Here is a 286,746-nt window from a genome sequence, read left to right as displayed (position 1 = left end):
TATCACAGAACCAAGGATGTGATTAAACCTAATGAAACAAAATCCAAAAACAGACAAGCATGACTGCCTTCATCCTTGGCATAGCAGAGGGAAGCAGAAGAGGCGGCCACAGAGGGATTTTAGAAAAGCATGGAACTTGGGACACCTGGGTGGCTCAGTTGTTAAGTGTCTGCCTTTGGCTCAGGTCATGATCCCAGTGTCCTGGGATCGAGCTCCCTGTCCGGCTCCAGCTCCCTGTCAGGCTCCCTGCTTCTGAGGCCTGCTTCAAGGAGCCTGCTTCTCTCTCTTCCATTCCCTATGCTTGTGCTCCCTCTTTCTCTGTCAAATAAATAAATAATATCTTTAAAAAAGAGAGACGGAAAAGGAAAAGCATGGAACTTTCAATGAATTTCTAAAGAGGAAACAAAGGTTAGTATGATAGGTGAGAACCCCTAACGGTGCCGGTACACAGAATCTATACCCATGACCAACTCTATTCCATAGACCTTTATGAAATAGGCGTGAGAAAAGTTGGACACAGGACGGGAACACCACCAGACACTTATTCTGAAGCAAATATGTGGGGCCTTGGGGCTTGTGAAACAATTACAGTACCAGAGGCAAGGAAAGAGAAAAAGCCAAAATAAATCTTTGAAGAAATAATGGCTGGAACTTTCCCAAATTTGGTTTAAAAAAAAAAAAAAAGATAAATTCACCTATTCAAGAAGTTCTGCAAAACACTAGTAGAGTAAGGACAAAAATCAAAACAAACAAAAACCCCTGCACATATCATAGTCAAACTGGTTAAACCAATACTAGAAGGAAAAATCTTGAAAGCAGCTGGAGAAAACATAGATCAATATTTTGAATTACTCCTCCTTTCTCATCAGAAACTATAGAGTCAAAAGACAGGAAGACAACCTCTTTAAAGGGCTAAAAGAAGAAAAAAGGCTGCTACCCCAGAATTCAATATCCAGAAAGAATGTCCCAACAGAATGAAGTTCAAATAAAGACATTTTCAGATAAAATAGGCTGATTAGAGAACAAAATGAAAAAGTTCTAACCATAAAGCTTGGAGGAGCAGTAGGAGACTATCCTGGCTAATTTGGGGTACGCAAAGATGTCTTAAAAGGACACTGAAGACACTACACATAAAATAAAATTCTTGAGAAACTAGATATCATCAAAAGGAATAACTTCTGCTCTCTAAAAGTTTCATTAAAAGAAAGAAAAAGCAAGCCACAGACTAGAAGAAAAATTCTTAACACACGTAGCTGACAAAGGACTTGTATCCAGAAGATACATGAATGAACTCCAACATATTGATAATAAAAAGACAACCCAAGGGAAAAAAATAAATAGTGTTGCAGGGGCGTGGGTGGCTTGATCAGTTAAGCGCCTGCCTGTCTCAGGTCATGATCAGGTCATGATCCCCAGTCCTGGGATGGAGCCCTGCCCCTGGCTCCCTGCTCAGTGGGAAGTCGGCTTCTCCCTCTCCCCCTGCCCCTCCTTTCCCTTCCCCTCCACTCGTTCTCTGCTCCTGCGCTCCTTCTCTCTGTCGAATAAATAAAATCTTTTGAAAAATAAATAAATAAATAGCATTCGTTTGCAAACTAGACTCCATACACGGAGGGCAGGGAGAGACGGAGAGATGGAAGGGAAAGGAAGCCTCCCAGATGGGGAGGGTGGCGGGTTTAATAAGTGAGGGGATTCACTTACAAGGTTTGTGTTGAGCAGCTGCCAGATGAATAGATCCCACCCCGGCAGAATCTTAAAGGCTTCAGAAACAAACTGCCCAGCTGATCTCAACACTGTATCCTCTCAAGGTCACGCTCTTGAAAAGGCTTTGGCTGTGGAACAGTGGGCAGTGGATGTTGCAGGGACAGAGGAGGGGCTAAGGTGCCGAGGGGTCGACTGGAGGTCATGTCCCCTCCATAACCAACTCCAAAACAGAGACATTTTATATAAGAAGATACACAAAGAGCAGGTGAGCCGGTGAGAAGGTCTTACCGGTATTACCATGCAATGCCATTCAAAACCACCGTGAGATCCCACCCCTCTTCCACTAGGATGGATTTTAAAAAAAAATTTTTTTAAGATTTTATTTATTCATTTGACAGACAGAGATCACAAGCAGGCAGAGAAGCAGGCAGAGAGAGAGGAGGAAGCAGGTTCCCAGCCAAGCAGAGAGCCGGATATGGGGCTTGATCCCAGGACCCTGAGATCATGACCTGAGCTGAAGGCAGAGGCTTTAACCCACTGAGCCACCCAGGTGCCCTGGGAATGGATAAAATTTTTAAAAATCAGAGAGGATAATGGACAACCAGAACTCTGATAGATTTCTAAAAAGAGTATAAAATGCAAACATCACTTTGGAAAACCGTTTAGCGGTCTCTTAGAAAGTTTAACATGCACTACTCAATTGACCCAATAATTCTCCTCCCAGGTGTTTACCCAAGAGTAATGAGAAATAGAACCATGTCCGTGTGAAAACTAACATGAGACTGTTAATAACAGCGCGTTCATAATGGCCAAAACGTGGAAACAACCCAAGCAATCCTCAATAGAAGAATGATTGAATAAATTGTAATTTATTCATCCAAAGGAATACTATTATCAAATAGAAAGGAGTGAACTACTGATACACATAATGTGGATGAATTTCAAAAGTCTTATGCTGAATGAGAAGAAGCCAGAGATAAGAGGACAGGCTCTGAGGAACTTCAAAAGCAGGTAGAAGTTACCGATGGTGACAAAATCCAGGAGAGTGGCTGGTTCTGGGGAGGGAGGCTTGACCAAGAAGAAACATGAAATAACTTTCTGGGTTGATTGAAACTTGATAAGTGTGCAGGTTACAAGAATATATGAATTTATTAGAACTGACCAAACTGTACATTTGGGATCTGTGCATTTCATTGGTAAAAGATACCTTGCTTTAAAAACTTGCAAGATGCAGATAACTTATATATAAAGAAAACATGTCACCTTAAAACCTTGAAGTAGGAAAGGGAAAAAAAAAGTAAAAATTCATAAACTAAGTTTCTCACTTAAATTAGAAAAAGAATATCAGACTACATTTATAAAGGAAGAAATAAATGTGGTATATTTTAATTTTTTATTATGGAAATTTTCAAACACACAGGAAAATAGAACTGTATTGTGAGTTTTTATTATCTGACACTCAGGTTCAGTAATAATCAACAAATGGCCAATCTTGCTTCATCTAAATCCTCCTAGCCTAAAGCAATTCCATAATTTCTATCTTTTCATTCAAAAACACTCTCTGTGGAATCTTTTTAAAATATAAAACTTTAATGCCATTACCACACCTAAAAATGACAACAGTATAATAATACAATAGAAAAAACTACAATAAAGATAAACAAAACCGAAAGCTGATATAATGGATAAAACTCTGAAAACCAACCCAAAAAGCAAATAGACACAAATAATATCAGGAAAAAAGTAGAGATTCAAAAAAGTTGAAGAGGGTACTATCTACAATTTAACGCAATATAGCCAGGCATTACATGAAATAGATAATTTCACAAGGAAATATAACTTATCCAGAAAGAAAAGGAAAACTTATATAATCCTAAAACTATATAGGAAATATAATCCGTCATTAAAACTAAACCCACAAAGGAAAAAGAAAAAAAAATGTCAAAACCAATTTCAAAGGTAAATTCATCCAATCAAGTAATTGATTATTCTAACTTCATAAACCATGTTTTTCATTAAAAATTAAAAGAATTAAAAAACAGGGGCTCATGAGTGTGGCTGAGTTGATTAAGCATCTGTCTTTGGCTCAGGTCCTGCTCCTGGGAACTTGGGAATGAGTCCTGCCTTGGGCTCCCTGCTCAGTGGGGAGCTTGCTTCTCCCTCTCCCTCTGCCTGCTGCTCCCCATCCTTGTGTGCTCTCTGTCAAATAAATAAATCTTTTTTTAAAATAAAAATAAGAAAAACAAACAACAACAAAAAGAATAAGAATGCCACTTAGCCCATTTTATGAAACTAACATAAATTTGACACCAACCCATGAGAAAGCAATAACAAAAACTATGGGCCAAATTCAAAAAATACTAGCAAACCACATCTAGGAATATATATTTTTTAAAATAAAAACTAGGGGCGCCTGGGAAGCGCAGTCATTTATGCCTCCAAACCCTGGTGTTGGCTAGGGTCATGATCTCAGGGTTGTGGGATCCAGGCCCACCTCCTATTCTGAACTCAAACTGGAGTCTTCCTGAGTTTCTCTTTCCCTCTCTCTCTACCCATCCCGTGCCCCGCACCGTCACTCTCTTCCTGTCTCTCTCAAATAAATAAATACATACATACATACATCTTTTAAAAAAAAAACAAATAAGGGACGCCTGGGTGCCTCAGTGGGTTAAGGCCTCTGCCTTCGGTTCAGGTCATGATCTCAGGATCCTGGGATCGAGTCCCGCATCAGGCTCTCTACTCAGCAGGGAGCCTGCTTCCTCCTCTCTCTCTGCCTGCTTCTCTGCCTACTTGTGATCTCCGTCTGTCAAATAAATAAATAAAATTTTTTAAAAATAATAAAATTAAATTTAATTTAAAAACCAAATAAATAGGGGCGCCTGGGTGGCTCAGTGGGTTAAGCCGCTGCCTTCGGCTCGGGTCATGATCTCAGCGTCCTGGAATCGAGCCCCGCATCGGGCTCTCTGCTCCACAGGGAGCCTGCTTCCCTTTCTCTCTCTCTCTGCCTGCCTCTCTGCCTACTTGTGATCTCTGTCTGTCGAATAAATAAATAAAAATCTTTAAAAAAAAAAAAACCAAATAAATAAAATAAAAGCTAACCAGAGTCATGTAATTCACCACATAACAAGCTGAAGGATAAAAAACACAATTTTTTGAAAGATTCTGCAGGTACATGCAGGCATATACACACATACACAAGCATTTGGTAAAATTCAAGATCCTTTTACAACAAAAACTTTTTTTTTTAAGATTTTATTTTAATGGAGACACAGAGAAAGAGAGAGAGAGAGAGAGCACAAGCAAGGAGGAGGGGCAGAGGGAGAGGGAGAAGCAAACTCCCTGCTGAGCAGGGAGTCCAACGTGGGACTCGGTCCCAGGACCCCAGGATTATGACCTCAGCCGAAGGCAGACGCTTAATTGACTGAGCCACCCAGGAGACCCTACAACAAAAAACTCTTCAGCAAGCTGGGAATAGAAAATAAATACCAAAATCCTACTGCAAAAGTAATATTAGAATTGAGACAGAATATCCCTTAATCATCAGCAACAAAGATAAATGCATCTTTATTTCTGTTCAATGATGTACTAGAGATATTAGCAGAGTAAAACATGTAAGATAAATAAGAGGACTAAAGGATGAAAGAGAAGGATCAAATTATTATTAATCATGTGATAAAATTATGTAGATAGAAAACCCAAAATATTATATTAAGAATTCAGCAAAGCTGTGCTTTATATAAATACACAAAAAGCAATTTCATCCCTATATGCCTATGACAGACATTTTCTCTGAAAAATATCACTTTATAATAACTGTAAAAACATAAATAAATGCATCTAACAAAATACATGCCAGGGTTCCACAGAGAAAAGTATAAAATGTCGCTGAGAGACATTAAAGAAAACTGGAAAATGTATGCCACATTCATGAAAGGGAATACCTAATACCATAACCAAAATCAGGCTAATTCTCCAATCTAATATATAAATGCAATGCAACTGTAAATCAAAATCCCAAAAGGGATTTTCATGGAACTTGATAAGATGATCTTAAAATTTATACAGAACAACAAAGGCTAGGAATAGCCAAGAAATTATTGAAGAACAAAAACATCCTAGATATCAAAGACATATAGTCAAACTATAATAATGAAGACATTGTTATTGAAGCAGTAGACCAATGGAATACACAAAAAAGAATATACATAAAGGCATAAAAAGAACACAAGACTTAGGAGCACCTGGTGGCTCTATTGTTTAAGCCTCTGCCTTTGTCCCGGGTCCTGATCTCAGGTTCCTGGGATCCAGTCCAGCCATCAGCCTCCCTGCTCAGTGGGGAGTCTGCTTCTCCCTCTCCCTCCGTACCTCCCCCAATTGTGCGCTCTCTCACTCACTCTCTCGCTCTCAAATAAATATTTTTTTTTTTTAAAGAACACAAGGAGCGCCTGGGTGGCTCAGTGGGTTAAGCCTCTGCCTTCAGCTCGGGTCATGGTCTCCGGTCCTGGGATCGAGCCCCGCATCCCGCTCTCTGTTCCACAGGGAGCCAGCTTCACCCCTCCTCTATCTGCCTGCCTCTCTGCCTACTTGTGATCTGTCAAATAAATAAATAAAATCTTTAAAAAAAATTAAAAAGAACACAAGACTTAAACATATGTGTGAATTTGACAAATGATAGGAAGGACACTAAAAATACCAGTGAAGAACAGAAGCTTTTTTTTTTCTAAACTTCAAATCACATTTCATTATTAGAAAAGTCATTTGCATTTTTTGGATTGCTGTCAGATAATTTATTTTTTCTTAAATCTCCAAATATATTCTAGTATTAGTAGCAAAGATCTATCAGGGTTACACACATTAAGAAAATCATCAGTCATTATCAGGGAAATGCAAACCAAAACCATGATGAGCTTCCACTTCACACCTGTCAGAATGGCTAAAATTAACAACACGGGAAACAACAGATGTTGGCAAGGATGCTGAGAAAGGGGAACCGGCTTATACTGCCATTGCGAATGCAAACTGGTACAGCCACTCTGGAAAACAGTATGAAGATTCTTCAAAAAGTTAAAAAGGATACAAAAACACTGATTTGAAAGTGCACATGCTCCTCAATGCTTATAGCTACATTATCAACAATAGGCAAATTATGGAAAGAGATCAAATGTCCATCAGTTAATGAATGGATAAAGAAGACATGGTGTGTATATATACACACAATGGAATATTACACGGCCATCAAAAAGAACATCCTGCCATTTGCAACAATGTGGATGGAGCCAGAGAGTATAATGTTAAGCAAAATAAAGTCAGCCAAAAACAAATACCATATGATTCTACTTGTGTGTGGAATTTAAGAAGTAAAACAGACGATCATAGGGGAAGGCAGACAAAAAAAGAGAGAGGGACTCAAACCATAAAAGACTCCCAACTATAGACAACAAACAAGGTTTCTGGAGGGAACATGGGTAGAGGGTGGACTAGATGGGTATTAAGAAGGACACTAGTGATGAGCACTGGGTTAAATGTAAGTTAGGAATTACTAAATTCTACACTTGAAACCAACATTACACTGTATGTTAGCTAACTAGAATTTAAATAAAAATTTGAGGGGCACCTGGGTGGCTCAGGCATTAAGCACCTGCCTTCAGCTCAGGTCGTGATCCCAGAATCCTGAGATCAAGCCCCGGATCAAGCTCCCTGCTCGGCGGGAAGCCTGCATCTCCCTCTCCCACCCCCCTATTTGCATTCCCTCTCTCCCGTATGGTCTCTTTCTCTGTCAAATAAATAAAATATTTAAATATATATATAGGGGTGTGTGTGTGTGTGTATTTGAAACAACAACAACAAAAAACCTACATTATGTTTCCAACTGGACTGATTAAAATTTACATGCCTATGAAGCAGGGTTGCACTTAATGGGGCTCTTATGAATCAAGTACAAAGTCATGTATAAAAAAGGAGTTTGAAAACTTCAAAGACTTTTAAGACAGAATTAATTTTTCACAAGTTTCCCAAAGCCATTCATGTTGTTTATTTAGCTTATGGTCTTCAGGATGCACCTGTTTCCACTCACTAATGCAAAAAAACTCAGTAAGAGTCATTGCCATAGTTGCCAGTCCCAGGAGGCTCAATCGGATACCTCCACTGCTTGGTCAGATGTTCAGCTGAGAACTTGACAGTGCTCAAAGATCAAAGAGCAGGGCACCTGGGTGGCTCAGTCGTTAAGCGTCTGCCTTCGGCCCAGGTCATAATCCCAGGGTCCTGGGATCAAGCCCCGCATCTGGCTTCCTGCTCAGTGGGAAGCCTGCTTCTTCCCCTCCCACTCCCCCTGCTTGTTCCCTCTCTCGCTGTGTCTCTGTCAAATAAATAAATACAATCTTAAAAAAAAGAAGAAGAAGAAGAAGATCATAGAGACCAAGAGGTTTAAGAGGTTCTGACCCATCTCTCTAATCTGGGGCTCCAGCTACCTCAGCCAAAGGACACTTCTCCAGAAACTCTCAAAACAAAGACATTGTCCTTTTGCCTGACTGAGAATTACAGTAGCAATGAAGAACTTCCATGGCTCATGGAAAAGCGTCTCTTGGACAAAATTAAAAGGTGACCCAGGGGGTGTCCACTTCTTAAAGGCTTTGCATTGTGGTGGGTGGGGAGGGGCGGGGAATGGCTGAAGAGCTTTTCTGTTCTATTCGCTGGGAAAACATAGGCTTGTTTTCCTTTTATCTATTTGTGTCTGTGGAACGGTATCTTCTTGACATATTTTCAGAGAAATAGTCTTTCTCAGTTTATGAGTTGTCCATTTCAGAACCACATTTTCAACTGTCAGGATGCAAATGTTCCTTCCTTCCCCCGGTTTCTACTTTTGTTTATAGTTCCCCTGCTTCCGAAAAGGTTTCCTCACACTTTTCCTTGTGCTTCTTCGCTTGAACAGAATTTGTTTACGCTGCCAGAAGTTATTTGTTCAAAACAAAAATTTGATCCTGAACTCAATGAGTTTTTTGGGGCTTTTTGATTTTCTTGGGGGTTTTTTGCTTTTTTTTTTTTTAACAGTCACTTTTCTCCATTGGTTACTCCAGGGGCTTGTTGTTTGCTCCAGCGTCAGAAGTGGAGCTAAAACTTTTTTTTTTAATCAAGCTAACTTTCTGTACAAGGTTCACTTTCAGCATCTGCCTTATTAAACTCAGATTCTCTTTTCCTATTGCTTTGAGCAGAATCTGGGAGACCCTTCCAGCAGGCTGTTTTTTAGTTTTCTACCTTTGAATTCCTTTCAGAATGTCTCCCCTTTCCTTTGGACTTTCCAACCTTTCCTGAGTCAACATCATTAACACCCCTCATCTTCTTTAAAGTTAGCTAATCCCCTGCCAATTTGCCATTCCAAACTACCACTTTCAAGGGGAGAGGCATCTTTTTTCCACCAGCTTCGTGCCCCAAGGTTCCAGTCTGAATTGTTACTTTAATTTCGCATTTGGGATGTCAGAGGTGCCCCACTGAAGTCTTTGTATCTGAACCTGACGCCCCTTTTAGAAGGGACAGTAAAATCAAATCTTCCAGCGTAAAACAAGTCTCTCCATTTTTGTGGGGATAATTAGCAAGGGCATTTTGAGATCTGAACTTCAGTCCTTGTGGGCTGATCAAATACTCATCCTATCTTCTCGCTGTCTTCCCCAATCACCTTTGCTTCACAACGCATGGGACAAACTCGTGGCTTTTTGTCATGGTACCACCACCAACCAGAGCAGAAGCAATGGATTCTTGCCGCCCGGGATTCCAATCACTGCTGCTTTTTGTCCCCATTTGTTTCTTGTCTCCTCCCACTCTTTCCAATCCCAGAGCAACACCTTCTTCACAGAGGTCACAGGGCTGGTCTGGGGCAAAGCACCCACTGGAGGTGACCAAGGGGGCAGCTCCACCATCCCCCGGGCTCAGACACGCCATCCAACCATGCCCTTCAAATGGACCCCGGGGGGCAGCAATGGGGCCAAGAGGTGCAATGCCTTAGGAGCAGAGCAGAACAAGATGCAAAAATCTCAAGTTTTCAACTTGCAAGTCTGTTGGACTCCACAGCTGCTTTCTGGCCACCCTCTTGGCCACAGCTGCCATCAGCATGACCCAGTCAATCAGATCCCACAGTAGCTTTTCAATAAATGGCGTTGGGATCGCTAATAACCTACATGGAAAATCATGTAAAGTTTATCCCTACCTCAGATCATACAGAAAAATTTATTTTGCAGGTACATTGAAGTTCTGAATGTGAAAAGCAAGATTTTACATTTTTAGAAGGAAATACAGGAAAACAGTTTCATGACCTCTCGGTAATTTCCTTTAACAAGAGGGGGAAAACCACAAACCATCAAGAAAAGACTGCTATGTGTGATTACATTAGGATTTAAAGTTCTGTATAACAATAGCACTATAAAGTTCTATATAAAGAAGTGAAAAGACAGACTCAGAATGAGGACTTTTTGCAACACATACAACTAACAGAGGAATAATAGCCTAGCTATATAAAGAACTCCTACAAATCAGTAAGAAAAGGGGGAGGAGCACCTGGCTGGCTCAGTCAGGAGTCCTGCAACTCCTGGTCTCAGGGTTGTGAGTTCAAACACCACAGTGGGTGTAGAGATGAGTTAAGAATAACATCTTTTAAAAAAAGAGAAAAGAAAAGAAAAATAATTGCAACAGGCAGAGAATAATAGTGTTCCCACGCAGTAACTACCTAATAACATCAGAAGCATGGAGGGATGACAACAGAGCAGGCTTATGGCAGCACAGAGAGGAAGGAGGGATAAATTCTCACTTACCAATGAAAAGGATGGGGCCTGAAACTGAAAAGTCAAGAGGTAGCAATGCAAGCATGGTATTTAGAAATATCAGCAAAAAGAACAGAGAGTGTTTGACTGGGGGAAGGGAAGTAGCAAAATGAGATAAAGGAATAGGGGCAGATAATGCTGTTTTCTACAATGAACCTTGCAGAATTACTAGCTTTGAATAAAAATTGTAAAAACATGAAACCCTGGAAAGAAAGGAACCTGGGGTGTGGGGGAGGGGGGAATACCTCATGGGGCAGGAAAAAAAAAAAACTTTTATATTATAACTAATGTTTTCAGAGAGAAAAAAATATTTCATCCATGAAACAAGAGTAGGAATTCTAGAAAAAGGACACTCAAAAAATATATTAGAGGGGCACCTGGGTAGTGCAGTCAGTTAAGCATCTGACTCTTCGTTTCAGCTCAGGTCATGCTCTCAGGGTCATGAGGTAGAGCACCATAGGGAGCCCCGCACTCAGCAGCAAGTTTGCTAGAGATTTTCTCTCTCTCTCTTTACCTCCCTCCTTCTCTCCCTCCCCCCACACACTTGCATGCTCGCTCTCTCTAATAAATAAATTTTTTAAAAATGGGAAAATCTCCTGGCAATCAACAATTTAAAGACTTCATAAAATAGACTTTAAAAAGGTAAGTCAAGAAAACTTTCCAGAAGGGAAGAGAATGAGAGAGAAATAACATCTCTCAAACCAATCTCTTGATCTTAGTCTCAGAAATGCTTATCCCATCATCTTCCCCATATCTGTACATGGCGGGTTCATTCTTCCAGTGGCTCAGGTCAGACTTCTTGTAGTCAGACTTTTTTATTTCTCCAACACCCTCCCTCTGATCCATCAGGAAAAAAATCTGTTGGTGTCACCCCAAAATGTACCAAGATTCTGTCTCCACTGTCCATCCTGGTTATAAAGATTCATCATCCTCTTGGTTTAGTACAACTGTGTCCAGACCAACCTCTTTGCTTTAGCCTGTGCACTCCCACTACCTGTTTTCAATAAAGCATTCAGAATTTTAAAACAGAAGTCAGGGCACCTGGCCGGCTCAGTCAGTTATGGATCTGACTCTTGATCTCAGCTCAGGTCTCAGTCTCAAGGTGGTAAGTTCAAGCCCTACCTTGGGCTCCACACTGGGCATGGAACCTACTTTTTTTAAAAATGGTTTTAAATTAAAAAATAAAATAAAATAAAGCCAAATCAGGATACTCCTGTGTTCAAAACCTACTGGTGATTTCCTATCTTAGAGTCAAAGTCTTTATAGTGGTCTACAAGACCCTACAGAATCTGGCTCCCTCCTATCTTTCTGACTTATCTGTTATCCTTTTCTTACTTCAGAACGGAGTCTGGGCTTAACAAATAAAAGAGGTTGTACTGTGTACCGCCAAATCAGCTAAAAGATCACTAACCAAGTTGCTAAAGAGCTTCCTTCATCCCTATGAGCACTGGCATTGCATGGTATGCAGAGTTTAAAAAAAAAAAAAAAAACACAATGATTTTTTTTCTGCCTCGAGCATAATTTCTAGGCAATATCTTTTTGGCAGTCGAGGGTCCCACAAACCCTCAGTCAAGAAACTGGATTTAGTCTTCCTGTTTAGCCTTCTTTGGATTCATCAATGTCTTAACTATTTTTCTCCTATATTATCTTTAAAAACATTCTTAGAGTAATCTTTCCATTAGTAATCTTTTCATGGACATTAGTATACGCATGCTTACTTAAAAACAGTTGCTGCAGGAACGCCTGGGTGGCTCAGTGGGTTAAGCTTCTGCCTTCACCTCACGTTATGATCCCGGGGTCCTGTGATCAAGCCCTGCATCCGGCTCGCTGCTCAGCAGGGAGCCTGCTTCTGCCTCTCTGCCTACTTGAGATCTCTCCATCTTTCAAATAAATTTTAAAAATGTTTAAAAAAATGTTTTTAATTGTTGCTGCAGATTCTTTAAATTAGTGCTTTTACTACTTTCTAAACAATACAGGAAACTTATCTCCATTTTTAATACCCTCTTGCTTCTTCTTTCCATTTTTAAAAAAATTTTTTATTTATTGTTTGGGAGAGAAAGCACAAGCAGGGGGGAGGGGCAGAGGGAAAAGCAGACTCCCCGCTGAGCAGGGAGCCCCATGGAGGACTGGATCCCAGGACCCTGGGATCGTGACCTGAGTGGAAGGCAGAAGCTTAACCATCTGAGGCACCCAGTTGCCCACACTCTTGCCTTTTTTTTCCCTATACATTGTCATATTTCTCCTTCTGCATATATTACGAATTGTATAAAACACTATCATTATTTGGTTTCTAAGTAAGGAACGTTCCTTTATATTTCTCGCATATTCTTTCTTTCTGACACTCTTCATTCCTTCCTACAGTGTGTGTTTCTATCTGAGGCTGTTTTCCTTTAGCCTGAGGAAATCCCCTTTATTTCAATTCTTTGAAGGATATTTTTACTGGATACATAATTATAGGTTGGTTTTTTCCAGCACTTTAAAGATGTTATCCATTCTGTTGGTCTTCCTTAGTTTTTGTTGAAAACCCTGCAATCTTTCCAGGGATGTCTGACTAATGGCTCACTGGCCTGACCCATGTGAAATGGTCACCCCTGGCTTCAAGGCTGAGATTTCGAGCATTTCCATATTTCCAGCCTCTACTGTAGAGCAAAGTCAGGGGGGAAGGGAGCTGGACTTGTGTTGAATGAAGTAAATGAAAATATATGGGTGTTGTATTGGTGCTATCAGAGGGGACATCCTCAAAAGACATCGTGTGGGATTGATCTGTAATATAAGGTTGCTGTTTGAATGCGGAGGAAAAATTAAAGGATAACCCTAAGGTGTGTAGACCGAGTAACTGAAAGTGTAATGATAAAATTCACAGAAATGTGAATATCCAAAATACCCTGTTGTGGGGAAAAAAGGAGTTTGGTTAAAACCTGAGGAGTTTGAGAGACTGATAGGCATAGAACTGCTACTGATTTTTCATGTATTATATCCAGCCATCTTACTAGTTCTGATGGTTGGATTTTTCAGTTAACTGTCATGGATTTTTTAGGTCAAACAATCATAGGATCTGCAAATGATGACAGTTTTTTATAATGTAAATATTTTTATACTAAAAAAATTTTTCAGGCATGGCCTCTTCAGAGAATTGTGGTAAGAAGCCATTCTGTTGCTTAATCTTTTTGAATGTTATTTTTTTCCTCTCTATAACCTGTTAACAATTTTCTCTTTATCCCTGGAAGTCTAAAATTTCGTGATTTCATATCTTTTTTTTTCTTTTTTTAATTATCCATTGAGAGGAGTACTGAGATGGGTCATTTTAACTTAGAAATTTTGGTGCCCTGAATTAGCCAATTATATCCTTCCTCAGCTTTTTCTGATTTCACTTTCTGGAACTCTCTTATTTGAGTGTTAAGCCTCAGGAACTGATTTTCACACTGATTCTCTGTGTTCCCTTCTCTCTCTCCCTATCACCCCTCCCCTCACCCTTAGGGCTGCCTTGTTAATGGCAATGTAGGAAGACCTTAAACTCAACCTCCTCCATGGATGCACGAAATCTATACCTATTTCTAGAGTAATTCCTCCTGAAAAAGAACCAAGGTCTGGCTGAAAGTGACATCCAAATGGAGACTTCCAGGAGGCAGGATACATTTAGGGGAAGGATCTGGGCTAAAGATACATATTTAGAGATCAAAGTGCAGATGCTATTGAAAGTCTGGAACAGAGAACAGATCATCTAGTAAAGATTTGTAGCTGGCATTTCTCGGCCATAAAAGCATTACGGGGAGTATCTAGGTGGCTCAGTTGGTTAAGTTCCTGACTCCTGATTTCAGCTCAAGCCATGATCTCAGGGTCATGGGATGGAGCCCCGTATCGGGCACCATGTTCAGCATGGAGTCCGCTTGACAGTCTCTCTCTCTCCGTCTCCCTCTGCCCCTCCCCCTGCTCACATGCTCTAAATAAATAAAATAAATAAATAAAATCTTAAAGAAAAAAAGGTTACAGTGAGCCAAGATGTGGCAGCCCAGGGCAACCTTGATGATCCCAGGGTGACAAAACAAGGCGTTTTGTCCCGTGTAGGCCCTGCTGTGAGAAAGTTTCAGAAGTGGAAATATAAGGAATGGGAATACAGAGAAGAGACCCAAAGACTGAGTCCCGGCGTACCCAAAATTTAAAGGTGGGGGCAATAAGGAAAAGCCAGCAAAGGAAAATGCAGAAGAGTGAACAGTGATGAAGGCAGTGAGCCAAGACAGTGAGTTCTCTGAAGCCAAGGGTTTATAAAGAGTTGGAGAAAGAAGGAGCATCAGATGCTGTGGGCAGGCTGGTCAAGCAAGATGAGGTCTGAGAAACGACCACCGGAGTTAAAGACACAGGGTCATTGGTGACCTTGGCAAGAGCCCCTTCAGCAAAGGGGAGTGAGGGGCTGAAAGCCTGTGCGCATTCAAGAAAGAATATAACATCTCCTTCAAGGAGATTTGCTCTAAATGGAGGAGAGAAGTAAGTCATCACTAGGAAGGATACAGGGTAAAGAAGGTTGGTTTGTTTGTTTCATCTTACAATGGGTGATACTATAGCAAATGCATATGCTGCTGGGAATGATCCAGTGGAGAGGGAAAACTGGAAGATGCAGAACAGGGAAAAACTGCTGGAGCCAGATGCTTGAGAAGGCAAAGGAAGGTGGCAGCCCAAGTCACAGGAGGGAAGGCAAAGTACACAGAGAGGGATGCAGTCCCTGTGTAGACGAGGTAATGGGAAGTCTGCCAGTTCTCTTCCACTGTTGGAGGTGGAATGAGAGAGAAGGGGTGTGAGGTTTCAGGAAGAGAAGTTGTTAGATCATCATGGAGGTAAAATCCACTGCCTTCTTCCCTCCGTTTTGAATCTAGAGAAACTGAGCTATTTTAAGGACCTGCGGCTCTCAGTAAACTGTCTGATGAAAAGCGTTCTTATGTGTTTATATTTCATACCTGATCTTTACCATGAGATAACAGAAGTGATGAACATTCCCTATGTCTCTGTTCTCAACTGCAGAGTTGAGAGCTACTTAGTTTAAGTATAGTTTAAGAGCTACTTACACTGAAATAAATCCTATACACATCAATCCCATTACTTCAAGAAGCTAGACTCTTCTAAGGAGATGAGCCTAATAATCTGTATGAGTGAAACCACACCCTACTTTCTCTATAAAGTATGTAAAGAGCAGAACTATGATTTAATGCCAAGTCTGTTTTCAATACCATATCTTAAAATGCCTCGTGTTTGCATAAACGACTAGATAGCATCCTAGAAATTCAGGGGCAGATGATATGGCGTTCAGCACCAATGGTAAATGTTCATTTCCTCCATGCCAGCCCTGTTTCTACAGCCCATTCATATAGGATGTATGAACAGCTTCCATAAATATGCTGCCTCTGAGTGCATTTTCTCCACCCTGGTTGGTGTTTGGGTTAGGGGACCGAGACAGTCTAAGAGCCAAGGAAAGGTAGGTGACTTGCTCCCCCTCCCCCACCATGGACACCACTAACATTGTAAGTAAATATACTGCAGACAGAAACAGCTCTAGACCAAGAAGCAAGATCCCAGAACTTGGATCCCATCCCTCACTACACACACACACCGGAGAACAAGGGCTTGATCAGCTCCAGTGAAGATCTGATCTGGACCAGACTGTGATGTGACCTTCAGACCTTCAGTTCTGTCTCTAAACAGCTCACATGGGTCAGTCTGATGACCACTTTGGGCCTAACAATATTAATCTCTACTCCTCAGGGGTGCTGAGACACAACAGACTCGATGAATAATAATAATAATAATTATTATTATTATTATATATATTATATATATTTTTATATATATAATATATATTATAATATATATATTTATATATATAATATATATATATTTATATATATATATATATATTTATATTATATATAATATATATATATATTTATATATATATTATAATAATATATAATATAATATATTATATTTTAAATATATATATATAATTATATATTATTATATATATATATATATATTATATATAATATATATATTATATATAATATATATATATATATATATATATATATATATATATATATATATATATATATTATATATATTATATATATAATAATAATATATATATATTATTATTATTATTATTATTTAACTTCTCTAAGCCTGTTTCTTAATCTTTACAAATGCAATAGCTCCTAACACCAGCATGCCTTTCCCTGAAGGGCTGCAGTAAGGATCCTGTGACGTCACATACACGGAGTCTAGGCAAATTACAAGATGTTCATCAGAGCAAAATAGGCTGCAGGAGACATGAAAGGATGGGAGTGATAGAGTCACTTATTGAGGGCACCTGGGTGGCTCAGTCGGTTAAGCGTCTACCTTCAGCTCAGATCATGATCTCAGGGTCCCAGGATCAAGTCCCACATCAGGCCCCCTGCTCCGCAGGGAGTTTGTTTCTCCCTCTGCACCTCCTCCCATTCATTCTCTCAATCTCTCTCTCTTTCATAAATAAATTAGATCTTTAAAAAAAAAAAACAATCATTTATTGGGGCACCTGGGTGGCTCAGGCATTAAGCATCTGCCTTGGGTTCAGGTCATGATCCCAGGGTCCTGGGATCTAGTCCCATAGCAGGCTTTCTGCTCAGCGGGAAGCCTGATTTCTCCCTCTCCTGCTTCCCCTGCTTATGTTCCCTCTCTCACTGTGTGTCTCTCTGTCAAATAAATAAACAAAAATCTTTTAAAAAAAATCATGCATTGATACAAAGAAGATGTTTCTAATTTGGAAAAGTATGCTTTCTCCAAAAAAGAGCGGGGGGCACTAAAAAGTAAAAAACTGAGAGAAGAAAGTTGGAGAAACCCCACCTTTGCACTTGGTGACAAGGCATAAATACCCCTGTCCAGTTTATTTCTCATATTTTATTCCAAAGAATAATCTCTTAAAATGGCTCAAAACCAAAACTTTGCTCAAAGTATAGACCCAAGAACCACCTCCTTTTCGTACCCTTGACGAGATTGTTTAAAATACAAATGCCTGGGACAGTCCACCAAGGATTCTGATGTTTAGATCTGGATCTGAATCCAGAAATTTACATTTTAATACACTTCCCAGGTGATTCTGATACCACCAAGTACTAAGGACCACCACAGAAGCCTGTTCCATGGGGCAGCCCACTGATAGAGCCCACTGGTAGAGCTCATGCCTACCTACAGAGAAGACTCCTAGTACCAGCTTCATGCTGAGCTGGGCCTCCCGCTGGCCCCCAGCACGCCATAGGCTGGTATCTGCAGTGGTCTGTCTCTCCCCTCGTAGCCATTGGTTGTAAAAACAGAAAGCTGACTTTGCAAGAATATAATTCTTACTAAATGATTATACCACGAGCAAGAATGCTGAAAATCCTGATATAAAACGCTATTAGGCATAAGACGAATGAGGTTACTAAGGCCTTTGTTAAGTCCAAACAGCCAGTAAAATAGAAAAATCTAAGATGTGGAAGGGACAGGTTACTAAGGCCTTTGTTAAGTCCAAACAGCCAGTAAAATAGAAAAATCTAAGATGTGGAAGGGACAGGTTACTAAGGCCTTTGTTAAGTCCAGGCATAAGACGAACGGGAGAATCTGCCACGCATTTGCATTTTTGGTCAGAGAGAGGGAAGTTTACAAGGTGTATCAAATGTTTTAAAATTGCTTCTGAGCCAGCAATTCAACTTCCAAGAAAACCATGCTTAGGAAATACAGAGATGTGTGCAAAGCTATATGTAAAAAGATATTCACTGTGCCCTATACATAATAAAAAATCATTTCAACAACTCATCTGAAAATTGTAAACTGGCTAGAAAAACAGAGTGCCTGGGTGGCTCAGTTGGTTAAGCAACTGCCTTCAGCTCAGGTCATGATCCTGGAGTCCCGGGATCGAGTTCCCATCGGGCCCCAGCTCCACGGGAAGTCTGCTTCTCCCTCTGGCCTTATCCCCTCTCCTCATGCTTGCTCTCACTGTCTCCCTCTCAAATAAATAAATACAATCTTTTAAAAAAAATATGGAACAATAACATAAAATGCTCTCTAACTATCCTTATAACCCATGTCCTAAAAAATTTTTATTGACAAGGAAAAATGTTCACGATACATTGTTAAGTAGATACCTGGTTACAAAATAACATTAGTATTATATGTAACAAATATACCCTATTTGCTTTAGGTATTCACATATTTTTATATTTATTACACACTTATTTACCATATACAGGAGGGAGTTGGAAGGATATTGGTTAAACTACTAAGAGTCCTTCGACCCACCCCAGGTTATAGATGACCAAATCTACTAATGGATGCTAAAACTAGTGGACAAAGGTTTAAAGACAAATAAGATTGGCATAGTCTTAGAGATATTGATTAATACAAAGGGAAGATATAGCTTTATGGCAGAGAAACCCAGCAGACACCACGATAACGAGAGTTCACGGTTAACAAAGCCAGTAGAAAGCTATCTCAAGATCACAAACCCTTGGCTGTGACATGCTAAGAAAAGCACATTTCTCTGGTATTCTTGCCAACAGTACATAATATGATTGCAATCATGTAGGAATACCTAACAAACTCAAATCAAGTTATATTCCACAAAATACCTAGACAGTACTCTTCAAAAGCATCCGAGGTCAAGAAAGACTAGGGAAACGTCATCACAGACTGAATGAGATTAAGGAGACACCATGATTAAAATAAGTCAATCAGAGAAAGGCAATTATCATATGATCTTTCTGATATGAGGAATTTGAAAGGCAGAGTGGGGGGATTAATGGGGGGGAAGGGAGGGGAAAAAAATGAAATAAGATGGGGCCAGGGAGGGAGACAAACCATAAGAGACTCTTAATCTCAGGAAACAAACTGAGGGTTGCTGCAGGGGAGGGGGAGAGGAGGGATAGAGTGGCTGGGTGATGGACATTGGGGAGGGTATGTGCTATGGTGAGTGCTGTGAATTGTGTAAGCCTGATGATCCACAGACCTATACCCCTGGGGCAAATAATACATTATACGTTAATAAATTTTTTTTTTAAAAAGCACTATTTCATTCTAAATGGGATCCTGGAACAGAAAAAGGACATTAGTGGAAACATGGGTGAAATTCAGGTAAAGTCTGTAGTTCAGCTAGTAGTGCTGTGTCAGTTTCAATGCCCTGGTTTTACTCATTATCCTAAAGTATGTAAAATGTTAATATTAAGGGAAACTGGTGAAGGATAGAGGGGGAAATCTTTGTACTCTTGAATTCGTTTTCTATTGCTGCATAACAAATTGCCACAAAATTAGCAGCTTAAAACACCACCCATCTGTTATCTCACGGTTCCGCAGGTCAGAAGTCTGGAGTGGCACGGCTCGATTCTCTGCTCAGGGTCTTACCAAGCTAAAGTTCAGGTGTCCATGAAGGTCATGTTTCTCACCTGGGTCTCTGGGTCCACTCCCAAGCTCACTCAGGCTGTTGGCAGGATTCAATTCCTTGCAGTTACAGAAGGATGTTTCATTTCCTTGCTGCCTGTCTGCCAGGGGCCCCCCTTGTCTCCCAGAGGCCTCCCTCTGGTCCTTGCAGGAGCCCCCCCACCCCCCCTCCAGCCTCCATCTCACAGCTAGCCAAAGTGAGTTGAGTCCCCCTGCTTTGAGTCTGACTTCCGCCCGAGAAAGTTCTCTGCTTTTAAAGGCTCTGATTACATTGGACCCACCTGGATAAACACGGCTAATCTCTGCTTACCTCCATCTGCAAAGCTTCCAGGGCCAACACCGTAACTCCTTTAGAGGATTCCCAGAGTAGGGCATGGATATTTTGGGAGGGACCGTCCTCCTACAACTATATTTGCAACTTATCTCCAAGGCGAAAAGTAGCTCAAAATTAAAAATTAAAAAGAATGATAATCTTTTGATGCTGATACTTGGGAAAATTTGTTTTTCCCTTTTTCTAAGTCTTCTGTGTGGAGTTTATATTTCTGTAGTCATAAAGGGGGATTTCTCTGTTGTCTTGAGAATATGTATCTCTATATGCTTCAAAAATGCTGTGACAAGTGAGATTGCATAAGAAGATACTGCAACTTGTTGGGACTTCTGGGTGGCTCAGTTGGTGAAGTCTCTGTCTTCAGCTCAGGTCGTGACCCCAGGGTACTAGGATCGAATCCTACATCTGGTTCCCTGCTTGGTGGGAAGCCTGCTTCTCTCTCCCCCTTTCTCCCTGCTTGTGCTCCCTCTCTTGCTGTCTCTCTCTCTCTCTCTCTCTCTGTTAAATAAATTTTTAAAAGGGGGGGGCACCTGGGTGGTTCTGTGGGTTAAGCCTCTGCCTTCAGCTCAGGTCATGATCTCAGGGTACTAGGATCGAACCCCACATCGGACTCTCTGCTCAGCAGGGAGCCTGCTTCCTCCTCTCTCTGTGCCTGTCTCTCTGCCTACTTGTGATCTCTGCCTGTCAAATAAATAAACAAAAAATCTAAAAAAAAAAAAAAAAAAGAAGAAGAAGAAGGAGAAAATCTTGTGGACTTCACAACCGGACTGGCCCAAGAACAGCAAACAAGTATGCCACCTGCCAACAACCTCCCTCCCTCTCAGGCAAACACTGCTTGGAATTCAAAGAGAATTCTCAAACTAGCTTTTCCTGTCAAGTCAGTCACTTCGTGACAACATCTTACCTCTCACAGAGATTCACCTCCGTATATTTTCTCAAGATACCTTGTCACTGGAGAAGTCGAAGGCGCTTGAATTGTGTTCATAATAAGTCAAAATGTTTGAATAGCTTGTTATAAGGAAGCCTAGAAATGTCATCTGCGGGGAGCTTCGTATCAGTCTGGATGTAGTTATTCATTGAATAATGACAGCATCGTGCTGTCTTCCTAAAATTCCAACACAGAGCAATGAGACCAATTACTAGGTAAACTCAGCCATGAGGAGGCCAAGAGGGTGTTGGGTAAGGACTGCTGATGACGCCGGGCTCAGTCAGGAGCCTTGAAGGGGGGGGGTGTCCTTAGAAAATGACAGGTGTTCATTCCCCCCCCCCAAAAAGTGGGGGGAGGTGTGCATTTAAAGTATTTTCCAGGGACACCTGGGTGGCTCAGTGGGTTGAGCCTCTGCCTTCGGCTCAGGTCATGATCTCAGCGTCCTGGGATCAAGCCCCGCATCAGGCTCTCTGCTCAGCAGGGGAGCCTACCTCCCCCTCTCTCTCTGCCTGCCTCTCTGCCTGCTTGTGATCTCTGTCATTCAAATAAATAAATAAAATCTTTAAAAAAATAAAATAGAGTATTTTCCAGGGATGCCTGACTGGCTCAGGTGGTAGGGCATGCAATTCTCAATCTCAGGGTCACAGGTTCGAGCCCATTAGGTACAGAGATCGCCTAAAGAAAAAGAATAAAATAGAAAGTATTCTCCAAATACAAGGCAATGGCCAACACTTTGATAATTCGGCAAGGCATTAATTAGGATTCATTTAATAAATATTTATTGGTCATTGTTTCAGCATTGGAGTTACAGGGGGCATAGAGCTTACAGCCTAGTGGGAAAGAAAGACATTAAACTAATAACCACTCAAATAATTACAAAACCCTGACAAATGCTCCAAAGGAGAAGTTCAGGGTTCAACAAGAATGTTAGTCTGAAGAATCAGAAAAAGAGGATGCTCTGAAGATGTGAAGTTTGTTTTGTTTTGTTTCTTTTTTAAAGATTTTTATTTACTTATTTGACAGAGAAAGATCACAAGTAGGCAGAGAGGCAGGCAGAGAGAGAGGAAGGAAGCAGGCTCCCTGCTGAGCAGAGAGTCGTCTGTTGCGGGACTCCATCCCAGGCACCCCAATTTTTTTGTAATCAAGCTTATTATGTTAAGGGAATTATAGATTTACCTGCAGTTGTAAGAAATAATAGAGATTTTTTAAAACAGTTATAAGTATTATTTATATATTATAAATACCGGTGCTATATTAGATGTGTGGGTTGCAGAGATTTTCTTCCCCCCAGTCTGTAGCTTGTCTTGTCATCCTCTTCACATGGGCTTTAGCAGAGCAAATGTTTTTAACTTTGTGAAGTCCAATTTAGCAATTTTTCCTTCTATGGATCGTGCTTATGGTATCAAGTCAAGAACTTTCTGCCTAGCTCTAGACACTGAAGATTGTCTCCCATGGCTTTTTCCTGAAAGCCATATAATTTTGCATTTCCCATTTTGGGTTTATGGGTCAAGATTCATTTTTTGACAATGGGTGTCCAATTGCTCCAGCACTCTTTCTCGAAAAGCTCTGTTTCCTCTATTGAATTGCCTTTGTGCTTTTGTCAAAAATAAGTTGAGTATATTTGTTTGGATCTGCTTCTCAGTTGTCCATTCTGACCCATTGTCAGGAAGGAGAGATGGAAGGAAGGAAAGGAGGGAGGAAGGGAGGGAGGAAGAGAAAAAGAAAGAGGGTTAAAACATTACAGAAGAGGGGCGCCTGGGTGGCTCAGTGGGTTAAAGCCTCTGCCTTCGGCTCAGGTCATGATCTCAGAGTCCTGGGATCGAGCCCCGCGTCGGGCTCTCTGCTCAGCAGGGAGCCTGCTTCCTCCTCTCTCTCTGCCTGCCACTCTGCCTCCTTGTGATTTCTGTCTGTCAAATAAATAAATAAATCTTTAAAAAAAAAAATTACAGAAGAGTTGATACAATAGAAATGGCAACAAACCAGACCACAGCCAATGATCAAATTTATGACAGACAGGGGGAAAAAAGTTTACAGGAAAGGCAGTGAACAAAGACTCAACAGTAAAAGAAATTAAAGCAATTAGAGTGAAATTTATGGCTATGGAGGTCAGGGGATAGGATGTTTGGTGTCCCCGCTGTGAGAACCCAGCAAATGGAAAAGCAGTTTTCAAGGAAAACACACAAGACAATTTCCCTGAATTTGGGAAGAAATGTCTGCATATTGAAAGGGCTTACCACATAACAAGAAATTCGACACAAGAAGCTTAATATCCAAAAAAATAAAATAAAATAATAAGAAGAAGAAGCTTAATATCCTACTACAGCCATTGAACTTTAATCCTAAAGACTTCTTTGGGTACCAGGAAGAAGATTCAGGATGGTTTCAGCCTTTCCCACAACAGCACACAAAGCCAGAAGACAATACAGAAATGCCCTCCAAGCGCTGAAGGAAAGAGTGTGTGCACATACATGTATGTCTGATCTGATGTTTCTGTAACATTAACGGTGGTTATTTCTGGACAACAGGATTTGGAAAGAGTTGTGTGTTTTAAAATTTTATCATTGCAGTTCTCTGCACTATTCGAACTCTCTAGAATGAAAAAATATTGTTATCAAACTAAAAAGATTCTAGGGCACCTGGGTGGCTCAGTCAGTTAAGAAACTAACTCTTGGTTTCCACTCAGGTCATGATCTCAGCCCCCTCGTCGGACTCCATGCTATGCATGGAACCTGCTTAAGATCCTCTCTCTCTCCTTCTCCCCCTCCCCCCACCACACACCTGCATATATGCTCAAGGGCTCTCTCTTCCTCCCTCTCTAAAAAAAAAAAAAAAAAAAAAAAAAAAAAAAAAAAAGAAACATGGGCTCCCTGCTGAGTGGAGAGCCTGTTTCTCCCTCTCCCTCTGCTGCTCTCCCGACTTGCGCTCACTTGCTCTCTCCCTCTCTCTGTCAAATAAATAAATAAAAATCTTAAAAACAATAACAAAAACAACATCAAAAACCCACCACCCTCCCCCACTAAAAAGGGTCTGGGGCCCAATTTCCGTGTAGTGGGAATGGGGTTCCTTCACAGCACCAATTTTCAGAACATGAGCAGGGTGTCCCATGGTTCAACTCAATTCTGACACTCTACCTGGAGTTGACACCATATTCCATAGCCTAAGGGCTCAGTCCTACAAGACTGCCCCATGTACCCCACCCCCAATTTCAGACACCAGGTGTAAGCCCAGTTTATCTCCTGGGCTTCTGACCAAAAGGCTATAATTTAGAGGCTCCAGTGACCCCTGTCTTGGGTGGATTAGTATGTTAGGGCAGCTCAACCAACTGAGCCACCCAGGCATACTTGCTGTGCATTTTCAGTTTTCAAAAATTCACAAGTAAATACATAAGAGAAGAGGAAAGAATGTTCTTAGCCAAGGAAATGGCAGGAACGCAGAACCTAGGAGCAGAAGGACAGGCATCCCTCCGGAACTACAAGTGGACCATGTGGAAAAGGAAGTCTGACATGAGGCACAGGGGTAGAGAAGGACAATCAGAGCTTGCTGGCCACTCTGGAAGCCTGCAATGTCATATATGAGCTTCCCCCGGATCAAAATTTAATCCACTCCAACCACTTCACTTTCCATCCCCAGCCACATCTAAAAACATTTTTTCGAATACCTAAATATGGACAGTGTTCAGAGTCGTCAGCAGGCCAGCATGACCAAAGCCGTGCACCTTGCAGACAGCTCTACACTCAGTCAGTCCCCTACAGGACCTTCTGTCCTAAAAGAAACTTGCCCGTGTTTTAGGATAGTTGAGTGAAAGGGTTAAAACCAAAGATATTAAATATGTCACATAGTTAAAATAATGATCTGTCAACTCCAACAAGCTACAGATGAAAACTTAGCCGTGCCCTGGATGTTAACCCCTGTTGCGCGTTTCAGAAAGTTTCTCCAGAAACGTCATTCCCAATGCCAGCAAAGGCAGGAGTCAAACATATAAAACCAGGGGGCAGCACTTAGCTGCAGCAAGGGGAAGTCATGCTGCTGTCATCTTTCAATCATCGAACCTAATCAGGTCTCAAAAGTGAAAATTCTATGAGTTCATACAATTCTGCTTATAAATCTCAGCATTCATATTAGTTCATCCTTTCATTTTTACTATTCAGGGTGCATAAACTAAGTGCAAGTTCGTGAGCTTTCCATAGTAACACTTGTTTAGGGACGCCTGGGTGGTTCAGTCTGTTAAGCGCCTGCCTTCGGCTCAGCTCATAATCCCAGGGTACTGGGTCCATAATCCCTGGTCCTGGAACATAATCCCACATCGGGCTCCCAGCTCAGTGGGGAGCCTCCTTCTCCCTCTCCTTCTACTCTTCTCCCAGCTGTGCTCTCTCACTCTTTCTGTCAAATAAATAAAATCTTCAAAAAAAAAAAAAATTGGAAGAGATCACAGATAACCAGGTAGCAGGCCGACCTATTCAAGCTCTGCGTCTCAATGATCTTAAAGAAGACAAATCTTTACTCAGCCCACAGCCCCTGCGAAAGCTCCCCCACTCTGGTCACTCCTCCCTTACCTCCAGACAAAACAGCCGCATCACCAGCTCACCTCATTTTGTTCCCGTCAAGTCCATTTATTAATATTCTTATGGGATCTGTGAGTACAATGCAAAGATTTGAAGCTGTTCCTTACCCTCTCTAGTACCTGACATCAGTGTGCATGCTGTTAGGTCCTAAGAATTTGAGGCTCCAGATCTTTTTGTTTTGTCTTTCTTTGGCTGTGATGGCGATGGTCACACCTTTACCACTGAGACAAAGACCAATTTTTTGCATCTCGGGTCTCTACTTTTTCCTGTAGAGGGCTTTGTCCTCTGTGACAGATGCTGTTGTCATGGGAGGGCAGGGGGTTGTCTCTACTCTTCAAAGAACTGCAAATATAGGGGAAAGTCTGTGTGTTCTGCAAAATGGCGTCTTAAGGAAGAGCCCTAAAATGTATACGCTCCCTTTCTGGCTCGGCATAAAACATACCCACCAATGTAAAACTAGGAGATTGAGTCTCTAATGGTTCCATCTCAGTCTTACCTTTATTTTATTAAACACTTTAAAGGATATATAGTTAATTATATAGGTTCCCACTCAAATAATATCCATCTACTAATACCTCCAAATAAAATCCTTTGAAAGGAGGGGCGCCTGGGTGGCTCAGTGGGTTAAGCCTCTGCCTTTGGCTCAGGTCATGATCTTAGGGTCCTGGGATCAAGCCCCGCATCGGGTTCTCTGCTTGGCGGGGAGCCTGCTTCCCCTCTCTGTCTCAGCCTGACTCTCTGCCTACTTGTGATCTCTGTCTGTCAAATAAATAAATAAAATTTTTTAAAAATCCTTTGAAAGGAAAGAAATGAGTATTTTGGGGGTGATTTGGGTACCAGGCCCTCCTCTAATGAGTTTCCCTAATGACTCATTTCATCTTCAAAATGACTCTTTTAGGTAAGTACTACCCCCATTTTACAGATGAAGAAACTAAAGTTGAAGAAGGTTCAGTCACTTGGCCAAGGTAACAGAGAATGTAAGCAGTGGACCCAGGATTCAACCTTGTCCATCTTCATTGTACTAGCCGGCCCACCTTCCCTTCTCATGCCTTTCAGGCTCCGAACACAGCCCCTATAGCCCCAAGAAGCTAGCATGTGCCAGCAAAAGCCAGAAAAGCACTGGTGGGACTGGGTTCTAGAGTGTTTGATCAAGAGGACTGGAATGTAAATTGAAGGAGGGAGAGTTTAATCCACTTTAATCCACGGCCCCACATGGCCTCCCGAGCCTAGGACACATTTTCACAGCTCTAATTTTGTTACATAAACATCAAAGTTGTTTCTCTGGTCTAATTTAGTTATTTCAAAAAAATAACATCCTAGAAAACCAACAGGCAATAGTTGTTAAAGTTGAATAGACACATTTTTTACAACCTAGCCATGCTACTCCTGGGTGAATACTAACAGAAACATGCAGGTATCTTTAAATTTTTTTATTTGAGTATAGTTAACACCTGATGCTGCATTTAGTTTCAGGGGTACAACGGAGTTAGTCACCTTCTCTACACATGACAGTTGTACTCCCCACAAATGTAACTACCATCTGTCACAGAAGCAACAAATATTTACACAAGGAATATTTCTTATAAATAGCAATAAGAACGGGCGAGTTGCAATAACACACTCATAGGAATCTCACCAACATAACGCTGAGTGGGGGAAGCCAGGCCCAAAAAAGCACATACTCTGTGGTTTCGTTTCTATGAAGTTCAAAAGCAGCAAAACTTTATCTAGCCTAGGAGGAGTCAGGAGAGCAGTTATCTGTTCCCTAGGTGCAGGGGAACAGATGCAACAGAGGGGAGCCAATGCTTTAGCACAAATCAAGGCCCTGGCCCCAAACTGTCCGAGTCACTGTGTTCTTCAGAGCCTCGCCATGGAGGGTGGGGAAAGACAGTTTAACTCTTCAAGAATGTTCTCGATGGGAAAAAAAAAAAAAAAAAAAAAAGATAAAGAAAAAAATAATGTTGTTTGGTTTTTTTGTTTTTTGTTTTTTGTTTTTTTTCGAGAGAGAAAGAGAACAAGTAGGGGGAAGGGTAGACAGAGAGGGGAAAGCAGACTCCCCGTTGAGCAGGGACCAGGCCTAAGACTGAATGGTCACAACAGCCAAATTCCTCATTCCCAATGAGAGCAGGCCTGCTGCAGCAAGGTCAGGGCCCAGTGAGAAAAAAATGAAATGAGTTATCTGGATTGATACCCCTGAAAATCTTGAATATCCAGATTCCCCTGTGCCCTCTGAGCCTATGGAAGTAGCCCACTCCTTCCCATTAAGAGCTAACGTCTCATACCCCCTTGCTTGGAGATGATGCAGAGGCTGCCCCCTGATAAGACGGTGTTCACCCACCCTCCCCCCATCTCTGTAGTGGGGAGGGGTTGTGCCTTCTCAGGACCTGCCCTTCCCGGCCACCAGGATTTTAATCTCCAAATGGTGATTTAATCTTAAAATTGGGATTGAGTCACAAGATAACCCATTGGGCCTGATAAGGAAGGAAGGGGACTACAGCCCCAAGAAGCTAGCATGTGCCAGCAAAAGCCAGGAAAGCACTGGTGGGACTGGGTTCTAGAGTGTTTGATCAAGAGGACTGGAACGTAAGTTGAAGGAGGGAGAGTTTAATCCACTTGCCAGCACCTTCACAAGATACAGGATTTAATACTCCATTAAGAATATTAATTGGTGGGGCGCCTGGATGGCTCAGTCGGTTAAGCATCTGACCCTTGATTTCGGTTCAGGTCATGATCTCAGGGTCATGAGCTAGAGCTCAGCAGGGAATTTGCTTGAGATTCTCTTTCCCTCTCTCCCTGCCCCTTTCCCACCCATGCTCTGTCTAAAAAAGTTAGTAAAATCTTTTAAAAAAAGAGGTGAGGGAAGGGATAATTGGATGATGCGCCTTAAGAAGGACACTTGTTGTAATGAGCCCTGGGTGTTACAAGCAACTGATGAATGACTAAATTCTATCTCTGAGACTAATAAAAAAAAGAAAAATAGTCATCCTTAAAAAAAGAATATTAATGGGCAAACTATAGCTTGGGGTTAATATTCTCAGTACATACATGATCCGACAGAGTTATATCTCGAATACATAAATAGAGCTTCTACAACTTAATAATAAGCACTACAACCTATTTTTTTTAAAGGGCTTGAGTAGACAATCAACAAAAGACATCCGAATGGCCAGTGAGCACCTGAAATGGTCTCAGCATCACAAATCATCAGCAGAATGCAAATTAACCACCAGGAGATACTCCTACGCACCCATTAGGATAGTTCATATGAAAAAGACTGACATGCTCCCTTCAGCAGTGCATATACTAAAACTGGAACAATACAGAGATTAGCCTGGCCTTGTGCGAGGATGACACACAAAACGACTGACATTACCAAGTGTTGGTGAAGATGAGAAGCAACTGGAACTCTGATATTTTGCTGGTAGAGAGTACAAAGGCACAAACACTTGGAAGAACTCTTCTCAGCAATCCTACTCCTAGTTATTTATCCAAGGGAAATAAAAATGTACATCCCCAAAAAGTCTTGTACAAGAATGTTCATAGAAGGGATGCCCAGGTGGCTCCGTTGTTGGGCATCTGCACTGGGCTTGGGTCATGATCCCGGGGTCCTGGGATCAAGTCCTGTGTGGGGCTCCTTGCTCAGTGGGGAGCCTGCTTCTCCTTCTCCCACCCCCCCTGCTTATGTTCCCTCTCTCGCTGTGTCTCCTCTCTCTGTCAAATAAATTAATTAAATTAAATAATTTTCATTGGAGTTTTATTTATATTAGTGGCAACACTGAAAACAGCCCAGGTGTCCAAAATAGCTGTTGCAGAATCCGATAAAAGAAATGTACACTTGAGATCTATGCATTTCACTGTATATAAAGTATACCCTCATTAGCATAATCAAACCCCATTCTTCTTTGAAAACCTTTTCCTACTTTTTTTTTTAAAGATTTTATTTATTTATTTGACAGAGAGAAATTACAAGTACACTGAGAGGCAGGCAGAGAGAGAGAGAAGGAAGCAGGCTCCCTGCTGAGCAGAGAGCCCGATGCGGGACTCGATCCCAGGACCCTGAGATCATGACCTGAGCCGAAGGCAGCGGCTTAACCCACTGAGCCACCCAGGCACCCCCTTTTTCCTACTTTTTATTTTAGTTAGCACATCACCATTTATTTCATAGTCTTCAAGCTCAACTCATTCATTCCAGACTCCTCTATTCCTCTTCCTGCTACCTTCATCTAGTCTATTATCAAACCCTTTAGAGTTTAACTCCAACTCTCAGATCTGTCTCATTTCATTACTAATTACCCAGGCTTAGTTTATGCCCCTATTGATGAAACAGACTAATAACTGGACTTAGCCTTACCTAATTAATTCTCTACAATGCAAGGGTACCCAGGTGGCTCAGTCGGTTAAGCAGCTGCCTTCAGCTCAGGCCATAATCCCAGGGTCCTAGAATCAAGTCCCGCGTCAGGCTCCCTGCTCAGCCAGGACTCTGCTTCTCCCTCTCCCTCTGACCCTCCCACCACTCATGCTCTCTCTCTCAAATAAATAAATAAAATCTTTAAAAACTTTTTCCCTACGATGCCAACAGAATGATCTTTCTAAAATTCAGAATTTATCATGTCACTCCCTCCTTAAACACTCTTCTGTAGACTTAATGCTACCTATAAAAGGCTATCCAAACTCCTAGCAGAGTAACAAACCAAGTGCTACCTGGTGTCTAGTCTATGAACACATCCAAAGAACGTAGTGTCCCGATTCAGCTCGCTCCCAAGTAGAGGTCTGACAATTCTCGGTTTTTATCTGGTGAACAATGCATTCATGTTTCCAGTCCAGGTGGGATATCTTGGATTTCATAATCATCTCCAACCCATAGCAAAAGCTCATCCTCCCTGCTCCGTGCCTCAGGGAGAGGAGTCTCCATCTCCAACCACCAAGACTCAAAGTGTGGAGGGACCAGCTGGTCCCTTCCCTACTTTTCCACACACAAAAGTCCTGCTGGCTCAGCCTCAACAGCACCCATTGCTGATAGCGAGCTGCTGGGTTTTGTTTGTTTGTTTGTTTTTGTGCTTTTTTTCTTTTTTCTTTTCTAGTTTTGTTGTTGTTGTTGTTTTGTTTGTGTTGTTTTGTTTTGTTTCTGTTTTGTTTGCGAAAGAGAGAGAGAGAGAATGAGAGCATGGAAAGGAGGGAACAGACCAAATCAAGAGTCAGATGCTCATTCGACTGAGCCATCCAGGTACCCTATAGCTGTCTTCTTTTTATCTATCTATCTATCTGACAGAGAGAGAGAGAGAAGAGCATAAGCAGTGGGAGCAGCAGAAGGAAAGGAAGAAGCAGGCTCCCCACCAAGCAGGAATCCCAACATGGGGCTCAATCCCTGGACCCTGGGATCACGACCTGAGCTGAAGGCAGTCACTTAACCAATTGAGCCACCCAGGCACCCCTACCTGCCTTTTTCTAATGTCAGGGCCATCTCTCCTCTCCTCTCCTTAAGATCACAGCTGTTCTCTCTCTCTCTCTCTCTCTCTCTCTCTCTCTCTCTCTCCAGCTGTTGTCTCTTACTTAATCAGTTTACTCTACTTCAAATGCAACTTGGAGGATTTATATCCAATGCATTGACATCACGCATGGCTCAGATTTTCAATATCCCAGAACTTTCCACTTTCCCTGGGGAATCACTATAACTATGGCTCTAACTGGAGTTTTGTATCATAAACTTCAAAAAGATCAGCTATAAAATGAGGACTCTTACTAATCCAATCAACCTTCCATTTTTATGATTCACTTGATCTCAAAGTTAAGATTAGAGGCCAGCCTAACATCAAAACAAAGGCTTTCTTTCACCTCATTGAGTATGTATGAGCAAAAATGGAACTGCTTTTGTTGGGGATGCTATCTTAAAAGAAATGTCTGGAGTGGGGCAGGTTATGAGATGCCTTATAACAAAGAGATTTTTCTAATAGCCAATGTGCTGGATTAAAGGTGGACATAAATTAACACTGCTCCCATTAGCGGTTTCACTGCCTCTCAAATTGGGCATGTTCTACAACTGTGTTCACCAGCAGAATACTGCAAGAGTGACGCCATCCCAGGGTCAGGCCCAGATCCTAAGAAACAAGGGCCTTCCACTTCTTGTGCCTTGAAAGAGGCTGTCTCGAAGCCCTCAGCCACCATGTGGGAATTCCAACTACCCTAAGGCCACCATATTAAAGATACATGTAGGGACATCCAGAGGCTGCATGAATAGACATGTCCAGCCAGGCCCCAGCTGAGGTCCCAGGCATCGTGGAGCATAAGCGATTCCTCTTCATTGTGTTCTGTCGGAACTCCTATCCCACAAAACTACGAGGAGATAACATAAGGACTGTTGTTTTAACTCACTTCGTTGTGGGGTATTGTTACCCAGAAATCGATAACTAGTGCGATACAAACCTGATAAAACAAGAAGCTTTAAACAGAATTCTCCATTCTACAGAAATAGATTGCTAACGAAAATGATCTGATTATTCTTTTCAGATAGCTTCATGAAATTATAAAGCAAATCTATTAGATATGAAACAAAGATAAGAGTGGAAAGTTTGTATGTGGTCTTAAAAAAAGAGACAATTAGGGGCACCTGGGTGGCTCAGTGGATTAAAGCCTCTGCCTTCAGCTCAGGTCATGATCTCGTGGTCTTGGGATCAAGCCCCGAGTCGGGCTCTCTGCTCAGCAGGGAACCTGCTTCCCCCTCTGTCTCTGCCTGCCTCTCTGCCTACTTGTGATCTCTGTCCGTCAAATAAATAAATAAAATCTTTTTTAAAATAAAGATAATTAGAGGTGAATATTGGAATACTGATTTATTTCGCTCTTCAGAATCCATATCCAGAAGAACACGTCAAATTCCACTCCTAGATGATTCCAAAGTTCACACTTGGACAGACTCTTTTCAAAACAAAGCATTCTGTTCATCTATTTATCCAATGAATATTTATTGGATACTTACCATGTGTCAGTTTCCACTCTGAATGCTAAAGATAGTGATGCACAAAACTGACAGTTTCTGTCTTCTGAGAGCTTACATCGAGTGGTAAAATATAAAACGAGAAAACCAGTAAGCCACAGTTAGGCTCAAGAGTAGGAAAATCATCTCTGAACAAGGTACAGAGATAAACACAGTGGTGGCAAGAGGGCAGGCTCAGGCTTACTGGGGCCTAGTGTCAGACCCCAGACCTGGCAACCAGGAATTCAATTCCTTATGGGATAAAGGACTCTTGCTTTCTGCAAGACTAATGTCTCAAGCCAAATTCAAGCTGGAAAACCCCTAAAACTAGATAGATAGATAGATAGATAGATAATACACTGCATGTTAACTGACTTGAATTTAAATATAATTAATTAATTAGTTAATTAAAATAAAAGAAGCTGAAAAAGATAGCAGCCAAGTGAGACTAGGTGCCCTGACTTCACAGAAGGCTATGGGTCTGGAGAGGTAAAGAACAGAGGATGTGAGCCAAGTTGGATCCAAGACTCCCAAAGGTGATCACAGAACAAGGGCAGCCAAGTATCACAAGAAGATCTTGTTCTGAGCTGGGGGCAGACGGAGAACATGTGATGGCAACTATTAAAACCATAAAATGGGGTGCCTGGGTGGCTCAGTGGGTTAAGCCGCTGCCTTTGGCTCAGGTCATGATCTCAGGGTCCTGGGATCGAGTCCCGCATCGGGCTCTCTGTTCAGCAGGGAGCCTGCTTCCCTCTCTCTCTCTCTGCCTGCCTCTCCGACTACTTGTGATTTCTCTCTGTCAAATAAATAAATAAAATCTTTAAAAAATAAAAAAAATAAAAAAAAAAAAAAAGAACAGAGGATGTGAGCCAAGTTGGATCCAAGATTCCCAAAGGTGATCACAGAACAAGGGCAGCCAAGTATCACAAGAAGATCTTGTTCTGAGCTGGGGGCAGACGGAGAACATGTGATGGCAACTATTAAAACCATAAAATGGGGTGCCTGGGTGGCTCAGTGGGTTAAAGCCTCTGCCTTCAGCTCACGTCATGATCCTGGGGTCCTGGGATCGAGCCCCGCAATGAGCCCTGCATCGGGCTCTCTGCTCAGCAGGGAGCCTGCTTCCTCCTTTCTCTCTCTGCCTGCCTCTCTGCCTACTTGTGATCTCTGTCTGTCAAATAAATAAATAAAATCTAAAAAAAAAAAAAGTTTTAAAACCATAAAATGGGGGCGCCTGGGTGGCTCAGTGGATTAAAGCCCCTGTCTTTGGCTGGGGTATGATCTCAGGGTCCTGGGATTGAGCCCCGCATCAGGCTCTCTGCTCAGCAGGGAGCCTGCCTCCCCCTCTCTCTCTGCCTGCCTCTCTGCCTACCTGTGATCTCTGTCTGTCAAATAAATACATAAAATCTTTAAAAATAAAAAATAAATAAAATGACCAGACAGGAAGGAAAGAGTAAATTCATCCACAAAACTGTATGTCTATTTATGAGAAACAGATACACTGAAATTAAACATAACTAAAACCTCTAAAATCTATTTAACATATTTTGTCTACATGGAAGAAAGCTGTACTAGTATTCCGTAAGGGAAATCTGTGCTCTTGCTTGTCATCTATTGAGAGTTTTTATTATTGTTCCTAAGTGTTTAACAATTGCTATAGTGGGAAAACAAAAATTAGCAGCCTGCCAAGCTCTTATGAGTCATGGCTGCTTATGAGTCCATTCTGCTAACTAGCAGCTGCTGTGCAGCCCAGGAAAGGACTGTGGGGCCGGCCCCAAGCAAGGATGGCTCTCTTCTCTAAGGGGAGCCCCTGTAACTCTCAAGAATGGACCAAAATTACCATAAAACAGCAGTTATTCTCAAACATAGATTCAACTACTTTAAGACAAAAATGAAACGAGTGTTTCTCATGAGTCATAAATAAGTTTTTATAACTTGATTGTGAGTAAATTAACAATTTCCTAACTGATGTCTTTTAAGTCAGGTATGAAAGGAACACATCAGATTACCCTTCTGCCTCAGGTAACTTCTGCCAGGGTAACTTCTGCCTCATTTATTAGTAAGGCAGATTAGTATCCAGAATCCAACCATTTTACTTGTTTAAAGGGAAAAAGAAAAGCAAATGAAATAAATATCTACCCACAATTTGACAAGAAAGTGACAGGGAGGCAACATCAAACAGTCAAGAAGAGCCCAGTGAGATTCCCATCTTCTTGACTCTCCCAGGTAATAGGTGTGAAATTTTGGGGAGGCAGCTTTGCTTCTCTGTGTCTCGCTTTCTTCAAGCACTCACATACTGTATTGGCACGCACATCGTACATTTTAAGAGGGTCTTCCCAAATGAAACTGAGTAGCAGAATAATATTTTGATAAGAATATACTGTATTTTGTTTTGCATCACAAAAAACTACGAACACGTACGTTTCTGGTGGCTTCTAGTGGAGCTGCCCCTAAGAACCCTTTCGTTTCTAGATGGGGCTGGGGACTTTGTTTTTATTTTTTTTAATAGGTTATCTTTCATACACTCGGGAAGGAAGAACTGTATTTAAACCGAGAACTCTCCCCACCCAGGAAGAAGCAAACCACTCAGGTGCAGCATCTGTTTTGCAGCATTGCCCCCTGAAGACCACGCGAGGATGCAAGGAGCGTCTCCTGGGTAGTTGTCCCACTCCCAAGAGGACTCGGGGACTCCGTTCTAAGTGAGCAGAAGAAACGGGGGTAGATCATCCCACTGGGAACCCGCAACTTCCCGCCTTCCCTTCCGGCGGACCAGCGGGCGCACAACGGTAGCACCTCACTCACCTGCCGGCGGGAACCAGCTCGGAGATGGGCAGCAGCACTACCCCAAGGTGTCTTGAGCCAGAAGGCGGGGCGAGGGGTGTGGCCGCGGCCGGGGCGGGGCTGGGGGGCCGAGTCACACCCACCGAACCTGGGGGCCGGGCCCCCTCCCCCGCCCACCTCACTGCGCCTGCGCCCGAGAACGCGGGGCAGCCTGGGAGGTAGTGGTGGCCTGAGGGTTGGTGCACTGGCGAGCCACCTGTTGCAATGCTGCAGCGTGAGCCCCGCCTCCGCTCCTGCGCCCGCGTTCTGAGCCTCCTGGCCTTCCCAGTGCCCAACCCCCAATCGAGAGAGTGAACATAACCCTAACCCCCAAAAGTTTCCTTCTGCCCATTTTAAGCCCTCCTCCCAGGCTCAGTCCACCATAACCACTCCTTACATAACCATAAATCTGCTTTCAGTCACCATAAATTAGTTTGCATTTTATGGAATTGTATATAAGTGGAGTCATAGACTATGGGCTTTGGAGGGGCTTAGAAGTCAGGCTTCATTATATAGAGATTCACCCATGTTGCTAAGTGTTATCTCTAGTCCATTCCTTTATATGGAGATAGCGCCATTTGTTTATCTAGTCACAAGTTGTTGGACTTTTGGGTTGTTTCCAGTTTCTGGCTATCACAAACAAAACTATCAACAGTGATGTGCACATCTTTGTATGGACCTAAACTTTTATTTGGATTAATACCTACTAGTGAAATTGCTGTCATTATGACGGGTATATGTTTAACTTTTTAAGAAACTGCCAAATTGTTTTTCAAAGTGGTGCTTCCATTTTACATTCCCACCAACAGTAAATGAGAGTTCCAGATTCTCCATATTCTGACCAAAACTGTTAGACATTCTAAAAGATGTGTATGTAGGTTTAATTCGCATTTATCTAAGAGACTAATGAAATTGAACGTTCTTTCATAAGCTTGCTTTCCATCCAAGTGGCAATTCAAATCTTTTGCCCATTTTTAAAAATTGGATTCTTCATTCTCTTACTAATCAGGGTTGCAAGTTCTTTACATAATTTGGGTACGCGTTTTCAGATATAGGATTGTGAATATTTTCTTCCAGTTATTGGTTGGTATTTTCATTCTTCTGGAAACATGTATCAAAGCAGACATTCTTAATTTTGATAAAGTTTAACACATTTTTAAAGTATTTTATTTATTTATTACAGACAGAGATCACAAGTAGACAGAGCAGCAGCCAGGGGCTGTGGGGGTGGGGTGGGAAGCAGGCTCCCCACTGAGCAGAGAGGATCTGGGGCTCCATCCCAGGACTCTGAGATCGTGACTTGATTGGAAGGCAGAGGCTTAACCCTCTGAGCCGCCTAAGCACCCCAGTTTAACACATTTTTACTTGTGTTTTGGTGTCATATCTAAAAAATCTTTGCCAGCCCAAGGTCCCAAAGATTTTGTCTATTTTTTCTCTACAAGTTTCATAGTTTTAATTTTAAACTTATGATCATGATCTGTGCTACATTAATTTTTACATATAGGGCAAGAGATGGGTTGAAGTTAATTTTTTGTCTATAGATTATCCAATTTTTTCAACCACTTGTTGAAAATTATCCTTTCTACACAGAATTGCCTTTGCTACTTAGTTAAAAATCAATTGCTCATATAAACGTGGTTTTATTTATGGAATCTAGTCTGTTTATTGATTTATCTATCATGACATTGATACCACATGGTCTTAATTACCATAACTCTATAATAAGTCTTGAGATCAGATCATTTAAATCTTCCCACTTTGTTCTTTTTTTCTCAAATTGGTCTTGGCTATATCCTTTGCATTTCTTTTATTTTATTTATTTATTTATTTATTTTTATCCTTTGCATTTCTAAATTAATATTAGAATCAGTTTGTAAATTTCAACAACAACAACAACAAAAAGCCTGCTGGGATTTTGGTTGGAATTGCAAAGTATCTATAGATCAATCTATACGAGACCTTAAAAATAGTGAGTCTTCCAATCTATGAATATGGTATCTCCATTTACACAAGTATTCTGTAACTTCTCTCAGAAATGTTTGTAGTTTTCAGTGTACAGGTCTTGCACATCTTTTGTCAGATTTATCTCTAAGTTTTCATACTTCTAAAGGAACTATAAATGTTATTATTTTTATATTTTAATAATTTACTGGTAATATGTAGAAATATAAATGATTTTTGTATGCTAATCTTGTATCCTGAAAACTTATGAAAACACACTTGCTTATTAGTTTGAGTAGCTTTTTATAAATGCCAGAAAATTTTCTATACAATCATACCATCAATGAGTAAAGACAATTTTCTTTTCCTTTCTAATCAAGATGACTTTTACTTCTTTTTCTTACCTTACTACACTAGCTAGAACCTTCAGTACCATGTAATGGGAGAATGGATTGTCTTTTCAATAAATATGGCTGGGTCAGTTGAATATTTATGTAAGAAAGCATGAACCTTGGGGTGCCCGGGTGGCTCAGTGGATTAAAGCTTCTGTCTTCGACTCAGGTCATGATCCCGGGGTTCTGGGATCGAACCCCATATTGGGCTCTCTGCTCAGCAGAGAGCCTGCTTCCCCCTCTTTCTCTCTGATCTGTGATATCTGTCTGTCAAATAAATAAATAAACTCTTTTAAAAAAGAAAAGAAAAGAAAGCATGAACCTTGACCCCTACCTCACACCATACACAAAATTTAATTTGAGAAGCATGTGAAAGGTAAGACAAAAATAGTATTAAAGAAAACATAAGATACCATGCTGATGAGTAAGGGACAGGCAAAGATTTCCTTAATGGGACACAAATAGCAGTAACTATAGAAGATTAATACATTAATTTTAACTTATACATTAATTAAGTTAATGAAACTTCTACTCATCAAAAACAACTTTAAGAAAGTGAAAAGGGGGTACCTGGGTTAAACATCTGACTCTTGGTTTCAGCTCAGGTCATCATTTCGTAGTCATGGGATCGAGCCCGGCCTCAGGTTCTGGACTCAGCAAGGAGTCTGCTTCAAGATTCTCTCTCCCTCACTCTCTAATAAATAAATAAGTAAACAGATTCTTTAAAAAAAAGAAAGAAAGAAAGTAAAAAAGTAAGTGACAGACCAGCAGGAGATGTTGACAGAACATATATCTGACAAGGACTCCTATAAATTAGTAAGAAAATATCTGGATCAATTTTAGGAAAGGGGAGGTACAGAAGACTTGCACTAACCTTCACAAAAGAGAATGTCCCGATGGCCAATAAGCAGATGAAAAGGCATTCAACGCCTTTAGTCATCAAGGAAATGCAAATTAAAACCACAATTGATTTACTGCTATAAACCGACACTCTCAACCCCCACCATGGTGCAACCAGTTTGAAAAATTGGCAGCATTTACTAAAGATAAACATATATGGGGTGCCCCAGGCGGCTCAGTGGGTTAAGTGTCTGACTCTTGATCTCAGCTCACATCTCAGGGTCGTGAATTCAAGCCCTGCATTGGCATCCCCCCTGGTCATGGAGCCTACTTAAAAGAAAAAAAAAAAAAGTAAACATACATATTTATCCTATGACCTAGCAATTCCATTTCTGGGAATATGTCTGATATAAATGAGTGCTTATGTCCAGTGAAAGACATGCAGAAGTATGTTCATAGAAGCTTTATTTGTAATGACCAAAAACTAGAAGCAAAACCAATTCCATCAACATTAGATTGGGTGAGCATATTTTGTTATATGAATATATAACATGTATGGAATGGGATACTGCAATAATGAAAAAGAAAAAAACATATCTGCACCCATGTGCTTACGTGAATGAATATCACAAATGTAATGTTGACCAAAACTAGCTGGCCACAAAAGGTTACATCTGTATGATTCTAGTCACATAAAATTCATAAAGAGGAAAAACTGACCCATGGCTATTTTTGATGGGGGGATTGATAACAACTGGGACAGAGGACAAGCAAACATCTTGGGGTACCAGAAATCATCTATATCTTTTATTTTTTATTTTTTATAAACATATAATATAATTTTATTCCCAGGGGTACAGGTCTGTGAATCGCCAGGTTTACACACTTCACAGCACTCACCATAGCACATACCCTCCCCAATGTCCACAACCCCACCCCCCCCTCCCAAACCCCCTCCCCCCCAGCAACCCTCAGTTTGTTTTGTGAGATTAAGAGTCACTTATGGTTTGTCTCCCTCCCAATCCCATCTTGTTTCACTTATTCTTCTCCTACCCCTTTTACCCCCCATGTTGCATCTCTACTTCCTCATATCAGGGAGATCATATGATAGTTGTCTTTCTCCGATTGCCATCAAAAGAAATGAAATCTTGCCATTTGCGACAACGTGGATGGAAATAGAGGGTATCCTGCTTAGCAAAATAAATCTATATCTTTTTTTGAAGATTTTATTTATTTGATAGAGAGAGAGATCACAAGTAGGCAGAGAGGTAGGCAGAGAGAGAGAGGAAGCAGGCTCCCTGCTGAGCAGAGAGCCTGATGTGGGGCTCGATCCCAGGACCCTGAGATCATGACCTGAACTGAAGGCAGAGGCTTAACCCACTGAGCCACCCAGGTGCCCCTCATCTGTATCTTTATCTGTATGGTGGCAAAGCAGAAATATACACGTGTAAAACTATACTGTGCTCTACACATAAGATTTATGTGTTTAACATAAGTTCTATCAACATAAAAGAAAACTAAAGTATCTGTTTCTGAATGCAATTACTCAGTTCTGATATGGATGCCTATTTCTGGGTCAAAGTTGTACTCTTGATCCCTGTTAACTTTCTAGTAGGTTTGATGTCTATAAAATAAGTCCAACTCTTTTTCTTTAAACAAATTCTTCCAGGTGAATTTTAGATCAATTTTTCAAATTCCTTAGAAAAATTCTATTGGAATTTGGATTTTTATTGGAATTATGTCACATTCATATGGTTTATTTGGAGACCATTTATATCTCTACAATATTGAATCTTTTCATCCAATTAACATGGTTCCTTTATTCAGGAATTTCTGTCAATTTTTTAAAGTATTCTTCATGTAGGGCTTGATTATTTTTGATATATTATTATGTATATTATGTCTATTAAGTAAATATGGCTTCTGTTGCTATGATGGAAGAAATATGTGCCCTATTACATTATGTAATCATTGACTCATTGCTGGTATGTTAAAAGACTTTTTAAAAGATAATCTGGCTGCTTTGCTGAACTTCATTCATTTTCACTGAACAAAGGGCTATAGTTTTTCATTTCACTCTTTTAACTTCTAGGTGTAGGTAAAGTATTAAACCTTTTCTCTATCATATGAGAGGCTGACTTTTTTTTTTAAGATTTATTTATTTATTTGACAGACAGAGATCACAAGTAGGCAGAGAGGCAGACAGAGAGAGAGGAGGAAGCAGGCTCCCTGCTGAGCAGAGAGCCCGATGCGGGGCTCGATCCCAGGACCCTGGGATCATGACCTGAGCCGAAAGCAGAGGCTTTAACCCACTGAGCCACCCAGGCGCCCCGAGAGGCTGACTTTTGGTTAATTTTCTATGTTTTCCTGGAAACAGATAAAGATGGTATGTGTCAACTATGCTACTAGGCAACATTGTTTATGATAAAAATGACCCCTGGTTTGTAAATTTTATCTGGACTGGGAGTCACCACTGCCTTGGGTTCCTTCTCTAACCTGTAAGTTCCTTGCGAGGACCCCGGAAGCCATGCCTTTGCATGAGAGATCTTGTTTGCCAGGGGGCATGAAATTCGGGCAACTTGTGCATCTGCCCTGAGTAGATCTTGTCTTCTTGTGCCTGGGCTATGTGCTGGATAAACTGCTCCAAAGATTCCCACTGTTGGAATCAGCTGACACTGCCTTGCTGCATGTGTGGCTCCTGTCCTACGCCTTCTGAATAGGCCGTGTCGTGTGTGGCCTCCAGTAGCCTTACGAGTCTGCATATTAGTCTGAATCAAAGAAGACCTTCCCATGGCATCAAAGAGTGAGGTTAGTAGGGTAGACCTTCAAACCCTCCATTTAGTCCAACCAATGGAATATATGGGCAGAGGAAATGCTAACAAGGTTCTGTATGTCTGGGTGGAAGAGTTCTTTTACTCATTTTCTGCTGTAGAAAATTTGGAGGCACGGGGCAGATGCAGGTTGGAGTAAAACTAAATTCATCCTGAAACTGCTCACATCCATGAAAGAGACGTGGCCGAAATTCCAGCTGGGTGGCATGGATGTCTAACTGAGTGGGTATTGGAGGGGGGGAGGTGCGCAGGCAAGAGAATGAACTCGAAGACCCCATACTTGTAGTGGGACTGCCACCTGATAAATGAGTTGGAACAGCCATCTCCATTCAAACTTTAATCTACGTGGAAGAATGTTCGAGAGCACCCAAGCGAGCCAAGGGCAAAGACAGACACATGGCCATGTGGTGGACAGCAGGTGCAAGCAGGGCTACAATGACAAGAGGGCTTGGAGCCATCAGGAAAAAGTTAAAGAAAGTTTTCTATGTGTGGAAATGGGAAATCCCAGGCCAAACCCAGAGTCTGACAAAAGCGGTGTGCCTCAGTGGATTTAGTCCAGCACTGGAGCCTGACATGTGTCCTCTGCTGCCATCTAGTGAAAGTTAATGGGAATGCAAACAATTTCTAAGCCCCAGACGCGAGATTTTTAAAGCAGTAATTTAAAGGCCAAAGGTGTACTTTAAGCATGGTTAAAACCCTTTGATTTACACAGCATGTGGCGGTTGGGGGAGGAGGGCAAGATTTCTTTTCTAAAAAGTTTAAAGTTCAGTGTACTATGTTATTTTTGTTTAAAATGACCATGAAATATTACTTGATGTAAAATTCCTTTCAGAATTCCCTGAGCAAAAAGGGTATTATAGGCACTATAAAGAAAGATGGCCAAAGACCATTCCAGTTGCATAGGGTATGAAGTGGACATCCTTACCCCACTGGGTAAAATAAATTCTGGTGTTTGAAAGACGTGCTAACTTGTCCTTTTTTTTTTTTTTTAAGATTTTATTTATTTATTTAACAGAGAGAGATCACAAGTAGGCAGAGAGGCAGGCAGAGAAGCAGGCTCCCTTCTAAGCAAAGAGTCTGATGGCGGGCTTGATCCTAGGACCTTGGGATCATGACCTGAGCCAAAGGCAGAGGCTTTAACCCCTGAACCATCCAGCCCCTGTCATTTTTTTAATTAAAAGTTTTCAACGGGCGCGCCTGAATGGCTCAGTGGGTTGAGCCTCTGACTTGTTCTCAGCTCAGGTCTTGCTCTCAGGGTTGTGAGTTTCAAGCCCCATGTTGGGCTCCATGCTGGGCATGAAGCCACTTTAAAAAAAAAAAAAAAAAAAAAAAACTGGGGCGCCTGTGTGGCACAGTTGGTTAAGCAACTGTCTTCAGCTCCGGTCATGATTCTGGAATCCTGGGATCAAGTCCCGGGATCCAGTCCCGCATCAGGCTCCCTGCTTGGCAGGAAGTCTACTTCTCCCCCTTCTCATGCTCTCTCTCTCACGCTCGCTCTCACTCGCTCTCATTCTCTCTCTCTCTCTCAAAGAAATTAATAAAAGCTTTTAAATAAATAAATAAAAATTTAAAGTGTTCAACAAGTCATGGGGGCAGACACTGGCAAAGGTTTAACAGAACGTTTCTGCATGAGAATTTAATCCTAGGTTTATTTCCCTGATGTGTTTGTCAACTACGTTGCTAGGCAACATTGCTTACAGTAAAAAGATCACTGGTAAATGATCTGGGCTGAAAGATAATGTCCTGATGGGAAAACCACTGTTTGGGGTTTCCCGAGTGTGAAACTCTTGTAACTGGGCAGGTCTCTTGCAGAGACCCTCGAAGCTATGCCTCTGGAATTGTGAGATTACCTCCCAGGAGGCATGGGCATTTAAATCAGAGCAGCTCTCACAAAGGCCAGATGTGGATCTGGCCTCCTTGCACGCACTGATCAACTGTGGCAAGCACATTCGCTGCGGAGAGCCCCCAGAGCCATCCTCCTGACTGCTATGGTTCTCGCCCTGTGTCACCCTGTGAGCCCGAACAAGCCTAAGAACACCCCTGATGGGCCTTCCACGGGTCATCACATCATCCACCACAATGACGTTTTTCTTTTCCTTTCCATAACTATACTCATTTCCTTTTCGTTTGTAACTTGTTATACTGAATTATGCTGAATTATAATGAATATAATGGTGGGGGGAAGGGGTTCCACAAGTGAGGATGACAGATGGATTGCTTTTCTCTTCATTTTGCTTCACTTTTTATTATGAAATAATTTTGAACTTAGAGGAAAGCTGCCAAAAGAATATAAAGAACCCCCAGAGAGGTGCCTGACCGTCTCAGGCAGAAAAGCATGCAACTTTTAATCTCTAGGTCATGAGTTCGAGCCCCACATTGGGCATAGAGATTACTTAAATAAATAAGACTTTAATGGGGGCGCCTAGGTGGCTCAGTAAGTCAAACATCTGTTCTTCAGGTCCAGGCGTGATCCCAGGGTCCTGGTTTGGAGTCCCACGTCAGGCTCCCTGCCCAGCGGGGAGCCTGCTTCTCCCTCTGCCTGCTGCTTTCTCTGCTTGTCCCCTCTCTCTGACAGGTAAATAAATCAAACCTTTTTTTAAAAAAGTACATGCTTTTAAAAACAAAAGATTAACATGGAGCCATCGTATCCTTTCACCCTTAAATATTTTATTATGAATTTGCTAAAAACAAGACACTTGTTTTTATGCATTATACTTGCACAATCACAGTATAGTTCTCAAAGTGGGAATTAACATCAACATAAAGCTATTACCTAATTGACAGACTTATGAAAATTTCACCAATTATCCCAATATTGTGCTTTATAGCAGATTTTTTTTTCCTGGTCCCAAATCCAATCTTTTAGTAGTCACGTTGCTTTTGGTTGTCTTGTCTCTTTATTCCTCTTTAATTGGGAATAGCTTCTTAGCCCTTTTTTGTGTACCATGGCATGGGAAGTTTGAAGAGTACAGGGTTTCCTTTGGCAGAATGTCCATTTGGGTTTGTCTGGTGTTCCCTTATAGTCAGATTCAGGTTTGGGGCCCCGCACTTTGGGGAACTCCACTCTGGCCCTCCCTGAGCTGTATCTCCCAAGTCTAGAGCCAAGAAGTCAAGCGCATGAAAGCCTGCCCACTCCCTCTTCTCGATCCAATGTCAGCAAACCTTTTCTTTAAAAGAACAGAGAATAAATACTTTAAGCTTTGCAGGCCCTAAGATCTCTATTGTAACTACGCAATTGTGCCATTGTAGCAAAAAATCAGCCATAGATAATATGCAAATGAATGGGACTCAAGTAACATTTTATTTACAAAAACAAGCTCAGTTGTTTAAGTGTCCAACTCTTGGTTTTGGTTCAGGTCATGATCTCAGGGTCGTGAGATTGAGCCCCACCAAGGGCTATGTGCTTAGTCGAGTCCAGTTTAGATTCTTTCACTCTCCCTCTGTCCTGCCCCCTGCATTCATGTGCTCCTTTGCTCGCTCTCTCCCCCTCTCCTCTCTGTCTGAAATAAATAAATGAATCTTAAAAAAAAAAGCAGAGCGGGTGCTTGGATGGCTCAGGTGGTTAAACAACAAACTGTTTATCTCAGCTCAGGTCTTGAGCTCAGGGTTGTGAGTTCAAGTCCCATATAGGGCTTCATGCCCATGGCTATGTACCACCACTGCCACCACCATGACCACTACCATGACACCACCACCACCACCATAACCACCACTGCCACCACCATGACTACCACTGCCACCATGACGACCATGATTCCACCACTGCCACCACCATGATGACCACGACCACCACCACCACCTTGACTACCACCACCTCTGCCATCACCACACCACCAGCACTGCCTCTGCTCAACACAGAGCCTTTAAAGCTCATTTCCCTCTCCCAGAACACTCCAAAGCCAGAAGATACTGTAGGGGCTTGCTGACACTAGTGCATACTCATGTCCAAGATACTTTGGGATTCCAACTAACTATGTAAATAAACAATAATATGGTGCCCAGATCTTGTAAGTGGTGAAGTGTATCTGGAAAGATGAACAATTCTTTAAAACATTACCCCATGAAATACGTCTAACTTTTAATATTTTTTAGAGGTAATTGATGAGCATTGGTCTAAATAACATCATTTTCAACAAAGTAATATTTTCAGCAAGGCATCCAATAACATCTAAATTTAAGAATTACTGCTATGTAATTTACATAATGAATGGAATATAGTAACATATAATCCGTGTTATATAATTTACTGTTCTTTTCATTATTTTCTTAATTTTTTTTACTCTTGTTTTAAAATTGTTTTATAAACTCTGAAAGTTGTTCTATTGTAATTTGTTTCTTTTTATGATGCTTTGAATCTTTAGGAGAAGGCCATTTCTATGAAAGTGTTTTGCAATACTATATTGATGAGTTACTCTATCATTTTTATTTGCCAATAGTTACACCTATACTTTTCATAATTTACTTATTTATATCTTCAATAACTCAGGTCACTGTCAGAACACATAATTAGTCAAGATAGGAGGAAGAGCAAAACAAATTTTGCACATAAAGATATAGAACTGAATCAGTTACCAAGCGGATGACTTTCTCTTCTAGCCGCAGTGGACAGACCTGAGGTTTGGACTGAAAAGCTATGAGTGCTGGTCTTGGTTCAGCCATTAACCTCTGGAGGTCAAAGCCACAACCTTTCCTGGCCCTTGGTTTTCTTCCCACAGTAGCATATCACACGGGTTCCCTGCTCTGCGATGCAGGTCATAGGAAGATCAAATGATTAAATGCTTTATTACCAGTACATTCATGGGCTGGTTGTTACCATTTCATGGCAGGCAAAAGGCTGTTCATGGGACTGTGGTCCTTCACGTTGTAGTGGTATTGCTTTTCTTTGACAGATGTTCTTGGAAATGACGGCAGGGTGCTGGAGCCATCCTCTCTCTCTTTACTAGAATCCTACCTTGGGAATGAGCGCCTTCTTAAATTTTGTGTGTTAGGTGCCTGCCTTGCTTCACCCCAGCTGTGGCCCTGGTGCCCTGGGGGAGATGCTTGCAAAGCTTCCAGATACAGAATAAGCCCTTGGAATTGTTTCCTGGTCTATTGTACTCTGGTTACTGACCCTCTATCACAGAGGGGTTGATCTTCTGCATTTCTCCATCTGCATTCCTCTGTATTGAGCTAAACATGGGCCTGGAAGTCATTAGATTTTAACCTGTGGCTGTCCATGGACTAAATCTCCCTTCTCTGCAAACTTTACATCAATACATACACTTCAGAAAAAACCACAAGTACAGCTATGAAGCTGTATTGTAGATTCTCTTTTGTTGGTGGCTGCTTTTTTACTTTTGGGGTTTGTTTGTTTTTTTTTTGTTGTTGTTGTTGGTTTTTTGTTATTTGTTTTTTTAGAGAGGGAGAGCACCTGCGAGCAAGCAGGGGTGGGAAGAAGGGGCAGAAGAGAAGGAACTCTTCTTTGCCCAGAGCGAAACCCATCAGGGGCTCAATCTCACAACCCTGAGATCATGGCCTGAGCCAAAATCCAGAGTCAGAGCCCTAACTGACTGAGCCACTCAGGAGCCCCCACTGATTCTCTTTTGAATCTTAGCCCTGGGATTGATGTATCTCACCAATTGCGGGGAATTGTGATCGCTGGTATTTGGAATAGATTTTCTACCCTCATTCTTTTTTTTTTTTTTGTCTCCTTTTAGGACTCCAAAGGCACATATAATAGACCATTTGATATTGTCTCAAAGGTCACTGAGACTCTATTCATCAATCATTTTCTTGCTATATTTCATTTGAATAATTTCTACTGACATGTCTTCAAGTTGACTTTCTGGTGTTCAGTTCCCATCTGCTATTAAGCCTTCCTAGGGATGTTTTTGATTTCTGATGACTCTCAACTCTGGGCTTACTTGTAAGTCATGATCCTTTTGGTTTTCAGTAGAAAGATGGTAGGACTTCACTGAGCCCCTCCTATCTGTCAGGACTTGAACTTCAAACTAGCATAGACATTTCTCCCTAAAATTCTAGCTAAACCTTTCAGCTGGATCCCCCGAGGTCTTCCCATGTGCGTGTTCACTTTAGGGGTCAGCCAGAGATGAGAGGGAATTTATATGCCCATTTTGTAGTTTCTCCCCATGACTCTCTCTTTCTGGGAAGTCCCCCTCAACTCCCAGCCCCAAAATCTAAACTCCATCTCTTCAGCTAATAAGACCACCCCCTGATATTTTAAGTCTACGGGTTCCTGAGAAATGGAAGAGTCCTCCAAGGAAAAGCCTAATAAATTGGAACGAACCCTGTTTCCCTCCCTTCTTGCAAGACTCATGTTCCCTTCCATTCCTGCCCACTTTAGGTTGTGTCAAAAAAAAAAAAAAAAAAAAGGCTGTTTAATCCCACATTTTTATCTCCATGCCCTCCCAATACCCTACTAAAATAATAGTGAAGGAGGTAAAATGTACAAATCCACAACAAGAGATGGGAATTTCAATAGAGATCAAGAAATAAAACATTTCAGCAGACTTTTTTTTTTAAGAATTTATCTATCTGTTTGTCAGAGAGAGAGAAAGAGAATGCTTAAGCAGGGGGAGCAGCAGGCAGAGGGAGAAGCAGTCTCCCCACTGAGCAGGGTCCCCGATGCGGGGTTGGATCCCAGGACCCTGGGATCACACCCTGAGCTGAAGGCAGACGCTTAACCGACTGAGCCACCCAGGCATCCCTCAGCAGACTTACTGAAAATGTAAAATAGAGGATGGACACAAAGAACAAAAATTGTATGCTTTCCCTTATACTAAGGTACCTGGAGTGGTCAAGTCATAGACACAGAAGACAGAATGGTGGTTGCCAGGGGCTGTAGGGAGGGGAGAACAGGGAAGCATTGTTTAATAGGTACAGAGTTTCAGTCTGAGTAGATGGAAAAGTTCGAGGCAGATGGTGGCGAGGGTTGCACAACACTGAATGCAGTTAATGCCACTGAACCTTCTACTTAAAAATGGTGGAAACAGTGAATTTTATTTATGTTTATTTTACCCTACATACACACAAAAATAGAGAATGGAGATAACTGGTAAAGCCAAGTACAGGAGGCCAATGACCAAATGCACATGGTGGGGGAGAGAAACAGTAGCCAAGAGGGGAAGCAAATCATCCTGGGACCCCCGACTGGCTTGTGTCACATAAACTCCCAGTACAACAAAAGGTAGGACTAAGACAAGGGCTGAACCTTGCCCCCTCGCCACCACTCTGAACAAAGAGCCATGTGATGGTTTGACATGGCACCCCACATCCAGAAAAATGGTGGACATCCTTCTCTAGAAAAGAACTTCTCTAGAAAAGAACATCTTTTAGTCTTGCTTTTAGAGGTCTGCCAGTTAAAAATCTAAGAGAGTGGCCTCCCACCTGATCACCCTAAGTGAAGTCCTTCAGTCTGAGTCCACTACAAACACAGAGGCCCCATCACAGACAGGAAATCTATCAGGATCTATGATCTGGTTCTCCTATGTGCTCCAGTGGACACCAGAGCTCTACGAAAGCCTCTAAAAAACACACCAAAGCTTATGTGCCATTAGACTCACTCTAAGACTGGCAAACAAAACATATAACCAAGAGGCAACATCCTCATACAATAGAACTGTCAGGAAAGCAAAGGCTGTACATAGAACAAGGCATCACACGGGCAGAAGGGACCCACCTAACAACCCATGCAGCCTGGACCTCAGTCCCGCATGAGGGAAATAAAGGCAACTTAGGAATGGAAGAGAAGTTTAAAATATCTCTAAGTACAACCCCCATAAGAGAAACCTTCATTTAACATAGCTAGAAATTAAGATAATGTCTAAAACGAGTGAATTGAGACCTGGTGATGTAAGCATATTATTTAGGGAAACCACCAAGAGAAACAGCCGAAGGAGTTAAAAGTGGTTGTCTCCATAGGACCATGGTGGGGGAGAAGTAGTCTGGGAATAATTGCTATGCAATAGAAGTTATACCACATGATTTGATGGTTTAACCTTATGCATGTATTAGCAGCACTTTGATTTTTTTTTTTTTTTTAAGAAAATGACTGGAATGTTGTGTTTTTTTTTCCCCCCTCATGTAGCATTGTTTCATTCTGGAATTTTCCAATTAAGCTTTTGGCTAAACACATACATATGATAATGATAATTATTCAGGAATCGGGAGGTTTGTAAAAACATTGTGTGCCATTAGAGTAATCAAGCTCAGCTCTAACACATCTTGGCTTTTCAGGATAATTAGACCACACTGGAGGCCCAGATGGGGTGAATGAGAAAGCCATGGGTGTCTGCCTTATAGTAACAGGAAAACATCACCCAGAACTACTCAACTGGCAATTGAAATTTGCATGTTAACTTAGTACACAACAAGAAATGAATAAAAATGCCTGGATTGGAGGCAAAACATTTCACTTTAAAATCCAAACATAGAACATAGGTGCAATAATGAAACTCGTACACAACCCATTTTAAGCCCTCACGTATTAAAATTGAATCCTGTAAAGCCAGAAGTGGTTCCCACCATATCTCCTGGTTTTTTTTTTTTTTTTTTAAAAAAAGGTCACCTTCTACTGTGAGCATCTTTCTCGAAATTTCACAAAACACTGGAAGATCATTTGTCTCTTAAATCACCCACAGAGATGTTTTGCGTGTCTGCTCAGGGTCCTGAGTTGGTACCAAGAATACAGAGGTGACAAGGTACCTACCGTTTCCGCTCTCGGCACAATATAACGACTCGGGTAGAAAATGGATACAGAACTAGGCAATTCACCGCAACGTGATTCACTCAACGGCAAAAGTTAGCACAGGTTGGATAGGAAGGCTGGATGGGCTTATGAGGACAAGGACTGAGAGTTATCTCAGACAGCCACTCTAGGGACAGCAGTGAGAAGGCCCTGGGACTGGATAGCTAGGCGAGGAGCTGCAGGGAGAAGGCTCCAGAGGGAGAAGAATCCCAGAGAAATCTAACGTGGCTTCCAGAACAGAGGACGAAGGCTGGAGAGTAGAGACGATGAAAGAGGACTTATTGCCTCCAACTGTGACCTTAAACTTTCTAGTTGGGTTCTTCTTTCCAGCCTGACTCTTAGCTCAGGTGGGAGACCCTGTGGGTTAAGCATCCAGTGCTGGGAACCAAAGCTACCCCCTCAAGCAGTAAGGACTGCCCTGCCCGTGACTGTCTTTAAGATAGTGACCCAACAGACCTTCACTGTCTACCTGCTCACACCCACCCACCTTTGTCCCGCATTTTTCTTACACACTGCAAGTATTTTCTGCACTTTGGAGATAATCTTTGAAACCCTAGACCGCTGTCTTCCCTGGGATTGGCCTCACCAAAGTAAATTCCTTTCTCATTTCCGCACCCTACCCCCACCATCTCGTGCCTTTCAATTCCATCAGCGGTGAGTGGCTGAACCTGGTCTGTTTGGGACACCACCGCCCCTCACCCTCCTGCCAGGGACTGTGGACCACCCCAACAGACTAAAAGAAGGGGGGAGAGAAGAGGGATTAGATGTAAGACAGGAAAATCAACCAGGAGTCAGCTCACACAGGGTTTTGTAAACAACAGACCCCAGGTTATTCTAAGGTCATAGAGACGGAAGGTTTTTTGGGATAGGGCTTTGAGGGCCAGGTCTGGCACCATAAAATTTGCATTTTAGAAAGATTTTCTTTGGATAAATTTATTATGGACTAGTTTCTATTATTTTGCTTACTTTCTAGTCACACACACACACATACACACACACACACACACACACACACTTCTTACCCATTTCTGTTGTTTGTTGTTGAGATCATTGGACAGATATTTGAGCAATGATTAGGTTAATGGTGCAACTAGGGGCATCCAGGTGGCTCAGTCAGTTAAGAGTCCAACTGTTATCCTGGGTTCAGTTCATGATCTCAGGGTTGTGAGATGGAACCCCTGCCTCAGGCTCTTTGCTGGGCATGGCGTCTGCTTGAGATTGAGGATTATTAAATAAATAAAATACTCGGGCGCCTGGGTGGCTCAGTGGGTTAAGCCGCTGCCTTTGGCTAAGGTCATGATCTCAGGGTCCTGGGATCGAGTCTTGCATCAGGCTCTCTGCTCAGCAGGGAGCCTGCTTCCTCCTCTCTCTCTCTCTGCCTGCCTCTCTGCCTACTTGTGATCTCTCTCTGTCAAATAAATAAATACAATCTTTTAAATAAATAAATAAATAAAATACTCTTTAAAAGATTAATATAACTATAGAGCGCTATTAAGTTTACAAAACACTTTGCCACATGTACTTTCATAGCAGATACTAGGAGGTAAATGATATAGACAGAGATTTCCTAGCGTCAACACTCTTCCACCCTGTGTCCATGGAACATACTGATAACCAGTCATGGCACAAAGTCCTAATGATTTCAGAGACACCCTCAGAACTGTCAACACAATTCTCCTGGCCAGCAATGCCAGCTACTCGATTTGCCATCCTAGAATGTTGTAAAATACATCCATTATGGAATCATACAGATGAGGTTGAAATTCATGATTTCCTACCTTAGTATTGGATCTAGGTTACTTGACATCTCTGAGCCTCAGTTTTCTCATTTAAAAATTAGAAGGGCACCTGGGTGGCTCAGTCAGTTAAGCATCTGACTTCAGCTCAGATCATGATCTCAGGGTCTTGAGATCAATCCCCATGTTGGGCTCCATGCTCAGCAAGGAGTCCGCTTGTCCCTCCGCCTTTCCCCCTGCTCATGCTCTCTTGTGCTCTTTCTCTCTCAAACGAATAAATAAAATCTTTTTAAAAAGATAAAAGTCAGCAAACAATGAAATTGTATCATCTGTGCATTTACCTATAGAAATTCAATGATCATGCTCTAAAAAGGGAAAGAGAGAGAGAGACAGAAATCAGTCACAATGACACACAATGTGCATGCACCGCCAAACAAACATAGGATGGGAGACATCCCCCATAGCACCAATTAAATCTCAGTTTGGGTATGTATCTCAAAATGAGCAGAGTGGTTCTTCAAAGGGACATATTTCCCAAAAACACAGGCCTTAAATGCAAGTCAACAATGTCATGTTACTTAACTGAAAGGCTAGCAGTCTATCCCAACTCTAGAGGAAAAACTGACCAGGAGGGCCTCCCTAAGGATAAAATGGACATATCCCTAATGGATATATATGAACAACAACAACAAAAAAAACTTCCAAATTCCACTTCCAGTTAGATTGAAAAGGTCACAGCAGACGATCACTTCTCCTGTAGTAAGAGAGGGGGGAAATGGGTAGAGTAAAATATATTTATTTTTACAGATATCACAAAGTGCTTTAAAGGAACTATTCTGGAAAAGGGGGATAAGACTTCATAAATGAGATTAGCGGCTACAGGGGGCATTTACCACTTCTGGGCCTGGGCAGGCGAGTGATGCGGCCTGCCACAGTCAGAGGACTCTGCTTGGCTAAGAAGAAACGACTAATACTATAAACATCTCTCTGGAGTAAAGCAACAGATTTGAAAAGATGAAAATTCAAAACACAGAGCTAGTCTTCCTCTTTGGTTAAATGGGTGGCAATGCAGAAGGCTGGGGACTAAACTGAAAGACCTCATCATCTCCTGATACTTGGGTCCAGGTCCCACCAGAAGGGGACGTCTGTGAGACACGTAGATCATATCTTGCCCTCAAGGCATTGGAAGCCCAGAGGAACTTGTTATACTGTGAATTATAGTAAGAAAAATTCATATTTGGTCTTCATCCTGTTTCTGGAACAGAGCTCCTAAAACACTTGGAATTTCATAACTACTGATGGTGATGAAGGTGTCTTCTTGTACATTAATGAGGTTACTTGTAGAAAGCACCTAAGAATGGAGGCTGGTTGCCAGTGCAGCGGACCTGCTAATTACAGAGTTAGACCTCTCAGTCCCACTCCAACCCTCTGCCCCCCACTGCCAACCTCCAGGGAGGCAAGAGAGGCCGGAGATAGAATCAATGGCAAATGGCCAATGAGTTAACCAATCATGTCTGTGTAATGAAGCTTCCATTATAACTCCAAAGGATAGGGTTTTGAGAATTTCCAGCTTGGTGGAGACATAGAGATGCAGGGAGGGCAGCATGCCTAGGGAGGGCATGGAAGCTCCATGCCCCTTTCTACATACCTTGTCCCATGCATCTCTTCTGTCTGGCTTTTCCTGGGTTATATCCTTTTATGATAAACCAGTGATCTAGAAAGTAAAATGTTTCTCTAGTTCCGTGAGTCACTATAGCAAATGAAGTTAACTCAAGGAAGAGGGTTGTGGGAACTTCTGATTAACAGCCAGTTGGTCAGAAGTATGGTAAAAACCTGAATTTGTGACCAAGTCTGAAGTCCAAAGGGGTTGGGGGGGTTGTTGGAGCCCCCAGTCTTTAGCTGGTTCGTTGGTTGGTTGGTTGGTTGGAAGCACATTTGATAACCTAGGCTTATGATTGGCATCTGAAGGGGGAGTAGTCTTATAGGACTAAGACCTCAAACTGTGGGATCTGATGTTATCTCCAGGTAGATAGTGTCAGAATTGAGTTGAATTGTAGGACACCCCAGCTGGTGTCCAAGAATCACTTGTTGGTATGGAAATCCTTATGCATACATTGGAATTGGGATCTTGGGGCTCTTAAGCAGGGGAGCAACATGGGATCTGGGTTTTCAGAAGCCATGGTAATAAAACATGTCACAGTTTTCAACTGTTTTCTAGCTCACAAGGTGGAGATTCATATATATAATATGCTATGGGGTATCACACTGATCAGCAGCAATTATGCATGGTTCCTGGCACCACAGGGGGCGGGAAACCATGAGTTACAAGACATTAACAGAAGCAACAAGATTGGTGATCCAGAGTGTAGCTAGAGGAGTACTCTTGGTTTCAGTATTGAATATCTGATTGAGTCCTGGGGCCAGTGATGGCAATGAGGAGCAGGGATAAAGGGCAGGTTTATTTGGGTGAAGGAAGGTTACAGATGCAGATAATTTTGAACATGTTGAGTTGGAAGCTTCACAGGAAGCACCTGTGAGACACACCCCAAAAACGGCATCTAGAAAGTACATAGTTTGTGTGACTGAGAGTCAGGATATCTGAAAGATGTAAATTTGGGAACCATCAGCTTTGCAATGGAAAAAGATGAGCTTGGGAAGGATGAGAAGCTAAGCTAGGTTGTAGGCCTGGAAGGGAAAGGAATGAACACGAGTAAGAGCTCAATTTCCCAGCAGGAAGCTGGTACTGAGGCAGATGATTTCATAGCCTTCCTTTGAAGCCATTGTGCACCAGGCTCAACACAACCTCCAGTCTTCTTTCTTGCCTCCCCCTCTCCACATTGCCACACTTCTCATCATTCCTTCACTCAGCTAACCAGACATCCTGTCTGTGCCCTGCCCTCATCCATACAGCAATTTACTGAGAAGCTGCCCTGTGCCAGGAGCTGTACTGGGTCCTGACCATACAGCAGTGACTAAAGCATCCTTGTCTCAAAATGTTTACATTCTAGCAAAGGAGACAGATACACACAAATAATTAAAAAGACATCTTGGGGAGAGATAAAGGCTGTGAAGAAAAAGCAAGCAAGTTAAGGGAATATAGTGATGCAGGTGTCCTATTTTAATAAAGACAATAGGGAAAGTCATCTCTGGAAATCACATCTGAGATCTGAATAAAGTGCTAAAGTTCTTGGTAAAGAAAGGGCGGCTAATGAGGCAACAAGGGGCTCAATCATATATATATTTTTATAAGCTTAAATAAGGGGTCTAGTTTCACTCTGGGTGACAAAGGATCACCGGGGAGAGGAGTATTGAGTAGAGAGGAAGGACGTGATCTGACTTAGATTTTGGCAAGATCCCGAGGGCTGTTGTGTGGAGAATTACCACTTGGGGCAAGAACAGAGGTAGAGGGTCCTTTTAGGAGGGAATTGTAGTAACCCCGGGCAGGGTAAGTAGGGTTTGTTGTACAGGGGTAGGAATAGAGATGGTGAGAAGTGATCAGATTCAGGTTATAGTTTATGGATGGAAAGGACAGGATTTGCAATCAGAACAGATTTCCGGGTGAGAGGTAAGTCAAGGATGACTCAAAAGATGAACAGTTGAATAAATGGTAGCAGTTACCCCAGTGGTGAATAGTGGGCAAAGGTTAATTTTAGAGGGAAAATCGCGAACATTGTTTTGGAGACACAAAGTTAATTACATGCTGATTAGACATCCAACCAGAGAGGTTGAGTAGACTATGGCTTATACAAATCCAGAGTTCACAGAATTGATCAAAGCAGCAGACAAATGCTTGGGATTGGTCTGTGTGGTGGCATTGAAAGCCACGAGCCTAGATGAGACCATCTGAAAGTGTTGGACAGAGTCCCAGCTCCAGCAGCTGCGAAGGGGAGTTGGGGGGGGCGGTGTTGGTTGGGTAATGGGAGGCTGTCATGGTCCTTGAGAGCTTCAAGAGGGCACAGTAGCTTCAAAAGGGGAAAGGACGACGTCTTAAAGGGGATTGCCACGAGTCTGGAGGCGGATGGGCCATTTTGCAGGCTGCGAGACCCACATTAGCGGACACAGGACGACGGACAAGATACGACGGGTCTGGAAATGGAGGCGGCCGCAGGGGTGGTCAAGAGGGCCGCGCGCGCCTCCACTCCAGCCCACCGTGTCCTGGCGCCACGAGGTACTTCGCCTCTCCCTGAATCGTCTCTCAAGCCGCGCGAGCACCGCTGCCCCGGAGTAGGCCAAGCAGCGCCGCCGGGACTACCGAGACCGCGGGAGAAGGCTGAGCCGCCCGCACCCGGCAGAGTCTCGCGAGAGCGCGGCCTCACCGGCCCAGCATGCCTCGCGCCGCCGCCGCTGCCGCCGCCGCCGCCGCCGCGCCGCGGCTTGAGGGCGGGAGGCTGGGGGAGGGTAGCGGAGCCGGCGCCGCCGCCATGTTGGGTCTGAGGCGGCTGCTGTAGGCGCCGACGGAGCGAGCGCGCTTGTGGAGCGGCGACAGCGGCGTGGGATCTGCCTCTCTGCGAGCGGCCCGGAGCGGCGGCGGCGGCGGCGCCATGAGCGGGGGCACCCCTTACATCGGCAGCAAGATCAGCCTTATCTCCAAGGCGGAGATCCGCTACGAGGGCATCCTCTACACCATCGACACCGAGAACTCCACCGTAGCCCTCGCCAAAGGTACGCCGGGGCGGGCCTCGGGGTGGGGTGCTGCGCCCGGCTCTCGGCCCGCGGCCTCCTCGCTCCCTCTTTGCCTCCTCCGTGGTCCTCCCGGAGGCCGCTCCCTTCCCTCCCTCCGGGCCCGGGCGTCGCGGGCCGGGCCGCGGCCTCCCCGGGGCTTCCTGGCTTCCTCCCCGAAGGTCCGCGCCTTCAATCCGGGAACTACAGGACCGAGAGCGGGGCGGGCGGGGCGGCCCTGAAGTCCGAGAACGGGCCGGAGAACACGGAGAGACGTGTCTTCCAACTCCGAAATTCGGGGGTTCTGTCGTCTTGCCACAAAACAGATTCTGAGTATTCAAAGAATTTCTCCGCCTCGCTTGAGTTTCGTGCGATTTGTTGATTCGAAGGGACCTATTTTCTCACGTTCTTAATTTCGGTTCGTCCCGGTATTCATCAGGTGAACTGTAAGTAGTGTGCCGAAACTTTGGGTTTGCTCGGCGACGCAGACCGTCTCCAGCTGCCACCGGTACCGTCGAGCAGATCGCGTCCCACTTGTCTCCTACGCGGTCTTGTTTACCTGTTAAACCGGAATCCTTCTTCTCGGGGGCTGTTGTGCAACCATCTCTTTACAAATGCTGGCGCTTCTCGCCTCGACCCTTGTTTCTGGAAAGCCGGTGGGGAGGAGGGTTGAAGCTTGACCCAGGACCCTTGTTCCGAAGGCGGATCTGAGTGGTCCGTGGGCTCTGACCGGTCCCTGTGAAGGCTCCCTGGGATGGCGAGGCCGGGGCACTGAGGAGGAAAGTGTCGTACCCGTAGTATTTCGGTTAAGCGTCGCCCAGTCTTGAGTGGGTTTTGTTTCCGTTCACACGTGCTGGGCCTTCGCTCCGCCAGAAAACCAGGAAGAAAATAAACTTGAGCTCCTGCTCTTAAAGCAAATCTCACAAGTTTGGAATCCTTAGAAGAGGGTAGCGAGATAATTAAGGTAGCTTTCCAGGACATCTCGTGGCGTTATGGGATGCACTCCGTGGGCGAGACAGAGGTCCAGGGCTAGGAAGAAATTTTCTAAATGTGTAAAAAGAAGAAAAACTTAATCTGTAACTAGTAGGAGAGTCATTTCACAGTATGTCACACTAAAATGTCACACTAGTGACACTTTTGGTGTCCTTTTTAATAACACTTGTGTTGGGACAAATTTTATACCTGAGGTAAGGAGTCTTAAGTCTTTTTTTTTTTTTTTTAATCTTCACTTCTTTTCCACTCCCAACCCATGGGTCTTTAGCTGTGTAGTGTCTTAGTTTTTAATGGCTTTATGAAATTATCAAAAAGGCTTTCTAAAGCTCTTGGTGAGAACCACATACAGTATTTTTCATTAAAGTTGTTTAATAACTTTTTAAAAAGCATTGTTTTCCGTAATCTGAATTTTTAGGTGTCTTGCCAGTTTAGAGTTTGAGTTGATTGTGCTTTTACTTCTCACAATGAAAAAAAACTACATACATTCTTAAGATTTCTGATGTTTTAACTTCAGTTTTTTTAAAGCCTTTGGATATATTCTTTTATTCAAGAAAACAAAAAGTCTATATTGTTACTGACCCACATTTTTAAAAAATCCATTTCGGCTTCTAGAGTTAATATTAACTACAATTTTATTAGTCTGTAATAGTTCAGTTCATATGCCAATTTGTTCCTTGTATCCTGACTTGATAAATACGGGAACAGCAATGAAAAGATGTTTTTAAATCACTGAATTGTCTGTACTTACGGCTTTGATAATTAATCCCCCATATATAATACATGCTTTTTGTTAAGCAGGAGGAGTTATTTAATATGTAACAGAGATTTGGGAATTCAATTGTATTTGCAAAAACTGAAGTTACCAAATTTTGGTAGCTTACTCTACATAGAAGTATCTAATCTAAATCTCCAATAAAGCTATCCTGTCAACACTGGGCACTTCAAATTCCAGAATTAGAAGTGGGGTGTTTGGTCTTAAAAGTTTAGAATTTATGACTTGTGAAGTAATGTGATATCTGATATTCCACCTTTTTTAAAATTTGGATGATGAAGCAGTTGAACTGATTCAAGCCAAAAAGTTTGTTTGTGCGGTTTAGAACACAGTATGTATTTATATTTAGAGATCCCTGTTATCTTTGTGAACTATCAGTTGAGTTAATCTCTTCAAATGACATTCTTAGAATTCTCTTTTGGATGTTAATTTTTTTCCCCTCTCTGGGAAGAGGGTTTTTTTCACCCCCTTTTATTGTGAAATTACCTCACACGTTGAAAAGATACATAGATAAAAATGGAATATTTTTAAACAAAGATCCTTGTAAGGACCACAGAGGGCAAGGCAGACTGTTGCCAGCATCCCAGAATCCTCCCCCTGCATCTTCCCATCATCACAACTACCCACTTAAGCTGGATATGAACATTATTCTAACATTTATAGTCTTATCACTGAAGTTTACATCCCTGAATAATAGAGTTTATGTTTGTCCTTTTTGAACTTTATATAAATGGAATCATCTTGTATATATATTTGATTTTGTTTTGTTGTGGCGTGGGATTTCATCAGGAATATAACAAGCTTATTCTGCATTCATTTTTTATGTTCTACAGTTAATGTTTAAATTGTTTACAATTTTTGCTATTATGAACAATGCCTTTGTGAACATTTGTTTTTAAGTGCGCTGATGCCTGTTTGTGTACTTTTCTTAAGGGTGTGTACTTGAATTGCAGGGTCATGGGGAATGTGTGTCTTTATTAGGTAATGCTAAGCAGTTTTGTTGTTGTTTACTAGTTTTTATTTCAGTTATTAATATATGAGAATTCTAGTTCCACATCCCTTACCAACAATAATATTTAGTACCAGATATTTAAATTCTGTCGAGTCTGGTGAGTATGAGTGTACCTGGCTTTAATCTTCCTGATTACTAATGAGCTGAACACTTTTTCATATCCTAGTCATTTGGATTTCATCTCATGAAATGCCTTTGAAATCTTTTGCTCATTTTACTACTGAAATGCAGGTCTTTTTCTAGAGTTCAGTATTCTGAGTACAAATCCTTTGCTGGGTATATCTGTTGCAAATACCTTTTCCCATTTAATGGTTTTTTTGTTTGTTTTTTGTTTTTGTGTTTGTTGTTGTTGTTTTTAAGATTATTTATTTATTTATTTATTTAACAGACAGAGATCACAAGTAAGCAGAGAGGCAGGCAGAGAGAGAGGAGGAGGCAGGTTCCCTCACCAGGCAGAGAGCCTGATGTGGGGCTGGATCCCAGGACCCTGGGATCATGACCTGAGCCAAAGGCAGAAGCTTTAATCCACTGAGCCACCCAGGGGCCCCCATTTAATGGTTTCTTTTGGTGAACATAAATTCGTTTTAAAGAAGACATGTTTATTACTTTTTTATTTATGGCTAGTGTTTCTTTCTTCTTTCTTTCTTCCTTCCTTCCTTCTTTTTTTTTTAAAGATTTTTATTTATTTGACAGATCACAAGTGGGCAGAGAGGCAGGCAGAGAGAGAGGAGGAGGAAGCAAGCTCCCCACTGAGAAGAGAGCTCCATCCCAGGACTCTGGGATCATGGCCTGAGCTGAAGGCAGAGGCCTTAACCACTGAGCCACCCAGGCGCCCCCCTTTCTTCCTTTTTAAGGAATTTTTCCCTACCCCGAGGTCATAAAGATACTTAGATTACTTTTTCAGAACTTTCTGTTTTGCCCTTTCACTTAAATTTAGTAAGGGATTCACTTGGTTTACATGATCCAGGTTAAAACAGGTCCTTTACTTGGATATTACTTATAATTTAAATTCATGTAGAACTATACAATGCTCTTAAAATTTTGGATTAGTTCTATTAGATGTGTTCTGTAGTTAAGGTGACCAAATGGCCTGGTTTGCCCTGGTGGAAGGTCCTTGTTTGTGCCTGTTGTTCTGGCATAATTATTAAAACACTCCTTTTCAGGCGCCTGGGTGGCTCAGTTGGTTAAGCACTTGCCTTTGACGCAGGTCAGGGGATCAAGTCCCATATGGGCTCTCTGCTCTGCAGGGAGCCTGCTCTCCCTCTTCTCTGTGCTTGTGCTCTCATACATGATCTCTCACTCTCTCTGTCTCACACATAAATAAATAAAATCTTTTAAAATAAATAAATAAAACCTTAAAAAAATAAAACTAAAACATCCCTTCTCACTCTTGAAAGTGTTCCAGTTCGGGTAATAAAATGTATGATCACACTAAATATAATCAAAAGCCCAGGGGTAGTAACTAACTGGGTAATGTCCTTTATTTTCTGCTAGAGATTTCACAGACTATTTCACAGACTAGCTCTAGCTCTGTAAAGGTAATATTGAAGTTAAGTTTGATGAGCTTTGATACACAGAATCTTCTTATGAATGTTAAGGAGTCTTAAAGGCAACTTAGAAAGACTGATGTCAGTCTGTTAAGTATGTTAATAGATCATTTGGTCTGTAGTTTGTCTCTTGGAGTCTTTGTCACAGCTCTGAGTTTATTTTCTTCCTGATTGTGACCTGCACATCATCTTCTTTGCTTATTTGCATAAGTTTGTCACCTTCCTTCCCTCCATAAAGTCTCAGTTCCTGGGAGAATGAATGTTTATTTAGTGAATAAATGGAAATTATTTAGCATTTTAGGTTATTAATCTTGTAGAAATCTCTTGGGAGAATCTCCAAATAGTACTTTCCATGTTCACAATTATATACCTCTTTAAAATTGAAATGCCTAAGGTATTGCCCCTCACCTTGTCCCCACAGTGAGAGCTTTTGGAGACTAGAAATACAGGAGGATAAAATCTTATGACAAAATTGACATTGTTAGGGAGAAGGAGTTTTTACCTTGTGACTCAAGCTCGGTTATAATTTTCATTTAAAATTGAAGGGAAGAATTAGTTCCAGATGTTCGAGTGAATTGAAAAGTGGTGACACGCATGAATAGTTTGTAGAATATTTCCAATTACTGTATATTCAAACCTGTGTCTGTGAATATGATGCCCAAGCACATACTAGAGACTGGATATGAAGAGATTGCGAAGAATGGAAGTTTAACAAATGCGGAGTTTTGTCTCGTTCATTGCTCTACCCTTGGTGCCTAGAACAATGCAAGCCCCCGGTAAATATTTGAATAAATGAAAGGATAGTTGTAGTTATTGAAGATTTCTTATTATGGGAATTTCAAAGTTGGAGAAAGTACATATTTCCCATAAGTGTTATGTTTGTAGATTTTTATAATACTTAAATAAAATGGGCTAAAATGAATGAAATTCTTATTTCATCTACATTATGTTAGCTATATCTGGGTAATACACCACTCAAATGAAAACCAGGTTGCCACTGCATTAGGAAAGTATTTGTAAAGAAGAATGTTTAATAAGTCAGGTGCTTTTAAAATGATTTGTCCTTAAAATCAAGGCATTGGTAGGAGAATATCAAAGCTGGTAATAGATTAGTTACTTAAATTACATAAAGTAACTTAGTACTAAATTACTTATTACTTAGATCATCTGCTAAGTCCTGCCCATTTTTATACCTTAGCCACTTCTTGATTGTTAATTAGCCACATACTCATAAACTCCATTGAGTGAATAGGAGAGCTCTGTAGGATGGATGAAATGCCTGGAAAGTGCTGTATTGATTTCTTGCATTCTCACATGAGTTGGGGACCTAATCCAGCAGTTCACAAAATCACTACCTAGAATGTCCAAAGATCTAGTAACTTTTCAGGCTGCAGTTTCTTTTGGTTTAGTGAGGTTGCCAGAACTTGAGCCTTGGAAACAGTTTATTGTTGCTATGCAGTCCACAGAAATACTTAGTAATTTGGGAGTCTGAAGTCAATGTCAGAAACTAACTGCATCTTTGCGAGGAGTAAGATAAACTGTGGCTTTCTGAGTAAGAAGTAGAGAAAGCAGGGGCGCCTGGGTGGCTCAGTGGTTTAAAGCCTCTGCCTTCGGCTCAAGTCCTGTCCCAGGATCCTGGGATCGAGCCCACATCGGGCTCTCTGCTCAGCAGGGAGCTTGCTTCTCCCCACCCTTCTCTGCCTGCCTCTTTGCCTACTTGTGATCTCTCTCTGTCAAATAAATAAATAAAAATCTTAATTAAAAAAAAAAGTAGAGAAAACAGTAAAAAGCCTGAAGAAAATAATAATAGAAGGAAAGAAATAGAAGAGTAAAGAAATCTTACCTGTGCTTGACACATAGCAAGGGTTTCGTAGTGTTTAACTCAGTGCCACAGTAATACTACTAGTAACTGCAGATGACTTAACCTGAGTTTACTGCTCCATGGTAGAAGATGCCCTCTACAGAAACAGTTTTCCTTCTTATTTCTCTGTGATGCTTTACATTAATACAGTTTATTTTTTTAGACACACATATGTGCGTGCATGCGCACTTGGGGGGATGGGCAGAGGGCGAGGGAAAGAGAATCTTAAGCTGGTTCTACGCTCCTGGAGCCCAACCACAGGGCTTCCTCTCACAGTCCTGCGATAATGAGCAGAAATCGAGTCCAACAATTAACTGACTGAACCACCCAGGCACCCCTGAAGTAATATTTAAATTAGCTGTATTAAAATCTAGATATCGTTGAAGTAAGTTTTTTTTTTTTTTAATTTTTTATTTTTTATAAACATATATTTTTATCCCCAGGGGTACAGGTCTGTGAATCACCAGGTTTACACACTTCACAGCACTCACCAAAGCACATACCCTCCCCAATGTCCATAATCCCACCCCCTTCTCCCAAACCCCCTCCCCCCCAACCCTCAGTTTGTTTTGTGAGATTAAGAGTCACTTATGGTTTGTCTCTCTCCCAATCCCATCTTGTTTCATTTATTCTTCTCCTACCCACTTAAGCCCCCATGTTGCATCACCACTTCCTCATATCAGGGAGATCAAAAAATATGGAACGCTTCACGAATTTGCGTGTCATCCTTGCACAGGGGCCATGCTAATCTTCTCTGTATCGTTCCAATTTTAGTATATGTGCTGCCGAAGCGAGCACCGTTGAAGTAAGTTTTAAGATTAATTTTAATTTAATTTTAATCTTAATTTTTAATGGATGATGTGTAAGTTAGTTTGCAAAATATTTTATTCACAGGGATCTTATTCTAGTTTTGGTTTTTTGGATTTTTTTTTTTTTAAGATTTATTTATTTATTTGGGGGGGCAGAGGGAGAGGGAGGATGAGAGAGAGTGGAATCTCAAGCAGACTCCTTGTGGGGCTCAATTTCACAACCTGAGATCGTGACCTGAGCTGAAATCAAGAGTCCCAACACTTAACCAACTGAGCCACCTAGACACCCCTCTTATTCTAGTTTTGTGGGGTATTTATTTCTCAAAGAAAATGTGACCAAAAAGCCCAGTTGGAATGCTTAGTAGCTCTTTGGCCTTGGACAATTTATTTAATCCTAGCTTTAACTTGTTCTTTTAAATATACATAATAGTACCCATCATTTATTCTGAGAGTAAATGAGGTAGTATCAAAAGTGCCTGGTTTATTGGGGCGCCTGGGTGGCTCCACCCAGGGGTTAAGCCACCCTGGGTTAAGCCTCTGCCTTCAGCGTGGGTCATGATCTCAGGGTCCTGGGATCGAGCCCCGCATCAGGCTTTCTACTCCCCAGGGAGCCTGCTTTTCCCTCTCTCTGCCTGCCTCTCTGCCTACTTGTGATTTCTGTCTGTCAAATAAATAAAATCTTTAAAAAAAAAAAAGTTGGGACTCCTGGGTCAGTGGATTAAGCCACTGCTTTCAGCTCAGGTTGTTATCCCGGGGTCCTAGGATCGAGTCCCGCATCAGGCTCCTTGCTTGGCAGGGAGCCTGCTTCTCTCTCTGCCTCTGCCTGCCACCTTGCCTGCTTGTGCACTTGCTCGCTCTCTCTCTGTCTCTGATAAATAAACAAATTTTTAAAATCTCTTTTTTTTTTAAGTGACTCAAAATTTAAAAAAAAAAAAAAAAAGTGCCTGGTTTATTGTAGGTGCTTAAGAGAGTATAACTATCTCATTTTATTTCCAGCCACCATCTCCATCTCTGTCTTCTCTAGCACCTGAACTCCGTAAGTCATTCAGACCTACTGTAAGTACAGTATGTCTGTTGAACTTACTACCCTTCACTGTCCCACATGCCCCTCAGGGCTTTACTTCCCTCTTTATCCTGTTTAAAATCCAAGAGCAGTTACCATCAATATTTAGCATAAACTCAGCCTCCTGCCTCCTCCCGCTTTCTTGTACAAGCTTAGAGAAACCACAGTCCTGATTATATCAACACAGACATGCTGACCAGTTTCACTCTAAATTCACATTCACTAACCTCATCACTCATGGTTACTTCCCTACAGTCATACTGTATTTCCATAGTCTCCTTGTTCCATTTTTTTGCATGACTCTTTCATTCCTTCTGTTTTCCTCAGACCTCCAATACCTCCTACCCATCTTCACTTTCAGTCTGTGAACCTTGCTTCCTATTTGAGGAAAGAACAGCAAGCAGAAGAGAATTTTGATGAACTCATCCTCCAATCCCACATATATCCAGTTACTCACATCTGTGCTCTACACTTTCACTTTTCCAGTGGTCAATGTAGAGAAAGTGTTCTTCTCTGCCAGACCACCCTTCCCCTTATGTAAATTCCATCCCCTCTTGATTTGAGGTCATTGCTTTAGCAATTCTCTACTCTCTTCCTGTAAATTCAGTTTTCCTTCTCTCCTAGATCTTTCCTGTCTGCGAGGAGATCTGATGCTAACTCACCCATCTTAAAAAACAGCAACAAGAAAACACTATGACTCTTAACTGTTTCCTCTATTACCCCATTTCTTAAAGATATTGATTGATTGATTGATTGATTGATTGATTTGACAGAGATCACAAGCAGGCAGAGAGAGAGAAAGGGAAGCAGGCTCCCCACTGAGCAGAGAACCCGGTGCAGGGCTCTATTCCAGGACCCTGAGATCATGACCTGAGCCGAAGGCAGAGGCTTTAACCCACTGAGCCACCCAGGCACCCCACTATCACCCCATTTCTGTCCTTCCCTTTACACCAAAATTCCTTGAAGGAATTATCCACACCACTTAACTTATATTATTTTTTGAACCTAGTTTATTTAGGTTTTTATTTGCACAGGTGACAGACTTCTTGATATACTTTATTTTACCATTGCACTTTTCTCTTGATAATCTCTTACAGTTCCTGACTTTGAATACTCTCTGTACATTAGTGACTCCTGTCTCCAGCCTGGACCTCCTCACTTGTATGCCCAGTTGCCTCCTTAACACACCTGGAGAAATGTCCACATACCTATTTCTCACATACTGTTTCTCCATCTGATTGAATTGACAGTTCATCCTTTTAGTTGGTAAGACCAGAAACCTTTGAGTCATCTTTAATTCTTCTGTTCTTCTCACACTTCATATGCGTTTCTGATCCTATTACCTTCATTTTCAAAATATATCCAAAATCTGACCTCTTACTGCCTCTACTGCTCTACTTTGATTTATTATCTCTCACCAGACTTTTCAGAGACACTCAGGGCCTCGTATTTCAATGTTGACCTCTTATTTAATTCTCTTTTTACCCCCAGTTGTGTTTGAGGGCATCTTTAGCATTTAAAAACAAACAAACAAAAAACTACATGGAATGTGTGGGTGGCAAATTATTTTTAGTGAGCCTGTGTTTTTCTTAATTACTTGACTCTATCATCCTAAATTCAGATTTATTTTTATTTTTATTTTATTTATCTTTTTGCAAGGGTGGTGGGGAGGGCCGAGAGGTAAATTATCCTCAAGCAGACTGCTGAGGCAGGAGCCTGGCGCAGGGCTCAATCCCATAACCCATGAGATTGTGACCTGAGCTGAAACCAAGATTTGGATGTTTAATTAACTGAGGCACCCCAAGAGTCTTTTTCTATAAAACTTTGAAGGTATTGATTTGTTGTATTCTGACATTCTAGCGTTGCTGATGCCAATCTGGTTCTTAGTTCTCTTTCCAGAAGCTTTGTTCTTGGAGTTCAGAAATGTTACCACACTGATTCCTGAGTGGTTCTCTGTGAATCTTGTAAATCCAAAGACTCCCAAGTCTCTTCAACCTAATAAATTCTGTCTTAGATTAGTTTCTGTCTTGTTTCTCTTCCTCCATTCCTCACCCATGTTTTGAATTCCTATTGAATGCAATATTGTGTGTGTGTATGTATGTATTTTTTTTCTGTTATTTTCATCTCTGTATCTTGGTTTTATAGTTTGGGAGATTAAAATATAAAACCAACTACAAGAAAGAAAGCACAACTGAAAGCAGCTTAAAGAATAAAGATTAAATTTATACTGCATTGGACAAGGTTTTACTTTTATTTACTGTTGATAAATCCTACTAAAACTATATGCAAGGACTTTTTTGTTGTTTTAGGCATAAAACTATAAAGGACAAGGTAGATTTGGAAAGGAGACAAGAGCAACAAAATTTTGGAGTTTGAAAAGCAAGTGGGTGAATTTAAATGACTTAGAAGAGCTGAGAAAGCTACAACCTAAGTAGACAGTGGGTTACACCAAGAACTAACCTGATTCACACCCAGACTTCTGAAAGGCTCAGCAATTGGCATTACCAGTTGCAGTGGAAACTAGAATGAAGTATGAAGTAATGAGTTGATGAGAAGAATGAAGGAATGAGAACTGAAGATGGAGTTAAAAACTGGAAGATTAACTCAAAAATTGTTTTAATGGTGGTCAGATTTCCAAATCCCTTTTTGCATTTCACACAGCTGGATAGCTGCTCTTCTCCAACACTGGTACTCTCTGGAGAGGGTGGGATAGAGTGTCTGGAAAAACGTGGACACCATTAAGAACAGAGGTACCTCTACACTAAAAACAGCTTGGAGCAAATGGGGCATTTAAGAAACTTACATCTGCCTGGTACTTATTATTTAGTAAGCTATTCATTCAGGAAAATTGCTAAGCACCTTCTATGACTACATGCTAGAGAGTATGCTAGGTGCTAGGAAACAAAAGAGCAGTCGAGACAAGATTTTTAAGAACACAGCATTTAGGAGTGCCTGGGTGGCTCAGTGGGTTAAGCCTCTGCCTTTGGCTCAGGTCATGATCTCAAGGTCCTGGGATCCAGCCCCACATCAGGCTCTCTACTCAGCTGGGAGCCTGCTTCCCCCTCTGTCTCTCTGCCTTCCTCTCTGGCTACTTGTGATTTCTGTCAAATAAATAAATAAAATCTTTAAAAAAATAGAAAAGAACACAGCATTTAAGATGCAGCCTGACGGATAATTACAGTTAGCCACAGGAAGAGGATATCTAGTAGGAAGTATCTGGTCCCAGGTCACAGGGAGTTTGCAGTCTTATCAGGGAATAACTAGAGCCCCAAACTTTTATCCTGACCCAAAATACCTAGTGCTCACTTAAGGTGGGATCACAGTTGCTCTCATTCAGGTCCTTAGATCATCCAAGTTCCTTCAGATTTGAGGCCTTTTCATAAAATGCCTTTGGGGTTCTCTTCCCCTACTCCTTATATGGATGTGGTTGAAGAATGAGCAGTGCAACAGATTTAAGAAGTCACAGTGGAAAGAAAAAATTTAAGAACTCTGGAAGGCATAAGTGACAGTGAAAATGTGTCATATAGCGTGCTCAGGCACTCTCCCCTCCCCTTTTATTTTACTTCCACTGCTAAATTTATCTTAATATATTCAGTTTGTCACTTGAATGACAGGCTAAGAAGTCTGAATTTTCTTGGTAGATTTTGAGAGCCATTGGAAGTTTTTTTAGCCGATAAGGTAACATGTCAGAGTCAATCTTTAGGAAGTTTATGCTACAGCATTGTGCAAAAAACATTGGAGGTGAGAGGAGAGGTTGACAATAGTGACGTCAGTTGAAGTATTTTAAGAGTTTGGGAAAGAGGAAATATAGGCCTAAACTTGTTAAAATAGAGAGGGAAGAACAGATACATGAGAAATCAGGAGAGTGGGTTAGCCTTTAAAAAGTTGATTGGGAACAGGGAAGAATTGAGTGATGGTACAACAGCGATTCCTATTAACTAAAATTGGGAATGGATCAGAAGGGACATTAGATTTATTTTTCCTGGTTCTGCTTGAGCATCATCACCCCCACAAAGCCTTCCCTGATACCCCACAATTCAGGAAATGCTAAGTTGTACCTTCTGTGTTGTCTTTTTGTTTTCTGTTTTCTTCTTGTGCTTACCGTGCCTTACTACTATGTTTCACAACTAGACATCAGCATCTTTTCCCCCTTATGTCCCTTTTACATAGCAGAGTAACTATTTGTTGGTCTCATAAAGCGTTATTTTTTCTGAAAATTTACCTGGGTCGGAAAATGTGGTACTTGTACAACTTAATATTTAATAGAAAAATTGTGATAATTGAAGACGGTATTAAAGATATTTTACTCTCTCAAATTAATAATGATGAGTATAGTTCAGTTTTCTTTTGCAGTCCTGTGATTTACAGAAATGTTTCAGGATCTTATCTACAGTTTCAGAAGGGTCCTGGTAAATATGTTTAGCATTATTACTGTTGTTTACTGCCTCAGTACTGCAGTTACTGCCTCACTGTCTAAAATTTTGAATCGCTTTTTGGTTATACAATTTCTCCTCATGCCACTCTCCCTAAATTCTTACTCTCACAAGTCATTACTCCCTTATGCTTAGTCTGACATTCTCATGCTTTAGGAAAAATATGTCAGAGTAAATCTGCAAATGTTAGTAATTCAAGGGGAAGAATCTTGCATGGGGAAAGCAAGTGAAGTTGCAAATGGGAGAAGCTAACTAACTGAGCAAGGTCTCAAATCTGTAATTGTGGGAGATGACTTTAGATTAAAAGAAATATAAGGTCTCTACCCCCCTGAGTGCAAGCAAGAGGGAAAAAAATGAGTGAAGATGATGAAATGTACTAACGAAAAGGACAAGATGGTTTTGGATCTTTTTAGGCAAACCAGAGGTTACTTCAACGTTTAGAGTCAAAGTAATGAGTTGGTTTTAAGAATATTTGAAAGGTGAGGGGCACCTGGGTGTCTCAGTCAGTTAAGTGTCTGTCTGCGGCTCAGGTCATGATCCCAGAGTCCCAAGATCAAGTCCCACATCGGACTTCCTGCTCAGCAAAGAGCCTGCTTCTTCTCCCTCTGTCCCTTACCCCCACTCATCCTCTCTCTAGCTCTCTCTCAAACAAATAATTAAAATCTTTAGAAAAAAAGAAAATGCCTGAATGATGAGAGGAAAGTTACCTTCATTGGGAACTCTGGAGTGAGGGTGGTTTTTGTCTTTGGATTGCCAGTGGTTGGTGTGTGATCAGTGCTGAGGTGGTTGAGAATATTGCAGAGAGAAGGTTGGTAGAGATGTCTGCTGGGGTGACAGATACATAATTGGGTACAGGAAAAGATGATAGTGGCCAGAGACAGATGTTTTCACTCAGTGCAGTAATACTCCCTAACAGAAAGTAGTGTGAGTGAGGGGGAAGAAGGGACCAAAGAGGAGAATGCAGGTGTGTGGAGAAATAAAGCTTTGTGGAGGCAGTTTTTTTTTTTTTTTTTTTTTTTTTTTAAAGATTTTATTTATTTATTTGACAGAGAGAAATCACATGTAGATGGAGAGGCAGGCAGAGAGAGAGAGAGGGAAGCAGGCTCTCCGCTGAGCAGAGAGCCCGATGCGGGACTCGATCCCAGGACCCTGAGATCATGACCTGAGCCGAAGGCAGCGGCTTAACCCACTGAGCCACCCAGGCGCCCCATGGAGGCAGTTTTGATGTAATTCACAAGCAGTCCTGTTTCCCCCCCAGGGGTAGGGACTTACTACTGTCCTTCCATCAGGGTCTGTGCATGGGTCCTACGTCGTAGAAGAGATAGTTTTATAAAGCTAGTCTTAATATTTAAATGATTAAGCCATATATAACAGTTCATTCCAAATATGTAGTATCTCAGATGCTTTCAGCAGTAATTAGTGTAGGATACTAGTTGTGCAAAAGAACTGTACTTACGGATAAATATCAGAAAGAGAAGAAAAATGCCAAGTGCAACTTCTCACTTTTTTTTTCTGGTTCAGTGCTTTTGCATTTATTGTTTTTTAAGTAATGCTTTTTTTCTGTTTTCCCATCCTGTTGATATCCAAATCTGTCTTTCTTTTTGATGCAGTCATTCTCCCATTTTATTCTAGGTAGAAGTATTGTATGATTTAATTCAATTCCGTTGATATTGAACAGTATTCAGTAATTTTGGACGTTGCTTACTTAATAGCTTTTTCCGCTGTGGAATTTATTCAACAAATATGCACATGTGAGCAATATGTAGGATACAGTGTTAGGTACTGAGGGAGTTGCAAAATTATTTAGATACAGATTTTTCTCCTGAAGACTTTTTTTTTTTTTTTTTAAGATTTATTCATTGGAGAGAAAGCAGGTGGCTGGAGGGGCAGAGGGAAAGGGAGAGAATCCTCAAGTAGGCTCCCAGCTGAGCAGGGAGACTGATGTGGGGCTCAGTCCCACAACCCATGAAATCATGACCTGAACTGAAACCAGAGATCAGATGCTCAAGCGGCAGAGCCACCCAGGCACCCCTCTCCTGAAGATTTTTTAGTTCTAGGAAGGGGAGGGTATAGACAGTGTGACAGAATGCTGTGTCATTTTTAGAGGAATAATGTGTTACTTCCACCTGAAAGTATTACTAATAGAGATGTGTGATGGTTAATTTTATGTCTCCATGGCTGGGCCAATTGCCCAGATATTTGGTCAGATATTCTGGATGTTTCTGTGAAGGTGGTTTTTGAATGAGATTACTCTTTAAATCAGTAGACTTGAGATTATTCTCCATGATATAAGTGGGTCTTAGCCAATCAGGTGAAGGCCTTAATTGAGCAAAGAATGACTTCCTCTGAGCAAGAAGAAATGTTGCCAGCAGACCACCTGTGGACTCCAGCTTCAGCTTTTCCCTCAGTCTCTAGCCTGTCAGCCTACTCTGCCAATTGTGGATTTTCACATGAGCCAGTTCCTTAAAGTAAATCCCTGTGTGTGTGTGTGTGTGTGTGTGTGTGTGTGGTGTCTGTTGTTGGTTGTTTCTCTGGAGAAAGCTGATGAATACAAGTAGCATATAAGCTGAAACATAGCATGTGTTGAGTGTGGGGAGAGGCTATGGTAGAGGACAGAAACCCTGCTTTGGTTATTGAGAATAATGAGCTTTGTTGGAAGTTTGTATAAGTGGGTTGGGCCTAGATCTTACAAGTAATACTTGACAGAAGTTTTAACTTAAAGGGTACATCAAGAATCTTATTCTAGGCATTCCTGAGTGGCGTTGTCACTTAAGCGTCCAACTCTTGGGTTTCAGCCTCAAGTTGTGGTCTCGGAGTCATGAAATTGAGCCACCATTGGGCTCTGTGTTTGGCACAAAGTGAGCTTGGGTTTCTCTGCCCCTCCCACATGTGCTCACTCACCGTCTCCCTCTCTCACTCTCGCTCTTGCTCTCGCTCTCTTTCAAGTAAATCTTTTTTAAAAAATTTTATTCTAGATTTACATTTGAGCTTATGCTTAGATTTCTAACTTACTTTGGGCATTTCTTGAGTAATTCAGCCTTTTTCATTTATTGCTCTCACATTTTGGTATTCAACAGACTTTTTTTTCTTATCCATCAGTATTAGATTTACAATTTTTAGTTTGCGTCCAAAAGTGAAATCTTTTGGAAAATACTAATGATGTCACTTTGTGCATACTGTTTGTACTTAACTATGTATATGTTTGTCATATTTAAACTTACAAAGGTTTGGTATTTTGTAATGGAGATACTGTGTTGGGTAATTGGTCTTTACAGCTCTTCCCTCTATCCATGTAGTATGACTGTATATTTAGGTATTAATATACTGGTAAATAAGTTTGACATTAGTTGATATTTGAACTTGATCTATTAGAAATAGGTTTTTTTAGATAAATGATTTTTCCAGAACTTTTACCCTTTTTACGTATTTTTTAAAAAGACAACCATGGGGTTGCCTGGGTAGCTCAGTTGTTAAGCATCTGCCTTCGGCTGATGTCACGATGCCAGAGTTCTGGGATTGAACCCTGTATCAGGCTTCCTGCTATGCAAGGAGTCTGCTTCTCCCTCTCCCACTCCCCCTGCTTGTGTTCCCTCTCTCACTGTATTTCTCTGTGTCAAATAAATAAATAATAACCTTTAAAAATTATTTTAAAAAAGATAATCATGGGTTGCATATCTCAATAAATCATTTGTAGTCAGAAATAGGGAATTGATTATGTTCTTTCAGACTAACAGAGAAAATTTTTTCCCTATTTCCCATGCCCTTTTATTAAACATTGGCCCACAACTTGGGCTTTTCGGGTTGGGGGTTAAAAAAACTAGGAGGGCACCTGGGTGGCTCAGTGGTTAAGCGTCTGCCTTCAGCTCAGGTCATGATCCCAGGGTCCTGGGATCGAGCCCCACTTCAGGCTCCCTGCTTGGCAGGAAGCCTGCTTCTCCCTCTCCCACTCCGCCTACCTGTGTTCCCTCTCTCACTGTGTCTCTGTCCAAACAAACAAATAAATAAATAAATAAAAATCTTTTTAAAAAATAAATAAATAAATAAACTAGGATACCTACCTGAAACAGCATAGCACCATGATGAAATTTCGAGAGGACAGCCACTCCTAGTTCCAACATCTAACCCAGCTATTATTATTGTTTTGTGTCTTCTCTTTGAGGCTGTATTTGTGTGTGGGAAGGGGAGGATTATTGAGGTGAAATTCGTATAACACAGTTAACCATTATAAAGTAATATGATTCAGTGGCTTTTAGTTTAGTCACAGTGTTGTGCAACAACTACCTTGCTTCGGTTTCAGAATTTTTTCATCACCTTAGAAGAATATCCCTACCCATTAAGTAATCCTTCCCCATTTCCCTTTTCTTCCAGGAACCATTTATCTGCTTTCTGTCTCTGTGGCTTTTCCCTTTCTGGATATATGTAAAAGAGATCATGCAGTATGTGACCTGGCTTTCACTTAGCATAATGCTTTGGAGTTTCTAGTTGTAACATGTCTCAGCATTTCATTCCTTTTTATGGCTGGTTAATATTCTGTGTGTGCATGTGTATCTATATAAAAAGCACTATCTGTTTATCTGTCCATCTGTTGATGGGCATTGGGTTATTTCCCAACCTTTTGGCTCTTATGAATAAATACTGCTTTAAACACTCATGGACAAGTATAGGTTCTTATACATGTGAGTGAAATTACTGAGTAATATATATGGTAATTCTGTGTTCAAGTTTTTGAGGAACCACCAAGCTGCTGTTCACAGCAGCCATACCATTTTATATTTCTACTTGCAATATCAGAGATTTCTATTTCTGTATATCCTTGCCAATGTAGTTATTTTGTTTTATTTTTATACATTTTTAATTAAAATTTAATTAGCATTAATATATTACTGATTTCAGAGGTAGAAGTCTATTTTGTTTTATTATTAAAGCCCTTCTTATAGTTTTGATTTGTATTAACATAATGACCAAAGATATTAAGCCTCTTTTCACAAGCTTTTGGACTACTTGTCTATCTTTTTGTGAAAAGTGTCTCTTCAAGTTTTTTGCCCTTTTTTAATTGGGTGCTTTGTCTTTTTGTTGTTCAATTGTTGGGGGGCTTTTATTTATTTAGGGGCGCCTGGGTGGCTCAGTGGGTTAAGCCTCTGCCTTCAGCTTCAGGTCATGATCTCCAGGTCCTGGGAACAAGCCCTGCATCAGGCTCTCTCTGCTCAGCAGGGAGCCTACTTCCCCCTCTCTCTCTGCCTGCTGTTCTGCCTACGTGTGATCTCTCTCTCAGTGTCAAATAAGTAAACAAAATCTTTTTAGAAAAAAGATTTTTTTTTTTTTTTAGAAAAAAAGTCTTTTTTCTAAAAAGATTTTATTTAATTATTTGTCAGAGAGAGAGAGCACAAGCCAGGGAGTGGCAGGCAGAGGGAGAAGCAGGCTCCCTGCTGAGGAAGGAGCTTGATGGAACCCTGGGATCATGACCTGAGCCAAAGCCAGATGCTTAATCAACTGAGCCATCCTGGTATCCCTGTCGTTGAGTTGTTAAGAGTTCTTTATATATTCTAGATATAAAGCCCTTGTATGTGACTTGCAAATATTTCTCACATACCATAGCTTGTGTTTTACCATTCTCAGTATTGTTCTTTGATGCACAGAATGTTTTTATTTTTATGAAGTCCAGTTTATGTTTTTGTTGTTGTTCCTCATGTTTTCAGTGTTAAACCTAAGAATCCATTGTCAAATCGAGGTCATAAAGATTTACTTCTGTGTTCTATTAATAGTTACACAGTTTTGGCTTATATTTAGATTATTGTCCTGCTAAAAGAAAAATTGTGTGAGATGCCTGATGGCTTAGTCGGTTGAGTGTCAGACGTTTGTTTTCTGCTTGGACCGTGATCTCAGGATCGCAGAATCAAGCCCATATTGGGCTCTGCGCTTAAAGCACGGAGTCAGCTTGGGATTCTTTCCCTCTTCCTCTCCCTCCCCCTGGTGTACATGTGCATGCACTGTCTGTCTCTCTGTCTCTGTCTCTCTCTCAAACAAATAGATAAATAAATCTTTTTTGAAAGAGTGCTTTTTCCTCTACTCACCAGTTTACTCAGTAGTTCTGGCCCCCACATGTTCAGTCAATCATATCAACCAGTTCTCCCAGCTCCCTAGATACCACCTGGGTATCCTTCAATTTAATTCAGTTCTGACACTATCTACCTGAGTTTAGTGTCAGATCTCAGAGGTTAAAGGCTCAGTCCCAAGAGACAACCCACCCTAGCCTACTTCACACACCAGTCTCAAGTTGCAAGTTATCAACTGTACTTCTCACCAACTGGCTATAAATTGAGGCTTCCCAGAACCACCTCCTGGGTTTGATCATTTGCCAGAATGGCTCACAGAACTTGGGAAAACAGCTTATCTATTAGATAGATTACCAGTGTATTATAAGAGGATACAACTGAGAAACAATCCAGGTAGATGAGATACATAGGGCAAGATATGTGGGAAGGAGTGCAGTGATCCTGTCTTCTCCAGCCAAGTCATCCTCCCAGTACCTCTACCTGTTCACCAACCCAGCAGCTCTCTAAATCCCATAGTATAGGGATTTTTACAGAGGCTTCATCACATGAGTGGCACAATCAATTATCAGTTCCATCTCCAACCCCTCTGAGCGAAGAGACTGATGTGGGGCTCAATCCTATCCTCCGAGATGATGATCTAAATTGAAATCAAGAGTCAGATGCTCAGGGCGCCTGGGTGGTTCAGTGGGTTAAGCCTCTGCCTTGGGCTCAGGTCATGATCTCAGGGTCCTGGGATTGAGCCCCACATTGGGCTCTCTGCACAGCGGGGAGCCTGCTTCCCTCTCTCTCTCTGCCTGCCTGCCTGCCTACTTGTGACCTCTGTGTCAAATAAATAAATAAAATCTTTAAAAAAAAAAAAAAAGATGCTCAGCCAACTGAGCCATCCAGCTCCCTGAGTTTTTGTTTGTTTGTTTGTTTGTTTGTTTTTAATGTGATTACAGCTATAAATTTCTCTCAAGTATGGCATTCTTTACATCTCATAATTTTGGCACATTATGTGTGGGGTGTTGTTTGTTTGTTTGTTTGTTTGTTTTTTGGTCTCAATTTTTCTTAATTTCCCTAGTGATTTCTTCTTGGACTCACCGGTTGCTTAAGAGTATGGTATTTAATTTCCAGGTCGAGTTTCCTTTTATTATTCATTTCTGGCTTTACTCCATTGTGGTCAAAGAAGATACTTCGTAAAATTTCTATTTTTTTCAATTTATTGAGAGTTGAGTTCGGCCTAACATGTGGTCTACCCTGATGAATGTTCCATGTGCAATTGAGAATAATGTATATTTTGCTGTTGTTGAGCAGGGAAAGGATAATCAGTTGCTTTTAAAAACTTTCAGGACACTACTGAGGAAATTCTTTGGCTCTTGAGCATTGAAACAGTGGTCCCTCTGTGAATTGCCAGATAGTTCAGATCACACAATTGTGATTTTTCTGAGATATGCTGCTTGTTGTCCACCTAGCACTAGCAAAGCTGCACCAGGATCATGAGCCACCATCCCTATGGCCGCCTTTTGTGGAGATGGGAGTTAATGAATGGTAACAGCTACCAGTATGCAAAATGCCAAAATTAACCACAAGTTAACAGCCTTACTTCATCAACTACTCCCATGGATGCTACAAGAGTGTCATTAGACTCCATAGTTCTAAAATGGTTTATTCAGACTTCATGTGCCAAGTCAGTAATGTTTCGGTATTGGGACTGATTCCTGGATTTTCTTACTTTGCCATCTTTCATGTCAGCCACCTTTGTGTTTTTATTTCAGGTAGTTGTAATCTTTTGAAAATTACAATTTTGTAATCTGCCTCATATAACATGTTTAGTGTTACTGTGTATATTCACCTAATGTTTTTTTAAAGATTTTAATGATTTATTTGAGAGAGCAAGCAAGCATGAGAAGAGCAGAGGGAAAAGCAGGCTCCCGGCTGAACAGGGAGCCTGGTGTGGGCTCAGTCAAGCCCTGAGATCATGACCTGAGCCAAAGGCAGATGCTTAACTGACTGAGCTACCCAGGCGCCCCTTAAATTTCTTTCTTTTTTTTTTTTTTTTTTTTTTTTATCAGAGAGAGAGAGGGGGAGAGAGAGCGAACACAGGCAGACAGAATGGCAGGCAGAGGCAGAGGGAGAAGCAGGTTCCCTGCCGAGCAAGGAGCCCGATATGGGACTCGATCCTAGGACGCTGGGATCATGACCCGAGCCGAAGGCAGCCGCTTAACCAACTGAGCCACCCAGGCGTCCCTAAATTTCTTTTTTTTAAGTGGGGCTTAAACTCACAACTGTGACCCGGAGTTACATGCTCTACCAACTGAGCCAGCCAGGCACCCCTATATTTACTCAACTCTTTTTTTTTTTTTTAAGATTTTATTTATTTATTTGACAGAGAGAGATCACAAGCAGGCAGAGAGGCAGGCAGAAGAGGGCGGGGAAGCGGGCTCCCCGCTGAGCAGAGAGCCCGATGTGGGGCTCAATCCCAGGACCCTGAGATCATGATCTGAGCTGAAGGCAGAGGCCCAACCCACTGAGCCACCCAGGCGCCCCTTTACTTAACTTTTTGATATGACAAATAATACATCTATTTTGAAGGAAGAAAAAAGACCAGAGTTGTAGAATTCTAAATTTTTTTTTTTTAATTGCATCCAATAAATCATATTCTTTTGGTGAATTTGAGTCTTTTTAAGACTGACCCCTTTCTTTAAGTTCCTCTACGCCGTTACTTGCCTGGTAACTTCCAAACTTCTGGTAACTTCCAGAAGGACAAATAATATAGAATGGTGGTTTCCAGAGCCTAGGGGTAGGGAAAATGAACAGTCATAGTTCTGCGCGTTTAAAGTCTCAGTTAAGCAAGATGATAAAGTTCTAGATTTCTACACATTTTGCTATACAAATACTGTACTATACTGCTTAAAAGAAATTCAGGAGGGTTAATCTTACATGTTCTTACCACAATATATTTTTTTAAAGATTTTATTTATTTATTTGACAGAGAGAGAACACAAGTAGGCAAAGAGGCAGGCAGAGAGAGAGAGAGAGGAGGAAGCAGGCTCCCTGCTGAGCAGAGAGCCTGATGCGGGACTCGATCCCAGGACCCTGAGATCATGACCCGCGCCAAAGGAAGCGGCCTAACCCACTGAGCCACCCAGGCACCCTCTTACCACAATTTTTAATTAAAATGATAGCATTAACAAAAATCCTGGTAGTGAGTTATGCCTAATAAAGTCAGCTTCAAAGAAAAATTGAAGAAGATATAAGACTTGAGGCTTTTTGCTGGAAACAAGGAAAGAGTGCATCAAGATCAGGGAGAACCATGCAACAAGTACTTTTAAGACTAATTATGTAGCCAGTCGAGCCAAGGGAAAACTTGGTGTGAGTGGGAATCATATACTAGTTTTCCGTGGTTTGCTGTGTTTAGCTTCTGTTACCTCCAAGTGCAAAAATTAAATAACAAAAGAAATTGGGGATGAACCAGTGTGATTTCTCACTATATTGATAATTCCTTCACTTAACATTTGCATATAAACTAATTCATGTGTTGAAATGTGTTGTAGCTGAACAATAGTAGTGATTTTCTACCTTTTCTGTGCTTATCATGCCTTTCTTTGCACTCTCAAGCCCAGGTCATTTGTATTATCTTCAGCCATGTGTGCCTTTCTGATCTCTGTTAATTTTTTCTTTATAATGGTATAAGACTTATCTATTGGAAATATTAAATGTGATCAAACTAGTATTATTTTTAGAGTATGGTTCTCCTACTCTTGGTGTGTATAGTTCATTCTCCATGGTCTCTGTTTTCATACTTTTTCATTATCCTTTTATTGTATGATACAAGTTTTCTTCACACCACATTTTGGAAAATATGTCCTTAATTTTGTTTTGTTTTAAGATTTTATTTATTTATTTGACAGACAGAGATCACAAGTAGCAGAGAGGCAGGCAGAGAGCGGGGAAGCAGGCTCCCTGCTGAGCAGAGAGCCTGATGTGGGACTCGATCCCAGGACCCTGGAATCATGACCTGAGCTGAAGGCAAAGGCTTAACCCACTGAGCCACCCGGAGGCCTCTATGTCCTTAGTTTTAAACTCTAATGTTGGTTACCTTTAGGTCCTCAAATAACCAAATTTAAAGCCTATACATACTAATTTACCAACTTCCCAAAAAATTTTATCAAGTGATTCTCTGCTATAACAGATGAGATTTTCAATTTATGTATTTCCCTTAGTGTTTTCCTCTATTTCCACTCATCTTCATCTTCCAGTATTTGTTAGAATACTATGTGGTGGGGCACCTGGGTGGCTCAGTGGGTTAAAGCGTCTCCCGGGGTCCTGGGATCAAGCCCCACATCAGGCTCTGTTCTCAGTGGGGAGCCTGCTTCCCTTCCTTTCTCTCTGCCTGCTTCTCTGCCTAGTTGTGATCTCTGTCAAATAAATAAATAAAATCTTAAAAAATAATAATAAAATACTATGTGGTAAACCATCCTGACTTTTGTCAGTATGTAATTTAGTAGCTTTTTTCAGAACTATTAAGCTTACATTCTGTTCTAAGACCATAGTAAATTGTCATACATATTTGTGTGTTTAAATGAATTCTTTATCTCTTATTTATTTAAATTCAGCTAATTAACATATAGTTTATTATTAGTTTCATAGACAGAGTTTAGTGATTCATCAGTGCATATAACGCCAGTGTTCATTATGTTAAGTGCCCTTCTTAAATGCCCATCACCCAGTTACGCCATCCCTCCAGCCACCTCCCCTCCAGCAGCCCTGTTTGTTCCCTAGAGTTAAGAAGAGTCTTTTATGGTAAGAGTCTCTCTTATGGTTTGTCTCCCTTTCTGATGTCATCTTACTTTATTTTTCCCTCCCTTCCCCTATGTTTTTCTGTTTTGTTTCTTAAATTCCACATGAGTAAAATCATATAATTTTCTTTCTCTGATTGACTCACTTCACTTAGCATAATACCCTCTAGTTCCATCCACATTGTTGCGGATGTATTCATCTTTCTTTTTTTTGAATGAGTTAAAAGTTTAATTCTGAACCATTTTTATAACTGCATTTTCTCTTGAAGTGTTGTATCACAGCAGGTTATAACAACTTTGGGATAAAAGGCAAATGGTAAACTGTCCAAAACAGGTTCCAAATAACACCACTTACTGATTTACCCTACCCACATCATCTTTTATCTTTTATTTGATACCACGTCTAAGTCCTTGCTGTACAAAAACCACCGACAAGCTCCATTAGGTTTTCCAAGGCCTAAAAAAACCATTCAGGGGCGCCTGGGTGGCTTAGTGGGTTAAGCCGCTGCCTTCGGCTCAGGTCATGATCTCGGGGTCCTGGGATCGAGTCCCACGTCGGGCTCTCTGCTCAGTGGGGAGCCTGCTTCCCCCTCTCTCTCTCTGCCTGCCTCTCCATCTACTTGTGATTTCTCTCTGTCAAATAAATAAATAAAATCTTTAAAAAAAATTTTTTTTAAACCATTCAAACTATACCCATGTATTCACTATACAGACGAAAAAACCATTCAAGATTAATATTTATCACAGGAAATGGAAGAAAATTTCAAAAAGAACTCTCTACCTTCTTGAGAAAAATAAAAATCTTATGATCAAAATGACATTGAAAAGAAAAGGTAGCATACAGAACTAAGGAAAGAGAACAGACAAGACAAATATAACAACAGAGTAACTATATCAGTACAACAGTTAAAGCAGAAAAACCAAGTCATTATAGGGAACAATTTTGAGGAAAAGCAAGTAAAATGTAAAGAAAAAGTACAGCAATAAAATGGCTGAAGACAATGTTATGCAGATTTAGACAAGAGAATAAGAGAAAATATATTAAAGATACAACAGAAATTTCCTGACATGAGGACCTAAATTTGATCAAAAGGTTTCACTGTATTTCCAGAAAAAAGATTTAGTGCACTATAAGCTATAGAGACTTACCCTTTGCTTTATCAGATTAAAGAACTCCCAGAACAGTGGCATCAAGCAAAAGATAAAGTATCATAAGTAATGGACTTTGTAGCATAAAGGAGGGAGGCATTATTTAAAATGAAATGATAACATATATTTAATCTAACCCCAAATCAAGTGTGGGAAAAAACGTACATTCAAAACATTACACATTCTTAAGGGGTTTACTCCCTCTGGGACACTCTTAAATGGATAATACATGATCTTTCAAACTTTCTTATTTGAAACTTCTGTATGGATGCAGACATTTTCAGAAATCTAAGACAGTGAGCCTGAAACTTTAATGTTCATAAGAAACTTGTGAAGAATTGGTTTAAAATCCAGGTATCTGGACCCTCTTCTCAGAAAGTCTGATTCAGTGGATTTGAATAGGATCCCAGAAACCTTTTTAGCCAGCTTATCCTGGTGTAGGTGGTCTGCGGTTTAACTTTGAGTAATGCTATCTTAAGTGTTGAAATAATCAGATTTAATTATGAGATAGATATTTTAGGTAACTAGGGCATTTCAAGCTGTCCCCTGGGTTGAATACCTGACAGCTGCATGGCTCAGCTTCTAGAGGACCTACTACTCACTGAGATAGATGTTCCCTTCATTGTCTTCTCTTAACCCAAAAGCTTAGTTTCCCAAACTTTGGTATTTTGTGGATGGGGAAATATTCATTTGGCCATTCCACCCCCCAACAAGAAATTTCACATAGGTTTGCCAATTTTTTATTTTGCTGAATTATACTAAAAATAAGGCACAATGAAAGAGGACATTTATAACACCTCCTCTCACCACAACCACCAAAGATATAAATAAATTAAAATATAGGAAGAACATGACCTCATAATACAGATTGTCTTTTAAATTGAGTGTATTTAGCTCTAGGCAGAAACCCTCTATTTTCCTCTTTTTTTTAAAAAAATTTCTTTAGCTACAGATTAATGAATATATGAATATTTTCTTACAGATGACATTTAAGAACTGCTGTTTATTGGTATTTGGAAGAGTGCATTTCTAAGAATCACCACCTGAATATGATGAGTAAACATACATCTCTAATCCTCTGTTTTCTCAACAGTTCGGTCCTTTGGTACAGAAGACAGACCAACAGATCGTCCCATACCACCTCGAGATGAAGTCTTTGAATACATCATATTCCGTGGGAGTGATATTAAAGACCTCACTGTTTGTGAGCCACCAAAACCACAGTGTTCTTTGCCTCAGGACCCAGCTATCGTTCAGGTAACTGATAGTAAATTTGTTGTGGAGTGCAAGAAAACTTGAAGTATGTAGCTAGTCTTGGATTTTGGGTTTGGGGTAGGGTGTTTTTTTTTCTTTCTTTCTCTCCCTCAGTTGAATGTTCGTTTGCTTATCATTTCCTGGTTACCTAGATACCTGAAATACCCGGATAATGTCTTCCATCTAGGTTTTTTTCTTTAGATCATAAGTTGGGACTCAGTAAAGTAAGAAATAGCAGAGGTTTGTTGTTTTATTTTACCATAAAATATTTTCTAATTTTAGCAAATTAAAATAGCTTACATTTATTGAGGTCTAACTGAATGACCAGCACTATTCTAACTACTGCAGATAGAATAAGTTGATCCTTACAATACTCTCTGAGCTTGATACTATAATTATAATATAGCTATATAATTCTCATTTTTACAAGCGAGTAAATTAAGGTAGAGCCATAATTTGGACACAGCCAGAAAGTCTGGCTATGGAATATAGGATCCATGTCACTTACACTATTATCCATATTTGGTTCATACTACAAACCAGGGTGGTAATGGCCATTGTTAGGTAAGATTATTAGGTTCAGTGAAAAAAAGGAATAAATCATATTGGTATCATATTCATACACACACAACATATAATATGCATGCAACGTTGTATAATAAGATAACACAAACATAAAAGGATTTTAACATACACAGGTATGTTGCTCTGTTCTCTAAATAAGGTATAAAAAGGGAACCCCTGGGTGGCTCAGTCTGTTAAGCATCTGCCTTTGGCTTAGGTCATGATCCCAGCGTCCTGGGATCCAGTCCCACTTCGGGCTCCTTGCTCAGCAGGAAGCCTGCTTCTCTCTCTGCCTGTTCTGCCTGCTGATCCCTTCCTGTGCTCTCTCTCTGACAAATAAATAAAATCTTTAAAAAATATATTTATAATAAGGTATGAAAAAAGAAGACCCAGGGGTGCCTGGGTAACTCCGTGGGTTAAAGCCTCTGCCTTCGGCTCAGGTCATGATCCCAGCGTCCTGGGATCGAGCCCTACATCGAGCTCTCTGCTAAGCAGGGAGCCTGCTTCCCCCTCTCTCTCTGCCTGCCTCTCTGCCTAATTGTATTCTCTATCAAATAAATAAAATCTTTAAAAAGAAATTAAAAAAAGAAAAAAGACCCTAAGTATTCTTAGTAAAAGAAATTAAAAATTTATATTTTATTAAAAACAAATACATGATTCCTAAAAGATTATAAATTATGAATCAAGGAGGGTATTCATTACAGTGCTTGTTTACATGATAATTGGAAATATATAGAAACTGCCTGAATTTTAGTTACAACAACACAGGAAGCAGATTGACATAGGAGTGTATGCATTTTAGGGCATGGCTGATTAAAAACATATGGCCCCCATGATTTTCTTCTAGGATCTGTTTTCTTCTCAACCCATTTTCTTGTCAGTCTTTGGTTATTTGCACCAAAATACGCTTACTGAGTTTTCCACAAAACAGATTCTTAGAGTATATATTATCTTGCATAAGATTTGTCTTCCAGGGCGCCTGGGTGGCTCAGTGGGTTAAGCCGCTGCCTTCGGCTCAGGTCATGATCTCAGGGTCCTGGGATCGAGTCCCGCATTGGGCTCTCTGCTCAGTGGGGAGCCTGCTTCCTCCTCTCTCTCTCTGCCTGCCTCTCTGCCTACTTGTGATCTCTCTCTGTCAAATAAATAAATAAAATCTTTTTTTTTTTAATCATTTAAAAAAAAAAAAAGATTTGTCTTCCAATGTTAAAATACCTAATGAACTTAAAAAAAAAATTAAATACCTAATGAACTCTTCTAAAGAAATAAATAGGGGTATATAAAATTAAAATGGAAAAAAAAAGAGGGGTGCCTGACTGGCTCAATTAGTGGGGTGTGCAACTATTGATCTCAGAGTTACAGGTTTGAGCCCATGTTGGGTATAGAAATTACTTTAAAATAATTTTTTTTTTTAAGATTTTATTTATTTAAGAAAACATGAGCACAAGTGGGGAGTAGAGGCAGTGGGAGAGGGAGAAGCAGACTCCCTCCTGAGCAGGGAGCCCTCTACGGGACTCGATCGTAGGACTCTAGGATCATGACCTGAGCTGAAGACCAACGCTTAACCAGCTGAGCCACCCAAATGCCCTAAAAATAAAATCTTTTTTAAAAATGGGGAAAAAAGGAAAGTGCCTTTTAACATTTATTTAATAACTTTCTTGAATATAAGGTTTTTAGTAAGAAATAATTAAATTTATTCTTAGAACATAAACTGGAGAAATTCTCTCCTCTTCTTTCCCCTCATTCCATGTTAAGACTTAACTTTTAAGGAAGTAAGTCTGAAGAGTCCTGAGAAAATGTGAATTTTCTTAAAGGGAGGGAGAAGAAACACATTTTAATAGAGATAGCCAATACCAAGGAGTAGTGTTAGCTGAATGTCTTATATAAATCTTCTGATAATTCTCCTGGGAAATTGTTATTTAAGTTATCAGCTTTATGGAATCAGAAGAACCAAGAAAACATAAGTCAGACTGGTGTTGAATAACTTCTAGTCACCATAAATTTTGACTTTCGGCCTTTTGATTCATACAACCAGTAGTATTTATTGAACACCTGCCATGTACACAGAGGGTCCTACCATCAGTGAGCTTATATCCTTGGTCAGTAGTGCACTTCATATTTGTATTATGAGATATTTTATATTAAGATAAATGAATATATAGTATGCATATTTATGTTCTATAATTTTAGGTTTAGTAAGTTAAAATTTTTGTAAAATGTTCTTTTTTTATTTTTTTAAAGATTTTTTATTTATTTGACAGACAGAGATCACAAGTAGGCAGAGAGGCAGGCAGAGAGACAGTGGGGTAAGCAGGCTCCCTGCTGAGCAGAGAGCCTGATGCAGGGTTCCATCCCAGGACCCTGAGATCATGACCTGAGCTGAAGGCAGAGGCTTAACCACTGAGCCACCCAGGTGCCCCTAAAGTGTTCTTTTTTTGAAGACTTCTTAAATTTTATTTATTTGACAGAGAGAGACACAGCAAGAGAGGGAACACAAGCAGAGGGAGTGGGAGAGGGAGAAGCAGGCTTCCCGCTGAGCAGGGAGCCTGATGCAAAGCTCAGTCCCAGGACCCTAGGATCAGGGCCTGAGCCAAAGGCAGACGCTTTACCACTGAGCCACCCAGGTGCCCCTATAAAATGTTCTTTAATTTAATGATACATATATTTAAAGATGTAAATGTCTTGGGGCTCAGTTGGTTTAGCATCTGACTCTTGATCTCGGCTCAGGCCTTGATTTCAGGTTATGAGTTCATGCTGAACATGGAGCCTAGTTAAAAAAATAAATAGATGAAAAATAAAAATGTAAATGGTCTTATGTGGGGTAGTTTGTTTTTGCATCTCTTTCCTGTAAATTTAATAGCACACCTCAGATGATTGAAATCACAAGTGAGATACCTTGTTTTTGTCAGCACCAGACCTAAAACTCAGCATAACCAAATGTAATTTTTCCCCATATTTTTTCTTCAAACAAAGTTACTTTATTTATTCAAGTAACTTTTCTTTGTAAGTAATCTTTGCAAGTAATCTTTCCTAAGCCTGCTGTAAAGGTCTTCACTCTACTTAACTGTAGAAAAATGCATTTATAAGTCACATCAAGTATAATTGGCATGTATATACAAATATTGAAATCAGGAGGTTGTTAAACTGTTTTGATAGTAAATGTATGTTGTAGGTTATTATAATTGCTTTTGTATCTAGTAGTTATAATTTAAGGTTTTCTTTAAAAATGCAAATATTCTAATTTTTTCATTATATAAATGTTGTGTAGAGCCTGGAAAAATAACCCATGATCTTTCTTCAGTCTTCACTAGGCTCATCTACTTCTTCATTCCAGTCAGTGGGTTCCTATGGACCTTTTGGCAGGATGTCAACATACAGTCAGTTCAGTCCAAGTTCATTAGTCGGGCAGCAGTTTGGTGCTGTCGGTGTTGGTATGTTATGCTTTTTTCTTTTTCTTTTCTCTTCCTTTTTTAAAATTTACCTTCTTTACCATAAATTTACAGACATGTTTGGTGTTCCTTTTGTGTAACATTAATTTAAAGGCTTTATTCAATGTCTTCAGTAAAGGGTAGTTCTACAAAATCTTCTCTCAGAATAGTCACATTTTTCTTTAGTCACATTTTTTTAAAAATCTAGATCTCTTCAGTTGCCAAATATCATTGAGTTTTATTTTAAATTTACATAAGATTTATCCATTTAAAATAAGCATTTATTTTCTGGGGTACATGGCTGACTCAGTTGGGAGAGCATATAACTCTTAATCTCTGGGTCATGAGTTCAAACCCCACATTGGGTGTAGAGATTACTTAAAAAAATAAAATAATCTAAAAAAAATCCTAAAATAAGCGTTTTTCCCCAATAGGATGGGTTTTCAAAAAGAGCATTGGAGATAATGCTAATATTAAAGAATAATAATGCCATTAAGGGATATTTATATTAGGTAGAATGTGAAAAGATAATCACATATAACATGTTTGGGGGCATGATGCTTCATTTAACAGTGTTTTAGAAACATTAACACTATAAGGAGAAAGCTAGATATAATCAGATCAGCTCGGTGTTGTGTTGTTTTCATAGCTATGCATTTTAACTCTGCAGTATACCTTTACTGAAATTTTCACACTGAAGAGTACGTTTTAAAATCTCAAATTCTAGCCCTTTATCTTTTTTAATTCAATTGAAATAACAATTTATCAGTTTACATTGTTTCTCTGCATCACAAATCCGGTTTCAACAAATTTTGTTAAAATTAATTCTTTTTTTTTTTTTTTAAAGATTTTATTTATTTATTTGAGAAAGAGAGAGAGTATGAGAGGGGAGAGGGTTAGAGGGAGAAGCAGACTCCCCACTGAGCCTGGAGCCCAGTGCAAGACTCGATCCTGGGACTCCAGGATCATGACCTGAGCTGAAGGCAGTTGTTTAACCAACTGAGCCACCCAGGCACCCCAAATTAATTCCTTTTATAAATATACTTATTTTTATGTGGTTGTGACTTTTCAAGTATCTAAATGTTTTCCTTACTCATAAAATCAAAAAGGATGGGAAAAAAATAAATCCTAAAATTGAATGGATACAAACAGAAATAACTGGTGCTAAGTTTATATCAAATTGATAGTATAACCACACAGAAAAAAAGAGGAATTAAAATAACTTTTACACTCTTTTTTTTTTTTTTTTTTTTTAAGATTTTGTTTATTTATTTGACAGACAGATTACATGTAGGCAGAGAGGCAGGCAGAGAGAGAGGAGGAAGCAGGCTCCCTGCTGAGCAGAGAGCCCGATGCGGGGCTTGATCCCAGGACCCTGAGATCATGACCTGAGCCGAAGGCAGAGGCTTAACCCACTGAGCCACCCAGGCGCCCCAACTTTTACACTCTTAATAGGGGTATAAGAACAAATAGAACTGTAAAAAACCCTTGACTTAGGGCTTATAATTAGTAGTGGTATTGGTGTTAATTTTGAAACTGTTTTGTATGTATATAGAATAGGGCAAATAATATAGTGATGTTGCTGGGAAATGCTGTTTTTTCCATGGAGAAGAGAGAAAGAAACACAGGGGTAAGGAACAACCCTGTGATGTTGAATGTAAATTGGAAGCATGAATGTGAACTTGTTTTTTAAAAACTAGTTATTTCCTGACTCTGTTCATAGAAAGGACCTAGAAGCAATGATACCCTGTAGCAAAGAATATGTGTAGACCCAGTTCTTTGGTTTCTAAATACCATTCCCCACTAGAAGGAACATGGGCCCCTTGAAAAAAGAAGGGGAAACAGTGCTCTTTTTCTTTTTTTATATGTTTATTTATCTAAGTAATCTCTGCATCCACCGTGAGACTCAAACTCAGGACCCCAGTATCAAGAGCACATGTTTTTCTGACAGGTGCCCAAACAATGCTCTTTTTTAACAGAAAAATCCCAGCTAATAAAGAGAAGGAATGGTAGATATAGAAAATCACCATTTTTGTAACATCCAGAGTATTAATTAGTAAGGATTATCAGTGGTTGCTAAAATCATTGGGTGAACAGTGTTGGACAGAATATTAAAATGGCCTTAAAGTATCATCCCACAGTTAATTAATTACAGAGGGGACAACATTGTGCCTTTATAATGGAGACCTCTCATGGTCACCATTTTAATCATCAAGTCATAAAGTTTGGAATTGCCACAATTACCTAATTAAGTGTCTCCTAATGTGATGATATATGAAGGAGGTAAATCCAGATTTATCCTGCTAGCTATAACTGTTAGAATCCTATTCTGAGGATTCAAATAAGGGGCAGTTTTAAATTATCCTTTTGAGATTCCTTTCAGTAAATTGAGTAGTTGGCTAACATTGAGATTATTCCTGCACCTACCTCGTACATTACTGTGAAGTTTGCATGACTTAATATGTGTAAAGCATTTGAATAGGGTCTAGCACATAGTGTTACATAGTAAATAATGTTTCTACCATTCCTCAGAGCCTGCTTTTCTAATCAATATCTATTTCTTATAAATGCTTTATCTAATTTTAATATTATTGCGAGTTGCTAGTTTACTCTTCTTTGGGTATCACAAAGGTAGAGGGTTTTATTTGTATTTTCTATATCAGTTGAGTAATTTTTGCAGTAGATGATTATTTTTTGTTGATTTCCATATTGGTAGGATAATTTGTGGAATGACTGAAGAGCTATATATAATATTTAGAAGTTGCTAAAATGAGGAGAAGGAGGAAAATTCTTGCATTGATTAGGGTGGTAGGTGATTTTTAGAAAAGGAGTTAACTCAGATATGGTTTGCGTTAGCACAGATTAAGCCAGATTTTAGTCTAAGCCTCTTGTTTTCGATCGCTAGTGCAGTTGACCCTTGAACAAAAATGTATCCGAACTGCACAGGTCAACCTTCACATGGGTTTTTTCCAATAAATACATTAATAAATGTCTTTTTCTACCATGTGATTTTTTTTTTTTTTTAAGATATTTGAGAGAGAGAGAGAGCATGTGTGAGCAGGGGAAGGGAAAGGGTGGAAGAATCTTGAGCAGACACTGGCCTCAATCTCATGGCCCTGAGGTCATGACCTGAGCCAAAACCAAGACTTAGACGATTAACTCAGCCACACACCTCCAAATGATTTCCTTAATAACATTTCCTTTTCTCTAGCTTACTTTATTGTAAGAATACAGTACATCATTCTGACTTAAAAAGGAAGTTTAAGTCAGGGAAACACTTGCTATTTGGGAAAATTTTTTTCCACTTTAATTTTTATATGTTACAGTCTTTTTTATAAGTTTTTTGCAATTTATATAATGAAGGATTAATATCGTAACATCTGTAGGGACCTACAGCCCAACAGAAAAAGAGGCAGTTATTAGGAACTAACTAACTTTGCCTTTTTCAGAAATAAAGGAATACAGATGGTTCCCAAATGTGGAAAAATGCTTAAGTTTTGCTTATAAGAGATATACAAAGTAAATCTGTACTGAGGCACCATTTCTGAGGAATTGTCAGTTTGGCAAAAGCCCAAAAGTCTGAGTGTGTGTGTGTATGTATGTATATATATATATTATTTTTGCAAGATAGTGAAGAAATAGATACTCTCATACATTGAAAAGAATGATACACCAGACAGGATTAAAACATTATTTTTTTAAAGCTGATGCTAAAATAATTCTTAAGTGCAAAGATTAGGTCTTTATTGACTTTGATTTATGGAACCTTAGGAAAAACTAGTGACCTCACAATAAAGGAAACAGTAAAACAGCCATGGCATGCTACGTCTCATAATACCCTGTGGACAAGACAGAGTACTATTGGCTAAATAGACAGGCAAATGGGTACATTTCATCGGGCTCCCTGGATGAAATGTACCCATTTTTCTGTCTATTCAGGCCTCCCTAGTCAGCAGGAAGCCTCCTTCTCCCTCTCCCACTCCTGCTTGTGTTCCCTCTCCTGCTATATCTCTCTCTGTCAAAAATCAGTCTGGGGGCACCTGGGTGGATCAGTGGGTTAGGCCTCTGCCTTCGGCTAAGGTCATGATCCCAGGGTCCTGGGATCAAGCCCTGCATTGGGCTCTCTGCTAAGTGGGGAGCCTGCTTCCTCCTCTCTCTGCCTGCCTCTCCCTATTTGTGAACTTTCTCTCTGTCAAATAAATAAATAAAATCTTTTTTTAAAAAAATCTTTTTAAATAAAAATAAAAAAATAAAAATCTTTTTAAATAAAAATTAAAGATAGGGACGCCTGGGTGACTCAGTTCATTAAGCGACTGCCTTCAGCTCAGGTCATGATCCCAGCGTCCTGGAATCGAGTCCCACATCGGGCTCCTTGTTCTGTAGGGAGCCTGCTTCTCCCTCTGCCACTCTGTCTGCCTGTGCTCGCTCTCTGTCTCTCTCTCTCTCTCTGACAAATAAAATCTTAAAAATATTAAAGATAAAAATTTAAAAAAATATAAACTGTATCCCAGCAGCTAACTAAGATACCAAAATCTTAATGAGATCATTAGGAGAAAAGAAAATTACAGCCCATACTGTGGACATGTATTTAAAAACCCTTAACACAGTATTAGCAGTGAAAGCCAGCCAGCAATTCATAAAAAGAATAGTACATAATGACAAAGTTATCTCAGAAATGGAACAACGTTTTAACATTTGAAAATCATTAGTAATTGACCATATGAACAGAGTAAAGGAGAAAAACTATAATCCCAAGAGATAAAGAATAGGCATTTGATAAAATTCAGCACCTAATTTATCAACAACTGAGGAATGGGAGGGAATTTCCTAAATTTGGTCAATGAAATGAAAAGTTTACATACATACAGACAAGGTAAAAAGATACAGAGATTGAAAAGCAAGAACTAAAAATGTCTCTCTTTGAAGGTGACATGATTGTGTATGTAGAAAATGCAAAAGAATATTCAGACCATTAGAATGAATAAGTGAATTTAGCATGGTAAGAGAATACAAAATGAACTATATTTTTTATTCTAGAACAGATGGGTTGCCAAACTGGTCTGTATCCAGTCAGCCTCCTGTTTTTATAAAGTTTTATTGGACTACAGGCACACCCATTTATTATATGTTGTTTATGGCTGCTTTTATACTACACAGGCGGAGTATAAGTAGTTATAACGGAGGCCATATGGCCTGAAGACCCTAAATATTTATCGTCTGGTCACTTGTAGTTGAAGTTTATTGACATGTGATCTAGAACAGATTATTGAGAAATGAAATGCAAAATGCATCACAGCTTGCAGTTAGCACAGTAAAATCAAATACCCAGGAAATAATACAACGGAAGATATTTGAAAACATCTACAACAGTGGTTCTTAGTGGAGGAGGGTTAATTTTACCTTCTTGCTGCAGGGGACATTTGGTAACATATGAAGACATTTTTGGTTGTCACCACTGGGGGAATACTACTAGTATGTAGAGGGTAGAGGCCAGGGATGCTTCCTAACATCTTACAATGCATAGGACAACTCCTCACAAAATGTGAGTAGTACTGAAGTTGAGAAAACTGCTCTGTAATGAAAACCACAGAATATTGATGAGAGAAATTAAAGTTCTAAGTAAATGGAGACTTAATCCACGCTCATGAGTTGGAAAATTCAGTATTATTTTTAAGGTAATATTTTTCCCAAAATTGATTTATAGAGCGAACACAATCCAAGTAGACTTTCTAAAATAGAAATTGATAGGGGTGCCTGGGTGGCTCAGTCGGTTGGGCATCTGACTCCACAGATTTTCGGCTCGGGACATGATCTCAGGGTCATGAGATCGAGCCCCATGTTGGGCTCTGCACTAGACATGGAGCCTGCTTGGGATTCTCTCTCCCTCTGCAGCCCCCCCACTCGTGCTCTCTCTCAGAAAGAAAGAGAAAAAAGAAAGAAAATTGACATACTGATTCTAATATTTATATGGAAATACAAAACCTAAAATAGCCAAAACAGTCTTGAAGAAAGGGGGCATCAGGATGGCTCAGAGAGTTAATGGTCCACTATTTGATCTTAGCTTAGGTCTTACTTTCAGGGTCATGAGTTCAAGCCCTGTGCTGGGCTCCATGCAGGGTGTGGAACCTACTTTTAAAATAAAGTTTGAAGTTTGTATGTGGTTTCAAGGTTTACTGTAAAGTTAAGAGGAATCAGAACAGTGACTTAATGATACAAGGATAGACAGATACACCAGGAATAAAGAATAGAGAGTACAAAAATAGACCTACTTAAATAGTAATTTAAAATAGAGATGTTAGTGCAGTTCAATGGAGAGGGGAAAATCTCCTTAACCAGTATGTATTTGGAAAAAAAATAACCTTGGCCCAAGCCTTACACCATATATAAAAAACAACTTGAGGGGTGCCTGAGTGACCCAGTCAGTTAATTGTCTGACTTTCTGGTTTTGGCTCAGGTCGTGATCTCAGGTTCATGAGATCAAGCCCAACCACGCTTAGCATGGAGTCTGCTTAAGATTCTCTTTCCCACTTCCTCTCCGTCTCCCCTCTCTGCTCATTCTCTGTCTCAAATAAATAATCTTTAAAAAACAAAACAAAAAAACAATGTGAGATAAACCAGGAGGCAAATTAGAGTAAGGAACATGGATATGATAACAACCAGGAACTCAGAGAAGAGATGGAGGAAATAAAGATACATAAAGATACATAGAAGAGTTTGTTAACCAGAGGGCAAGCAGTGGGAGGTTGGAGGAGGTGAGGAAACAAAGCAGCATGCAGATAAGACTACACATCTTCAGAGTGGCTTATGTCTTAATCATTGCCCAGAAATACTAGGGATAATGGGATGGATTTAACTTCCCACAATCATTTTAAGCATTAGTCCCCACATTCCTGGCGAGGTGGGAAGTTACATTAGGCCACTCCTGAGCTGGCCAGGGCTGTATCCTGACTGGATTCCACCTTCAGGGGAGTCCTAGTGATTCTCATTATCTGAAATTCTATGCTAGGTTCTGATGCCCTGTTTTAGAAGGGTATGAACAACTAGGATTTATAAATCGGAGGGGGCAGTGTTAAAGACAGTAGGAAGGTAAGTCGTGGTTTGAAGGAACTGGAGTTGCTTAACTGGGAAATCAGAAGATTGCTAGAATCTGATCATGATCTTCAAATGTTTAAGAGCAGATGGGTCGGGGCGCCTGGGTGGCTCAGTGGGTTGAGCCGCTGCCTTCGGCTCGGGACATGATCTCGGGGTCCTGGGATCGAGTCCCGCATCGGGCTCTCTGCTCAGCGGGGAGCCTGCTTCCCTCTCTCTCTGCCTGCCTCTCCATCTGCTTGTGATTTCTCTCTATCAAATAAATAAAATCTTTAAAAAAAAAAAAAAAGAGCAGATGGGTCAACTGCTGTGGAGTAGACTGATGAAAATAAGGAAAGTGGTGAGAAAAGAGGTAGACAGATAAGGGGAGGGTCTGATAAACTGAGGTAAGTAATCCAAACTTACATCTTAAGGGCAGTGGAAAGCCATCCCAGGGTCCTAAACACAGTGGTAATGTGGTTATATCTGTATTTCACAAGAGATCTTCTATCATTTTTAGATTGGAGTTAGAGATGGGAGAGGAAGGGCTACTGAAATAGTTCCTACTACAGAAAACCTACATAGATTAAATATTAAGTCAGAAGAGAACACAGCGTAAGAAAAGTGAATAATCTGTAAGGACTGCAGAAATTTAGAGAAGATTGACATAACCTCATATAGCAAAGAATTTGGGCCCTTTCTAGGGATTTGTTACTCATACTACCAGAACTTTTTGTGGTTGCTTTAGCAGAATGCAGCCCCACAGTACCATCCTGGAGGGAAGCATTAAAATGAACTAGAGTCCATTGGCTAGTGCCTTGGAAATGCTGGATAAGCTCTTCATAGACCTGTTGGCTAATTTGGCTGTTTGTGCAGATACTCATTATTAAAATAATTACACCTTAATACTGGTGTAGAACATACCGTTTATGCTACTTCAGTGTCTAACGTCGGTCCTTGCTGTCCTTCTAACTGCTTAGGACAGTATTGCTCTTAGAAAAATTGTTTGCATCCAGAGATGCTGGTGTATATATTGGTTTGCTTTTTTCATATAGTGTAAAAGATTTCTCATACTATTTTTGATACACTTTAGTTAATTTCCAGGGTTATTAATATGCATGTGTGTTGCAGGGGGTAGGAGTGGCAACAGTTATCATCATTAAAATGGTATATTACTTTATATAATTGAAAGTTTTAAATTAAAATTTTTTTTTCTCATTAAAAAAAAATCTCTTAAAGCTGGAAGTTCATTGACATCCTTTGGAACAGAAACATCAAACAGTGGTACCCTATCCCAAAGTAGTGCAGTTGGTTCTGCCTTTACACAGGATACAAGATCACTAAAAACACAGTTATCTCAAGGTAAGCTGTTTTTTCTTTTATATAAACCATTCCTAACATCTCTAGTGGTTTTTGTCTTTCACTTTGAATGTAAGAGCTTTTGCAGCCTGCAGATCACATGTATCCTTCTGTTTGGTCCTTTTAAGATTTTTCTCCTGGTTGCTATTGTAATAAGTATATTATTGAAAGACATCCACTGTTTAGACTCTTTACAATTCTGAAATCATAAAACTGGGAACCAGTGAACTTTCTCTAAGTTTGACACTTTTTGCAAGGCAGTTATATAACTTGTATGTAATACTTAAATGTATCAAATTAGTCCCAGACTCACCACTGAAAATGAACTATTCTTGATTTACTTGAAGTAGTAGCTTAAAAAAACAAGCTATTCTTTGTACTGTTGAGTCTTTCCTAGCATCTGCATAGGATCTAGAGCAGCGGTTCTTAGTGTGGGCCACCCACAACCAAATCATCTGGAGTGCTGCTTAAAAATACAGGGCCTGGGTGTCTCCATTGGTTAAGCCACTGCCTTTGGCTCAGGCCATGATCTTGGAGCCCCATGATCGAGTCCCACATCGGGCTCCCAGCTCCAAAGGGAGTCTGCTTCTCCCTTTGACCTTCTCCCCTTTCATGCTCTCTCTCTCTCTCAAATAAATAAAATCTATTAAAAAAAAAAGTAGGTGCTAATGATTGCTATATCAGAATCCTTGGAATGTGGCAGTGTGCATCGTAATTAGCTTCTTACAGGATCCTGTTTAATATTTTAAAATCTATTTTTTCTACCAGCCAGTTTTATAATCTTTGGTGGTCCCAAGATTCTCTATCTTTTTATCTGTATCTGAAGCATTTGTTACTGACACATTGCTTTATATGGATGGTCACTTTTAAATAAAACAATGTAAAGTCTTTTCAGAAGGATGCTATCTGTAGTCACAGGATGATATTGTTTAAAGCTGTTGAGGGTAAACTCAAGCTAATACTAAACATGATCCTATGTATCTCACTTTAGATATTTTGAAATAGTTACTGTCCTTATTACTGATTTAAATTGATTTTTAATTTTTTCAACAGTCCAAAGATTTGTTATAGATGAGTTAGAAATACAGTAGGTGTAAGAAAGAAAATAAAACACCCATAGTCCCACTGTCCAGAAATAACAAGTAATTACTTTTTGTTGTACACACTTCAGGCTTCTTTGTAGGTTAATAGAGGTATATATTTCTCCATAGCTCTTTTGGGGTTTTTTTTCTTTTAAGAATGCTTTCTTACCCTACAGGGAGCCTGCTTCTCCCTCTGCCTGCCACTCTCCCTGCTTGTACTCTCTCTGTCTCTCCCTGTTAAATAAGTAAATAAAATCTTTTTTTTTTTTTTAATTCTTTCTTAAATAAAATTCTTCATCTTTTTAAGCATTAGCTTTCTAAAATATAAAATGGGACTTGAGGGGCACCTGGCTGGCTCAGTGGGTGGAACACATGACTCTTGATTTTGGGGTTGTGGATTTGAGCCCCACGTTAGCTCAAACCACATTGTGTTGCAGAGATTACTTAAAAAATCTTTAGGGGCACCTGGGTGGCTCAGAGGGGAGCCTGCTTCCTCCTCTCTGCCTGCATCTCTGCCTACTTATGATCGCTGTCTGTCAAATAGGTAAAATCTTTAAAAATAATAATAATAAATAATAAAATCTTTATAAAAAATAAAGGGTCAGTTGAGTGGCCAACTCTCGGTTTTGGCTCAGGTCCTGATCTCATGGTCATGGGATCCAGCCCTACAATGGACTCCGTTCTGAGGGTGAAATCTGCTTTAGAATCTCTCACCCTCCCCCCCCACCCTACTCACGTTCATACTCTCTCTTAAGTAAATAAATAAAACCTTGAAAAAATAAATAAGAATAAAATAAAATGGGGCTTTATTGGTAAGTAACTTACTGTGAGAATTACATGTTAAAAAATGTATGCAGTGCTCCTGCTTAGTAGATGTTAACTATTTTAATCAGTGGTGAGCATTAACCTTAATATTGAAGCACTTATTAAAATCATAAGTCAGGATGCCTGTTATCATTACTACTCAGCATCATTCTGAAACTTTTAGTTTAATCACATGAAAACAAAACAGGCATAAATATTGGAATTAGTATTATTTGGCAGTGCTATGACTTTCTACTTGGAGTTGAGAATTAACTAAAACTGAAATTAGAGGTAGACTATAAAGTTACACACATAAAAAGCAATAGTCGTTCTAAAACCTAACCCACTGATTATGTAATGGAAATAAAAATACATAACAGATACGGCAAACCTCTGTAGAAAATACAAAATGTAGTAGAGGGACATAAAAGAAGTCACAGGTAATCATAGAAACAGATCTTATTCCTAGATACAAAGATTTAGTATTAGGAAGACCTTGTGTCTCTTCATTAAATTTACTATACTTTTAATAAATCCAAATAGAATAGAAGGAGAACTTAATAAAAGAGATACACAGTCCTAAAAATGAACATGGACATATAGTTAGACATTTTTCAAATAAAAGTAATGACATAGGGCTTACCTACTTGATAATAAAGTACACATAAAGCAGGGCAGGAATAAAAGTCAGAAATAGTTCCAAATAGGGACGCCTGGGTGGCTCAGTTGGTTAAGCAGCTGCCTTCGGCTCAGGTCATGATCCCAGCGTCCTGGGATCCTGGGATCGAGTCCCATATCAGGCTCCTTGCTCAGCAGGGAGCCTGCTTCTCCCTCTGCCTCTGCCTCCCGTTCTGTCTGCCTGTGCTCGCTCTCTCCCTCTCTCTCTCTGATAAATAAATAAAATCTTAAAAAAAAAAAAAAAAGAAATAGTTCCAAATATAAATAAGTGATTGATACATGATAAAGCTATTCTTAAATTAGTAGAGGAAAGCTGGCTATCCAGTAAGTAATGTTGGGATAGACAATTGTCTGATAATGTGGGAAAAATATTCGATCTAGATTTCTTCCCTCACATTTAGGACTAAAATAAAATAGATTCAAGTATTTAAAAATTTTTGAAGTACATATTATAAAAAAGAAGTATATTTATATAAACCTGTGACAGAGAAAGCCTGGAACTCTGCATTTAAGTTTCATCAATGAAAACTTACCAACTTTACAAAATTAAAATACATAGAGTTTTCTTTGAACTGGTAAGAATGTGCAGATGAGTGGGCTGTTTTTATTGTACTGAAACCAGCTTCTGGGTTTATTCCCAAATGGTATGTCTAGCATTATCTGTATTTCCCTGTGGATAACACAGCTGACAGTATGACTAGAAGACTTCAGTCACAAAGGTTTTGAAAGTACACAGCAGGCAACACCTGGGTGACTCAGTGGGCCTTGGGCTCAGGTCATGATCCCAAGAGTCCCACATTGGGCTCCTTGCTCAGTGGAGATCTGTTTCTCCTGCTGCCTGCCACTACCCCTGCTTGTATGCACACATGCTTTCTCTCTCTCCTCTAATAAATCAAATCTTTAAAAAAAAAAAAAAAGTACAGAGCAGACCTTGCTTGCTGTGAACACCCCTTCACTTGTGGTTCTGCAACACTTGTGGGTCACAGGATTCTTTTCTCAAAAGCCTCAGTGAGACAAGTTTTAGAGTATAAGATAGGGATGCCTGGGTGGCTCATTCAGTTAAGTGTCTGTCTTTGGCTCAGGTCATGACCCCACGGTCCTGGGATCAAGCCCCACTTTGGGCTCTCTGCTAAGCAAGGGAGTCTGCTTATCTCTCTCCCTCTGCCCCTCCCTGCTGCTCATGCTCTCACTCTGATAAGTCTTTTTTTTTTTTTTTTTTTTTTAAGAAAGAAAAATGTATAAAATCATTTAATGTAATATTGTAAAATTGAACAGTAGGCTTTCCAAAAAACTTATCAGTTGTTTTATAAGTAAATTCCTGTATAAGGTGATAAATGATCACAAAATGTTTTCTCATAGGCCAGAACTTCTACAAACCACCATGATTCCTGTTGTAATCAATGGGAACATTGCACTGTTTGTCTTCGTGGTAGAGTCAGCTTTGGAATTAATGGCTGGAAATGGTGATACACATTTGTAATTCCATACTTTAGATAACCATAAACTTGGGGAAATTACTAATAAATGGTCCCTGAAGCATTTGGTGCACAATAACCAGTGTGTTATAAGCACTCACCAGTTCACCAGTGTTTGGAGCCTGTGAGATGCACTGGTGGGTAGTAACATTTGCCACATACTTGGAATTTTTTTTCCATGAAATGAACATAATCTTCTTAAGCAAAACATCCCATACAGTATCATGGGACAAGAGAGCACCTTGAGCAGAGATTTACAGCAAACAGACAAAAGGTGATGGGAGCCTCTGATACTACATTCTTCTGTCCATGCTGTGACCAGGCTCTGACCTCAAAAAAAGGGAAAATGGAATTTGGGAGTGCACAACTCAAATAACCAGAAGCTTCCAAAAGATCTTTCAAATGACCAGAAATGAATATGGTGACTTTGTTACTATCTGAAGGGTGTATTTGTTGCTGGCCTTTGAATACTGATGCATGATTTTCCCAAGCCCCCTAGGGTATTGAAGGACTTCACCTGTCTAACTTTCTGGTTCTTTACTTCCTTCATAATGGAAATGCAATGGAGATAGTATTTATAAAAGTACCACTTCAGACATCTCTTCAGAAAGTACTAAAAATTGTAGGTTACAGCCTCTGGAAATAATGGCTTAAGTGTCAGTATAATCTTGGGGTTGTCATTATTGCGAAAAACCTGCATCCTACCTGCATACAACATGATCTTTGATAATATTCCTGGGACATCTTGCCCAGGCAACAGTTTTTGGAAAATTTACTTAAATCTTACTGCACCAGGTAGAAATACAGATAAAGTTCCATTGGTTGGTTGGTTGGTTGGTTGGTGGGGGTTTTAGGGTTGTTTTTTTTTTGTTTTTTGGTTATTTTCCCAGTGTTTCTCTACTAGCCTAGTGACCCAGCCCACTTAAAATAACCAGTTTTAAACTCTGGTCTAATAAACAGATGAATTCAGATTTGTGCTAAGGATTTAAATTGATAGAAATAAAACTGGAGAATTTTTTTTTCTTTTTGTTTTTTTTGAGGGTCTAGATTATTTTGAAATCCCCAGAGGATAGGGTAGTTTCTTATCTTTTGGTTACGTTTTAGGTCGTTCAAGCCCTCAGTTAGACCCTTTGAGAAAAAGCCCAACCATGGAACAAGCAGTACAGACCGCCTCGGCCCACTTACCTGCTCCAGCACCTGTTGGGAGAAGGAGCCCTGTATCAACCAGGCCTTTACCATCTACCAGCCAAAAAGCAATAGAGAATCAAGAGCACAGGCGAGGTAGAACTTTAGCTATTTACTATTCATTGATTGACTGATCAACATTTTCCATTCACCTTATTTTTCATTAAAAAGATTTACTGTATGTGAATGATCCTAGAAGGTTTAAACTGAACTTGATAGAATGTTCAGTCTTTCCAACTTGACTCAAAGTAGTGATGGTGGTGGGGGTATAGATTTTTTGCTTTTATTTTGGGTTCCTTTGTTTTTCCCATTTTGAACTTAAAGTTTCTAATTTTGTGTCCTGAGCTCATTCCTGACTTTGTATGTCTTTTATAGCTGAAGTACACAAAGTTTCAAGACCAGAAAATGAGCAACTCAGAAATGATAGCAAGAGACAAATAGGTAAGTTACTTGAATCTGAAAGCCATATTCTGTGCTTCTCAATTAAAAAGAACATTTGATGCATAATTACTATTAGAAAATGAAAGCCTGGGGCACCTGGGTGCCTCAGTGGTTTTAGGCCTCTCTGCCTTCAGTTCATGTCGTGATCTCAGGGTCCTGGAATTGCAGCCCGCATCAAGCTCTCTGCTCAGCAGGAAGCCTATTTCCCCCTCTCTCTGCCTGCTGCTCTGCCTCCTTGTGATCTCTCTCTCTCTCTGTGTGTGTGTCAGATAAATAAACAAAATTTAAACAAAAAAGAAAGAAAGCCTTCGGGGTTATCTGGGTGACTCAGTGGGTTGAGCGTTCAGCTCTTGATTTCAGCTTAGCTCATGATCTTAGGGATTGTGGAGTCAAGCCCCATATCAGGCTCTGTGCTCAGCAGGGAGTCTACCTAAGATTTTTGCTCTCCCTCTCTCTCAAATAAATAAATTTTTAAAAAACAAAATGGGGACACTGGCTGGCTCAGTGGGTTAAGCCTCTGCCTTTGACTTGGGTCATGATCTCAGGGTTCTGGGATCGAGTCCCGCATCGGGCTCTCTGCTCAGCAGGGAGTCTGCTTCCCCTCTCTCTCTGCCTGTCTCTCTGTCTACTTGTGAGCTAGCTCGCTCTCTGTCAAATAAATAAATAAAATCTTTAAAAAAAAAAAAAAAAAGGCAAAATGAAAGCTTGGAGTTTCACTGGGGAATTAGCACTGGGGAGTCATCCTGGGAGTAGCGCTGGGGAGTTTCATTGTTGTAGCAGAGCATTTCTTTATCTTAATTATGGTAGTAGTGGTACAGATGTATACATGTAGCAAAATGTTATAGAACTATATATAAAGATATACTAGAAAATTAATATCTCCCAAACTGTTGAAATCTGGGGCACCTGGGTGACTAGTGGGTTAAAGCCTCTGCCTTTGGCTCCGGTCATGATCCTGGGGTCCTGAGATCAAGCCCTGCATTGGGCTCTCTGCAGAGCAGGAAGCGTGCTTCCTCCTCTCTCTCTGCCTGCCCCTCTGTTTACTTGTGATCGCTGTCAAATAAATAAATAAAATCTTTAAAAAACAAACAAACAAACAAACCTGAAATCTGAGTGAGGTTTATAGTATAGTTATATTGTGCTGGTGTCAGCTTCCTGATTTTAGTAATGTACAGTAATTAAAATATTATTGTTAGAGGGGAAGCTAGATAATGGGCATATAGGACCACTCTGTACTATTTTTTCAATTTTTTTATCTAACTGTTTTAAAATAAAAGTTTTTTAAAATCACCATTACATTTCTGGAATGAACTCTACTTGATGGGACACAGTTGTCTTTCAGTATATTGAATTTACCTGCCACCAAGATTTATACACTTACATTTGCAGTGTTGAGTGATTTCCTCTTTAGTACTGTCTTTTGTGTTGTTTTATGTTTGTCAGTTTCAGGTTAACATTATAAAATTGTTTTCATTGTTTTCTGTGCTTTTAGGAGTGGATTTATCTGTACCTTGAAGGTTTGAGGTGTTCTCATTATAATTATTTAAGCCCTGAGCTTTTTGTCCTTTAAGTAATTGTTCAAGAACTTTTATTTTCTTTCATGATTATTGACTTAATAAAACTGTACACTTTGTGTTTTGTAATCTATAACATTTATCCCCAGATGCATTTATCAAAACATCTTACAAAGATAAACTTATGATTTAAAATGTCCAAATTAAAAAATAAAGGCAAGGTGTAATTACCTTGTTTAGGTAATTAGAAAGAGATCTTTCACTTAATTTCAGAAAATGAATACTGAATTTCTCCTGTACATTGCTGTGTATGTTTTTATAGGTGCTACGTGCCATGGAATTTGGGGGTTTTGGTTTGATTTCCTATATTTCACTTTTTGTATTATGGAGAAGAGAAAACTTCTCTCTTAAAATAAGATAATTTGTCAAAAAATAATAATAATAATAAGATAATTGTCATACTACCATCATTTAACGTATAAAGTAATAAGTAAAGTACCTTTCAGTGCACTTCAAAATTCATCCCCCAGAGGTTCATTAACAGAACAGTGACTATTCTTTCAGACTTTTTTTTCCTGAACGATTTTACAAACATAATATACACTTAAACTTTTTTTTTTTTTTTTTTTAAAGACGGAAAGATTGTGCTATATTTACTTCCTGGCTTGTGGCTAGGGTGTTTTTAATAGTGAAGTTGAATGTTTAAAACATCCTGCTTACCTAGTTTTAAGTGTCTGGATATGCTGCTATGGGTTTTTCAAACGTGGGCAGTTTGCAAAACTTCAGCAAACACTGAACATAACCTGTTACCGTGTAGTCACTTTCTGATCTTTGTCACTGTGTATTAAACATTTCACTTAAGTATAATCACTGAATTTATATTCCTTTGTGCTCTGTTTCTGTTAACAGAACATGTACCACTCTTCCATATTCCTCTTTTTTTTTCTTAACACTTCCTCTTGTGTTGGATAATTGGGTTCTCAAGTTTTTATTGTAATTTATGCTATTTTGGTATTGCTTTATCATATTTCATAAATCTTGTTAGCACATTTGACAAGGAATAGATACAGGCAGACTTGAATAGTATGAAGTCATTTAGAGGGAGACAAGAAAGATGAAAGAGGAAGTGGTTGAGACCTAGTGATGCTTTTGTGTGTATATCTGTGATACTTGTGCTTATTAGTATTCATTTATTTTTTTATTCCAAATCTTGGTTCCTGTGATCCTTTCATAGAAAACTTCCTAAATTTTGAGAACCCACTGTATGTTCAGCACTTTGCAGGAATTAGAACTGTAAGCAGAGCAGAGCCCTTTCCTTAAGGAGTACGACAGTAATTTACTGTAGAAGTCTTCAAAACAGTTTGGTTATGCACTCTGAAAAACATGTATGCGTTTGGGCCCCGTAAGTATAAATTTCATGTGTGCTGTTCTCAGTTCACAGTGTATTAGGTTAGTGAAATTTCATTTCTTTTTCCTTTTTAGAAAAAAAATTTTTAAGGATTTGTTTATTTAGAGAGAAAGCTCATGTGTGAGTGTGGGGGAAGGACAGGGAGATGTTAAAGCAGACTCCCTGCAGAGCGTGGAGCCTGACATGGGGCTTGATCTCACAATCCATGAGATCATAACCTGCGCCAAAACCCAAGAGTCAGATACTTGACCAACTGAGCCTCCCAGGCACTCCATTTCATTTTTAGAAAAACTACTAATGTAGTAATGTGTATAGATACTTTTAAAAAGCATTTTTGTTATTGTCCATTTAATAAGACCATAGTAATAGCTTCTGTCTTAAACCAGTTTATTCTTTCTTTATTGACATAGTTCCAGGTGCTCCTTCAGCTCCAAGGAGAGGGCGTGGGGGTCATCGAGGTGGCAGGGGACGATTTGGTATTCGACGAGATGGTCCAATGAAATTTGAGAAAGACTTTGACTTTGAAAGTGCAAATGCACAATTTAACAAGGAGGAAATAGACAGAGAATTTCATAATAAACTTAAGTTGAAAGGTGAGTTTATTTTTCTACTCAGAAAATATTCTTATTTGGCTTATGAATTGTGGATGTTTAATATAAATCTTGACTTTCTGGTATGTGCTTGTTTTTCATTAGAAGATAAACTTGAGAAGCAGGAGAAGCCTGTAAATGGTGAAGATAAAGGAGACTCAGGAGTTGATACCCAAAACAGTGAAGGAAATGCAGATGAAGAAGATCCTCTTGGCCCTAATTGCTACTATGACAAAACCAAATCCTTCTTTGATAATATTTCTTGTGATGATAATAGGTACTGTCTTTTAAGCTTCTCTTATGCTCTTAGGAGGTTGAAGTATCAAATGATTTCCTATAAATTCACTAAGTTTAATGTATACTTAAAAATATCTAAGGACTGCAATTATTTAGTGTTTTGTTTTGCCAGAAGAAAATACTCTGTACTTAAATTTTCAATGATATTACTCCTCGTGAAGAAGAAATAACCATATACTTTTGTTTAGAAATGCATTCACATTTGAAAATTAGTGATTAAACCAAAAGCATTCATCTAGCATCTTAAGTAAGGCCTTTACTTACTCCTCTACACTGTAGTTCAAATGAAGCCATGGCCAAAAATGCTAATGTTACTCTGAAGTTTGCTAGTATAGTAAAAGTTGGCCATATTGTAGCAAATGTGGTTCCAGAAAATTGTCTGCTTAATTAAAGGAGCCAGCATAGCAGGAGTTCTAGAGTTTTTGCTACCCATCCCAAATTTTCCTTCTCCGAATGGTAGTTTGGTGCCACCTGGTGGTGTAAACATGGGGAGGGTGATGATCTGATCTTAGTCCTGGGATTGTACAGCCATAGGACAGCAGCAGTAGCTTCTGACATCAGGTCCAGGGACTGGGCTAGGAGGATACTAGAAACTTTAACTTTCCTAGCACACTGGGACCTACTTTCCTTCTCTTAGCTTCTTGAGACAGTTCCCTTTCCTGGTTTAGTCCTCCTCTCTCACACTGGGGCTGAGGGGAGGTGCAGTCATTTGCCAAGCCTACTGTATTTGAATTCCCATTATATTGGAGGCTGTTATGTTTGTTTCATCAGCTATATTTGAAAGAAACTAGTACTGGTCATATTTTCACATGATGTTTAGCAATAGTATGGGAACATCCTGCCATGGACAGTTTGTGACGACTTAGATAAGGTGCTCATTTTTATTTGCTCTTGAGGATTTATTTATTCTTAATTTGGAAATTAGTGCGCCGCATAATTTTCTTGGAAAATGTTCTTAAACCCAATACACTAGAGACTATTTGTTCTTATAACAGAGAACGGAGACCAACCTGGGCTGAAGAAAGAAGATTAAATGCTGAGACATTTGGAATCCCACTTCGTCCAAACCGTGGCCGTGGCGGGTACAGAGGCAGAGGAGGTCTTGGTTTCCGTGGTGGCCGAGGGCGTGGTGGTGGCAGAGGTGGTACCTTCACCACCCCTCGAGGCTTTCGTGGTGGATTCAGAGGAGGTCGTGGGGGCAGGGAGTTTGCAGATTTTGAATACAGGGTAAGTATTACATGGTTTGGGGTTAGCATGCAGTTTTATGAAATTCAAAATGGTTTACTTTTATTTATTTTGCGTGAATATTTTTAAGCCATTTGTATAACTTCCAATTTGTTTAGTAGTCGGGATTAAGTTGTTTATATAATTTTAAGGAGCAGTAACTTCTTGGCTAGTGGGTCCAAAGTTTTTAACTGCTTTCTTTTCAATTGGAGGAAGTAAGAGATAGAACTACAAGATAGGGGTGGGAGGGGCTTTTTTTTTTTTTTTTAATATAAAACCATGGTTTTAGATTTCATGGACTAGTAAAATTATCCCCCCCAAAATATTAGAAAGTGATTTAGGGTTTTTTCCCTTTTTGGGGGGGGGAGTCCATGGGGGATTATTAAAGAAATACCCAAAAAGACTATATCATATCACCTTTATTTTATACTACAAAGTGTGTAAAGAGTCAAGGAAGGACATTCTCCAAACTGGAAAGCATCCATAGCAGCCAACATTTATATGGTATTTTGCATGTGTTAGACATTGTTCTAAATGTTTTTCACATATTAACTCACTTAAATCTCACATGAACTCTTTAAAGATAGTTCTTACCACTATTTTACAAAAGAAGAAATAGGTATAGAGATATTAAATACCTTGTTCGAGATCAGCTAGTAAGTGATGCTGTACACTCATGAGCCTCGTAAGTTTGTTCCTGAGTCAGTGCTCTTAATTTAGTTTTATGGAAAATGCAACTGCATTTTCCCTGGTTTTCTTCTTTTACCTTTATTTTGAAAATATTGTGATATATTGGCATTTGAGAACTGCTGCTAGAAAACTATGTAGCTCTGTATAGTATGTTTATATGTATAGTTAATTTACTAAAAGGAGTCTGTAGATGAAGTCAGAGTCACTCTCCTAGTTTATTGATTTTTAGGTTCAGCAGAGAGGAAGGTTATGTAATCACAGAATAGATCAAAATCCCCTTGTAACGAGATCTACTAGGAATTACAAAGGGCAGCTGGAAACAAAAAGACCTTCTGGCAGGAATTTTATTGTCCATTATTTGAAACTGCCCATTGTTGAGATCCCCCTTGAAGAATCGATGTTAGTGGCTTTGGGTTCTGGTCTGTTAATTCTGACACCTCTGATATTATATCATCTGACACTGAAAATTAGCTTCAAGTCACTAGCTCAGGCTGTCCAGCCATGGTGGCCTGGTATAGCTACAGGACTTAAAACTTGCAAAATTTCCATTCTAGCTGGGAGACTATGTCTTAGGAGTTACAGAATGCCCACTGCTTGTCACTGTTATTCTTACTACTGCCCTTGCCAGTGGTCAGTAGCCTTTTCACAGATTTTTGCCCTTAACCCTCCTGAAGTATTTGACACAGATAACTACCCACTAGCCCTTCTAGTTTTTAAAAATACTGTTATTTTTAGGGCATTTTTGTCTTTTTCTTAAAAATAACACGTGTTCCAGGGCACCTGCTGGCTCACTTGGTAGAGCATGCAACTCTTGATCTTGGGGTTGTAACTTTGAGTTCCATGTTGGGTGTAGAGATTACTAAAAAATAAATTTTTTTAATATAAGGTCTTTAAGAATAATATAATAACATATGTTCCTCAACACAGCCTGTAAACACTTCATGATATGCTTCTCAATTCAGAAGTCTTGTACTGGCTCTTGTCCTTTTTGCCATTGGGACTCCCCTTTTCTTTACTCACTCTGCTGCAGATATGTGGATCACCTTCTTGCTCTTGTTCAGTGCCAAGCTTATTCTTATCTCAGGACCTTTTCACCCATTCCTTCTGCCTAGAATGTTCAGTTTGCTCCTTAAAAGCTTTCATGCTCCGGGTGCCTAAGTGGCTCAGTCGGTTAAGCATCTGCCTTTAGCACTGGTCATGATCCCAGAGTCCACGGGACCAACTCCTGCATTGGTCGTCCCACTCCATGGGGGGTCTGCTTCTCCCTCTGACCCTTTCCCCTCTCGTGTTTTCTCTCTCTCTCTCTCCTAACTAAATAAATAAAATCTTTAAAAAAATAAAAGCTTTTATGCTCATGTTTGTGATTGCTCTTCTGCCCCCTTCTTTCTTGACCTTACCTCTCTCCCCTCCCCTTTCTTTCCTCCTCCTCTTGTGAACCTGTTGATACATAGCTTTTAAGGTTCCAGTTTTTAGCTGGGACCTTATGTGCTTCTACCTGCATCTCTCCATCTTATCTGCTTTATGTCCTTTGACCTTCTTTAAAATGACCTTACCATCTTCTTGGCTTCCCCCCGCCCAGCACCCTCACTAGCTGACAGTGCGGTATAGCCCCTTTCCACACTACCGCATTTGTTCCTATTCGCTATCCCTGCCCGCTACCGTAATAACCCTCTGATTGGTCTGCAGACGTTTGGTCTCTTTCCCTCACTTTAGGCAGATCAGCTATCTGTTGAAGAACCTGTGACAGCTCCTTGTTGAAGACCACATGGAGTCAACTTGTCTTGAGGAAAAGAATGCTTACTTTAAACTCGGATCCTGATGAGAATTCTAGTGGTTGTTGCCACTGTGACTTCAGTTGCCTCGTTAAATCTTTCAGGCCCTCGGTTTTTACATTTTTGGAAGCAGAGTTACGCTTTTATCAAATACACATTTTTTTAAATGTTTTATTAACATATAATCTATTATATGTTAATCTATTATGAGTCCCAGGGGTACAGGTCTTTGTCAAATACACATTTTAAAGATCATTAAGGTCTCAGAGTTATAAAGCATCTGAGAAGTCAGAGCTCCTGGCCAAGCTGTGAGTCCTGAAGTATCCCTTTAGGGGCTGCCAGCTTACTTCTAAAAGCATCCATCCTACCCCAGGGGTAGTTCAATTAGTAGGATTCCACAGTGTGGGTGAAGATCTTTCCCCTTTTATCTTCATTCTTAGTTTCACTCTAGCCTTATAAACACACAGAATATACAGACTCCTCCATGATAATTCCTCAAATATTTGAAGCAGCAGCTGTCATCTCATCTCTGAGATTGGACAGTTATTTCTCATTATCTAAACGGTCTTCAGTAAATCTTTAAATAACTGCTGTGTGCATAGTACTCGCATTTATTAATTTAGACTTTTGTAGCTCTGTCTCTGTTCATCAAATTTGAGCCCCCAGTGAAATCCCGTCTCACACGTTGCAGAACTAGAATTCATCGTAGAAGTTGTCTGCATGCGTCTTTATCCACATTAGTGTATCCTTGACAAATAGTCCAGCCTCTGTTTGGGTGTTTCAAGGCATGATAGATCGACAGAGCCCTAGATGTTGCCCTGGTGGTAAGGTTCTAATGTGACATTGTACTGCCTGCTCTTCTTACTCTGTGCGGATCCCACTGCTATAATATCCAGCCCCGTTTCTCATTGTGCTTTAAGGTGTTTGGTTCAAGCAAGTTGACTCGTGGTCAGTGCTTATACACACTGTCCTTGATTCCAACTTTAACCTCATTTTGTTGACCAAATATAATGAAGTCTTCATGTATAGCATGCACTGTGCTGGATATTAATGGTAAGCAAGATGGGTGCAGTCCCAGCCTTGTTAGTGTTTTAGTCCAGGGGGAGAGAGACACAGCTAAAGGTCAAGTTTCACATCTTTCACAGTCTTCTCCAAGGTTTGCTCTGTCCTTGGAAACTTCTCTTCCTGCACTGATTTCTTCCTTTTCTGACTCCTGTGGATCTGCTTTCATCGGTACACGTTTTAAATACACTCATGTTCCATATTTCATGTATTTTTGTTCCGCATTTCCAGCTGCATACAAGCCTCTTGACGTTAGTAAACGTGTATTCTACTTTTAATTTTCACCAGCAGACATGGAACCGTAGTAGGCTTAAAGTAAGTGCTCATCATGTTGATTAGTAATACACTACTTCAGCCTTGAGTAAGGTAGGAGGTCCATCAGTGTGATTAGTCCTTGTTTGTCCATTCCAAAGTTAAATGACCCTTACATCTGGCATGAGAGCCCTGACCTCACATTCTCCACCTTCTAAATCATACCACCTGGCACCTTTAGAGGCGGAAATAGATATTGATCACTATTAAATGAAGAAAATTCACCTTTAAGGATTGAACTCCTTTCTAAAACTACATCTGAATCTTCTCAGAGAAACGGAGGTTATTGGCATTTACAGCAGCCTTCATGTAATGCGTTGACTTTCTTCTTTGTGCTCTGTTGGCATGAATCGTTAGTTTTGAGGTGCGCATAAGCAAGTCTGGTTGTTGAATGAAAACATAGGCAAGGTAGGATTGTAGATTTTTAGAACTCCTTAAAAATACCAGCTGAACTCTAAACTCTCTCTCACCCTGCCCCCAGTATATAGTTAGGAAACCAGCAACCCAGAGAGGTTAACTCTCGTGATCTGGGTACAAACTAGTAAAGCCAAAACTTACTCTCTTTGACTTCTAGTCCAGTTTTCCTTGAGGATAATGTTAGAAGCATAAAATTGTGTTAATAAGGTTGGTCCTGTGGTGCTTTGTGGGGGTGGGGGATGAGGAGATTAGTTTGGGTTTGTAGTAAGAATATAGTTAGCTCCTATTTTATATGCTGCTGCTGCTGCTGCTGCTGCTGCTACAGAGGTTAAGTAAGCCACCATGGTAGGTGAGACAGATTACCTCCTGTTTGAGTCTGTTTCTTCAGATAGGGTCCAAAAACAAAGAGGTAACCCAAATGACTTAGCATGGTACTCTCTCTCCCTTTCCCCCTTTCATTTTCTCCTCTCTTTCCCTCTACTTCTCTGTATCCCTCTACCCCTCTCTCCTCTCTCCCTCTTTCTTTCTTTTTTTTACCTTTCAGAAAACCACAGCTTTTGGACCCTAAAATAGGTCTGGATTGATCGTACAACTTTCTGAAAGGTAAAAAAAATAAATAAATAAAGTTGGGGCATTTGAAGGTTCACTTTGGTGGGAGATTGTGGGGGTGGGATTATCTTCAGTTTATTCCTTTCTGCACCAATTTATACCATGCCATATGTATTCCAATTTAATGACATTGTGCAAGTGGTTTGGTGCTATATACACAGATAAAGTTAAGTCTTTAACATTGGAAATAATGTATTTCTAACAGTCAGGATGAGAATCAGCAGTAAAAATCAGGTATATGATAACAGTTAGTCCTGAGGAAAATAGTAGCCCCTGGCTCTGGTGTTATGTAAAGGCCTTTTGATTAGGTTTAGCCTCATTGGAAAGCTAAAGGCTCCTTGAGACTTTTGTTTTTTCCCGGTTACTTTTTAAAAATCACCCAGTCAACTCTTGATTATCAGAACTTATTTTGAACTTAAAAGTTATCCTTTTAAAATGAATTTCTAAATCATTGCTTTCTCCTGGCATGAAACCTGGGAGAGAAATGTTATTTTACTGTCTGGATATTTTATTGCTCAGTAAAGACATCAGAGACTTCAGGATTTTATTAATCCTTTTCCAGAGTATGTTGTCAATTGTATTTGATAATTTTGACTGCTAAGTTGAAGGTTTAAGTTTGTCATTGTGTTTAAAAATTACTAAGATGCAAGCAAAGATAGTGAGGTATGCCTGTATCTTAGGGGCCTTCTCGCTAGAACCAGCCCACACCACACCACCACTGCTGTAACCTCTACTAACTAGAAAATGCAGTTAACAAGTAATGAGCTACTGCTGGGTGTAGAAGGTGTAAAATGTTTCCTGGAAATTAGTGAAATGGATTTATACATGAAAGGGAAAAGAGGGCATATTTGAAAGTAATGAGAAATACACTTAAGTAAATTAGAAGTACTATTTCTAAACCAATAGTTTGAAACATGAGCTAATTTTTTTTTCCTTTTTAGAAAGACAACAAAGTTGCTGCATAGTCTACAAAGAAGTCTTTGAAAATAGGTGAATTTCTAGCTCTTCATGGTCCTGAGAATTGGTTTCAGTCTTTGAGAAGAATGAAGAAGTGAATTTGCTGTATATTTGTCACCAGCACTGGGTTTTTGTTTGTTTGTTTGTTTTTCTGCTTAATTTCAAAGATATAATGCAGTTACTTTTGAGGGGGGAAGGCTCATCTTAAAAAATGAGCATTAAATATATATGGAATAGCAGAAGGTTAAGTAATTTCTTATGTATAGTTAAACTACAGCAGTACTTCAATGGGACTTAATAAGTATTTTTTCATCACTGAAAGGATTTTTCTTATCACTAAATTGTATTTGGCAATTATTGTAAGTTGCCTGCAGATAGGGCCGTGATACTGTGTTTTGAGCCACAGAAGGTTGTGTGTATGTATGTGTGCGTGCGCGTGTGTATGTGTCTATATCTTGCTCTCTTTCTTTCTTTTTGGAAATCCTGTAATATCCCTTTCGAGGTAGCTTATTTCGTCAATTAATTAGGGTGCTGGATGGTAGAGAATTTTGTCAGTCAACTATGTACACACAGTAAATACTGTTTCTTAGGCAAAGGTAACTTTTTTATATAGTTGTAAAATTCCATTATATTCCATTGCCAAAGAAACATTAAGAACTTTGTATAGCTGTATAAAAAGCAACTAATTTTTTAAAGAATAAACATTTTAAAGTCAGCAAACATACTGTGTCCTTGCAGAAGTTGATGTGCTGAGGAGCAGAGCTATGGGTGGTGGGTCTTTTTTCATAGCTTTCCAGGCTTGAGAGTTTTGATTTTGATTTTTTTTTTTTTAATGTTTGGAACATAAATGAAGATTTGATACATTCTTCCATTATCTGAAAAGGATAAATTACTCATACTCATTGTAAGAACTTCATTTTATAACAAATGGCATATCACAGGATTTGTCCAAATAATAAATATTTTCAGTATATGAATGTAAATAATCGTAGATAAGAATGTACTTAGCTGTATTTTCAAATAAGCACCCTCCCCTTTTTTAAGACAATAAAACTGGGCATCGATTAACCTGTTCTTCCTGATATGCCTGGAATTTTGTTGTGATATCTTGATTCATTCCATTATATTTCAGGAGGATTCAGAGTGCTAGAAATTATTTTGGCAACCTATAAGATATCCTAACACTGGTCTTTGGGCCTGTGGCCCACAAATGACTCGGTAATAGAGTTCATTGCTAATTATAAATCACTAGTAAATCTTTGATATTTTAAGCTATAGTGGAAAAAAAATCTGGCCGCTTTTGTGTTTTTATGAAGGCCACGGAATAAAGGGATCCAAAGATTTAAATATTTTTATCTATTTTGATTTTTGTTAACTTTCTCTTAAGGTATTCAGTAGTGATAAAGATGTTGAAAACTGCACTGTAGGAGAATTGGAGTATTTAAAGATGGTTGATATTTTTAATTTTAATTTTATATCTTTTGTATAGCTCTACAAGGAAATGTTTTGTAATTTGGTTTCATTTAAAGTCCAGTACTTGGCAGGCATAGTTTAGATAATGTTGCTTAATACTGTTTGCTTGCATGTTAACAACCAACCCTTTTGGAGGACCCACAAATCATGATACTGAACACATTTCCGAAGCATTCTGAACATCAAAGCAAGTGCTATGATAATACCTATGTAGACTGTTTGAGATGTCCCAGGCCAGTTTCAAGAAAAGCTGTAAATACCAGTTCTACATGCTCTGAAAGTATGAATTCACATGTTTTCCAAGCCCTCTGGGTCACCGACTAAGGCATTTGGTACCCCAGTAATAACTGGCAGCATGGCAGTGCACCTTACAATATCAAAGCAAGGTTTTTATCCTAAGGCAGAATAAAACTGTTAAATAAAAAATGTTCGTCAAAGTTCTTTCTCTTTAAATAGTAATACCATCTTACCATAGAGAGAAACATAATGAAAGACCTCTTTTAAGTATAAGAATGGAATTATGGTTATGTTTATATTCCCTAAAATAACTAGTTCCTAACATTTTTCCTAAGATTTATTTATTGCTGTAGTGTTAGGAAGCTGGAAACCCCTTTGTTCCCCACTAGGATGCAGAGTGATCTTGAGTTACGATCCCCATCTTGAGGAGACTGAGCCAGCCAGGCACAGGCCAAACTAGAAGCCTCGGGCTAAAATGCTCCCTCCGTGGGCAGGCAGGTGTGAAAGAGGAGAGAGGGAAGGGCTGACTCCAAATCTCATTTGTTGGATCAGACCACATCACCCCCTGAAAAAGCAGGACTTAGAGGAGTAGGGAGCAGGGTCGGGAACGTTAATCCAACCAGTGATTCTTAATCAGGGTTTGGACTGACATCCTGAGAGCATTTAGGAGTATGAGGGGATGTAGTTTGTTGCAATGACTAGAGACTGAGTAAGGGCCAGGGCACCAAAATCCTACACTATGCTCCATGGTGTCGCATAATGTGTTATTCAGCCCAAAGTACAATGGTGGCCCTTCCAGTTTGAGAAATACTGGACAAGAAAAGATGAAGAGCAGGGAATTAATTCTTTCAGTCCCTCGCCCCAGATCTTTAAAAACATTTACTGAAGAAAGTATCTTTACATGGAATGAAAGGACAAAGTATAAAGGGACCTTACTTTCCCGTGGCACAGTGTGTTGGAAAGATGTTGCCACAGGAATTACCACTTCATCCTGGTCTCTCTTAAGCGGTTCCCAGATCTCTTGTCCAGATGTGCTGGGGAGCATTTGTAAAGTACAAATTCCCGTGCCCCACACTTCGAGAGTGCGGGTCTGAAGTTCTGTGGAGGACTCTGGACATCAGTCCAACCCCCACAGGTCATTCTGAAAGGTCATTAGGAAAACAGCTTTACAACAGCACAGCCAGCTCACCTCATCTAGCCCCTCCTTAAAGGGCCTTGGTAAAGTATTCACCAGATTCCTTTACCATTTCCCCGTCCTTCCAAATCCAGTACATCCAGGTTGTTACTGCAGCAGCAGGAAGATGGAGAGAGGAGTAAGAGGGAGGCGGGGGCATCTCTGCAGGACCGAATCCAGGGGGAAACAGGGTTTGGCTGATTTGAGTACTGAGACTTAGTTCTTTATTCCTAGCGTACAGGAAAAGGGCGTGTGTTGTTTCTGTGTCTCCGTTTTACATGGCTGTTGTCCCTGTCTCTGTGGGCTATCTGTCTGAAAGAGAAGCTATGCCTTCCACATGGCTGTGTGCTAATCACTCGGGTCTGGTCATGCCCAGATGCAGTGCAATGGGATGCCCCAGCCCTGTCAGATTAGACAGAGCTGGTTTAAACTGTGACCGTCGGGAGAGGTCGTAGAATAAAGTCATCGAAGTGAGTGAGCTCACTAAGGAGCTCACATGTCACGTGTCGCTTTACCCATTTTGACTGTGTTTTTAAAAGATAATTTTTTAAAGATAATTATTAATACAGTTGGAAGCCAACTTAGGAAAATAAAGTGACACTGTCGGTCTCGAAATCTGAGGATGCTAAATTGGGGTTTGCTCAGAGCAGGCTGCCCTAGCTCCTCCCAAGAAGGAGACCCAAGGACAGCTTCTTGGAAGAGGTATTCCCTGACTAGAAGCGACGGAGTGTAGCTTTGAGCAACAGGGTCTTGGAAGCCAGTGGCAGCCAGGCAGCCAGCTAGGGTGTGCACTGGGAAGCTAGAGGTTCAGGTCCCAAGCATTGGTTTTGGGATAATCCCAAACTTCTGGGGAGGAGTAATGCAAAGGTTCTTCTGGGTTTTTTTTTTTTTTTTTTTCAGAGCCAGTGTTAGTAAAAGCAAGCTTGTGGTTTTGAGACATTTATAAATCTGGCTCCAAGAGCACGTGGTGAGACTGTGAATCTAATGTGGTTTCTGTTCTCAGTGATGGTGCAGAGCTGTGAGCCAGTGGTGTGGGTGTCCTTTAAATTCCAGCTTGGTTCATATTTAACGAACTTGGCTGACTGATAAAAATGTTTTCAGGTTTAGCTCATAAACATATCAAAATAGACCTGAATCTGATTCCAGTTCATAATGAATGTTGATTTTTAAGGAAATGCTTTAAAGTGGGCTGATGTCCATATAGTGGTTCATAAAGAAAGTAGCACTGCGAGGCCAAACCATATTTCAGTTCAATAATAAGACTTTCTCAGAGTGACTCCATTTAGTAAGCCTTGCCTTTGCCTCCAGACTTGAAGAGTAGTCTGAGAGTGGAAGGAGAGAGGAGAGAATGCCAATGTTGAGGGGGTATGGAAGCTGGGATCTGGGCTACATTGTAATGAAATCCAGTGGGATTCATTCACCAGGATGGGAACATGTTTACTAGATGTCTGGAGTGTGCCTAATCCTGGTACTAACCTAATCCCAGTAGTCCTCCAGCATTAGCCCCACAACAGGATTGTTGATGAGAATGCAAATCCCAACCCTGCAATTCAGGAGTTTGCTTGTGCTGAAATGGTTTTTGTAATTTTTTGTCTTCATGGGTAGCTCCATTCCTTGGTGTTTAATAGCATTGCTCTGTCCCAAAGTGGGTATGTGGAACCTCGCAGGTTGCAGTTTATAAAATGGAAATAGGTATTACTGTTTTGTTTTTGTAAAAGTTAGACATTTAAAAAGAATATGGGCAGTATGGGGTTCCTGACTGTCTCAGTCAGTAGAGCGCATGACTTTTTTTTTTTTTTTTAAGATTTTATCTATTTGACAGAGGTCACAAGTAGGCAGAGGCAGGCAGAGAGAGGGAGGAAGCAAGGCACCCTGCTGAGCAGAGAGACCAATGTGGGGTCTCGATCCCAGGACCATGGTCCTAGTCGAGACCATGACCTGAGCCGAAGGCCAAGGCTTAACCCTCTGAGCCACCCAGGCACCCCAGAGCACATGACTTCATCTCAGGGTTGTGATTTCAAGCCCCACATTAGGCATAGAGTTTACTTCAAAAAAAAAAAAAAAAAAGGGAAGGAAAGAATAAGAGCAGTATGGTAATGGTGTTTAAAAATAGATAAGAAATGGTTACCCACTAACCATTGTCAACACAGTTCGTTCTGTACAGCTATGTGTTCTTCAGCAAGAATGGATTCATAGTATATGTTCTGTGGTAAAACTTGCTCTTGCACTTAGTGTACTGGGTAGCACTGTTTTAGTTTTGAAGTATAATATATACAGAGGACATGTATCCTAATTGTAAATAGCACCCAGTTCGGGATTCAGGTTATTAACAGTACCCCAGAAACCCCTCTGTAACTCCCTTCCAGTAGCCCCTTGCCCCTGAGGGGTAAGTACTATCCTGACTTACAACAGGGTAGATGGCTTTTGCTCTTTGTTACTTATAGAAATGGAATTATACACTGTATACTCTTTGTGCTGAGCTTTGTTCAACATTGTTTGTGGGATTAGTCCACATTGTTGCATTTGGCTGTGAACTGTTCTCACAGCAATGGTAATGCTCCATTGTGTTAATAGCCCACAGTTTAGCCATCTTACTGTTGATGCCACATTTAGGTTAATTTCTGCCTTTTAGCTGTCAAAATAATGCTAGCACTGTTTTTTCCTCTGCCAGAGAAGCCAGAACTGGAGTAGATGAGAGGAACACTGATTTGCACCCGTTGAGGATGTAGAGCGTGGTGAGAAGTGGTAGTGCCCACCCTGCTGTGGTGTCACGCCACACCAGCATGCCACTGCAAGAAATTGTTACTGTAGACAGATGTAGATGTAGACAGAGCTGTACAGGTCAGAGCAGATGCAGGGTTAATCCTCCCCTGTGCACGCTCCCCCCACCACCCTCCCATTAGGGACACAAGAGTACTTCTTGCCCTGCAAACCTGTATTCAGAATGTGGGCCTGGTATCCTTGTTCCTCCCCCTCCTGGTGAAACCCCTGCTTACTCTGTTGAGGCTCATGTGATCCTCTCACTCTACTGGTTACGATCATCTAATCATCTCCTTACTATTCGTTCTCTTAAAAAGTCTTGAGACCTGCCTTTCTCTTTCTCCACACTTCAGTCCTTCCAAGTGTCCAGCTCCAATGCGGTTGAGAGACCCCAGGATAATCCTAATCAAGGCTATGATTTCTTACAGCAGAAGGATACAGAGCAAAGTTAAGCAACAAGACAACGGGGGCAAAGTCTGGAGGAAACCACGCTCCAACTTTCTGAGGGGGCTTGGAAGTGGAATCACACAGGATGTACTTCATACCCCCTCGGCAATTAGTTGTTACAACACGTGTGGAATGTTGTCTACCAGGGAAGCTCATTAGAGACTTAGTGCCCAGGGTTTTGGTTGGAGGCTAGCTATGTAGGCACCGTCTGCTTGGCATATCCCCAAGTCCCAGACTTCCAGAAGTAAAGCACAATTAAACCATACTGATTATACACACAGTTCAGGCACAGTGAGCCACTCGTACCAGTTCTGGGAATGGTTGAAACCCTCCTGAAATCCAGGTTTCCAGATGTCAGCCAAGGACCAAACTTGAAGGCAGGAATTATAAAGGTTAGCAGTCAGGTCTAGTAACTGTCCTGGGCCCACCTGACACCGTGGTTCCTGTTCCTTGTCCTATGACCTTTTCCTCTTACCCTCCATCTCTATCCAAAGCTGTGGACACCCCAGGACCCTGCACAGCGACATTAGCTGCATCACTTCTGAATCGTGAACTTAGAAACTCCATGCCGATCTTCCAACTGGCTTACTTAAGAAAGAACTCTAGGAGCACTTGGCTGACTCAGTTGGTAGAGCACGTGACTTGATCTCCAGGTTGTAGCTTCAAGCCCCATGTTGGGTGTAGAAATTACGTAAAGAAAAAATGGGGCACTTGGGTGGCTCAGTGGGTTAAAGCCTCTGCCTTCAGCTTGGGTCATGATCTTGGGGTGTTGGGATCGAGCCCTGCATCGGGCTTCCTGCTCACTGGGGAGCCTGCTTCCCTTCCTCTCTCTCTGCCTGCATCTCTGCCTACTTGTGATCTCTGCCAAATAAAATCTTTTTAGATAAAAAGTAAAATGGAGAGGGTCCTGGGTAGCTCAGCCTTTGGCTCAGGTCATGATCTCAGGGTCCTGGGATCGAGCCGCTACCTGATCAACGGAGAGTCTGCTTCTCCCTCTCCTATTACCCTGCTTGTGCATATTCTCTCTGTGTCAAATAAATAAAATCTTCAGAAATAAAAATAAAAAGGGGGCACCTGGGGGGCTCAGTCAGTTAAGCATCCAACTCTTGATTTCGGCTCAGGTCATGAACTCCTGGTCATGGGATCGAGCCCCACATCAGGCTCCAGGCTCAGCACAGAGTCTGCTTGTCCCTCTGCTCTTCCCCCTGCTCGCTCCCATGTTCACACTCGCTCAGATAAAATCTTTAAAATAATAATAAAATCTTCATTAAAAAAATAACAGTGACCTAACCATTCCCTTGCTCAGTAACTCTTCTAGCCTGGTGCAAATCTCCAAGTCAAGGATCTTTCTGCTTTTGACTCATTTAGCTCCCTCCTTCCTTTTGCTTTCCCCACCACCATCTCCCACCAGCCTAGACTCCAGGATCCATCATTTATCTTGCCATTATCCTGAACCCCCTTATATCTCTTGAGCTGCTTCTGCTCCTGCCTAGAGAAACTTCAACTCTGAAAGCGTCCATCCTTCCACATTGTCAGTATTCACCCAGAGGGTTGAATCCTGCAGAAGAGAGTTACAATGGAGTAAATTAGTACCACTGTAAATATGATTACTGCTCTCTACTGGGCCCTCAACATTGCCAGCAAGACTGAGTGCTTTCCTTCAGCCACCTCTTTACAGTCAACAAAAGGCCCTGCCATCTCTTTCAAAGAGAACTAGAGGATATTGGATGGAAACTACTACAATACTTAACCACTCTCTGATACTTAACCCACCCCATCTGCATTCAGTCTTTTCCTGGTGGCCCTATATGGCAAAAAACACCTCTCCAAAAATTGCTTGTACTCTGGCTTCCTAAACTCCCCTCGTTCCCAGACATAGAATGCTGATTTACCCCTCTCTGCCTAAATCTTAATTATCTTTCTTGATAGGGGATCCTTTCGCTTGGATTTAATTTTGCTGGCATACTATATCCTACTATGTTAATACATATTAATATATAATTGTAAGTATGTAGCATATTATGTTACAAACTTTTTTTTAAAGATGTCATTTATTTATTTGACAGAGCCCTTACTCTGGAAGAGGTATAGTTGAAATGGCAAGGTAAGCAGCAGTGAACAAAACGAACCCGGCCCTTTTGGGGGCTTGTTTTGAGGAGACAATAAATGAGAGGCAAAATAAGTAAAATATGTAATATGTTAAGAAAATCATTAAGTGCTATGAAGGAAAAGAGGGACATGAGAGGGCATATGGACTGGAGGAGGGATTTCTGCTTTTAATTTAAAATAGGTTAGGAGGGGGTTGCTGAGTGTTTCAGTTGGTTGAGTGGCTGCCTTCAGCTCAGGTCATGATCCCCGGGGTCCTGGGATTGAGCCCCAGGTCAGGCTCCTTGCTTAGCGGGGAGTCTGCTGCTTCCTCTCCCTCTGCCTGCAGCTCCCCCTGCTTGTGCTCCCTCTCTCTCTCTCTGTCAAGTAAATATATTATCTAAGTAATATAAAATAGGTTATAGGGGTGCCTGGCTGGCTCAGTCATTAAGAGCATGCAACTCTTGATCTTGGGGTTATGAGTTCGAGCCCCACATTTGGTGTAGAGATTATAAATAAACTTAAAAAATAATAAAATGGGTTAGAGAAGCTGACATTTGATAAATGACTCAAGAAGGTGATTGGATATTCGAGTAGAAGAAACTAGCTGCAAAGACCCTGAAACAGGAGTGGACTGCCATGGCTGGAGTGAAGCAGAGGAGTAGAGTATGAGGTTAGAGGGACACCTGGTTTCTCAACTGGTTGAGCGACTGCCTTCGGCTCAGGTCATGTATGAAGTTAGAGAGTAAGCAGAGGCCAGGCAGAAAGGAGGAAGCAGAGCCTGGCGTGATTGTTGCTTATTCCGAGGTAGAAGTAAGTGTAGGGTTTTGGACAATAGAGAGTGACGACCTGACAGACAGTTACAGACAAACTTGGGCTAGTGTGTAGAGAATAAAGTAGCAGGACGAGAAACAGGAAGACCAGTTAGGAGGCCAGGGCCCTAATCCGGAATGTTCTTCCTGCTCCCTGGTGGTTGGAACGTGCAGCCTAGACTTCCAATACTGAGTGTGCTGCCCAGCTTTCATGGCAGAGTCCTGTGGAGGCCAGCACGGTGTCCCCAGTGGACTGCTTCTCTGAAGTGTATGCATTTCAAAAATAGGATCCTAAAAGGATTCCCAGTCAAAAGTTTTCGTCTTCCTACTGTCCCTCAAACTTAAATTTTAAACCTCCTCTCCATGTGGAGCTAGGCTATTTCCAATTTTTGCTAAGTACAGACTGTGCTGCAATGAAGGACCTTGGTGAATTATTTTCACAAATCGGTGGTGAATTTATCTGCTAGATGATCCAGTCACAGAAATTCTGGATAACAGGAGATGTAATTCTTATAAATATTCCTGTGCCCCCATCCACATGAGATGATAGCAGTATGCCTCAGGCAGATTTTCAGGGTGCCCATTACCCATATAGTCTCCAGGACCGGGTTACCACACTATTGAGGACCTTTGCCAGTCCGTCTGATAAATGAAAATTGTTATCTCAGAACCCCATGCATTTTACTCAGTGTGTGGCTGGCTGTGTTTTCCTAAGTAAGGTATTAGTACTTCCTTTTCTGTGAACTGTTTATAAATATTCTCTGATTATTTTTCTCTTCAGATATTAGACTTTTCCTTAGTCATTTACACGAACTCTTTTTATTAGAGAAAAAAAAAAACTTTTTAAAGTAATACCCATATATATAGTTACTACAAATGAAACAAAATATCTTATAGTAAGTCTAATTTTCTTCCTTAGAGGCAAATACTGTTTCTCTGTATTTTTCTAAATAGTGTCCCTCTTCAAATTTGTGTGTGTGTGTGTGTGTGTGTGTGTGTACACACTATCTGTGTCTCCCCTTTTATTAATGTATCAGTTGGAACAGCCTGCATAAACTGTTTTTTTACTTTGGGGGTTTTTTCCCCCCTGTTTATCAGCTGTGGACCTCCTGATATGAAAACTTTAACCCTTCACACTGAGATTCACACATCTCTCCTGAGTACCTTCGACAATACTTATCATAATACTTGAGTAAGATGAATACTTAGTAATACTATAACTAAGTAAATACCATTTATAAATGAGCCAAGTGTATAAATCTGTATTTCCTTTCTTACAAATGTTAGTCTTCCTGGCCGTAAAAATTACCTTAACTTTCACATGTTGGCTGCCTTTTTTTTTTTTTTTTTAAGATTTATTTACTTGAAAGAAAGCACACATGCACACGAGTTGTGGGGGGAGGCAGAGAGGGAGAAGCAGACTCCCACTGATCAGGGAGCCCAGCACAGGGCTCAAACCCAGGACCCCAAGATCACGACTGACTAAGCCACCCCAGCGCCCCTGTTGGTTGACTTTAAAAGCTGAAAACAAGTAAGTGGTATCCTGCTTTGATTTTATAAGAATTCTTCAGCACAGAGCCAAGTGGTTTATGCCTTCCCTACAATTCTAGTTTTGCAAATACTATGCTGCTCCAAAAAAAATACATTACTATTATCAAGATGAAATGGGTTGTCTTACCTTAGATTCTACCAGTTTCTTAAAATCATGCACATTTTAGGGGTGCTTGGGTGGCTCAGTCGGTTAAGCATTTGCCTTCTTGGGGTCCTGGGATCTAGTCCTCTGTTGGGCTCCCTGCTCCTCTCTCTGACTCTCCTCCCATTCATTCTCTCAATATCTCTCTCTCTCAAATAATAAGTGACATCTTTAAAAAAGAATAATAATAATTTAAGAATTAAAAAAATATCCACATTTTAATTTGCTTCATGATGGGACATTGCCTTTCTTCTTCAATTTTTTTTTTTAAAGATTTTATTTATTTATTTGACAGAGAGAAATCACAAGTAGATGGAGAGGCAGGCAGAGAGAGAGAGAGAGAGAAGCAGGCTCTCTGCTGAGCAGAGAGCCCGATGTGGGACTCGATCCCAGGACCCTGAGATCATGACCTGAGCCGAAGGCAGGGGCTTAACCCACTGAGCCACCCAGGCGCCCTCTTCTTCAATTTTTAAAAAATATTTTATTTATTTGAGAGAGAGAGAGAATGAGAAAGTGAACATGAGAAGGGAGAGGTCAGAGGGAGAAGCAGACTCCCTGCCGAGCAGGAAGCCTGATGCAGGACTCAATCCCGGGACTCCAGGATCATGACCTGAGCTGAAGGCAGTTGCCTAACCAACTGAGCCACCCAGGTGCCCCTCTTCTTCAATTTTTAAGTTGTTTTTCCTTTATCTCTTTCCCTTTCCACATTTAATGTACACAAAAGAAAATGTAATTGTAATATGATGAGGAACTTAAATAAGTTAAATAAATAAGTCTGTTATATAACCCAAAAACTAGTGTTACCAACCACCTGCATCTGTGTGTTACAGCTCCCCTGTTCATTTGTGCTTCACGCAAAAGGAAGCTGCTATTCTGAATTTTATGTGTATTATTATCTGGGTTTGAGTCCTGTTTATAACCCAAATTTATATGATTTATATAATTTACATATAACCCAAATTTATATAATTATGTTTATAATGTTTAACCCTAAAATTTCTGGTTGGTTTTTCAAATATTCTCTCTTGACTCATTTTCTCTCTGACTGCCTCTTGTATTCTCTGTTGCTTAGAATCTTATTTCATTCTTCTTGAGCTCAACAATTTTCTAATATACTTCAGACAGTTTTTTCCTTGGACCATTATTTTCTCTACAGCTCCCTCCCCCACCCCACCGCCCCGGAATTGCTGAATGTTCTTCTTTGCCTGTATTTGTTGCTTTTATCATATAATAAAGTTTTTCTAAACCCTCAGCCCTGCAATCTTTCCAATTTAGCCTATGAAATTGTCTTTTTTCCTAGAGGCTGTTCTGTAACTTTCTGCCATCCTACTAAAATCCAAACATTGCTTCCAAGGTCTTCAACAAAGTGATGCTGCTGGGATTTCTCCTCATTGCACTCCGGGATGAGAGTCCCAGTTTCGTGGATGCCATGTTTTCTGTTCCGTTGTTTGCTAGAATTCTTCCTTAGGGAGCTTTCTAAAAAAGTATATGTAAAGGGCCAGATAGTATGGTCTCTGTTACATCATCATCTTTTTTGAATTTAACAACCCTTCAGAATATAGAGACCATTCTTAGCTCAACTGCTGACTCTTGATCTAATACGCAGTAGTGCTAAGTCCAATGCCAATCTGACTCTTTTTCATTATAGATGACAGGTTTTTTCCTCTCTGAAAACAGCATTGTCCTTTGTGTTAAGAGACTATAATGGAGCAGGGGGTAGGGGGCGCCTGGGTGGCTCAGTCATTAAGCATCTGCCTTCGGCTCAGGTCATGATCCCAGGGTTCTGGGATCAAGTCCCGGCATCAGTGCTCCCCGCTCAGTGGGGAGCCTGCTTCTCCCTCTGCCTGGCGCTCCCCCTGCTTGTTCTTATGCTCTCTCTCTCTATGTCAAATAAATAAAATCTTAAAAAAAAAAAGAAGAAGAAGAAGAAGAACTTTATAATGACTTCTCTAGGTATGGGTCGTTTTTGTTTTATTCCTGTATTACCCTGAACAGTTCGTAGACTCTGGATTTAAAGACTTGTGTCTTTCCTTTAACACTTTCTCTTACAACTTACCACTTTTGGGTAATTTCTTTAATGCCACCCACACTGTTCTTCCACTAAATCTCCCTCTTACTCAGAGATAAGAACTTCAAATGCAACCTCTGTGTCTGTTGTTGGTTTTTTTTTCCCCCCCTGTTTTCTTTCCTTAGTGACTGTCCGTCTTGGTTTCCTTCCTATAATGTACTTTATTCAAGTATCTGAGGGTTCTTGGTTCTGTCTTATTAGAAGGAGGCAGAATTGTTGCCAGGGGCTCTTTCTGGGGCCGGAATTGTCATCTGGCTGGGTTTGCTGTAAGGTAGTGAACACTCTTTGTCCCTGAGAGCTCTGAATTGCGGAAGGCTTTGTCCAGAGGTGCTGATATTCACAGACCCCACAGATAGAACTGCAGAGAAGAATCTTCCTTTTGTTTGTTTTCCCAGAAATTTGTTCCCTGATTACAGGTCATTGGGATTGCCGCAGTGAGAAGATTATTCACTGCTTTTTGTACAGACAGACCAAAAATTAGCTTTTCTGTCTTCAAACCTCCTTCTCACTCTTGCCCTCTTGTCATACCTGCTGCCTCAGAGTCTGAAGCATTCAGCGTGCAGCCAGGTGGCTTGTGCAACCAGATGGCTCGTCCACCCACAGCAGCACCCTCAGGCCCATGGTCCCGGTGGCCGCACCCTCTGCTCAGCAGGGGTCACCATGCTTACTCTACATGCTCTAGCCAGTCTAGAAATTTGTTGAAAAATACCTCACAGATTCCTTTTTGCCCGATTCTATTTATATTATAAATAGTAGTTTACTCATTTAATGACCTTTTAATGTAGTCTTTTTTTTTTTTTAAGATTGTATTTATTTATTTGCGAGAGCAAGCAAGCACAAGTAGGGGTAACGACAGGCAGAGGGAGAGGAATAGGGAGAAGCAGGCTCCCTGCTCAGTGGGGAGCCTGCTTTTCCCTCTCCCTCTGCTGCTCCCCCTGCTTGTGCTTGCTTGCTCAGTCTCTCAAATAAATAGTCTCAAATAAATAGTCTCGGGGCGCCTGGGTGGCTCAGTCATTATGCATCTGCCTTCGGCTCCGGTCATGAACTCGGTCCTCGGATTGGGCCCTGCATTGGGCTCCCTGCTCGGCGGGAATCCTTCTCCCACTCCCCCTGCTTGTGTTCCCTCTCTTGCAGTCTTCCTCTGTCAGATAAATAAAATCTTTTAAAATATATGCATGCATATATACAATCTTTAAGAAGAGAAGGAGAAGAAAACACTTATCCTTGGTTTACCATCTTGAACTAGAAATCCATTGACCTCTACTCCAGCGTGAAGCACCTTCAAGTCCTGCATGTGTTACTGCAGTAACGTCCTCACTGGCCTCCCTCCATCCACACTGCACTCCCCAATTCATTTCTCTGCAGCAGCTAGAATGAATTTGGGGGATTATCAAATTATACCCCGCCTCTTAGAGAGGGGCCTCTGCTGCGAAGGCCTCAGGAGACTGTCCGACTGGAAATTCTATCACTGCAACTACATGTGGTCTGATAACGGACGTGGTTGTGGTATCAGGCAGCCAGACCCATGCTACTCACAAGAGCCAGCCCCTGAGCGGGGCCTCTGCTCTCCCCAAGGCCTCGGTCCTGGTTTAGGTGTCTGAGTCACAGATCTAAAAATAAGGCACAAGGCTGGGAGCTGGCGAGGCCACTGCACACCTCTGGTTCTCTGGCGAGCTGTGTTCCCCAGCGATGAGTCCCCATGTCCAGCACTGCCATAGCTCCAGACAGCTTGGAGATTCAGCTCAGCTCCCACGGGGACTAGGCCTCAGAGCCGCGCCTAACCTTGCACTGGACTTACCTTAAAGCTGTGAGTGACCAGACCCTCAGACCTGTTCTCTCCAAGTGTCTTGAGAAAACAAGAAATGCCAGGCCCACTCATAGTTTAACATACTTCAACATCTCCCTGGATGTGTCCCGAAGTCAGAGGGCTCTCTGTTCTTCGGTTTCCAGACTCCATGGGTTGGTTCTGCAGCTTTCAACAACCCAGATGAGGACATGCTCAAAACACACCTAGTGTCTGGGCCGGCTTACTTTTCTCTTCCAGCTGCTCCTGGCTTTAAAACTGGAAATCCTGGAGACGTCAGACTTCTGGAACTGAGACGAGCCACTGTCCTGGTGTCTATCCCTACCAGTCAGAAGATGGCTGCTTTTTCTTTTCCCAGGAATGGAAAGGAGCTGTCAGACATGCTCATTTTTGCATTATCCCAACTCGAACGTACCTTGTTCTCCCCTAACTTAAGGAGGCAGGGAAGTATAGAACCAAATATTAGCACAAGTCATGTCTGTCACAGCCAACTACCAGCAAAAGACAGCCAGCTACAGATGACCTGGCAAGGGTGAGCCCACACAGATCGTTGGTGGAACGGCTGGCAATGCCCCCGGAAGTTGCTGGCGTAAGCCCCAGGGTGCCTTCTGGAGCAGCCCGACATCTTTTCACATTGGATTCCCTGCCTCCTTCCACCATAAACCACTGGCGTGCACACAGTCAAGCCTTTCGAAATGGTAATGGTAAAACATGGAACTCTCATTTTGAGACTAGTGTCAGGTACCACCACTTACATTTTAGCAATATATTGGCCATCCTGGCTAGTGCAATAAGGTATGAAAAAGAAATAAAGGGGTGCCTGGGTGGCTCAGAGGGTTAAGCCTCTGCCTTCGGCTCAGGTCATAATCTCAGGGTCCTGGATCAAGCCCCACATTGAGCTCTCTGCTCAGCGGGGAGCCGGCTTCCCCCACCCCGCACCTCTGCCTGCCTCTGCCTACTTGTGATCTCTCTCTCTCTCTGTAAAATTAAAAAAAAAAAAAAAAAAATCTTGGGACACCCGGGTGGCTCAGTCAGTTAAGCTGCTGCCTTTGTTTCAGGTCGGCTTAGGTCATGATCCCAGGGTCCCGGGATGGAGCCCCGCATCGGGCTCCTTGCTCAGTGGGGAGCCTGCTTCTCTCTCTGCCTCTGCCTGCCACTCTGCCTGCTTGTGCGCACTCTCTCTCTCTCTGACAAATAAATAAATAAAATCTTTTTAAAAAAGGTATAAAGATTGGGAAAAAGAGAAAACCATCATTTGTAACATAACATGAGGGGTTATGTACAAAATCCAAAGCTAAATCCTTACTATTATAATTAGTAAGTGAATTATCAACATACAAAAATCATTCGTTTTTATAAACAAGCACCAAGCAATTAGAAAATGGTAAGTTAAAATATTATGGTTTAGGGGCACCTGGGTGGCTCAGTGGGTTAAGCCGCTGCCTTCGGCTCAGGTCATGATCTCAGGATCCTGGGATCGAGTCCCGCATCGGGCTCTCTGCTCAGCAGGGAGCCTGCTTCCCTCTCTCTCTCTCTCTGCCTGCCTCTCTCTCCGTCTACTTGTGATCTCTCTCTGTCAAATAAATAAATAAAATCTTTAAAAATATATATTATGGTTTTTTTTTTTTAAGATTTTATTTATTTATTTGACAGAGAGAAATCACAAGTAGATGGAGAGGCAGGCAGAGAGAGAGAGAGAGAGAGGGAAGCAGGCTCCCTGCCGAGCAGAGAGCCCGATGCGGGACTCGATCCCAGGACCCCGAGATCATGACCCGAGCCGAAGGCAGCGGCTTAACCCACTGAGCCACCCAGGCGCCCCTATATTATGGTTTATAATAGTACCCTACCCAAAAAAACAAATACCTAGCAATCTAACAAAAGGTGTGAAAGACCTTTACACTGCAAACTACAGAACAGTTCCAAGACAAAATTAGCGTCTTATTTTTAAGACCTTGGACTGGGCAAAGAAGACACTAACCAAGAAGTGATAACCATAAAAAAGAAAAAATGTTGATAAATAACTTCATTAAGAGTAAAAATTAATAGTGAAAATGAGAGCCACAGCCTGGGATAAGGTATTTACATCATGTAATGTTAGCCATCAAAGGGCTCATAACCCAGAATATATAAAGTACTACAAGTCTGTTTTATTCTTTTAGTCCATTTAATTTTTTTAAAAAGACCAGCAATTCAATTTTTTAAAATCCTGAACAGACAATAAGAATATTCAGATATCTGGGGCGCCTGGGTGGCTCAGTGGGTTAAGCTGCTGCCTTCAGCTCAGGTCATGATCTCAGGGTCCTGAGATCGAGTCCCGCATCGGGCTATCTGCTCAGCAGGGAGTCTGCTTCCTCCTCTCTCTCTCTCTCTGCCTCTCTGCCTACTTATGATCTCTTTCTGTCAAATAAATAAAATGAAATCTTTAAAAAAAAAGAATATTCAGATATCTAATAAACATATGAAAACGTTCTTGACATTTTGTCATCAAAGAAATGCAAAGGCAAACCCCAGGGAGATACCTTTTTACCCCCACAAAAATGACAGACTTTTCTGAAAACCAGAATGTCAAGTGTTGGTGAGGAAACGGAAGAGCTGGGATTGACACACTTTGATGGTGGCAGTGTAAATTGGTATAACCGCTTTGGAGAGCTAATGAGTAGTGCCTACTAAAGCTAAGTATATATATAGTTTTGGGGTGTTTTTGCTTTTGTTTTTTTAGATTTTATTTATTTACTTGTCAGAGAGAGACACCACACAAGCATGGGGGAGCGGCAGGCAGAGGGAGAGAAGCAGGCTCCCTGCTTCTGAGCAAGGAGCCAGATGTGGGACTCGATCCCAGGACCCCGGGATCATGACCTGGGCTGTAGGCAGCTGCTTCACCGCCTAAGCCATCCAGGTGCCACATATATGTAGTTTTCATCCAGCAGTTTCACTGTTGGGTATGTGCCCAGTAGCTGTGATTGGCTTACGTCCACCAAAAGACGGACAGGATTGTTCATGATCATCATAATAGCCAATACCTGGAAATAACTCAAATGTTATTTACATTTACATTACATTACATAAAACTCATTTACAATAGAATGAGTAGTGGTATGTTTATCAATGGAATAGAGTGGGAAAAAATTAAAATCAGAATTTGTTTTATGCTACATAAATGAATCACCAGGCATCACGATGAGTGAAAGAAGCCAGGCACAAAGGGTAACCCACTACCTGATCTCATGGACAGGAAACTCAAAACAGGCAAAACTAATCTATAATAGTAGAGATGAAGTAGCAGTTATCTTTGGGGGAGGCAGGGCCCACTAAAGTATATATACTTTTTTTAAAGATTTTATTTATTTATATGACAGACACAGCGAGAGAGGGAACACAAGCAGGAGGAGTGGGAGAGGGAGAAGCAGGCTTCCTGCAGATCAGGGAGCCCAATGTGGGGCTTGATCCCAGGACCCTGAGTTCATGACCTGAGCCGAAGGCAGACGCTTAGCAACTGAGCCACCCAGGCGCCCCTAAAGTATATATCTTTATTAGGATGGGGGGTACCATATGTATACATGGGTGAAATTTTAAACTGTGCCCTTAAAATCTATGTACTTGGTATAAACTGAACATCAATATAAAAGATCCATGGAAGGGGACCTTGGAGATTCCCTCCATTGCTCTGGCCCTTTGATACCACACACAGGCCCCTGAGAGCCTTGCTGACTCCTGTCGCCTCTGCCTCTCCACCTGCCAACCATCCCCGCCCTCAGCCCAGTGCTATGGAAACAAATCTTTACATCAAACTCTCCAGTGACTTCCTGTTTCTCTTAAGAAAGAGCCATCCTGCCCAGCCTATCTTGTATGATCTAGTGCCTGGGGAATTCCTTTAGCCTTTCTTCAATTCCTAAAATGAGCCACATTCCTTGCTTGGCCTTTGTACAGGCAGTTCCTTTCACCTGGAGGTCTCCGCCAGCTGCCACTGACCCTTGAACACAGTGGAGGTTTCGGGTGCTGACACCCCACACACACACACACACAGTAAGAAATCCACGTATAACTTTCGACTCCCCCAAAACTTAATAGCCTACTGCTGACCTTAAAAGCCCTACCAATAACATAGTCGATTAACACGTAGCTTATATGTTATTATATGTATTATATACTGTAATCTTACAATACAGCTAGAGAAAAGAATGTCATTAGGAAAATCATGAGAGAAAATCCAGAACTGTTGTAAAAAACTTCACCTGTAAATGGACCCACACAGTTCAAACCTATGCTTTTCAAGGGTTGGCTATAATTGCTTCTCATTCTTCAAATGCCAGTTTAAACATTACATTTTCAAGGATGCCTTCCAGGACCTTCTAGAATGTGTTAAGCTCTCCTTGCAAGTCTTCCTGCATGTTTTTTTCTCCACTGCAACGTGTTCTCGTGCTTGCATGTTTGTGTTATGTCTCTCTTTATGGGTTTTGTTTGTTCAATTCCATCTTCCCCCTCAAATGAGTGGAAGGATCACTTTTGTCTTATTCACCACTCTATCCCCAGTACCTGGCACAGTGCCTGGCCCATAGTAGGTGCTCCGATATGTGTTGACTGAATGAGGTGCTCTATGCAGCACCCAGTGCTGGACAGATAGCTGAGTATGAGACGAACATTGTCTTAAGCTCGCAGTCCCGAAAGGGCAAAACTTAAGTTTCGTGGGATAAATACTATAACGGGGAACACATACAGTGGGGGACTTCAGAGCAGGCTTCCTGGAGGAGGAGGCCCATGAGGTCATGCTTTGAAGAGCCCCCCCACCAGTGCCTGTTCTGGGAGGGAGCCAAACTTGTGACAGCTTCTGGACTCAGGATTCTCTTGGGTGTGCCTAGGCATCTGTCCACACCTGGGCAGATGTGGAATCAGCTTGAATTGCAAATTTTCTGAGATCACAGGTAATCTCATATCTTTTTACTGATCTGATAGGCTTAGTGCGAGGGGGTGTTTTACTTCCAGGGTTTCTTCATCTATGTTGCAGCGTACCTGGCTCCCTTTCACTCAACCCAGTCTCCTCAGTGATTCTGGAGCAAAAGTCAGAGAACGGCAAGTGAAAGGTGGTTTTCATTTTTTTTTTTTTAACATTTTATTTATATTCTTGACAGAGAGAGACACAGTGAGAGAGGGAACACAAGCAGGGGAGTGGGAGAGGGAGAAGCAGGCCTCCCACAGAGCAGGGAGCTCTATGCAGGGCTCTATCCCAGGACCCTGGGATCATGACCTGAGCCAAAGGCAGATGCTTAACAACTGAGCCACCCAGGGGCCCCAAGGTGGCTTTCATTATTTTTGTCAGCTCCCTCTTCAGGCCTCACTGTTGGCTCAGAACTGGATGCTACTGGTTCTCATTTGCTGTGGGGTAGAGTGATTGTGCTTCATTGTTTTGCACTTTGCAGGCAATGTTTCCTGGTCATGAAATCATTGTAGGTCAAAGGCCACATCGTAGTGTATCCACTCAGCCTTTATCCTAATATTTCTAATAACTTGGCTTAAAAATGTGATTTGGTTCTGTCCGGCCTTGCCCCTAAATGGAAGGTAAGAGTACTTGGCAGCTGGGCAGGTTGGGGTCAAGGTTAGGCACGACATTGCCCGGCAGTGGAGAAGCCTGGAGTTCTGGACCCTGAGCCCATCTCTCCCCGGTGGAGCGAGTGGGAGTGGTGATGGGGGAAGAAGCCCCCTCTCGACTCTCATCACTCAAACACCCACTGCTCTCTGACCTGGCTAGAACACCTGCTTGTCCCAATGGCACGTGGGAAGCCACCAGCTGTCTGATGCTTAGGGGCTCCTGCTCTCCAGCACCCACATCATCCCACATCTCTCTGGAAGGGAGTCCGGGTTCTGCGGCCAGTTGCCAAGGTCTCACAAATCACCGTTGCCACCAGAAATTCAGCCAGTGGCCGTTCCCGGCCCCCGCTTGCTAGGATTGAAGACCCTCTTGAAAAGCCCTAACTGGACTGTAACGAGGGGCAACCACGTGTCAGGTGTCTAAGGGGAGCCTGACAGGAACGTCAGAGTCATCAGGTTGGAGGACTCTGGAAACGAAGCCCCGGCTCCCGAGGCCCTCTTCTGCGCTGCGTCCGAGGGAGCAGGCCAGCCGCAGGCCAGCAGTCTGTGAGTTACTCCCGGGCATCAGGACGCCTGCCAAGGACCGCCATTCTGTGACCACAGTGCCCTTTTTGTTAGGGCTAATAAATCCCCTCTTGTTTCTGTGACAAGGAGTTGGGGTTATTACGTTTTGATAACCAAAAGAAAGTCGCCCACCCTCAGGAAAGGGGACAGAGTTCTGCTTTCTTCAACCGGATGGACCTGAGAAGGTCTCTCAGGCCCCTCCATTTTGGCCTCTGGTGGGTGTACACATCTGAGAGGGATTTTCATAAATTTAATTGTTCAGAATTCCAACGAGTCTTCAAGTCCAAACTTTCCACAAGGCCATGGAATCAACCACGCCACTCTTCTCTCGAAGTTCTTGGGAGACACGTCTTGCCGAATCAGAACCACAGCAAAGACCTTCTGAGCGAGGGCAGTGCCCATGGCCGGGTTCACATATGGGAACCTGAGGAGAGTAGAGCCTTGGCTCTGTCAGCTGTGGAATGGACCGGAGCTGTCCCAAGCTTTCAGGATAACTTGACCTGAAGGCCCTAGTACCTGTGGCTTCACCAGTATCAGAATCTTGCCTGGTTCCCTCCCGAGCACACTGTCCTTTCCTGCCCATGAGCCCTCTGACCCCCTGGAAGTCTGTGGGGCCTGGACTATATCCCTCTCCACTGTGAGACCTTCACAGCTGATCGCTGGGATGGGCACATCCCTAGTCCGTCCAGCAGCAGCCCCTCCCACCCTTCCACATAACCCAGACACCTCTGTTTCACCCAGCCCCAAAGAGCCCCCAGAGAGCCCCCAGCCACTTGCCCTGCCTGTATATTGCATGTTCCCTAAGATGAAACCAGGTCTCCTGTCCTGGCAACAGGGGAAGGGGCCTGAACTCATGGGGTCCAGCCCCCCACCCCCATCAGGGATCTCCCAGGACCCTGGCTGGCCCCAGCCCTTCAGAACAATGAAAAGCAACCTGGGATCTTAGAGTTGTGGGCGGACAAAAGCAGATGGCTCTGCCCGGCCAGGGCCTCTTGGCCACAGCACCACCATTTCCAGCCAGTGAATGAGGGACAACAGGATGCTCAGATGCTTACACACAGGGGAAAGGGAGGGGTGAGGAATGACTTCCTCAGGGAGGCAATCTGGAGACTGGGGGAGAAGTTTCCCCTTCAGCACATGACTCATGCTGCCCTCACCCCCTTTCCTGCTTGGGCCACGCCGCTCAAGCTAGACTAGACTGGCCTCGCCCCAACCTCGCTCCATGCCCAGCAGACAGCTGGTTGCTCTGTGTCCAGAACGTCTGGCCAGCCCTCTCCAGACTTGCTCCCCAATCCTGTGGATTCTGGAATGCAGCTACCCTTCCTGGGGCTCCCAGTCCATATGGCAGCTTTCATGCTCTGCCCAAGGGAGACCAGTAAGGTAGAGGAGAAAAGGTCCTATTTCCAAACCAACCCCATTGCCCCCTGCCCCACCCCCCAAACTTGGCTGGGATAACCCCTTCCCTGAAGGCTCTTCTTTCAGGCATGCCCACTAAAACTAACACGGAAAAGCCCAACCTGGGAGCCCTGGCTTCTCCTGCCACAAAGAATGCACAAACCAACAGTAATAACTGTGGCTGCTTAAGAAAATTAGTTCTCTCATTTCTCCCGGGCCCCTTGGTGTGAATGTCTGTATTCGGCAACCTTCCACGATAGGAATCTGAATCTGCCTTTTTTTTTTTTTTTCTTCCTCTGTGAAGAGAGGCATCCCATGCCAAGGTCAAGATGCATCTCAGGTCCATCTCCCTAAAGCAGAGCTCTTCTGTCACTGAGGAACTCCTGAAATTTTGATCTCACTTCCCACGGTGATGCCCTCCAACGCTCTCCTCCCAGCCACGGGATCTGGCTCCCACCAACGGCGCCTCTGACCAGATACACAGAGGGTGAGGTGGATTCAGAGAGAATCTGAATCCGTTCCCGGCCTGTGCCTTCTTGGCCTCCTATGTGGCAAATGGAGGTGCTGGTCTGGTGGTCTCTAGGCTGCCGTCCAATCCCTATGTGCATGTTTAGGCTCCAATCACAGACCTCTCTGCAAAGCTGGAGAATCACAGCTTCTGTCCCTGAAGATGTGGGGGCCCCAGGAGGGCCTGGCCTCCATCTCTAGACTCTGCGCACTCCAACCTCTTTTCTTGGCACTCCTGTGCAAGGGAGCTTGGAAGGGAGAGGTGACATGACATGGCAAATGTGTCAGACCTGTGCGGTGGGCACATGGATGTTTTTTCTCTCCTTGTCCACAGGCATGTGGATTTGATGAAGGAAAACAAATCGTTCGAACCTCTAGGAGGGGGGTAGGACAGCAGTAGATGTACTGACAAAGCAGGCATGAATGGGCACGATACAAAACGTCCTCAGGGAAGCTTGAGAACTCCAAGACAGCCTGGTGCTCAGAGCACCACAGAAGCCACCAGAAGGGCCCCAAGGTTGACAAGGTTCACATCAAATCCAAATGAGAACTTCATGTATGACCCAAAACTAATATAACACTGTCCGTTAATTATACTTTAATGAAAAGAAAACAAAGGAAAGAAAAAAGAAGAACCATAGGCATGGAGGAATGGGTTTCTAGAACCTTCTGGTCCTGGCTGGAAGTCTATAGGAGGGGCCCGGATGGAGGAAGACTGAAGGAGTTTCCAGCACATCACTCTGGGACCACGAGGTTTGGAGTGAAGTGAGGCCGGTGGCTGAACACGTGGATCAGAACGTGCCACATGCAGAGGGAGCCTCTTTCAAGTCCCTCCCAATGTTTACCACGTGACTCCCTACCTAGCCACTTGAGGCCACTGGGGCCTGTCCTAGGAGCTAGGAGGACCTAATGGTAGGCCAGCTTGTCTTGGGACTGCAGAAACCACACTCGGACCGCATAGAAGTCAGCCATCACCCCTGGTCCCTTCTCTGGAGCTTCCAAGGTCAGGTGAGCCCAGCACCCAGAGAAACTTCCTCCAACCCAGCTGTCTCCTCCCACCTCACATCCCTCCTCTTGTATCTTGGGTCCCATAGGCCAACACGCCAGGAACCCTCCTGCCCTACAACCCGTGTTCAGCTGCCTGGTGAATTCCCACTCCACCTTCTTCACTTTGACCTGAAGGCTGCTGGGGGAAGTCACTTCCTCGGAAGGAGGGCTCTACTCTGAATTAATGACTTTCCACCTGAAACTGATCATCCGTGCAAGTTGTAAATTCTACCATATTTCTCCTTCTACTCACTTTTTTTGCCTTCAGACCTTCCTCACTCCTCACATCTTTGTCCCTGAGCTCCCCTCTCTCTTTGATGCAAAGCAATTTTTTAAAAAAGATTTTATTTATTTATTTGACAGACAGAGATCACAAGCAGGCAGAGAGTGGGGGGGGGAGCAGACTCCCTGCTGAGCAGAGAGCACGACGCGGGGCTCTATCCCAGGACCCTGATCATGACCTGAGCTAAGGCAGAGGCTTAACCCACTGAGCCACCCAGGCGCCCCCGCAAAGCAATTTTTTTTTTGAGAGAGAGAGAGAGAGAGAAAGAGAAAGGACGGGAGGGGCAGAGGGAGAGAGAAAATCTCAAGCAGGCTCCTGGCCAGCAGCACGGAGCCTGATGGGGGCCTGAACCCACAACCCTGAGATCATGACCCCAGCCGAAACCAAGAGTCCGGATGCTCAACCAGCTGAGCCACCCAGATGCCCCTGCTGCAAAACATCTTACCCCCTACCCTTTCAAGCCTCTTCAGAATCTCACAACCTGACCATAGGTCTCTACTGTATACTTAGCCTCTTTGTGTTAACTAGATCCTCCTCTCTGACATTGAAATATGTTTCAATTTCTTCCACTTAAAAAAAAAAAAATCTCCAAACAGGCACCTGCCTGGCTCAGCTGGTGGAGCATGAGACTCTTGATCTCAGGGTCGTGAGTTCAAGCCCCATGTTGGGCGTAGAGTTTCTTTGAAAGAAAATAAAACAAAATCACTAAAATGTCTCCCCCACAGTCTAAACTCACCTTCGGCTCCTCCTCACAGCTTCAATGACCACCTAAGCCCCAGGGACATCTCCAGCATTCTTGTAAGCTCCAGAACCTCGTCCTGAGTTTCCTCCTTGCGGCATTGTCCTTGATGTCATGTTCACAGCAGAACTCATGGCCTTCTTTCTATCTTCCACCCTTCCACATTTGGTCTTCAGGAACTTCCCAGCACTCAGTACCACCACAACAATGGTTCATCCCAGAGACTTGAGAAATCGGATTCCCTTCTCTTCCTGACCCTCCAAATCCATTTCATCACCGACACTCATCTGCTTTACTCCCTACTGCCACTACCATAGTCTGTGAGTGTCTTTCCAAGTGAGGTTTACATACTCACTAGTATAAGAAAGCAATAGTAGAGTACAGGAAGAAACTAGTAGAACTTCTATATAGGCTGTTTTCTTTTTCGTCTTTTAAAATTCTTTATTTCTGTTTCATAATATAAATAGAATATGAATAGTCTAGTGGATCTATGGGCACACCTGGACATATTCCAGATTTGGTTCCAGACCACCATAATAAAGCTAATGTTGCATTAGAGTGAGTCAAGTGAATTTTTTGTTTTTTCCAGTGCATATAAAAGTTATGTTTACATAAGACTATAGTCTATAAGGTGTGCAATAGCATTATGTCTAAGAACAATGTATATACCTTAATTTAAAAATACTTCATTGCTGGGGCGCCTGGATGGCTCAGTCAGTTAAGCATCCAGTTCTTGATTTCGGCCCACGTTATGATCTCAGGTTGTGGGCATGGAGACTACCTGAGATGCTCCCTCTCTCCTTCTCCTTCTGCCCCTCTCCTCCTATTCTCTCTCTCTCAAAAACCACACACACACACACACACACACACACACACACAAAGCCCACACTTATTGCTAAAAAGTCCTAATCTGAGCTTTCTTTGAGTCATAATCACTGATCATTGATAACCATCACAAGTAAAATAATAATGAAAAAGTTTGAAATATTGGGAGAATGACCAAAATGTGAACAGAGACACAAAGTGAGCAAATGCTGTTGGAAAAATGGTACCAATAGACTTGCTCAAAGCAGGGTTGCCACAGACCTTGAATTTGTAAAAAAATATTCTTTCTGCAAATTGCAATAAAAGGAAGCATATTAAAATGAGGCATGCTTGTATGTAATTTACTAATAAAATCTAGGTGATATTCAAACTTGTTTTCTAATAGATGCTCAAGAACAACAACAACAAAATTTTGAAAGCCGTGGTCTAAATGAGAATCACTTTTTGTTTGCACTATCAAAATAGCCTCTTGCTGTCTATCCATCTATCTAAAGTATACATACAATTCACCACTTTAACCATCTTAACTGTTATAGTTTTGATGTGGTTGTGAATCATCACTACACTCATCTCCAGAACTTTTCATCTTTGCACACTGAAACACTATACCGATGAAATATAAACTCCCCATGCCCCCCTCTCCCCACTCTCTGGCAACTACCTTCTACTTGCTGTCTCTATGAACTTGCCTCCTCCAGGTATCTCATATACGTGGAATTGTAGAATATTTGTCCTTTTGTGATTGACTTATTCATTACTTAGCAAAATGCTTCATAGTTCATACATTTGTAGCATGTGTCAGAATCCCCTTCCTCTTTAAGGCTAAATAATGTTCCGTTGCATGGATAGACCACATTTTGTTTATCCACTCATCCATCCTTGGACATCTGGGTTGCTTCCACCTTTTTGGCTATTAAGAATAATGATGCTATTAACATGGATAAAGAGATCTACATCCACTCTTGCCTGCCCCTCTCTAGTTCTTCCCTGAAGCTATATCCCTAGTAATCCCTTTAAGCCCACAAGTATGGTAAAATCACCCCTTGCTTAAAACTTAATAGTTCCCCATTGCTCTCTGGCAAGATCTTATTACCCTCGTTTCTTGAACACAAAGCCATTGAAGACACCTGCTGTTTCTTCTGTCCTAACCGTGCTTTCCTCTCTGCTTCTCCAAGTTGTTTTCTTCCTTCTTCCCTTTAGGACCTCATCTCCTGCTCTATTTTCTGGGCGAAGAATTCCCTGATCACCCTCCTACACTAGGTCAGGGGACTCTCTCTCCCTCCCTCTTCCACTTTCCCCTCCTACCGCTTGTCACAATTGGCACTGTCTCATCATGTGTATTTGTGACAATTTTATTGTGTTTCCACTAGAGAATAAACCTGTGAGGGTGAGAGCGTTCATTACCCGGTCCCTGTAGTGCCTGTCAGGACCCGGCATCCAGCAAGCACTCAGTATTTTAGTATTCTGTTTCAATAATAAATACGTGAGGACGCAGCTAACCCCTCCCGCCCAGGGGCCAAGCCACAGAGGAGGACCCGGGTGGCCCTGCGGGCTCGGGCTGCCTGTCCTCAAACCCCGCCCTAACGCAATCCCACAGGGCGGTCGCCGGCGCCTGGGGTAGGAAGCTCAGGGCCGCCCCCTCCCGGCTCGCGCCAGTGGGGTCGACTTCGAGCCCTTGGGTCAGCAGCCAGTCCGGCGTCCGCCTGGGGCGGGGGCGGGGCCGGGCTGGAGACGTCACTTCCGGTGTACACAGCCGGTCCGGGCGGTGCGCTGGGGGCCGGGGCGCGTCGCAGGTGAGGAGCGGGCGCGAGCGGGCGCTACCTGGTGCGGACAGGCGGGCGGGCGGGCTGGGGGGCGGCCGGTGGGCTGCGGCCGGGGCTGGCGTCTGGACGAGCTCGCGGGGCGCCGCTCCGCTCGGGGCCGCGGGGCGCGGGGCCGTGGGCTCCCGCCCCTTGCCCGTCCGCTGTGGAGGACGCCGGGCTCTGGGGGCGCTGGCCGGGCGGACGGAAGCCCGGAGGGGCCTCCCGGCTCGTGCCCGGGACCGGGGGCGCCGGGGGACCCCGCAGACGCGGGACGGGAGAGGAGCGGGGTGGGGGTCGCTCCCTCGGGCCGCCGGGGCCGAGGAGGTCGTGCTGGCGCGGGCACCCGCTCCCGGAAGCCGGCGGAGCAGTCCGCGGAGGCACGGCGGCCTGTGGGCGGCCGGGGTCCGCCGGGACTGGCTGGAGACGCGGCCCTCACGCCGCCCGGCGGCTGCCGGGCCGGCTGCGCGCACCTTCCCCGCCGTGCGGGGCAGCGGAGGAACACGATTTTCCGGCCCGGCGGAGCCTGCTGGCGCAGTCGGCCCGGGGGTGGCTGTGCGGGGACCCGCCGGGGCCCGGGCGGGGGATGAAGGACCCACGCCTGTGGGGCGAGTGCAGGGTCAGGGGTGTGTCTTCCTGCTCCGCGCGGTGCGAGGAAAGAAGCATGCCTGCTTGGCACGATAAGAATTCTGTTTATACTCCTCGCAAAATTTGCCAGATGAACACTCAGGTTGGGGGACCCCAATTTGAAAGTAGCTTGTTCCCGCCCCTTTACACCCATTATAAAAGCAGTTCTTTCTCCTCACATTCGAGACAACACAGAAAGTATCGAGAGGATACTTTTTCAAATGACAGTCGTCCGCCCACCTACCACTCAGGGGCAGGCATTGCTAACATTTTGTTAATACCAATAAATGGTCTCTTTCACTTGTATTATCACTTACATAGATTTCATACTTACCGTTGTAGACCATAATGTAACCAAACCCTACGGATGAACACGCAGATTGTTTCCAGTTCGTCACAGGATAATTCTGATTGTTTTAGCATAAATTTACAAATGAGGTCAAAGGTAACATTCATTTAAAAAATAAGGTATATTTGTTTCCTTTGCTGACATGTTTGGAAAATTCTCCATCCCGATGTTATAAAAAGTTCCACTCATTTTTACTCCTCATTTCATGGCTTTTTTTTTTTTAACTTTCAGCTTAAAAATTTCTACTTAAAATTTCGTCTCGGTGTAAGATACGAAATATTTTCCAAATGGTTGGTTGACCCAGTTTTATTGACTAAGCTCTGACTGCTGTTTTGTCATATTTTAGATCTAAAGTTCTCAGTATGTGTTTATAAGGGACTACTCACAAAATTGATACTTGGATTTTGTGTATGCTTTTTAAATTTCATTCGCAGTATCTTTTATTTTTTCTTAATTTCCTTTACAAGTCTAGGAAATAGTTCATGTTTGAAGGTTTTTTTTTCTTTTTTATCTTTTAAAGTGAAAAGTTTATTGTTTCATTTTCTTTCTTGCTGTCAAGATAACAAACTCCATATGAAGAGTTCAGGTTTGTTGTGGCAACTTTTCAGTCTGGCATTTGAGATTCTAATCTTCCTCTATTTTTGCACTCGAATACGTAGGTTAGCATTGGAGACCAAGATAGAAAAGCTCTCAGATTCCCTTGGCAAGCCTAGATTTTTTCAATCTAAAATTATCTCTGGATTTTTGGAAGACAGCATGTTTTAAGCATCCTTTAAAAAATTTTTTTTAAACAAGTTGCACATGATTCTGCTGAAATCTTACTAAATGTTTATTCTGTTTCAATCCTGGAGCCTAATACACCAGAAGCTTTATGTCAAGCGGGTCTTCCAAGTCTGTAGGAAAATAATTGTATCTAAGAGCTAGTAGGCTGGGGCATTACGTGGGCTGGGTGTCCACTCTCTTTCTTTCCCTCTTGAGATGTTGTCCTTTGTGGAAAATGATGACCTTCCTAGGTGAAGAAAGAATATTGGTTTGAAAAGGAATTACTCTACTTTGGAGTTACAGGGAAAAAAAAAAAAAAAAAAAGGAAAGGAAAGGGAAAAAAAAGAATGCCTTCTTCTCTTAGTACAAGTTAACATAGAGCCTGAACTTGTGAGGGTTTGTGCTTCAGATGTCTTTATCGCTCCTGAAACTGCTCTTGGGGCCCAATTGATAGATGCAGTGGCTGCTGCTTACTCATTTCCCTTGACCTTGACCATAAATATTTGGCATGGTGAGCCAGATTTTCTTGTTGTTGTCAGTCTTCTTTTGGTTGGCCTTCTTGAGTTGGAGCTATTGTGGTCATTTTCTTAACTTGGAGACTGTGCTTTTTCACTTGAGTTTGTTGTTTCTCTTTCCACGTCTGCCTGTGAGCATTTTCTGAGGCCTAGCTTTGTGCCTCTACCTCTTAACCAAAAAACATGCTCCTTCCCACTCATCCAGTATGTGACTTCCAGGCGGAGAACCACTTCACCTCCTCACTCCTGTCTCCACGCAGTGACCTCAACTCAGACTGTGCTACAGGTCATTTCTTTATCTCCAGCTGACCCTGGTCATGTTCTCAAGGCCATATTCTGTCCAGCTTAGGGAGCCCTTCCTTGCTTGCCAAGGTGGCCTGTCCTTCATAACTCCAAGGACCTATCCCATCTCCTTTTCCTTCTTGATTTGGGCTGCATACGCCATTTGCTTTCTATGCCTGCAACTTGATTTAGACTTTGTATCTTTGCTCTTAGGGACTTCAGACATAATCTGGTCCCACCCTGGATGAGAAAGATGAGATCCAGTGATTTTATTTATTAATTTAGTTAACTCACATTTATGGAGTCTTTACAGTATGGGCGAGTTACTGTAGTGGAAAATTAAACTACAGAGCTGAAAGGCACAGTCTGAACAAAAAGTTAAAAAAAGCAATTGCCATAAAGTATCGTAAGTGCCTAGAAGTGGGGGACATGTAATGAGTTCCCCCAGGTTTCAGAGATCTTGTCTGTTCACTGCTCCAGGACCTAGAACACACTGTTCTGGGAACAATCAAGTATTTGTTGAATGAATCAGTGATCATCTGAGAATGACATGAGAATAAAAGTGCTGTCTATAGAGAAGATACAAACCAAGAGACATTTTTTATGTGTGGTTTGGAGAATTTCAGGAAAACTTTAAGTTCAACCAAAATGACCCAGCTGTAACCCCAAGAAGGCATGATTGGAATGTGTTCGTAGCCAGAATGCTTAAACTTAATTTTGTATCCTCAGAAGAAAAGACTGCATTTCTAGGAGAGGGTTGGGATGGTGTCTGTGGAAATTGGGGTGACAGGTCCAGGAGAGGAATTGGGTGATATGTCTGTAGCACTGCCTGGGGGCCCTGGCCAGGGGAGCTGTGTGCAGTCCTCCAGTGAGCCTCTGCACCGCCAGACAGTTGGGTACATCTCTGTTGATGCCTTTCTAGGCAGGAGAATCTTTCCCTTGCTTTGCTTCCACGCTCCCAGCCAAGGAGAGAACGTGAATGGTTGCGAGCTCCATATCCAAATCGCTCAGATTAGATCCTCGTCTTGGGGCGCTGGCTAATCTCTTTGCCCCTCAATAGAATGGGGAGAATGGTAGTACCTTCCTCTTTGTTGCCTGGCACCTGCTAAGTGTTCAGTAAATATTAGCCCTCATTAATATTTATAAACTTAGTAACTGGTCTTCTGGTTAGTACATAGCCATCTTTAAATTTAGGCGGCCTGACTCAGTTGCCCTGGACCTCCTTGCTCCTGAGTACATTGACAAAGCTGAGAATCAGAGGGGAAGTTGTGACAGATACTTTCTGCCCAGACTGCTCATCCGGAGAATCCACCTGTTGCCAGGAAGGACAGGCTTAAGCTGAGTACACTGGGAGAAGATTAGTACAGCACCACAGTAAGAGGAGAGGCCATGACAGGTACAAAGGAGTAGGGGAACAAGTGGGAGGTGTGTGAGCTGAAGGAGCTTTAGGGTAAAGGGTGGACAGGTATAAATATGGAAGTGGAGGGAAATGAGATTGGAGAGGAAGGCGGGGCCAGCTCTTGAAGAAATTATTAATGACAATATGTAACTTATTGGGCACTAACAATGTGTCAGGTGAGATGTTAATCCCTTCCACTCACTATGCTAGCCAGGTTTGGTGCCAAGTGCTTTGTGTATATTACCTTGTTCTGTCTTCACAACAACCTTGTGATGCAGGTGCTTACGTTACAGAAGTGATGTGTCCAGTGTCAGCTGGTAGGTCTCTCTGCCTGGTGATTCAGCCTGCACACTGTTGCAAGGTTAACACCTAGTATCTTTTGTACATTTTTTAAAATTTTGTTTTTTTCAAAGAGTTTATTTGTCAGAGAGAGTGTGCATGTGCACAAGCAAGGAGAGTAGCAGGCAGAAGGAGAAGCAGGCTCCTGGCAGGGCAAGAATCCCGATATGGGACTCGATCCCAGGACCCTGGGTTCTGACCTGAACCAAAGGCAGATGCTTAACTGACTGAGCCACTCAGGCGTCCCTCTTTTGTACATTTAAAAGCCTTTATGACTCCTATTTCCTGATGAACTCCACGCCACCAATATCCTCTGACTTTATAGAACCATCTTGGGTTAAAATGTGAAAATATGTGTATCTTAGAATTGAATAAACACAGTTCAGGTGCAAATATGCATCAAGCTCAGAGAAATGTAGTGAAACAGGTAAGATGCAGAACAATGTGTATATGGACCCATTTGTGTAAAAAAACAAAGAGGAGAGAGAGAGAGAGAGAAACATGAAATAGGTTTCTAAGTGTAGAAAATAAATTCTGGAATGATAGAAAAGAAACAGTGGCTGCCTTGGGATGAGGCCCCAGAAATCTAGGCTGTTAGGCTGACCTAGCTTTGTCTTATATACTCTTTTGTACAGGATGATTTTCTTTTCACTGTATATGTGTATTATATTTTCAATTCAGAGTTAATAAAAACAAGTTTTGAAGTGTTTTCCATGTACGTAGTAGTCACTGAGAGAGGGAGTAGCACAGGCAGTAAGAACAAGGACTTTATCCAGACTGCTTGGGTTTGGTTTCTGTCTCTGCCACCTATTGGTCATTCATCTCTAAGTCACTCAACCTCTCTTTGCCTCCTTTTACACTCTATGAAAATGGGGGTGGTAACACGCCTCCTGGACTTATAGTGGGATGTTAATGACTTAATATTTGTGAAGTTCTTAGACCATTTCCCGACTGGCAGCAATATGGGCAGGTGCTGGGCACCACAGTGTGAGCAAAGAGGAGATCAGCCTGTCGCCCTGCGCTGGCAGTTCTGTGGGAGGGGAAGCCATACGAAGATAGGCTAGTGTCGAGCAGTGGCAGCGGGGGCTGCAGGGGCTCGAGACAGACTCCGTGGGGACTGAAGGGGCCCAGGATGGTTTCATCCAAACACTGAATCTTAAATGTGGGTAACTTCTACAAAAAGAGAAAAGGGCACCCAGGGACTGGTTCCAAGGGTGATGTGTGCCCCAGACAGACTGAGAAATGAGACAGGAAAGAGCCTGAGGGGAGCCCGAAATTGGGATCTAGCTTGTGATGACAGGTCATCGTTATATGGCAGTTTTTCTTACCTATATAAAATAATGATGTGATTTATAATGACATCTTAGGCTTGATGAGATGTGGTAGCTGGACCTTGATCTTTGAAATGGCCAGGAGATGTCCCTGTGTAATTTACTTAATGAGTCCCTTAATGCAGCACCTGTGGGCCACTTCCAGGTGGTGCTTACAGACTGTGTTGCCCGTGAGTATCTCTGATCTCTGCCTCTACATTTACTGAGTCTGTTGCTAGGACTCATTTCTAGATGGTATCACTTTTTTTTTTTTTTAACTGTTTTGTCTATGTTTCTTGTGTCTGGGTCACTGTCTGATCTGTGCTTTTTCAAATTGGTAACTGCAAAGAACCTTTTTTTTTTTTTTAAGATTTTTATTTATTTATTTATTTGACACATACAGAGAGAGAGAGATCATAAGTACACAGAGAGGCAGGCAGAGAGAAGAGGAAGCAGGCTCCCCGCTGAGCAGAGAGCCCGATGTGGGGCTCGATCCCAGGACCCTGAGACCATGACCCGAGCCGAAGGCAGAGGCTTAACCCACTGAGCCACCCAGGCGCCCCAACTGCAAAGAATCTTAATGGAAAGTTTTTCGGGTTTTTTAAAGATTTTTTTGTTTGTTTGTTTATTTGACAGAAAGAGAGAGGGGGAAGCAGACCCCCACTGAGCAGAGAGCCCTATGTGGGACTTGATTCCAGGACTCAGATTATGACCCGATCTGAAAGCAGAGGTTTAACTTACTGAGCCACCCAGGCTCCCTTTAATGGGATAGCTTTTGAGTGCAGAATTCGAGCTAGAGATTACCTGGGAAAAAATCCAATTTTCTTATTAGGAATAATTTGGGGATTAGGTGCCAGTGAGGTGGCATTTATGACGGGGAACGTGGGACTACCTAAGTCTTTCCCTCACCCCACCCCCAGGTCCCAGAGGTGGATGCGTTTGCCTGGGAACAGAGGCAGAGGGAAGCTGGCTCAGCTCCCAGACCTGAGTGCTGCAGGCTGTGGTAACCTAGGCAAGGGAGGCAAGGGGAGAGCAATCTCTCCCCAGTTCCCAACGACCTATCCCATGCCTGGGTCTCAAGGTCGCAGAGAATGCCGCCACAATAGCTTTGAGCCTTGTCCTTGCCTGTCTTCCTTCAGTTTGGGGCTGGCACAGGAGGGAGTGGCCGGCAGGGAAATGGGAGGAGCCTTGACCTCCTTCCCCTCTGGAGGACACAAGGCAGTCCTCCTTTTACTTTGTTGCCAGGACCTTGAGAGTTGGGGCCAGAACAGCAGGAAGGTAAGTAATCTTTTTTAAAAACTTGGTAGATTTGTGGTATTTTGAGGAGGAAGAGTTTGGTTTTCCCCCCCATGAATGGTAGGCTGGCGTGAAGTATTTCATTAGAAGAGAAAATGCTTTCCTCTGACTAGTGTCCAGCTTCTTTCAGAGCAGATGGCCCCAGTTTCTGAGTGAGACTCAAGGTGTGCCAAGTGCTATGGTTTATGGGCTTAAGCCTCACCACTGTACTGAAGAAACTGAGGCACAGAGTTCAGAGAAACAGAGGCGTAGAGTTAATAAGTGCCATTCTCGTAACTGATAATTATTAAGAACTGGGATTCGTATCTAGGTCAGTCTGACTCCCAAACCCGTACCATAACTACTGTACTTTGTCAGTGCCTGTTTCCAAGAAATGTCTTGATACTGTTAGCACCTTTTCTTTTCAAGATTTTATTTATTTATTTATTTGCCAGAGAGACAGTGTGTGGGCATGAGCACAAGCTGGGCGAGCAGCAGGCAGGGGAAGAGGGAGAAGCAGGCTCCCCATGGAGCAGGGAGCTTGATGCAGCACTCGACCCCAGGACCCTGAGATCATGACCTGAGCCAAAGGCAGTCGCTTAACTGACTGAGCCACCCAGGTGCCCCATGTACTGTGTAGCATCTGACCTACAAGGTAAAAGCATGAGCTTTTTCTCCCATGAGGTTGTAAGCTCCCAGAGAGCAGGACTTATGTCTGTTTCATTCACCCCGCTACCCCAGTGCCTGGAGCAGTGTCATGTACATAGTAGGACCTCGGTAGATGCCTTAGTATGTGAAGGCTCATGGTGTGGAGAAGCGGCAGAGTCTCAAAGTCAGATGATGGTAACCTGCTGCAGGCCTGCTCTGTAGGGCTATCCTCCCTACCTGGGGAATGGGGGTGGGGGGTGCTGGGGAGCATCAGGGCCTTTTCATGATGTAACATACTAACGAAAATAAACTCGTGGTTTTTAATAGAGGTAGATTTTTTGGGTTTGAAATAATTACCTCAATGCTTGTGGCTTTTAAAAAATGATTTTTCTCAGTCGACTATACTTCAGTTTAAAAAAAGAAAAGGATTTACTTTAAGTCATTCTCCTTAATTTATCCCCTGATTTCTATCAGCATCACAATTTGTTGCTGTGAATATGTTCATTGTGTTTGGCTGTATTGGATGTGAAAACTTCTAATGGTCCAGCACCATTTTAGTTCATCAAAAACCTGGTTTCACCTGAGCAGACTTTTTCAAAAGCTTCAGAACCAAAATCATTTATCCTTTGGTGATAAGTGGTAGTCATATGTAGATAAACCTTTCCTTGGCAAGGCGGTGTCAACTGCCCCCCACCTTCTGCTTTTAGCTTCTTTGGAAGATTTTTATTTTTTATTTATTTATTTTTTTAAAAGATTTTATTTATTTATTTGACAGCGAGAGATCACAAGTAGGCAGAGAGAGAGGAAGGGAAGGAAGCAGGCTCCCTGCCGAGCAGAGAGCCCGATGCGGGACTCGATCCCAGGACCCTGAGATCATGACCTGAGCCGAAGGCAGCGGCTTAACCCACTGAGCCACCCAGGCGCCCCGGAAGATTTTTATTTAATAAAGTGTTTTGGCTCAGAGTGTTCCTCTAATAAAATTCTTTGAAAAGTTGTAATATTTGTTTTGTTTTAAGGGCAACAGGTTTTGGGTTACTCTTTTTTTTTTTTTAAAGATTTTATTTATTTATTTGACAGAGAGAAAGATCACAAGTAGGCAGAGAGGCAGGCAGAGAGAGAGGAGGAAGCAGGCTCCCTGCCGAGCACAGAGCCGCCTGACGTGGGGCTCAATCCCAGGACCCTGAGATCATGACCTGAGCCGAAGGCAGAGGCTTTAACCCACTGAGCCACCCAGGTGCCCCTTGGATTACTCTTTTGATTTTATAAGAAAACTAAACACAAGCCTTAGAATACAGCAGGTTGATTTTATCACCAGAAAATTCGACAAATAGCTAGATCGGCCCTCAGCAGGACCGGCAATGGATTCTTTTTCTCCCACTAAATGTTCACCACTTTTCTTGGTATGAAACTGAATATATGGTGATTACCATCCATTTCATTTACTTTTCTACTTTTCTACTAACTATTTAAAAAATAAACTAGACTTTGATCTTCCTCTTTTTCTCCTCACCCCCAAAATACCCTCAATTTAAACAAAATTACCCTTCATCTTGTATAACTGTTAACACACTCGATCTTTTTTTTTCCCCCACCAATTTGTGCTATTTGGGGGATGCCTGGGTGGCTCAGTTGGTTAAGTGTCTGCCTTCGGCTCAGGTGTATCTCTCTCTCTCTCCCCTTTGTTTTTTTACACAAATGGGCCCATATACACATTGTTCTGCATCTTACTTATTTCACTACATTTCTCTGAGCTTGATGCATATCTGCTCCTGAACCGTGTTTATTCAATTCTAAGATACACATATTTTCACATTTTAACCCAAGACGGTTCCATAAAGCCAAAGGATCTTGGTGGGCTTGGAGTTCATCAGGAAATATGAGTCATAAACACTTTTAAATGTACAAGAGAGGGACACCTGAGTGGCTCAGTTAGTTAAGCATCTGCCTTTGACTCAGGTCAGAACCCAGGGTCCTGGGATCAAGTCCCACATCGAGTCCCACATCGGGCTCCTTCCTCAGTGGGGAGCCCGCTTCTCCCTCTCCTGCCTCTCTGGCTACTTGTGCGCTCTCTCTCTCTGACAAATAAATAAAATCTTAAAAAAAAAAACAAAACCCTGTTCTATTTTGAAACTAAATTTTAACTCTGTTGACTTTATGGTTAGAAAATTTTTTCTTCTGCTTAAATTAAATTATCACTTGTTTGTAGATGACTGAATAAAAAAGCTTTTCAGGGTGCTTGGGTGACTCAGTCATTAAGCGTCTGCCTTCAGCTCGGGTCCTGAGGTCCTGGGATTGAGCCCCACATTGGGCTCCTTGTTGAGCAAGCAGCCTGCTTCTCCCTCTGCCTGCTGCTCTGTTGTGCTGTTGTGCTCTCTCTCGGACAAATAAATAAATAAAATCTTTAAAAAAAAAAAAAAGCTTTTCGGATCCACTAATATCATCCTTTGTTATTATAGAGGAATGTCCTATTTTGTGGTGATAAATGTTACAGAGCAAGTGTCAGGACAAGAGGTGGTCACATGTCACCATGTGGGGGTAGTTTGTTCTCCCATTTGACCAGAAGCTCCTGGAGGGCCCTCCCTCTGCATCCTGGGTGCCCGGAGCATTTCTGAGCATTCAGGGACCACTCGCAGGGTTGACTCTGTTGTTGGAGGAGGCATATAGAAACATCTTCATTTGAACTATGGTAGATTTGAACGTTGATCAGAATTTTTATTTAGTAGGTTTTTTTGTGGTTTTTGTTTTGTTTTTTTTTTGTTTTTTTGGTCAACTGATCAGTTATTCGGTAAGTTTTTGTTTTGCATTAACAGCAATTTTAGTAGTCATTTCTTAAACAGAAAAAATAATAATCTTGGCCTCTTTAAAACTTTTTCATTGATATTTTTTACTCTGATAGAACTTTAATGTTTCTGGAGTTTTTGCACAATTTTTGAAATTAACATGCTTAGTATTAATTTCTTGGGAACTGTTTCTGTTTAATGGGCTAGTGTTCAGTTTTGCACATATTTTTCTTTGGGGGCAGTCTCTGGGTGTGGAAGTCATCTGGGCCTGGTGGACCCAGAAGTGTCACTTCCTTTCCTCTGGCTTTGGCTCTCCATGCCTGCCTTTCCATTTTGATGTTTTAATGATACCCTCCTTGCTCAGTGATTTGTGTTCAGGAAGCAAGGCAGTGATTACTTTTGTTTCTGCTTTGTGAACTTCCTCCCCCACTTCCTATTTTTACCAACCGACTACAGGAAATGAGGCAGCTTCTGGCACTGATTTTAGGTGGCAGAGGACAAGGGCAGGAGCCATTTAAAACATTTTCCTCCTTAGTTTTTTCACTGCCTCCTTCCTGTAAGAATCATAGGAACATGGTTTTGTGATTGGGTTGAGATGATGACATGTCCTCCTCACCCTTGGTGGGGTGGGATGCTGCTCAGTTGTAGCGCAGCGCTTTGGGGAAGTAGTAGGTGAGAGCTTTTCTCCATTGTAACAGTAGGAATGGGACATTGTAGCCTTGTGGCCCAGCTGCTGACATGGGTGAACAGTTTAGCAGAAGCAAAAGGTAAAGGGACCTGTTCTAAGTAAGGCTGGAAAGGTGGGTTCTGGTCCTCCAAGGTGGGAGCCTTGCCTCTAGGGGCCCTCTCTGCTCTCTGAGATCTTTGACAAGGGCCTTAGCCTTTGTGGTACTCTCCTTCCTCTGAACTCATGGCATTTATTTTCTAAACACTATTTAGCATTTACCCTTTTCTTTTCCCCTGATGACTCTTATCATATTGTGGACTTGCGGGAGATTCGCTTAGGGAGAAGTTTGTATCATCTTCTCAGAAAGAAGTAACCTTTTATACATTAGGTAACTTGAACATGGAAGGTGCTTGAAGCATTTGTTTAGCAGTTTCTCTAGTGGCACTATTAACATCTTGGGGTGGATAATTCTTTGGCTTTGAATGAACAAGGGAGCTGTCCTGTGCGTGGTAGCATAGTTAACAGCTTTTCTGGCCTCTATCCATAGCACTCCCCTACTCCCCCAGTTGTGACATCCAAAAAGTGTTTCCAGACATTGCCAGTTGTTCCCTGAACTGGGTGCGTGTGAAGGATCCTCTCCTCTACTTGTTGCGAACCACTGTGTTAAAGGATTGATGGCTGACTTCTAAATTTGTAAATTGGAATAAAAAAGAATGTTTGGTTCATTGGGTTTGGAGCCATTTGTTAGTTTCTATTCCAATATCTAACATTCTCATACATTTTTGTTTTCCCAGTTAGATTTTGCTATTGTCTATCAGCCAGCTTTGAAGTATATCTCCCCTTCTGTGTGCTTCCACTGAAAGAACTGGGGCCTGAGCATCTGACATCTTGGCTTCTGGTCCTCATAGAAAGCATTTTCTCTCAGTCTTGATCTTGCTTGTTTCAGAAGGCTATTTCCTGGGAAGCTGAACACTGTGTATATAAAGGAGAAAATGAAAGGCATCTAGAATGTAACAGTAACAGTAGCTTGTTCATGGAGCAGTTGCTGGAGACAAGGTGAACAGAATCTGCAGGATTGAATGTAAGAGATAGAAAGCCAAAGGAACAAGACGGCGATTGTCTGGGACAACATCTTACGGTTAGGCTCAGGGCTGGTAGTGCCTTTAGCCAAAACAGCACATATAGCAGGAGGAGCAGGGAATGGAAGGGTGACTTGTGAAGTTTGAAGTACCTGAGGAGATTACTCATGAGTCTGGTCCTGGCCGGGAGACGTCTTGAGCAAAGAGTTGAATTTGGGTGTCATCAGCAATAGGTATGGGTATGGCCTCCTAAACAGAGATCACTTTACTTTCCATCACTTCATCTCAACTTCCGGTCAATTCCAAGAAGACTACAGCTTTCAGCCATCCGCTCTAAGAGTGATAAACAGAACGCCAAGGTCTAGGTATTCGACAGAGGTGGAATAGTGCGGTGGAGAGCGCAGCTTCAGATTACCAGGCCCCAAACCCAGTTCTGTTGCTGACTTCCACCTCGGCCAGTGGCAAAAACTTGAAAAACTCACTTAACCTCTCTAGATGTTTTACCTACCTCACAGGGTCATTGTGAAAATTAAATTAGATAATACAGAGCCTGGCCCCAAGTACCCATTCGGTTAATGTCAGCTGTTTTTATTTTAGGGTTCTAGCAAGGATTAAGTGAGCTTAGGTCTCTAAAGCTCAGTTTAATGCTTGACAGGTTGTTGGCCCTTAATGAATTGTCTGTTTTTTTGAGGAGTACTCTCGTGAATATGGCAAATCGTCAGTCACTTCATTTATGTATTTATTTATTTATTTATATTTGTTTATTTGACAGAGGCTTATTTTTAGCACTTAACTGCTGCTTCTGTGGATGGCAACACTGACTCCATGAGTGCTGTAAAAGCAAAACAAAACAAAACAAAATTCCATTAAATAAATACTGAGGATGCGCCAATCATTCAACAAATACCTGCTGAATGTTTACAGTGTGCTTAACACCCTTGACTATCTTGAATGAGCTCAGGGATCTCGAGGGCTGGAGGTGGTGGGGAAACATGGAAACCGGTGGCGTGATACAGTATGTTGCAATACAGCCACGACTCTGCAAAGACGGGGCTAAAGACAAGGTGTTCCGGTAGCACACAGAGGGCCTCCTAGCTCATTTTTTGCCAAGGTGGTGTCTCAAAGGAGGTGATTTCTAGGTCAGACATCCAGGAGGGGTGAGAATAAACTAGGAGAATTTGCCAGGCAGAGGGAACTGAGCATGTAGACGGTGAGTGGGAAGACTGCAGGGGTGGGCAGAGGGGTGGGAAAAGACAGTTGGGAAGGGTAGTGGAGAGCCGTAACACATGTGAAGTAGGAGAGCAAGTGATTTTGTTGGATCTAGAACAGTCACACAGCAGCCAGAAGGGAGCAGCCAAGGAGTTTGGAAGATCACTCAGGAGGCTCATCTTATAATTCCAGCAAGAGGAAAAGAAGGTCCAAACTTTAGATTGGCAGTGAAGGTAGAGAAAAAGGAAAAGACTGGAGAGATATTAAAGAGGCAGGAGGGGTATGATTAAATGACTAAGTGGCTGTAAAGGAGATTGAGGAGTAGAGGTGACTGCCAGGTTTCTGGTTTACAGGCAGATGGTAGATCAAGTAGGTAGATGGTAATGCTGTCCACCAAGGCAGGAAAAGAACAGTGAGAGCCTGGAGAGTGTTGGTGATGGATACTTGACTCGGGGACCTGTCCAGTTGGCCAATGAATATTTGGGATGTGGAGCACAGGAGAAAAATCTGGGCTAGAGAGATGGACTTAGGGATCCTCCCGGGAAGACCATGTTGGTCGTAGAAACAGACAAGGCACAACATGGAGCTCTGGGGAACCACAGTGCTTCAGGTCAGAGGAGGAGGAGCTCCCAGTGGCAACTGAGAATGGCCAGAGGGGTGGGAGGAGAGGTAGGACGACAAGCATCTTCCCATACAAAATTGTCTCGCTCTTTTTAGTGTGATAACATATTCTTATAAAGGGAGCCAAAAAAGTAGAGTCCTAGGACTAAGAGAACAAAGAACTAAATCTTTCAGGCATTTTCTCTTGCCTGAATAGATATTTTAAATTCATGAATGTTGAGAATAAAATTCTTCAAAGCATTTTTCTGGAGTGCATTTCTAAATATGGCTCGTGTCATTCTGAACTGACAAAAAACATGGAAATGGTTGGGCTTTGAACTTCACAGACAATAACTTCACTAATCTCCCTAAAGAATTTCCTGTGGCGTCTCTGTATTATCAAGGGTAGATTGAGATTTACATTGTTACGGACTGGAGGGAAGAAAAAATTTTCTGTGTTTTTTTCCTCTGAAGAGGGAATGTTTATGGAGTGGTTCATCTTTATTTTTTTTTAACAGCTTTATTGAAACATAACTCACATACCATACAATTCATCTATCTAAAGTATGTGATTCAGTGCCTTTTAGGATATTCAGAATTCTGCAGCCACCACTACAATGAATTTGAGGACATCTTTATCACTCTAGAAGGAAACCCTGTATACAGTAGCAGTCATTCCATTCTTTTCATCCACCTCAGCTCTAGGTAGACATTCATCTACTTTCTATTTCAATGAGTTTGCCTGTCCTGGACATTTCTTATTAATGGAATCATATGTAGTATGTGGCCTTTTGTGTCTGGCTTCTTTCCCCTGGCACTGTGTCTCCAAGGCTTATACATGTTGTAGCATGGATCAGTGCTTCTCTCCTTATTTATGCCTGAATAATATTCCATCACATGGCTCTCCTACATCTAGTTTATTCATTCTACAGTTGATAGACATTTGGATTGTTTCCACTTTTTTTTTTAACAGTTATGAATAATAAACTTCATATACAGATTTTTTTGTGGACGTATTTTTCATTTCTCTTGAAATACCACACCTAATGGGGTGCCTGGGTGGCTCAGTGGGTTAAGCCTCTGCCTTCAGCTCAGATCATGATCTCAGGGTCCTGGGATCAAGGCCCTCATTGGGCTGTCTGCTCAGCAGGGACCCTGCTCTGCCCCCCCCCACCTGCCTCTCTGCCTACTTGTGATCTCTCTCTCTGTCAAATAAATAAGATCTTAAAAAAAAAAAATACCATACCTCGGTGTGGAATTGCTTGGTTATCTGGTACTTCTATGTTTAATCTGGTGAAGTTCTGCCAGACTGTATTCCCGCAGGCAGTTTCTCCACATCCTCCCCAGCATGTGGTGTTGTCTATCTTTTTTAATGAAGCCATCCCAGTGGTTAGTGGTATCTTGTGGTTCTCACTTGCATTTCCCTGACAGCTAGCGATACCACTCATCTTTTCGTGTGCTTTATCGGCCATTTATCTATCATTTTTGAAAGGTTCATCTACACTTGATCATTAATTTGGGCAAGATCAGTTAAGTTGCAAAACCCCCAAATGAAAGAACAGATGAACATATTTGACTAGAGAAATGAGGTGTGTGTGTGTGTTCGTGCACACGTGTGCGTGCACATAGTGAAAGAGGCTCTAAATAGATGGAAAAGATGAAGGACAGGCTCCCCCAGAGAAGCATCCAGCATTCTCCCTGCACCTTACTCTTCACTCTCCACCTGAGCTTGAGAAACAGGGTGCTTAATGATCCTGTTACCTGGCTGTGACTTTGGAAGTAGAGACCATGATCTCTGCCTTCTTAAGACCACTGATACCGCCACCATGTTGAACCATGTATCAGAATGTCTGTCCTTTTTAGGCTTAAGAATATACTGTTTTATGGTTGTACCACATTTTGTTTATCCATTCATCTGTTTATGGACATTTGTCTTATTTCCACCCTCTGGGTGTTATGCATAATGCTACAGTGAACACTGCTATACAGATATCTGTTCAAGTTTTTGCTTTCACTTCTTTTGTGTATATACTGAGAAGTGAAATTGTTAGACCATATGGTAATTATATATCTAAATTTTTGAAGCACTGTCCTGCTGTTTTCCACAGTGGCATTATCATCTTATATTCTCACCGATGATGCCCAGGGTTCCCGCTTTTCCACATTTTTGCCAACATCTTATTTTGTGTTTTTTTTTTTTTTTAATAATATCCATCCTAATGAATTTGTAGTAGTGTCTTTTTGTGGTTTTGACCTGCAATTCTCTGATAATTAGCGATGCTGAGCCATCTTTCCATGTGTTTATCGATTTCTTTGGACAAATGTCTATTGAAATCCTTCACCCATTTAAAAATTGGATTTGTTTGTTTGCTTTCGAGTTGTAGGTAGTTCTTTCTATATTCTGGATATTAATCCTTTTCAGAGGTACAATTTACATATATCTTTTCCCATTCTGTGTTTCCTTTTCACTCTATTGATAGCGTCCTTTGATGCACAAAAGTTATAATTTTGAGGAAGTACAGTTTGTCTGTTTTTTTTTCTTCTGTTGCCTGTGCTGTGGTGGTTGGTTTGTCTGTTTAAAGACTTATATTTATATTTATATTTATTTTATAAATATATTTATTATTCGATTCCAGGACCCCTGGGATCATGACCTGAGTCAAACGCAGTTGCTTAACCGACTGAGCCACCCAGGCATTCCCTGTGCTTTGGTGTTTTATCCAGGACATTATTGCCAAGTCCAAACTCATTAGTTTTTTTTAAAGATCTTATTTATTTGAGAGAGAGCACCATGCGGGGGAGGGACAGAGGGAGAAAATATCCAAGCAGTCACCCACTGAGCATAGCCCAGTATAGGGCTCAATCCCATGACCCATGAAATCCCTGAGATCAGACTCTGAGCAGAAAACAAGAGTTGGATGCTTAACCAGTGGAGCCACCCAGGTGGCCCCAAAATAATTAATTTTTATGTATTTAATAATTTTTGCTCCAGGGGAGGTTTTTTTGTTTTGTTTCGTTTGTATGCTTAAATTGTCCCATTGTTGGTCATTAATACAGTTTATTCTTCAGATTGACTGAGAGCCTTTTGACACAAGGCAGATTAGAGGGGTTCCTTGCTTTCTTACCTTAAATTCCTGTCTTATCTTTTTTGTTTCTGACCTCAGATCTAGAATCAGCCATTTCTATAAGGTGCTATGATTTTTTGGTGGGCAGTAATATTAGGGGCATTCATTACAACTGGAATTTGACTCCTTCTAGGTCTTTTCAGTAAAGATGTACAAAGAAATTAAAGATATAAAAAGAAATTAAAAGGTAAATCCTGATTTCAGACTGATATTTCAAATTTAGATAAAGATTTGAAGGATTTTTATTTCTTTGATTTTGTATTTGTGTCTGTTCTCCTTTGGTGACAGTAACACCAGAGAGGTATAGTAAAAAACACTGTTGAAACTTCAAGTAGGGGCGCCTGGGTGGCGCAGTCGTTAAGCTTCTGCCTTTGGCTCATGTTGTGGTCCCTCAGCCCTGGGATCTATCCCTGCATGAGGCTCCCTGCTCAGTGGGGAGCCTGCTTCTCCCTCTCCCCGCTCCCCTGCTTGCGTTCCCTCTCTCACTGTCTTTCTCTGTCAAATAAATAAATAAAATCTTAAAAAATTATAAACTTCAAGTAATCCTTCTCTGTGTGGTAATGCCACGATTTGATAGTTTAGGTTCATTTGTCTGCTTTTTATTTTTAGGGATTGCTTTCTTTTTTACTTGCTTTTGTCTTTTAATTGTATAAAATATTTACCTGGTTCTAAAGATAAAACTATAAAGCAAGGTAGATTGAAAGAATTATGGCTTCCTTCCATGCCTTTGTTCTTCTCTATACCACATAGGTAACATTATTATCGGTTTTTGATTTCTTCTTCCATTGCTTGTTTCAAAATATATAAGCAAATATGTACACTCTATTCTACTATCATTTTATTTTTTCCCTTCTTTTTTACCTTAGCAGTCAGAATTCTTATTTTTAAGAATTCTTTCTTGATTCCTGCTTCCTTTATGTTTGCTTGCTTTTGTTTTAAGGATGCATTATCCTATATCTCTCTAAGGATGCCAGTTGGAATTTCTTTTCAGGGACCTAAAATGTATGTTTCTTCTGGAGTCTGATCTGCTTTTCATCTTAGGTGTCCCTTATTGTCTTTTGTTTTTTTAGGGTTTTTTCCCTACTGTCTGGTGATCCTTATCAGTGAAGAAGTGGTTGATGATATAGGTAATTGAGAAAAGGTTCTTGTTTTTCTAACAGCCTTTTGTCTTGGTAAGACTTGGTTGAGTGAATGACCAGGGGTGAGAAGTGTGGAGGAGGTCAGGTTGATGAACCTATTTCCGACTCCTGATTTCTTTACCTGCTGACTCAGAGCTGGGCATTGATCCAGCTCCTCCAGGAAAAAGGGCTCTGCCTCTCTGCCTGCCTTTGGCTCTGCATGTTCTGGGAAGTGTCTGGCTCTGCTGTGGTCTGTCGTATCATACAATTCCCTCTGCTTTCTCTTCCAGAAAGTAGGCAGCGTTTAAAAAGACTGTCCCTCGGCCCTTCTCATTTCTGTTATGTTGTGATTGCCTTGTGACTGTCTTTACTGTTAGGTCTTCAGGATTTGGGGCCAGTGGGAAGGTAAGTACATGTGCCTATTTCTTTAGACTGTCATCCTGAAATGAATCTACTTTGTGCCATCCTGTTGCTGACAATAGGACTGCTCTTCATTCCCATTTTCTCTGTTGGCTTAATGCCTGAAATGGATTTAAAATATTCTCTGTGTTCACAAATCATAGCTATCACATCATTGAAGCATGTGATGCCTCCTCCCCTAGGATACATAGTTTTCTACTCTGTTCAGGGATTGGGTGACTTTACAGGACCTTTGTCTATACTCTTTTCCAGACAAGCAGGGCTAACAAGGCTTGTTTACTTTCACTTATTGTGCGGAAATGATAATACAAGATCATCAAATACTCGGTGCTCAGAATATGCCAGATATTATCCTATGTGCTTTATGTGTATAAACTCATTGAACTCAATAACAGTAGTTACTGTTATTATCCCTATTTTACAGACGACGAAACTGAGGCACAGAGAGGTTAAAGAACTTGCCCAAGGTCACATAGCTGGTAAGTGGCAGAGCCAGGATTCCACCCAGTTAGCCGACCCCCAGGGTCACTCTCTTGTCCGCAATATTCTCTATAAAGGGAAGCTTTTCAGATATTCTTAGGCTGACTAGACCACTTTTTATATCTTGTCAGTTATGGATATAAGAAAACCCTTTTATACTTAATCTTTGTCTAGTTTCAAGCATGTTCTTTGTTATCGTGTGAAATTGGATTGCTAATAATTTGGGTTGCAGAAAGGAATGTTTTAAATGACATAATCAGGTCTGACTTCAGTTTTAATCTATTAAGAATTTTAGCAAACTACTGTGGTGTTGGGAAAATGTGATTTATCTCCTAAAATGTCCTTTTTAGCTACGTGTTTGTAACTCTTCAGGCAGCATTAAAACTTACGAATAAAGTACTTAAAGCTTACAAGTTTTGGCTAAAGCTAACTTCTGGGGTCCTTACAATGTATATGGATTCCACAGTGTATATGAATAATGGATCCATACATGATGAGTATTTTCCCAGTGAAAATTCTTTTTAAGAAAATACAGAAATGTCCTTAAATGGATTGAACATATTTTAGCTCTTCAGGCCGATAAATATGGGGGGAAAGCATTAGGAAAACATTAAGCATTGGGAATAATCTGTGTAAAAAAAATAACAGAAGGGATAAGTCCAGGTGCTTCTGTGCATGTTTGTGTGCATTTAAAACTTTTTTTTTTTTAAGATTTTATTTTATTTATTTGAGAAAGAGAGCAAGCATGAGAGTGGAAAGGTCAGTGGGAGAAGCAGAGCCCCTGCAGAGCAGGGAGCCCAATGTGGGACTTGATCCCGGGACTCCAGGATCATGACCTGAGCCAAAGGCAGTTGCTTAACCAACTGATCCACCCAGGAGCTCCATTTAAAACTTTTTATTATGGAAATGTTCAGTCATACACAACAGTAGAGCAAATGATACGATGAATCTCATGTACCTATCACCCAGCTTTCAACAATTTTGTCAGGGGTGATGATCACTACCATGAAGACAACTCCTTAAAATGGATGTCACCACCTTTTCTGCTTAGTATTTCTTGGCAGAATCCCATTTGAAAATGGTAGAACTTGAATGGTATTTCAATGCCATGATATTTCCTTGACTTCAACACGGTCTAGTTTCATTACAGCAAAGATCAGCACAGGAGCAAACAGATCTGTTAAGAATAAGTAAAAACCAGTTTTCATCCTAATGGGCTCGCATGTTCTCTCTGCCTGTGGAAGAACCCCACTAGACTGCAGGACTTAAGCGGTCTCATTAGAATCACTTAAACATATACAGGTTTTCGCCGAAGCACAGGGAGAATGGAGGGCAGGTGGTTCTTCACTGGAGCTCCAATTCCAAAACTTCATGGAGTGGAAGCTTTAGTGTTTTGGATGTATGTTTGACTAGGAGTGTTTTCTCCTCTGTTTCTCAAAAGAATCTGTGACCTTTCCCTCCGCACAGCCTACTACTCCCTGCGGTGCATACATACTCACAGCAAAGAACTGTGGCCTGGAGCAGCCCACGTTCAGAATCTCCTGGCTTGTGGAAAGCAACTGCGCAGACTCTGCATTACATGTTAATAGCCTGTCCCAATTCTGGGATCAGAATTGCCATCACCACCGGGGCAGCGCAACACGCTACTTTCCCGGCCTCTCTTGTCCTTACCTTGGTACTGTGTGACTAAGTCTGGCCAGAGGGCCATGAGGGGAGGTGATGTGTGTCCCTTCCAGTGGGAAGCAGTCAAGAGTAGGTACGGGTTTCTTGTTTTGTGCTGAGGTGACTGGGAAACACAAGTTCCAGTCATGTCACAAGTTGAAGACGGGCTGCCAGACCCCCGTTGAGCTGCATGGGAGCGAGAGTGATGTCCTTTAGGTTGAGCCGCTTGCTTCATGGAAACCATCCCCATCGTCTGAAAATTGCCAGGCTTAGATTAGGGGGTCCTTGTGGGCCTTTTTGGCAGTCACATCTCTAGATTCTGGTTAGCAGCTTTCTCATGAAGTAGGAACAGGAGACTAAGGCTGGCATTAAAGGTGTCGCTGGGAGACTCATTCTTTATTATGTACATTTTGCTGTTAAATGAGAAGTTACATAAGGAAAATGGCAATGAAAGATGGAATATTTTTTAAGATAATACCTCTATGAGTTACAGTTCATATGTTTTAGTATTTTCAGAGTTGTGCAGCTATCACCAGGCTCTAATCAGAACTCTGTCATCAGCCCAAAAAGAAACCCGTTAGCAGTGATCTGCTTTCTGTCTCGGGATTTGCCTGTTCTGGACATTCCATATCAATGGGGTCATATAATATGTGCCTTCTTGGGTCTGCCTTCTTTCACTTACACAGTGTTTTCAAGGTTCATCATTGTAGTTTGTAGCAGTACTTCGTTCCTTTACATGTATGTGCTACAAACACATACACCACATCTGTTCACCAGTGGGTAGACATTGGCATTGTTTGTGTGTTTTGGCTACTAAGAACAATGTTCCTATGAACATTTATGTACAGGTTTTGTTTTGTTTGTTTGTTTGTTTGTTTTTTCAGAGAGAGTGAGCACAGGCAGACAGAGTGGCAGGCAGAGGCAGAGGGAGAAGCAGGCTTCCTGCTGAGCAAGGAGCCCAATGTGGGACTCGATCCCAGGATGCTGGGATCATGACCTGAGCCGAAGGCAGCCGTTTAACCAACTGAGCCACCCAGGCGTCCCTATGTACAGGTTTTTATGTGATGTGTAGTTTTCATTTCTGTTGAGTATGTACATAGGAACGGAATTGCTGGGTCATGGGGTAACACTACATTTAACATTTTGAGGAACTGCCAAACTGTTTCAAAAGTGTTATCCCAGGGGTGCCTGGGTGGCTCAGTGGGTTAAAGCTTCTGCCTTTGGCTCAGGTCATGATCCCAGAGCCCTGGGATTGAGCCCTGCATTGTGCTCTCTGCTCAGTGGGGAGCCTGCTTCCCTCTCTTTGCCTGCCTCTCTGCCTACTTGCAATCTCTTGTCTCTCAAGTAAATAAATAAAAAGTCTTTAAAAAAAACAAGTGTTATCCCATTTTACAGTCATCTAGCAAATTATGGGGGTTCCAGTTTCTCTACATCCTTGCTAATACTTGTTACCATCTTTTTGTTTGAAGTGATTTTTTTTTAAGATTATTTACTTATTTATTTGACAGAGAGGGAGACACAGTGAGAGAGGGAACACAAGCAGGTGGAGTGGGAGAAGGAGAAGCAGGCTTCCCGCTGAGCAGGGAGTGCGATGCAGAACTAGAACCCAGGACTCTGGGATCACGACCTGAGCCCAAGGCAGATGCTTAACCACTGAGCCACCCAGGTGTCCCTGAAATCATTATTTTTGATAAAGCAGCTATAATGCAACCAAATTTTATCAAATTTGAGAAGCTTTTAGCCATTATTTCTTCAAATATTCTTTCTCTACCCTTTAAATTTTTTTATATTATTTAAATTGAATTAATTAACATGTAATAATGTATTATTAGTTTCAGAGGTAGAGTTCAGTGATTGTGCTTTCTCTCCCCTCATTATGGGAGTCCTGTTATATGCCTGATGGCGCCCCACAGGTCTCTGAGGCTCTTTTCTTTTTTCTTCATTCTTTCTTTGTGCTCTTTAAACTGAATAAACTCGATTTCTCTTCAAGTTTGCTGACTCCTGCTCAGGTCTTCTGTTGAATCACTTAGTGTATTTTTAAATTTCAGTTATATTTTTCAACTCCAGAATTTCTATTTGTTTTTTTTAATAAAATTTTTATCTTTTATTGGTATTCTCTATTAACTGAGATAGCACTGTCATACTTCCTTTTAGTTCTTTTACATCTGCTACATGTATTTACATATGTTCTTTCAATGTATTTTTAAATTGCTGATTTTATTTTTTTTTTTTTTTTTTTTTTTTTTTTTTTTTTTTTTTTTTTTTTTTATTTTATCTATTTATTTGACAGAGAGAAATCACAAGAGATGGAGAGGCACAGAGAGAGAGAGAGGGACTTCCTTTTAGTTCTTTTACTCGATCCCAGCTCTGACATGTATTTGACCGATGTTCGGCTTAATGTATTTTTAAAGGCGCCCTATTTTTAAGTCTTTGTCTAGTAAATCCAACTTCCTCAGGAATTGTTTCGATTGTTTGCTTTCCTGTGTATGGGCCATACTTTCTTGTTTCTTTGCCAGTCTTGTGAATTTTACTTGAAAAAACTTTTTTTTTTTTTAAGATTTTATTTATTTATTTGACAGAGAGACAGGTAGCAAGAGAGGGAACACAGGCAGGGGGAATGGGAGAGGGAGAAGCAGGCTTCCTGCCGAGCAGGGAGCCCAATGCTGGACCCCATTCCAGGATCCTGGGATAATGACTGGAGCCATAAGGCAGACGCTTAATGACCGAGCCACCCAGGTGCCCCGAAAATTGAACATTTTAAATGATATGGGGGAACTCTGGAAAGCAGATTTTCTCCCCTCCCCAGGTGAGTTCCATGTCCATTCAAATAGAGAAGTGGGATCTTCCAGGGAACCACCAGATAGGTCAAATAATGATAATTTCCTGGGAATGAAATTTTGAAGGCGCTCTAGCCCAGTTCTCCCTCTGGTGGCTGCCTGCCCTCTGGTTTTCACTGCAAATGCCACTGGTAGTTTTCAAGGCAATGGCAGAGTTAGAGAACAGGGAATGGAACTAGGGTCAAGTTAAAATGCTATAAAGCTCACTATTCTTACTGAAATTCAACTCTTTTTCTAGAATAAATATTCCCCCAAATTGTTGCAAGTCTGCTAATTTCCAGAGTTTGGAAAAAGTTGGTTCTGACCATTTTTGCCAGTTTTCTTTTTCTTTTCTTTTTTTTTTTTTTTTGAGATTTTTGCTTGACTTTTTTATTTGATTTTTTTTTTAATATTTTATTTATTTATTTGACAGAGATCACAAGTAGGCAGAGAGGCAGGCAGAGAGAGGAAGGGAAGCAGGCTCCCTGTTGAGCAGAGAGCCCGATGCGGGGCTCGATCCCCGGACCCTGGGATCATGACCTGAGCCGAAGGCAGAGGCTTTAACCCACTGAGCCACCCAGGCGCCCCTTTTTATTTGATTTTTTTATTTGATTTTTAAAGATTTATTTGACAGAGAGAGACACAGTGAGAGAGGGAAAACACAAGGGGAGTGGAAGAGGGAGAAGCGGGCCTCCTGCTGAGCAGGGAACCCAGTGCAAGGCTGATCCCAGAACCCTGGGATCATGACCTAAGCCGAAGGCGGACTCGTAACAACTGAGTCACCCAGGCGCCCCACATTTTTGCCTGTTTTCTTACTGGTTTTTTTTGGAGAAGAGAATTTTTGGAGGTGTTTACTCTGCCATTTTTGATGACACCATTCCTCTCCCCTTCCTTTTCAGGCTTTTATTTTTATGAATCTGTTGTTCTCTTTCTAATAGTGAAATTGCAGTTTGGATTAGGTCTGAATCTTAGAGTTTGCCAAAGCTTTTAATCTAGAACTTTTTTCTTATACCCCAAGTTAGTCACGTAAGCACATACATTTCAGAGTAGTGTGGTGCACATATTCTTGGCCCCACTGCTTTATTGAAAGGAAGGAAGGAGGTTGGATTCAGACTGGCCATTCGGTAATCTCTGTCTTGCTCCCTCCCAGTTCTTCCCCTCCTCCCACCCGCAGTGCCACTCTATTTGCAATGACAGTTTCCCAACCCAAGCTTCCCTCCTTTCTTTGCTAGTTAACTCTTTGTTCTTTCCTTTTTTTTTTTAACTGAAGAATAATGGAGGAAAGTACACAGATTATACTAACAATGTTTGGTTTTTTACCTTCAAGTATATATGTAGATGGTCACCACCTTGGTTAGTCAGTAGCTACCCACAGTGCTGCAGATCTACCCAGTAACCAGTGGGTCATTTTTCAGAAATAGCATATCAGACTTTTGTTCATCTATTCTAAAACATTTCGGGAGGCCAGTAGTATATATGTTTTCCTATTTCTCTTTTCTTATTGATACATAATACACATGCCATAAAATTTACCATTTTGGGGCGCCTGGGTGACTCAGTCAGTTAAGCATCTGCCTTTGGCTCAGGTCATGATCCCAGTATCCTGGGATTGAGCCCCACATCAGGCTCCTTGCTCAGCAGGGAGTTTGCTTCTCCCTCTCCTTCTGCTCCTCACCACCCCAACCCCCACTGACTTGTGTGCCTGCTTACTCTCTCAGATAGATAAAATCTTTTAAAAAATTACCATTTTAAAGCGTGAAATTCAGTGGGTTTTTGTGTATTAACAAAATTGTATGACCATCACCACCATCTAATTCCAGAACATCCATATGACCCCAAGAAGAAACTCTGTGTTAACTAGCGGTCATTCCCCATTCCTTTCCTCTCCTCAACTCATGGCAGTCATTAATCTACTTTTATCTGACTCTGTGGTTTTGCTTTATCTGAAGGTTTGATGTCAGTGGAGTCTCACATTATATGGCCTTCTGTGTCTGGCTTCTTTCATTTACCATGTATTTTCAAGGTTCATCTACAGTGTAGCATTAATCAGTACTTCATTCCTTTTTATGGCAGAATAATGCTGTATGACTACACCACTTTTTTTTTTTTATCCATTTATCAGTTGATAGACATTTGGGTTGTTTGCATTTTTTGGCTGTTACGAATAATACCATGGACATTCATGTGCAAGCTTTTCATTTATGATTGTATTTAGTTGTTATGTACAAGTTTTTATGTGAACCTATGTTTTCAGGTTTCTTGGGTACATACTTAGGAGTGGAATTTTGGAGTCAAATGCCAACTCTCTTGAACATTTTGAGGAACTGCTGAACTGCTTTTCACAGTGGCTGCATCATTTCACATTCCTACCAACAATGTACAAGAGTTCCAGTTTCTCCACATTGTTGCCCACATTTATTTGATTTTTTTTTGTTTTGTCTTTATTACAGCTATCCTAGCATGTATGAAATGGTTTTGATTTGTATTTTCTTGATGACCCACCGTGTTGTGCATCTTTTCATTTGCTTTTAAGATTTTTTTATTTATTTTGGAGGAAGAGAGGGAGAGAACATGCAGACAGGAGAGGGGAAGAGAGAGGGAGAGGAAGAAAATCTCAAGCAGAATCCCTGCTAAGCATGGAGCTTAATGCAGGGCTCAATCTCAGGACCCTGAGGTTATGACCTGACCTGAAACCAAGAGTCAGACACTTACCCGGCTAAGCCACCCAGGCGCCCCTTAATAAAGTTATTTTGTTGAATTGAATTTGTGTATTCTGGGTACTAGAACTTGAATAGTTATATGGTTTTCCCAATATATTTTTTAAAGATTTATTTATTTGAGAGAAAGAGCAAGCGCATGCGCACGTGTGCTGGGAGAGGGAGAGAGAGAGAATCTCGAGCAGGCTCCCCACTGAGTGCAGAGCTCAGTGCAAGGTTCGATCCCAGGACCCTGAGATCATGACCTGAGCCAAAACCAAGAGTCCCATGCTTAACTGACTGAGTCACCCAGGTACTCCAGGTATTCAAATACTTTTGTTCATACTATAGCTTGCCCCTTCCCCTTGATAGTGAACTTTGATACACAAAATGTTTTTGATTTTTTTTTTTTAAGATTTTATTTATTTATTTGACAGAGAGAGATCAGAAGCAGGCAGAGAGGTAGGCAGAGAGAGAGAGAAGGAAGCAGGCTCCCGGCCAAGCAGAGAGCCCGATGTGGGGCTCGATCCCAGGACCTTGGGATCATGACCTGAGCCGAAGGCAGCGGCTTAACCCACTGAGCCACCCAGGCGCCCCAATGTTTTTGATTTTTAAAAAATGATTTTATTTATTTATTTTTAGAGAAAGAGGATGAGCAGGGAGAGGGACAGAGGGCCAAGCCGACTTCTGCTGAGCATGGAGCCTGCCATAGGGCTCTATCCTGGGACCATGAGATCATGACCTGAGCTAAACTCAGATGCCCAAGCAACTGAGCCACCCAGGCACCCCAAAATATTTTTAATTTTGATGAAGTTCAATTCACCTGTTTTTTGTTTGTTTGTACCTCAGATGCTGTCTCTAAGAAACCATTGCCTAACCCAAGAGCACAAAGGTTTTTCACCTGTGTTTTCTTCTTGCTTTTAAGTCTGATTCATTTTGAGTTAATTTTTGCATATGATATAGGTAGGGGTCCACATTCATTTTTTGCATGTGAATATCTAGTTTTTCTACCACCATGTATTGAAAAACTTTTCTTTACCCACTGAGTGGTTTTGGCATCTTTGTCTAAACTCAGTTGACCATAATTGTATGGTGTATCCTGGACTCTCATTTATATTTCTTGATTTGTATATCTTTCAGAATGCAGTACGCCATTGATTATTATAGCTTTGTAGTAGGTTTTCAAATCAGGAGCTGTGAATCCTTCAGCATCTTTTTTTTCTGGTATACATTTTGGCCATCATGGGTCACTTGCATTGCCGTATGAATTTTAGGATCAGCTTGCCCATTTCCAATAAAAAAAGGTGATTCACATTTTGATTTTGAATTTGTAAGTGAATTTGGTGACATAGTGTATTTTTAAGCATTATAAGTTTCATTCACATAAATTTTGGAAATATATAAAAGGAAGAAAAGTATAATGTTATGCTGCATTCATTAAAATTAGGTCAGTATGTGGGTCTTACTCAGCCTTTTAGGACCAACTAACAGAGCGGTGGGAGTGGACTGTCAGGGCTAGAGGCAGCAGCGTGCAACACAGAAGAAAGAAGGAGTGTTCCTCAGGACCGCTCCAGATTCTCACACTAGCCAGCTCAAGGCAATGGTTTTCTTTCACGAACTTCACACTTTCTGTATGAGCACCGTTCCTGTTGAGGTCATCTGTTGTACAGCAGAATTTGTAAAGCTACATTGATTACAGTACAGCGTTTGGGTAGGGGTAGAGAAGATTTTGTTATTGTCATAAATTTGAAAAAAGACCTTTTGGGAACAGATTTCTTACAAGTAGCCTTTTGATATGTTGTTTCATGAAAAGTTGATGAAATTCTTGTGAGTCAAGAGTCCCTTGAGTGCAGAACTGCCAACGGCAGCCCGCTGAGTTGCATTTCCATGCTCACTGGGTTAGTGTTACTGCACTTTTAGAGTGTGTGTTTGTATCTCTCCCATCTTGCTCTCTTAACCCCCCTGCTTTCCTGGGTTCCTTGTGCAATTATAGAGGCGTGGTAGGCAGCCAGGATGGGTGACAACATGTGACTTGCTTCTTTTTTTAATCAAAAAGGAAGGTGGAAGGGAAGAAAACCTAGTTGTCAATAAGTAGGCCAGACTATATTCAGTTATCACGTGGTTTGAAGTTCAATGTAGACTAAATATAACACTGAGTAAAATAGACTTGAACTCTTGTTACGTTTGGGAGAACAGAGAGTTCAGGCAAGTGGGAATCCTGACAGGAGCTCTGTGAGAAGAACCCCACTACTCCACTGTGGGAGGTATCGCCAGCTATAACTGGAGCTGTCCAGATGTTGCTCTTGGCACCTGTCCAGAGCCAGGGGTTCCACAGGAGCTATCCCTGGGGGTAGGAACCAGCACACCCTGCCAGGCTTCTTTCTCTTTGGACATCCAGAAGGAACCAGGGTGAGGGTGAGGAGAATCCTGCCTGCAGACCTCCGTCAGCCACTCACTGCAGGCTCTGTCCGTGCACAGCACTTTGGCCGAGCTGGGAGTCCTGAGCAGGCCCCATGCCATCCTGCTTCAGGGCTTTGCCATCTGTGGTGGTCCTTTGACCTGGGGAGCCCCACCCATCCCTTTTGCACTTGTCAAAACCTGTCGTAAGGTCAAGGCCTCCCTCAGAGTAACATTTTCTTTATCACAACCTTCCCGATTTCTCCCTCTCTGTTACAGTCTTTAAAGTGTTGGGAGAGCTGTCACTGTTGGCGGCCCTCCCCATGATCTGGGTGCTCTCCTGAGCCTCTTGGGGATTTATGAGCTCTTTGAGGAGGAATCAGGGGTGTATGCTGAACACAAACTCAGGTCCAGGCCCTGCTCGCCTCAGCTTTGGAGTGGTTGGTGTGGAATCAGACCTTTTTCGTTGCACTATTTTTGTACAGCTTGAGGAATTTTCTAGTAGTTGTCATATTGTAGTTGGACTCTCACTGTCATGCCTGCTTTGGTAAGGTTACAGATGATTTCTCACTTCAAGCCCACCTTTGTGGATTGTAGCATTTCAGGGGTTAATGTTTCAGAATTATTCCTCATCCTGTAATTTTCTTAACTTTATCTTATTTGTCCCCCCCTCACAGGAAATGACTTAGAGGCCTTACAAATACATCTGCACATTCTTGCTTCAGACTTTACAACTGAGGGCCAGCCCAGTCTCAGAAGCACCTTTTATTACTGTTACAAGGAAACTGCTACCTCAGCAAACAGAAGGAAAGGAGGAGAAGACTTAGAATAACAAATGGCATTTTTAGGAAAAACACTTATTTTCAGAAAACAGTAAAGGAAATTTGGAAATTTTTCGCATTGAGAAAAAGATCTGTGGGTGAATGGATTTGGCAGGCGGGCTCTGTCAAACTAACGCAGCGTTTGATCTTCCCTCCCAAGGACTTCGTGTGAAGTCACCATACTGCTTTTTAAATCGCTGTTGATCAGCTTGTGGGTTTTGGGGCTCTAATTTTTCTGGTATACTGAAGATACATTATATTACATTTTTTAAAGTTAAGTTATTTTTCTGCCATTGTAAATACAAGTATCGAAATATTCTTTTGCAAAGCAATGATAGGTAAACATTTTTCTCCGCAAGCATATCTTTTTACTAAAAGAGTGGAATGCTAACAGTTCTTACACAGCATTTCGGACACACTTTTATTTTTTGGTCAGAGGTCCTCCCGCCTACCCTGAAAACATTCATTATCTAAACCTGTTGTTCTCCCACCAACGTTGGATCACATGGGCTCCTGCCTCATGGAAATGCCTTTTTCAAAACTTAGATTTGCAGAACTCCACTATTTTTATACCTAGCTACGGTCTTGGGGGGAAAAAGAGGAATCCGAACCCTGCCCCGCCCGCGGTCCCTGGGACATCTCCCGCTCCCGCATGTATTGCTGCAGCGCCCAGGACAGTAAAATGGACTACAAGCGGCGCTTCCTGCTTGGCGGGTCCAAGCAGAAGGTGCAGCAGCACCAGCAGTACCCGCTGCCTGAGTTGGGCCGAGCGCTGAGTGCTCCCCTGGCGTCGGCAGCCCCCACGGCCCCCCTGGGCAGTCTGACCTCCGCAGGCAGCTGCCACCATGCCATGCCCCACTCCACTCCCATCGCTGACATCCAGCAAGGCATCTCCAAGTACCTGGATGCCCTCAACGTCTTCTGCCGGGCCAGCACCTTCCTCACGGATCTTTTCAGCACTGTGTTCAGGAACTCGCACTACTCCAAGGCCGCGATGCAGCTTAAAGACGTGCAGGAGCACGTCATGGAAGCGGCCAGTCGGCTGACTTCTGCTATAAAGCCTGAGATCGCCAAGATGCTGATGGAGCTCAGTGCTGGGGCGGCAAACTTTACAGACCAGAAGGAGTTCAGCCTCCAGGACATTGAGGTAGAGTATCTTGTCTGTGATTCTTGGGTAGGAGAATGTGTCCCAGAGGTAAGTGAGAGTGTCGTCTTCATGGCTTCCCAAATGACCGTAACGATCTCCATCTTCTTTGTGTTGTTACTTGGTCCTTGGTGAGAAATGGGTGCCTGCCACGTTCTGATTTGCTCTAGACTCAAGTGGAGCAGGTTCAAAGACTGTGAAACAAACAAGCAAATCAGTCTGTACTTTATGTTCTTTACATTTTGAAAGTGAAACTTTATTTCCAAATAACATCCTGCTAAAAGTATCTAGTGGGGACTGAGATTTCGAAATATGATTGTGAGCTTTGTGAATTGGCATTCTCTAGAACCACTGGTTTAATGTAGAAAGTTCACACGTATTTACTGGATAAATTATTTTTCCAGTTCTGCATTCACAGTTGTTCCCATTTGGTTGAGTCTGATTCTTCCTCAGTACATTTCTTAGGGTCTTTCATAATCAAAATGAAGTATCCTCCCTCCTTCAGGGCTCTGGGTTAGAATGTAAGATTAGAATATAGATTTTGTTCAGAATAAAGTTGACCTTTTCCCTTCCTTCATTTAGGAAATCATTTATTCAACTGCCAACTAATCTGCTGCTAGATTAGTGTCACTGGTGTAACTGCTAAATTTTAAAAATTATTGTTATCTTCTCAGAGAGTTCTTCTGAGTTTGATGTCTTGAGTCCTTGTACATTTTAGCAGCACATCAGAGGTTAAGTTCCTGGATGCTAGGAGACAGAATGTCTCTTTCCCATCCTGGGGCTGAATTTGATTTTAGGAAATCACGTCTGAGCCAACTCTGATGGCCTGGGTAGCTGAGCAAGCTAATTTATACTGCTGTGGGTTTGAGGAAGGGAATAGGTAAGCTGTTAAGTAATATGACTAATTTTTATCATGTTTAAAAGTGATTTTGAAGGTATTTCCAAGAGAATTTAGAACTATATTTGAGGGGCACCTGGTTGGCTCAGTCAGTAAAGTATGTAGTTCTCCATCCCGAGGTCATGAGTTCAAGCCCAATGCTGGGCACAGAGCCTGCTTAAAAAAAAAAAAAAAAAAAAAAGAACCATACTTGAGAAGACACAGTATTATTGGTGTAAATTGGGGATCATCAAACTTTTTCTGTTTAGAGCAAATAGTAGATTCTAGGAATTGTGGACCACATGTGGTCTCCGTCATATCTTCTTCTTTTTTAAAAATAACCCTTTAAAAATGTAAAACCCAAGGGCGCCTGGGTGGCTCAGTGGGTTAAGGCCTCTGCTTTCGGTTCAGGTCATGATCCCAGGGTCCTGGGATCGAGCCCTGCATCCCATCCCACTCTCTGCTCAATGGGGAGCCTGCTTCCTCCTCTCTCGGTGATGTCTGTCTGTCAAATAAATAAATTTTAAAAATCTTTTTAAAGGGGCGCCTGGGTGGCTCAGTGGGTTAAGCCGCTGCCTTCGGCTCAGGTCATGATCCCAGGGTCCTGGGATCGAGCCCCGCATCGGGCTCTCTGCTCAGCCGGGAGCCTGCTTCCTTCTCTCTCTCTCTGCCTGCCTCTCTGCCTGCTTGTGATTTCTCTCTGTCAAATAAATAAATAAAATCTTTAAAAAAAAAAAAAAATCTTTTTAAAAAGTAAAAACCAGTCTTACCTTGTGGACCTGTCTCTTGAGCTGGATTTGGCCCATGGGCTGTTGTTTGCTATATCTGCTGGTAGAAATATATAATAGCCTCCTTGGGTCATTCTGTTTTGAATCTATCCCAAGTATATTTTAAAATTTCTGATTATTTCTATTATCACATTTTATATTTAGAGAAATTACCATTTTGAAGTGCTTTTAAAATGGCTTGTGTAGTGTTTTTGGAGTTAACACATGTAAAGCATGCATAAAGCAGTTTTTTTTTTTTTAATGCACTTCTCAAAAGAAATTCAAAGGGTGAAACATGAAACTGCTGACTTTCTCTCCCATCTTGTCGTGTTTCCCAAAACTGCTGATTTACTTTCCCATCCCTTTCTGTTTCCCAGAAGTGGCAGCCTTTAGCTGGCCGGCGTGTGCCATCCCAGACTACCGTCTGGATACACACGTGCGCATGCACAAATGGACAGCTTTTGTTTCTGTTTGCTTTACAGAAAGGACCAATTGTTCAGCCACCAGTGTGCCTGCCTGCTGCTTTGCAGAGATGTAGCAAGATAGCAGTTAGGGACTCTGCCCTCTCAGAAAGGGTTATAGGTTATTAGACCCAGCCTGTTAACAGCTCTCATCCTGTTGTGACATCGGTGCTTTCAGTTTTATTTAAAATTTCAAGCAAGAGTATTTGAAAAATAAGGCCAAATGCTTTTATTTTAATCTGAACATCGTTGAGCTCTTTTTCAGGCCATGCCTCCAGGTGCTGGTGGAGACAGAGCTAAACATTCATGGCCCTTTGCACTCTAGCCCTAACCGGCCAGCACCCTCGTTCCCCAGGTCAGGACCACTAGAACAGGATGAAGCAACCCTGAGGACTGGGGGTTTAGGAAGCCACTGGGCTGAAGTTGCCCCTCTCTTGGCCCTTCTGCTTTTCTTGAGACCAGCATGAACCACTTGAGCTGAGAAGGAGAAATATTTCTAATTGATGTGGTTTGGAACTTTGACTTGGCTTTTGCCACTGAAATGTGATTAGGATAGCTGGAATACTACCATGTTTTTGTACATAATAGGCTAAGCAGGCTTTGGAGGCTAGACTGGAAACTAAGTGCTGTTGATGGGTTTTAGAATCTATGGGTGTATTCTGAGTTTTAAACAGCTGACTTATAAGTAAATTCTAAAATGTGATTGCCAAGTGTAGGCCTGCTTGCCTTTTCCACAAAGCAGTGTTTGTTGTTTCTGGAATTTATGTGCTGCCATGGGCCAGTGGGCCAATAAGGGTCTCACTCTTAGAATATTCACCAGTTCAGATAGAATGGCTGGCCATTTGGGTTTTTCCCTGTTAGTTTTTTTAGGGTTTTAACAGAAGGGCCCTGAGAGACTCTAATGTTCATCCCTGGGGCCTAACAATGCTGAACTTGACTGGCTAGGTACGGACCTCTGCTGAGGAGCTTAGTCCAGGGCTGTGAGTGAGGAAAGCCCTGAACTCAGTGTTCAAATACGTGAAACCCCCCCCCCTTTTTTTAAAGATTTTATGTATTTATTAGAGAGAGAAAGAGAAAGAGCAGAGCAGAGGGGAGGGGCAGAGGGAGAGGAAGAAGCAGACTCCCTGATGAGCAGGGAGACTGACATGGGGCTCAATCCCCAACCAGAGGTAGATGTTTAACCAACTGAGCCACCCAAGTGCCCCTCAAATGCTTGAACCATTTTAAACCTAAAAGAAAGCACTGATCCTACTGGCCCACCTCTGGTGGGGGAGGGGCCAAAGATGCTTTTCATGTTCCTTACTTACAGTCAGGTTTGGGATGTGCTTATCGATCCCAGTGCATATCTCTAGGAATTCCGGTTGCTCACTCCATGCTCTGGAAAAGGCAGGTGTACATGGGTCCTGTCTTGTCTGTACTTGTCAGTGACTTTGCCCCTTACCCTGCTGCTTCACCCTCACAATCTCACTGTTAAACTTTCAGAGAGATGAGCTGTGACCATGGTGTTTCACTAGGTAATAGGCACCTGTGACACTGTTACAGGACATAGAGTCAGAAGATCTGGGTTTAGAAAATGACTCTATACTTCTTACCATCTGTCTGGCCTTGAGCAAATCTCCCAACACCTCTAAGCCTCACTTTTCCCATCTTTAAAATGGAATTATCGGGGCTTCCAGTTGGAAGAGCATAAGACTCTTGATCTTGGGATTGTGGGTTCGAGCCCCATGATGGGGGTAGATATTACTTTAAAAAAAATTTAAGAAATGAAATAAAATCAGGCACCTAGGTGGCTCAGTCGGCTAAGTGTCTGCCATGGGCTTAGGTCATGATCCCAGGGTTCTGGGATCCAGCCTGACATATAGAGCTCCCTGCTTAGCAGAGAAGCTACTCCTCCTCCTTCTTCTGCCACTCCTGCTTGTGTGCGCGCTCTCTCGCTCTCTCTCTCAAATAAATAAGTAAAAACTTTAAAAAATATATTAAATTAAATACAAATAAAAATTAAATAAAATGGAATTGCCACCCACTGTCCAAGTTCTTGTAATAATCTGATGTGGTTAGTGTGTCTGAAAGGCTTTACCCAGTTAGTTGCCATCAACATTCTTATTGTTTCCAACATGACTTGAAAGTGCTGTGAGCCCTTCTTTGAAGTACAGAGCACAATTATGTATAAACCCAACATCAGAGAGAGATGTTGGGCAAGTTATTTATTTTTTAGGTGAGAGCGTGCTAGTGCAGGGTAGTGAGGGTCAGGCAGAAAGAGGCGAGAATCTCAAGCAGACTCCGTGCTGAGCCCAGAGCCGGAGGCAGGGTTCAGTCTCGTGACCCTGAGTTCATGACCTCAGCTGAAATCAAGAGTCAGATGTCTAACCTCCTGAGCCATCCAGGCACCCCAGCAAGTTATTCTTGTAACTGAAACCCTTTTAGGTGGAAAAAGTTACCACTCCCAGAACATTTGCTCTGCTCATTTCTTTCCTGGTTCTTGAAGTAGGCGCCTCCCTTGTAAGGCAGCAGCAGTATTTCCTGCCTAATGTAGGAACTGCCAGGGCCTTTTCATCGTAAAAGCCAAGGGGACCTCTTTTACCAGTAGTCATGGCTGTTTGTCTTGTGCCTGGAATGGGACATTGGAGTAGGGAGTGGGGTATCCAGCAAATACACTTGGAGTAACCAAGAACCTTTGGGTAAGCCAGGTGACAGTTTAGGTAGGATTTGTCCTACTCTGGATTTATAGAAAATATATGGGGGCATCTGGATGGTGCAGTCAATGAAGCGTCTTGAGTCTTGGTTTCTGCTTGGCTCATGATCTTGGGGTCCTGGGATCAAGCTCCACATCGGGCTTCACTCTCAGCATGGAATCTGCTGGAGATTCTCCCTCTCCCTCTGCCCCTCCCACCTATCCACTCACTCAATCTCTCCCTCTCCCTCTAATAAATAAGTAAATCTTCACAAAAAATACATAGTTTATTTGAACTGGGATTTTGTCAAAATAGGAAATGTGGTCACAATTAATTGCTTCATGGGAATTCCTTTGTATAAGTCTCAAACTGTCAGTCCAGCCAGAATGTGAATTCAGGAAAAATATGGTTTCCCAGGGGCACCTGTGGGCTCAGTGGCTCAGTGGGTTAAGCCTCTGCCTTCGGCTCAGGTCATGATCTCAGGGTCCTGGGATCGAGCCCTGCATCGGGGCTCTCTGCTCAGCAGGGAGCCTGCTTCCTCCTCTTTCTCTGCCTGCCTCTCTGCCTACTTGTGATCTCTGTCAAATAAATAAATAAAATCTTAAAAAAAAAATAAAATCTTAAAAAAAAACAAAGCTTTGAATACCCCACCCACACATTTTTTTAGAAGTAGACTGCATGGGACCTGCTGTCTTTTCTCTGAGTCTAGGAGCACTTCCACTGGTCGTTGTTAGGTGGTTCTTAATTCCAGTGTTCCTGTAAAATGCTAGGCTGGCTAAATTGAATGGCTGATTTCTCTTTGATTTTTATCTGCCTCAGTATCATTTGTCAGAGAAATCTGTTATCCTTTTCAGTTAAACCTTGTGTTTGTATTAAAGCAGTATAGACAGCCCTGTAACGTGGTTTTCTATTCATTAGAAAGTCACAAATGTCCACCTCTTTTCACAAGCATCTGTCACTTGTCTTAAATGAAATTCTTTTTCAGTAGAAATGTAAGTAAAAGAATCAGACTGGCTCGTGATCCTTGCCTTCATTCCACGGACAGTCACTGCACACTTTATTTGTACCAGGTACTGTCCCAGGTACAAAGGATACGGTAGTGAGCAAGATGGAAATTCCTCCTTCCGGTAGATGAAAGAGGACTGTAGTCTTAGATAACAGGATTAGAAAAGGCATCACTCAGGGCAGCTGGGTGGCTTTGTCATTGGGCAGCTGCCTTTGGCTCAGGTCGTGATCCCAGAGTCCTGGGTTCGAGCCCCGCATCGGGCTCCCTGCTCCTTGGGGAGCCTGCTTCACCTTCTCCCACTACCCCTGCTTGGGTTCCCTCTCTTGGCTGTCTCTCTCTGTCAAATATATAAATAAAATCTTAAAAAAAAAAAAAAAGAATAAAAGGCCTTCATAGGCAAAAAGGAAAAGAAAGTTTCAAGCATGGTGGATTGGTTTGGTGAAGACTACCTTCCTATGGGAGAGGGAAGGCATCTCTCCAGCGGATTACCTGACTAGGTCATTCCAGTTGACAGATTACAGGTTTCATTCCTGGGGGAGGCTGAAATTGCAGTTCCGTTAAGTGTTAAGTCTTGGTTTGTGGGGCTTGGATATGGGGCTTAGCAGAAGAGACTCCTCTGGAACTCCTTATTTCTGTTTTTTTTTTTTTTAAGATTTTATTTATTTATTTATTTGTCAGAGAGAGAGAGAGAGAGGAGCGAGAGTGAGCACAGGCAGACAGAGTGGCAGGTAGAGGCAGAGGGAGAAGCAGGCTCCCTGCCAAGCAAGGAGCCCGATGTGGGACTCGATCCCAGGACGCTGGGATCATGACCTGGGCTGAAGGCAGCTGCTTAACCAACTGAGCCACCTAGGAGCCCCCTTATTTCTGTTTTTGAATAAAGACCTGAAGGACATCAAGGAGTAAACCCTGTTGATAACCGGGAGCAGGAGCCCAGGTGGAGGAAAGAGCTATTTCGGAGTTTCTGAGGCCGGATGAACTGAGTATTTAGAGCGTGGAGAGGATCTGTTGTGGCTGAAGCTGCAAAAGGGAAAGTACTGGGAGTGGGCTCAGCCTTTGTGGAGGGCAGACAGCAGGACAGGATCCCTGTGTAGTGAGTGGTGCTGTCACTTCTCCCCCTGGCCTCCTTCATCCCCTGACTGCTCCAGGCTTTGGTCTCACGCTTGGGGCCTCAGGGTTAAAAGGGTGTGGCCCTCTGGGCAATTGCTTTGCCTTCCAGAAGCCCAGGGCATCTACAGGGATCCCAGGAGTTGTAGTTCTTTAAGGGGACTATATTTTATATGTTCTGGCAAACTCAGTGGCTTTTCAAGTATCATCACCTTGTAAATGGGCAGGCAGAGTTTAAATCAAATCTTCATGTCGTTGAACCTTGGCTTCCAGTTTGATGGACTGACAGATGTCTTTTGTACCTTGTGATTACCCGAGAATCTGTTTGAAATAACTGATTTGTGACCACTGACTGACTTTTAAGAACCTTAATTCATAAGAACCAAATAATTTATTTTGGGTAGATATATGCCAGAAATACTGTAAAGCAACAGTAATGGAAAATATTAGGGACGGATTCAAAATATGATTTTCATTAACCTGAATGGAATTAAATTAGCATGTTCCTGTTTGGGTTTTTGTTTTTTTTTTTTTTTTTTGCCTAAAGGTAAAATTCAGTATTACTTCTTTCTTTCCTTTCTTGTTTTGACTTGCAGATCTTCCATAATAGATTGTGGAGTAAATATTTCCTAACTATGTGCCAAATGAAAATCCAAGTTGCTATTAATCATAAACTGAAGTTCACTTCATAAAAAGCTTATATAGTTGTAGTTTTCAGGCTGGTGCTAATTTCTAGCCACTCTTTTTGGCTTATACTTTTATTGAGGTGGCTCTTCTATTATCTAAATTGTCTTCAGATTTTAGCCTTTAGAAGAACCTATAATTTAAGCACTTGGAATTTGCGTGATTTTGTAAACTTCATTGTAGAACAACAAGATTTACTGCCTGCCCAGCCCATTCTGTGTGGGTGGAAGCCACTGCGGCCAGAGGGCATCTGCCACTCTGGAGGCACTGGATTCTTTGATTTTGACTGGCCAAGACACTCTGTGCAACCAACTCATTATTCTGAACATTGCTAATTAAAAGAAAAATAAGGAATTAAGTGAATTTCCTGCTTCTCTTGTACAACTGTTTTTCAGGGTAACCAAATAGCCCTAATGGATGGGAGAAGTTTCTTCTGTTTAAAAGAAACTCAGTATTCTTCTATGTAGAAGGGATGATAAAATTAGGAAAATCACCATTTTGCACACCAAAATGAATTGACTGACTCAGGCAAGTGGTAAACCATGGAGGATAAAACCAGTTGATAAAAGGTCATTGAGGAAACAAGATGGGATATGGAGACAAACCATAAGAGACTCTTAATCTCATGAAACAAACTGAGGGTTGGGGGGAGGGTTGCTGGGGTTGTGGGGAGGGATAGAGTGGCTGGGTTATGGACATTGGAGGGGGTATGTGCTAGGGTGAGTGCTGTGAAATGTGTAAGCCTGATGATTCACAGACCTGCACCCCTGGGGCAAGTAATACATTATATGTTAATTAAAAAAATTAACATTAGGAATCAGGGAAAAAAAATGTCATTGGGGAAGTTCATAAGGGAAAGATCATACATTTTCCACCCAAATCCATTGGTCCACCTCAGCATCACTCAAAGTTAGGCCACCAGTTAGTTGATCATGAATCCTAAGAACCACACAGTACCCCATAGTATATTCTTCTATTTTTCCCCTCTCCCCAGGGTGGGAGAGGACCTGAAATAATCTCATTGATCCTCTAGAACAAATTCCCAGTCTAAGTGAAGTAAGTGTAGTGGAGCAAATCATAAAATACCACAAGGAAGCCATTAGACAAATCAGAATGTAGAAGATTCTATAGGCAGTTGACCTGATTTGTTTAATAAAGTCAAGTAGCATGAGAAAAAAAAAAAAGAGAGAGAGAGAGGGAATGCGGTACAAGGCATCTAAAAACAGAGTTAAAAGATAGGACAACCAGGGGTGCCTGGCTGGCTCAGTCAGAAGGGCATGCGACTCGATCTGAAGGTCATAAGTTTGAGCCCCATGTTGGGTGTAGAGATTACTTAAAAAAATAAATATTAAAAAATATATATATACATATAAAGAGATATGACAACCAAATAAGAACTTTTGGGGATTGAACTTCAAATAAACAAAAGTACATTTTAAAAAATACATTTAAAAAAATAATTTTGGGGGGGGCTGCCTGGGTGGCTTGGGGGGTTAAAGCCTCTATCTTCGGCTCAGGTCATGATCCCAGGGTCCTGGGATGGAGCCCTGCATCAGGCTATCTTCCCAGCAGGGAGCTTGCTTCCCTATCTCTCTCTCTGCCTGCCTCTCTGCCTACTTGTGATCTCTGTCTGTCAAATAAATAAATAAAATCTTTTAAAAAGATAATTTGGGAAGTTTGAACATGTACTTGGTCTTGATTGATTGGGATTTGCTTCAAAATATTCCAGGGGTGCCTGGGTGGTTCACTGGGTTAAAGCCTCTGCCTTTGGCTCAGGTCATGATCCCAGGGTCCTGGGATCGAGCCCCAAATCGGGCTCTCTGCTCAACAGGGAGCCTGCTTCCCCCTCTCTCTCTGCCTGCCTCTCTGCCTACTTATGATCTCTGTCAAATAAATAAATAAAATCTGAAAAAAAAAAAAATTCCAGCAATAAAAGTGGTGTTGGGGAGAAGAGTAAAAAAAGACATGGCAAATGTTAGTGGTTATTGAAGCTTTTTGATTGGTATATGAGAGTTTGTTATACTCCTTTTGTGTTTGGATATTTTCCAAGTTTAAAAAAAAGGAGCAAGAAACTTTTTTAGGAGGAGTGTATCAGGAATACCCCGTAAATGATTCTGTCCCGTGGACGATTTATGCATATAAAGTGGTCTTGTAACAGAACTCGGAGTGTTTAGGAAGACTTTTCTGTTTTCTGTCTCCTCACAGAATAGTCCACTTCTGGCACTTCTGATCACCAAATGTGTGATGTGGGGTAAGGGTGGTTCTCATGCCAGGCAGTTCTGGGTCTGTTTTGACACTCTTTCCCTAAAGCTAGGATCAGACCCCACAGTTGAAGGGCTCAGTCCCAAAGGAGTGTCCTCCTCCCCTTTAGACACCAATTTCAAGGCCAGGGTGTTTATTACCCATGCTTCATACCGGCTGGCTGTAAAGCAGAGTATCTCATGACCCCCACCATGGGTTCCCTTAATTTGCTAGAGCAGCTCACAGAACTCAGAAAAACACTTTACTTACTGAATTATAAAACGATATAACTCAGGAACAGCCAGGTAAAAGAGATGCGTAGGGCAAGGTATATGGGAAGGGGCAGCAGCTTCTGTGCCTTCTAGATACACGGCTGTCCTCGCACCTCCACGTGCTCACCCACTCAGAAGCCCTCTGACCCTCCTTTGGGCTTTCTTTTTTTTTTTTTTAAAGATTTTATTTATTTGACAGACAGAGATTACAAGTAGGCAGAGAGGCAGGCAGAGAGAGAGAGAGAGAGAGAGGGAAGCAGGCTTCCTGCGGAGCAGGGAGCCCGATGCGGGGCTCGATCCCAGGACCCTGAGATCATGACCCGAGCCGAAGGCAGCAGCCCAAACCACTGAGCCACCCAGGCGCCCCATCCTTTGGGCTTTCTCAAGGCTTCATTCCATGGCTGGGATTGATTCGATTGTTGGCCATTGGTGAATGATTGGACCTCTAACCCCTCGCGTTCCCAAAGTGGTGGGCCTGAAAGTTCTAAATCTCTAATCAGTGGTTGGGTCCCCTGACAACTAGCGGCCCTTCTTAGGGGCTTTTCTCAAAAGTCACCTCATTGACATAAACTCAGGTCTGGTTTAGAGAGGCTTGTTATGAATAACAAAACACATTTTATTGCTCTTTTTTTTTTTTTTAAAGATTTTATTTATTCGACAGAGAGAGACACAGTGAGAAGGAGCACAAGCAGGGGGAGTGGGAGAGGGAGAAGCAGGCTTCCTGCCCAGCAGGGAGCCTGATGCTGGGGCTCAGTGCCAGGGCTCAATGCCAGGGCTCGATGCGGGGCTCGATCCCAGGACCCTGGAATTAGGGCCGGAGCCAAAGGCAGATGCTTAACCAGTGAACCACCCAGGCGCCCCACACTTTATCTCTCTTATCACACGGAAAATTCCAAGGGTTTTAGGAGCTTTGTGCCAGGAACCTTGGAAGAAGACCGAAATAGGTATTTATTTCTTGCTGTAAATCACAATATCACAGGAAGTATTATTGAGGAAGTTGTAGTGATGAAAAGAAAAGCAGGTATAGTTCAGAAAAATGAAGAAAATAAAAGAGAATCTAGGAAGAAAATGAGAAAAGAAAACCCACCCTATCCCCCGGGCAGGACCCCAGCAAGCAGGTAGGAGTGCTCCTAATTTTGGTAACTGAAATGACGTTACTTTCCTTTAGGAGGAGAAGACTTAAAATTTCATATTTGCTAAGAAGATTTGAGTGGCCATAAGGGAAATACTAGGTTTGGTAGGTTAATTAGAAGGAGACAGAAACAAAAGAGTTCATGGAGTGTAATTTTACACAGAACTAGGTTTCCTGAATTATTCTTTACTCTAAATGTTTATGGTTACTGGTCAGCTTGTGAGATCTCACAGGATTAGATAATAGCCCGTTTTGGCAGCCTCCCTTGTCTTTACAAATAAAGATTCTGAATGTGTGTTAAATGACATTTGCCTGCAATCCTGGGACCAGCCTAGATAGGGCTTGTGTCTTCTGTCCCTCCACTGCCTCAGGCCCGTGCGCTCACTTGTGTCCATTCCTTTGTGAGACTGCATTTCCTGGCCCTCCAGCTAATGCTGACATACCCAGAGCCAGAAAAGTAGAAAGAGCCTGATGTGAAGGAACCCCCGTGAGTTCCTGCTCACTGCAGGACCCCTCCTGAGGGCTCACAAGCCCCTAGAAAAGGCCTCAGTCCCTTGGTTGGCTTTCTTCTTCACCTCGCTGCTGCCACCCCGCTTCCTGGAGAAAATACCCAAGAGCTGGCTGCAAGCTGGCAGAATGAGTGAGGGCAGTCCAAAGTGCTCCAGGCTGGGGGCGCCCGGTAGCTCATAGTCTTAATGTGTTGATGCAGATAGCAGCAAATAGATATGCACACAGAAACATACAGGGAAATTACATCTTTTTATTCCCTTACGCATATCTCTAAACAGAATACCTATTCGTTACATACTGGCTCTTAGTTTGAAAGAATAAGGGTACAGGTATAACAAGTGTTATACCTGATTGTTCATTCATGAGTGTTTTGCTTACAGGAAAGCCTTGCGTGGTTTGTAGACTTCCTTTCTCCACAGTAGTTGTGATCTCCTCTATGCCTGTTGGTGTTGTCACCCTTAAGGTCATCTCAGGGTTTGCAGCTGGTGTCTGGGCTGGTGGCAGAAGAGCTGTCCAGGGAAAGAATCAGATGTCATTGGCTCAAAGATACTGGCACTTTTAATGCCCTCAGCCCTGTAGTCACCATGCTGTTCCTGGCTTGGCTTGGCTTTTTTTTTTTTTTTTTTTTTTTTAAGATTTATTTATTTATTTATTTGAGAGATAGAAAGTGCATGTGAGCAGGGTTAAGAGGGAGAGAGAGCAAAACCTCAACCAGACTGCACTGAGCACAGAGCCCAACACAAGTCTTGATCCCAGGACCCCAAGATCATAATGACCTGAGCTAAAATCAAGAGTCGGACGCTCAACAGACTGAGCCACCCAGATGCCCCTTGACTTGGCACTTTTATGTGGAGAGTAGCAACTGCTTCAGCAGATACATAGGAGGAATTGTCTACTGTACACCAGGCACTGAGAATACAACAGAGAGCAAAAGGGAGATCCTGCCTTCATCCAGCTTAGCCTCTAGGTGGGAAAATAGGCACAAAAAAACCCCAAAACAACAACAACAAAATACATGCAAAGGTAATGTCAGGTAGTGGGGTGTTGCTGTGAAGCAAAATGAAGGATAAGGGAAGAGAGAGAGGAAAGGATGGGACTCTTGAGCAAAGTCTATGAGAGCAACAGCTGTGTGAATTCCAGGAGGAAGAATGCTCCAGATAGAGTAGTAGTTCATTCGCCACTGGGTCAGGGTGGGCTGTCCCTCAGAGGACACTTGGCAGTGTCTGGAAGTATTTTCAGTTGTCACAAAAATGATATCTCCCAGTTTTTTCCATGCTAGGGATAGGGTAAGAGGAGTCTTCCTCATTGAGAAGAACTTGACTGTTACCCCAGAGGGCTCAGAATGGTTTGAAGGAGCAGGTTTGAACTTGCATGCTAGGAAGTTAGAATTTTACTGACTCACTATATATTTGGAGGACAAATTTTTGCCATCTCTGAAGACCTCAGTTTCCCTCTCTGCTTCTTTTTGTTGTTGTTTTTAAGATTGTATTTATTTATTTGACAGACAGAGATCACAAGTAGGCAGAGAGGCAGACAGAGAGACAGAGGGAAGCAGGCTCCCTGCTGAGCAGAGAGCCCGATGTGGGGCTCCATCCCAGGACCCCGAGATCATGACCCAAGCCAAAGGCAGAGGCTCAACCCACTGAGCCACCCAGGCCCCCCTCCCTCTCTGCTTCTGACTAATATCCCAACCTTCCTATCCCACACACGTAAACCCATGGTGGGATGGTGTTCCTTGCAGGAAGTATAGAACAGTAGGTAACCAGACTCAGGCCCCAGCTCATGAAAGACATAAGTTTGCAGAAGCACAGAGCTCTTCGATATGTCTGATTTTCAATTCAGATTTATTTGAAGAAGGCAGAATCTTGGTATTTCTCTCCTCATAGCCCGTCGGGTTATATTTCAGTCCTGCAATGGAACAGAAGTGTGGCTGCTCAAAAGCTCCCCTCTGCTGCCCCATTCATGCTCTCCTGCAGCTCTTCGTCTCTCAGAAGTCACCCTAGGAGGAAAGGATTGCCTTCTTTTTGCTTTAACAAGAAAAACAGTAACAATTCGAAAATATATTCCAAACAGTATGATCCGAGAGGCTGTGGTTACTGCACCTCCCGCCAGTGCTGCTGGCATCTCTACAAGACCAGGGATGCTGCTGACAATGCACAGCCTCGAGCAGGAACCCCCCTCTCCCCCACCACAACAGTGACATCTCTGGCTCCAAATGTCGATAATGTTGATCCGGAGAAACCCTGAGGTGGTGGGAACTGGCTTGTGCCAAGATGTGAGGCAGGAGCTGTGCTCAGAATTTCTGAGGAACAGGAAGAAAGCAGGGTGGCCAGAGCTGAGAGGAGGATAGGAGATGTGTTCAGAGAACAGTCAGGGCCCAGATCTTGCAGGGTATTGTAGGACAGAACGAAGACTGTGGATTTTCCTCTGATCGCAGTGAAAAGCCACTGGACGATTTTGAGCAGGGGAGTGCAATAACCTGATTTCTGTTTTATAATAATCCGTTTCCTGTGTGGAAAGTGGACTCTAGGGGAGAGAGGAGATGCTGTTGGTTGGTTGCCTCCCCAAATCCAGTCTCCCCTTCTTCCTTAGCAACAGAACTCCAGGTTTGTTTCTGTTTTGTTTTGTTTTGTTTTCAGGCTTACTGTGCCCGGAAAAGGGAGTATACTCCCAGCCTTCCTTACATCCGGGGTCACTTGAGTAAGTTCTGGTCTGTGAAGATGTAACTAGAGGTTTGGGATGAGTCTTCTGCCCCAGTTTGCTGCTCTCTAGGATGCAGGCAGATGGCTGAAGGTCATTTAGCCCTTTGGACCTATGAGGTGGTGAAGAATGTCGGCCTGGCGAGAGGATGCAGAGCAGAAAGATGGGAACTGGGCTCCTTGTGGTACCCGGGAGTCCCCATCCCGGCTCTGGACGGCCAAACCCTAGGTTTATTTTTTACCTTAGAAAAAAGAAAGAAGTAAACACCAATCTTGCTTAAGCCACTGCATTTGTTGTTGTTGTGTATAGACAGACCTAATCCTAATTGAGTGGGACAGGAAGATCAGTTAAGAGGCTATTATAGTAATTAATCAGGGCAAGAGATGATTGTAGCTTGGAACAGAATGCTGGCAGAGGAGGTGACTGGAAGCGGTTGGACTTGTTTTTCAGTGAACGGCTCAGAGGCATTAGGTGTATTTACACTGGACTGCACCCCTCAGCGCCATCCATCTCCAGAACGTCCTCATCTTCCCAAACTGAAACCCTGCTCCTTTAAGCAGTACCCTCCATTCCACCCTCCTCCCAATCCCGGGAAACCTCCTTCTGTCTCTGTCAGTTCTCCTGTTCTTGGTACCTCGTATCGGTGGGATGTACAGTATTTGTCTTTCTGTGCTGGCTGCTCTCATTTACCTTTATGTCTTTAAGGCTCACCCATGCTGTAGTAAGTGTCAGCGCTTCCCTTCTTTTTAAGGCTGATTGATATTCTAGCTGTTTCATTTGAACATAGCACTGTGGGACACTGTGAGTGCATGAGAGAGAGAAAGAGGGGTCGACGATGACTCTGGGGTTTACCACATGAGCAGCTGGATCTCTGGTCACGCTCTTTACTGAAATGGGGCAAGAGTAGGTTGGAATAATAGGTCTGCAGTGCCTGTTAGATCTCCCAGGGGCAGTGTCAGGTAGATAGTTGGATATACAGATTTGGAGTTCAAGGCTGAGGTCCAGACAGGAAATAGGAACTTGAGAACAGTTGAGTCAATAGATGGTATTTGAAGCTGTAAAACCAGACCAGGTCATCAAGGGAGTGAATATAACTAGGGAACCAAAGGGAGAATGGAAGGACGAGTGAGCCCTGGGGCACTCCAGATTAAGAAGGAAGAGATGACCTGGGAGCAACTGGAGAGTGAGGTAGAGACAGAGCAAGTGCAGTGTCTTGGAAGCCCAGAGAAGCAGGTGTTTCAAGAAGGGGGAAGGGGCCCCTGTCTCAGATGCTGCTGGGAGGAGGTGGAAGACCCCCTTCCCTGCCTCAGCCCAAGACTTGCCACAGTCCTCACGAGTAGGAATACCACATGCATGACAGAGCCTGTCAGTCACACGGGCCATGGTGAAGCCCAGCTCAGTGAAGCACAGGGGAGGCCTGGCCTGCCACATCACCTGGGATGCAGAGGCCTTCTGCTCAGTGTTGTACTGTGAAGATGATATTGATGGGGGGCGCCTGGGTGGCTCAGTGGGTTAAAGCCTCTGCCTTCGGCTCAGGTCATGATCCCAGAGTCCTGGGATCGAGCCCTGCATCGGACTCTCTGCTCGGCAGGGAGCCTGCTTCCACCTCTCTCTCTGCCTGCCTCTGCCTACTTGTGATCTCTCTCTCTCTCTCTGTCAAATAAATAAATAAAATATTAAAAAATATATATATATATATAAAAAAAAGATGATATTGATGGAGTGGATTTCCGCTTGTAAGTTCCCCATTTGTCTTTTTAATCATTTCTTCCATTGAGATAGGGTGGTTGTTGTTGTGTTTTTTTTTTTTTTAATATTTATTTATTTGAGAGAGAGAGAGACAGCATGAGCAAGGGGGGCAGAGGGAGGAGGAGAGAAAATCTCAAGCAGACTCCACACTGAGCGCAGAGCTGACCCGGGACCCCAAAATCCTGACCTGAGCTGAAACCAAGAGTCAGATCCTTAATCGACTGAGCCCCCCAGGTGCCCCCAGTTGAGATAGTTTACTATTTTCTTCTTAAGTCAGTGCCTTAACCACTCAGATGTCCCAGTGATAATATTTTCTTCATGATTGAAGTGACAACTTTTTTTCTTAAAGATTTTATTTATTTATTTGATGGGGGAGGGAGTGTGTGTACAAGCATGGAGAGCGGCAGGCAGAGGGAGAAACAGGCTTCCTGCTGAGTAGGGAGCCCGATGTGGGACTCGATCCCAGGACCCTGGGACCTGACCTGAGCTAAAGTCAGATGCTTAACCACCCAGGCACCCTGAAATATTAACTTTTAAAGAAAAATACACTCCTATCAACAAAAAGAATTTTCTGAATTCTGATAGGCTCCCAGGCCATAAGCTTGTCTGGGTAACTTAAATATATTTTATCTCTGCCTGTAGAAACCCATAATATTACTTTGCTTTACTTATGGAGGAAACTTGCATTTTCAATGGGAAAAATTACTGGAAGAGCAGTCCTTTTGTTTACCATAATTAATGTGGACTTAGTTACCTTGAGTAGCCTTTCATGTTTTCATGTCCTGAGTGACATTTTATAATTATCCTTATTAGTTATGTTAAGATTTATAGCAATGTACGGTGCCTGGATATAGCAGTGTACAGTTGGTTAAGCAACTGCCTTCGGCTCAGGTCATGATCCTGGAGTCCCAGGACTGAGTCCTGCATCAGACTCCCTGCTTAGCAGGGAGTCTGCTTCTCCCTCTGACCCTCCCCCTTCTCATGCTTTCTCTTTCTCTCTCTCTCTCTCTCTCAAATAAATAAATAAAATCTTAAAAAAAAAATTTTTAGCTATGTAGCTAAAATACAAAACTTCCTATGTGTGTTGGCATCGTATTAAATTGTTGATATATTTTCTTTTGGAAAGCAGGCTATAAAAGAGAATATATAAATATAATCTCGTTTTTGCAAAAAAAAAATCCATCTATAGGTACAAATGTAGGCTGTAGAGGAAACATGTAATCAGTGGTTATATCTATTTAGTGATATTTAGTAGATTTTTATTTAACTGATCTTTTCCCCCCTAATTTGTTTGCAGTGATTATGTATTACTGTTGTAAAAGATTTTGTGCACCAGAGTGCTCAGCCCATGAAGTAGGAGTTCTGAAACTGTCTCTGTTGATATTTTCACCAGCAGGCAAGGGCAGCATGTCCAGAAGCAGAATATATATAATCTTGTGTGAATAATTAGCATTTGGTGTTGGTTCGGCCACTCTTGGGCACACATTAGCTTTTCTTCCCTTTCTTTGTTTTCTCCTATACGTAGCATGGCAGCTTGCTCTAGGTTAGTATTGACTGCAAAGAGATCTTTGTTGTTTTGTTAATTGCCTGTTTTAAAATTTTTAAATATTTTAACACTCAACTGTAATTGGTTTTAGGTCAGACTATACATAGTTTCAGTGTTTGTTTTTTACATTTTTATACTGTAATCTAATCTTTGCAGAGCAGTTTCCATAGCCTGGCCATGGTCCGCTGCATTCTCTATTTCTCTGGAGACGCATTTAGTTCTCTATATCACATTCTGCTCTATTGGTTAGATCATTATGTAATAACTCTGGAATTATCATATGAACAAAGGAGCAAGGTTGAGGATACTTGGAACCAACTGTTGTGTTTAAGGTAAAAGTAAATATTGCAGAGAAAGAAATGATTGAATGACTTTGGAATTTCTAATAAAAACGGCCAATCCAGATCGACTCCATTTCATTTACTCTAGACTTTTAAACTGATCAGAAATAAATGTTAGATTTCCTGGAAATGTTTGACAGGGGAGTGTTTGTGACAGTTTTATTTGTTCTTCACTCCAGGGATGTGAGAGAGACAGATTGTTAAGTGAGGTTGAGTAGGAAATGAACTGGATAAGACACTGTGTGTTTTAATGTGAAAATCACAAGGCATGTTGGGAGATGGAGTAGATTTGGGTATTCCATCATCCCAACACAGGCATGTGTTCAGGGCTGAGTCAGGCCTTGCTTGGCCTTGAACAGCCATAACTAAAACCAAATTTTGAAATATGTCTAGGAAGGTAGAGTTCCATTGATCCTCAGCATCAGTGGGGGCATAGAAAGCATGGTCTTTTGGGATTCAAAATTAGTGTTACCTTAAACTAAAATCTGTTTTAATTAGTAAAATGTAAACAACACCAAAAAGAAACGGTTTTCTGGTTCTGTCCATCAAAACAACACCCTTAGCAGCAGATGTGATATGTGGACGTGGTTATGGGAACGTGAACTCCTACCCTTTCCTGCCGCCATCAGGGAGTTCCAGAAAACAAGATTTCCTTTTGGTAGATCCTTAAAGGCTGATTATATCCAGAATGCTCCATGGACATTGAGAAGCAAGAGGGTCAAGGTCACTGATGGTCTCTATTCAGGAATTGGGCCTTTATGGGGAATTTAAGTCACATTGAAAGGTTTCTTTTAATGCAGAAGTCTGAAATTGGCCTAAAATTCCATCAACTTGGGATGCTTTGGATAGATTAATCTTTTTTTTTTTTTTTTTTATGTTTTATTTATTTAAGTAATCTCTGTGCCCAACCTGGGGCTCAAATTCATGACCCTGAGATCTAGAGTCTCATGCTTCTCTGACAGAGCCAGCCAGGTACCCCTAGATTAATCTTTTAAAAATGCAAATGTCAATTAACTCCACTTGCTTTATTCATAATTCTTAAATGAGACTGTGTGCTGAAAGACTGAACAGATGTTTTTGGATTTGGAATTCCTCAGTAGGCGGGAGAAGCTGCTCTTTCTCCCAAGCCCCTTGCACCCTCTCCCTGTTTCAAATTGCTGCTTCCAGCCAGTCTTAGCAGCTGCTCTCTGCTGTGGAATCATTAGCTTTTGAGATTCATGCCATCTAGGAGTGCCACAGGCTGTCCTGCTTGAAACTTTTGTCACAGTGCCTTTTCTACAGCCAGAGAAGACAGAGCCATGCCTCTCAGTCTCCATTCCCATCCCGGGTCCTGACACCATGTGGGAGAAGTCAGGGCTCCTGCACAGGGCTCTTCCCCTCTTCTTAGGAGCCACCACTATTGTGGCTGCATCCTGGATCATATCCTAGGGAGACAGTGGCTTGGTGGTTAGGAATACAGCTTTTGGAGTTGAACATATCTGGCATCAGGTCTCTGCTCCACCTCTTATCACCTACATGGCATTGGAACAGGCTTCTTTCTTGAAGCTTCAGTGTTATCATCTGTAAAATGGGTACATTTCTCTTACCCACAGAGTTGCTTCCTTGCAAGTAAAGTGCTTGGTATGGGTTAAGCACTCTATACATGGAAGCTGCTGTTAGAGCTGCAGGTGTCTGTCTGCTGACGTTTTAAACTCCAGTGTCTCTGACCTCCCCACTCACCCATTTCCCCATTCCCACAGTCCAGGCAGTGGTCTCCATGCAAAGGACAAAATACCTGGCCACGGCCCTGAGGTCGCATGCTTTCGAATTCACAGCATTAGAGTCTGTATTTCCTTCCAGGTTCGGCAGGAAGCCCCAAGGACTGGCCCAGGTCTGATGGAGGCCGGTGGGATCTGTTACAGGAGGAAACCTGGACTGTGACAGGAGATGGGTAGAGGCAGGCTGGAGGTTGAGCTGTGTCCTCTCTCAAGAGAACACAGTGTTTATGCATCTCTTACTGTAAGCCTTTAGAGCAGAGCTCTATTTGATTAGCTTTTAGTGACTTGTTCACAACACAGATATTTTGTTGCAGCTGTAACTGGGACTGATGCTGCATCTATCCTGGGGAAGGGTGGGAAGAAGGGGCAGGGGAGAGATTGCTGAGCTCTGGTTCTCATCATTCCTTGTTTACAGGGAAGAAATTTAAATTAAATGACTCATCCAAGGTCAAACATGTAAAAATGGTGGAGACAACATACCAAATGTCTGCCTTTTAAACTGTTCTGCATCTTTACCCCCTTATCCCTGCAGCAACATCCTCCTTCTCTCACAAGAAACGCACCCCAGCCCTTTCCTGCCATCAGGCTTTTCCCAGAATTTTCCCTTTTAGAAGGGGGAAAAGTAGTTTCCTGTTCCCTTAGTCCTTCCCTCAGAGAGCTTTTTCCTTTCCGCATCGCCCCTTTGTTTTCCTTCTCCAGCAGCCCCCGACATACAATGTTGACTTAGCAGTTTGTTCCCCACCATTAGAAAGTGTGATTGAGGGATGTCTGGGTGGCTCAGTTGGTTCAGTCACTGCCTTCAGCTCGGGTCATGGTCCCAGGGTCCTGGGATCGAGTCCCGCATCGAGCTCCTTGCTCAGCGGGGAGCCTGCTTCTCTCTCTGCCTCTGCCTACCACTCTGCCTGCTTCTGCTCTCTCTCTCTCTCTCTGACAAGTAAATAAATAAATAAAATCTTAAAAAACAAAAAAAGAAAGAAAAGAAAGTGTGATTGAGCCTCCAACTCTTGATTTCAGCTCAGGTCGTGATCTCAGGGTCCGGAGATCGAGTCCTGCATGGAGTCCTGCGTCCAACTCCGCACTCAGCGGGGAGTGTACTTCACTCCCTCTCCCTTAAATAAATAAATAAATAAATAAATAAAAATCTTTTTAAAAAAACACAAAGACAGAAAGAAAGAAACCCTCATGAGGAAAAGGACTTGCTCACTATCTCTTTTGTAGTGTCCTTTGGCCTTTGTTGTGCTTTGTACATACCCAGTATTTGTACACTACATACGTGTTGAACAAATGAATGTCTTGATTGTATTTGTCAGAAGCTGTAAGAACGTGACCCCACAGCACATGGTACCTGGTGTTTCCACTTCCTCCTCTTCCCACCTCCCCAGAGCCTGCCAAGAGGCTGAGGAAGGAAGAGGAGGAAGAGTTTGTGTCTGAGGAGTCCACTCCACTCCTCCCGTGTTTGCGCTGCGTGGGGCTTCAGGATACCCTCATTCCGGCCTAGGTCAGTTAAGGTTGAGTGTATCATGTGCCTGGTCTCGGTGCTGCCAGCCCACAGCTGTATCCAGCCGTGTCTAGCCTGTTGGAGGCAGTGGGGCACAGGGGCCGAGAGCATAGACACTTGAACCAAGTGACCACTCTGTTACAACCAGTTTGTGTTCCTTTAAAAAGTTTCATAACCTTTCTGTGCCTCGGTCTTACTGTCTGTAAAATGGGACTGACTTCATACCGTTGTTCTGAGGATGAAATGAGGTGCTCCTTGGTAGGTATGGTACATAGATGATGTACACATGAAGTGTTCCCTGAAGGCCAGGTGCTGCTACATACAATACGAAATATATGCTGTTCAGTCTGTTTCTGTCATGTGACTCTGGGTTGCTAGGATGCTTCCTCTGTGTCCCTTACCCTGCTCCAGCCGGCGTAGATCAGTCATGGGAAGGAGCTTTGAGGCAGGTATGAGTGGAAACCCAGGAGGTTTGGGTGGGAGTTCAGCCTCTAATTGTTCTCCATAGAGGGCCGATGGTTTGGTGTGAGATTTGTGTGAGTTTATTTGTTTTAGTCTGGCCCTGGTGACTTCCACAGGGGAGAATCAGAGTGAACAAATGTTACCACTGAAACTTGCCTGACTTTCTCCAGGAAGCAGAGCTCTGACCAGTGGCGATGGAAAAGGACAGCATCTAAAATGTGTGCTGGGAGGTGAGAAGGCCCAATTCAAGTCTTACTTTTAGGTGCTTCAGGGGACAGGGCTGGGCCAAAGCGTGGGCACTAGGATCAGATTTTAGTTCCTTGTAAAGGCTGTGGAAACAGTTCCCCATCCTTTCCCACCTCCCCAAGGCAGTGCACCAAGTGCTAGCAGCAAGCTGTGCTCCTACCAACTGAATAAATTGCAAACTCAATAAAGTAATTTCTTGACTAAGTAATCTACTGTATGAACCAATGAAATATTATAGACCCTCCATGGAAAATATGGTAAATGTTATGGAACATGATAAAAGATAGTTTTGTTATTATTGTCAAATTTAGTATGGACAACACAACTAAAATTTAAGAGAACTTGTCAGTAATCTGGAAGTTCTCTGCTCAAGTTGCTTTGCATGTGACAAGTTCTTACTCTCTCTGCTTAGCGGAAGCCTGCTTCTCCTTCTCCCTCTGTTGTCACTCCCCTTGCTTATGCTCTCTCTGTCTCTCTCTCTCTCTCTCCCCTCTGTCACATAAATAAATAAAATCTAAAAAAAAAAAAAAAATCAGAGAATGGTTTTGGCCATTGCCAAGGGTGGCATTACACATTTGTATCTTAAAATATTAATTGTATATAATATTTTTTGGCATATAAATTATTATAGTTATGGGGCGCCTGGGTGGCTCAGTGGGTTAAGCCGCTGCCTTCAGCTCAGGTCATGATCTCAGGGTCCTGGGATCGAGTCCCGCATCGGGCTCTCTGCTCAGCAGGGAGCCTGCTTCCTCCTCTCTCTCTCTCTCTGCCTGCCTCTCTGCCTACTTGTGATCTCTGTCTGTCAAATAAATAAATAATAAATAAAAATCTTAAAAAAAATTATTATAGTTACATATTAACAGTATGTATTAGCATAGTATTATGTATATAGTATTTTTTTAAAAAGATTTTATTGATTTACCTGAGCGAGAGAGAGCACAAGAGCAGGGAGGAACAGAGGGAGAGGGAGAATCAGACTCAACTGAGCAAGGATTCCCGATGTGGGGCTCCATCCCAGGACCCCAGGATCATGAGCTGAGCCAAAGGCAGATGCTTAACTAACTGAACCACCCAGGCGCCCCTGTGTATAGTATCTGCTAATGGACAGCTCCATCAACCAACTAACTACTGATAGGTATTAGGAGAGTGAATTTCGACTGTTGTGACAAATAGAGTCATCCAGTACGTTTTGTTGACTCCTAGAAGACTGTCAACTTTGTTTCTTTGTTTCCTAAGATTGGAATTATGACATACAGCTATGTTAATAACACTGTTACCAAAATAACTTGTATCTTTGGATTTCATTTCTAATAGAATTCTTATGGTCAAACTGACCTTTCAGATTTTCATTTGCATGGCTTTTATTGTGCCTTCTGAATTCTGTGTACACATAACTGGAACTGTGGGTTCTTCTCGTTCGTTAGGAGCCCAAAGACAACTAGGGTTAGGGTGAGCCAGAGTCCACCTGAGGGGAGTAGAGAACAGAAGTGTGGGTGGGGGGAGAGCAGTGGGAACTGGGAAGGCCCATTTGAAACTTGGGCTTTGCTATTGGGTTGCAGCATTTTGGCTTGTAGACATGAGGCACCCAGGTGCAGACAGACATGAGAACAAACATCGTGCAGAAGCAGGCTGACTGTCGAACTTGCTGTGATTTCACATTTCTGGGTTCTGTTACCTCCTGCTCACACTGATGGTTAACAAGGTGCTGCACTGATGGCAGTGGCGACCGACACGCTAACCACCCCCCCGGCTCTCTTGTTTTCACAGGTGTTGGGGCGATGTTTCTTGACGGTGGTGCAGGTCCATTTCCAGTTTTTGACCCAGGCCTTACAGAAGGTCCAGCCCGTGGCTCACTCCTGCTTTGCCGAGGTGGTTGTGCCAGAGAAGAAGAACGGTGGCGGCAGCGGCTTATCTGGCGTGAGCCACACGCCCGAGTTGGAGGAAGCTGTGCGCTCCTGGCGGGGCGCTGCCGAGGTAACCCTGACTTGGGGGAGATGGGTGCCCTGTGTTCAAATAGAGGAGGCTTCGGACAGCCTTTGCCAGTTGGTACCTAAAAGCAGTATTTCATTTAGAGGTGTTAGTTTTGAATGTTATCATTCCCTCTTTCCTTCATTTGATGGTGAATGCCTCTCGGTGCCGGGCGTGGGCCACGCACCGGGGTGACGGCTTCCTCTCCTAGCCTCCCAGAGGAAAGGCCTACAAAAACAGGGTGAAAGAGCTGTGATGGAGGAGTGCGGGGTGCAGGAGCCCAGAGAAAAGGCCCTGTCTCCAACCAGGAGCAATGCAGTAGAGCTTCAAGGAAGAGGGACCAGGGAAAAAAGGCTGGAGCCTCAGTCTGGAAAGACGGGCCAGAGCTGGCTGCAAGGGTCCGTGCTTGGCCAGACAGCCAGGTGGGGTGTGGGCAGTGACAGCGCATTTCTTGTAGGCACTTTAATACTCTTTGGTATCCAGAGATGTCCTGCCCTGTTTCTCTGCTCTTTTCACAGCCAACTTCTTGGAAGAATTGTCCACCACACCTTTGAGTCGTTCTAAAAAAGATTATTATGAAACACTTCAAGCATTTAGGAAATGTCCCATTTACCCTCTGTCTTCCTTTTAGTGAATCTTTTAGTGAATCTTAACTCTTTACCAGTTGCTGCTTCGTGCCTTTTGTTTACTTACTTACTCACTTACTTATTTTTAAGTAAGCTCCGTGCCCAATGTGGGGCTTGACCTCACAACCCTGAGATTAAGAGTCATGTGCTCTACCGAGTCAAACAGGTGCCCCTTTCATGCCTGTTATTTTTAACAGAAAAAAAATATTATTTACGGGGCGCCTGAGTGGCTCAGTGGGTTAAGCCTCTGCCTTCAGCTCAGGTCATGATCTCAGGGTCCTGGGATCAAGCCCCGCATCGGGCTTTCTGCTGAGCAGAGAGCCTGCTTCCTCCTCTCTCTCTCTCTGCCTGCCTCTCTGCCTACTTGTGATCTCTCTCTGTCAAATAAATAAATAAAATCTTTGAAAAAAAAAAAAAATATTATTTACAAATGCAGCTGAATTCCCTTTTACCTTTTTACTGTCTTACTCACATCCCTTCCTTTGTAGTGATAGCCTCTTTTGAATTAGGAGTTTGTGAGTCCTGTGTATATTTATGTATTTTTACTCTGAATGCATGTATCTGTGGAGGACATCAGTAATTATTTTGCACAGTACAAAACTGTATATAAATAGCATCATTAAGTTCACTGAAATCCGGCTTCCATTCCTGCACAAGAACAGGCATTCTCTTCTCAGGGTCACTGGGGCCTTCAGTGTGGCCAAATCCAGGGAACCGTCTGACTCCATCCAGCCCTCACGACAACATGGGCCCTTGGAGACCCTCTCTTCCTGTGGCATCCCTGAACCCGGCATTAACCTCCTGGGTCATTCTCTCTGTCTAGTTCACTAGCTTCCCCTCTTCAACACAACTTATGAATGTCAGTTTCTCAAGGCTCAGTTCTGGGCCCCCTTCCTCCTATAGGAGGAACCCTTTTTAAGTCCTAGCCTTGGACTTAAAAAACTGCCTGTGTGCTGGGGGCCCTCAAATACGTGTGACCAGTCCACTTCTGGTCACTGGAATACAGGAACTCCAGGCCCCTGTGTTCAGCTGTTGCTTACCTCAGGTATCCTTATGGCTCAGTCTTAGCTTTCCCCACACCTCTGGTGCTCCCCAGATTTTCCCCATGCTAGCAAGTACTGCCATCCCACACTGGGTCCTTCATGCCAAAAAACTTGAGACTTACCTTCCTGTCTTTGCATCATATCTGCATCTAATCCATAAGCCCTGAAGGTCCCACCTGCAAAGTTTTATCCCAGATCTGTCCCTTTCTGTCACTCCTCTCATTTAGGGAATCACTACTCTTCCATGACACCTGCAGTAAATGAACTTCCTTCTCTCCTCCCTGTCTTATCATCCTTCATCACTCTCTATTTAAAAGTGGATGGTGTTGGGGCACCTGGGTGGCTCAGTTGGTTAAAGCCTCTGCCTTCGGCTCTGGTCATGATCTCAGGGTCCTGGGATCGAACCCCACATCGGGCTCTCTGCTCAGCGGGGAACCTGCTTCCTCCTCATTCTTAGCCTGCCTCTCTGCCTACTTGTGATCTCTGTCTGTCGAATAAATAAATAAAATCTTTTTTAAAAAAAGTATTAAAAAAAAATGGATGGTGTTGCTATTTCCTTAGGGTAAAGTATCGACCCTTCACCTTGACCTGCCTCGTCCCACAGTCTGGTTCCTGCCTTGCTCAGTAGCCTTATCTGTGGCCACTGTCCCCCTTGCTCACTGGATTCTGGTTTCTTCGCTGACATGTCTGCTTATCCATCCCACACTTCTGCTGACCGCCTCCTCCTCTGTGAACTCATAACTGAAATGCTGATGTCTCAGTGTCTGGGGTTTTTCTCCATTTTAAATGTCTTACATGTTTTAGTTTGGCCCATGAGGCTATCAGCTCCAGGATGGTAGGCACCAGGCTGTGGGCTTGACTGCCTATCCAGTGACACCCAACACAGAACCTCGCGGGTTAAATAGTTGAGTGAAAGAGTCTTAGAAAGGAAGTCAGATGGTTTTAAACTGTGGACTCTTAGGGTTCAGGAACTGGATGGAATGGTAGTCATGGGTCATTTGTGGAGCTTTGGGAACTTTATAGCATTATAGCTGCTAATTACCTTACTGCAATTTTGGTAAATATTACAACTCCTACACCAGAAGAACAAAAGAAGAACAAAAATTGCTGTTAAAAAATGTCATTTGTTACACATATATTGTTGCAACAAAAATGGACATGGAAAAATTGAAGGACAGTTCATTCTGAATTCTTCCTCCCATCTAAGAAATTAAATACATTTTTTTCTGTACTCTCTGGTCCTGACCCACATGGATAGGTAACTTACATTTCATCACAGCAAGACATTGATTCATTTTTTTTCTTGTTTTCTTGTTTCTCTGTCTTGATTATGTACTCTTCATAGACATTGAATGACCAAACAATACGTTTTTAATTTTTTGGTGCAGATTTTTCCTTTAACATTCTAATGTACCTTTTTTCCCTGTCCTGTGTTGGCATGACTTTTTACTTTGGTGTAGAGGAGCACCTAACCTTACATGTTCTTTTTTATTATTATTATTCTGGAAAATCCAAGTGCCAATATTCTAGCCTCTCTGTATTTTAAAGCAGAGAAATAAAAAAATGTGACATTTTGACATACAAAACAAAATTAATAGCAGACGGGTGTGTCTTCTTTCCAGGGTTTCTTAAGTCAAGTGGTGCGCTCTCTCTCTCTCTCTTTTTAAGATTTTATTTATTTATTTGACACAGAGAGAGAGAGAGATCACAAGTAGGCAGAGAGGCAGGCAGATCATGACCCAAGCCGAAGGTAGAGGCTTAGCCCACTGAGCAACCCAGGTACCCTGCTTTGCTCTCACTTCAAGATGCTTGATTTTGTCTTCCTAAATTTCTGGCTTCTCACCTGGTAATACAGACAATCCAGAATGTCTGGTGTACCTCTCACGCTTAGAGAGTTTCTCACTTTAACTTAGTTGTGTTTGATTTTTTTGTTTCTTGTTCTCTAAATATTGCTCATGCCTTTCACATTCTCTGTCACCTACCAGCCACTGTTTCTTGTTGCAGGCGACATCCAGACTGAGGGAAAGAGGCTGTGATGGCCGCCTGGCAGGCATCGAGGTTCAGCAGCTCTTCTGTTCTCAGAGCGCGCCGATTCCTGAGCACCAGCTCAAAGAACTGAACGTGAAGATCGACAGTGCTTTGCAGGTCAGTGTTTTACAACTGGCACGTAGTTATCCGAGGGCAGGAACAGGGGAGGGAGTTCAAGTTGGGATGTTGAGCCAATTGGAAAGAATAGTAAGATGGTAGTTGGCCCGAAGCCTTTTAATTAACTATAGAACTTTTATATTTCTGTTGTCACTGGACGTTGTCATTTTATAATCTGCTGTATAATCTTCATTCTTCACAAAACAATTTCTTTGCAGGCTTATAAAATAGCTCTGGAAAGTTTAGGCCACTGTGAATATGCAATGAAAGCTGGTTTCCACCTGAATCCAAAGGCAATTGAAGCCAGTTTACAGGTATGTTTTCCTCTCTGGTTGCTCTAGGGAGCTGTGGGGTGGCAGACCTGCCACCCCAAGTGAGCCTGGTATCTGGGGCTGGTGTGCCGTGGGTCACCTCTCCTCTCCTCCCCTCTCTCCAAACCTCTCACAGGGCTGCTGCAGCGAGGCTGAGGCACAGCAGACAGGGCGGCGGCAGACCCCCCCCCAGCCCATGCAGTGTGAGCTTCCCACTGTCCCCGTGCAGATAGGATCACACTTCCTGAAGGGCGTCTCCTTCAACGAATCGGCTGCTGACAACCTGAAACTTAAGACGGTAGCTTTCCATGGGGTTTCAGCAACTGGGTGTGAACGTGGAAACAGTTCTTCAGGGGCTTTTAAAAAATAGATACTAAAAAACAAAACTGAAGTCAAGGCAGAAGGTATTAGTAAATTGGTGTCTAAAAGCAGACTGTGGTGACTTACCTTAATGAGACATTTGCTGGGTTTTATTCATAGTTGGGTTAAATGTTTAACATAAAGTGTTTTGAAAGTACATTATAAAATACTGTTTATGATTGAATGTTTTAGTGGACTTCTGCAAATTAAATAAGAAGTCTTGTCATACTACTGTAGTGACTATGACTGTTCGTGGGCCATCCTGTGTGCCGGGCATGGCACCAAGGGTTCATGTGCGCAGTCTCGTTTAAAGCTCACCCTGAGGTGGGCGCTGCTCTGTTCTGTTCAACAGCTAGAGGAACTAAGGCCGAGCTCACACAGCCAGAAAGGAGGAGACTGGAATTTGAGGTTATACAGTCTGTTTCCAGAGCCTGCATACCTGACCACTTGGTCATCCAAAATAAAGTTGAGGTTTTCATTGGTATTTATTTTTACCAGATGATTTTGTCTCCTTATTTAGAGGGATTCAGAATTTCCAAATTCCTCACCAATTTGCATCAGCAAATGGCTATATGATGCTGTATTTTGTGCTAGTATAGAAATCACATGCACATATTAATGCACGTGTATCCATATTCTCTGAGGGTATCTGATGACAATTGCTTGAGACATGAAAATGATGTGATGGGGGGTGCACTGAAACAAAGTGCATTTTTCTGGAGGACTGCTGTGTACCTGTCCATTCATTTCGACACATTTGAGAATCTTGCACAGCTTTATCTTGGGCAGTGAGCTCTTGTCTTCTCAATCCGTAGCATACGATGTTACAGCTGATCAAGGAGGCGGGCTGCTACAATGGAATCACACCCAGGGATGAGCTTCCTGTGACCGAAGTACTGAACCAGGTGTGCCCGTCCACATGGCGGGGCGCCTGCAAGACTGCTGTGCAGCTGCTCTTTGGCCAGGCTGGACTGGTGAGTGGTCAGTGTGGGATGCAGGGGAGAGAGAGCCAGGAGCCGTGTGTCCAGCATGGGGCACGTGGTGTGGGCACAGGTGTGTAAATACTGAATCATTTTGAAAGTTCACCAGTCCTGCAGGGTACAGACCACGTGGAGAAGGTAAAAGAACAGCAGCATTAAAAAGCCCTTTTGATTCCTTTTATAGATTGATGGTATGCATTTTCCAGGATCCTAGCTCCAAAATGATATTGTAGGTTTTCCTCATTTTAAAGAAAACAACATCCGTAATGATCTGACAGGGAGGGCCTCTTTACCTGGCTCACCTACCCTGGAGTGACAATGGGGTCTCAAATGTGCCAGGCTCTTCCTGTCTCAGGCATTTGCACTTGGCTGCTCCTTTTACCCAAGACTCCTCCTCTCTAGTCTTTATGTGACTTACTCTTTAGCTTCCTGATGTCAGCTCAAATACCACCTCCTCTGAGAAACCGCCATGGTGTAAGTCGTCCCCTGACCAGTCACTTTGTATCCCAGCTCTGTTTCTCTCCTTCTTGGCTATGAAGTAAGTTTAGTCCTTTCACCTTTGGAGAGAAGGGTAACTTCTGCCAGAGTTGGACCGGATCAGGAAATCAACATCTGAAATCATCATCTAGCTTTTTGTTTGGCATCTAAGACCCATATAACCTTACATACTTAATTCTACTTTCTAGAATTAAATGGCTACTTTTTGAAAAGATACAGCATTTTATTATTTTTTTAAAAGATTTTACTTATTTATTTATTTGACAGACAGAGATCACAAGTAGGCAGAGAAGCAGGCAGAGAGAGAGGGGGAAGCAGGCTCCCAGCTGAGCCGAGAGCTTCATCCCAGGACCTTGAGATCATGACCTGAACCAAAGGCAGAGGCTTAACCCACTGAGCCACCGAGGCACCCCAAGATACAGCATTTTAGTCAGAGGTTAAAGCAGACTAATTCAAGATCAAGAAAGTTTAAGGAACTGTTTCTTACTTTAATTCCTACTTTATTCATGAATGGAGCCGTGGGGAGGATGCTGTCCTCTTGTTTCACGTGGGTGAGGGCTCAGGTATCCTAGCTCAGGGGTGCGCTGCCTTGGATAGGGCCAGGTGACTTATGCTTCCTTTAGGTTCTAGTTCTTACTACAGGAACCCCTAATAGAAGGAATAAGGAGTAAGCAGGAGATCCCCCTGCTGAAGTATGTCAGAGCCTACTGCCTCTAGGAAATTGATCCATACTCCCAGAGGTCATTTTAGCTGAAACTAGTTGAACCATGGCATACGTTCTCCAAAAAGGAGTGAGTAAAGTAAGGCAGAAGGACACAGACTGTTCTGGGAAAACACTGTAGGTTAAAAAAAAAAAAAAAAAAATTCCCATGTTATTGCGAGAGCAGAAACTTCTTCCAGTTCCTTACTCCTTGCTCCCAGGGCACCTTTGTGTGTGACTGACAAAGAACCTTTAGATTATGGCTCTGCAGATGGGCGGAGAGAGGAAACACCTGCCTGGTCTAACAATGGCTATTACTTGGACAGGAAGTCTTTTCCAAAGGACATTGCAGACCAGCTCTGGGAATTCTGTTTGCAGCAGTGGAAATCAGCTCCATTAGAGGCTGAATTTGGAATCAAAATAAGCAGCTTTGCATGACTTTGGCAATATAGCAGATTTATTTATATATTTTTAAGTAATCTCTATACTCAATGTGGGGCTTGAACTCATGACCCTGAGATCAAGAGTTAGATGCTCCACCGACTAAGCCAGCCAGGTGCCCCATAAAAGATTTATTTTTAAAGTGCTTTATGCTTATTTTCTTAAATTCTTTTAGTTATTTGAAAATATATTCATCATTTTGTCAAAATCTCTACCTAGGCTACTACATCATCTGTGTAATGTTAAAGACTCTATTCCAAATAAGAAGAAATCATTGGGGTATCTGGTTGGCTCGGTCAGTTGAGCCTCTGACTCTTGATTTTGCCTCAAGTCATGATCTCAGGGTTGTGAGATACAGCCCCACGTTAGGCTCCATGCTGGGTATGGAGCCTGTTTGGGCTTCTCTGTTTCTCTCTGCCCCTCATTACCTACGCCCTGCTCATGCATTCTCTTTTTCTCTCTCTCTTTAAAAAAAAGGGGGGGGGCAAGAAAAGAACAGAAGAAATCAGTGAAAGAAGAATCTTTACCTTTCTTTTTATTTTTTTATTTTTTTAAAGATTTTATTTATTTATTTGACAGAGAGATCACAAGCAGGCAGAGAGGCAGGCAGGGAGAGAGGGGAAAGCAGGCTCCCTGGAGCAGAGAGCCCGATGCGGGGCTCAATCCCAGGACCCTGGAATCATGACCTGAGCCGAAGGTAGAGGCTTTAACCCACTGAGCCACCCAGGCGCCCCTCATCTTTACCTTTCTGAACTAATTCTGTTTTTATTGATGGCTGAGAATAAAATGATCCATTAAAAAAGCTTCATCCACTTCTAGCTTGTATTCAGTCATTATAAATGGACTTTTCTGAAGCTGTGGTTAGATTTTTAATGATGGTTTTACTTCTTTCAAGTGCATAAAGTGAAAAAAAAAACCTAAAATAAAGGAAACAAAATAATTCCTAATTAACATATTTATGGTTTGGAAAAAGTACTGAAAGTCCTTACAAAGTTCAGTACATCCTACACCCAGAATTTGGTTTCTGCTCATTGAAGTATAACTGTCTTCAGTCATCTTTATTACTTGTGTTTGTCTTCCTGAGGCTCTGGAGTGGCCTCTGCATGACCGCCTTGCCAGAGTCACTCACATCAGTAGGTTCATGTATTAGATTTGTTTGTGATCCGTTTGCCTCTCGGAAAGCTGATTGTTGTTTTTTTCTTTCTCTTTCTTAGGTGGTAGTTGACACAGCACAGATTGAAAATAAAGAAGCATATGCCCCCCAGATCAGCTTAGAGGGCTCCAGAATTGTGGTTCAAGTCCCGTCCACATGGTAACGTGACTCTTCTATTAACACAAGCCTAGGCTCTGATTGAAGTGTACACATCTTTGAAAAGATTGTTTTGTTTTGGACAAGCCCCATGTTAGGTGGCATGTCAGGTCTTGCTACTTGGGCTGGTACACGGGGAGTGGTTATCGGTCCATGAGAAGGAAGTCAAGATGTCTGAAAAATAGTCTTTTTGACCAATAATATAAGTAAAATGTTATGTACTCATGGTTCATAATGACCAAAATTATTTTCTCTTTATTACCGGGTCCACAGCTTTTGAACAGAGTACCTCATTTTCCTTAAGTCACCAGTATTTCTCTAAAGCTGAGCATAGAACATAGAATCCCTTCTCCTCCTTTGTTCCAGTAACAACCCTGATGATCTTGAGCTCGTGCCATTAGAAGTGTGGGGACAGACTGAGCCATTTTTATTTTTTATTATTTAATTACATTTATAAATTTACAATAGATAAAGTATTCTTCTTGGTTCATTTTATTATTTATTTTTAAAAGATTTTATTTATTTATTTGACAGACAGAGATGACGAGTGGTCAGAGAGGCAGGCAGAGAGAGAAAGAGGAGGAAGCAGGCTCCCCGCTGAGCAGAAATCGAGATTCGGGGCTCGATCCCAGGACCCTGTGATCATGACCTGAGCCGAAAGCAGAGGCTTTAACCCCCTGAGCCACCCAGGTGCCCCTCTTCTTAGTTTATTAAAACAGAAGCTCCTACAAAGGAGTAAGAAAATGGGCAAGGTGCATGAATAGGTAGCCAAAAAATAACGTAAACAGCACAGCTGTCAACAAATAGATGAAGAAAATGTGTAACCTCACCTGATAAGATGAGTAAAGAAACAATATGATGTCATTTTGCCTAGATGTTGTTAAATTGTTTTAGAATAATAAATAATTTTTTAAAAAAATAAATAAAAATATAAAGGTTTTGGCCAGACTGTGCAAAAACAGGCACAGGAGGTGGATAAATCACACGGCCTTTCTGGAGGGCAGTTCAGTGTATCAGAAGCCTAAAATAAGAAATCTGACCTCAGGAGTTCTATAGTTCTGCCTCTGGGGATTTATCCTTGTGATGTGCATAGATCCAGCTAACAGAACAGCATCATAACTTTATTAATAAATAGCAAAAACTGAACTGTTGAAAGTGTTGGAAGACTTCTGTTATTAAGATTATGATATGAGGGGCGCCTGGGTGGCTCAGAGGGTTAAGCCTCTGCCTTCAGCTCAGGTCATGGTCTCAGGGTCCTGGGATCAAGTCCTGCATCGGGCTCTCTGCTCAGCGGGGAGCCTGCTTCCCCCCACCACCCCCATCTCTGCCTGCCTCTCTGCCTACTTGTGATCTCTCTCTCTGTGTCAAATAAATAAATAAAATCTTTTGAAAAATTAAAAAAAAGAAGATGACATGAATGAGTATTTAACCATATAGAAAAATTTTGAAACATTCTGGTAGGAAGAAAGAGAGGGAGTAAAGCATGATGGCAAGCTTGGTTCCTGTATGGACCAGGATGGTATCTGGGTCATACACTGGAGTTTTGTTTTTTTGTTTTTGTTTAAAGATTTTATTTATTTATATGACAGGCAGAGACCACAAGTAGGCAGAGAGGCAGGCAGAGAGAGAGAAGGAAGCAGACTCCCCCCTGAGCAGAGACCCCAATGCGGGGCTCGATCCCAGGACCCCGGGATCATGACCTGAGCCAAAGGCAGAGGCTTTAACCTACTGAGCCACCCAGGCGCCCCACACTGGAGTTTTATTTAAACCGTTTCTCCTTGAAATGTGAGGGTCCAGTGATAGACTCTGCCAAAGTCTTAGGACTTGTTGATATATGAGGTGAGGGTGAGAAGTTTACTTCATATCCCAAAACCTCCCTTCTTTCAGTTTCTTCCCACACTAAGTTTTTTATTTGATTTTTGAGATGACATATTGTTAATTTATATAGATTTCTCCATTCCTATCAAACAACATACCAAAAGCTCACTTTTATGTAAGATTTTTGTGTCCCTGAGTTCTTTTTTTTTCTTTTAAGATTTTATTTTATTTATTTAACAGAGAGAGATCACAAGTAGGCAGAGAGGCAGGCAGAGAGAGAGAGGGGGAAGCAGGCTCCCTGCTGAGCAGAGAGTCCAACGTGGAGCCTGTGATCCTGAGATGACCTGAGCTGAAGGCAGAGGCTTAACCCACTGGGCCACCCAGGTGCCCCAAGTGTCCCTGAATTCTTTTTTTTTTTTTTTTTTTTTTTTTAAAGATTTTATTTATTTATTTGTCAGAGAGAGAGTGAGCGAGAGCGAGCACAGGCAGACAGAGTGGAAGGCAGAGTCAGAGGGAGAAGCAGGCTCCCCGCGGAGCAAGGAGCCCGATGTGGGACTCGATCCCAGGACGCTGGGATCATGACCTGAGCCGAAGGCAGCTGCTTAACCAACTGAGCCACCCAGGCGTCCCTGTCCCTGAATTCTTAATTTGTTTTCCAACTCAGGTTCTTACTGAAAAATACTAAACTTAACCAGGATTCTCATTTTAGAGAAAATAGTTTGAATTTTTGAATAATTGAGTGAATATAAATAACTAGTACTAAAATGGTGAACACTGCAGTTTACTTCCAGAACTCTCCATGTATCATGACTAATTCATTGAGAGTAATTCATTCTTTGTAATTCATTGAACCGCCACAAAAGACCTTATAGACTGTAATTTCTTGGGGAGGCTCCCTCTGGTGGTTGCTTTTGGTAAAAGTACAAAGCTTTCAAAATACATATTTTTGTTTCTTTCGAAGTATAAACTATGTGCTTGTTGAGAAGAATGCCAAAAGAAGTGATTGCTTTACTCCACCTTTGGAAAAATGAAATAGTTAACAAAGGCAGTCAAGAATTTATTATATGCTTTGCGTTTAATAAAGTGGAGTGTCCCATTGCCAGATATGTTTTTTTCCAAATTAAGTAATCCCTTATTTAGATTTTTTAACTGTCTTATTTTAGTCCATCCATTCTTTCTTTCAACAAATACTTACTAAATACCTTCTATGTGGCAGACACTGCCTGGGCTCTGGGAATTTAAGTATGAGCAAGACAGATGGGCTCTCTGTCCCTAGCAGAGTTGACTTTGTAATGGGAGGGATGGTGAGGGGACAGCTAGCAATCATAAGAGTTCAGTTCAAACCCTAGCACATGTTTGAGGGGCTAGGAGCAGAATAATGTCATATGATGGAGAATGACAGAGGTGGTGCTGGGGAGGGGAGGCTGTTTAGGATGAGGCCAGTCACGAAGGGTCCTTCCTTGAAGATAAGACATTGGAAGAGAGCTGGCCATGGAGAGAGCAGATGGGGAAAGGATTTCTGAGGAGTGAACTGGCACGGCTGGAGACGTGGTGGGTGGTCATAAAGAGAGACTCACAGAAGCCAGGACTTGCAGTGTCCCCAAGGGACTTGGATTTTCTAAGAACAGGTAGAGGGTTTTAAGCAAGTCTACGTGATTTGCCAAAAGAATGGTTTTCGTCTCTTAAGGGGATTCTATCCATCAACTCTCAGGACTGATAAATTAATAAAAGTGCCGATTTATTGATTTTCAGAAAGAAAAATTATTCTCCCCAGCAACTGTAGTACTTCTTTCTGCATGACCAGCAAATGCTCTCCTAGTGGGCAAACATATGTGACCCACCAAATCACAGCCAGGAGTGGCTTGGGAGCACAGAGCAAAGATGTCCTAATAATCAGGAATTCCAGGCTGAGAGACTTGGGTACATGAACCCTGGCCAGGTCCACTGGCCAAGATTCTCTCCCAGGAGTCAGGGTCTGGTTGGTCACTGGCAGAGCTTGCCTTTCGCAGTGTTGCTGAGGCTGGCTGGCTCATATCCTCAGAGACCTGTTTCTTTGCAAGCCCTCAGTCACGCTGGGGAGTGCTACTGCCTTCTTAGATGGCTTTGCAAGCTGTCGACTTTACCACTTATCTGCCAGAGTGCCTAGTAGCAGACAGACAACATCTTCCTGGTTCTGCCTCTCAGAAGAGGCCTCTTGGTGGAGGTACCCTGAATGGGCACTGTGACCTGAATGGTGGGAAGCAGCTCTCAGGAGAGAAGGCTGGGCAGAAGCAGCAGAAGCAAAGGTCCTGAGATGTGGGCAAATCCATCATATTCAGGGAGCAAGCCAAAGCCTGTGACTGGGACAAAGATAATGGAGGTGACAGTGGAGAGAGGTGTGGTCAGAGAGACAGGAGGGATAAGGTCACAGAAACCCCCAAGGGTTGTTTAGATTTTATTTCAATCCTGACAGGATGCCACTCAAGGGTTTTAAACAGGGAAGTGATGTGTTCTGATTGGCGCTACCGGTTCACTCTGCCTCTGTGTGGAGGGTGGGCTGGGAGGGACAGCAGCAGGGGAGAGGAGACCAGCTGGGAGGTTGGTCCTGAGACGCAGATGCTGGTGGTTTCTTGGAGTAGAGCTGTAATAAAAGAGGTGTGAGAAGTGCTTGGTTTGCTGGTGGACTGGCATGGGTTGCAGGTAGCCAGAGATGATGTGTAAGTTTGGGGTAGGTGGCTGTGTTGTGTACTTACAGAGGAAGTGTATAGGTTTCAGAGTGGTTTTTGATGGAGAGGCGAGGAAGCACTTGTGCTGACCAAGCTGCCTGTTAGATGCACCCAAGAGATGTCAGTTGTGCAGTTAGATTCAGGAGAGTGGGGTTCGGGAGGAGGGGGTTGGCTGGTGAAGGAAATTTGAGTCTTCCGTGGAAGATAGTCTGTGCAGCTGCAGGACAAGATGCAGCATTGTGGGGAGAAAGAACAAAGCCTAGGACACACCACCATACCGAGGTCGGGGAAGCAGAGCAGGAGGAGTCAGCAGAGGAGGAGACCAGGAAGGAGCTTGCCAGCCAGGTGGGAGGAAAGTTGAGCAAGTCTGGGGTCACCGAGCTACAGATGATAGTGCTGCGGGAGGAAAGAAGCATTGTACAAGTTGCTGAGATTGAGTAAGATGGAGACCGGTAATTGACCTCTGACACTGGCGAGATCAAAGGTGTTTGATAAAAGCTATTCTAGTGAAGTTATGGGGACCAAAGCCCAGCAGGAGTGGGGTGAGGTGAGACTAGGAGGTCAGGAAAAGGAGGAGACAAAGTGTTTTGCTAAAAGGGGGAGTAGGGAACTTAGCAGTATCTGGAGGGGAATGTGGGGCTGAAAGAAAAAAGCTGGTCGGTGAGGCCAGTTTGTTGGCCCAGGTGAATGTCATGGGGCAGGGGGATTAGGTGAGCAGGGGTCCTCAGGAAAGCAGGAGGGTACAGAGCATGCAGTGCTCAGCTAGAGAGTCAGCCGGTGGCAGAGCAGGCCTTATCTTCCACCCTGACCATGACCAGAGGGGCAGGCTGGTAGTGTAGGCACGGGCACTCGAGGGGGTGGTTTAGTGGTAAGGAGAGGGACCAGATCTCCTCTTGGTGACATGAGGGTTGTGATGGGAAGGAAGGGGAGAAGCAGCAGGGATGGCCGAGCTCGGAGGAGAGGGGATACGGGCTGAAGTGGTCAGCTTGGAAAGGGAAAACATTCACTCATGGGGGAAGGCCATGTTTAGTGCTTACCTGAAGTTTGCAGCGAGTCCAGGTTTGTCCCTCCTTTGACCTTTAGTTTCTTGGGGACGAGGATGTTTTGGAAAGGGTGTCAGATCCCAGAATCTGAACACAGTAGAACAGAAAGTCAAGGGTGGAGCCAGTGTGGACAGTAAGAGGGCATTAGGGCCCCCAGAACATAGCACCTCCACTGAACCCTTCTCTTCCTACCAAACAGACTCAAGAGAATTAGAAATCTAGGGTGATCGCAGCCCTTGTGGCTTTCTCTTCCCGTTTGCAGCAGAAAGTTCCAGTATTAGCCTTGTCATTCTCTTAACTGGTCTTTAATTACTGGATTTTCATTTGGTGCCAAAAGCATGTAAACATTGTAGCCTTTTGTACAAAGCCTATTTGGGACCCTTTCTCAGAGCAGTGCCACCTAGACTGACATGGCCTGCCTCCTGCCTAGGTGCCTGAAGGAAGACCCTGCTACCATGTCCCTGCTGCAGAGAAGCCTCGATCCTGAGAAGACCCTGGGGCTGGTGGACGTGCTCTACACAGCCGTGCTGGACCTCAGCCGCTGGAGGGCAGGGAGGTGGGTATCCCTGCTGATCACCTGAAGTAGCTCACATTTGGACCCATAGTCAAGGACAGTGTGCCCGTGTACAGTCTCCTGCACACTCACATTGCTGATCCTTTGTGAGGTAGTAAGGCAAGAAAGAGAACTTTTTGGTCACTAAAATTTGGAATCATTTCGAACTTACTGGTAAGTTACATTCATACCAAGCATTGCTCTCTGCCCTTTATCCAGATTCCTCAGTTACTTAGCATGTTTGCCTTCATTGGTTTTACCATTTGAGAGTAAGTCCATCAAAAGGATTTTAGCCCAACTCATACTCTCCTCATGAACGAAGACCAGAGAAACGTGTAGAAAATTTACTTAATATCCTACATGAAATTTATTTCTATCTGAAAGCAGCTGACAGTCACAAGACCATCTCTGGGGAATTATGAACTTCAGAATGGTAGGGACCTTGAACATACAGCCGAACTCACAAGTGAACATCCCTTTCCGAACTCATAAGTGCCAAGGCCCGAACACTGCAGTGGTTTGTCCCAGGTCACAGCAACCGTCGCCTGCCTCAGCCCCACACCCTTTCCATCTCTGGGGCTCTCTTTCAGTACTAGGAAAGTTCTCGGAAAACACTGAAGTAACCGGCGTCTGTTCTTGGCACTGTCTTTGCCAAGACAACAGTGCTGCTTGGTGTCACTGAGTTCTGCCCACTGCCCTACCTCTACCCACGTCCCTCTGCTGGATCAGTCTTATGAACACTTAAAAGTCTGGGGTTTCATTTTATTTCTCTATAAAATAGATGAACATGACACCAGGACACTAGAGAGACTGTTTTTGTCCTTTAAGTCTTTTTTAGATGCAAAGAGATCCATTTTGTATTTTGTCTTTTTTAATTTTTAATATGTTTCTGTTGAAATAGGGAACAAGCTTTACCCTGCATACAGATCCAGCTTCAAAGGGAGATTTGCGATTTTGGGAATCAGGCTGACCTGCCTTCTGGGAATGGGAACAAATCCTCAGGCGGCCTACAGAAGACGTTCTCCAAGCTGACATCCCGGTTCACCAAGAAAGCTTCATGCACCAGCTCTAGCAGCAGCACAAATTATTCCATCCCAAATACCCCTTCCAAAAACCTCTTCATAGCTGGGTGTTCAGAAGAGAAGGCCAAAATGCCCAGCAATATTGATTCAAGATTACAAAGCATTTTGAACATTGGTAATTTCCCTAGGACTACAGACCCTTCACAGTCAGCGCAGAATTCCAGTAATCAGATGGCCAATGGTTTTCTCCTGGAGAGACATGACAACTTCCTGCCAGGGGATGATGGCAAGGACGAGAAGGGCATGAACTTACCAACCGATCAGGAAATGCAAGAGGTGATCGATTTTCTCTCGGGCTTTAACATGGGCCAGTCACATCAGGGCTCCCCATTGGTGACAAGGCGTAATTCTGCTGCCACAGCGATGGTGACTGAACAGAAGGCAGGAGCCATGCCGCCACAGCAGCCACCACTACCAGTGCCCCCTCCACCACGGCCACCCCAGGCTGGAGCCCACGCCCCTCTGACCCCCCAGCCCGGCCTGGCACCTCAGCAGCCATCCCCAAAGCAGCAACAACCCCAGGTCCAGTACTACCAACACCTGCTCCAGCCCATTGGACCTCAGCAGCCCCCTCCCCAGCCTCGGGCCCCTGGGAAATGGGTGCATGGCTCAGCCCAGCAGCCCACCCAGCCAGTCGGAGCAGGTCTGTCTCCTCTCGGCCAGTGGCCTGGCATATCTGATCTCAGTTCTGACTTGTACAGCTTGGGTCTGGTGAGCAGCTATATGGATAATGTGATGTCGGAGGTTTTGGGGCAGAAGCCGCAGGGACCTAGAAATAACACCTGGCCAAACCGTGACCAAAGTGATGGCGTCTTTGGGATGTTGGGAGAGATTCTGCCCTTTGATCCTGCAGGTATGTGGACCACCCCCCGCCCTGTGCCGACCTTGGGGTTTTCACAGAAATGTAATCACTGGGACTTCATAGGGCCCATCTGATACAGCCTTACTTGTAGGGGCAAGTGAATTGCTAATTTCCCTTTAAAGACCTTTTCTCGCTGTTGGATGGCAAGTATGGGACACATCCAGCAAAGGTAGACAGCCATGGTGAGAATGAGACTAGGAAGGTCAGGACTACTAGTTTTCTCTCTGTGCAGAGGCTGGGATCGAGGCCAAGAGAAGTTCCTTGAATGACTCCACATCCCAAAGTTGAAGTGGGCTTCTGTCTGGGCCCTCCTGTTCGTGGGAGCCAAGACATCAGGCCCTTTGTGAGCTGCTCTTTCCCTGATTACATAACCTGGTCTATGCTTAAACGCTAGGACCTATGAAAGGTGGTAAAGCATCCTCCTGCCTTCAGAGAATATGGCTTCTCCTGGCCTCAATAGTGTGAAAATACCACTAGAGTTACCTCACAAAATTAGAGAAAGAACCTAGAAATAGACAAAAATAAACTAGGAGGAGGAAGTAATTAAGGAGAAAAGCCAAGATTAATTGAATTTAGAAGAGAAATATAATAGAAATTATAAATAAAATCTAAAAAGGTCTCTTGAAGGCCAACAGAATAGATAAGCCAATTTATTATAAGTCTCAGTAAGATGAGAGCAAAGAGAAACAAGATTAGGCAAGAGAAAGGAAGGGCGCCTAGATGGCTCAGTTGTTAAGCCTCTGTCTTTGGCTCTGGTCATAATCCTGGTGTCCTAGATCAAGTCCTGCATTGAGCTCCTTGCTCAGCCGGGAGCCTGATTTTCCCTCTGCCTCTGCCTGCTGCTCCCCCTGCTTTTGCCCTCTCTCTCCCTCTGACAAATAAATAAATTTTAAAAGTAAACAAATAAATAAAATCTTAAAAAAAGAAAGAAAAAGATGTCATTTCAGAAATAGGAGAGATTAAAAGAAGTTTAAGACGTTACTACGTACGTACGACTCAATGACAGCATATTTGAAAACTGAATGGAAAAATGACTTCTTTCCTAATAAAATACACATCACCGAAATTGTGCCAAGAAGTGGAAAACCTGCCTAGATCTGTTTCAGTAGAAGAAATTGGAACAGTAATTATGAAGCCAACGTGATTTTCCCATAAAAACTTCATACGGGTTATTTAAAAGCAAACCATAGTCCTCTCTTTATGAGTGTGAATAGAGGCGGGATGACAGAGCCATGATGGGAAGGCAGTTCTCTGTTACTACCGCCAGCGTAGACAGGTGGGACAGTGGAAGGACTCTGCTGCTGCTCAGTAACCCCTGGTGTCATCCCACTGCACGAGAGGTCACACAACAATAGAATTTACAAAGACATTTGATAAAAGCTACCAGTGATTAAAAAAAAAAAAAAACAGGGGCCCCTGGGTGGCTCAGTGGGTAAAGCCTCTGCCTTCGGCTCAGGTCATGATCTCAGGGTCCTGGGATCAAGCCCCAAGTTGGGCTCTCTGCTCAGCAGGGAGCCTGCTTCCCTTCCTCTCTCTCTGCCTGCCTCTCTGCCTATTTGTGATCTCTTGTCTGTCAAATAAATAAATAAAATCTTAAAAAAAAAAAAAAGACAAAACAAAACAAAAAAGAAGAAAGGAAAACCTCTAAGGAAGACAGGAATAGAAAGAAATTTCTTTTAAAAAAGAAAGAAAGAAAGAAAGTAAGAAATTTATTAAATATTAAAAAGACTGCCTACCAAAAGCCAGGAGCAAGAATTACTCTGTATAGTAAAACAGAATCATTCCAGTTTAAATCAAGACCCAGATAGAGTAGCAACTGTTACTGCCAGTAGGTGTAACTTTGTCTCGGACTTTCTAGCAAATACAGCCAGACATGTGTAATAAGATTTAGAAAAAAGATACACTCGGGGCGCCTGGGTGGCTCAGTGGGTTAAGCCGCTGCCTTCGGCTCAGGTCATGATCTCAGAGTCCTGGGATCGAGTCCCGCATCAGGCTCTCTACTCAGCAGAGAGCCTGCTTCCCTCTCTCTCTGCCTGCCTCTCCATCTACTTGTGATTTCTCTCTGTCAAATAAATAAATAAAATCTTAAAAAAAAAAAAAAAAGATACACTGAAAGCACATCTGTTTCCTGGCAACACAATTGGAGAGGGGGGGGAAGCCCAACAAGACTACCTAATTTTAAAAAAATGAATTAGTGAATCTGATAAGGTGGGTGGTTGCAAGATAAATACATAGAAATGCATTACTCTTTAATGTAGCAGAAGGTATACAGGTAGAAAATATATTCTGTTTAAGGAGAATACTGTAAAATATATAAATAACTATAGCAAATATTGATATAAATAACCAGCAAAAGAGGAATTCCATGCTCAAACAGCCCAGCATTAGCTACTAATGGAAAGAAATGTTTCCTTAGGTTGTCTAAAAATCCCTCATACTGCTGCTCATGCTTTCTTGTTCTCTGGTAGATGTGGGCAACCTTGGACCCTGGGGCGCAGGAAGGCCCCACCTGGCCTGCCACTGACTGGGGTGGGCGCAGTGCCACAGAGGGCATTTTTTTCAACTGCTCTTAGACGGTCTGTACATCTTTTAATAGTCATGTAATTAAGTCCAGAGTATAAACTCTCTTTGGCAGAATTTTACCGTTTTTGATCTTTGTTGAGTCCTGGATGGCCTCTATGTCTTTAAGCTACAAATGCTATTAGCTTCATCTGCTGCCTGTCCTTTTTAATCTGCAGGTCCTTGATGGACCTTCCTGCAGACCCTGCCCTGAGGGCATAAGATCTGCATCGCCCTTTCCCCAAATAAAGGAAGGGCATTCCTCTGGATAGATGAAATTACAGAAGGCCCATCTTGGGCAAAGCCAGTTCCTCGCAGAGTGCCCCTTCTTGACAGGGCACACTTAGCCCCTGGAAGCATAGCTTGACTCACTGCAAAGGGAGCTTTGATTTCAGCCCAGCCCCTCCCCTCCCTTGTTGTGGGCATCTTTGTGCAGTGCATGCAGTCTTACCAGCAGTCCTATGGCGTGCCCTGAGGATGAGCTAAGAATGAGATTTTGCCCTAGTATCTTCCCCAGCGTGAAGCTTTAAGTATACACTGCTGAGTCATGTTCAGCTTGTGAAACATAGATACCTTTCTGCCATATCTTCTTTTTTTTTTTTTTTAAGGTTTTATTTATTTATTTGGGAGAGAGAGATAGAGATAGCCAGAGAGAGCATGAGCAGGGAGGAGAGGGAGAAGCAGGCCTCCTGCTGAGCAGGGAGCCCGACACAGGGCTCGATCCCAAGACCCCAGGATCATGACCTGAGCTGAAGGCAGACGCCTAACCAACTGAGCCACCCAGGCGCCCCCTCATGCGTCCCCCATCCCCCGCCGTATCTTCTTGTTTGACTTTTCCTCTCAGCGTCCTCTATGCTGTTTTTTCCTCCCACTTGTACTGTCCTGTCCATCCTTACTCAGCTCTGGCCAGTATGTTTCGAGTCACCTCTTTTTTTTAAGATTTTATTTATTTGTTTGACACAGAGAAGAAGAAAGAGGGAACACAAGCAGGGGGAGTGGGAGAGGGAGAAGGGGATTCCCCACTAAGCAGGGAGCCCGATGTGGGGCTCAATTCCAAGACCCTTTGAGCCAAAGGCAAACACTTAACCTACTGAGTCACCCAGGCCCATCTTAATACCTCTGAAATTCTGATATTTCATTGCATTCATTACTCACTGTCTTTACACAGAGTAGATCTGCCATCCAGTATCCAGGAAAATCCTGGATTCAGATTGGGCCAAGTGGCAATGACACTGATGCTTTGACAACTTGAAGGTTATCAGTTCACTTAAAGACATCAATCATATGATTTTCTTTCTTTTTTTTTTTTTTAAGGTTTTATTTATTTATTTGACAGAGATCACAGGTAGGCAGAGAGGCAGGCAGAAAGAGAGGAGGAAGCAGGCTCCCCACTGAGCAGAGAGCCCGATGTGGGGCTCAATCCAAGAACCCTGGGATCATGACCTGAACCGAAGGCAGAGACTTTAACCCACTGGGCCACCCAGGCGCCCCAATCATATGATTTTCTAAGTTGTTATATAGGTAGCACCAGACATGGGAACATTGTTAAGTATCTGGTATTTGTCTTTAAACTTTAACCATGGATCCCTTTCGGTTCTCTTTCGGTCCCACTTAGCTTGCCTCTGTCCTAGGCCTAACCCTTCTTGACAGTCCCTGTGCACACCCCATCCCCCAGGTCAGATGTCGGGCTGAAAGCCCCAGTCCTACAGCTCTTAGGGCCACCAGCCTGGCAGCACCTCCCCACTTTTTACTGTGTGTGTGACTGGCACGTGCTCAGGCAGCAGGGAAGGAAACAAGAGGCCAGTGTGTCCCCAACCCCTCTCTCCCCCTTTGTCTTAACACAGTGGGTTCGGACCCTGAGTTTGCTCGCTACGTGGCAGGAGTGAGCCAGGCAATGCAGCAGAAGCGGCAAGTGCAACACGGCCGCCGCCCAGGCCACCCCCGGGGCCACTGGCCCCCCATGGATGATGCCCATCGGACCTGGCCTTTCCCAGAGTTCTTCACAGAAGGGTGAGTGCTGGGGGGTGGAGGGAAGCTGAGTTTGGGCCCTGAGGATCCCCAGGGGCCCTCTGCATTCTTATCAGACAAATCGATGATTCCAAGCCCATCTGGTCAGATCTTCAGGTGCTCAGAGTTTTGTGACAGACCCAAAGATGCCGAGTGCCATGATATGCCCCTGTGAACACACCATTGGTAGAAATTGATGATTTTCGGCACGTACTCTTCTGCCCGGAATCAGGAACTTACCTGATGGTGTTGTGAGGTCACTGAATGTTTAACACAGTCTCTGTGCTGAAATGGGCATGGCTGTGAACCCTAGGCGATTCATGGAATGCAAATCTTGTAAACTCCAAAAAGCAAATGTGTATGGTTCAGATACCAGTTGTATCCAGAGAACTGTGGATTTCCATGTCTCTTACTGCCACCCAGTTAATAAATCTGGACAGCTAAAGACCATTTCAGCTTTTTGTTCTAACATGAATTTCACACGCAAACCAAAGGCTTCCAAGAAGAATACGGGGCAGCGAAGAGTACATGTTACTTTTGAAATAAGGGACAGGAAGGAAAGCTCGGGTTTTTAGAAGGGAAGACAAGAGACCGAGATCTGGTTGTTAGATGAGTGCGGGATAGTGGGGAAAGCCTCGGGCATGTCCAACTGGTGTCCAGGCTGGCAGTAGGAAGCCCAGGACCAGCTTCTCTCTCTGGCTTTCAGGGACGGCCTGCACAGCGGCTGGTCTGGTGCTCAGGGGGACTCCGCCAGCTCAAGTGATGAGACATCCTCCGCCAACGGGGACAGTTTGTTCTCCATGTTTTCAGGGCCTGACCTCGTGGCTGCTGTCAAGCAGAGAAGGTATGAAGAGATTTTTTTTTTTTTTTAAAGATTTTATTTATTTATGTGACAGAGAGAGAGATCACAAGAAGGCAGAGAGGCAGGCAGAGAGTGAGAGAGGGAAGGAGGCTCCCCGCTGAGCAGAGAGCCCGATGCGGGGCTCGATCCCAGGACCCTGAGATCATGACCTGAGCCAAAGGCAGAGGTTTAACCCACTGAGCCACCCAGGTGCCCCGAAGAGATTTTTAAAAGCAAAGGATAGAGGGGCATATGAATGTGTTCCCCAGCTCATTCCTCTGGAAAGCTCAGGAACGCCATGGCTCCCGGTCAGCCTGGTGTGGGAGAGGCAGCGGGCCTCTGTTAGCATGGCCTTGCTGTAGCCCAGGCTCCCCGTGGGCTTGCTTGTAGCCCAGGTGACTTAACATTGGGTTGAGACTTCACTGGCAGAAGAGTTTCATGCAAGTAGGAGCCGGAAAAATCAGTAGGAGGAAAGGGAGGGTTTTAGAGATGGGTCTGGACACTGGTTTGATCCTTACAAGAGGCAGCCCTTTCTGTGGAGGAGCAGGACCAGGATGACTAGGTTCTAATCAGGACTCACCAATAGGCTTTGCAACTCCAAACTAGGACCTGGCCCTCTCTGTTCCTTAGTTTCTTTCTCAAAGTTGAAAAGAAAACATAATAGAGTATATTCAGGTCTAAGAAGTTTTTGAAAGTAGGGATGCTTGACTGGCTCATTTGGTAGAGCATGAGACTCCTGGTGTCAGGGTCATGAGCTCAAGCCCCTCCTTGGGCATCGTGACTATCAAAAAATAAAAATAAAAAAGAAGGGAAGGGAAAAAGAAAAAAAAATCAAACATGTTAGATTCAGTTAGTTGCTATGATGAAGAATATGGTTGGCGCCAGGGTGGCTCAGTCGGTTAAGCATCAGACTCTTGATATCAGCTCTTAATCTCAAGAGTCATGAGTTCAGGCTCTACATTGGGCTCCACACTGGGCATGGAGCCTACTTAAAAAAAGAAAAAATATATATATATATAGGAGTCAGGGAGGCCTCTGATGAGCAGACAGCCGAACACAATGAGGGAGCAACTGGGTAAGACTGGGTGTGTGTGAGAGAGAAGAATCAGGGATGGTATGTGAGGTTTTGGCTGGAGCATCTGTGTGAAAGGATGTGCCAAGGAGCGGAGACCGGAGGAGCAGGGCTGAGCCAGGGGTAGCATTTAAGATGTCTGTGTTAGACAAGGGAAATCAGAGAGGCCGATAAAATGGCGAGGAAGCCACCAGGAGCATGGCCTCTGTAGAGACCACTGTCTGCAGGTGGGAGCACAGAAGACTGATTTACTTGGCTTGGAACTTGCTCCATCCTCCCTTTTTTATTCAACATTATAACCGAAATTTTTCATGTTCGTAGTTAAAACTAACAGTCTTTTAAGTTCCACTTCCCCAGGGCAGGGTAAATAGTCAGTATCCATTGACTACATTAACAAAAGCCAGAGCCAGCAGACTCAAAGCCTGGGAGAGCCAGCCCCCCACCCCAAGCCCAGAGGCCTCCTGGGAGTGCTCCATTCATTGCCCACCACCCGATCTCCTGCATGCAGTGGACCCAGGTTCTCCCCACCTAGAACCAGCACCCAGAACCAGGTGGCCAGCAGGGCAGCAAGGTCAGCAGGGCAACAAGCCAGGCACCCACTGCACTGAGCTCTTGGTTCTTTCAGGAAACACAGCAGTGGAGAGCAGGAGACCAGCACGCTCCCCTCACCGCCTCTTCTTACCACAGTGGAGGACGTGAACCAGGTACCATGGGCCCTGCTCTGGCCACAGAGGGCCAGCTGTGTGGGGGTACAAATCGTGAGCGAGGTTCCAAAGCTTAAGTTTCAAGAGGGCTTCAAAGACGGGTTCTTTGTGGTGAACAACTTTTTTCCCCATGATTAACCATCTCACCTGACTCAGAGCCAGATGTAGAGGAGCCCCTAGGATTGTGCTGTCCACTGGGATAGCCAGTAGCCACATTTGGCTATTTAAATTGGAATGGATCCAATATAAATACACATTGAGTTTCTTAGTAGCACTGGCCACATGCGGGGAGTGTCTACTGCATTGAACAGCACAGGCACAGAACATTTCTGTCACTGCAAGTTCAGCTGGACAGTGCTGCTCCAGGGCTATGGGGAGGGTGAAGGGCTCCCTCCCTGTCTCCCAGGTGGGAATAAGGACCAGAGACCTGGGGAGGTGGGAAAAGATGACCAATTGCCAGAAATGCCACTAAGAACCCTCTTCTATCTCTCAGGATAACAAAACCAAAACGTGGCCCCCCAAAGCGCCCTGGCAGCACCCGGCCCCGCTGCCCAGCACACTGCCCAGCCCAAGCGCCCCACTCTACGCAGTTGCCAGCCCCGGCAGCCAGTGGAACGACACCATGCAGATGCTGCAGTCCCCAGTGTGGGCCGCGACCAGTGACTGCAGCGCCACCTCATTTACCTATGTGCAGCCCCCACCGCAGCCCCCACCCCCACCAGCACACAAGGCAACACCCAAGGGCTTCAAGGCCTTCCCCGGGAAGGCTGAGCGCCGGCCGGCCTACTTGCCCCAGTACTGACCCAGGGGCAGCCTGCCTGCCTTGCCCAGAGCTGTTGGAGCCAGCTTCCCCACCCCAGGGCTGACTAGCTGGCACCAGCCCCCCCAGAGGACCAGTGCACCCCTGTCCCAGGCAGGGATCCTTGGGGATGTGGGTAGTTGGCAGCTCCAAGCCTTTAAGGCCTGGCTTCTCAAACTTTGGAGGCATCAGAGCCCTGGAGGGCCAGCTGGAAACAGCTTTCTGACCCTCAGGGAGATGCTGGGGGATCTTTGAGCTATAAGCTCCCCCAGTAATTCTGATGCAGGTGGGCCATAGGCCACACTTTGAGAAACACAGCTCTCAAGTTTGTAGTCCCACTGTGTGTGTTGGGAAGGCCTCAGGCCTGAAGGCTGAGAGCAAAACTGACCATTCTTCTGAAACCCCTCCCCCTCCTCCTCCTTAACACGTTGAGTGATGACCACATCAATCACTGTATTTTATAGCTATTTTTCATAGAGGTTTTTAGTTAAAACATCTCCCGCCTAAAACGCATTGAATATTTTAAGATAACAAATATAGAGGCTGGATGTTTGTTCAACACTATCTTTATTTAAGCTTACACAAAACGGGCAGAGTATAGAATACTTGTGATTGGAAGCAATCACCTGTTTTTTCTGTGGGTGGGCAGCCAGCCCCTCGCCACCCCAAGCAGCACCCCAGGGGTGCAGTTCTGACTGGATGTACAAAGCCAGGATCGTTTGAGAGGCATATTCCTGATGGTGCATGGAGATGAGCCAGCTGGCTGCTGTCCATGTGCGGGATGACGTTGCACCTGCTGCCCTCAGATCCACACGTGGCCAGAGGCTTTGACACAGTCTCCAAACTTGGGGGTGTGGTCAAGAGGCTGCACAAAGACACCTGCACTTGAACTTGCAGTAACATTTGTGAGCTGGCTCAAGACAAACCGATTAAGATGTAGATAGGAATTAATTTAAAGTCTTTTCTTTAAAAAAACAAAACAAAACAAAACACAAGAACAAAAAACCACCTCATTTTCAGTTGACATGTGCCATTAAAGAGGTAACATCCTGTGGATTTAGGGATATTTTCCAGCCAGAATGGATCCAGAAGAATTGAATGGTGCTTAAATTGAGAAATAATGATACATATATCTCTACAGAGTAGACATATCCCGCTGTATATTAATTGAGGTTACAGAAGTTCTTTATATAAAACTTATTTAAATTTTTCATATTTCATCTTTGAAAAAGTCTAATTGAGAAAAATCCATAATATTTTCTGGTATGAAAGTTGGACAGTATTAATATTTTTTTTTATATTTTCTTAAATCATTAAACCATTTTAATATATATGTTAACTACTAATAAATGGTTTATTCTTTCTAACTCCATATAAGCTTTTCCAGCAGAGATTGTAATAACACATTTATGTTCTCATTTTTCTACGGATATAAGTAAATTTATATTTAAAAATACCAAAAAGAAAAAATATATATGTATATGTATGTATACACACTAATGATAGAGGCCCCCTGGGGTGTCTGAGCCCAGCCATCTGAATTTTTAGTACTGTGTTGCCAGGCTGTTTGCAGGCCTCGGGTGTCGTCTTTTGTGCTGTGTGGGGATGCCGTTGCTGCCTGTACTTCTGATCCTTTTCACCGTGGCTTCCGAACATTCACCTCACCATGTTTACAGAGAACTATTTTGTACATAGACTTCTCCAGGCACGTGCTTTGCACCAACCCTGCGTGGCTCTTGTCTCTGTTTGCTGTCCCAGTGTGTATCTGTCTGAGCGTGTTTGTGGCTGTTTTCCTTGTAAGGTAGTTTTCTGTTTTCCTTCTGTAAGGTGTCCACAGTACCTTGTATTTTCAAGTTCAATTATACTGAAGTACTCTTGTTTTAATAGTGCCTCCCCAAAGACCTCACCCTGGACAGAGGTCAGCCCTTGACGCCCCAGTGCAGGTGACCTTGACACTGCTACATTGTCACTCTCTGGTCTGTTTTTCTCGATTAAGCGGGACGTTTTGTAATTGCATATCCGTGGGCTGTGAGACTGTGTGAAGCTGTTTGTGTGGTCTCCTTGTAGGTGCTGTGTTCTCGGCACCGCCTTGCTCTGAACACTGGTAATTCCAGGTGCTGCGCTCGGCAGAGGGGTCTTGCCAAAGCGCATGTGTGTGCGTGTGTGAGTGTGTGTGTCCTTTGCATGGCCGGGCGTGACTGCCTTGCTCGGGCATCAGCAGGACATCGTGTGAATAGTTACAACGCTTCCAAACTGGAACTGTACATTTTGTATCTTACTTTTAAAGCTCCTATAAGTAAAATAACTATTGGCTTTATTAAAAATATACATTTAATAATACTTTGTATCTCTGTTTGAAATGAACTGCAGCAGACACCTGAGAAGCCCTGCCTGGTTCATGACTTTGAAAAGGGACACCCGCATTGCTTTTTAGGTCAGCCGGGCCCCTGGTTCTGAGACCTTGAGAGAGGAAAGACCACCAGGAATATTAAGATGAGCTGGCGTGGGTGAGCAGGAAGCACATGACCTACTACACCTCTTTATTTGGCTTCCCTAAGGCCAGTTGCTGGAAGAGGCTTCTGTAGGGACAGAGCCAATGTCATAGTGAAGGAGACCACCTGGAAGGATGCAGGTTCTCTCCTTGGGTTGTGGCCTGTCAACACCCCCCTTCCACCAACCCTGGGCACTATGAACTGCCCAGCCAGCCTTTCCAAGGAGCGGATCCAGGGATGAGCTCTCCCCCTGCTCTGCCAGGGACTCCATATCTGGCAAAGAGACTGTACCTTTCAGGGACAAGGACTAGTCTCTTTGGATAATATCATCCTGCTCAGCAAAAGGAAAACTTGGGTGAGAACCACAAAGGGAGGGTGTGTTACAGGAGAATTTCAACTTCTTTTCACTTAGAGCAAGACCTTATTTGATCGAAACTTTTTTTCATGAACTCAGGAAAATGGATATGAGCATTAATCTGTAACCCACCAGTGTAAATACTGCTCAGGCTTCTTTCTGCTGAAATGCCCAGAAGCTGGGCATGGGGACCAAGACCCAGAGCCTTCTAAGTGCCCCCCAGGACAAGGCTGCTTAGTAACAGCTGTGTTGCATGAGTGTGCTAGGAAATACACTAGAAGTGCATATTAAAATGCTAGCCTTTTATTCAAGCATGTTCCTCTTCAACACCAGTACGTGGTGCTGTTCACTGACTTCAATTCACAGCAGTGGTGGAGACAAGAGGAGTCTCAGGGCCTGGCTACATGCCCAATGGTTGAGTGGAAACCTGAACAGATGTTACACCTGAGCTGCAAGAGGGTTCTTGGGAGGCTGGTGACCCTTCCTTTGTCACCTGGGGGACCCTGGCAAAGTAGGGCATCCAGCTTAAAGGAGTGCTGCTGAAACACGGCATGCCAGCTGTGGCACTCTGAGGAGATGGTCCTTTGTGCATCCTGTAGCCACTGTTGTGACCTGCTTCCTGATCTGGAGGCACAGAGGAAATAAACCTTTCCAATGGCCAGCTCCTCAAGTGCCAAAAAGCCATGTCCAAGGAAGGCATGACTGGCTGCCTCCCGGCCACATATGCTGAGGAACCTCCGGGGGCAGGCTCCTGGAAGTATCACCCACAGCTGGCCTTCTGATTCCACAAGGGGAGGCTGGCTGGACTCAGGCCTCTGTGAGTGTGGTGGGAGGGCTGCATGTGGCAAGTACTGGGACTGGGTTCAGAATGTGGGCTTAAGTGAGGAGGAAGGATTGTTTCAGGAGGTCATGTTCCTTGCAACAACTGAAGTCATTTAGGGGCAAGGCCCTTGCTAGGAGCCAGGGCTGAAAAGAAAATCCAGTCTCTGCTTTTAAAACTCAGTCTTCACAGTCCCATCTTTCCCATACTTCTGAGGAGGTACCACCATCCATTCACCCAACCACTCTGGCAGAAATCTTAGAAGACATTCTTAATTATTTCCTTTACTCTCCTTAACTGGCAGGTTCTGTAAGTCTATCTACAAGCACATTTGGATTCCATCATGTTCTTACATATATGCTACCAACAACCTGGTCCTCACTTGGCTCCTGCCTCTTCCTCTCTGGTCTCAGGGTTTCCTATACACTTCTGCCAACCTCAGTACCCCTCCCCCAATGCCCACCTGCCTGCTGCTCCCACAGTGCTCCCTGCTTCTGCCTCCATCTGTTCTCTTTTGGGTAGAAGCCCAGCCTTTACTCGCTTTGTTTTTCATTATAGCACTTAGCGCTCCCCTAGAATCGAGTCTGCCTTTGTCCCTCTCACTAGAACGAAGTCTTGTTCGTGGCCACATGGCCAGAGTGCAGAACAGCATGAAACAATTTCAGAGGAGCCAGACCAAACGAGGTGTTGATGAGGAAATTATTGAGCAAATTCTAATGCCAAAAAATAATAATAACGACTTAGAATTAGCTCTCACATCAAACTAGAAGAATAATACACGATGCCAGAGTTTGTACCAGAACTGTGAAACGAGATTGACATTGGGAACTGCAGGCAGGATTATGCAGCTTTTTAGTAACTATGGAGTTTTCTATTCTCGTGAAAACCCTAAGGAATTTTTTTCAAGCATCTAACAATTGGAATCGCAGGGAAAATCTGCAGCTACATCCCCAAGCGACGATCTGTCACACGAAACGCCGCGACGCAGGATGAGCTCGCCGCCTGCGGGGGGCGCCGATGATCCCACTCGCGTTTCTGCTCGCGTACGCACGCGCACAAACACCGTACTTGGACTTTGCGCACATGCGCGCGCACGTCCATTCGAGACGTGCGGACGGAGACGTTTGCTAGTGCTCCCTGCATCCTGCTTCCCACCCGGCGCGAGGACATGCGCACACGTGCACCCCGTACGTGCCGGCCCACACGCAAACGCGTGCGCGCTGCCGCCCCCAACCTGCGCCGATTCCGCCTCGCCTGCATGTAGATGCGTGCGCACTGCCTCTCCCGTGAGCGGCTTGCGCGCAAGGATCTCCGGGCAGCTCCTTGGAGGCGCAGTTCCCACCCCTCGCCAGGTCGCAATGACTCAGCATCGGGGTGGGTGCGCTTCCCCGGAACAGCTAGCGAAAATCCCTCAGCGTGCATCGCCCCGCGCCCGACCTCCTGTGGGCTACTTCAGCTCTGCCTCAGAACTGCCCCCCCTCCCCGCGCACTGTCTCCGACCTTAGCGGGTGATTCCCTAGTCTCCAGATTCTGCCTGAATCCTGTGCAGCTGTCCCGAATGAAGGCCTGACTTAACTCATTGCCCATGCCTCAGTTTCCCCATTTACAGAACAGGGCTCCTGTTTGGAACTCTGCTTGCTCGCTAGCCGCAGGCTCACTAAGTGCTAGTCCTGCAAATATTCAATGGGGCCCAGCAGGTTTTCCAAGACTGCGCTAGGCTCTGAGCCAGCCAGGTTTTCTATGGGTTGTGGCTTAGTCCATCCCTCTAAGCTTCACTGCCACAGGACCCTCAGGTATCTGAACTCTGAACTCTGTAGATAGTTGTAGACAGGGCTTGGCACAACAAGTGGCGATGGTGATCATGGTGGTGGAAAACAGTAGGGGTTTACTTCTGTGATAACGTAAAATTCCCTTACCCTGAAAAATTTCCAAACTCCAAATCCCAAACCATCCCGTGAGATTTGATCTGGGATGCTAACCTCACATTCCAGTAACTGATCACTCTCCCGCTCGCCGCACCTTTTCTGGAGGGTTTCTCCCTGTTGCCCTACACAAATCCTTAGATCCAGTATAGAGGGACCGGTGTTAATGCAGTGCAGTGTTGGATTTTCCTACTTCTCTGACTTTTTCTGTGCTGCTGTCCTTTCTTTTTATTTTATTTAAATTCCATTAATTTATATATAATGTATTATTTGTTTCAGGGCTACAGGTCTGTGATTCATCAGTCTTATATAATACCCAGTGCTGGTTACAACACTAACTACCCAGTGTCCATCACTCCCCCTCCCCTGAGCAACCCTCAGTTTGATGCCTATGATTAAGCTGCTGTTTTTTCTGTTTGAGATGCCCTTCTGGGCCTTTTCCACTTATAAAATTCTACCCTGTCGATTGGAATTAATATCATAGAGGCCTAATTGAGGTTAAAACAGAACTGGGATGATGGGGAATTGCCAGAAATTGGCAGGCAAGACAGGGTTGTGATAAAGAACAGGGCTCAGAAATCAGGCAACTTTAGATTAAATCTCCACTTAGCAATAGGGTGCTTACAGATTTCTTAACCTGCCTGTTTAATGGGGAGGACAGCAGGATAACAGGGCTGCTCTGAGAATTATATGGGCAAGCATTTGGCGCAGAGCTGCAAACATAGTAAACCAGCGGAAGTAGTAACAATGCTAGTAGTTGGTTGATGAATGTCCTTCAAGTAATAATGATCTTCTTTGTCTCTTCCTAATTGTTTTCTCTCTGTAGCAGCTGTGACTTCTGGCCCTCCACATAGCAATATAGTTTTCTGCTAATACAGAAAATACAGGGCACCTGGGTGGCTCAGTTGGTTAAGCATCTGCCTTTGGCTGAGGTCAGGATCCCAGGGTCCTGGGATCAAGTTCTGACTCTGCTCACCTCCCCCACCCCACCCTCCAAATCTCCAAATCCCTGCTTGCATGTGTGTGTGTGTGTGTGTGTATCTTGCAAAAATAAATTTAAAAAGAATGCATGCAGGGGCGTCTGGGTGGCTCAGTGGATTAAGCCGCTGCCTTCGGCTCAGGTCATGATCCCAGGGTCCTGGGATCGAGTCCCGCATCGGGCTCTCTGCTTGGCGGGGAGCCTGCTTCCCTTCCTCTCTCTCTCTGCCTGCCTCTCTGTCTACTTGTGATCTCTCTCTGTTAAATAAATAAATAAAAATCTTTAAAAAATAAAAATAAATAAAAATAAAAATAAAAAAATAAAAAGAATGCATGCAACTGGGTTTTCAAAGCACAATGTCAAACTTCAAATATTATTGGGAAATCTGGAGTATTTAAACCTGCTGAGAATCAGAGAGCCTAAAGTGCCAAAGGTATATATATCAGAGAATGTCAAACAAGATGAAGCCTCCAAAAAGGCAATCATTAGACATTATGGCCAGCCTCTTCTTCAGTAACCAAAGCAGCACCTGTGGGGATCAAGTGGCCAGGAGACGACAATTAGAGGTGTGTGGCAGTGGTTAGGTGAGTACCCAGAAAACCTTTGGAAGGACATAGTTGTAAATGACAGCCCAGCCCCAACAACGTCAACATGAAGGGAAATCACTGATTTATGTTCCAGCTACAGACAGAGGTAGCCTGGTAACCAGGAACTTGGGCCCTGTGAGGTTGACTCTGGTATCGCGCCGGGGATGACTTTCTGCATTGTTTTCCTTCAGATGATCCTCAGGTCTACTCTTTCAGAAGGGGAAGCTTAACACTACACAAAACTGAGTTTCTCCCTCTGACACTCCTTTGGCTGGCTTAGGTCATGGGCTGTTCTCTGATGCAACTGAAGAGGCAAAGGAAGAGACACAGGAGTGGGATGCAGTAGTTTTGGATAAAGACAACAGACATCCACTGTGGTCACCAGAAAGAGCCTACTAGAAGAAGGCAGTCAGTCAGTGGCTATGGTTGGGCTAGGGCCATCTGAGGAATCACAGGGCAAGTGATGAGGGGGTTGTGTCTACTGAGAAGGGCCTTCCTTTTGGAAAAGGTTGTGAAACACAGGATTTAGGGGTGGGGGTGCTATTCTGTGTAGACAAGTTCCTGGCTTGTGTGAGAAACGGTGGTTAAAGTATTTCTCAGGGACTCTAGGAGAACAGATGCCATTCAGTGCTGTCAGGGGTGTGCTGAGTGAGGGAAGTTCAGTTACATTTCAAGAGTTGACAGTTGGCCCAAATCTCTGGGTAAGTAAGGGCCCATGTGGACAGGGCAGTTCCCTATACAGTCCTGTTGACCACTCATTTCTTCAGTCTTCAGCTTTTCTCCATTTTCCTTGTGCATCTTTAGGACCCCAGATATTCCTGGGCAGGAAGGGAAAAGCCATTTGCAGAGATTGGAGGAGGAGGTAGGGACTGCATGGAGCTGGGGGAGTGACTGGAGCAGCAGCGGGACATCGTTCATTCCCAGAGGGCTGGCTCTCTGGAGGAAGCAGGCAATGGAGAAGCTCAGTTTGGGTGCACAGTTCCTGGACCTCTTCTCCTCTGTGGCCATCCATACTGTGTCATCCAGACTCTCACCTAGGCTCATAACTTCAAATGCAATCCATCCACTGATGACTCCCAAGTTTTTCCTCCAGCTCGAACCTTCTCTCCCCGTTGGGGAGAGAGTCAAAAATACCCAATGTGACACCTACACTTAGATGTCTCACAGAGCTTGTGATCTTCCCTCCACCCCAAACTTTCATCTCTCCTTGATGTGAAGACAATTCCATTTTCCAAGGGATTTGTGTTAAAAACTGGATGTGACTTTGGTCTTTTTCTGTCAGTTCTTCACTCAGTGTATCTAGATTACCATGCCCGACTCCTACTACTTCGACTCAAGTCACCTTCATCCCCGGCCTGCTTTGAGGCAGTAGCCTCCTATCTAGGGTCCTTCCATTCAGGCTACATTGTGGGTCTGATCCTTTGTAAAGCTTTTTAAATGATGTCCTTCCACTCTTAGAACCCTTTGATGGCTTCGGATTTCTCTCAGAAAACCAAAGTTTTCACAAGGACTTATGTTTGTTTTTGTGTTTTTTAAGATTTTACTTACTTATGTGATACACACACACACACACACACACACACACTGAGCACAAGAATGGGCAGGGGCAGCAGGCAGAGGGAGAGAGAGAACCAGGCTCCCCGCTGAGCAGGGAGTCTAACATGGGGCTGGATCCCAGGACTGTGAGCAAAAGGCAGATATTAAACCTACCGAGCCACCCAGGCAACCTGGACTTACAAGTTCTATGCGATTTTGTTGCTTTCCTTCTCTCTCTGACCTCAACTCCTGTCTCTTTCCTTCCTTCACTCTACTCCAGCCACACGTGCCTCCTTCTGCCTTCTGCTTCTGAAACACCAAAGCATTTTCAACAGGGGAATTTTTCTTGTTCTTCCCTTTGCCTGAACACCGCACCCCCTCCAACATCTAAGTGGCTGACTTCCCCACCTTTAGGTTTTTGCTCAAAAAGTCACCTCACGAGTCATTTCCCTTGGCCATTCTATTCAAAACTGCAACCCCAATTCCTAGCACCCTTACCAGCCTCTGACCTCCACCCCCCATATATTTTATGTATCACTTTGTGTCCTCAACACCTGGAACATGATCAGGGATGTGGAAGGTGCTGAATGAATGAATGAATGAAAGAATGGACAAAGGACGCTGGCAGGGGCATGAGGAGCTCGGCCTCTTTACCCCAGTCACTTCCATGCATAGACTGGCAGGCCAAGTGGCTGACCTGTTGCAGGCAGAGACAAAGCTAGGCCCCAGAGCCTCAGATGCTGCCAAGGTCGCCCCGAGGGCGCGGACAGCGGCGAGGCGGGGCGAGGCGGGGACCGGGGCGGGGCTGGCGCTGCGCCTGCGCCTGCGCCATAAAGGCCGCTGCGCGCACCCGGCCTCCGCTAGCCGCGCCGCCCGCCCCCTCTTCCTCCTCCGAGCTCGTCCAAGCCAGTGCATCCCACTGCTGTCGCCATGGCCGCGCTCACCCAGAATCCGCAGTTCCAGAAGCTGCAGAAATGGTACCGCGAGCACGGCTCTGACCTCAACTTGCGCCGCCTTTTCGAAGGGGACAAGGAACGCTTCAGCCACTTCAGGTGCGCGCGCCGGGCCACAGGCGGGGCGCGAACGAGCGGGAGCTGGCTCCGGGCGCTCGGGGTCAGGTGTGCAGGCCCGGGGCGGGCACGGCCCGGCCGGCGGTCCTTGTCCGTCCCCGGGGGTCCTTGGCCGCCCCCGGCCACGGATCGGGGCCCGGGCCCAGGCCTCCGTTCGTCCTTGACGTCTCCTTGAAGGAGGTTCTTGGGGGGCTCGCGGGCTCGCTGGAGGTGTCGGAACTGGGCTGCTTAGTCATGAGAAGCAGGTTCCTCTGCGGCTTCTTCTCTGCAGGGGCATCTCTTTCTCCACCTCCTGTCGCCCCCTCCCCCCGCAGCCCCTGCCATTTGAGAAGGGACTCCTTCCGCAGTTATGGGCAGGGGCCCTCGGTGACGCAGCAAGCGGGGAAGGGGCTGTCGCCTTCCCCCAGCTCCTGGCCCAGAACGGGTGGGGGACATCCGCGGGGGGTGATGAGGATGGACAGGCCTTGGGGGGGCGGGTTTGCATGGAACCGCGGAGAAAGGGTGGAGATGTGCGGGCATGATTTCTGCAAAAGAAGTTCGGTGCGGAGACCTGTGAATGGCCAGGAAATGGAAAGGAGTCTGTTGGAGGAAATCTTGGGGAGCAGGAATCTCGGGGCGTTCTGGTGTGTGGTGCTGGTGGGTGTGTGGGGGAGGGGACGTCTGGGGCTCCAGACTGGAAGCCATCATGGCCTGCCCTGCGTTCAGAGTCGCAGCGTGGAAGCTCTGGGAGGGAATGGTCACTCTCCTGGCTAGGTAGGGGCAATGCACGCCGCTGTTTGGCTTCGCTGTTTGAGCGGAGGAATGACTCTTCAGGAAGGGTCTACACCTTCCTTCTGTGTAAATGGCCCCTCTTTCACTGTGCTGTTGCTGCTTCAGGTAACAGACACCACCGCTGTGCTGGGCAGCTGGGGCTTGTCTGGGGTGTGGCTCAGGGAGGATGTTTTTTTCTGGATGCAGCTCTGGTCAGGAATAGGCTGGGGAGAACTGGGGTGTGGTCACTGGCTTCTGCCATCTTTTTGCAGCTTGAACCTGAACACCAGCCATGGGCATATTCTGGTGGATTACTCAAAAAACCTTGTGACCGACACTGTGATGCAGATGCTGGTGGACCTGGTAATGTTCTGGTGTGGGGGGCTTGGCCCGTGACCCACGGCTTGGCAAGTGAGCTGAGCTCCTGGGAGCCCCCAGATCCTTGAGCAGCTTTATTTCCTTCTCTCGGTGGATCTCCGTCACTGCCTCTGTGTCGGCCTATGGCTCTGAGCTCCTGCTCCCCTGGCTCAGGTTTTGAGCAGCATCCCAGGGGGCCCAGGGCCAGGTGTTGGAGCAGACCCTTCACAGGCAGTGGGGGTGGACACCAGGCTGCAGCTATCTGTCAGCTCCACTGGGGGCTGCAGCAAGGCCAGAACTTGGTGGCTTGGGCTCTTGGTCACTGATGTGGATGGGATCAGGCCTTAGTATCTTCTCTTCTCAGGCCAAGTCCAGGGGCGTGGAGGCTGCCCGGGATCGCATGTTCAGTGGCGAGAAGATCAACTTCACAGAGGTGAGCTGGCCTGTGGGCAGCCGGCGCTGCATACCCTTCAGGGCCTCTTCCTTCCCTCTGGGGTTCATCTGACTGATGGCATCCTACTGTGTCTTCATCTCTTCTCTTAAGCAATGTTTTTGCTTAACGAGGGGCACAGAAACCTGTTTCCTAGAGTGGGTTGCAGGGCTGTGGGGTGCCTCTTCCCCGGGACTGGCAGTCTGGATCTGGTGAGCATGGAGTGGCTCCCGGTGTCTGCCTAGTGAGAGCAGGTCTCAGGCCTGCAGGGATCTGGCTTCTTGAGGCATCCTCAGCGAGCTTAACTCTGGTCTCTTTGCTGCAAGTTTCTTTAGTGGAAAGAGGAATCTTAGGGCATAAGCTCAGCCTCCTCCGTGGTAAGCGTCAGTAAGAAGCCGCAATAAGGCCAGGCCTTGGGGGCTTGTTCCTGAGTTGCTGTGGCAGCCTGGAGGTATTATAACCACTGAGTCCTCCGAGTCCCTTCCTCACAAGGGTAACATCCTCCTTTCGCACTCTAGGAAGCTGATGATCAGAGAGCAGATCACTTATCCAAGACATATCTGTAAGAGACAGAGGTTTCAGACTCCATTTACCTCGCCCCTGGGCTAGGCTGAGGGGGGCTGCAGTCACAGAGGGCTTCCTGGAGGAGTTCATTTTCTTATGGAAGAGGGAACAGGAGTGAGGTTGGGCACGGTGAGGGCAGAGAGGCTTGAAGTCTTCCACCTTAATGGGCCTCTCCTTGGTTTGGAGTCCAGCCACCATCCCTTTCCTGCCCACCTGGAGCCTTCAGATCTGTTTCCTCCTCTACCAGCTTCAGCTTGATGGGACTGTTGCTTTCACACAACAAGGCCAGCTTCTTGGCACCTGTCACAAGCCTACAGTTCCGTTTGTTTCTGGCAGTTAGTGTGTGTAGTGGGGCTGCTTGGCCAGGGACATTTTGAGTTGCCTGCTTTGCTCCACATCCAAGGGGCTGGGAATACTTTTTAGAAGGTGCCAGCAAAGACGCCATGTACTCTCACGGAGACGATGAGATTAGCCTTAATGAGCCCCTGTCCTCTGAAGCTGTTCATTGCTGTGTGGTCCCCATTCTGTTCTCTCTGCCTGTGCTCACTCTGTTCCTCTTTCTGGCTTTTCATGCTCTGAACAGCTAGGGGCCCTCTGGGCTTGCCCTGGTCTTCTCCTGATCTCCTTCCCCTTGTGACTGTCAGTAGACCTTGGGGCCTGCATGTCCAGTGGGGAAAGGGCTGAGCCGACTCCTGGACCATGTTGGACCATGTGCTCCATCATGCCTGGTGTGGCTGCCCTGGGCTGAGGTTTTTCATGCACTGACTGCTGTCCGCAGGAACGGGCAGTGCTGCATGTGGCCTTGCGAAACCGGTCAAACACACCCATTCTGGTGGATGGCAAGGATGTGATGCCAGAGGTCAACAGGGTCCTGGAGAAGATGAAGTCTTTCTGTCAGGTAAGCCAAGCCTGTGCTGGACATGCCCTTGGGCATGTGCGCATGCATGGGACTGGGAATCGGGGGGCCTTAATGGGCCGCCCCTCCACTCTGCTTGGAGACGACCATCGGCCCGTGTTCTGAGGGAATTTCCCTGCCCCTGTGGTGAGGGAACCTACCACCAGTCGCTGCAGAGCAGTCTCCTTGCTGAACTCTAGTCACCAGTGGGCTCCTGGTGACAGTCCCGCCATCGCAGAGATGGGGAGAGAGAAGTGAGGTCCCTGAGGGGTGGGATAGTCAGAGGAGAGACTTGCTTTTTCGAATCTCTTTAGTGATATGCCCTCCTTTTCTGGGCTAGAGCTAGATAAAAATCAATGTTTTAACATTTGCTTGGCCATACCCCTGTGTTTGTAACATTTCCTGTGAGCTCTTCTGAAAGCTTCCTGTGCGTCTGCTGTGGACGTGTACATCTGTCTCCTCCTCTTCGAAACAAATGTGCATACGCATTCTATGCGTTCACACACACGGGTTCATTTTTACGTACCCTTCTGCAGCTTGTCTGTACTTAGAAATAAGAAATGTCCCTGGGTCTGTGTCAATGCTCATAACTGTGCCCTCTTCTCCTGTTGAGGGATGGGGGAGTAGAAATTGCCTCAGAGACCAGCTAGAGATTTCCCCACATCAATTCCTGTTACCACGGTGTCTGTCCCGGGGCAATTCTGCAAGGGTTAGTGGCCACCTTCAAGCCTGGGGTACCAGGGTGAGGTGTGTGTGTGCGTGCATGGTACGAGTGGGCCATGCTTGCTCTGGGAGTGGGAGTGATAATCTGGGCTCTGGTCAGCTTATCCCTGAGACCAGCGGCCCCTGCCTCTGGCTGGTCCAAGTCTGGTTGCTTTGGCTCAAAGCCACTTCAGACCTCAGATGGCAGAAGCGATCTGGCCATCCATCCTGGAAGCCTGATAAGCCAAGTGAATGGGATGTCTGAGGGTGAGGAGGGGGTTGGCAGCCCATTGCAAATCTGGATTCCAGAATGTTCCTTACTGGTGGTGGGTACCTGTCAAGGGCTTCGGGTGTAGGGAAGGGCCTTCCCAGCCATGGGTGGTGAGTAGTAGAGCTGATGTGCATTGGAAGCCCATTGCTCTGTCCAGTGAGCATGTGCGAGCTCATGTCTGCTGTATGGAGGAGCATGGTCCTGGCTGTCTGGGAAGCTATTTCCAGGAAAGCCCTCCCTTAACAGCTGGCTGCGGGATACCTGACTCAGACAGACGGGGTATTTATAGTTCAAAAAATGCTACCAAGTGGCAGCAGCTCCACGTAAGGAACACCCGGTGTGGCTGTGCTCTTAGAAGTTTGCCAAGGCTGAATTGAGGATGTTCACCGTGATCTAGAGTCTAGTGGCAGAAATCAAAAACCACCTGAGTCTGGGGCACCTGGCCGGCCCAGTCAGTGGAGCATGTGACTCTTGATCTCAGGGTCGTGAGTTCAAGCCCCACATCAGGTGTAGAGATTACTTAAACATAAAATCTTTCTTTCTTTCTTTTTATTTATTTTAAAGCTTTTATTTATTTGAGACAGCACGCAAGCAGGGAGAGCAGCAGGCAGAGGGAGAGGGAGAAGCAGGCTCCCCGCTGAGCCGGGAGCTTGATTCGGGGCTCGATCCCCGGACCCTGGGATCATGACCCGAGCTGAAGGCAGAGGCCTTTTTTTTTCTCAAAGATTTTATTTATTTATTTGAGAGACCGTGAGAGAGAGCATGAGTGAGGAGAAGGTCAGAGAGAGAAGCAGACTCCCTGTGGAGCTGGGAGCCCCATGCGGGACTCGATCCCAGGACTTCGGGATCATGACCTGAGCCAAAGGCAGTCGTCCAACCAACTGAGCCACCCAGGCGTCCCTGAAGGCAGAGGCTTAACCGACCTCTGCATCCGTTTAATTTTTATTTATTTTTATTTATTTTATTTATTTATTATTATTATTTTTTAAAGATTTTATCTATTTGTGTGACAGGTATCACAAGTAGGCAGAGAGGCAGGCAGAGAGAGGAAGGGAAGCAGGCTCCCCAGTGAGCAGAGAGCCCGATGTGGGGCTTGATCCCAGAACCCTGAGATTATGACCTGAGCCGAAGGCAGAGACTTAACCCACTGAGCCACCCAGGCGCCCCCCATTTAATTTTTAAATAAAATTATTTTTTTTAAGATTTTATTTATTTATTTGACAGAGATCACAAGCAGGCAGAGAGGCAGGAAGAGAGAGAGGAAAGGAAGCAGGCTCCCCAATGAGCAGAGAGCCCGATGTGGGGCTTGATCCCAGGACCCTGAGATCATGACCTGAGCCAAAGGCAGAGGCTTTTTTTTTTTTTTTTTTTAAGATTTTATTTATTTATTAGACAGAGAGAAAGATCACAAGGAGGCAGAGAGGCAGGCAGAGAGAGAGGAGGAAGCAGGCTCCCTGCTGAGCAGAGAGCCTGATGCAGGGCTCGATCCCAGATGACCTGAGGTGAAGGCAGAGGCTTAACCCACTGAGCCACCCAGGCACCCCCGAAGGCAGAGGCTTAACCCACTGAGCCATCCAGGTGCCCCTAAATAAAAATTTTTTAAAGATTTTCTGTTTGGGGCACCAGCAGGTAGGAGGGGGCTGTGGTTACACTGAGCTGCCCCACTGTGCGGGATCTGTGAAGTTGAAAGTGGAAGTTGCAGAATAGGCACGTGTCGTAAAACCCCATCCGGTCTAATAAAGAGTGTGTGTGATCCTGTTAAAGATGTACAATTTTCTTCTCTGGGATGCTTTATTGTAATGAAACTTTAATGGTGAGGTTAAGGGTTGAGAAGCTGAGCGACTTTATTTCTGTATTGATGGAAAATTTCCTATGGCTGTTGATAGCCTTATTTGGGGGAAAAAAAACTGCTAGGTGTTACTGGTTTAGGGAAAGATACACAATACTGGTTTTCTATTGGTATATAATAAATGGCTCCAAAACTTGGCATCTGTCAACAACAATCAACATTTTTATGAACCAGGATTGGTGGTGGCTGTGCTGGCTGGTTCTGGTCGCATAAGGTTGTAGACAAGATGTGGGCCAAGGTTAGCACTCCTCTGAGGGCTTGATGGGTGGAGCCTGAAGGATCTGCTACCAAGATGACACTAGCAGTTAGTGCAGCTTTTGGGAGGCTTAGGTTCCTTACCTGTGGACCTCTCTACAGGCTGAGTGTTCTTATCACAAGACATCTGATTTCCCCAAATGAGTGATCCAAGAGACCTTGGCAAGGCAGAGTGCCTCAGGGTCCTTTATTTCCTTGAGCTAGCATCGGAAATCATATCTGTCATTTCTGTAATACCCTGTTTGTTATAAAGGTCACCACTGAGCAAAGTAGGAGGGGACGGGGGCGCCTGGGTGGCTCAGCGGGTTAAAGCCTCTGCTTTCAGCCCTGGTCATGATCCCAGGGTTCTGGGATCGAGCCCCGCGTTGGGCTCTCTGCTCAGCTGGGAGCCTGCTTCCTCCTCTCTCTCTGCCTGCCTCTCTGCCTACTTGTGATCTCTGTCAAATAAATAAATAAAATCTTTAAAAAAAAAAAAAAGTAGGAGGTGACAGCACAAAGACATCAGTGTAATGTCAAGAAGTGAGGACCATTGGGAACCATCTTGGAAGTTGGTTGCATAGTCTGCCTTCAGGCTCCCAGTGATTCATGTTCCTTCCACATGGAGAATATCCTCACCTTCTCCTAAGGCCATATCCTATTACAGTATCAGCCAGAAATCAAGAGCCTCATCATGTAAATTAGGAACAGCTATAGGAGTTCCTGCATTTCTTTTAATACAGAGCAGACACGCTTCGGTTTGATTTGAGAACCGTGAATTAAAGGAACAATTTGTTTACACATCACATACCCAACATACATGAGGTAGGCATAGAGTAATGGATATAGGAAAATTCCTTTTCAAAAAGAGGGGGACTGTGGGAGGCACAGGGGAGTCATTGGTCTGAATAATTCTGAAATCCAATAGGATATATGTTGGCAATTGCCCGGTTAGGACTCAAGGCCTCGGAATCATTTCTCAAGGTTTTTAGCTTTGCCCTCCTTTACTCTAGTAATCTGCGGGGTGATTTGCGTTTGTACCTCTGCCGATTGCCTGTGGAAATGGGCTTATCCGAACACCCCCTTTTCCTTTCGTAATGTCTCTATCCTTTTCAGTTAAAGCTGGTAGCATTTCTGACAGTTCAGTTCTTTTATTTTATTTTACCTTTTTTTTTTTTTTTTAAGATTTTATTTATTTATTTGACAGACGGAGATCACAAGTAGGCAGAGAAGCAGGCAGAGAGAGAGGAGGAGGAGGAAGCAGACTCCCCGCTGAGCAGAGAACCTGATGTGGGGCTCGATCCCAGAACTCGGGGATCATGACCTGAGCTGAAGGCAGAGGCTTTAACTCACTGAGCCAACCAGGCGCCCAGTTCAGTTATTTTAACAGCTTTGTAGGTCTCCTGTGAAGCTTACTGGGGGGAGGGGCGGTTCAGTCCATCAGGCAAAAGCCATACTTCCACGTTTCTTCAAGACAAAGCCTTTTCTACCATTGTTTTTGAGACCAGATTTTCTCAGAAGCCTTCTCTTTGACCAAAATGTTTTCTGTGTTACCACCTTAGGCCTTTTGGAGGTCCAGACAAGGGAAGGCCTTACAACGACACCCTCTGCTTCCCCTTCATATTGTGCTTTTTTGTTAGAGTGTCCTGCCTTTGATCTTTGCCAAGGAGCCATCTCTTCATTTTGGCATCTGTTGTTGCTTGGAGAAGCTGGGAATTTCTTTTTTTTTTTTTTTTTTAATTTATTTGACAGACAGATCACAAGTAGGCAGAGAGGCAGGCAGAGAGAGACAGGAGGAGGAGGCAGGCTCCCGGCTGAGCAGAGAGCCCGATGCAGGACTCGATCCCAGAACCCTGAGATCATGACCTGAGCCGAAGGCAGAGGCTTTAACCACTGGGCCACCCAGGCACCTCAAGCTGGGAATTTCTAAACCCAACAATTCCTGGCTTGCTTTGTTTGGACATTCTACCTTTAGTCTATTTCTCTATTCTTAGATTTTATTGTAAGCACCAGGAGGCTGGCTGCCTATCTGGTAGTCCTGTCCCTGGCACAGACCAGTCCCAGTAGTTGGCATTCCACATTTCTTGGTCTCTAATTCATTAGGTTCTGCTGAGAGTTTGCCCTTGTTTTGTGAATTCTGAGAGGTGGGGGTGTCCCCCACTTTGCTGATGACGAAATAGGGTTTAGCTGGGGCCGAGTATGGCAGGCAGCTGCCAGTGTGGTCTCTGTAGGCCCCAGCGAGCACCTGGACGTTGGACCTGAGCTGTGAGGATGCTTTTGAGCACCAGCGTGTCCTTGGTGCTTGGGACTGAACGCATCTCTCCCGTTCTGTGACAGCGCGTCCGCAGTGGCGAATGGAAGGGGTACTCGGGCAAGCCCATCACGGACGTCATTAACATCGGCATTGGCGGCTCTGACCTGGTGAGGAGTCATCCCTGGGGACGGGGTGGGGGGGCCCACCCAGAGCCTTGGTTTTTCCAGGGGGAGACCTGGCTTCCCCGTCTCTATGGGTCCTGGAATCTTGTTTTCTGACGCTGCGGCTCCTTGCAGGGACCCCTCATGGTGACCGAAGCCCTTAAGCCGTACTCTTCAGGAGGTCCCCGGGTTTGGTTTGTTTCCAACATCGACGGGACCCACATCGCCAAAACTCTGGCCACCCTGAATCCTGAGTCGTCCCTGTTCATCATTGCCTCCAAGGTACGGGCCTGGGTCCTGGCTTGGCTCCTCAGCCCTGTGCAGGGGGTGGGGTGGGGGTGGAGGCTTTGCCAGTGTTCCGGCTCACTGTGCTTTGTGGATCGGGTCAGCCTTGCTGCCCTCAGATTTGGCAGGCGACACACACGGTTTCCTGATGGAAGCCTGAACTAGTCAGAACCTTCATCTTAAGGCCACATCCGTTTGCTTTCTGGGATCTGTGCCCAGCCCGGGACTGTTCTTGTCTTTTGAGACCTCAGTGCTTAATGTCTGCTCCTTTCTGATCCCAAAGCCATGCCCAGTTAACGTAAGGGTTTTGTCTGCTGTTTACGTTTTTCTCGGCGTGTGAAGTCCTGGAACCCCAGGACGATGGTACTACTCCTTCTAGGCCCTTACCCCAGAGCCAGCCACTCGCTGTGGCTTTGTGGACAGGTGGGCAGAGGTTATGTGGGGCGACTGTCACTGCTTGTGACCAGTGGGCACCCACATGGCCACTGGGCCCTGACTCCAGGCCACACTGAGCCTGAGCTGGGGATCGACTGCTCTACTTTCTGGCCACAGACCTTTACCACCCAGGAGACCATTACGAATGCAGAGACGGCGAAGGAGTGGTTTCTCCTGTCGGCCAAGGACGTGAGTGCTGGGGTGGGAGGTGGGCAGTGTGTGCGCGGGGAAGGACAGAGTGGGCCAGCCCATCCACCCGAGAGGCCTTATCTGATACTGTTGCCATGTTTCTCCCGAAGTTGGCAGCAGGAGGTAGCCTGTCTTGGTGCCTGCTTTTTCCAGTTTAGACATTTGGCTTTGCCAGTCCGAGACATGTCAGATGTGCTAGAACCTGCTGGAACCAGCTGAAGGCACTTCAAGGTCCCTTGGCCCTGGCAGGATCCTCTCTACCCCTGGCCACACCCACTTTACGGGGGAGGGAACCTGGGCCTCGGATGCCTGTGTGGAAGGATGGGCCTCTGACTCTTCCGTCCCCTTCCCCTTGACATGGGGCTCCTCTGACAGCCTCAGAGTCAAAGCCTGGAAATAGTCTGTCCCACCCAGGGCCTTGGTTTCTCCAGAGACGGGAGGCTTACTTTCCTCGGGTGGCCCCCTGGGATGGGTCTGGTGTAACCCGGCTCTGTCTCTTGTAGCCTTCTGCAGTTGCGAAGCACTTTGTTGCCCTGTCTACCAATACGGTAAGTGCCCATGTGGCCTCCCAGACTTCCTTCCCTGGGAGGGCCCAGGTCATGTCAAGGTCACGGCCTGTCGGAATACTCAAGTGCAGCTGTCATTCCCGGGTCTGGGGATCGTGGCTCAGCTGCTGGGATAGAAGGGCCGGTTGCCTGTGAGGGATGTGAGCTGCAAACCATCCCTTTTACTTCCTCCATTTGCATCAAATGTCTGTAGCTCCAGAGAGGCATCTGGTTGGCTGCGTCCACCTCTCAGGCCTGACTGATGTCCAGAACTCTCCACACACATGACCTCCTTTGGCCTCTCCTCACATGGGATGTGTGAAGTCGAGGTGGGGGTACATCCCATTTCTTCCATGAGGAGGTTAAGCCCCAGTGAAGGATTTTGGCACTGCGACTGGCTGAGTCAGTGGTGCTGGGATGAGAATGTTGCCCCTGTCCGCCCAGCCTGAGGCTGTTGAGAGGTGTGGGCCAGGGTTGGGGGGGCAGGGCGGAGCTGAGTGCCAGCAGTAACAAACCAGGTGAGCACTTGTGGTGCAGTAGGTTTGGTCCGCGGCTGTGGCAGAGCTGGAACCACCCTCCAGTTGTCCCGACTGCTCCCTCCCACCTCGTCCGCCCCTCTTGTCCGACCCCCACTCCTGTCTCCAGTGCTGACCTGCCCATGGTGGGGAGGCAGGGGGACGTGTTCGGGCTGGCTCACCACAGCACTGCTGTGTGCCTGCTGCTGGCCGAGCTCATGCTGGGCAGTAGAAGGGGTCGCCGGCCCTGTCTGCCCAGGGGCGCAGAGCACCCAAGGGGTAGGGTGGGTTATCTCCTCAAGGCTTCCTGCAGCAGAGTCCCATCCCTGATAGTGGAAGGGCTGGACAGGGGTCCTCGCTGGGGGACAGAGGTGGCCTCAGAGGTGGGCCTCGCTCTGCTTGGGCTGCGGCCCTTGGTGCAGTTTCCCGTCTGTCCTGGATGGGTCAGTGTCTGTACCCCGACAGGTCTAGGCAGTGGCTCTTGGAGGACGATGTGTGGGGCCAGGCCCATGCATGGGCTGGGCAGCCTCGCTCAGCCAGAGGGCTTCACAGGCACCAGGCCACAGGTGCTGCCACATGGGAGCTGGCCTTGGCAGTTCTGGGGGTGGCCGCTGCTGCTTCCTGGCCTGGACCGAAAGGCCGCTCCAGCCCCGCCCCGTCCAACCATCCATCCGTCCGCAGCTTGGACAGCGGGACACCTGGCACCCTGGAGCTCCTGTTCTTATCCAGCTAACATTGGTTTTCTTCCTTCTCTCCCTTTGCCCCTTTTTAGTCCAAAGTGAAGGAGTTTGGGATTGACCCTCAAAACATGTTCGAGTTCTGGGATGTAAGTAAAGGCACATCCTTGTGCTGGGTGAATTATGTGTCCTGGGTCAAGGCATGACCACCGTGGCACAGATGAGGGGCTTGTGAGGTCAGGTCAACATTTACTGTGCACCTGCTGCATGCCTGGCTCTGGGAGGGGCTGAGAGGCCCTCAGGGAGGCTCGTGGGGGCAGGAGCAACCCCGTCGGGAGGAGGGCTCCACTTCTACCTGGGAGGGCTGAGCTTGCTGGGCCAGGCTAACGCTCCCTGGGGCATCTGCCAGCAGCACCCACTGGGGGGTAACCGGAGCCACCCCTGCCCCCCTTAACTAAACTGAGGTTGTGAGTTATTCTCAGTGATGACCTTTCTCCACACTTGCAGCCTCGGTCTCTAAAGGCCACAGGGCAGGGTGAGGCAGGGTGTGTGACCGGGCAGGCCCGGTCAGGAGGTACAGGAACAGCTGAAAGGTGGCAGAGAGGAGGCGCCAGGCCTGGGGCCTGCTTGGGCCCTTGTCAGGCAGCTTGCAGCACAAACCGTGCTGGGGCGAGTCTAGCAGTAGGGGGTCATGGTCTCATCCCTGCTGGGGGTGGGGAGAGAGGGGGTGGGAGGCCGTTGGTGCCAGGCAGCTAGTGGGGAGGGGCACCTTGCCTTGGGCTGCTGGCTTGCACATTGCCCTGGGGAAGGGGTTCCCGCTGTGGGATGCAGGGTGCAGTGTGGGCGCTATGAACGCAGGGGGCGCTGTTCTAACACATGACTGGCAGGCGCACCAAGGAGGGCATCCTCTAGTTGGGGATTTTCCCAGGGAGGGGTGGGGGTGGGGTCAGTTTCCAGGCCTTTAGACTGGAAGCTATTCGCTTGGTGGTAGCATCCACAGTTTTCTCCCTTGAAAACTCTAGAGGCCTTGGAGTCTGGGAGAACATCAAGCCCTAATGTTCTGAGGCGTCTGTTGTGTGTAATGAGTTAACTTCTTTCTAGAATGGGACTAATTATGTACCATCCTTGGAAGAATTGAGAAGTCACTCAAAGCATTTTCTGCATCCTGTGGCTCAGATGAGGAAGCCCAGTCGAGAGAGATCGGGCAGCTTCTAGCAAATGTTGCATGTCTGATAAAGTAGGGGAGGCACCTGCTACCTCTTCTCTGGGATCTGGAGCCTCAACAGGTGGTGGTCAGGAACAAAAGGGGCTCCTGCTAGCCAAACCCCTATGTGGGTTTTCACTGCCTGTAACTTCCCAGCATGTAGAGGTGATTGGGGTGCGGCTCAGGGCGAGGCCTAGGCCTCCCAGGTAAGGCCTGGGAATGACAGTTGGGTGCACAAACGTGGGGCTGGGGCCGGGTAGTGAGGAATGAATAGCCAAGGGGGACACAGTGAAGGCCTCTTGGGCCAGGCCAGGCAAACCACATACACAGTGGCTAGAAGAGGGGACCTGCCTGGGTTGCTAAGGATGTATATTGTTTTGAGTCAAGAAGGTGACATCTGAGGAGCCAGGGATGGGTGAAACTTCTGGAGCTAGTATCTTAGGCAGAATAGAAGGTCAGGACAGACCTAGGGATGTTGTGCTGGCTCTAAGGTAAGATTCAGAAGAGGCCATTCTGGTAGGGGGACATCTAAGTGGTGAGGCCTGGTCAGTTAGGGTCAGTCACGGGTGAGCTTCATGCTAGGATCACACAGAGATATGGTGGTAAATGATGGGGTTTCTCAGGGCTCAACCAGAGTTAGTATGCATTGGGAGAGCTAACTTTGGCCGGCGGGGTCTGAAGAGGAGCCAGGATAGGTAAGGGTACTGATGAGGTCTACGAATTCTGGAAGACACAGGTTTCAAGATGGTTCTGTCGAGTAAGGTCTGCGGAGTGAGAGTCACATACAGGTACTTACACCTGGATCTGTGAGTTGAAGTCCCTGGCATGGGACAGGTGTATGCATTGGAGTCTGTCCGACTGGTTCTGCAAAGTGAGTATCAGGTGATGGGTGTCTGATCACTCAAATGAGGTGATTAAAACTCAGAATTAGGCAAACCTAGGTAAGTGCCCTGAGCCGTGTCAGCTACCTGGCTCTTGGCAACCTGACCAGGTGTGATGAACAGAGCTCAGGGGTTGCAGAGGCCTCTGAGGACCTGGAACCAGCTCAGGGTCCTGGCAGGGGTTTTGTGGGGGGAGGGGGCGGAGCTCAAAGGGCCCAGAGAAGTAAAAGGTAGGAATATACTGAATTGTGAAAGGTAAGGAATGGGGAGTTGGGGCAAGTGACGAACAGACAGGAGCTCCATTGGTAAGGTGTAGTCCGAGAGGCTCGTGGTAGATAAAGGCCTAGAGAACCACATCTGCAGGGTGAGGTATCTGAGGCCCAAGTCTCAGGGACCAAGAGGGTCTCACCCGTTTTCCCTCAGGCTGAGGTAGGCAGCCAGGAGCAAGCAGTCTGCTGAGGAAAGACTCCTTTCAGGTTAGGTTTGTACGGTGGAGTCTGCCCAGGGAACCTTGTCCATCTGAGGTCACAGGAGCTGGAATCAGACAAGGTGTATGTAACTAGGTTTCTTAGGAAGGCCTAAGGAGCCAAGATGAGGCACATAAAGGTAGAAGGTGGGTAGCTTGGGGCGCCTGGGTGGCTCAGTGGGTTAAAGCCTCTGCCTTCAGCTCGGGTCATGATCCCAGGGTCCTGGGATCCAGCCCTGAATAGGGGGCGGGGGGGTGTCTCTGCTCAGCAGGGAGCCTGCTTCCTTCTCTTTCTCTGCTTGCCTCTCTGCCTGCTTGTGATCTCTGTCTGTCAAATAAATATATAAAATCTTAAAAAAAAAAAAAAAAAGTGGGTAGCTCAGGTAAGGACACCAGAGCCGACAAAGGGCAGACATAGTCGAGTCTGACAAGTGAGTACTAGAAATGGCCTGATTGGGTCCAGGTGAGAACTGTGTCCTCAGGTGATAGACATCTAGTGGTTCTGGGGCTCCTCAGGTTGACTCTCCTGGGGGTGGTCCTGAGTCCTGTGGGCTAAGACAAAAGCTGGAGTCAGGCAGAGGGATGGAGAGTTGTGTGCATCTGGAAGGTGTATGAGTTCTGGGTCTGGCTTAGGTATGTAGAACAGGTATGTCTGGTGGGCCTTGAGAGGGGAGGTGAGATTCAGGTTTGTACATTTGGGGTCCTGAACAGGTAGGGTCTGAATTGCTGAGGTCGGGTTCTGGTTTGTATTCTGAACTGAGGAGCTAGGGTCAAGCATAGGTGGGCAGAGCTGAGTTTTTCAGGTAACATCTGTGAAACCACGGGCAAGCAGAGGTAGATTGACCTGAAGAGCCATGGTTAGTGTCATTCAACTCTGTCTTGCCATTGAATTTAGGTACAGGTAGGTACACCAGATCTGTCAGGTAAGGCCTAGAGAGGCCATGTTAGGCTTATCTAGAAAGAACTCTATCTCTTAGACGATCTCTGAGGTGATGAAGGGACATCAAGAGGATAGGCTTGGTCTCTCAGCTGAGATCTCAGGAGCCAGGATTGAGTGCAGGTGACTCGATCTGGATCTCCCAGGTTCAGGTCAAAATAGGCAGACAGAACTGCACTTCTGCCTGTCTTGTAGAGCTCTCTCACAAAGTTGATGAGTTTGTGGTCAGGTACAGCTATGTGAGATTGAGTTTCTCAGGTGAGGTCTGCGGAGTCTATATCTGGCAAGGGTTTGTATCCTTGAGACTGGCCATAGGAGTTCAGCACAAGTGAATACAGCAGGGTTTGTCAGGTAAGATCTGTGCCACCAAGATCAGGGCAGGTTCATAATGCTGGGTCTCTCCAGTGAGATCTAAAATAGTCCCAGCTGAGTCCAGGTAAGAACTGAATGTCTTAGATGTAAACAACTAAGAGGAGGTACAGGTAGGCAGAGCTAGCCCACTTTGTACAGTGTCAGGAGCCACGAGCAAGCACATGTAGGTAGATCTGGTCTCCCAGGTGAGGTCTGAGGACCCAGGGTCAAGCACAGGTAGGCAGAACTGGCCCACCAGGTGAGGTTTGAGGAACCAGGATCAAGTACAGGTAGGTAGAACTGGCATGCCAGATATGATATGAGGAGCCCAGGTCAAGTATAGGCAGGTAGAACTGGCCTATCAGGTAGAGTCTAAGGAATTGGGAGTCGGGCCCAGGTAGGTAGATTTGGTTTGCTAGGTGAGGTCTGAGGACCCAGGGTCAAGCACGGGTAGGTAGAACTGACACCATGTGAGGTCTGAAGAACCAAGGTCAAGCACACAGGTAGGCAGAGCTGGCCTGCCAGGTGAGGTCTGAGGAACCAGGGTTAAACACAGGTAGGTAGAATTAGCCTATCAGGTGAAGTCTGAGGAATTGGGAGTCAAGCCCAGGTAGGTAGATTTGGCTTGCTAGGTGAGGTCTAAAGTACCAGGGAACTGGGCCACCAAGTATGGTCTGAGGAGCTAGGGTCAAGCACAGGTAGGTAAAACTGGCTCAGGTAGGTAAAACCAGATAAGGTCTGAAGAGTCAAGGTCAAGTACAGGTAGGTAGACCTGGCCTGCCAGGTATGGTTGGAGGAGCCAAGGTCAAGCACAGGTAGGCAGAGCTGGCCTGCCAGGAAGGTCTGATGAGTCAAGGTAGGTAGAGCTGGCATACCAAGTGTGGTCTGAAGAGCCAAGGTCAAGCTCAGGCAGGTAGAACTGGGCTGCCAGGTAAGGTCTGAAGAACCAGGTCAAGCACAGATAGAACAGGACTGCCAGGTATGATCTGAGGGGCAGGGTCAAGCATAGGTAGATAGAACTAGTCTACCAGGTGAAGTCTGAGGAAGTGGAATCAAGCACAGGTGGGCAGATTTGATTTGATAGGTGAGGTCTGAGGAACCAGGGTCAAGCACAGGTAGGTAGAACTGTCCTGCCAGGTAATGTTTGAAGAACCAAGGTCAAGGACAGGTAGGTAGAGCTGGCCTGCCAGGTATGATCTGTGGGGCCAAGGTCAAGCACAGGTAGGTAGAACTGGGCTGCCAGGTAAGATCTGAAGAACCAAGGCAAAGCACAGGTAAGTAGAACTGGCCTGCCAGGTATGGTCTGAGGAGCCGGGGTCAAGTACAGGTAGGTAGAATGGGCCTGTCAGTTATGGTCTGAGGAGCCAGGGTCAAGCACAGGTAGGAAAAGAGCTGGCTCATCAAGTGTGGTCTGAGGAGTCAAGGTCAGGCACAGGTAGGTAGAACTGGCTTGCCTGGTATGATCTGACCGGCCAAGATCAAGCACAGGTTGGTAGAACTGGCCTGCCAGGTATGGTCTGAGGAGCCAGGGTCAAGCACAGGTAGGTAGAAGTGGCTCACCAAGTGTGGTCTGAGGAGCCAAGGTCAAGCACAGGTAGGTATAATTGACCTGCCAGGTATGATCTGATGGGCCAAGGTCAAGCACAGGTAGGTACAACTGACCTGCCAGGTATGATTTGATGGGCCAAGGTCAAGTACAGGTAGGTAGAACTGGCCTGCTAGGTATGGTCTGAGGGGCCAAGGTCAAGCACAGGTAGGTAGAACTGGCCTGCCAGGTGAGTTCTGAAGAACCAGGGTCAAGCACAGGTAGGCAGAGCTGGCCCACCAAATGTGGTCTGAGGAGCCAAGGTCAAGCACAGGTGAGGTAGAACTGGTGTGCCGGGTATGATCTGAGGGGCCAAGGTCAAGCATAGGTAGGTAGAACTAGCCTGTCAGGTGAAGTCTGAGGAACTTAAATCAAGCACAGGTAGGCAGACTTGGTTTGCTAGGTGAGGTCTGAGGAACCAGGATCAAGCACCGGTAGGTAGAACTGGCCTGCAGGTGAGGTCTGAGGAGCCAAGGTCAAGCACAGGTAGGTAGAACTGGCCTGCAGGTGAGGTCTGAGGAATCCATGGTCAAGCACAGGTAAGTAGAACTGGCTTGCCATCTATGGTCTGAGGAGCTAGGGTCAAGCACAGGTAGGTAGAACGGGCATGCCAGGTATGATATGAGGGGCCAAGGTCAAGAATAGGGATAGAACTAGCCTATCAGGTGAAGTCTGAGGAACTGGAATCAAGCACAGCTAGGTAGCCTGCCAGGTGAGGTCTGCAGAAGTAGAATCAAGCAAAGGTAAGCATATTAGGCTTGCTTAGGTGAGGTCTGAGGTACCAGGATGAAGTCCAGGTAGGCAGAGCTGGCCCACCAGGTAAGGTCTGAGGAGCTAGGGTCAAGCACAGGTAGGTAGAATAGGACTGCCAGGTATGATCTGAGGGGCCAAGGTCAAGCATAGGTAGGTCGAACCAGCCTATGAGGTGAAGTCTGAGGAACTGGGGCCAAACATAGGTAGGCAGAGCTGGCCCGCCAGGTGAAGTCTGAGGAGCCAGGGTCAAGCATGGATAGGTAGAACTGGTCAAGTAAAGCCTGAGGAGCCAAAGTCAAGCACAGGTAGGTCAATCTAACTTGCTAGGCAAGGTCTGAGGAGCCAGGGTCAAGCACAGGTAGGTGGTATGGTCTCAGGGGCCAAGGTCAAGCATAAGTAGGTAGAACCAGACTATGGGACGAAGTCTTAGGAACTGGGATACAGCACAGGTAGGCAGATTTGGCTTGCTAGGCAAAGTGTGAGAAGCAGGGTCAAGCACAGGTAGGCAGAGCTGGTTCAGTGGGTGCAGTATAAGGAGCCCAGAACATACACACAGGGTAGGCAGAGCTGGTTTTACTAACTGCAGTGGGAGAACGTGGGGCTCGTCAGGTATACAGATCTGGCTTGTCACGTGTGGTCTGAGGACCCAGGGTCACAGGCAGGAGGGCAGAGCCCATCTGCCAAGTGTAATGTTTTGAGAAGGCCTGAAGAGTTGGGGTCCTAAAGAGTTGGGTTCCTGAAGAGTTGGAACTAAGGTCCAGCCTAGATGGGCAGAGCTGGCCTGCCAGGTATGGACTGAGGAGGTCGGTGAGGTAGGTAGTCAGACTTTGAGCTGTTGGATTCAGGCAAGAGTATGTACTCTTGGATCTTCAGGGTGATGCCTGAAGAAGGAAGGTGAGACCTAGGTGAGTGCAGTGGCCACAGGCGAGTCCCTATGGGGCTCGAGGAGGTCTGCGGGCCCTAAGTTAGGCATGAGTTGGTGGCCATGGCTCTCTCAGGCACTGACTTTGGAGTGGGAGAGAGCTCTCTGGGTCTTGTCACTGAAGTCCTTGGAACATGGTTCTGGCTCACTTTTGTGAACCCAGGTCTTAGAGGGGAGGCTTGGAGAGCACGGCTCAGTCACAGGGAGGGAGAACCCCATCTTGTGCCGTTGGTGGTAGGCGGTTCTCTAGGGCACAGGTCTGCAGAGATCTTTGTGTCCAATGAGCTGAGGCTCGTCGGTGAGTTGTTGGTGGTCAGCTGTGGTCTGCAGGATGTGAAGGGCTAGTCAGACAAGGATAGAAAGCCGGGTTTTTCAGGTTAGGCCTGGGGGAGTTGAGGTCAAGCCTGTGTAGACAGTGCTGCTCTCTCAGGAAGGTGTGAGGAGTCCGAGTTGGGCTTAGCAAGGTGAACCTGGGTCTGTTGGTTGAGATGTGAGGAGCTGGGGGCCCGGCAGAGACAGAGGACAGCTGGTGGAGCCTGGCTTAGGCATGGCTGTGACCCTGCAGGGTGCGCCTTGGAAGAGGACCCAGGCAGGCAGAGCTGAGCTCGCAGGTGAAGCCATTGCATCCATCCATCCGTGTTTGGCGTTATGAGTCTGCGCATGTAAAGCCATGGACAGAGGTATATAAAGGTGATCTTAGATGGGTCCTTGGCCCTGGGTTCAGGAACAAGTTGGCATCCCTAGGCTTGTTAGGTGAAATGGGTAGGCCTGCTCTAGCCTAGAACTGGTGTGGTTGGTGAGGCCTGAGAACGTGGGCCAGGTGCGGGTTGGATCCCCGGTGTTAGGTCAGGCACAGGCTCTCCGCAGGGGAAAGCCAGAGTCACCTGCCTGGGGAGGTCTCAGGAACACTTAGGATCACGTAGGACAGATACAGTACCTTGAGCCCATTCTTGGTACCCGGGTCACACATGATGGGCAGAGCTCACAGTATTGCAGAGACCCAAGGATCTTTAGCCAGGCCGAAGTGTGGTCTGTAGCATTGGGGTCCGGCTGGCTTAGGGTCTGCATTACTCAGGTGGGAAAAAAAGTAGATTATAACTGGTTAGATAAAGTGAGGGCTGGGGCAGGGGAGGGACAGGATACCGAACCGATGAGGAGCTACATCTGTGAGGTGCGATCTGAAAGGGGCCCCTTGCAGGTAAAGTGAGTTCTAGTGATTATGTCTGGAGGAGGAAGTCTCAGAGGCTCAGGTCGGATGCTGCCATTGCTGAGCTCCTAAAAGTGAGGTCGATGACGTGGAGCAGCCAAAATCAACAGCTTGGCAGTCCAGCTTCTAGAACTGAGCCTGTTTGGTGAGATCCAAGAGCCTGTGTCAGGCATGGTGTGGCTTCTGGGACTGTGTCTGGTAAGGTTCCCCCAAACCTGGACTTTTTCCAGGTGAAGGGCCCCACCATTCATCTCATTACCTAAGCCAGAAACCTCTGGGGCACACATGATTGTCTTGTTCTTTCAATTCATCCTGTCTGATTTCCTGAATCAGTCCTCTGCCCTATCAAGGGTAGAATCGTGTTCCCAACGACCACCGGGGCTCCATGCTTCATCCCCCAGCACTGCCTCTCAGCTTCCACCCTCCTGTTCCCACCCCTTCCTTCGTCTAGAATGTGCTGTGGTTCCTCTTGCCCAACCTGTCTTGATGGGCCTCCAGTAGAGAATTAAGCCCTCATGCCCCAAGGCATCCAGCGGATGTCATGAATTAGCATCTCTTCCTTGCTTCTAGGAGGGTGCTAGCCTTGGACCATCCTTGAGAGAATGGAGAAATGAAGCATTGAAAGTATTTCCTGTGGGGCTTAATTCTCTTCACTGTTGAGAAAGGCTGCTCTTACCACAGGACTTTGGTATATGCCATACTGGCTGTTGGAATGCTCCCCCCCCCCCCCCAGTGCTTTCCTGCTCGCTCTTTAGATCCAAGCTCATGTGCTCCCCAGATTGCTTTTATAATTGATTTCACTGCTGTATTTCCATTCTCCCAAGCACTTGCATTTCATTTCACATTTATTGGCATGATTATTATTACATCTCTGGGGAGCCCTCATGGGCTGCTTCTATTGCCTGTGCTGGGAATGTGGTAGGTGGTCCATAAAAAGCTGGGAATGGATTTCTGAGGACTTAGGTGATACAGGGTGGAGTCTGCAAGTGTGACTAGGTAGGTCTTGGGGATGAGGCTGAGAAGACCTCTCAGGTATGAGCCCTGGGCCTGTCACTGTCCCAGGAGGCAATGGGTCTGGCTGGGGCAAGGCCAAACCCAGGTTTATTGGTATCTGAGGAGGCAGGGCCAAGACCCAGGTAGAAGGTGCTGGATCTTTCATTGCTTGAGGAGTGTGCTTGAGTGTAGGTATGGGGCATTGGGTTGATTAGTCTGAGGATGTAGGGCCTGGCACAGGTATGAGGTGCTGGGTCTGTCACTGCTCAAGGAGGGCAGGCTGGGCCAGGCACAGGTAGATCCTGACCTGTTAGCATCCAGGTAGGTGGGCTAGTCACAGGTACAAGATGCTGGGTCTGTCCGTGTCTACAGAGGCTGGATATAGCTTTGAGGTACTAGATCTGTGTGTGTCTGAGGAGATGGGGCTTGGCACAAGTATGAGGCACCAGTTCTGTCAGTGTTCATGAGGCACAACCACACACAGGTATGAAGTACTGGGTCTGTCAGTATTTGAAGATGCTTTGGCACAGGTATGAAGCACTGGATCTATCAGTGTGTGAGGGGACTGGACATGGAAAGGTACGAGATGCTGGTCTTTTGGTTCTGAGGAAGGGGGGCCTGGTACCAGGTATGGAAGCACTGGGTCTGTTTCTGAGGAAACCGGTCCTGGCACAGGTATGAAGCACTGGATCTGTGTCTGAGGAAACCGGGCCTGGTACCAGGTATGAGGCGCTGGGTCTGAGGTGCAGGCTGGGCCTGGTGCAGGTAGGAGATGCTGGGTCGGTCGGTCTGTCTGAAGAGGAGGCCCGGCCTGGTGCAGCTATGAGGCACTGCGTGTGTATGTCTGAGGAGGAAGCCAGGCCTGGTGCAGGTATGAAGCACTGGGTCAATCGGTCTGTCTGAGGAGGAGGCGGCCAGGTCTGGCACAGGTATGAGGCTCTAGGTCTATCTGTCTGTCTGAAGAGGAGGCCAGACCTGGTGCAGGTATGAGGCACTGGGTCTGTCTGTCTGAGAGGAGCCTGCCAGACCTGGCACAGGTATGAGGCGCTAGGTCTGTCAGAGGAGGAGCCTGGGTCTGGCACAGGTATGAGGCACTGGGTCTGTCTATCAGAGGAGGAGCCCGGGCATGGCGCAGGTATGAAGCCGTGGTTCTGTCTGTCAGAGGAGGAGGAATCTGGGCCTGGCACGGGTATGAGGCCCTGGGTCTGTCTGTCTGTCAGAGGAGGAGCCTGGGCCTGGCACAGGTACGAGGCCCTGGGTTTGTGTGTTTGAGGAGGTGGTGGGGTCTGGCGCAGGTATGAGGCCCTGGGTCGGTCGGTCTGTCAGAGGAGGAGCCTGGGCCTGGCGCGGGTATGAGGTCCTGGGTCTGTCGGTATGAGGAGGAGGCCCAGCCTGTTGCAGGTATGAGGTACGCGTCTGTCTTTGTCTGAGGAGACAGGGCCAGCCATGGTAAGGTCTTCAGTTGAGTCCTGTGGCTCTGATCAGTCCCATGTAGTCTGCCCTGTTGGTCAGCACAAAGAGTTGCCAGCGCCTGCCTGCTGTCTTGCTTCCCAGAGGTGGGTTGGGTCCAGGCCCTCCGTGCTGCACCTATGGAAGAGCTTTGCTCTCAGGGGGCAAGTTTTGTGGCAGGAGGGAGGGGGGCGGGGTGTGCCCAACCTTTCCTCAGCACCTTTTCCTGTCTCTCCTAGTGGGTAGGAGGACGCTACTCGCTGTGGTCAGCCATTGGACTCTCCATCGCACTGCATGTGGGTGAGTGTGTGTCTGTTTTGGCGGGGGACCAAGTTGTAGTCTGCGGTCAGGGATCGGGATCTCATGTCCCTGAACACCCTTCTGACCCCACAGGCCACTGTGCTCTCCCCCATTGGCTGGAACATTTCTTTAAGGTCAGGCGGGCAGGCCGGACTTTTCTCTGGGGTTGGTAGATTGGCCTTTTCCTCTACCCCTCACAACCGCTGTCCTGTTGTTTCCAGTGGTCGGTGAAGTTAGATTGGCCTTTGCGCTCAAGGCCGACTCTGGTTAGAGAGTCTTTCTGTGGGCCCGAGTCTTCCCAGGTCCTGTTTTTTCTGGCTGCACATCAGCTTTTCCTGGTTCCAGAAGAAGCTGTGTCCACTGCCACGAGGGCACTGGGCATGACCATTTCTGTTGACGCTGCTTTTGTGTCGCAGGATTTGACAACTTCGAGCAGCTGCTCTCAGGGGCTCACTGGATGGTAAGTGCTGAGGCTTGTGTTCTCCCCTGGAGATGTCTGGTTGGTCCAGCTCCCTCCTTCCTTCCCTCCTGGGCAGCTGCTCAGCTCCCACCCGCCCTGCTCTGGTTGCAGGACCAGCACTTCCGTACGACGCCCCTGGAGAAGAACGCGCCTGTCATCCTGGCCATGCTGGGCATCTGGTACATCAACTGCTTTGGGTGCGAGACGCAGGCCATGCTGCCCTACGACCAGTATCTGCACCGCTTTGCAGCCTATTTCCAGCAGGTACCTGCTGCCAGGCCAGGCCTTGGGGCCCACCTATGGGGGGCCTGGGAGGCCCGGGAGCCCAGGGGCCCAGATTCTGGCCTCTCCGGTGGGTTTTTCCCCCAGCTGCCCTTGGGCACAGCCAAGGCCCACTTGTGTTCTGATTTCAGGGTAAATCTGTTGGTGAGTGTTGGCCGAATCCACCATGGGAAGATATTATTGGTTACCGTGGTGGCCAGTCAGAAAGCACGCATCTTCCCTGGGTCATTGCTTTCTTGGCCATCACTCTGGGTGCCTGCCAGAGGGTGGGGCCACCGGCAGGGACCCCTGTGGCTGGTACTCCCTTTGCCCCTCCAGGAAAGCAAGTTCACACCCAGTCTGGGGTCCCCCTTTGGGCTACTCTTGGCCCTCTGCTCCCCCCCCAAGTATCCCAGAATCCCTGGGGACTGAGTAGCCCATCTCCTGTTCCGGATTCTGTTCTAGGCCGTCCTTCTACATGTGTCCCCGGTTGGTTTAGCATGAACCTGGTTTTTGCCCTGCAGCCCTTGGGCAGGCACAGCCGACTTTGGCCAATACCGCAAGCTGATTAAAGAGGCAGCCCAGTATCTGGTTGAGGTGACAGACCTCAAAGGCTGCACACCTTGGACTCCTGCCAGCCTCTCTTTTAAGACATGGTGGCCCTCTTTAACTGATGTCTTAAGAGAAAGGCTGACAGGAGTCCAAGGTGTGCAGCCTTTGAGGTCTGTCACCTCAAAAAGAGGGCCACCTGGCTGACTCGGTCAGAAGAGCATGCCAACTCTTGATCTTGGGGTCATGAGTTCAAGTCCCACGTGGGATGTAGAGATTACTTAAATAAACTAAAAAAAAAAAAAAAAGACATCCGTTAAAGAAACTGTGACCGATTTCTGCTCTTAGGGAGGTCTTTCTCAGACCTCCATACCCCCCCCACCCTCGTCATGGCTCCTTCCTACAGCGTCTGAGCCAGAAAGCTGTGCGCCTTGTCCTCACGGGGGAGGGGAGATACAGGGGTACTGCCTGGGGACACCACACAGGGTTGGGAAGCTACGCGTAGTGTAGCCTGGGCAGGATTTCTGCATCAAGAAAAGCAAGACCTGCAGCTAGAGGGCTGGGTTTCTGTCCTGTTCCAGGGCGACATGGAGTCCAACGGGAAGTACATCACCAAGTCTGGCACTCGCGTGGACCACCAAACGGGCCCCATTTTGTGGGGGGAGCCAGGGACCAATGGCCAGCATGCCTTCTACCAGCTCATCCACCAAGGTACAGACCCTCTGGCCTGGGCAGGGGTGTGCTGTGCACGTGAAAGGCCAGCAGAGAGCTCTCTGTCCCGTGGCTCCCGCGAGCTGGGATTGACACGTGGGTGACCACTGTGCCCTTTACAGGCACCAAGATGATACCTTGTGACTTCCTCATCCCAGTCCAGACCCAGCACCCGATAAGGAAGGGTTTGCACCACAAGGTAAGAGCCTCATCCAGCCTCTCCTCACACTTTCTCAGGCTCACCTTACACCTGGGCTACTTAGGAGCTGCTGCTTTGGTTGGCAGTTATGCGAGTTTCCTATTCTTGCCATGATAAATTACACAAACTTCGTTGGCTTAGAACAACATCCAGTTTTTATCTTGGTTTTCGTGGGTCTGAAGTCTAGCAGGCTCCGCTGGGTGTCTGCTTAGGGCAGGACCAAGGTCCGTTTTCCTTAACGGCAGCTGGGGGTCATTCTCAGCTTCAAAAAGCCGCCTTTGCCTGTGGCGCTGTCCCATCTCAGAGCTAGCAGTGGTGGGTTGAGTCCTGCTCCAGCCTCGATTCTATCCTGCCCCTTCTCTTGCTCTCTCTGACTGACTCATTTGTCTTCAGTCTTCTACTTCTAAGAGCCCATGTGATTACAGTGGGCCCATCTCTCCCTGTCACAAGGTCTGCTATCTTCATTCCATCTGTCATGTAATATAACCCATATAGGTGTAACAGCGGGGGTGGGGCAGAGGTCATGAAGGAAGATCCTGCTTAACCACAGCAGCAGATGGGAAAACCGTAAGATAGATGTGGCTGGGTTGCCTGGGGAGCTCGATCAGTTGGACATCTGAGTCTTGGTTTTGATTCGGGATCGTGAGATGGGAGCCTGAGTCAGGCTCTGTGCTCAGCAGGGAGTCTGTTTGGGATTGTCTGTCTGTCTCTTTCAAATAAATAAATAAATCTTTAAAAAAACAAAATAGCAGGGAGCCTGCTTCCTCCTCTCTCTCTGCCTGCCTCTCTGTCTACTTGTGATTTCTGTCTGTCAAATAAATAAATAAAATCTTTAAAAAAAAAACAACAAAAAACACAAGATAGATATTGCTAAGTTCTTAGCAGGGTCCTTGGCAAGTCACGTGTATCCCTTAAAGGGCAGTCACTGTTGTCACTTACTTTATTGTGTCATCAGAGGTGCCCTGCCGTCCCCCCGCCTTGCTCCACTTGAGCTCTACACTGGGGGCTGGGACTAACCCCACCTGGGAAGTGCCAGGCAACCTCTGCCTGTAGCTCAGGCAGGACTTCCAAGTGGAACTGGGTGTGTCTCTTGTCAGATCCTCCTGGCCAACTTTTTGGCCCAGACGGAGGCCCTGATGAAGGGGAAGTCGACAGAGGAGGCCCGGAAGGAGCTGCAGGCTGCAGGGACGAGTCCAGAGGCCTTGGAGAAGCTGTTGCCACACAAGGTCAGCACCTCTCCTGAAGTGGGCTTTGGTTGGCCTCCTGGAGCCAGAAGGATAAAGTTGTGGGGTCTGGGTAGGGATTCATGGCGCGCCTGGGATATCCAACCCCGTAGGAGGGACTGTCCTTACAGATAGGCATATCCCAACCTCTGGGGCAGGATGCACATCCCTTGAGGATTTGGGGGTCATAACTAACCGTAGGACATTCCCCGGTATTTTCTAAAGGTCTTTGAAGGAAATCGCCCAACCAACTCCATTGTATTCACCAAGCTCACGCCATTCATTCTGGGAGCCTTGATTGGTGAGTGGGGGGGGGGGGGGCAGTCCTGGCCTGGGGCGGGTTGGATAAAGCCGGTTGAGGGGCGCCTGGGTGGCTCAGAGAGTTAAAGCCTCTGCCTTCAGCTCAGGCCATGACCAGGGTCCTGGGATCAAACCCCACATTGGGCTCTCTGCTCGGTAGGGAGCCTACTTCCCCCTCTCCCTCTGACTGCCTCTCTGCCTACTTGTGATCTCTCTTTGTGTCAAATAAATAAATAAATAAAATCTTAAAAAAAAAAAAAAAAAAAAGCCGGTTGAGCCCTAATGTGCCCCATCTGTCACCTCTGCAGCCATGTATGAGCACAAGATCTTCGTTCAGGGTATCATCTGGGACATCAACAGCTTTGACCAGTGGGGGTGAGTTACTGCTCCTCAAGGGGAGGGTGAAGAATGCCTGTGGATTTCACTTGGGAAGCTGGACCCTTCCTCTTACCATTCTTTCTCCTTGTCCTGGCAGGGTGGAGCTAGGAAAGCAGCTGGCCAAGAAAATCGAGCCCGAGCTTGACGGCAGTAGCCCAGTGACCTCTCATGACTCTTCCACAAATGGGCTAATCAACTTCATCAAGCAGGAGCGAGAGGCCAGAAGCCAATAAACTCATGCCCGGCTGCAGTCCCTGTTGTGACTGGTCCTTCTTGTCCCTCCTCACCAGAGATGCACTGCACGGTCCTGCCCAGAGCAGCCTCTGGTCGTGGGCTTGGCGCATAAGCCCTCTGGGGGAAGCTGGTCTGGAATTGCCACCCCGCCCTTCCATGTCCACGCGCCCTCCGTTTTACCATCTGCTCAAGTGTTTCAGTGCAGCTGACTTTTCTGACCACGTTCACTTTGTCCATGTACCAGATAGAAAAATAAAGATGCCAGAAAGGAGGTTGTGGGCTCAGCCTCTTCTCGTCTGCAGAAGGTGCTCTACCCAGGAGTTAGGTGCCTGGTAGGAGTGATGTGCCTTGCTTGATTGAGGCTTGACTGTAAGTGGTGAATAGGTCCAGAGTGGAGGATGGTCCCTTGAGAAGAGAGTGGAGGGGGTAGAGCACAATTGGAGTCACAGGGGCAGCTTGGCTTCTGGAAGCAAATCCCTTCTCCTTTGTCTCCTCCTCACCTCTGTGACTTTGGAGGAATTGCATCCTTCTGTTCACTGGATAGTTCTAAGAACCTGCATGAGATTATGTCCATTGGGGTGAATACCCAGTCCCAATCAAGGGTGGTGTTCATCTTCTGGCCTGGCCAGATGCTCGGGTAATTCTTTCCTTTTATAAGACAGATGTTGAAAAAAAGGATTTTAACAAATAACCCTTTTCTTTCTCCTTTTTTTTTTTTTTTTTTAAATTTATTTGACAGATCAGAAGTAGGCAGAGAGAGAGAGGAGGAAGCAGGCTCCCTGCCGAAAAGAGAGCCCAATGCGGGGCTCGATCCCAGGACACTGAGATCATGACCTGAGCCGAAGGCAGAGGCTTTAACCCTCTGAGCCACCCAGGCGCCCACCCTTTTCTTTTCTTTCTTTTTTTTTTTTAAAGATTTTATTTATTTGACAGACAGAGATCACAAGTAGACAGAAAGGCAGGCAGAGAGAGGGGAAGGGGGAAGCAGGCTCCCTGCTGAGCAGAGAGCCCAACGTGGGGCTCAATCCCAGGCAGAGGCTTTAACCCACTGAGCCACCCAGGTGCCCCCCTTTTATTTTCTATTCAAGATACCAAATAATTATTTTTGGCCAACTAGGCAGAAGGGGAATTTTATTTTAAATTGTTGATGAGCTGAACTAAAAGGCAGACTAGAGGCTGAGCTTCCGGGATCTACACCCTAGATCACAACACAGTTTAGACAGGAAGACTGCTCCCCTTTCCCAAAGCCCTGCTATCCTCCATGCTGTCACCACAGTTGCCTTCACCCCAGTCTCTCCTGGGTCACCCACTTCTGTGTTTTACTCTGGCTGGGTCATGTGCCTTCCTCAAGGAAAGCCAGGATTTGTATTTTTGCTCCCATAAGGAGAAGGCAGACCACACCCAGGAAGGCTCAAATGGAGGAATGTCCTAAATACAGAAAGTGTGACCATGCAGGTGCCAGTGTCTGCATAAAATAATACTCAGAAATTTTTAGTACTTCTCCATTGTTTGCTTTTTTTTTTTTTAATTCCAAAAGTGAATGCCCACTTCTCAGTTTGATAGATGTGATATAAAGATGTTTTTTGGGGGGGGTGCCTGGGTGGCTTAGTCGGTTAAGCAGCTGCCTTCAGCTCGGGTCATGATCCCAGGATCCTGGGATCGAGCCCCAATTGGGCTCCCTGCTCAGCAGGGAGCATGCTTCTCTCTCTCTCTCTGCCTGCCATTCTTGTGCTATCGCTCTGTCAAATAAAAAAATAAAATCTTAAAAAAAAAAAGATGTTTCTTGATGTCAGGCCCTGTCAAGGCTCCTGGCAACCAACCTCCTTAATTTACTACATTTAATTTTTATTTTTTTAATTTATTTGACAGAGAAATCACAAGTAGATGGAGAGGCAGGCAGAGAGAGAGAGAGAGGGAAGCAGGCTCCCTGCCGAGCAGAGAGCCCGATGCGGGACTCGATCCCAGGACCCTGAGATCATGACCCGAGCCGAAGGCAGCGGCCTAACCCACTGAGCCACCCAGGCGCCCCTACATTTAATTTTTTTAAAAAGATTTTTATTTTATTTATCTATTTATTTATGTTTTTTAAAGATTTTATTTATTTGACAGAGAACACAGGTAGGCAGAGAGGCAGGCAGAGAGAGAGGAAGGGAAGCAGGCTCCCTGCTGAGCAGAGCGCCCAATGCGGGGCTCCATACCAGGACTCTAGGATCACGACCTGCGCTGAAGGCAGAAACTTTAACCAACTGAGCCACCCAGCCACACCTATTTATTTTTTTAAGATTTTATTTATTTACTTGATGGAGATCACAGGTAGGTAGAGAGGCAGGCAGAGAGAGAGAGAAGGAAGCAGGCTCCCTGCTGAGCAGAAAGCCCAATGCGGGGCTCGATTCCAGGACCCTGAGATCATGACCTGAGCTGAAGGCAGAGGTTCAACCCACTGAGCCACCCAGACGCCCTTTTTTTTTTTTTTTTTTTTTTTTAATTTGAGGAAGAAAGAGCAGGAGCAAGAGGGAGGGAGAGAAACTCAAGCAGACTCTGTTGAGCATGGAGCCTAACGCAGGACTCAACCTCATGACCCAGAGATCACAACCTGAACCAAAACCAAGAGTCTTGGATGCTTAACCGACAGAACCACTGAGGTGCCCCAACCCACCTGCTTTCTTAATGTAGCTGATGAAAAGCGAACGTCTTTTCCCATCGGAGGCATCTCTATTACAAACGAGCAAGCACAAAAAAGGTCTAGAGAGAGAAAAATTCTAGGTGGCAGGGCCCCTCAGGCTAACTTGGCTTCACATGAAGGATCTGTTAGGAGTGGGACCACTGCTCCTCTCGCCAGCTGCTGTGTCTCCTGTCTTGCTTTATGCAGGAGGAACTTGCACGGGTCAGTTAGCCACATGTCCCTTGGCCCCGCCTTGCTCTCCTCCCCATGTCACCACACTATCCTCCCTTGTGGCTTCCGCTCGTCCTATGGCAGCCAATAGTTGAGTTCCTGAGCAGTATTATTCAGGGTTCTCCAGAGAAACATAACCAGTAGGATATAGATAGACGTAAGATGTATCATGAGAATTGGCAAACGTGATTACAGAGGCTGAGAAGTCCCACAATATGATGCTCCCCACAAGCTGAAGAACCAGGGAAACCGGGGCAGGTAGCTTTCAGTCTGAAGGCCTGAGAAACAGGATCTGATGTCTGAGGGCAGGAGAAGATGGATGTCCCAGCTCACTAAGAGAATTCACCCTTCCCCTGCCTTTTTGTCCTCTTAGGGCCCTCCAAAGACTGGGTGATACCCACCCACACTGGAAAGGGCAGAGCTTTGTCACTCAGTCTACTGATGGAAATGCTGTTCTTTTCTGGAAACACCATCACAGACAATCCCAGAAATAACACTTTACCAGGTATCGGGGCACCTCCTAGCCCAGTTAAGTTGGTACATAAAAACCGCCATGAACATCTCTTCAATGTGAGATTCAAGCAGCCTTCAGCGTCTTCATCCTGTACTTGCTCAGATAAATACAAACAGGAGCGCCTGGCAGGCTCAGGCCGTGGAGCATGCCACCCTTAATCTCTGGGTTGTGAGTTTGAGCCCCAGGTCGGGGGGCAGAGATTACATACACACACACATAAATATTACCTTGATGATTTATGTGAGTCTATCAGGGGAGTCCAAACCCTATAAAATCATTAAGTGGACTGCTTCAAGTCACACATACGAGCATCTTGTTAACACTGTTCCAAGGACACCAAAATAATGTTAGTTTCAAATTTGATGTTAAATTGCCTCTGAATTTCAGAATGGGGCAGCAATTAACATCTTGAAAATTCATCTTAAGTAATAAGCCTTCCTGCTGTGATCACACTTTGAACAAGGGGCTGTAGTCAGTAGTGTTATGTGAACAGGAGACTTATGATGGAGAAAGCTCAGTAACGACTGGAAGATGTCTTGCTGTGGTAGCAAGAATGCCAGTTTTGAAGTCTCTTTCTTTTTGTCATAAGCAGAATATATACCCTGGGAAACTTAGCTAAAGTAACAAGTATCTGCCAAGTCATCCAGCTTCTGAATAGACCTGAAATGAACACCAAGGTCAGACTTCACAGTGCTTTCTAAAGCTTTTATAGCAGATTGGCACTGATAAACCAGTAGCAAAGTGGTTTCGTCTCCAGGTTTGTGCTGGGGCTGGAGCCAAACATATGAGGCATTTATATCCTGCTTAAAAATGTCAGTCCTTTAAGACACACACTTCCTTTGCACGCTATAGTATGAAGACTGCAATAGTGTCTTTGCAATCTGTATTTTTTATTTTTTTAATTTTTTAAATTATTTTTTCTTTTCCTTTTTTTTTAAATTAAAGATTTTATTTACTTATTTGACAGAGATCATAAGTAGGCAGAGAGGCAGGCACAGAGAGGAGGAAGCAGGCTTCTTGAGGAGCAGAGGGCCCAATGTGGGGCTCAATCCTAAAACCCTGGGATCATGACCTGAGCTGAAGGCAGAGGCTTTAATCCACCGAGCCACCCAGGTGCCCCGCAATCTGCATTTTTTTTTTTTAATTGGGTTGAGGTGGGGCACCTGGGTGGCTCAGTCCTGGGATTGAGCCAGCATCAGGCTTTCTGCTCAGCAGGGAGCCTGCTTCCTCCTCTCTCTGCCTGCCTCTCTGCCTACTTGTAATCTCTGTCTGTCAAATAAATAAATAAAATCTTTTTTTAAAAAATTGGGTTGAGGTATAATTTACATACAGAAAAATGCACCTTCTTTTGGGGTGCAGTTTTGAGTTCTGACAAATATAACCACCACCGGTGAGATACACAGAATTTTCATTATCTGAAGAGGTAGATTCCTGGCACCCCTTTGTGGTCAAACCCTACCCCATGAACCCAAACCCTGGCAACAATTGATCTGATTTCTTTCTTTGAGGTTCACTTTTCCAGAACTTGGACTTTTGTGTCTGGCTTCTTTCATTTAGCATGATGTTTTCAAAATTCACCTAGGTTGTGCCACAGGCATTAAAAAGAAAATTTTTTTCCCTTACAGAAAATTCCAAACACATAAAAGTCAAGTAGTATAATAGATCTCTATGTGTCTAACGCCAAATCTCAACAATTGTCAACTCATGGCCCACTCCAATAACGTATAAACATTTCAACGTGTACCTGTAAAAATTAAACTTTTTTTTGTCTTAACGATAATACCACTATTCCACTTAGGTAACATCTTTTGGCAAGACTACTTCATACCAAATGGTGCGTTCTTCCTACCTCAGGAGCGTTCGGAGGCACCTCTGTCTGGGGCTCCGGGATTTTGTGCCCACAAGAGCAGCCAGTGTGACCCGCGCAGCTCAAGGAACCTTTAATTCTCCTAAGAAACTTAAGGGGGCGGGGCCGTTTCGGAGGTGAAGCCGGTGCGCGTGCGCGGAGAGGCATCCTGTCTCGGCCGCCGTAGTTCGCATTTCCACGTGGGTGCGTCGTCGTCATGGCGGCTTTTCGGAAGCCGGTGCTGCTCGGGCTTCGAGACACTGCAGTGCATGGCCGCCCGACTGGGCCGGGCGCCTGGACTGCTAGCAAGCTGGGCGGCCTTCCGGTGAGTGGAGCGCTGGGGCCGGGGTCGGCGGGTGCTGGTGAAGACTACGGGGTGAGAGAGCGGGCGAGGTCCAGGAGCAGAGCCAGAGTTTTGAGCGCTTCCCTTGCCCTCAGGACGCCCTGCCGGCGGTAGCAGCGCCGAGGCCAGTGTGTGAACGTTGCAGGCAGCCTCTTGCCCTGGTCGTGCAGGTGTACTGCCCGCTGGAAGGCTCCCCGTTTCACCGGCTACTGCACGTGTTCGCTTGCCCCCTCCCCAGGTGCGGCAGCGGCGGGGCGCGCAGGTAGGCGGGGAAGTTCCGAGCTGCTTCGGGATTTTATGGGTGGGCGAGAGCTGGGGGGCTGCACGGGCCACACGGGATAGGGCTGGCCAGCTGGCTAGTGGTCAGCATTGGAGCCTCACTGCCATTTATCTTTACCCTGAAGCTGGAAGGTGTTCCGTTCCCAGTGTCTGCAGATGCAAGAGACGGAGGCGCAGGACGCTCAGGTAAACCGGTTGTTATTAGCATATTACGACTTGCTGTAACTTGAGAGTGTTTTCTAGAATATCCTTTAAGGTAAACTTTCAGCTGTGGTCTTTTGAAGTACGTTGGAATGGTTTTTGCACTTTCCTGAACTGTGGAGTGCTATCTCCTTAAGATTTTGTTCGTTTTTTCTTTTAATATACCTTGAAGGCCTTGAGGGACATGACTCGGTGATGTTTCTGTTTGGGAACAAATATGGATGTATACGTGTATGTGGTTGTAATATATATGTGTTTATTGTAAACATAGTTGCTGTGATAATGTGTATGTGTATATAGCAAACAATAAGAAAAAAAATCTCAATTTATTGAATCCAAAAGTTGGGCAAGCTGGTACTGCAGAACAAAATTCAGTCTCGTTTTGCCTGTAAATGTGCGCTTATGTATACTCTGAGCTCTGAACGTGTGCCAGGCCTGGTACCAGCAGTACCAGCAGTACCAGATGAAGACGTGGTATCTGCTTATATATGTCAGCGTTGGGTTGTAGATAGTAAAAAAGCACAGACTTTTTAAAACCTAGACAGAATTAGGTTTTTATTAACCCTGGATAGTTTGGAGGGGGCCACTCCAGGAATGACTTCCAGAACCACATCTCAGAACTGGCCTGTCAAGGACCCCTTCTAACCACCTGGGACACCTGCAGTCGGAAAGCTGAGATGTGGCCTTGCGAACTGGAAGCTGCCCTTGTCAGATCTTTTGGATCCAAGTCCTTGCTTTATATTGATCTACAAACTTTTGCTTGGTGGTCTCTATTTCCGCATCGTTCTGTTTCAAGTTTGTGTCTCCCCAGTAGACCTGAGTAGCCCGCCTTTGATCATATCTGAAACCCTAGCTGCTAAGGGGTCTGGGAAATCTAGTTTTCTCCAGCTAGCTTCTGTAATACATGAAGCACAACTGGAGAGGGTTTGGAATAGATGGTTGAAGAAACCACATTACCACATTGGCCATGCTGCCCCTGGAAAGGGAAGAGAATTTTTGTTACCTCCAACATGCTTTGAGTGTATGGGGTCCAGGAAGTTGAGTCCAGAGTGTGTAAGAGGGGAAGGTGCTGTGTGATGTCTCCCTTGGGAAGGTGAGGCAATGGATAGCTCAAGCCAAGGGGATGCGTGAGATCACCCAAATGTGCTTGGGCTTCATTCACTGGATATTCTTCTAGAAACAGGAAAACGGCCTTGCAGCTGAGGATTGGTGCGAAGGTGCAGATGACTGGGGGAGTGACAGTGAGGAGGCGCTGCCACCACAGCTTACCTTGCATTTTGGAAATGATTCCAGCAGTGCCGAGGACACAGGCTGTACTGCCCAGCTCCAAGATCTCCACCTGCAGGATACCGTCATGGGCGCTGCTCCTCCTGTTTCTCCTGGGGAAGAGACGGCCTTGTCTTCTGTGGCACCACAGTTCCTGCCCTACTATATCTGTGTTGTCAATGAGGAGGATTACGGGGACTTTGTCAGTCTGGATCACGCTCATAGTCTTCTGAGGGAATATCAGCGGAAGGAAGGAGTGGATATGGAACAGTTGCTTTCCCAAAGGTGAGAATATGTGCTGCTGAGTCTGAGAGGGGACTTGATCAGGAAGCCGCCACGGTAGGTACCCTTTGGTTTGATTCTAGTACTTGGGGAAACATTTTCAAGCAGAACTTGTCTGTGTAGGACCTTTCTGCTTTGCTCCTCTTGGATGAGAAAGGGAGACAGAGACAAGACGATCTTACAAGCCACTGTTGGGTTAGCTGGAAAACACTGCTCTAAGTACCCTCAAAAATATGAGCAAGGAAGTTAGAGCTGACAGCTTTTACAGAAGAACATCTTTACTGTCTCTCTCTTTTCTTTGTTAAATGATTAGCTCAGACAAGTAAGTTAGAAAAATGCCATTTGTTTTTGACTCTTGGCTGTGGCTCAGGAACTGGCCTGGGATGTCAAAGACCCTACCAGAGCCTCAGCTCTCACCAGTGAAATGAGAGTCATGTTGATATCTCTGTTGTCTGTGTCATCAGATGGTTTTAGTAATCAGTGAGAGAGTAAGTTTGGTGTTTTGTTTTTTTGTTTTTTTTTTTAAAGATTTTATTTATTTTTTTTGACAGAGATCACAAGTAAGCAGAGAGGCAGGCGCGGGGATCGGGGATCAGGCTCCGCGCCCAGCAGAGAGCCCAATGTGGGGCTCGATCCCAGGATGCTGGGATCATGACCCGAGCTGATGGCAGAGGCTTTAACCCACTGAGCCACCCAGGTGCCCCAAGAGAGTAGGTCTTAAAAGGCTTTATAAACCAAAGCCCTAGGGGCGCCTGGGTGGCTCAGTGGGTTAAGCGGCTGCCTTCGGCTCAGGTCATAATCTCAGGGTCCTGGGATCGAGCCCCGCATCGGGCTCTCTGCTCAGCAGGGAGCCTGCTTCCCTCTCTCTCTCTCTCTCTCTCTGCCTGCCTCTCCATCTACTTGTGATTTCTCTCTGTAAAATAAATAAACAAAATCTTAAAAAAAATAATAAAATAAAAAAATAAACCAAAGCCCTATAAAGAACTAAGAATAATAATTTTTGATTTAAAAATAATCCATAATGGGGAAAGAAATAAAGATAGTCAATGAGCATAAGGACTTTTAAAAGTGCAAATAATTATCCCAGAATTGAAAATGGCTAGGGAGCAGGGCTTGGGAGAATGGTGGGTAGGGGATTACTGCTAGATATTACAAGGTATTAAATTTATGATTTTTGGCCACCCAGGTGGCTCACTGGGTTGAGCCTCTGCCTTTGGCTCAGATGCTGATCCCAGGGTCCTGGGATCAAGCCCCACATCAGGCTCCTTGCTCAGCAGGGAGCCTGCTTCTCCTTCTGCCCCTTCTTCCTGCTTATGTTATCTTTTACTGTCTCTCTCTCATAAATAAATACAATCTTTTTTTAAAAATTATCATTTTTTATTTTTATTCATTTTTTGTTTTAATTTTTTTAAAGATTTTATTTGTTTATTTGACAGAGAGAGGCAGCACAAACAAGGGAGCGGCAGAGGGAGAGGGAAAAGCAGGCTCCCTGATGCAGGGCTCGGTCCCAGGACACTTGGGATCATGACCTGAGCTGAAGGCAGATGCTCAACCAGCTGAGCCACCCAAGCGTCCTAAACTTATGAATTTTATTTTATTTTATTTTATTTTTTTAAAGATTTTATTATTTGACAGACTGAGATCACAAGTAGGCAGAGAGGCAGGCAGAGAGAGAGGAGGAAGCAGGCTCCCTGCTGAACAGAGAGCCTGATGCGGGGCTCCATCCCAGGACCCCGGGATCATGACCTGAGCTGAAGGCAGAGGCTTTAACCCACTGAGCCACCCAGGTGCCCCTGAATTTTATTTTAGAGTGAGCTTGGTGGGGTTGGGAGGTGCAGAGGGAGAGAGAGAATTCCAGTCAGACTCTGCACTGACCTCGGAGCATGACATGGGGTTCAGTCCCACAACCCTGAGACCACGATCTTAGCCGAAACCGAGTCTGACATTTGACTGACTGCACCACCCAGGTACCACTTAAATTTATGATTTCTAAATTATGTGCATTATCTTGTTTGCTCCTCTAAATATTATAATTCTCTGGACATAGACACTCAAAAGTGTTTTCTGCTTTTCTTTTTTTAGTCTTTCTAGTGATGGTGATGAAAAATATGAGAAGACCGTAATTAAAAGTGGAGATAAGATATTTTACAAATTCATGAAGAGAATTGCTGCTTGTCAGGAGCAGATTTTGAGGTAGAGGCACATTTTCTTTTATTGTTTTTCTTGATTGTAAAAGCAGTATATGCTAGTTTGGAAAATACAATGAGAAAACCAAAATCTAGTATTCCACAAACCAAGAGCCTAAGATTTTAGTGTATTATGTTCACTTATTTTTTGTGCATTTGGATGCATGCGTGTGGGTAGGACTTGTATGGGGTTTTCTTTGTTTTTTGTTTTTAAGAGTTTATTTATTTATTTGTCAGAGAAAGAGAGTGAGAGAGATAGAGTGCGCGCATGCGCACAAGCAGGCAGAGAGGCAGAGGCGGAGAGAGAAGCAGGCTTCCTGCTGAGCAAGGAGCCCGATGGGGAACTCAGTCCCAGGACCCTGGGATCATGACCTGAGCCAAAGACAGTGGCTTAGCCCACTGAGCCACCTAGGTGTCCCTGTGTAGGTTTTTTGTTTGTTTTTTAAACATTTATTTATTTGAGAGAGAGAGAGAGCATGAGCTGGAGGGGCAGAGGAGGGGAGAGAATCCCAAGCCCACTCCGTGCTGAGTACTGAGCCCACTGTGGGGCTCAAGCTCATGACCTTGAGATCTGACCTGAGCTGAAATCAAGAGTTGGGTGCTTAACTGACTGTGCCACCCAGGCGCCCCAGGAATTGCGTATTTTTTAAAAAACATAATTTGGGAGGCACCTGGATGGCTCATTCAGTAGAGCGTGCAACGCTTGATCTCAGCATTGTGAGTTCTAGTCCCACATTGACTGTAGAGATTATTTAAAAGCTAAAAAAAACCCATAATTTGGATCATATAGTGTGATATATATTTTTTTAAGATTTTATTTATTTGATAGAGAGCAAGACAACACAAGCAGGGAGAGCAGTAGAGGAAGAGGGAGAAACAGGCTCCCCACTGAGCATGGAGCCCTACTCGGAGCTTGATCCCAGGAATCAGATCATGACCTGAGTTGAAAGCAGGTTAACCCACTGAACTCACATGCCTCTTGTATGATTTTTTTATATTTTAAGTAATCTTTACAATATCTTTTCAGTACCTTGACAGCTTTGTTGTTTTTTTCTTAAGATTTTTTAAAAAAATATTTTATTTATTTATTTGAGAAAAGAGAGACTCAGGAGCAGGGGGAGGGGCAGAGGGAGAAGCAGATACCCCACTGAGCAGGAAGCCCAATGTGGGGCTCATCCTGGGACTCCAGAATCATGACCTGAGCCAAAGACAGAGCCTTAACTGACTGAACCACCCAGGAATCCTCAACTTTTTATTTCCACAGGAATTTCTCTCTAACCAAAGGTAACAGAATTCGTTGTATTTGATTTCCTGTGTTTCCTTATAGGAGTTTTTGGTTTTAGTTTTTACATTTAGGTCTGTGATCCACTGAGTTAGTTTTTGTGTATACTGTTTGAGGGTCAAGTTTCTTTTCTTTTTTTTTTTTTTAAAGATTTTATTTATTTGACACAGAGAGAGAGAGAGAGATCACAAGTAGTCAGAGAGGCAGGTGGCAGGTGGGGGATGCAGGTTCCTCGCTGAGTAGAGAGCCCGACTCGGGGCTTGATCCCAGGACCTCAGGATCATGACCTGAGCCGAAGGCAGAGGCTTTAACCCACTGAGCCACCCAGGTGCCTCTCAAGGTTCTTTTTTGGTCTGATTATCCAATTGTTCGAACAGCAGTTTCTATTACTGATCACTTTTGTCTTGCTTATCAGTTACAGAGAAAGAGTAACAAAACATTCAGCTATGATTATGAATGTATCTTTTTCTCCTTTTAATTCTGTCAGAGTGTGTCTCACGCATTTTCGTACTGTTTTAAGATGTATCCATTTGTAGGCTTATTTATCTGGTGAATTGATCTTGTTATAAGTAAATGCTCGTATTTATTTGTGGTGATACTCTGTTCTTGGAGTGTATTTGGTCTCCTGTTGGTATAGCCACACTAGCTCTCTTTTTTGTTTCTTTTAAAAAATTTTTTTAAAGATTTTATTTATTTATTTGGCAGAGAGAGATCACAAGTAGGCAGAGCAGCAGGCAGAGAGAGAGGGGGAATCAGGCTCCCCACTGAGCAGAGAGCCTGATGCGGGGCTCGATCCCAGGACCCTGAGATCATGACCTGAGCGGAAGGAAGGCAGAGACTTTAACCCATTGAGCCACCCGGGTGCCCCTTGTTTCATCTTTTTAAGGTTAATCTTTTTTTTACTCTTTACTTTCAACCTCTTCCTTTAGAGTGGATTGTTTTGTTTTGTTTCTATAAGTTACTAAGTTACTTGATTTATTAAAGCTTAAAAAAAAAAAAGCACTTTACTTATTTCTCTCAGCCCTGGTCCCTTGCCTCTGGAAACCACCAATTTCTTCTCTATGAGTTTGGTGGGGTTTTTTGGTTTGTTTATTTGTTTTTTTAGGTCCTGCATGTAAGTGATTTCACACAGTATGTCTTTCTCTGTCTGGCTTACTTCACTTAGCATTATGCCCTTGAGGCCCATCCATGGTGTCGCAAATGTCAAGATTTCCTTCTTTATGGTTGAGTATTCTGTTGTGTGTTGTGTGTGTATATGTGTGTGCATGTGTGTTGTGTGCATGTGTGTATATCACACCCCCCCACACACAAAATTTTTTATCTGTTAATGGACCCTTGGGTTACTTACATGTCTTAGCTATTGTAAATAATGCTGCAGTGGGCCATCAGGGTGGGTATCTTTTTTGAGTTTGTGTTTTTGTCTCCTTTAAATAAATACCCAGAAATGAGACTGCTGGATCATATGGTAGTTCTCTTTCTAATTTTTTGAGGAATCTCCATACTGTTTTCTGTAGTGTCTGACTGATTTACACTCCTGCGAACAGTGCACAAGTGTTCCCTTTTCTCCACATCCTTGCCAACACTTACTTCTTGTCTTTTTGATAATTGCCATTCTGAAAGGTGTCTGGTGCTATCTCAAGTGTACTTTTTTTTTTTAAGATTTTATTTATTTATTTGGCAGAGAGAGATCACAAGTAGGCAGAGAGGCAGGCGGGGGTGGGAAGATGTGGGGTTGGATCTCAGGACCCCAAGATCATGGCCTGAGCCAAAGGCAGAGGCTTAACCCACTGAGCCACCCAGGCGCCCCTCAGGTGTACTTTTTAAACAGCTTACATGTATGGGTCCTGCCTTTATTTTATCCAGACTGTTTGCTTTTTTTATTTTTTAACATAGGGTCTTGAGTCCATTTAATGTAATTATTGGTGGTGGGTTAATTTTGTCATTCTGGTATTGGCTTTTCTCCTTTCCAGTTTTTTGTTCCTCTTCTCCCTTTTGTTTAACCTTCTTTTCAGTGAACTGGATATTTTTAGTTCATGATTTTACGTCTTTTCTGTTGCCATAAAAGGTGTTTGCTTTAGTGATTGTAATGTGCATCTTTGCAGCCTGCCTTCACACAGCTCTCTGCCTGCCTGTCTGCCTACTTGTGATCTCTCTCTGTCAAATAAATAAGTCTTTTTTTTTTTTTTAAAGATTTTATTTATTTATTTGTCAGAGCAAGAGACAGAGAGAGGGAACACAAGTGGGGGAAGTGAGAGTGGGAGAAGTAGGCTTCCTGCTGAGCAGGGAGCCCGATGTAGGGCTCAATTCCAGGACCAGACCCTGGGATCATGACCCTGAGCCAAAGGCAGATACTTAATGACTGAGCCACACAGGTGCCCCATAAATAAATAAAATCTTAAAAAAAAAAAAAGAAATTAATTCTTATGTATTAACAATGTCTTATGTAATAATAATGTCTGATTATTACATAATTTTATGTAATTCTTATTGTTCTTCTGTTATGTTTATGTAATTAAACTGTTCTGTACTTAAGCGACTATATGTCTTAATATATCCTGCTTGGGATTTAGTGAACTTTTTGGATTTTTGTGTTGATGTCTATTCGTGAATTTTGGAACAATGTTGGCCATTATCTCTTCAAATATTTCTTCTGTCCTTTTTCCTTTATCTAGGACTCCAGTTAACTTGTGTGATTAGACATACAATTTGAAATTGTCCCGTGGTTTTTAAGACCCTGTTTTTTTTTTTTTTTTTTTTTTAAGATTTTATTTATTTATTTGACAGACAGAGATCACAAGTAGGCACAGAGGCTGGCAGAGAGGAGGAAGCAGGCTCCCCGCAGAGCAGAGAGCCCGATGTGGGGCTCGATCCCAGGACCTGAGATCATGACCCAAGCCGAAGGCAGCGGCTTAACCCACTGAGCCACCCAGGCGCCCCATCCCTGTTTTTTTTTTTAATTATTTTCACCTTTTGTTTAATTTTGGATATTTCTATTTTCCTCAGATTCACAGATTTTTTGTTGTTGTTATTTTCTACCTGCTGTTAACTTTTACTGAATCAAGTTCTTTATTCTGCTATACCATTTTTCATTTCTAGCATTTCTCTGTCAATCTCTTTTAGTTTCAATTTCTATGCTAACTTCCCTGTTTATGCATGTCTACTTTTTCTGCTAGATTCTTTTATATGTTTGTTTATTTTTTATATGTTTATTATTGATATTTTATTGTTTGTTTTGTCACCCTTCCACTGATATTTTAAGTCTCTTTCTGATAATTCCATCATCTTGTCTTTGGGTATTTTTTTTTTTTCTTATTTGTTTATTTGAGAGAGCGCACAAGCAGGAGGAGGGGCAGGCAGAGGGAATAGAAGGCTCCCCACTGAGCAGGGAGTCCTATGAGGGACTTGATCCCAGGATCCTGACATCATGACTTGAGCTGAAAGCAGAGGCCTAACCCACTGAGCCACCTGGGCACCCCAGTGGGTGTTCCTGTATTGACTTTCTTGGTGGGTTAAATTTTTCTGCTGCTCTTGGGGCACTGGGTGGCTCAGTTAAGTGCACGACTGTTGATTTTAACTCATATCGTGAGACTGAAACCTGCATAGGGCTCTGTGCTGAGTGTGGAGCCTGCTTAGGGTTCTGGTTCTCTCTCTCCATCTTGCTCTGCCCTCCGTGCACCAACCCCCCCCCCCCCAGTTTATACATACTCTCAGGTAATTAATTTTCTGTTGGCATGTATATCTGATTTCTTTTTATTGTTTGCCATTATATACTGAACAATAGATACTGAAGTAAATATTTACTCCTTAGAAGGGCATGGCCTCCTTCTGTAAGGCCAGTAGAGTGGAGTCCCAAGTCGGCTTACTCTGTGGTTGAGCTCAGTCTGGGCTTGGTTGCAGTGTGGTTAGATATAGTTCTACATTGGCTTTAGTGCCTTCATCCATACTTTGAACCAGACATTGACAAGACTTCACATATCTTGCTGAGCTCTACAGGTTGGCTGCTAGGTTTTGGGTCTTTGGATTTTCTTTGCTGTCTGGTTTTTCTCCTGGTCCTCTGCAAGAAGGAAGCAAAGTTTGCAAAGCATGGGCTCTGATGTTGAAATGTGACTTACTTGCTTTCTTCCTTCAGGGTTCTTTGTTTCCTTGCTTTAGGTATTCCTGGAGTGGAGAACCACTTTTTTTGACCTCTCCTACATCAGAAGTCACTGAGCTCCCAGCCTGCAGTCACTGTGGAGACCGAAGGACATTTGAGTTTCAGCTTATGCCAGCACTGGTCAGCATGCTCAGAAGCACTAATTTAGGTAATAAGCCCTTTATGAATTTAAGGTTGTGGATTTATTGCACAAATAAGGGATTATTTTAAAAGGAAAGGCTATCATTTCATTTTTGTTTACTTATAAAATACAAGCATATTACAGAAATTTGGGGAAAATAATTAATTAATTTAAAGATTTTATTTATTTATTTGACAGATCACAAGTAGACAGAGAGGCAGGCAGAGAGAGAAAGGAGGAAGCAGGCTCCCCGCTGAGCAGAGAGCCCGATGCTGCGCTCTATCCCAGGACTCTGGGATCATGACCTGAACCGAAGGCAGAGGCTTAACCCACTGAGCCACCCAGGTGCCCCCAGAAATTTTGGAAAATTTATAATCCAGCCAATCCGACACAAACACCAATACCATTTTGTTGGTTTAAGGGCAAACTGTTTTCTATCCTTAAAATTAGTTTCGTAGCAGAAAGCCCCTGGCTGGCTAGGTTGGTGCAGCATGTGACTCTTAATATCAGGGTTGTGAGTTCAAGTCCCACAGTGGGGGTAGAGTTTATTTAACAAACCCAAACCAGAAAACAACATTGTGTTATAGTCAAAATATATTATTTAAAAAAAAACAAGAACGGGGGTGGGGAATAACTTTTATACGGGCACCTGGCTGGTTCAGTTGGAAGAGCATGTGACTCTTGATTTTGGGATTGTGAGTTTAAGCCCCATGTTCGGCATAGGGCTTACTTTAAAGTTTTTTTTTTTGTTCTTTTTGTTTTTTTTTTTTAATTTGACAGAGCGATCACAAGTAGGCAGAGAGGCAGGCAGAGAGAGACAGGAGGAGGAGGCAGGCTCCCTGCTGAGCAGAGAGCCCGATGCGGGACTCTATCCCAGGACCCTGAGATCATGGCCTGAGCTGAAGGCAGAGGCTTTAACCACTGAGCCACCCAGGCGTACCGGGCTTACTTTAAAAATGGAAAAAAAAAAAAAAAAAACCCTCTTTTTTTTTTTTTTTTTTTTAAGATTTTTATTTATTTATTTGACAGAGAAACGGTGAGAGGGAACACAAGCAGAGGGAGTGGGAGAGGAAGAAGCAGGCTTCCTGCTGAGCTGGGAGCCCAATGGGGGACTTGATCCCAGAACCCTGGGATCATGACCTGAGCTGAAGGCAGGTGCTCATGGACTGATCCACCCAGGTGCTCCTTTAAAAAATAACTTTTACGGGGCACCTGGGTGGTTCAGTTGGTTAAACATCTGCTTTTGGCTCTGGTCATGATCTCAGGGTCCTGGGATTGAGTCTTGGGTTGGGCTCTGTGTTCAGTGGGGAGATTGCTTCTCCCTCTGCCTCTCCCCCAGCTCATGCTCGCATGCTCTCTCTTTCTCAAATAAATAAAATCTTTTAAAAATTTTTAAAAAACATCTTTTACGTGATTATAGTTCTTATTTTAGCATCATTATGTGATCTTTTTAAACAAAAATTAAAAGGTTTTTATAATAAAAGTAACAGGAGGACCTGGCTGGTCCCCTTTGTAGAGCATGTGAATGTTGATCTTGGTCGTGAGTTCAGGTTACACATTGGGCATTGAGAGGGCTTAGTCTCACAACCCCAAGATCATGACCTGAATTGAAACCTAGAGTTGGATGCTCAACCAGCCAAGCCACCCAAGGCACCCGTGCTTGCATGCATTTATTTATTCATTCATTCATTCATTCAGTAATCTCTACCCCTGGTGTGGGGCTTGAACTCATAATCTGGAGATTGAGAGTTGCATACTCTTCTGACTGAGTTGTTATATTAACAATATTCATTCTTCCAGTTCACCAGTGTGGATGTCTTTCCATTTATTTGTGCCTTTAATTTCCTTCAGTAGTGTTTTATCTTTTCAGTGTACAAGTCTTTGACTCCTTGGTTAAATTTATTCCAAGTATTTTATTATTATTACTATTTTTTTTTTTTCGGAATGATTGTTGGTCCTGCAGCTTTGCTGAATGTAAAGCAGTGCTCAAAGAAAAAGTTAGAGCTGAAAACACATATGTTAAAAACAAAGATAGATCTCAAATCAGCGACCTAACATATATTGCAAGTAACTTGAAAAAAAATACCAATCAACAAACCAAAGGCAGCAAAAACAAAGAAAGAAGGAAAGGCTAAAGCAGAGATTTCGAAGGAGAATATAGACACAATATGAAACCCAATTTTTTTGTGTGGATGGTTAGGTTTTTTCTATGTAGAAGATAAAATCATCTGCAACAGATTGTTTTATTTTTTTCCAATTTTGCCTATTTCTTTTTTCCTTTTTCCTTAATTCTTCTATCTAAAACTTCTGTGTTAATTAGAAGTAGCAAGAGTGGGCATCCTAGTATTGTTCCTGATTAAAGAATTTCCCTTCTGTTTATAGAGTTATTTTTATTACTACTGGGTATTGATTTTTGTCAGTTGCTTTTTCTGCATCAATTGAGATTATCATGCAGTTCTGTTTTTTTTATTAATGTGTATTACATCGATTTTTGATTTTTGTATATTTAACCAGTTTTGCATGTTGAGATAAATCTTACTGGATCATAGTGTATAAATCTTTAAAAAAATTTTTTTTTAATTTTTTAAATTTTATTTATCGATTTTATTTGACAGACAGAGATCACAAGTAGGCAGAGAGGCAGGCAGAGAGAGAGGAAGGGAAGCAGGGTTCCTGCTGAGCAGAGAGCTGACACAAGGCTCAATCCCAGAACCCTGAGATCATGACCTCAGCTGAAGGCAGAGGCTTAACCCACTGAGCCACCCAGGTGCCCCTTTTTAAAAAAATTTTACTAATCTTATTTTTCTTTATTTTATTTTATTTCTTCTTCTTTTTATTTTTTTTTAAAGATATTATTTATCTATTTGACAGAGATCTTAAGTAGACAGAGAGGCAGGCAGAGAGAGAGAGAGGAAGAAGCAGGCTCCCCCCCCACCCCCCGGAGGAGCAGAGAGCCTGATGTGGGACTTGATCCCAGGACCCTGGGATCATGACCTGAGCCGAAGGCAGAGGCTTTAACCCACTGAGCCACCCAGGTGCCCTTTATTTTATTTCTTTTCAGGGTAAATTTTTTTTTTTTTTTTAGATTTTATTTTTAAGTAATCTCTATACCCAGCATGGGACTCAAGCTCAGAACCCTGAGATCAAGAGTTACATGTTCTACTGACTAAATCCGCCAAGGTCTTTTTAATAAACTCTTTGATTTTGTTTGCTAGTATTTTGTTGAGGATTTTTATATCTTACATTTACTTCTTTTAAGATTATTTAAGCAATCTCTGTATCCAATATGGGGCTTAAACTGACCACCCTGAAATAAGAGCTGCATGCTCTACCCACTGAGCCAGCCAGGCATCCTGTATCTTCGATTTATAAGAGATACTGGTCTATAATTTTCTTGTAGTGTCTTAGTCTGCACTTGGGATTAAGGTAATGCTTACATTGGGGCACCTGGCTGGCTCAATTGTTGGAGTATGCAGTTCTTTTTTATTTATTTACCTAATTGTTTTTTGGTTTTGGTTTTGGTTTTTTGGGTTTTTTTTTTTAAAGCAGGCTCCATGCACAGCAGAGAGCACAATGTGGGGCTTGAACTCATGACTGTGAGCTCAAGACCTGAGCTGAGATCAAGAGTTGGACACTGAACCAACTGAGCCACCTAGGCATCCCACATGCAACTCTTTTTTTTTTTTTAAGATTTTATTTATTTATCAGAGAGAGAGAGGGGAGAGAGCGAGCACAGGCAGACAGAATGGCAGGCAGAGGCAGAGGGAGAAGCAGGCTCCCCGCCGAGCAAGGAGCCTGATGTGGGACTCGATCCCAGGATGCTGGGATCACGACCTGAGCCGAAGCCAGCTGCTTAACCAACTGAGCCACCCAGGCGTCCCCCACATGCAACTCTTGATCTTGGGGTTGTGAGCTTGAGTCCTATGTTGGGCATAGTGTCTACTTAAAAAAAAAAAAAAAAGAATTCCTCATAGAATGAGTTAGTAGGGATGCTTGGGTGGCTTAGTCAGTTAGGTGTCTGCCTTTGGCTCAGGTCATGATCCCAGAGTCCTGGGATCAAGTCCCGCATTGGGCTCCCTGCCCAGTGAAACAGTGGGAAGCGGGTTTCTCCCTCTGACTGCTGCTCCCCCTGGTTGTTTGGGGTTTCTCTCTGATAAATAAAATCTAAGAAAAAAAAAGGAGTTGTTAATCATTCCCTTCTCTTTAGCTTAGAGTTTAAGAAGGATTGGTATTCAGAGAGCCTGAGTGGCTCAGTAGGGTCATGATCTCAGGGTCCTGGGATCGAGCCCCACATGGGGAGAGGTCCTCTGCTCAGCAGGGAGTCTGCTTCCCCCGCCCCCCGCCTGCCTCTCTGCCTACTTGTGATCTCTCTCTGTGTCAAATAAATAAAATCTTTTTTTTTTTTTAAAAGATTGCTATTCTTTTTTTTTTTTTTTTTTAAAGATTTTATTTATCAGAGGGAGAGAGGGGGAGAGAGGAGCACAGGCAGACAGAACAGCAGGCAAAGGCAGAGGGAGAAGCAGGCTCCCTGCTGAGCAAGGAGCCCGATGTGGGACTCGATCCCAGGACGCTGGGATCATGACCTGGGCCGAAGGCAGCTGCTTAACCAACTGAGCCACCCAGGCATCCCAACTTTGAATGTTTTGTCATATTCACTAGAAAAACCATCGAGTTCTTGGCTTTTTTGTTGTTGGGTGGTTTTGATTACTGGTTCAATCTCCTTACTAGTTACAGGTCTATTCAAATTTTCTATTTCTTGAGTCAGTTTTGGTAGATTGCATGTTTCTAGTAGCTTTTCTGTTTCATTTTAGCTTATCTGATTTGTTGCTATACAACTGCTTATAGTATTCTCTTATAATCCTTTTTTTCTATAAAATTAATACTAATGTCCCTATTTTATTTTTTATTTTGGTAACTTGAGTCTTCTTTTTTTTCTTAGTCATTCCAGGTAAAGATTTGTTGACTTTCTAAATTTTTCTCTATTGCTTTATAGTCTCTATTTTAAAATCTCCTCTCCAGGGGCGTCTGGGTGGCTCAGTGGGTTAAAGCCTCTGCCTTGGGCTCAAGTCATGATCCCAGGGTCCTGAAATTGAGCCGCTGCATCGGGCTCTCTGCTCCACGGAGAGCCTGCTTCCTCCTCTCCCTTCCTGCCTCTCTGCCTACCTTGTGATCTCTGTCAAATAAATAAATAAAATCTTTGAAACAAACAAACAAAATCTCCACTTTAGCTTTTATTTTTGCTTCTGCTAGCTTCAGTTGGTTGGTGGTCTTTTTCAGGTTCCTTAAGGTATATAATTAGGTCATTGGTTTGAGATATTTCTTTGTCCTTTTTTTAAAGTTTTATTTATTAATTTAAGAGCCAGAGAGTGAGTAAGGGAAGGGGCAGAGGGAGAGTGAGAATCTTGAAGCAGACTCCTGCTGAGCGCAGAGCCCCACACAAGGCTTGATCCCGGGACCCCGAGATCATGACCGGAGCTGAAATCAAGAGTAGTCCGCTTATCCGACTGAGCCACCCAGGTGCCCCTCTTTGCTCTTAATGTATGTGTTTGCAGCTCTAAATTTTCCACTTAACACTGCTTTTACTACATCTCATCAGATTTGGTATTTCACGTTTTTGTTTTCATTTGTCTCAGGTATATATTGTCTCATTGCTCTTAATGATTTCTTTTTGACCTATTGGTTATTTAAAAGTAGTTTATTTAATTTCCACATATATTTGTGAATTTCCAGTTTTCCTTTTATTACTTACTTCTGGTTTCATATCATTGTGATTGGAAAAGATAACTTTGTATGATTTCAGTCTTTCTAATTTACTGAAACTCACTTGGTGGCCTAACATATGGTGTCTCCCAGAGAATAGTCTATGTGCACTTGAGAAGAGTGTGTTTACTGCTGTAGTTAAGTGGAGAGTTCTGTATGTGCCTCTTTTTCTTCTTCTTTTTTTTTTTTTTTTCTGGTGTGTGCTTGTTAGTGCTAATTGATTTATAGGCTCGTCAAATCCTTTGTTTCCTTACTGATCTTTTGTTTGGTTGCTTTATCCATTACTATAAGTGGGGTATGAAGTCAGCTATTATTGTAGCACTGTCTGTTTCTTCCTTCAGTTGTGTCAGTTTTTGCTTCATACATTTTGGGCCTCTGCATATACAAGTAAACATGTTTATAATTGTTATACTGTTTGCTTAGAATATATATTTCTATTCTTTTGTTTCATTCTCTTTGTGTCCCTGTATCTAGAGAATCTCTAGTAGATGGTGTCTAGGTGGATCTTGTTTTATTTTTGTTATATCCAATCTGCCAGTACCTTTTTTTAATAGGACTTAATCCATTTACATTTAATGTCATTAGTGATAAAGAAGAATTTACTTCTGCCGTATAGCTATTTATTTCCTGTATATCTTATGATATTTTTGTTTCTCAATTAATTCTTCAATGAGTGACTGTTTTCTTTCTTTTTTGTATGTGTGGTAGTATAACATTCATTTAGATACCCTTTCTTTTTTTTCTTTTTTTTTTTAAAGATTTTATTTATTTATTTGACAGACAGAGATCACAAGTAGGCAGAGAGGCAGGCAGAGAGTGAGGAGGAAGCAGGCTCCCCGCTGAGCAGAGAGCCCAATGTGGGGCTCAATCCCAGAACCCTGAGATCATGATCTGAGCTGAACGCAGAGGCTTAATCCACTGAGCCACCCAGGTGCCCCCTTTTTTTTCTTTTTAAAGATTTTTTTTTTTTTTTTTTTAATTTGACAGAGATCACAAGTAGGCAGAGAGGCAGGCAGAGAGAGAGAGAGGAGGAAGCAGGCTCCCCGCTAAACAGAGAGTCTGATGCGGGGCTCGATCCTAGGATCCTGGGATCATGACCTGAGCCGAAGGCAGAGGCTTTAACTCACTGAGCCACCCAGGCGCCCCTATTATGTTTCATTATTATGGCCAGTTCTTTTCACACCCTCCTGAAAGTTCTCAATGTTATTTGCCTCACAAATTGAACGCCAGACTACCTGGCTCCATGTTTCCCTGAAGACCTGTCCTGTGTGTCTAGTTCTCCTGAGCTACTCTGAGCTCTAGGCCTTCCATACTTCTAGCATTGCTGTCATTCTGGGTCACCTTTATTTGGGTATCCCCTACCCATCTTCCAAGTGAGTCCCCCTGTTTCCTAGAGCTCTTATCTTCTTCTTTCTCAGTTTGTCCTTTCAGTTTTTTTTTTCTTTTAAAGATTTTATTTGACAGAGATCACAAGTAGGCAGAGAGGCAGGCAGGGAGTGGGGGAAGCAGGCTCCTTGCTGAGCAGAGAGCCCGATGGGGGGCTTGATCCCAGGAACCTGAGATCATGACCTGAGCCGAAGGCAGAGGCTTAACCCACTGAGCCACCTAGGCGCTCCCCTATCCTTTCAGTTTTGATATAGCACTTTCTCTACTAATTTCCTGAGATGGGATCATGGGATACAGAGACTTAAAGTGACCTGTGGGTCCTAAAATATACTTATTGTATGTTTATGTTCACAATAATAGTCAGATATGGAATCCTAAGGCATTAATAATTTTTTTCAAAAATTTTAAAGATACGACTTCATTCATTCATTCATTCATTCATTCATTTTTAGGATTTTATTTTTAAGTACTCTCTACACACAACATGGGGTTTGAAATTAGAACCCCAGGATCAGAAATCACATGCTCCACCTACTGAGCCAGCCAGAGGCCCATTCTTTTAGCATCCTGTGTTGCTATAGAAAGCAGTGCCATTCTGACTGTTAGTCCTTTGAATGGGAGCTCTTGTTTCCAGGTCACTTTCAGAATCTTCACTTTATCCTTGTTATTTTGAAATTGTGTATATTGTGCTGAGTACTTGGTAAGTGTTTTGAGTTCAGAAACTCATGTCCTTCAACTTTGATGATTTTCTTCCTTTAGTGCCTTTTTGGGAACTTGCTTTGGTTCTTCTTCTTCTTTTTTTTTTTTTTTTTAAGATTTTATTTATTTATTTGACAGAGATCACAAGTAGGCAGAGAGGCAGGCAGAGAGAGAGGGGGAAACAGGCTCCCTGCTGAGCAGAGAGCCCGATGTGGGACTCCATCCCAGGACTCTGGGATCATGACCTGAGCTGAAGGCAGAGGCTTTAACCCACTGAGCCACCCAGGCACCCTGGTTCTTCTTTTTTGTTCTGATTTTTGTTTCACTTTCCAGTTTTCTTCAACTTTGTACTTTGTCTTTTTAGTTGTGGTAAATATATATATATATAAGGAAATTTAACATCTTAACCATTTGTAAGTGCAATTTAGTAACTTTATTTACATTGTTATGCAGCCATTCTTCAGAACTTTTTCCTCTTGCAAAACTGCAGCTCTATAACCATTAACAATTCCCCATGTCCCCCTCTCCTCAGCTCCTGGGGACCACAGTTATACTTTCTGGTTCTGTGAATTTGACTCATAGAAGTGGAATCATAGTATTCGTCCTTTGAGACTGCCTTATTTCACTTAGTGTAAGTGAAGTTCATCCATGTCATACTGTGTGTCTGAGTTTCCTTCCTTTTAAAGCTAATACTCTGTAGTATGGATCTACCACATTTTGTTCATTTGTTGAATACTTGGGTTGCTCCTGCTTCTTCGGCTATTGTGAAGGTTGTTGCTATGATTCTGGGTGCACAAATCTCTCTTCAAGATCCTGCTTTCTGGGGACGCCTGGGTGGCTCAGTTGGTTAAGCAGCTGCCTTTGGCTCAGGTCATGATCCCAGCGTCCTGGGATCGAGTCCCACATCGGGCTCCTAGCTCAGCGGGGAGCCTGCTTCTCCCTCTGCCTCTGCCTGCCATTCTGTCTGCCTGTGCTCGCTCTCTCCCCCTCTCTCTCTCTGATAAATAAATAAAATTAAAAAAAAAAAAAGTTAAAAAAAAAAAAAAAGATCCTGCTTTCTGGGCGCCTGGGTGGCTCAGTGGGTTAAGCCGCTGCTTTCAGCTCAGGTCATGATCTCGGGGTCCTGGGATCGAGTCCCTCATGGGGCTCTCTGCTCAGCAGGGAGGCTGCTTCCTCCTCTCTCTCTCTCTGCCTGCCTCTCTGCCTACTTGTGATCTCTCTCTGTCAAATAAATAAATAAAATCTTTAAAAAAAAAAAAAAGATCCTGCTTTCAGTTCTTTTGACTATGTATACCTGAAGCAGAATTGCTAGATCATATAATAATTCTATTTTTAGTTCTTTGGGGAACCACTGTAACATTTTTCATAGTGGCTGCACCATTTTATATTCCCAATAAACAGTGCACAAGAATTTCAAATTTCTCCACATCTTCACCAACACTTGTCTTTCGGTTTTATTTTTTGTTTTGTTTTGTTTTTTACAATTTTATTTATTTATTTGACAGAGATCACAGGTAGGTAGAAAGGCAGGCAGAGAGAGATGGGGGGAAGCAGCCTCCCCACTGCGCAGAGAGCCTGATGCGGGGCTCGATCCCAGGAACCTGAGATCATGACCTGAGCCAAAGGCAGAGGCTTAACCCACTGAGCCACCCAGGTGCCCCTGTTTTTTGTTTTTAATAGTAACCATCCTAATGGATGTGACATGGTATCTATTATAATTTGCATTTCCCTAATGATTAATGATGTTGAGCATTTTTCATATGAATGGCTTATTAGCCATTTTACATACCATTTTAGGAGAAGTGTCTACTCAAGTCTTACTGTTCATTTTATAGTCAGGTTATTTGATATGTAGTTGAGTTGTAAGAGTTCTTTTTATATTCTAGGTATGAACCCCTTATTAGGTGTGATTTTTGCAAATGTTTCCTTCCGTTTTATAGGTTGCCTTTTTACTGTTAATTGTGTCCCTTGGTGCACCTAAGTTTTTAATTTTAATATAGTCCAATTTGTCTATTTTTACTTCTATTGCCTATGCTTTTGGTTTCATATTCAGGAAATCCTTGCCACCTACTTACTTTTTAAAAAGGAAGCATACAGGGGCACCTGGTGGCTCAGTCGTTGGGCATCTGCATTCAGCTTGGGTCATGATCCCAGAGTCCTGGGATTGAGTCCCACATCGGGCTGCCTGCTTCTCCCTCTCCCACTCCCTCTGCTTGTGTTCCCTCTTTTGCTGTCTGTCTCTCTCTGCCAAGTAAATAAATAAAATATTTTTTTAAGAAGTAAAAAGAAAGCACACCGTAAAGTACACCAATCTGAGGCCTATAGCTTGATGAACTTTTACATAAATATACTCTTGTAATCACCTCCCAGAGTAAGATGGGAGTGTTTGCATGTCCCAGAAAGTCCCTTGGGCCTCCTTCCCTCTCTAGGCTTATCACTCTCCCCTATCCCCTTAAGAAATTTGCCTGCTCGGGGTGCCTGGGTGGCTCAGTTGGTTAAAGCCTCTGCCTTCGGCTCAGGTCATGATCTCAGGGTCCTGGGATCGAGCCCCTCATCGGGCTCTCTGCTCAGCAAGGAGCTTGCTTCCTCCTCTCTCTACCTGCCTCTCTGCCTACTTGTGATTTCTGTCTGTCAAATAAATAAATAAATAATTTAGAAAATCTTGAAGATAAATAGATAAATTAAGTCTTAAAAAAAAAGAATTTTGGCTCTGGAATCATATGGAATTTCACACTAATGGAATCATACAGTGTATGAAGCATAGAGTGCTTCTGTTTAACTTGACATCTTTGTTAGCTCTGTCTTCTAACCCTTCTTTTGAATTTGGTTTGACTGTTCTATTTTTAGTTTCTAATAGCTCTTCCTTTTTCTCTGAAGCTTTTCCATACCACCTTTTTGTTTTATTTTCTTTGTTGAGTTCTTTTACATCGTTAAGAAGTGGTTTAGGGACATCTGGATAGCTCAGTTAGTTAAGGTTTCTACTCTTGATCTTAGCTCAGGTCTTGATCTCAGGGTCGTGAGTTCAAGTCCTACCTTGGGCTCCATGCTGGGTGTGGAGCCGACTTAACCAAAAAAAAAAAAAAGGGGGGGGGGGAAGAAGAAGTGGCCTGGGTTGTTGTTTTTTTTTTTTTTTTAAGTTTTCACTTGTTACCCATGTGTCTATTTTCTGCAATTTTTTTTTTTTAGATTTTATTTTTAAGTAATCTCTAAACCCAGCATGGAACTTGAACCTCCAACCCTGAGATCAAGAGTTGCATGCTCTTGGGGCACCTGGGTGGCTTAGTGGGTTAAGCCTGTGCCATGGGCTCAGGTCATGCTCTCAGGGTCCTGGGATCGAGCCCCACATTGGGCTCTGCTCAGCTGGGAGCCTCCTCCCTACCTGCCCCCGCTACCCCGCGTCTGCCTCTCTGCCCACTTGTGATCTCTCTTTCTTTGTGTCAAAGAAATAAATACAATCTTTAAAAAAAAAAAAAAAAAAAAGAGTTGCATCCTCCATTAGACTGAATCAGCCAGGCACCTCTCCTGTAATTTTTCTGATCCCCAAAGGTGATGTTGGAGATTTTGTATAAATGTCTGGTGAACCCTGGAAATCACCATTTGTTGACATCATTCTAGTCATCATTCTTGACATTAATACAGATAGGAAGTTTAGATAGATAGCTGGAAAAAAAAAATTCTTTTTTTTTTTTTTTTAAAGATTTTACTTATTTACCTGACACAGAGTGAGTGACTGAACAGAAGCAGGGGGAACTGCAGACAGAGAGAGATGGAGAAGCAGGGTCCCCGCAGAGCAGGGAGCCCCATGTGGGCTCGATCCCAGGACCCTGACATCATAACGTGAGTGAAGGCAGACACTTAGCTGACTGAGGCACCCTGGCGCCCCTAGGAAAAAAAATTTCTACCGACAGGAAAATTCAGTACATTCTAATTAAGAATATTGGAATAAATGTGTGCAAATTCAGCATAAGGAAAAATGTATGTGAAGCAGTTGCTGGACTGTAGGCAATGGTTTCTTTACCTAGTTGCTAAAAGATCCTTCTGAAGCTAAGAGAATTACACCCATTCCATTTTTCTTTCTTCCTTCCTTTCTTTTTTTTTCTTTTTTTTAGGTTTTATTTATTTATTTGGTAGAGACAGAAAAAGCAAGAAAGGGAACATTAGCAGGGGGAGTGGGGGAGGGAGAAACAGGGAGCCTAATGTGGGGCTCGATCCCAGGACCCTGGGATCATGACCTGAGCCCAAGGCAAACGCTTAATGAGTGAGCCACGCAGGAGCCCCTCATTCCATTTTTCAACTTTAGATCATATGTATTTGGCTCTTTACTATAATAAGGAAACTTATGCCCTGCTCCACCTCCAAATATTTTAGGTGTTTTTTTTTTTAAGACTTTTTTTATTGAGGCGCCTGGGTGGCTCAGTGGGTTAGGTCTCTGCCTTCAGCTTGGGTCGTGATCCCTGAGTCTTGGGATCGAGCCCCGCATGGGGCTGTCTGCTCAGCAGGGAGCCTGCCTCCTCCTGTCTCTCTGCCTGCCTCTCTGCCTACTTGTGATCTTTATCTGTCAAATAAATAAATAAAATCTTAAAAATTTTTTTTTAATTTCTTCAAGTAATCTCTGTGCCCATTGTAGGGCTTGAATTTATAACCCCAAGATTAGGGGTCAGCCAGGTGTCCTATTTTAATATTATTGTATTGCATTGAGGCTATACGTCTGTACTCTGTCACCGTGATTGTCGCAGCTAATAAGCTTTTGTTCTCTGTTTCTGTTGTTTGCATGCTCACACCATTCTTTTCTGTGAGCTTTTCCATTCCTGAATGTTTTATTTTGATTCGTCTCTGGTAGCTAACAGTCTGTCAAGTGATAGCCTTAAGGAGGGTTTATAGCTGTTATTCTTACTTCAGAATGTCTGCTTTTGCATTGAAGAACAACCCATGTATAAAATCCTGAGATCCCATTTTCTTTCCTCCCAACGGTGGTAGCCCCAGTGCTATCATGTCCTCACAGTGAGAGCCCTTCTGGCTCTCCTGTCCTCTCCTGTGGCCCCATCTCACAGAGAAGTATGTTTTTCCTCCAAATCCCTAAGATCCTTAATATTGATATCTTTAGGCTTTGAATGAAGTCTGAGGGTGGCCTGATTCCACCCCCCCCCCCGCCACTTTGTAACTAACATTTATGCTAGCACCTGTAGATTTTTCTGTATTCGTGAAGTCCAGTCTGAATTAACAGGTCTTGCCCTTGCATTGTTCCATAATCCTTTCATCCTGGGACAGGGTGGATTTTTGGACCTCCATTTCGTTTTGTTTTATTTTTTTTTTCCCTTCAAATTTCTGGATATTTCTTTGTTGCGTTTGTAGCTTTTCTGCGGAAGCAGTAGCGGTTGCTTTGACCACCTTTCTCCTCTCCTGTGCTCACATCTCTCCTCTTTCCCTCTGTTCACTGCGATTCTCTCAAGCCTTTCCTTTCTACCTGTAATTAGGTTTCACCTATCTTTTCTGTTCCTTGTGGCTTCTGATGTTTTTCCTTAGATGCATATTGGGGCTGTTTTCACCTCCACATAACTTCCCCTTTGTCCTACCCTCCCCCTTCTGCTGTGTCAGGCCCCTGGGCTCAGGCAGCATGTACAGGACTCTGCTACTTGGTATTTTGTTCATCTGATTTCTCGCCCCTTCCTTTTTTCCTACCCTGGTGGCAACCAGTTTGCAGACTCCAGCCTTCTTATTTCTCCCAAATAAGCTCTATTTTTGTCTTGTTAGTTCTGTCTTTGATGCTTTTCTTTCCATTATCTCTGCCTGCATTTTTCCTTTCAAAGGGTTTTTCCTTTGCTGCTCCAAACCAGTTCTCCAGCCCCGCCTGTTGACTCCCTTTTTCCCATTCTGAAATCAGCAGTTCTTGTTGAGCATGTTTTCTTGGTGTTATTCTTTTTTTTTTTTTTTAAAGATTTTATTTATTTATTTGACAGAGAGAAATCACAAGTAGATGGAGAGGCAGGCAGAGAGAGAGAGAGGGAAGCAGGCTCTCCGCTGAGCAGAGAGCCCGATGCGGGACTCGATCCCAGGACTCTGAGATCATGACCTGAGCCGAAGGCAGCGGCTTAACCCACTGAGCCACCCAGGCGCCCCTCTTGGTGTTATTCTTCATGGCTCTGTCCATTGACAAATTTCTGTAAGCTCTTAGGATTGTGTGTGTGTGTGTTTGTGTGTGTGAGAGAGAGAGAGAATCCTTTTTGGAGGTAGTGGAGGTAGTGTATTCTCTTAGTGGGGTACTTATGTATGTAAGTAAGTAAGTAAGCTCTACACCCGACTTGGGGCTCGAACTCATGATTCCAAGATCAAGAGTCACATGCCTGACCCACTGACGGAGCCAGTCAGGAGCCCCGTGAAATTTTTTTCTTTTAAGATTTTGTTTATTTATTTTAGAGAGAGAATGTGAGCAGGGGAGAAATCTCAAGCAGACTCTAAGCCAACGTTGGTGCCTGATACAGGGCTTGATCTCAGGACCCTGAGATTATGACCCGAGCTCAAATCAAGAGTTGGGTGCTTAACTGAGTGAGTCACCCAGGTACAACCCCCCCCCCAATTATTTTTTAAGTAGGCTCAGTGCCCAGCATCGATCCAACAAGAGGCTTGAACTCAGCAATCCTGAAATCAAGACTTGAGCTAATATCAAGAGTCAGATGCTTAACCAACTGAGTCACCCAGGTGGTCCCCCAACCTTGTCACAGATTTTCATTGAGGGGTACCTGGGTGGCTCAGTCAGTTAAGCGAGCGCCTGCCTTCGGCTCTGGTCATGATCCCAGGGTCCTGGGAGGGAGTCCCACTTCACATCTTAAGTGCTCAGAGCAGGGAGCCTGCTTCCCCTTCTGCCTGCTGCTCCCCCTGTCTGTGTGCTCTCTCTCTGTCAAATAAAACAAAACAAAAAAACATGATTTTCAGTGTCCAATATCCTAGACAGTTATAATAAAGACTTTAAAGTATATCTTCCCATTAAATCTGCTTTTGGTCATCGGTGGTCACTTTCTGTGGGCAAGAATGTGGCTGGAAGGTAGTGAACACCACTTTTGCTGTTCCTAATTATTTTTTCAGCTTATCAGGTAAAATCACTCCTGTAGCAACACCAGCTACACTGATATTGCATCATCGTTCTCCTTCCATTATCTTCTTGTTGCTTAACCTCTTTGTTTTACATTGAGCACTTAAGATGTGCCGGGCTCTGTTCCAAGTATCTTACATGCACTACTTTATTTAATCCTCTTCACAACAATCTTTTTCTTTTTTTTCTTTTTGAAAGATTTTATTTATTTGACAGAGAGATCACAAGTAGGCAGAGTGGGGGGGATACAGGCTCCCTGCTGAGCAGAGAGCCCGATGTGGGGCTCAATCCCAGGACCCTGGGATCATGACCTGAGCCAAAGACAGAGGCTTAACCCACTGAGCCACCCAGACGCCCCCAGTCTTTTTCTTTTTTAAGATTTTATTCATTTATTTGAAAGAGAGAAAGCGTAAGCACAAGTAGGGACAAGGGGCAGAGAGAGAAGGAGAAGCAGACTCCCTGCTGGGCAGGGAGCTAGATGTGGGGCTTCGTTGCAGAACCCTGGGGTCATGACCTGAGCCAAAGGCAGACACCCAGCTGAGTCACCCAGGAGCCCCTCTTCACAACAGTCTTATCATCATAAATACAGTCCTCATTACAGATTGGTGAAGTCCCATACTCAGGTGGTAGAGCTGGGATTTAAACTCAGGTAGTCTTGCTCTAGAGTAAGCAAACCTTCAAATACCTAGTGTATCTTCTAACATTTCCTCTTTGTTAGAATCCTGAATATGTTTTGTCTTTCAGATCTTTCTGTAGAATTTGGAACAGTTCTGATTTACACATGTGAGAAGAGTTGCTGGCCTCTAAATCATCAGACTCCCATGGAAGAACTTTGTATTATACAAGAAGACCCAGATGAATCATTATTTAAGTAGATCATTTCCTTTTATTTATATAAATTAAAATAAATTTAATGTTCCCAGGTTTGTGTATTTTTGCTTCATTTCGACTCACAGATTATTAACCCTTTATTTTAAGGGCGGTCCTTTGTGCTTTATGGCACCTGTGCTGGGGCTGCAGTGAGATTTAGAAACTTCTGGCTATGGGCTGGTCTACCTTTCCAGGGTCAGGTGCTTGTCTTCACAGTGACAGCTCAGAATGTGGCTCCTCTCTAGCCCGGAAGGTGGGTGTTCCCTGTGCAGGCAATCTAGTGGGCTTTGTAGGTGGGAGAGCCGCAGAAGAGCTGGGGCAACTGTCAGCCTCTTACCACCTCTGCTGCCTCTGTACTTGGCTGCACTCTGTTGCAGTCCCTGGATGCTGCTTGAACCACTCGACCCACCCCAGCTTCTTAAGGCTCCCACGCTGCCACACTAGCTGTTCAGACCTGTCCGGTGTTTTCCCTACCCACGATCCCACCCTCATTCTGCCCCTACAGTATTACAGAAAAGGGGCCCTTCCTTTCTTCTGGACATTGTCCCTCCTTCCAGGTGGTCACTTTTCCAATCTCCCCTTTCTCCTTTTGTTTTTTGTGTCAATCCCTTCTATTCTGCTACACCTTGACAGCAGTATGAAAACATGCCCACTAGTTGTGTACAGACTTCCTGCTTACCTTCATAGGTGAGGGACCTGCTATAAACAGTTTGATTTGCTAATCTGGCAAATAACACTGGTGGGAACACCGTGTGATCGCGCCTCTGGGGGCACCTGGGGGAAAGTGGCTGTCTGTGTACAACCCAAACTTGCTGGTCAGTGAGGCTTTAGGGATGTAGGGGAACAAGAATAATTTTCTCTTTACCCTTCTCGGTACTTAGCTGACACCCCCCCACCCCCCCGTAAGAAAAGACAGATTGACAGGAGACAAACAGAAGTAGAAGTAGAGGTATACCTCTGTATAGATGGGAGATACCCAGCAAAACTGAGTAACGCCTTGAAATGGCCCAAACTATTAACCTCAAATAAACCACCTTCAGTTGAAGATAGACGTTGTGGGGTGCTCGGAACCAGTCACAGGAAGTCATCAGGCAAACAAGGGTAAGGTTGTAACATATTGTCAGGGAAACAGGATAATGAGAAAAGTCCAGTGTGAACCCCTTCAGATGTAAAGCTGCAGGGGCCCCTGGCTGGCTCAGTCAGAAGAACATAAGGTCAAGCTCCACCTTGGGTATAGAGATTACTTAAATAAATGCAAAGGAAAGAATTGAGTGCATGAATGAAAAACTGCATATTGTTATGTAGGAGACGTACATCAATAAAGATAAAGGGAAGGGGCGCCTGGGTGGCTCAGTGGGTTAAGCCACTGCCTTTGGCTCAGGTCATGATCTCAGAGTCCTGGGATTGAGCCCAGCATTGGGCTCTCTGCTCAGCGGGGAGCCTGCTTCCCCCTCCTCTTTCTGCCTGCCTCTCTGCCTACTTGTGATCTCTGTCGGATAAATAAAGTCTTTAAAAAAAAAACCACAAAGGGGGGCACTTGGGTGTGTGAGTCTTGGGATTGTGAGTTGTGCCCCACCTTGGGCGTAGAGATTACTAAACACGTACACACACACACACACACACACACACACACACACACGCACACACGCGCCCGCCATCAAGGGCCCAGGAGTAGGATTAGGTATGAATGGGACTTTTGTGCTTTCACTTCCTGCACTTGGATCCTAT

The 286,746-nt window shown here is 43.8% G+C and overlaps 4 protein-coding genes, 1 non-coding gene and 2 pseudogenes across 16 annotated transcripts; 5 read left to right on the top strand and 2 right to left on the bottom strand.

The window, feature by feature from the left end:
• Nucleotides 1-7,682: 7,682 nt before the first annotated feature.
• Nucleotides 7,683-9,633, bottom strand: LOC101688228 (annotated as a pseudogene).
• A 19,409-nt stretch (nucleotides 9,634-29,042) lies between these two features.
• LOC123391088 lies at nucleotides 29,043-29,142 on the top strand (annotated as a pseudogene).
• Nucleotides 29,143-56,569: 27,427 nt separating this feature from the next.
• Nucleotides 56,570-112,432, top strand: LSM14A (LSM14A mRNA processing body assembly factor). 6 transcript variants are annotated; one of them, XM_004765197.3, is made up of 11 exons: nucleotides 56,570-56,693; nucleotides 82,257-82,420; nucleotides 86,280-86,409; nucleotides 94,714-94,836; nucleotides 99,977-100,153; nucleotides 100,433-100,498; nucleotides 103,831-104,013; nucleotides 104,116-104,287; nucleotides 105,303-105,534; nucleotides 110,329-110,387; nucleotides 111,335-112,432. In XM_004765197.3, exons 1-10 carry the CDS (start codon nucleotides 56,573-56,575, stop codon nucleotides 110,350-110,352), a joined length of 1,392 nt encoding a protein of 463 aa, XP_004765254.1. In that variant the 5' UTR covers nucleotides 56,570-56,572; the 3' UTR covers nucleotides 110,353-110,387; nucleotides 111,335-112,432. The 6 variants fall into 6 exon arrangements, with proteins under 6 accessions (XP_004765254.1, XP_012918312.1, XP_004765253.1 ...); XM_013062858.2 differs by lacking the exon at nucleotides 99,977-100,153; XM_004765196.3 differs by lacking the exon at nucleotides 110,329-110,387.
• LOC123391072 lies at nucleotides 63,567-63,673 on the bottom strand. Its single transcript, XR_006605699.1, has one exon. It is a non-coding gene; the product is annotated as a U6 spliceosomal RNA (small nuclear RNA).
• Nucleotides 112,433-138,537: 26,105 nt separating the features above from the next.
• GARRE1 (granule associated Rac and RHOG effector 1) lies at nucleotides 138,538-219,956 on the top strand. 3 transcript variants are annotated; one of them, XM_004765191.3, is made up of 14 exons: nucleotides 138,538-138,639; nucleotides 167,878-169,168; nucleotides 192,958-193,164; nucleotides 196,832-196,972; nucleotides 197,191-197,286; nucleotides 197,420-197,581; nucleotides 198,459-198,617; nucleotides 201,477-201,574; nucleotides 207,568-207,693; nucleotides 208,592-209,625; nucleotides 214,038-214,203; nucleotides 214,907-215,044; nucleotides 216,739-216,817; nucleotides 217,311-219,956. In XM_004765191.3, the coding sequence occupies exons 2-14, from the start codon at nucleotides 168,674-168,676 to the stop codon at nucleotides 217,617-217,619; spliced, it is 3,210 nt and encodes a 1,069-aa protein (XP_004765248.1). In that variant the 5' UTR covers nucleotides 138,538-138,639; nucleotides 167,878-168,673; the 3' UTR covers nucleotides 217,620-219,956. The 3 variants fall into 3 exon arrangements, with proteins under 3 accessions (XP_004765248.1, XP_004765249.1, XP_004765250.1); XM_004765192.3 differs by lacking the exon at nucleotides 138,538-138,639 and adding an exon at nucleotides 144,988-145,506; XM_004765193.3 differs by lacking the exon at nucleotides 138,538-138,639 and adding an exon at nucleotides 156,600-157,628.
• A 7,189-nt stretch (nucleotides 219,957-227,145) lies between these two features.
• Nucleotides 227,146-254,121, top strand: GPI (glucose-6-phosphate isomerase). Its single transcript, XM_045075976.1, has 18 exons — nucleotides 227,146-227,359; nucleotides 228,400-228,490; nucleotides 228,849-228,917; nucleotides 230,257-230,376; nucleotides 235,764-235,847; nucleotides 235,977-236,123; nucleotides 236,679-236,750; nucleotides 237,254-237,298; nucleotides 238,583-238,636; nucleotides 249,475-249,535; nucleotides 249,952-249,995; nucleotides 250,107-250,259; nucleotides 251,387-251,516; nucleotides 251,639-251,715; nucleotides 252,813-252,941; nucleotides 253,164-253,239; nucleotides 253,547-253,613; nucleotides 253,714-254,121. Exons 1-18 carry the CDS (start codon nucleotides 227,238-227,240, stop codon nucleotides 253,847-253,849), a joined length of 1,677 nt encoding a protein of 558 aa, XP_044931911.1. The 5' UTR covers nucleotides 227,146-227,237; the 3' UTR covers nucleotides 253,850-254,121.
• A 5,149-nt stretch (nucleotides 254,122-259,270) lies between these two features.
• PDCD2L (programmed cell death 2 like) lies at nucleotides 259,271-285,072 on the top strand. Of its 5 annotated transcripts, XM_045075978.1 has the most exons (8): nucleotides 259,271-259,428; nucleotides 259,542-259,708; nucleotides 259,851-259,911; nucleotides 261,104-261,477; nucleotides 263,557-263,667; nucleotides 269,095-269,243; nucleotides 277,594-277,692; nucleotides 284,893-285,072. In XM_045075978.1, the coding sequence occupies exons 1-7, from the start codon at nucleotides 259,321-259,323 to the stop codon at nucleotides 277,641-277,643; spliced, it is 1,020 nt and encodes a 339-aa protein (XP_044931913.1). In that variant the 5' UTR covers nucleotides 259,271-259,320; the 3' UTR covers nucleotides 277,644-277,692; nucleotides 284,893-285,072. The 5 variants fall into 5 exon arrangements, 4 of the variants coding, with proteins under 4 accessions (XP_044931913.1, XP_044931912.1, XP_044931914.1 ...); XR_006605556.1 differs by lacking the exon at nucleotides 277,594-277,692 and having other exon boundaries at nucleotides 269,072-269,243; XM_045075977.1 differs by lacking the exon at nucleotides 277,594-277,692.
• The last annotated feature ends 1,674 nt before the right edge of the window (nucleotides 285,073-286,746 follow it).

This window comes from Mustela putorius, unplaced genomic scaffold, assembly GCF_011764305.1.
Source record: "Mustela putorius furo isolate JIRA1106 unplaced genomic scaffold, ASM1176430v1.1 tig00000174_pilon_pilon_pilon, whole genome shotgun sequence".
NCBI classification, from domain to species: Eukaryota; Metazoa; Chordata; class Mammalia; order Carnivora; family Mustelidae; genus Mustela; species Mustela putorius.
Note: the sequence above shows the minus strand (reverse complement) of the source record. Positions and strands in the feature narration are given on the sequence as shown.

What these genes read in the sequence shown, in the direction of transcription:
- LSM14A (XM_045075981.1), top strand. Translation starts at nt 56,573, where the DNA reads ATGAGCGGGGGCACCCCTTACATCGGCAGCAAGATCAGCCTTATCTCC. An exon ending in GAATCAAGAGCACAGGCGAG is followed by an intron (nt 100,154 to 100,432) that starts GTAGAACTTTAG and finishes TGTCTTTTATAG; the next exon opens with CTGAAGTACACAAAGTTTCA. An exon ending in TGATAGCAAGAGACAAATAG is followed by an intron (nt 100,499 to 103,830) that starts GTAAGTTACTTG and finishes TTATTGACATAG; the next exon opens with TTCCAGGTGCTCCTTCAGCT.
- GARRE1 (XM_004765191.3), top strand. Translation starts at nt 168,674, where the DNA reads ATGTATTGCTGCAGCGCCCAGGACAGTAAAATGGACTACAAGCGGCGC. An exon ending in GTTCAAGTCCCGTCCACATG is followed by an intron (nt 201,575 to 207,567) that starts GTAACGTGACTC and finishes CCTCCTGCCTAG; the next exon opens with GTGCCTGAAGGAAGACCCTG. An exon ending in CCAGAGTTCTTCACAGAAGG is followed by an intron (nt 214,204 to 214,906) that starts GTGAGTGCTGGG and finishes TCTGGCTTTCAG; the next exon opens with GGACGGCCTGCACAGCGGCT.
- GPI (XM_045075976.1), top strand. Translation starts at nt 227,238, where the DNA reads ATGGCCGCGCTCACCCAGAATCCGCAGTTCCAGAAGCTGCAGAAATGG. An exon ending in TGTTCATCATTGCCTCCAAG is followed by an intron (nt 236,124 to 236,678) that starts GTACGGGCCTGG and finishes TTCTGGCCACAG; the next exon opens with ACCTTTACCACCCAGGAGAC. An exon ending in TTCTCCTGTCGGCCAAGGAC is followed by an intron (nt 236,751 to 237,253) that starts GTGAGTGCTGGG and finishes TGTCTCTTGTAG; the next exon opens with CCTTCTGCAGTTGCGAAGCA.
- PDCD2L (XM_045075977.1), top strand. Translation starts at nt 259,321, where the DNA reads ATGGCGGCTTTTCGGAAGCCGGTGCTGCTCGGGCTTCGAGACACTGCA. An exon ending in CGGAGGCGCAGGACGCTCAG is followed by an intron (nt 259,912 to 261,103) that starts GTAAACCGGTTG and finishes ATATTCTTCTAG; the next exon opens with AAACAGGAAAACGGCCTTGC. An exon ending in GCTCAGAAGCACTAATTTAG is followed by an intron (nt 269,244 to 284,892) that starts GTAATAAGCCCT and finishes TTTGTCTTTCAG; the next exon opens with ATCTTTCTGTAGAATTTGGA.